Here is a 283,135-nt window from a genome sequence, read left to right as displayed (position 1 = left end):
TTCTATACAGGCATAGGGGAGTGGGGTCAGCGGAGGCTACTCAAGGGCACCTTTGAGGACTCAGCACTGGTGAGACAGCTGACAGGGGAGACTGCGACGACCTCCCTGCCCTGGGCAGTGTCCTGTGGCCCCCGTCACTCGGGCACAGAAGCCGGGGTAGCCGCAACCCCAAGGGTCTCAGCTCACTGGGCCACTAGCCCTCCCCCGGGGCTGCACCCACTGTTAACACCGGAAAGTGAGCCAGCTGCTTGGTGTCAGCGTGCGGTGGGGCCGCCGAGAGCCCTGTGGAAGCTGCTGAACAGGGACCAAGGGCACGATCCGCCCGAGCTGCCATCCCGCTGGGAAGGCCGGATGTTCCCTGGAGCCATGACGGGGGAGAGGCTCTGAAAGAGGCGGCACTGCAGACACGAGCTGCCCGTACGACCTCAGGATCGGCAGCGACTGCACAGCCTTCCGGCTGCAATCTGACTCAGACACTCCAGAGGGGAGCCCCGGGGTCCTCTTAGCCACACCTGTGTAGGGATGAGGATGGCGAGGCCGGGGAGGGGCCCTGCCCAGGAGGCCTCCTGCCTGAAGGCCAGCACTCTTCCCCTCCCGTCTACACCGAGATAATCCCCACCGTGGGCCATTGGCTCAGTGGGGCTTCCAGTCTGGGGTCGGCCAAGAAGGCAGGGGAGGGGACAGGAGGGCCCGGCCTGCTTGGGGTCAGAGGGGAAGGCAGACCGTGGGCCTGCTCCTGTCCTGGGAGGCACAAGCAGCCTGGGCAGTTACTTAGAGGCTGTTCCTGCCCCAGGCCGAGGACCCTCTCTCCCCACTGGTGTCTCACACCTTTGGGCTGTGACGCTGGCAGCCCCCCCTCCCCCCCAGCAAGCACAGGTGCACAACACTGCCAGGTCTCAGTGCTCAGCGCACACCTCCAGGAGCGTTTAATCCTCACAACAGCCCAGGCAGGCGGGCCAGGGTGCACTCCCTCCACACCCCGCAGGCCAGCTCCAGACGCAGGACGAGAGCCCTGGGGACAGGCTGGCCCTTTCTTTCCCCTCCCCCCAGGTGGCTGCCACGTGTGGCCCCACGTCCCATGGCCCAGCCTGGGTGCCCCTCCCACAGCACAGGTGTCCCAGGATAGTGGGAGGGAAAGAAAGGGGACAGAGGTTGGGGGCTGGAGTCGGAGGCTGGAGAGGCTGCCGGGCCGGCCCGGGGGGATCCGCAGCTCGGCAAGGTCTCCCCTGGGCCCGGCCTCGCGGCAGTCGGGCCGACCAGCCCCGGGGAGCCACACAGCTCCTCAGCACCGTCCGACTCTTCCAGGAGGCCGAGCCTGGTCTTCGGCTGAAATGTGCCCGGAGCAGCCCCGGCTGGTGAAGGGGCCCCAGCCTCTCCCCACCCCGTGCCCAGAACTTCTCTAGGCCAAGCCCTCTGCCTGTTTGGTATTGCAAACCGAGGTGGTCTGAGGGGAGGAGCAGGCCAGGCAGAGGCACTGTAGGAACCCACAGGGGCTGGCGTTGGCCAGGGAGGCCTGGAGCACACAGGCTGAGGAAGAGGGAGACCTCGGCACAGCAAGGTCAGCGTCTGCTGCCGGGGGCGGGCGGCGGCGGAGGGGGTGGCGTGTCCAGTCTGGAGCCAGCAGTCTGAGGGCTGGGCCAGGAGGACCACAGCAGCAGCTCCTTCCTAGGGTTCTGAGGCTGGAGCAAGGCTGGAACTGAGTCCGGCCTCTTCCCTTTTATTCCACCAACCTCCTGGGGGGACCAGAAGCCCCAGGAAGCTTAGGGAAGGAGAAGCCAGAGGGAGGGGCTGCCCCAGAAACCCCATCCCATGAAGGTGTGAAGACATGGCCCTCACCCCACTTGGGGCCTGCCTGTGGGGGAGGGGCCAGCACAAAGGGGAGCAGGCACAGCTCAGCATCAACAAGGCACCGTGGGGTCGTGGGGTCGTCCTGAGATGCTTCCCGTCCTCTGGTTCGGGACTCAGGGGCCCTCCCCGAGGCCAGCTGGGGTCCGGAGTGCAAACAGTTGCAGGGTGTGGCCCAGGCTCGGCATAGCACCACACAGGGCAGGTCGGCAACCTCAGGTCCTGCAGCTCAGCAAACCACACAATTGCTCGACTTGGAGGGACTGGGGCTTGCTTTACCTGTGGAGACACGGGACAGGGGACATAGCAGAGAGCTCGCTGGATTCACCTCCAGCCCCTGACCCACGCGCTGGCCACACTGCACGTCTCGGGGTGGGGGTTTCCGTCTCCCGCTCAAGCCACTGATCTGGAAACCAGGCCAACAGGGCACCGCGGAGCGCAAAAGGAGAGCGTCTTTGTGCTCTGGTGGCCTCTGCAGACCCCCACCTCCCCGGAGGAGAGGGAAGGATCCAGACTCCAGAACCGACAGATGCCAGCCATGACGTGGGAGTCTTGCCAAGCCGAGGCGCGCTAGTGGCATCATCACGAGGCACAACCCCAGGCGTCCTCTAGGGCAGCCCTCACAGGCAGCCACAGTGTCCAGAGCCAGTCAGTGGCACGGCCAGGCCCGGTCCTCTTGCCAAGCAGGGCGCCCACTCTGGGAAAATCCGCGCCTCTGGAAGCGTCAGGACTGAGCGAGGCCCCGGCAAATCGGGGGCTCGGGGTTGCAGTTTTAAGGTGCACGTGGGGGAGGCGCACGCCACACTGAGGGCAGGGGTGGGGGGAGAGAAAGCTGCCTACCCCCCAGGCCTCCACCATGCCTTTCAACTTCCTGTCCAATCCCAAGATGAGGCCAGCAGTTTCTGCCGCCAGCTTCCTGCTCTCTGACCTTGGAGGGGAGGAGGGGCGCTGCCGAGGCGGAGCGGACACCCAGGGGCCCTGGAGGTGTCAGGCTGCTGTGCTGCGGCCGCCTTTCCCCGCAGAGGCCGAGCTGTTTCCTGCCAGCTCCTGCGCACAGCAAGGGTTGTCTCCCCTGGGCTCACGCCACCTTCCGGTATCACCGCAGCTGTGAATTTAATTAGGGTGGCACCTGCCTCCTCCTCTGGACCGTTAGCAAGAGACACACTGGGCAGGCCTGGGGTAGGGACCCGGCTCTAGCAGCCCCTCCCCCCTTCTCCCAGCCCCCACCGTGACCACCAAAGCTCCTGCTTGTGTCCGTTGTCTGCCCCCTCTAACCACAGCCTGGTCTGGGCCGGACAGAGCCAGGTCTTCTGAACTGCCCACGAGCCCTGCCGCGCCTGGAGCCGGGAGGGGAGCCGAGTCACTTTGTGCGGTGGCACTGAGGGCCATGTCCGGCTCTGCCGAAGGCACTGAGCTCTGCTGTCCCGGAGTCCCTCACTGCCGCGATGGCCGCATCGTCCCCGCTTCCCCTCCTCCGCGGCTCGTTCTACTTGCCTGGCCTACTAAGCAGAACCGAGTGCCTCCCGAGGGGCAGCTGCATTTGGAGCCAGGTAAGCAAATCGATCTCGGCCATCCTGACGCCGGAGCGGCAGCAGCTTCCCAAGGCCCCGAGGCCCCAGCTGCTTCCCAGGACTGCACCCCGCGCTGCTTGGAAGGCCACCGAAAGCAGGGGAAAAATCCTTTGCATCCCATCATTCCTCCCGCGTGCAGGTGAATCACTCGCTCAGGTCAATGAGGACATAAACAGCCCCTCCATTTTTTCCCTACAAACCACGGGTGGCATGGGTGTGGGTGCTCCAAAGGCGGCTTAGGATAGAAGTCAGTCTTCAAAGGGGAGGGGCACTGAAGTGAGACTGCCAATGGGGGTGTGAAGCAAGAGGGCAGGGCCACTAAATGACAGGAGGGCGGGGCTACGGGGACAGCCTGGGGGATTCGGGACCTGCGATTGGTCAGCCTGCTCAGCAGGCAGGCACTGCGGTGCAGGGGACACTGACGTGGGAGTCACGACGGGGACAGTGGGTTGCATCTTCCTGTAGATCTTGGGGCTTTGTCTGGAAGATTCCTCCCCCAGCAGCCCACGTGGCTCTCTGCGTTCAAGTCCTCACTCAGATCCCTCCTTGGTCAGAGAGGCCTTCCCAGACCACCCTTCATAAAATGGCCATCCCCTCGCCTGCATGCCCACAGGGTGCTCTGTTCTGTTCACCGCTGTAGCAGGACCTGGTCAGTGGCTGGACACAGTGGGCATCTCACAGCTGCGTTGCCACTAATATGAAAGCGGGCGGGCACGGCCGAGCTGCACGGGGGGATGTGCATGTCCGTTGCCCTCACTGGGCCCAGGAGAAGCTGGAAGGAGAGGCACGGATGTCTGCCAGGATTAAGGACGCCTGGCCTCCTCTAGAGCCGGGTGGGACACGCACTGCCCCCCACCCCAGGGCAGCAGGAACTCGGAAACCCTGCCTTCCCAGGACAGCACTTGAGTAGACAACTCAGCCTGGAACGGGTCCTTCCGCGCTCTGAGCCCAGGAAGCACCTCCCTGGTGTGCAGCACCTGGGTGTGCTCCCAGGAAGCACACCCAATGGGGACCTGGATTCCAGGAGAGAACTGAGGCTTCCGGTCCCCAGGAGTGACCCAGAGAACCTGGCCCCCAAATCCAGGAGCCCAGCGGCCACCGCTCTATGGAGCCAGACCACGCTGCTTGCTGGGGAGCTGTGGGAGGGGCTCAGGGAGGCTGCTGCCCCGGGGGTGCATCCCCCCCCCTTCCTCTCAGCCCCCACCAACCCCCGGGCTCTTCCAGTCTTGACAGTGCTGCAGATGTCTGACCCTAGACTTTCAGAGACAGCCATGGTGCTTTGCAGAAGGCCCTGGACACACATACTGGCCTCAGGGTCTCCAGGGTCTCGTGTGTAAGATGCCACTGACAGGCAGGTGGTCATGAGGACCACCGAGTTCTGAGTGTTAGCATCTAGAACGCATCTCCTGGAACTCAGAAGTGCAGGGTGGGGTGTCAGGTCCAGTTACCCTCGCCTGGAGAATCCTGAGCTGGGGTCCCGTCTGGTACCCGCTGTGTCACTCTCGAGTGGTTGGGTGCAGATTCCTGAGTCCAGCCCAGGGGCCACTGACTGCCCCCGGGGGGCCTGGCCTATGGGGGAGGAGGACACTGGCCCAGTGCATCCAGCCCAGGAACGCAGTCTCCTTAGGGGAGAAAAAAGGAAAAGGAAAAACGTGCCCGGCTTCTGCCACTAGAGGGGGCTGTGAGCCTTCAAATCGCCGGGCAGCTCCCACCTCCCAGCCCAAGCGGGAAGGGGGCCCCCTGCGGCCGCACCTGGGCTTGCCGGCCCGCGCCTGCTACATCCTCACCGCTGTCAGCTCTCGGCCTGGTCTGTTTTCCTCTCTTCTCCCCTCCCTGTCATCAGCCCAGCTTCTCTCTTGACAAGGGGCTGCCGAGACAGACAGTCACCAACAGCAAAGCGGCTTCAGGACACCTCCCTAGCCACACCCCTTCCTTTTCCGGGAGCGGGGTGGAGGCTGTGCCCAGGGTGTGGGGTGCCATGCATGGTGAGCCGAGAGCCGCCGGTGCCTGTCCTGATGGTGTTCTGGAAGTTCACTGTGGGAAGAGGACGCCTCCCCTGGAGAGGGGCCGGCAGGCAGAGAGCAGGACAGGGTGCTCTTGCCTTTCCTGCTGGCCTCCGAGGGACACGGACGGCCTCATGGGGAGCGTGCACCCCAGGGCTAGATGCCTGCCCTGGGTTTCCTCTGCAGGATGGGGTGGGGGGTGGAGGCGGGCCATGCTGGCTGTCCCAGCAGGTGCACTCCTGCCCTGACTGTCCCTCACTCTGTGCTGTGCCAGGCACACTGGAGAGGAGCTCCCCCAGTGTGCAGGCTGGTCAGCCCGCTGGCTGGGGACAAACACTCAGGGAAGTTAGCAGAGGTGGCACCACCCCAGCCATCCACGCCACCAGGGACTGGATGCCGAGAGCAAGACGGGCCCCACGTTTCTATGGAAACAGCACCTCAGGGTGAGGGGCTGCAGGAGGAGCTTGTTCTTCCCCTCCACATCCAGCCCAGTCCAGCTGGGGCTCGGGAAAGGGCCGCCCTCCCCCTGCCCTGCCAGGTGTTCTCCATGGCAACCCGCCTCCAAACAGCAGGGGGAGGGGGCAGTGTGTGTGCACAGCGGTGGTAGCGGCACATGCCGGGAGCCAGGGGCTCTCACACAGAACGCAGGCCCCTCGCCCCTCGCCCAGGCCTGGCCTTCAATCCTGGCCCCACCACTACTCCCCAGCCCTGGGACCGTTTAGTTCACCTCTCCCAGCTTCCACCTGCCACCTCCGCACGGCCAGGGCGCCTTCCCAGGTGCTAGGTCGCTTTCGGGCCAGCGGTGCAGCCCTGGAAACCCCACCGTGCCCACTGAGACCCCTGAGCTGCTCTCAAAAGAAGCAAGTTTACCCAACAAGCACAGACGGGCATGCTGGGGGGTCAGCAGAGGGGAGGGTGGTTGGGGTCCTGGCTCTCCCTCCACTCCCGATCAGGAGTGTGGGGACAAATGGGCTCTGGGAGGCCTCGGGCTGCCCAGGGTGAGACCTCAGGCTCTGCCCTCCCCTGCCTGGCCAGTCAGGGGCCCAGGCATCATCAGTGCCAAGCCCCTCAGCCCTGGCGGCAGGCGGCACGGCACAGCGATGCCCACATCCCTGCAGGAGCGCAGCTCCTCTGCTCTGAGCTGCCCGCCTCTTCCTGTCCCTGGGGGAGGCAGCAGAGGATTGCCCAGGCACTTGGATGTTCCGGGCTCTTGAGCAGCCTGGCCAGCCCTAGCTGGTGTGGCCATAAAGGGAGTGAACCAGCAGACACAAGATTCTCTCCCTCTTCCTCTCTCTCTCTCCCCCCCCCCTTCCCTCCCGTTCAATCAGATGAAAATAAAGACGCATGAAAAAAAAAAGTCCAGCACAGAACCTTCTGCCTGCCCTGGACTGAAGGGTGGCGAGGTGCGGAGGGCACCGAGCACTCTGGCTGTCACCACCACCTCCCCAGAGTTCACACCGGAGCCTGCTCTGGAGGAGATCAAGGCCAGGGCCTCCGGGGGACCCCAGAGGATGGCAAGAAAGACGCAGCCACGGCCACCACCCCCGAGGGTGAGTGGCACGGCAAACCCACTGATCAGAAGCACGGCAAACCAAACCTACAGCAGACATGGCAAAGCGGGGCGGGGCCTGGGTGAGGGTGTGTGTGTCGGACCAGGCTACAGCCTGACCGCAGGTGATTAGGCCCCGACAATGCTTGCTAGGAAAAGCCCCAAATCAGAGCCAGGGGCCCAGCCTCCGCCTCCAGCAGGCACCGAGCGCTTCCCGTCCCCTGGACGCTGGGTGCTCCCTGGCTCATGACTCCCACTCTCAAAGAGGAAACTCAGAACCGCAGACTCCCAGAAAGGCCTGAGCTGCAACGGGGCCCCAGGACCCTCGGACCCCAGGGCCTTCGCTCCCTCGGTGCCGGCAGGCTGCCCTCGTGCAGACAGGAGGCAGTGCCCCTGGACAGGGCCGGGGACAGGGCCAGGGGGCTCACCTGAGATGTCAGCACCGTTGGAACCCTCATTGGGCCTCTTCCCTGCCCGAATCTCCCTGTTGGTGAGGGTCTCGGTGGAGAGGGAGCCGGCTGTGCCGTTGGGTGCTGCAGGCCTCTTGGGCCGCTGGCTGAAAAGCCTGCCGCTGAAGCGCTTGCCCTCCTTGGCCACGGTGGCCTCCCCGTTGGCAGCCTCCCCCTTGCTGTTCCGGGATCGGGGCTTCAGGTCCACGTGTATGTGGGAGACCATCCGGCGTGGCTCTGCCAGGGGCATGGGCTCCACGGGGGGCAGCACCTGCTCCAGCGTCACCAGGTCGTTGAGGAAGCTCTCCAGGCGCCAGGCCGACTCGCCACCTCCGCTGGCCTCCTCCTGCCCCACGGGGTGGCCGCCAGCCTCCTGCTGCTGCCGCACGGCCCGACGCATCATCTCTCCCGGCGGCCGGCGGCTGCCCGCCACCAAGGCGTACTTGGGGTTGATGAGCTTGCGCGCCACGGTGGAGGAGTACTTGAGGCCCAGTCTGCCGGCGCCTCCCGCCAGTCCCAGGTGCCGGTACAGGTCCACCTCCTCGGAAATGGCGTACAGCTCCCGGAACTCCACGTCGAAGGGCTCCACGTACTGCCCCGTCAGGAGGAGGAGGAGGTTCCTGTCCACGCAGGAGGAACTCCAGGTGAAGCTGCAGACACGGCGACAGAAATGCGGAACACAGCGCCTTGTGGGCAGCCACCTCCACGCGGCTGTGGCCGGCCTCCCCGCTCTCCCTTGACCAACCCAGAGCCTCCTGTTTCTCCAGGTCTGGGCCTCAAATGCAAAAGCAGGTGGCAGTGGACTCTGGGAAGGGACACGGGACGGCAGGGCTGGGTTCACACCTGTCCCCTGCTCCCGGTGTGCGCCTCACACCCAGCACCAGGTCCACAGAGCTGTCCTGAGGCTCTGCCTGAATAGAAGGCTACTCCAAAAGGCTCACAGGGAAAACGGAATTAAAAGATAAGTTTATTTTAGTGCAAAAAAACACTTTAAAGTGAGTGTTATTTTTTCCCCATAACGTGCATCCCCGCGCACTCTCTGGAGGCCGTTATAGCTGATGGAAAGTGCCGGGCGTGGGAACGGCGCGCGCGCCTGCCGCCGCGGCTGCTGTTGGTACTGCTCCACTCCTCCCGCTTCCTCCCTGCATCTATAGAGCACTTGCTGCCGGCACGGCTGCCCGTGTGAGACGACGCGGGCCGCTTAGTCATCGGGCCACGTGCTCAGCCTCCCCTCCTCAGCTGCACTCCAGGTCGCCTGGAGGGCAGAGGCCACACAGAAGCCGCCACAGACCCGGGCTCTTCGACAACGAGTCCAGCAGCCTCCCCTCCACGCCTGGCCCTCAGAGTTCTCTCCCAGCTCTGAGCCATTCTACTCGCTGCCCGGCCCAGCGAAGGACAAGCCTCCACGGGCGGCCAGTTTCTGGGGACCGTGAAGGGCAGGCAGTGCGAATGCTATGTGAGGATGCTCCCCTTTCCAGAATGATCCGTTCACCGGGCAGGAGGCTGTGCTGGGCCGCGGGGCAGAGGCCATCTCCTAAGACTCACGAGGGTGCAGGCTCTGGCCCAGCGCCTCCCTGGATGGCGGCTGTGAGAAGGCCCCGGGGCCCCTTTTCTGACCTGCCCCAACTCACCTGTAGGATCCCGTGGCTACCTGGTCACCGTCCACCATCAGGAACCTCGATGACAGGGCCCCCCTGATCTTCCCCGTGGGCGTGTAGAAGCCCACGCCAGTCACAGAGCGGACACGGATGTTCTGTCGGGGACAGGAGGAGGCGCTGTCACCCAGTGGGGGCAGGCAGATGAGGAGCGCTCCCGCCCCTGAACCCCGCCTGCTGGCTCTGCCTTCGCTGGACTTCCTGCACTGGGACTCTTTGTGGAGAGCGGGAGGAAGCCATCAAGTCTGGCTTTGGGCCTGGACAAGCCAGGGTGGCCACTGCCTGTCCCCAGAGCTGCCCAGGAAGAGAACCACGGCCCTGGACTTTGAACCCAACAGTGAGGTTGGGGGACTGTGGGCCGAGCACCCCAGGACGAGGCCAAGCCTGCCTCCCTCGGCGGCAGCAGCCTTGGGATGAAGTGCAGCCTGGATGTGGAATTCAGTAGTTACCAGTTGTGATGCAAGGCTTCACACAGAGGGAGAGCGGTTGAGATTGTGAAGTTCACCAGAGCCCCCTGAACTGGAGAGGGGGCGGGAGGAAGAGCCGGAGGAAGGGGCCGAGGGAGCCTCCGTCGCCTCTCCCGCCCCGGTGGGGCCTCTCACCCGGATGCGGAAGTCGGTGAGTTCCAGGCCCTGGCACATCTCCAGGAAGCACGGGACTCCGGCCTCGTCCAGGATGACGTACACGGGGACCCGGCGCTTCGAGGCGGCGTCCACCACGTCTTGGAAGATGTCGCAGTCGGTGAAGAGGTCCATGACCACAGCGATGACCTAGTGGGAAGGGCACCACTGATGCCCACAGAGACCATGCACCCCCGGGGACACATCTGCCCAGAGAGGGCCTGGGGGCCACGAGTAAAACACGCCACTTGGGGGCAGGCATTTTGCTGCAGCAGCTAAGACCTTGCCTGGGACGCCCGCAGCCCACCCTGGAGTGCCTGGGTTCAAGTCCCAGCTGTGCCGGGTTCCAGCTTCCTGCTAATGTGCAGCCTGGGAGGCAGCTGGGATGGCCAAGTCGTCGGGTTTCTGAGAGACCTGGACTGGGCTCTGGGCTTCAGCCTGGCCAGCCCCGGCCCATTCATTTGGGGAGTGAAACAACGGATGAGAACTCATTCTCTCTCTCCGCCTCTCAAGTAAAAAGTCAGTAGTTACATGACACACACACACACAGCCAGCATTCGCACCATTCCCCATCCACCCCAGTGCAGGTTTCACCCTGGACACTGTCGCTCCCCCTCTTCGTGGAGGAACGACACTAAGCCCTGCCTAGGCTTCATATCCGAGTCACGGCACCATTATGTCGCTCCCCGTCTTCATGGGGGAATGACACAGGACCCTGCGCTGTTCTTTCGTCTGCTCGGCCCTCCCCGGGTTTGCTGCTGGTTCTTCCCGGGTTGGCTACTATCCCTTCCACCTCCGTGGAAGGGCAGTTCCCCCTGGCCGCATTCCCCACTTCCGCAGGGGAGCGGCACACCGCCGGCCAGCTTTCTCGGGGGCTGCACGGGTTCCCTTAGATGTTCCCCATAGATGTTCCTGATGCATGCCGTCTCTCTCCTCCTTTATAGTCCTCCTCCGCCAATCCTAACTCGGCTGCCCACACGCCGAGCACGCCGCTCTCCTCCAATCAGGAGCAAGTCCTACAGTTTATTAGTTGAACTGGAGGCAGCTGTGCGGAAGCTGTTTACTTCTCTCCCAGTGCCACATTGTGGGAGAGCAGATGCATAGAATAAGTCTTAATTCGAGTAACTTAGTCTAGTCCGGATTGCTCCCCACAGACACGCCCCCGTCCCCAGGGATTTTCCAGCTGCTCTTCAGAGCCAACCAGGGGAGAGCGAGGAGGCTGGGGCATGGCTCCTGCTGCCCCAGAGGAAGGAGCCCGGGGGAGGAGTGGCGGGCTCGTTCCCGAGGCGGGGACCTGCTGGAACAGCGCTTTCTCAGCAGGTCCCGGCGCCCAGGTCTCCCCGCAGCTGTGCACAGCTCTGCTGTCCAAGCACAGGTCTGGGCAGAGCTCCAGCTGGCTGGGATCCCCCGGCCACCAGGTGTCCAAGCCCCTCCCACCCATCCGCAGGTTGCTGCAGGCCTCTTCCCTTGCGGGAGCTGGTCCCGCTGATCCTTCCCGGAAGGCCAGCCCCGGCAGCCTGAGGCAGATCTGCCTGTGTGGCTTCTGCCACAGGGCTTCCCCACCGGCCCCAAGCACTGCGCGTGGGACACATGTGATGCAGCTTGGGAGTGCGAGATTCGGTCTTCACTTTGCATCCACCCACTTTCTATATTTGTGGCCTTGGGTGAGCCTCTGTCTTCCCATCTGCAAAGTGGGGCTTCCCTGGCTAATGTGCCAAGCACCAGATGCCGTCCCTGGCATGGTCGCACCAGGCGGTGGCTGCTAGATAGGGTGGAATGAGTCTGCCCCCCATCACAGCCCAAGTGCAGACTCTGAGGTCAGGCACGCCAGGCCTGGTCTTCCAACCCCAGGGCTGGCTGGCTTGTCTGTGGCCCGGCTTCCTCGGAGTTAATAATAGCACCTGTCTCCAAAGGTTGTTACGAAGACTTAGCGCGACAGACCGTGAGAATACCGAGCGCAGTGCCTGGCAGTGTGGCCAGCTCAACAAGCCACCCTCACCGTCACCGTCACCACCCCCTTTACGCTGGCTATACTGTGCCCCCACCCCCACTCTCGCCCCCACCCCCACCCTTGCACCCACCCCCACCCCTTCACGGAGGCCTCTTCCCCACCTTTGACCCTTACGTTTGCTCTTGGGTGGGAGTGATTGCCAAGCCCACAGGCAGGGGGAGGACCCGGAGCTGGAAAAGCAACAATACTCACTTTATAGGGTTAGTCAGGGTGGATGATAAGACAGCTGCACAAAATAACTAAGGAGTAAGGTAAATGAGATAAACACGAGGAGCAGCACAGGTGACTGACTGTGGCAAGGGTGGGGGGAAAGGGGAGGGGAAGGAGGGAGGGAGACAGAGAACTTCTGGCCGGGGAGGGAAGGACTTCACCGAGCAAGGAGAGGCAGGGAGGACAGAAGCTCGGGGCACCACATGCCCTGAGCGGAGAAGCCAGCTGGGCTGCCCGGGCCCGTGCGGTGGGACACCTCGCCTGCCGCACACAGTGGCCCATGCCTAGCAGGCCAAGGACACGGCATATGGGCGTGGTGATGGCTAACTGTGTGTGTGACCTATGGCTGGGGGCATGGCGCCCAGATATTTGGCCAATCACGATTCCCAATGTTTCTATGAAGGTGTATTCCGGATGAGACTAACATTTCAATCAGTGGACCTCAAGCAAGGTAGAAGACCCTCCACGCTGCTGTGGGCCTCCCCCCACCACTGAAGAGATCAGAGGCTGACCCGAGCCCCTCGGAGCCTCGGGGCACCCTGCCAGCAGCCCGCCTTGCCCCGGGCGGCAACTCCTGGTCTCTGACCGCTGGCCGACATCATGGGGCTCAGCCTTGCAGCTCTACAGTCCCATGAGGCAATTCCTTACCATCTCTGTGACACACACACACACTCACACACACTCACACACACGCACGCACGCTCACTCCTGCTGGCTGTCCATCTCTGCAGAACCCTAATACGGGCTGCACCTGCGCTGAGGACTTCCGGTGCACGCCACGCCATCACGCGTGCTGTAGGTGCGCTCTCTAATCTGCCCTGCACACGGCTCTACCACGAAGGACTCGGATTCCCATTTCACAGGCAAGGAAGTAAATGTAGCAGGGCAAAGTACGGTGTCGAAGGTCATGGAGCTGGCGGGTGGCAGAGCGCGAAACTCAGGTGTTTCTGGCTGCAGGGTCTTGAAGCTGCTGATTCGGAGGCGGGGCTGCCGTGCTGTGTGTTAGAAATACCAGAGCAAAAACTCGGCACGGCAGAGCTGGCGCGGGGTGCGGTGGGTCAAGCTTTGGCTTGAGACGCCCATATCCCATGTCGGGGAGCCTGGGATCGGGTCACACCTCTGCTCCCAAACAGGTGCTAACGCAAACCCCAGGAGGCAGCAGGTGACGGCGCCGGTACTTGGATCCCTGCCACCTGTGTGGGAAACCCGGATGGAGTTCCTGGTTCCCGGCTTTGGTCTGGCCCAGCCCTGGCTGCTGTGGGCATGTGGAGAGTGAACCAGCAGGTGAAAGTGCGTGTTCTCTCTCTCTCTCTCTCTAGTGATAAACATAAATAAAACCCTGTTTTTGGGAAAGGCTAACCAAGGCAGACAAACTTCTGGCAAGATTGACACATAGAGGGGAGATGCCAGTAAAATACTGAATAAAAAAGGGGAAATAACTATACATATAATAGTGATTTATGAAGTAATAAAAATGGCAAAAAAAAACTATGAAGACAAATTATACATTAATGAACTTAAATTGCAAATGGCATGGACAACACTTTGAAACAACAAACTAAACGTGCTACACAAAATCCAGTAAGATTTATCCTGGGAATAGAAGGATGATTCAGCACCAGAAAATGCATCCTTTTCATCTGCGACCTTTATCAGACCGGGGAGAGGGAAGCTGTGTGACGTCTGAATAATTTTTAGGAAGTATCTGATGAAGCTAGATCTCGACGTGTGATTGAAATTCTCAGGGAACGAAAAGTAGAAGGAACCTTCTGTAAGTGGGTAAAACTCTCGTGCAACATGTTACCTAACAGAGAATTTAAGGAATATTCCGTTTAAGTTTGGGGCAGGTCAAGGTCATAACCGCTCCTGCTCAACAGCGCTGGTGGTCCTAGCCAAGGCAACACACAAGACAAAGAAAGGAGCTGTAAGAACTAGAAGAGACAAAACTCTCCAGATTTAGAGCTGGTACCACTTTCCTAGAAAACTCAGTAGAATTCAGAGAAGCTAAGAGAATCTAGCAGGATTGCCAGATACACAAAAAGCTCACAAAAAATCCTTCTACTCTGACATTAATCAACTGAACAGAAAACAGAAATAAAATCATTCACAACTGCAAATTAAGCACACGGTCTCTTTAAGGATAATTTTTGAAAATCCTATTAAAGGACACTTAAAATACGTGAAAGAGATGAAGAGATAAGTTCCCACGTCACATTTCCAAGGTCCAATTATTCCCCCGTGAATGAAACCCAGTGCAGCTCCAATCGAAGGTGTGCAAATGCTTTCTGCAGGAGGAACTCAGACGCTGCTAAGATGGGAGGAGAAGTAAAGATCTGCAAACAGCTGCACCAATTTTGAAAACAAGCTCCAAGGGACACTCATCCTGCCGGGGAGTAAGACACACCGCAGAGCCATTGTGGCAAGAACTGCAGTGTCCAGGAGGAAGGAGCCGGAAAAACAGACCAGCAGGACGGAGACCAGAAACATGAACGCTCAGTCTCTCCCTCCCTCCCTCTCTCTCTCTCTCTCACACACACACACACACACACACACACAATCTTATCTATGGCAAGCGCAGAGTCCCAGCTAAGCGCACTGAGAAAGGACATTGTTCAGCAAATGCAATTGGGGAAGCTGGTTTATTATTATGGAGAGAAACTAAAGGTGGACCCTGCCTCACATCATATATACAGGTGGATGTCCAGTGGGCTCAGTATCTAAATGTGAAAGGTAAAACCTGTAAGAAAATCGAAGAAATGTAGGCAAATAGCTTCATGTCAAAGAGCAAGAACGTATTTAAGGTTCCAGAAGCATAAACCAGAAAGCAAACAAAATAAGATATAAAAGATGCCTCTGACTTTGCGGGGGTGGGGGGTTAGGGAAGGGTCCACTTATACAGATGCCCTAGACAAAGGCAACTGATGGGTGACAATGTCTGCATCCTAAAGGAATTCATAACATTTTTTCTTTTCTTTTTTTTCTTTTTTTTTTTTTTTTTTTTTTTTGACAGGCAGAGTGGATAGTGAGAGAGAGAGACAGAGAGAGAAAGCTCTTCCTTTTGCCGTTGGTTCACCCTCCAATGGCTGCCATGGCTGGTGCGCTGCGGCCTGTGCACCGCGCTGATCCGAAGGCAGGAGCCAGGTGCTTCTCCTGGTCTCCCATGGGGTGCAGGGCCCAAGCACTTGGGCCATCCTCCACTGCCTTCCCTGGCCACAGAAGAGAGGCAACCGGGACAGAATCCGGTGCCCCGACTGGGACTAGAACCCGGTGTGCCAGCGCCGCTAGGTGGAGGATTAGCTTATTGAGCCGTGGTGCTGGCTGGAATTCATAACATTTAAGAGATCCCTGCAAGTCAGCAAGGAAATGACAGGAAACTAATTAGAAAAATGGGTAAAGGGCTGAATAGGAGAAGCCTGAACGGCTCATAAGCATAGAGAGAGAAATGGACCTCGCCAGTGCCCAGAAGGATTCACATTAAAACCAGGAAACAAAGGGTGAGTGTAGGGATCGCACATCAGACCACCTGTACAGCACTGGCTTCCTGCTGCCCAGCTTCTGGCTGATGCTCCCCGGGAGGCCGCAGCCGGGGCTCAAGTACTTGGGTCCCTGCCATCCATATGGAAGTCCCGGATGGTGTTCCTGGCTCCTGGCTTCGGTCTGGCCCAGCCTTGGCTGTTGACTGCATTTGGGGATTCAACAAGCAGATGGAAGATTCTCTCTCTCTCTCTGCCTTACAAATAATAATAAAAAAAAAAATTCTGAACAAACACAGGGAATGAGAGAATTAAACATTAGAAAGCTGGATGATCTTACGTGTTTACGGTGGGGATGGGGAGCCCTCACTGTTGGTGGGAGGCACAGAGGTGCAGTATTCCACTGGGCAACAGGCAGAACTTGGTGGATAGAGTTCATAACCGGAAGTCAGTGGAGCCACGCTTGGCCACGCACCCCAGGGAGCCTCTCCGCCTCGGCTCAGGTCTGTGAGGGGCCAGGAGCAGACCCTCCCTGTAGCTCTCTTACTTGGGGACAACTTAGACGTCCCTCTCTCAAAGACCCGATGAGGAGTGTGCTGGATCGTCCTACAGTGGACAGAAGGAAAACACGGGTTCCGTGGACAGTAACTTGGGCAGCTTGGTTGGAAACGTCAGAGAACAAGGTCCACACACGGCCATGCTTTGGACATGGCCCAAGAGTCCCTCAAACTTCACGCACTGGAATTTAATACCCTTGTGACAACGACGACGGCAGTCAGAGGCGGGGCCTGTGGGAGGTGGGCAGCTAAGTGCCAGCAGCTTTGTAAGAGCGAGATGACCTGACGCCCTGGGCAGCCCTGGACCTCCGCAAGGCCATCACCAGATGCAGCCCTGGGACCACCACCCCTTTGATTTATAACACTGCCCAGCCTTGGGTGTTCTGGCTCTAGCAACACAAAATGGACATGTAAATAAAAAAACCACACTGCATAAAATGATACTGCCTGCTTTTCCAACTCACAAACACGACCAAGGAGGAAGAAACAGGAGGGAAGGAGAAAAGGGTGCCAGGAGGGGCATTCCTGGGGGCGGCAGCCGTGGTGGACCATGGACCAAGGCACCCAGTCAGCTGGCTGCACTTGAGGACCCCAAAATCCAACCCACCCACCCACCAAAAACCACATTCAATTCCTCCAGCTGGGTGGGCACAGCTCAGGGCAGGCTCAGGGTAGGGACAAGGGGTGGGTTTGAGACGCTGCTGCAGTCTGGCTTAACCCCATCACAAACAGGTTCCCGGAGCACGAGGCTGCCACCTCCTCATAGTGCTCCTGTGGCCAGAAACCATCATCCTCTTGCTGCCAAAGTCCCCCGGTGTCCAGCCCAGCGCTGGTTCTTGTCACCCAGGACTGCCTAGCTGGTTCACTCTGGCTCTTACTTTTGCTTTGTAATTGAAAAAGTGAGCAGAGAAGCCAGCCTGCCCTGGCCCTCATCTGCTGGGGGACGTGAGGAGAGGCTGCAGTCCCCAGGGATTGGCCTGTTGGAGGCTGGGTCTGTGACAACCTGCTGAGAACCAGCCGTCCGTGTCACCGCCAATTAAACAATGAAATATCTGTAGTAGGGGAAAAAATCAATTGCCTGCCGCCTCCCGCGCCTTGTGGTGGCGGAAAGTGATAATTATCCTGCACCTTGGCCTCCAAGGGCCCTGCGTGCCATTCAGCTCTGCAGCTCCCGGCTCCCTGTGCTGTGGCCGAGAACGTGCCCCGGCGATCCGTGCCCACGCCGAGCCCGACTCCAAGATTGCCAGTGTAGATGGAAAACCAGGCTTAGGGGCTCAGGAACCAGGGAAATGGATTTCACTGGCCGGCTCCCCACCCTGGGTCCTTTCCCCAGTTACCCACTGAGGTGCGGCACCCGGGGGACAGGGCGATTTCTCAGATGCTGGCCCAGCGGCTTTGCAGTAGCAAGACGTCTCCCCGAGTATGCTAGCTCCACACCTCCTCGCTGGACATCCTGACAAGGAAGGGGGTGGTTAGGGAGCCCCATGTCCCTCTAGCTGCCACTCAAGTTTAATTAAACTGCCAGCTCTCCAGGGTCGCCTTCTGGACTCCTTACTTACCACTGCCAACAGAAACTGTGAGAGGGGCTCTGCAGCGGGCCCCGCAGCCCTGCCGTGCGTGGATGTCCACGCCCAGAGACGACTGTCGCTGGGGCACATCCATCAGCCTGCCTGGTGTGCAGGTGCAGAATCCACACCCCAACACCCTCTCCATCACCCGGGCCAGAAGCTGGAGTCCACAGCCTTCTCCTCGCCACAGACCAAGTCCCATGGATCACTGGGTCCATCAGGTCCTGCCCCTCCGGGCACCTCCTCTGGTCACCTCCTCGCTGTTCCCACTGGTACTGCTGCCCCGGCTCAGGCCCGTGTCTGGAATAGTTTCCTGACTGGTCTCTCCATCTCTGCCCTCTCCCTAAAACAACAGACTCAGGGCCGGTGTTGTGGTGCGGCGGGTTAAGCCAGTGCCTGTGATGCCGGCATCCCATATGAGACTGGTTCAAGTCCCGGCTGCTCTGCTTCTGATCCAGACCAGCTCTCTGCTGATGACCTGGGAAAGCAGTAGAAGGTGGTCCAACTGCTTGGGCCCCTGCACCCATGTGGGAGACCCAGAAGAAGCTCCTGGCACCTGGCTTTGGCCTGGCCCAGCTCCAGCTGTTGCCGCCATTTGGGGGAGTGAACCAGCAGATGGAAGATCTCTCTGCCTCTGCCTCTCTCTGTAACTCCGCCTTTCAAGTAAAATAAATAAATCTTAAAAAAAAAAAAAAAAGATGCCAGTGCCATCACTCCCAGAAGTGGCACCCATGGATAATGTCTGCTCGGGGGAAAACTGGCTGGGAGCCTCACACCTGTCAGGCAGCGTCGGGTGCTTCTGCTCCTGCTCCTCTCGGGCCCTGGGAACCAGCCAGCACGTCTTCCCACCCAGTCCCGTTAACTCCTCCCTGCTCTGCGCACTTTGCATTCCAGGTAGACACCTGCGCTCCCTGACACTCAGTGTCACGTAACGGCTGCTCTGTGTGCCCGTCCCTTACCAGGCTGTGGGCTCGGGAGGGCGGAGCCCAGCTGATGCCTTTCAGAATGTCCGCCCTCAGCACAGATCTCAAGCCAGAGCCAGTCCTCCGTGTCTGTGGGGTGACGGAACGGGGGAGGCGGGGAGGGGCCGTGTCTCCTGCTCCGTCTGCTGGGTACGGGGACAGCGTTGCCGTATTCTTTATTCCATTAGCGACGAGGCGCCGGGTGAAGGGGAGAGAAAGGAGGCTGAGCGACAGACGCCTGCTCAGACCGCCTTGCTGGAAGGCGGGGTTGAGGCTCGCGAAGGGCAGGGAGAAGGGAGAAGAATTAGCGCCTTCAGGGCTGCTGTCCGGGCCACAGCTCAAAGATCGGCCTCTCTGTGTGCTCCCTGCGGGTCTGGAAGCAGCAGCCAGCCCTGGCTAAGGACAGTCCTTCACCAAGGGGGAGAGGGACCAAGGACACTGGCCGGGAGGCAGCAAGGGCCTTTGTGCGAATGACGGAAAGGGGTCTTCGCCTCTGTGACCGAGTGCTCGGCGGCTGCCATCAGCCGCCACGAGGCTGCCTGTGGGCGCGGCCTAAGGCAGCCTAGACTTGCAGAATCTCAGAGCCAGGAGGGATCCCTGCCGGCACGGGAGCCAGGTGGGGGCTGAGGTTACCCAGAGGTGGGACCTGAGCCTGGTGGGGAGCTTTTCTGCAACACCAAGATGTGACCTCCAGACCAAGTGGACGGGGCCGACCTGCTCTGGCTGGGGCTTCAGGCTGCCTCCAGGGACCCAAAACCAACATGCAGCGGACACACGGGGGGAGGCAGGGAGAAACAGACAACACCGTTCCTGCTGGCCGGCGGCTTTCTGATTCTGCAGAGATCCCAGCCTCCACTCTGTCCTTGCCCAGCTCTGCCGGGTGAGAAGTCAGAGCCTGAGCCCAGGGCTGGGCTGTGACAGTCCCTTCTCCTGGGGGGGGGGGGGTAGGACGGGAAAGGAGCTGGGGATGCTGTCCCACATCTCACTGCCTACCTCCCAGGGCTGTAGGGAGGCTGGGGTGGGATCATGCCATGAAATCCCAGTGGCGGGGAAGGGTCACTAGACTCAATCACTACAGGCAGTCAATCAATCGGAGTGACCTTCAGGTCCCTCAGGGTAGGGAGGTGGCAAAAATTCACCTGGGAGTGGAGAGGGCTGTGTGTATGGGGGGAAGGATGTGTATGTGTGTGTGGGAGGGGTGTGTATGTGTGTGGGGGGAGGTGTGTATATGGGGGAGGGGGGAGGGGTGTATGTGGGGAGGGGTGTGTATATGTGGGGAAGGGGAGAGCGGTGTATATGGGGAGGGGTATGTAGGGAGGGAGGAGTGTGTGGGGGAGGGGTATGTGGGGGAGGGGTGTGTATGTATATGTGTGAGGGAGGAGGTGCCTGTTAAATTGCAGATTCCGGGGCTTAATCCTCAAAGATGACGACAAAGAGCCCATGAAGATGCATTTAACCCCACCCCACCAGGTGATGTGAACCCTGGAGCGGACGGGTCACCTTGCGGGGAAGGCTGGGGAAGCAGAGAGTCTGATGGGGACGGGTGACGTGGCTGTGACTCGCACACGGACCAGGCCTCGGCCTCCTCCTGTGAAAGCAGGGAGGTGGTGCCCACCAGGAGCACGGCAGTGCCCGGGCTCAGCAGAGAGCTCAGAGCGGCAGGGCTGCCACTTCAGAGGGACGAGCGGGGAGCAGGCGGCCGGGCGGGGGCCTGCTGAGTGGCGATCAAAGCATGGGCAGGGCTACACTTCCAGGAAGGTCGGGCGGCCGGGCGGCCCAGTTAGGGGAGAGTCTGCAGGATGCGGCTGGGGGGAGCCAGAGTGGGGGGCCTGGAGGTAGGCTCCTCCGGGGGCACTGAGTGGCGCACTGGGGGAGGGGGCAGACGTGCAAGGCAAAGGCTTTCTCGTTGGAATGATCGCCCACAGGATGCGACCCAGAGCAGAGAACGACAGCTTTACCTTCTGCTCCCCGCTGACAGACATCGGGGGGGGGGGGAGTGGTGAGAGAGGACAGCTGCCCCCGCCTGTCCCCCCAACTCGAAGGGGAACGTGCCAGTGCCCAGATGGCCAGCCTCTGCCCTCACTCCCTGACGGTGCCCGGCCCGCCGGGGGTCCCAGCGACAGCTGACGGCGCCCTAGCCCACGTCGTCTTTGTCAGTGTCCTCGGCAGATGGATCCCTTAGCACCCGTGTGCTGTCACTTCCCAGCCTAATAGTGACGTGGCTCACGGAATCAAGCTGGGGGCCCCAGCCTGGGGCAAGAGCTGCCTCCGCTCCCTCCCGCAGGCTCCAGCCGGGGGGTGGGGGGAATCCCACCCCCTCAGGAACCACCGGGTGTTTCATTCTTCCTGAGGGCGGCCCTGGATGCTTGATCCCGTGTGGGCCAAGCACAGGAGGGCGTCTCCGCCATCTACCCATGGGGGTGGAAGCCAAGCGCCCATCCCTCCTTGTACAGAGCGAGTAAGTGGCCTATACCCTCCTGAGTGGAGGTGCAGTTTGGGCCTCAGCCCCGGCCCACCAACAGGGTCCTGCTCCCTGCCCAGAGGTCTGGCTGCCCCGAGCCCCTCCCAGCCCCCCAAGCTGCGGCTTCCGGGCTGTGTGAGCTGTGAAGCAGTGTTCAGGCTCGCTAATTGGACATCTTTAAACACCAGGCTCCCTCAACGCCCCAGCAGCACCTGGAGCCCCATTCCGCCCCAGGGTCTGCATCCTCAAAGCAGGGCTCTGGTCCTGAGCCGGCCCACCTCTCCGCTACGCCCCTGCTGCTCGCTCCCCGCCGGACTGACCCAACGAGGCCGAGGCCATCACTCTTGACGCCTTTACCCGAGACGAGGCTGAACAAAGGGGTACACGCAAAGGAGGGCTCTCAGAGAGAGAGGACAGACCGCACCGATGTGATGAGGCCGCCTGACCCAGCCACGAGGCCCACGTGTGACCCACAGGCGGAGCACAGAGATGTCTCTCAAGATCTGAAGCCAGCTTTTCCCTGCCCTGTGCGCTTCCGGGATGACTTCCCCTGAGCTAGGTGGTGTTAATTAGTGAAAATTATCTGATGCAAGCTCATTTTAACATTAGCTTAAAGCCAAACATAATTAGGAAGATAAATCAACTGTTAAAAAATCCCGTGAAGACACACCAGTGGTTTCTAGACTCATCCATGAGTTTGGGTCGCCCCCTTGAGCTCTCAGCACCGCGCACAGGGGCAGAGCGAGGTGTCGCAGGCAGTACCTGCCGAGGTTACCTCCCGAACGCTCCACCAGGATGGGACGCGCGGAGCGGGCTGTCTGCTCCGGGGGCTGAGATGCAGCGAGGGCGACCAGCAGCTGCTGTCAGGGGCTGTCGCCGAGAGGGCTTCCCCAGGGAGGCAGGAAGGGGTCTCGCTCATGAAGGCAGTCGGGAGGGCCACTGTGGCGTCCGCTGGCCACTGCTGGCCCCACTCTTCCCCGACTGCGCCAGTTCCAGGGAGCCAGACTCAGCTCCCCTGTCCTGCACCCTGCTCTCTGACCCTCGAATCCTCATCCACTCGGAAAACAAGTGAAATGACAACTTCTAGAAGGGCTGTGGCACCCGAGTGCTCAACAAATAATAGCGGTCACCCCACCCCACCCCACCCCACCCCCCGCGCCCGGGCTGTATACATTTTCTTTCTCGTCTCCCACATTGCCATCTGTAGATCTGGCTATCAGGCGCACAGTAGGTTCACGTTGTGTGCACGAGCAAATGTGGGCGTCCCCAGGCAGCCTGCGAACCCTCCGGGCAGGGTGGGGGCAGCTAAGGACACTCACTAGAGATCCTTGAAGACCCACAGGAAAAAGGTAAGGAGTCCTGGTCCCGCCTCTGCCCTTCAGCTCTGACTCACCGCTGAAAAACAAAACAGAGCCTCCCGCGTGCCCGGACAGCGGGCGACGGCCGAGCACGTCTGTGCCAGGCATGAGCTTACGGATTATAGGAAGCCTGGGCCAGAGAGACGCGCATCATGAGAGAAGCCGCAGGCTCTCTTCCAGGGCTGAGATCCTGGGATCATTAGCGAGTCCACAGACTCCAAGGATTTCACAGAAGAAAGAGAACCGCAGCCCAGGCTGACTCGGCTGGGGAGGAGCAGGGAGTGACAGTGACTCAGCCGGGGGTGGGGCAGGGGGAGGGGGAGTGCAGGGACAGAGGCAGGCGGGCCGCCAGGAACCTGCCTGCTCCTCCTGGGAGCACAGACTAGAAGGTGGCCCTGGAACAGCTCTGCTTTGTCCACACTGAGAAAAAAGGGAGGCAGCCCGGCCACCAGCCAAGGTGCCGCGGCATTCGGGGATCCAGAACCTGGTGGGGCGGCGCGGTGCTGGGCCAGGAGGGCCCCAAGTTCCGGGGGGCCTGAGAGTGGCCAAGGAAGAGGACAACACAGGTGCCCAGAAGCTGCCTACACCCAGAGTCCCTGTGTCACCTGCGGGTATTAAGAATGTTCCTGGGGCCGGTGCTGTGGCGTAGCGGGTAAAGCTGCCACCTGCAGTGCCGGCATCCCATGTGGGCACCAGTTCAATTCTCGGCTGCTCCACTTCTGCTCCAGTTCCCTGCTATGGCCTGGGAAAGCAGTGGAAGATGGCCGAAGTGCTTGGGCCCCTGCAGGGACTTGGACAATCTGCTCAACAGACTGGCCAAGAGAAGGTCAAGAAGTTGACTGTGGCCCCAACTTCTACTGTCCACCCTGGGAAACACCCAGAGTCTCAGGGACCCAAAGTGCCAAAGAGGGAACTTCCCGAGGCCGTGGTATCTGGGTCATGGTTAGCACTCGGCACCTTCCCACCCCAGTCTCCTGGGGCCTCTCCTCCCAACCAAAGCTCCAGTTGTCCAGAGTGAAAGAACTTGGGGTGTCTGCCCAGCCCGCTGGGACAGTGTGGCCAGTCAGGCCCCTCTGAAGGGCTGTGTGCGGGGGAATATCCTCAGATGCCTGGCTTAGGCACTTCCTGTCTAATCCCTCCCTTCCCACGGAAGTCCCTGGACTGAGGTCCTGGGTGCTCAGAGGCAGGCGCATGGCTGTCCCCACCAACAGCCACCACTGTATCAGGGCCATCAGATAAGCAAGGGGTGGGCAGTGGGCAGCAGCTCCTGTCTCACTCACAGGAAGAAGCAGGGCCCCCTGGGAAGCCGCTCCTGACCCTCTTGGCTCTCACCTCCCACGTGGAACACCCCAGCACGCCTCCCACCTGCTGCAGAGACCGAGAAGGGGCAGTCATTTTCTGGGACAACTGACACCCGTGGGACACTTCCAGTTTCACTTTCTCCCTCGCTTTTCCAAAAGCAGCTGTAATTCCGGAGCCTCGGAGAGCGAGTACAGCTGGCCAGGGGCCCGGTCGGGACAGAAACCAAGACCTTTCGGCTTCAGAGCCTGTCTGCCGTGCCACAGAGCCGGGTCTCCACTGCTCGGGCATTCCAGCTCCTGGGACCAGTGACGGAGCAGAAAAGAGACACGGAACCCAGCAGGCAAAGCGCCCAGGGCTTGTCACGGATGCCTGAGCAGGCTGGGGCAGGATCCCAGGAGGGCCGTGCGGTGCTCACGCCCTGGGGCTGCTGCTGGGCCGTGATCCACCGGCCTCAAGAGGATGACGTCGAGGACCTGCCCGGTGCCTGGGAGACGAAGCTCGTGTGGCACGGGCACTAGCAGAAGGGTGGCAGGCTTTGGAGAGGAAGCCGTGGGTGTGCCTGCAGGTCCCTGGGCTGCCCTGAGAGGCCGCCCCTTGCTCTGTGCATCGAAAGAAGCTTTTGAAGGGCAGCTCAGAGGCTCACAAGGTCAACTGTCCACTGAGGAGAAGGGGGAGGAGAGGGGGGAGGGGGGAAGGAGGGAGGCAGACAGCAGGAGCAGTCCAGAACTCGGCCCAGGTCTCAGACACGGCTGTGAGGTGCGAACGAAGAGGATTATCTGCCTCTCAGGTTTCATAAACCTGTCAGACTCTCCGAAAAGCACATAGAGCTGGCGCTGTGGCGCAGAGGGTTGAGCTGCAGCCTCTGTCGCTGGCATCCCATACAGGTGCTGGTTCAAGTCCTGGCTGTACCACATCTTACCCAGCTCCCTGCTAACGTACCTGGGAAAGCAGTGGACAATGCCCCAAGTGCTCAGACCCCTGCCACCCATGAGGGAGACCTGGATGAAGCTCCAGGCTCCTGGCTTCAGCCTGGTTCTGCTCCAGTTGTTGCACCCATTGGGGGAAGGAACCAGTAGATGGAAGATTCTCTCTTCTGTCACTCTTTCAAATAAATAAATAAATAAAACAAGCGTGTTTTTTTTTTTTTTTTTTAATTACACAAATCCTACAGGTTGGCTGGTGCACTTGGGTGGCGGGGCCCAGGAATGCAGGGGTCAGGGGTCACTGTCAGTGTTTGGGGCAAAGGTGCCGGTTGACTGTCCTGTATTCCTGAAGCACAAGGCAATACTCTGCACGCATCCAGCAGACGCAAACACGGGAACCGGGCGCAGGCACGCGGACGCGCGGCTGGGAGTCGCGGCACCCTCCCTTCCAGGCCCAGACTTGCCTACAGACGAGTGCTCGGCAGCAAAGGGCCCTGTGGGCCCCGCGTCAGGGGCTGGGCTGGTGCCCCGCTGCCGCGCCCCCCCCCCCAGCACCCATCACACCGTACCGCAATGGTGAATCCGCAGACCAGGAGGCTGCTGAGGTGTGCAGCTGGGTTTTACAGGTCTGTTTTCTACTCAGGTGTGCTTCGCACTTGGTAGGCCTCCAAATATTTGTCCAATGACCAAACGAACACACAGGCCTTCTCCGTCATCAACCAGGGCCTGCTTGCCTGCCTGGTCCGTAGGCAGACTGGTTTTCTATTGCTATAAGAAAACAGCTGAAGCTGGGTGCTTGATGAAGAAAAGACATTTGTGCAGCTCACAGCTTTGCAGGCTCAAGGGCACTGGCACCAGCTTGGCTCCGGTTAAGGTGGCATGCCGGATGGTGCCATGGTTGGGGGTGTGTCCATGAGATGGGCCCACAGGGCCAGTGCTATGGCCCAGCAGGTAAAGCCACTGCCTGCATGACACCGACATCCCATATGGGAGCCAGATTGTATCCCGGTTGCTCCACTTCTGATCCAGCTCCCTGCTAATGGCCTAGGAAAAGCAGCAGAAAATGGCCCAAATGTTTGGGCCCCTGGCACCCACAGGGGAGACCCAGAAGCAGCTCCTGGCTCTGGCCTGGCCCAGCCTTGGCCATTGTGGCCATCTGGGGCGTGAACCAGCAGAGCGATGTAAGATCGCTATCTCTCTCTCTAACTCTTTCAAACAAATAAATCTTAAAAAAAAAAAAAAAGGACAAGCTCACATGGCGAAACAGGTAGCTGGGGAAGGGGTCAGGGGTCAGGCTCACTCGCTCCCAGCGACGCTCCTGGGAGAACTAACCTGGTCCCAAGAGAACGTCTAAGAGCAGCACCCTCAATGACCTCATGGCCCCCTTTAAGAGCTCCACCCCGCTTCCCAGCAGCACCCACTGAGGCCCGAGCTCTCAGCCCGAATCCTGGGTGCACAAACCACATGCACACCGAAGCAGGCCTCTGGCTCTGGCTCTGCAAGTCTGCCTGGGGCTGCACAGCTATGGTGGTGCGAACGGCCCAAGCATCGGCGAGTCCCCCGCCCTCTTCTGCCTGCGTGGCATGGATTCATGTCTGTGTCCCTAAAGGCAGCCTGTTGTCTGCAGTTCAAGCAGACAAAAGACATCAGTCAATGACCCTACAATAAGCAGATCACTCAGGGATTAAAAACTCAGGAAGAAACCCCACCCCACAGGTCAACACAGCCGTGGCTTGTGGCCCTGGGAGCAGGAACTTAGGACTGGGCCATCTCAAAGGCCCTACCTGCACACCTGCTGGGCTGTGTCCTCACTGGCCACCGCCCTGGGCTCCTTTCTCCTTATTCCTGAAGACCAGGTATGGAATCCCTGGCTAGTCTGTGGCCATGGACAAGTCACAGCGACAGCCTCTGAGCCTTGCTTCCTGTTTGTCATTGGAGAAAAAAAAAGAGAGCAACTCAAGAGGTTAGTATGAGGATTAAGGGAAGAAAACCCAAACCTCTCTGTTTCACGGTGGAACCTGTGCACTTCCTTCTGCCTTCCCTCCAAGGCTACCTGCACCTCCGCACGGGAACCACCTGGGAGCCTGCCCCGCCCACCTCCTGGAAACCAGGAAACTCCCACCCCGGGGTGAAGAGGAAGGAGCCGATTTAATGGCCTTGCAGGGCTGCTTGCCAGTGGGGCCAGCTGGGGTTGGGCTGGCAGACAGGCAGTGGAGACAAGGTGCAGCATTTAGGGCTCTGGGTCTCTCGGTGACAAACTATGTGACCTCCGGGCAAGGCCCGTCCCTCTGTGTGCCTGTTTCCTCACAGGGTGCTGTGCAGACAGGTGGGCCCGAGGTTAAGGGTCGGCATAGACGGGGTCAGAAGCTGCTGCTCCCGGCGGTGGTCACCGGGGACGCTCCCACCATCACAGCTCTTTCCTGCTGCCAGTCGAGCCCCAACATCGTGGGCTCCTGCTCTGCGGTCCGTCCATCCCAATTTACTCCTCTCTCCCCTCACAACTCGCCTCCCGCAGGAAGACCTCCCAGACCAGCCTCAGAAACTCTTCCTTCCACCAGAGCCCGGCACAGGAGCACCATCCTGGAGGGCAGAGGTCCCAGCCTGCTGGCACCCAGTGGGCGCTCGGGAAATCATGGCTGCTGGCTAACCGTGAACAAACAGGATCGGCTCCTCCCTGCTGATGTCTCTGCTAAAGATTTAGAGTGAAGAACACTGCGCCGTGCGAAGTCCTGGCATCCCACATGGGGCCAGAGCCCTAGCGGCCAGGGGCCCCGTCTCTGCTTCCCTGTAACAGGGTGCACAGCCTCTGCCCCAGGCTGTGACCCCCAACTCCTGGACGCTGGGATCCCGGCTCAGCTCTTTAGCAGCTAAGGTGACCTTAGGCAAGTACCTGGGCTATTCTGGTCCTGATTTCTTTTTCTCCCCAAATAAGGAAAATACCCATCCACACAATTCCTGTGGAAACCATTCAGAAAACACAGTCGTGAGCACAATGGCCGGCACCCAGGAAGGGGTAAATAAATTGAGCCTCTGTTAGTATTACATCAGGAGACCTGACTCCCTGACCCCTGACCCCGGGTGCCCCCCACTTCCGTTCCCCTTCCTCCCTGTGCAGTCTGGCCTTTCTCTTCCACAGAGCCCAAGCTACAAGACACCCGGACGAGGACAAGGAGGGATCACTTGGAGAGTAGGGTGGGGGCTGGGACAGGGAGAAGTCAGCCCCTCCTCTGGCTGCCCAGGCCTGGGGCATGGGTTGGGGGGACAGGAGACCAAGCAGGCTCCCGGAGGTGAACTACAACAGGAAACTGGAGTCGCTCTGGGAGTACATTCTCGGAACTGCCGGTATTTCCCGGCGATCTCAGCGTGGCCAGGCAAAGTCCGCTTATGCCAGGTGCTCCATTATACATTTGAGTTTCGGATAAACGGCGACTAACTCCTCGGTAGCAGTGTGTCCCAGGCAAGATTTGGGGCGAACGGATATTGAAGTTATTTGGTGTCAGGGACATGCTATACTCCACCTGGAGACTCCGCCCAGGCGCTCCTGGCCAAAGGCACAGCGGGAAGAGGAAGTCCCCCTGCCCCCAACCTGCAACCCGGAAACAGGCCCGCCCCCTCCACGCCCAGCAGGAGCTCTTCCCCACCCCCCACCCCAGCTGGGAGCCCAGCTCAGTGCCAGGCACAGGGCAGGTGCAGTCTCCTTCATGGGGGGTTGCTAGCCTTGCGGGGTGTGACTATGAGCAGGGCCAGGCCAGCTTTCGCAGGCCGGGGCTGGGGGGGTGGGGGGGGAGGGCTCCCGAGAGTAAGCTGGCTGGAGTGGGGGTGGGGAAGTCCACTTGCCTGGGGTTGTTGGAAGATGCCCTGAGAAGATGGCCAGCACACAGGCTATTAACGCCTCTCCCAGCCCCATAACCAGGCCTGACATCCGTGTCCGCGGGCACCCTCTCCAGAAGCCGCACCCGGCTGAGCGGCCCGAGGCCTGGGCAGGTTTCCGCAGGGCGGGGTCAGCGCGCCCCGTGCCCGAGCGGGGTCCTACCTTGTGCGCCTTCTGTATCATCTGTCTGACCACCTGCTTCAGGTGCGGGGCCTTCTCCTCCTTGGGGGGGTGGGTGAAGAGGGTGACACTGCTCACGCCGCGGTAGAAGACGGTCTCGGTCCAGCCCAGGTCCAGCGGGGGCACCTCGGTGTCCGAGCGGTCGGGCCAGTAGGCCAGGGACTCGTCGGGCTCGGCCGCGGCCTGCGCGGGGGCCTTGGCCTTGGCCCTGGCCTTGCTCCTGCCCGCGGCGGCGGCGGCGGCGGGGGCGGGGTCCTCGTAGGGGCTCCAGGCGGCGCGCAGGGCCTGGCGCTCCGGGCTGGAGAGGAAGTCCCGCAGCCGCTCCCGCCGGACCCGATCGCGGTAGGCCTGCTCGCCGCCGACCAGCAGCGCCTCCAGCGCGGCCCGCCGCCGCTCGCAGTAGTAGAAGGCGGCCTGCGCCTCGCTCAGCCACTGGTTCACGTGCGCCTCGTCCAGGCAGCTCAGCTGCGACTCGGCCATGGCGCCCCGGCCCGCCGCGGCCCCGCGTGCCCCGCCGCACCTGGAGCCGCGGAGGGCGGGGCGGCTCACCTGGCCGCGAGGGCGGCCTCGGCCCGCCCCGGAGCCGCGCGCAGGCCAATCCGCGGGGCCCGAGCGCGGGCGCGGCCGTCGGGCGGGGCGGCGCCGCCACGCCCCGGACTCGGGGGCCCCGCTGCGACTGGGCGCCCCAGGGTGGACAGGAGCTCGGGGCAGCGGGGCCGCGAGACCCCCGGACGCCCGCCCCCCGGCCCTTCGGTGAGAGCCAGGCCCCGCCACTCGCAGGTGGTGGCCGCAGCTCGTGTTCTGGGGTCGCAGATCTGACCGGTCCTCCGTGGAGAGGCTGTTGGACGGGACTGTGAGGGCCAAGGAGGGGGCGGCTGAGGTGCTCAGCCAAATGCCCACCAAATCCCCGGCCCCCCGCCCTCCCACGCGTCCCAGTTCCAAGATCAGCCCCCCCCCCCCCGGGGCTGTCAGCCCCACACATTCACCACAAAAATTCCCTATATATATGAATATATGGGATTTATATATATCCTATGTAGATATGATAGCCACCCAAGCCCAGAAAGGGTGGCGGCAGCAGTAGCAGACTTTCACCCCATTTTAATTGGAAGTAGTTGTGTGTGTGTGTGTGTGTGTGTGTGTGCACCAGAGGATGCCAGGAGCCTGATTACTGTGTTAGTGATGCAAAGTATATGTTTGAGCACCAGGAAGAAAGCCACACACACACACTCACAGACCAGCAACTTTGACGTTTCTCTTTGGATTAAATACAATCTTCTTAGTCATTAACACATTATTTTGTTCATGCACTGCTGTACAATTTGATTCCCCGCATTCAAAATATTTTCAGATCATAGCAACCGGAGGTTCACATTTCTCTCATGGCACAGTCCACCCCCCTTACTTCTCAATAAGGAAATTGCTTCCCCAGAAAGGAGAGACCAGGAGAGCCTGCAGGCTGGCTGTGTTTTGTAGCTGCTGGCCTGTATCACACTCACCGTTGCCCTCCCCTCCCCCCCACCCCGTTTTAAGATTTACTTATTTGAAAGGCAGAGTTGCGTGAAGAGAGGGAGGGACTGAAAAGAGATCTGAACTCTTCCACCTGCTGGTTCACTCCCCAAATGGCTGAAACAGCCGGGGCTGGGCCAGCCTGAAGCCAGGAGCCTGGAACTCCATCCAGGTCTCCCACATGGGTGGCAAGAGCCCAAGCACTTGGCCTGTTTTCCATGGCTTTCCTAGGTACATTAGCAGGGAGCTGGATCGGAAGTGGAGCAGCTGGGACTTGAGCCTATGCCCATGTGGGATGCAGGCAGTGACTTAACCCACTGTGCCACGGTGCCAGCCCCTGCCATTCATCTTGTGAAATGACACAAGGTTATGGGGGCCTGGTTCCAATTTGCTCACCACTTCCTAGGCCTTCCTTTGGGGGCCTGGAAAAGCGATGGTTAGATCTGCAATTATCTGCAAGCTTTGTGACAATAGCCAGCTCTGGCATCCCCGAGAGCGGGGAGCTGGGTGGTGATCACCTCACCTGTCCGTCGCCATTCTTGGGAACCAGAAGACCTCGTGCCTGGTACCACCTCAGTCTTAAAGACACACAAGCTGCATTTTTAGCTGGGTGAGCACTGCATTTGTTTCCCAGTGCCTGGAGGCCTTGCTGGGTACCAGACCCTGTGCCCAGGGGACACAGAGGAGCCCCGGGCAGCCAGTGTGAGGGACAGCCAAGAGCAGAAGGCCATGGCACAGGTGTGATGAAAGGGCTGTTATGAATGCCACTAGAGACGCTTTGGGCCGCAAAGGTCCATGTCAGAGTCCCTGGGTTCGATTCCTGGCTCTGCTCCTGCTAATGCAAACCCTGGGAGGCAGCAGTGATGGCTCGAATAATCAGGCTTGGGGCTGGTGCTGTGGTACATGGGTTAAGGCCCTGGGCTGCAGCGTGAACATCCTATATAGGCACCAGTTGGAGTTCGGCTGCTCTTCTGATCCAGCTCCCTGCTAATGACCTGGGAAAGCAGTGGAAGATGGCCAAATCCTTGGGCCCCTGCACCGGCGTAGGAGACCTGGTAGAAGCTCCTGGCTCCTGGATTTGGATCTGTTCAGCTCCAGCCATTGCAGCCATTTGGGGAGTGAACCAGAGGATGGAAGACCTCTCTCCTCCTCCTCCTCCTCCTCCTCCTCCTCTCTCTGTAGTTTTCAAATAAAGAAAATCTTTAAAAAGTAATAAGAATAATCAGGTTCCTGCCACCTACGTAGGAGATCTGGAATCAATTCCTGGCTTCTGGCTTTGGCTCCGCCCGTCAGGACCCTGTGGGCATTTAGGGGTTGAACTGTCAGATGAGAGAGCTCTCTCCTTATCTCTCTGACTCTCAAATAAATAAATTTAAAAATGCTTTGGGGGCAAATTGGCTTAATGAGCATTTACTCAGTGCCTTCTACGTGCCTACAGCACGATTCCTGCCCAGTGCACAGTTTTTGAAGAGAAACAGTGGGTGAGGGGCAGGGGAAAGGTTCTGTCCAGCAAGCTGTGAGGACCGGAAGAAGGAGCCAGTGATCTGGGAGATGGATAAGAAGGACTTTGCTCAGCAGGAAGGGGTTTGAGTAGAGCTCCGAAGAGTGAGAATTTCAGGTGGGTAGAGGGCGCTGGGGTGGGGGAGAGGGCGGAGCCTTAGGCACAGCTGGGCTCAGTTTAAGATCCTTAACCTTGGGGCCAGCGCCATGGCTGTTGAGTCCCAGCTGCTCCACTTCCAATCCAGTTCCACGCTAATGGCCTGGAAAAGCATCGGAAGATGGCCCAAGTCCCTAGGCCCCTGCATCCACGTGGGAGACCCGGAAGAAGTTCCTGGCTTCAGCCTGGCCCAGCCCTGGCCATTGCAACCATCTGGGGAAGTGAACCAGTGGGTGGAAGATCTCTTTTTCTCTCTCTTTCTCTTTCTCTCTAGCTCTGACTTTCAAATAAATAAATAAATAAACCTTAAAAATAAAAATACCGTCAATCTTTCAAAGCCTCCATGGCCTCGTCTAGAAAATTGGATAATGATCCTGACCTTTCTGACCTCCCAAATTGTGGCAGGAGTTGAATGAGGTCAGGTATTTGATGTCACCACCGTCAGGTCTGGTTGGTGGGAAGTGGTCGGCGACAGCTTCTGAAGCTGAGCTGTGCAGCCGAGTCACCTGCAGGGGCTTTGTTCCAAGGCAGCTTCTGACTCAGCAGGTCGGGGCGAGGCCCGGACTCTGCATTTCTAACAAGCTGGTAGCGCTGGTCCACAGACCCCACGTGGCACAGCCAGGGCTTCTGAGCCTGGTGACTGAGAGCGTGGACTTCCACCAGACAATCCCAGGTGGAATCCGGCTGCACCCATGCCAGCTGCCTGTCTCCCGGGAAGTTATTTCTCCTTTCTGAGCCATCGTCAGCACAGTCTTACCTCGCAGGACTGTTGGAGAAGGGAAACAGGTCCACGGCTGTAGGAGCCCACCACTCACAGGCACGTCCCAGTGCCAGTCAGCGTGGCTGGTGGTGCCGTGTGCAGGGTGCGGCCGGAAAGAGAGGGGCATCGGGGCCCTCGACTTAGCTCTTACTGATATGATCAGTAAAAATTTGCAGCAATGACAATGTGCCAGGCACTGTGCTAAATGTGGGGTGCATACTTGCATTACCAAAATTATTTCAGAGAGAGAGAGAGAGCACGCTCGCACTCACTGATTCGCTCCCCAAATGCTTGCAAAGGTTGGGATCTGGGAACTCATTCCAGGTCCCCCACTTGGGTGGCAGGCACCCATCCACCTGAACCACCCCTGCTGCCTCCCACGGTCTGTGTCAGCAGGAAGCTGGAATTAGGGGCAGGAGCTGGGCTTTGAAACCGGGCTAATATAGAATTTAAATGAACCATGTACTCCTATTAGAACAATTACTATCTCCATCTTACAAAAGAGAAAACAGGCATGGAGAAGCTCAGTAGCTCACTCTGGTTGGCCAGAGAGTTAAGTACAAGAGCAAATTCAAACCCAGACCACCTGACCCCAGAGCCGGCGACCTGCCCCCTTCGGCTGTTGGTCTCAGTTGAGAATGTTAGAAAGGTCGTTGGGGGAGCAGCCTCTCCTTGTTTAATGACTCATCTGTTCAACAGAGTGCTGAGTGCTGGTGTTGTCAGGGTCAGAAGCCGCGCACTGATGTGCCGACTCCTCATTGAGCCCTACTGAGCACAGAGCCCTGTTCTAGGTACAAGGGTGCTCGGAGCAAAACCAGGACCTTGCCCACCTGGAACTTACTTTGTTTTAGAAGAAGCTTTTATTTTAAAAATGTACTTATGTATTTGAATGGGAACAAGAGAGGAGAGAGAGAGAGAGAGAGAGAGAGATCTTCCATCCACTGATTCATTCTGCAAATGCCCACAACAGCCAGGGCTGGGCCAAGCCAACGCCGGGGGCCTGGAACCCCTCCAGATCGCCCGCGTGGGTGGCAGGGACTCGAGCCACCCCCTGCTGCCTCTGTATTAGCAGGAAGCTGGGGGCAGGAGCAGAGCTGGGGCTGGAACCCAGGAGATGCGGTGCCAGGGTCCCAAGTGACATCTCAGCGGCCACACCATGCTCCCGCCCCTGGAGCTTGCTTTGAGAGAGAATGATGAGACATGGCTTTTGCTCTCAAGGGGCGGATGAGTGATGTGACCCAAGAAGCAGAGCAGAATATTTTAGCAGCCGTTCACGTCCCCAGAGCTGACGGTTGTGAAAAACACTGCGGTCTTTTCGTAATGCTCACCTCTGCACGCTGGAGGCTCGCTGTTCCGCCACGCTGATGCCGAGTGCGTGTGTGCTAGATAACGCACGCTCCTGCCACCGGGAGCGAAATGGGCATCAGACATGCGGCTAGCGGCCCTGGCAGCTCCCTCAGCTTAGCTGGGAGGCAAACGCTCACAGCAGTCTCTCCCAGGCAGGACGATAAGTGACACTTGGCATCGACAGAGAGGCTGCAGGCCACGGAAGCACTAAAGAACACTCATCCACTGTGTCCTGTCCTCCCAGCCACATTGGACAGGACTGTGAGATGTCACAGATGAGTAAACTGAGGCTCCGGGGGGCGCGCCAGGGTGCCAGCAGGCAACTGGAAATGCTGGGATGGGGTCCACCACCCAGGAAGCCTGGCCCCCAGCCTTCCGCCCTCCCACCTGCTAAACTCTCGATGTGCAATCAAGAGGTTTTCAAAGCCTTAGCGTGAGGAAAATGATTGCTTGCTTGCTTGCTTTCTTTCTTTCTTTTTTTTTTTAGATTTATTTATTTGAAAGGCAGAGAGAGAGAGAGAGAGAGAGAGGTCTTCCATCCGCTGGTTTACTCCCCAGATGGCCCAAAGGGCCAGGATTGGGCCAGGCACTCCATCCAGGTCTCCCACGCGGGTGCAGGGGCTCAAGCACCTGGGCCGTCTTCTGGGGCCTTCGCAGGCGCCTTCTCAGGGAGTTGGATGAAAAGCAGAGCAGCCAGGGACTGGGCCAGCGCTCTGATTCGGGATGCAAGTGTCGCAGACAACTTAACCTACTGCACCACAACACAGGCCCCTGGGGAGATGTCCTGCCCTTACAGATTCCGCTTACTCTGGTGCGGAGACCATCTGTGAGGTGGGATGCCACCCCCGGGAAGCCCCTGTCCTCGGTCAGCCCCTCCACTCTGGGGCTGGAGTCTCCCCAAGCTTGGTGGGACCGATGGCGGACGCCACCTTGCTCAAGGTGACTGCCTCCTTCCCCGAGCGCTCCTGCCTCCTCCCGCAATTCCCCTCCCTCTCCACCCCCGCCCGCCGGGGGACGTGGCTCTAATTCCCCTTCCTGTCACCTGCCGCTGCTCACCGCAGGCTGTGTGTCGACACCTTAGAGTTAGCATTAATTGCACTGCGTTCGCCCCTGCACACATCTATTTTCCCAGGCCCTCCTGTGTAATTTGAGTCCCAAAATAGCCGGCTTCACGATGCCTTCCTAGATACGTTTCCCAGGGGTGACTTCTCGGCGCGATCTGTGCCAGCAGCGCATGTTACACAACTGGAGACGCGCTCTGCTCTCGCTGCCTGTTCCCGGGGAGGGAGGGAGAGCGAGGCCAGGGGCCGCCGCTCACCCCAGGTGGGCAGAGACCCTAGGACCAGCGAGCTGGGCACTGCTCTGCCCCGAAAAACGAAGCCACTTACCTGACTTTCATCTGTTTATTCAATGATTGAGCACTTACTGCATACAAAGCAGCTTCCTGCCCCCACAGACCTCCCAGATTCCTGGACTCTGTTCTATCTACGGCCTGGGACTCATCTGAGGAGTCTTCAAAAGTGAACTTAGATGTTAAGCTTGGGGCCGCTGCTGTGGCAAAGCAGGTAAAGCCACCACCTGCAGTGCCAGCATCCTATATGGGCACCGGTTCAAGTCCCAGCTGCTCCACTTCTGATTCAGCTCCTTGCTAATGTGCTTGGGAAAGCAGTAGAAGATGGTCCAAATGTTTGGGCCCCTGCACCCATGTGGGAGACCTGGAAGAAGTTCCTGGCTCCTGGCTTCAGATCGGCTCAGCTCCGGTTGTTGGTGCCATCTGGGGAGTGAACCAGCAGATGGAAGGTTCTCTCTCTCTCTCTCTCTCTTTCTCTCTCCCTCTGCCTCTCCATAATGCTGCCTTTCAAATAAATTAATTTTTTTTTAAAGAAGCTAAGCTTGGGGCTGGTGCTGTGGCTCAGCGGGTTAATGCCCTGGCCTAAAATGCCAGCATCCCATCGGATGGAAGACCTCTCTCTTTCTCTGCCTCTCCTCTCTGTGTAACTTTGACTTTCAAATAAATAAATAAATATTAAAAACAAGAAGCTAAGCTTGTCACAGAGCTAGACTTGTGTTAGTGCACAGTTTTCCGCCATCCACGCACACAAAGGGCCTCCAGAAGCTCACGGGAGACACGTGATATGAAAAAGCTGTGCCTGGGCTTCGGCCTGGTTGTGCGTGTTCATTTCCCTCCCATGGACAGTCCCCCTGTGCTCTCCCTGCCCTGGGACTGCCCTTTCTCTGACTGCCTGCTTTTCCTCACTCCCTGCCCTACCTGCTCATCCTGCTTGGAGGGCTCTCCTACCCCGAGGCCATCCACCCTGCTCTCTGCCCACGGGACAGTCCAGGCCAGCCTCCCAGGCAAACGTCCCAGGCCCAGCCCAGCGTCTCTCCCCTCGGCTGCCACACATCCTCCTCGCCAGGGCGTCCTGCCATCAGCATGACACCAGGTGGGAACACGGACTGACGGGACCCCTCTTCCTCCGCCCGGCCCCTCGGCCGCAGGGCCGTCCCCTGCGCTGTCTCTGAGGCCCCTTCCTCGCGGCCCCGGCTGCCGGATCAGATGCCTGGTGTCCCACCTGCAGCTCCTCCTGCCCCTGGAGACCGGGTTCTAGCTGTCCTCCCCAAGTGGAGTCTGCCGCTGCATCTCCAGTCCCTTCCAAAGGGAATGATGCCATTTCCTCTCACAAAACTCATCCGAAGTCTCCCGTGATCCTCGGGCTGAATCCCAAGCACCCAGAGGCCATCCACGTCCAAACCTGTGCAGTCCTTCGGCCCCCTCTGCCCACCCTGGAATCTATCTTTGCTGGGGGGCTCCTACTGCCTGCTCACTTTCCTCTCCCAGGCCCCTCAGTCTTCAGCCTAGGATCCCTTCCCCCCGAGAATTCTCCTGGCCTCTGGTTCCCGGCTGGTCACTCCCCCTTCATGCTCAGCCCCAGCTGTGCCCCAGCTCTGGGTAGAACGACCCATCTGCCCGAGTCCTGAGCTCCCTGCGGGCAGGACCAGCTTAGTGTTCCCAGCCGTCTACCCTAACCACTGGACTTCACTCCCCAGCTCCCCGCCTCCCCACCTCTTTGTGTCAGACTCACCAGGAGTTCCTTCATGGAGTCAGGTAGGATGTTCTCTCTTTCCCTGTCACAAACAAGGACCAGGGCTCTTCCTAAAGCTGATGGGACACCTACATCCCATGTTGGGGTGTCTGGGATTGGGTCCCACCTCCACTCCTGAACCCCTTCCTGCTCATGCACCTGGGGGCGGCAGATGATGGCCCAAGTCCTTGGGTTCCTGCCACCTCCATAGGAGACCAGGGTGAAGTTCCCCGAGAGGTTGTGGGCATTTGGGCACTGAGCCAATAAGTGCTTGAAGATCTCTCTCTGCTATTTTGCCTTTTATATAAGTCAAATCTTAAAGTTTCACGGAAAAAAGAATTAAAAGGCAAGTTTATTTTGGTACAAAAATTTTTTTGAAACCCAGGCGTCGTTATTTTTCACGAGCTGTTTGAAGACTTTCTTGCATGCATGGATTTCAAAAAAAATTTTACACCAAAATAAAATTACCCTTTAATTTCATTTTCCACGAATTTTTTCAAGTCCCCATGAGAACATAAATTCAAGAACCTGGGATGCAAAAGGCAACTCTGTTGAGCGTGAGGTTTTTCAGCTATTCAGCCGCACAGGGTGACTGTGGCTGTGTGCTGGGGAAGAAGGGAGGGAGGGAGGGAGAGGGAGGGAGGTGGTAGGGTCCACTACGAGGTGGACAGACGTCTTGATCTTCAGAGATGAAGAAGGATTTCGGCGTCCATGCCCCCCGGGAGGCACAGAGGGAGCAGGCCCTTTCTCCAGGGGATGGCTGGAGGACCAGGCTCAGCAAGGGATGACGTCGCCCCCAGGCCACCGAGGAAGGGGCCCAGGTGTTAGCTGGCTCCAACCGTCAGGGTCAGCCCATCGTGTGCTCCGGGAGCACGCTTGGCCCTGAGCAGGGGCCAGGCCTTGGTCCCTGGAGAGATGACTGGCAGATGAGCCCGAGCTGTGTCGAGCTGTGTGGGCTCTCAGGCCTCCTGCTGGGACTGTGTCCTGCTGACTATGATGCTGGCATCAGAGGGGGCGGGCTCCTGACGATGCGGAGCGCGGATGGGGAGAATCTGGGGTCGCTGAGCAGGGCTTGGTCTCTGCCTGCCCGGTGGGCTGCACCCTGCAGAGCAGGCGGCCCCAGCCCAGGCTTCGCCCCCGGGGTCAGAGGTGCTGCTCCGCCATCCCATCAGCGTGTGCTTGTTGCTGCTCCGCAGATGAAGCCGCGCGCGCGGGGAGGAGCGGAGCGCGCTTCCCGCTTCCCACCCGCGGTGTAGCCGGAGCGGAGCGCTGGCTGCGGGGTTGAATGCAAGGCGGCGTTGTCCTCAGCGCCGTCAGTCCTTCTCAGCAGGGTCCCCGGGCACTGCGCGGTGTCAGTGGCTCTGGGAAAAACCGGGGCCCACTCCCTGCTCGCAAGGAGCCGGGCAGCCGCAGCTTCCGCAGTGCTCCTCCCCCACTGCCTGCTCCTCCTTGAGGAGGTGCGGCGGCCAGGAGGCCGGCTGAGGCGGTAGAAGGACGGATCCGCGGTGAACGGTCTGCCACGGACCATCGTCCACCAGTAGTTCACTCCTAGACAAAAACTCAGATTCCACAAGTTTTCGGTGCTCCCTGGACGCCAGGCTCTGTGCTGGGGACTCGTGATGCGCTCTGTCATCTCATCCTTGCATGGTGGGCGCCACAGCCTGCTCGTGGTGTAGCCGGTAAAGCCGAGGCTCAGAGAGGTTTTGCAACCCAAGCAGGGTCACACAGCTAAGGGTTCAAACCCAGGCCCACTTGTCAGCAAGTCCGTGAGGCCCCAGGGTCAGAAGGTTTATGCAACTGTGCTGGTCAACACAGCTGATACTGGTGACAAGTGACTATTTAAATTAAAATTAACTGAAAGTAATACAAGTAAAATTCTCAGTCCTCCTGTTGCACTCGCTACATGTAAAACGATCATCAGCCTTGTGAGGCTGTGGGTGTGACACTGGATAGCACAGCACGGTTGCAGCAATGCGGAAGCAGGAGACACGGGAGGGCTGAGCAGCGGAGGCCCTGCCCCGGGAGGTGGGCTGCAGGCCAGTCTTTTAAAAAAAATTTTTTTTTTTTTTATTTCAAAGACAGAGTTAGAGAGAGAGAGAGAGAGATTGATTTTCCATCCAATGGTTCACTCCCAAATGCCACAGCAGCCACACCTGTGCTGATCCGAAGCCAGGAGCCAGGAGCTTCCTCCGGGTCTCCCACGTGGGTCAGGGCCCCAAGGACTTGGGCCATCTTGTACCACTTTCCCAGGCCACAGCAGAGAGCTGAATCGGAAGTGGAGCAGCCGGGACTCGAACCGGTGCTCATAGGGGATGCCAGCACTGCAGGCCAGGGCTTTAGCCCGCTGCACCACAGCACCCGCCCCTCGAACCAGCCTTTAAAGCACTTGGAAGTTGACGAGGTGGGAGGAGACGCTAGATAACAGCTGATGGTGAGGCAGCAGGAAAATTATGCCCGGGTACTAAAATGGACCTGGAACTAGAGGAATGTTTGAATGAATGAATGAGTGAGTGAGTGATTGAATGTAATGCTCGAGGTAGTGCAGAGGAAACCAGTTGGGGTCAACTATGTGTGTATGTGTGCACTTCTGTGTCCGTGTGTTCACACGTGTGAATGTGTACACGTGTGTACTGCAGGAATGGGGAATGACAAGGAGGGGCCGAGGGCTTCATGCAAACTCAAGATCCTTGAACTCCAGGCTGCGTTAGAACTTCGGTGGCAGTTGGAGCCCACGGAAGGTGTGTGTGGGGAAACAGCCGGATAAAAATCGGTGCTGGAGGCGGGTGCCACCCGAGCGTCACAGGAAGAGGCTGCTCCAGGTCCGAGGCTGAGGGGCGGTGGTCTGTGTTCCTGGCTTCTTCCTCCAGGCAGCAGCACCGTGGCGCCGCAGGTGGCAGGAGGCTGCCAGGGTGAGCAAGGTGGGCGTCGGGGACCCCGCAGGGCCTCCCTCTGCCAGGCGCTGGCAGCACCAGGGACATCTGTGGACAAACTTTAAAACAATGGTGGCCTCGGCCGGCGCCGCGGCTCACTAGGCTAATCCTCCGCCTTGCAGCGCTGGCACACCAGGTTCTAGTCCCGGTCGGGGCGCCGGATTCTGTCCCGGTTGCCCCTCTTCCAGGCCAGCTCTCTGCTGTGGCCCGGGAGTGCAGTGGAGGATGGCCCAAGTGCTTGGGCCCTGCTCCCCATGGGAGACCAGGAGAAGCACCTGGCTCCTGCCATCGGATCAGCGCGGTGTGCCGGCCACAGCGCGCCGACCGCGGCGGCCATTGGAGGGTGAACCAACGGCAAAGGAAGACCTTTCTCTCTGTCTCTCTCTCTCACTGTCCACTCTGCCTGTCAACAAACAAACAAACAAACAAAAACAATGGTGGCCTCAACCAGGGGATGGGGAGGGAGTGTTTATTTCCTTATTGTCCATGCATCCCTGCCCCGGGGGCCTGGAACTGTTGGTAGGAAGATAGAAATCGGCCTGAGCCAGAGATGGGTGGGGGGGAGAACAAAGCCTCTGTCCACACCCCAACAACTTTTTAGGTGGTCCCAGCCTCCACCCAGCAGGAGAAGCCTGGTGACAAACTGTGGGAGGAATTGCACACCCAGCACACCCTCTGTCCAGGAGAAGGGGGGTGATAAGACCCCAGATCTCATTCGCTTAGGAGCCTGGGTCTGAATGCCCACTGCTCGCTCAGCTCAGCCCCCCCCCTCCCCAGGTGAATTCTGTCGGTGAAACTTTGTAACCTTGCGCACCTTGCTCTCCAGCCTCTCTGCCTCACATCTGAATTTCTTTCTTGTGTTAAGACAGGGAGAGAACCTGGACCTGGCAGGGCACAGGCCCTAAGGGTAGGGCAAGGCTGGTGGAGCACATGGCCGCAGAAGGTGGCTTCATGGTGACTCTGGAGGGGGTGGCGCAGATGTAGAGAGGGTGCTAAATACAAAGCCGCGCCCCCTGGGGTGGAGGGAGCTGTGTGGGAACAGCTTGAGAGCCGCCGACAACCTGCCTCTTCCCAGCTGCAGCTCCAGGGAGCAACTGGGACACGGGGGAGGCAGCCAGGAAGGCTTTGTCCAGGACCCTGGCAATGGGGACAGACACCACCGCCCCGGGGTCTCGCAGTGGGGGTGGGGTAGATGGGGCTCAGCTCTGAACTCAGCATGGCCAAGTGGAAGTTCACGGAGCAAGGTGGGGGCAGAAAATTACTGAAAGGAAACACAGGGGTTAAGGGGGAATTCTGATGGAAGTGACCCAACAGGATTCCCGTCTCAGACGAGGTCACAGTGGGGTGGGCGTTCGGCACAGTGGTTAAAATGCCACTTGGAATGCCTGCATCCCACATCAGAGTGCCTGCGTTCAAGTTCAGGCTCAGCCTACAGTTCCAGCTTTCTGGTAACGCGCACCCTGGGAGGCAGCAGGTGGCTCAAGTACTTGGGTGCCTGCCATCTGGATAGGAGACCTGGATTGAATTCCTGGCTCCTGGCTCCTGGCTTCTGGCTGGCCCAGTCCTGACTGTTGCAGGAATTTGGAGAGTGAACTGGTGGCAGGGAGCTCCCTCTGTCTCGGTTTCTCTACATTTCAAATAAATGAAAATAAGCCCAGGAAAGCATATTTAAAAAGAGAGGCCAGGGTGATGCGGGCATCATTCGCGGGCTGCCCGGTGTGGGGAGGGGCAGGAACCAACACAGGAGTCCAGGACGGAGGGTTCCTGCTCAGCTGACTTGCAGTGTTCTTCGCTAAAACCGGAAGTGCACAGAGGGGCTGAGCAGAAGACCCGGATGCCCAGGTGAAGGGTGGCCAGGCAGGACATCTTTGTCACAGACGCCGCCCTCGGCACCTTGTCCCTCCCAGGGCCCCCTCGCTGGGCAGGCATTGCCTGGAAGCCTGGGGAGGAGGGAGGGTGGGAGGGGCTCCCACACTGGTTACTGCCCGGGCAAGTTTATGGTCGGAAGGGTGCAGGGATCGCCCGGGGAGGGTTAGAATACAGGACAGGCGAGTTGGCAGGTGAGGCCGGGAGGCCTTGCCGCGACATGTCCTCACCGAGGAGCAGGCGGGCGGGGCGGGGGGCAGGCTGTTCTGCCAGCAGGGAAGGCCACCAGGGAGTGTGTGTGTGCATGTGTGTGTGTGTGTGTGTGTTCGTGGTTCAGGCCAGGGAAGGCAGGGCTCTCCAGTGGACAGCGAGGTCAAAGCCCGCAAAAGCTTCGGTCAGAGACTGGGTTCCTCCTCCTCCATGCCCTCGTGCTTGGCAAGAGCCTTGAAAATCCAAGGCAGGAAGAAAGAGGGCAGTCATTCCAGCCTCATCGTTTCCGGGCGCTCGCCAAGTAGTTCCTGTCACTCTGTTAGCTCCTCACGAAGGCTCAGTACTATCAAGCCGGTTCTGTGGGTCAGCTCAGAGAGGTCAAGGAACTCGCCCAGGCTCACAGAGCAAGTGCCAGAGTCTGGCTGGGGCCCTGTCTGCCTGCCACGAAGCTTGCGCCTCGGTCTGACTCAGCAGTTAAGATGCCGGACAGCTGCTGGCTGAGGGACAGGCTCTGCCTGTCTTCTGGGGTCACAGGAGCCACCGTGACTGGGGGCTCAGCAGTGGCGGGGTGGCACTGTGCAGCTGGTAGCTGTCAGGGGCTCCAGCACGGGGTCACAGCGTGCACTGGGGGCGGGGAGCTTGGGGAGGAAGCGCAGTTTCCAGGGCACAGGGATGAGGAGGGTGCACAGGCAGTGTCGGGACTCTTCCCTGGATTCTGGGAGGGGGAGTCCTGACAGGGGCTGGGAAGGGAGGGGCTGGCCCTGCAGAGGTCTGGCCTGGTGCTGTTGCAGGAGTGGGGAAGAAGGCGGAGCGGTCTGAACAGAGCCAGGGTTAGGTCAGCAGAAGGCTGCGCCACGGCTCCAGCTGGGGCAGAGGGGCCCGCACAGCCCCCAGACGGGGAGGCCCCGTCTGATGGGGGGTCTGGGTCCAGAAGAGGGCCTTGGGGGGCTGGTGCTGGGCACAACGGGTCAAGCCGCCGCCTGTAACACTGGCACCGCATCTCTGAGTGCTGGTTTGGTTCCCGGCTGCTACTGCACTTCAGATTCCGCTCCGCTAATGCTTCTGGGAAAGCAGCGAAAGATGGCCAAGTACCCGGGCCCCTGCTGCCCACGTGGGAGACCCCGATGGAGCTCCTGGCTTCTGACTTTGGCGTGGCCCAGCCCTGGCCATTGTGGCCATTTGGGGAGTGAACTAGTGGTTGGACGATCTCTCTCTCTCTCTAACCTCTCCTTCACTCTGTCACTCTGCCTTTCAAAGAAATAAAAGAAACCTTAAAAAAAAAAAAAAAGCGTCAGGAGCGCCAGGGCTTGTGCGCATCGGTCCCAGCAGCGCCACGGCTGCCAGGAGGAGGGACTCGCGTAACTTTTGTTCGAGCTAACACACGCAGGTTTGTCTTCAAGACAATGAAAGCTCCATCCTTGCTTCTTTGCACGCATCTCATTCGTTGCCTAAGGGGTCTGAGGATCTGCATTTATTTAGTTGATGCCACCTGCATGCATCAGGGGTTCAGAGCCAGAAGGCACCCAGCCTCGCCTTAGCTTTACCAAGGAGCAGATTGGGGCCCAGAGGGGTCAGGGGCTTCCCTAGGACCCCAAAGCTCAGCAGAAGCGAGGACAGAGTCCCCCTGCTGACCCAGGCTGGCGCTCCCTCTCCTCGGCACCCCCCACTCCTCTGGACTTGCCATGGCAACCGAGCCTCCTCCAGCGTGGGAAGCAGTTACCTAGCAACTCCCCACAACCAGGTCAGAGCAGGCTGGGGGGCGGGGGAGCCAGACGCCACTTGCTGCCGGCCCTGGGGGATTCAAATGTGTAGAAATGGGACCGCTGGCGTCACAGCCTGGCCAGAAGGCCCTCCCTGTGTGGGGGAACCTCACGCCAGCATCAGCGAGTGCAGGGGCTGGCAGGGGCTTTGTCCTGGGCTCCTGGAATCTGCCCCCACTGACCTGCCAGGCCAGCATGTAGTGTGGGAATCCACAGGGGAGGGCTGAGGGAAGCGCACACGTACACACGCATGTGTGTGTGGGGGCAAGTGTGTGCATGTTTATGTAGTATGCATGTGATCTGTGTGTGTATATGAGCATGTGTGTGTGGTGTGTGCATGTGGGGGGTGCAGATGGAGTATGTGTGTGTATGGGGTATATGTGGTTGTGTGGGGGGTGGGGGACATGTAGGTGCATGTGTGTATGTGTGTGCAGTGTGTAAGTGGACAGTCTGTGTGTATGCTGTTTGTACATGTGTGGTGTGTGTATGTGTGTTTGTGGTGTGTTTATATATGTGTATATGTGTGGGTGCATGATGTGAATGCGTGTGCATGTGTGTGTCCATGTGTGCATGTTCCAAGAAATGTCTATGCAGCACCTGGCCACCAGACGAATGTGTCCCACCCTGGTCTCCCCCTGCACGGCGTGGGCAGGAGCGCCCACCCCAGGAGCATTCTTCCCGGGAGCTGAAGCCTGCCTGGGGTCACGGCTCAACCTCCGTGGCTCCTTCAACCGGGCAGTGGTCAGAATGGCGCACAGGGCAGTTTGGGCAGGGGCTGAGGAGCCGCTGCTAACATCCCGGAAGCGTGGTCTTCAGTTACAGTGGGAGGGGAGGGGCCCCGAGAAGGGACGGTGGGCCGCCCCTGCACTTGTGTCACGACATCAGAAGGCCTTGATGTCCCGGACACTGTGTGTCAGGCCTCCGTGCCGGCTGCGGGCCGAGGTGAGCGCCCGGTGAATCCTGGCCAAGTCTTGATGTGAAAGCAGTGGTTGTCCCTGTCCCTAAGTCAAAGACGTGCAGGCCTGGGCCTGGCCGTCCGGGCGAGCCCGAGCTCCGTGCGGCTCCGAGCACACCTCTCCAGGGAGGGCCCGCGGGCCTCGCCCGCCCGGGCCTGTGCCAGCGCTGCCCAGCCTGGCCCTGCTGTCGGCCTCCAGTTCATGCTGGATCCACCGCAGGTTGAAATGGGCCCGGGAGTGTGTCCTTCTTCTTTAAGCAGACATCATTTTTCCGAGCAGTTTTGGGGTTTAGAGCAAAAGGCAGCAGAAGGCAAAAGGAGTTCCTGTGTGAACCCTGCCCCCCGCCCCCCACCACCGGCCTCCCCAGGCCAGCCTCTGGCCCCACGGTGACCCATGAGAGGCCTCCCAAAAGTTCATGGAAAACGCGGATTCTGAAAAAATTCTGTACGGATTGCAACGTTTTTGCAGCGATTATTTTGAATTCCCCCTTCCCAGGCACCACGTTTGTGGCGACGGATGGACCTGCACCCACACAGCGACGGCGAGGTTCGTTCCGGCACGGCGCAGCGTGCGGACGGGTGGCCTGGATCCACGCGGCAGCCTCACACAGCGCCGCTCCGCCGCCGCCCTCGGAATCCACCTCTCCCCGCTCTCTGCACTCTGCTCCTCCCCGCCCCACGCCCCGCCCGGGCAAGCGCTGGGCTCTCGATGCAGATGCCGCTGCCTTGTCCAGGGTGTCAGGGGGCGGGAACACCCATTGTGTGCAGCCTTTTCGCACTGGCCTCTTTTACTCCGTGACATTATGCAGGGATCCTGTGTGTCTTTCCATGACTTGAGAGCTCATTTCTTTCTTCTAAAGATTATTTTATTTGAAAGGCATTTGATGGTGGGGGGAGGAGGTGGAAACAGAGAGGGTCAGGTGGATGCCAGGAGCCCTGAACTCCATACAGGTCTCCCACGTGGGTGCAGGGGCCCAAGCACTCGGGCCGCCTCCCACTGCTTTCCCAGGCCACAGCAGGGAGCTGCGTCAGAAGCAGAGCATCTGGGACTTGAACTGGTGCTCTGGTGCGGAACACCGGCACTGCAGGGGGAGGCTTAGTTCACGGCACCACAATGCCGGCCCCCTTGTTTCTATTTCTTTTTAACTTTAAAAAATATTTTATTTTTTTAAACTTAAAAAGATTATTTGAGAGGTACAGTTATAGACAGAAGGAAAGAGAGTCAGAGAGAGAGAGAAAGAGAGAGAGAGGCCTTCCATCCGCTGGTTCACTCCCCAAATGGCCACAATGGCTGGAGCTGGGTCAATTCGAAGCCAGGAGCTCCTTCCAGGTCTCCCACGTGGGTGCAGGGGCCCAAGGACTTGGGCCATCTTCTTTTGCTTTCCATGGCCATAGCAGAGAGCTGGATCGGAAAAGGAGCAGCTGGGATTCGAACCGGCACCTGTATGGGATGCCGGCGCCACAGGCGGAGGCTTAGTGCGCTGTGCCACTGTGCCGGCCCCTCCTTTCTGTTTTGGTGCTGAACAATACTCCAGTTATTTATTGATGGATTTATTTATTTCTCCATCTGTGTATCTGCTCATCTGCTGGAGGATATCTTGGCTGCTTCCAAGTTTGGGCAGTTAGGAGTGCTTCTTCATTCAGACATCTGGTTGTTCCTTCTCTCATTGTTGAGTTTTAAGAGTTCTTTGCCCATTTTGGAAAACAGGCCTTTATCAGGTTTGCCCTTTGCAAGGGTTTCCTCCCAGTTTGTGGCCTGGTTCTCATTCCCTTGCCACCCCAGTGGGGGCGTTGTTCACACCAAGTGGGGTGTTCACACCACGCACGTGGCACGAGCTGCAGCTCCGCGCTCTCTCGGCGAGCCGGCGGCTAAGCTGCCCTGTGACCCTGCACCAACCATTTCCTGAGTGAAGCGCTTGTCTCGCCCTCAAGAACACTCAGCGCAGGGGTGGAGGCAGATCCGGGAACCCTGACCACAGCACAGGGCTCCGAGTGCCGGGGCAGAGCACGGGGGTTCCAGGGGCTTCAGGGAGGGGCCGCTCTGCAAGCGTGACGCTGAGATGGTTTCCGGTGGAGACCTTGAGGCCCGAGATACGTGTTTCAAAGTGAGTGCCGGTTGCCTGGACTCACACAGCTCCTCTCAGGTGGCTGCTTCACTCGCTGGCCCTGGCCACATTTCAAGTGTTCCACAGCCACATGTGGCCAGTGGCTGCTAGTCGGGCAGACCAGATACACAACTTTCCCATCATCTCACAAAGTCTCATTGGGCAGCACTGGTGGGCAGGAAAAAAAAAAAAAAGGGAGAGGAGGAGGGAGGAATCAGTCCCCGTAAAGGGAACAGACAGTCCAGGCCGGAGAGGCCGGAGACAGTGTGGCCGATTCTGGAACCGCAGTTGGTTCAGCGGGACTCGTGCCAGGGGCGTGTGAGAGCGGAGCCACGGGAAGGCAGCTGAGCCAACAGGCAGCAGCCAGGTCAAGAAATGCCTTCAGTGCGGAAGCTCTGGGGAGCCTGGGAGCCTGCTGTGCTCTGCTTTGCAAGTTAGTAAGAGCAGCAGCCTTGGAAGCCAGCTGGGAGGAGGCCGGCTTGGGGGCGGTGCTGGGACCACTGGGGCCTCCAGGGAGCAGCGAGGACAGAGGGAGACAGGCGGAGGACCTGACGACCCTGGAGGAGCGTCGTAAATACTTGTTGATTTCATGAGTGACTCCTAGCTGAGCCCAGACTGTACGACTGGGTGCACTTCCTGTGTGTGTCCGCTGCACCTGTGAATCGGTTGGGGGCATTTTTTTTCCCATTGGTGGAGAAGAGGGGAGAGACCAGAGATGGGGTTGGGGGAGGTGGGCGTCCTCATTCAGGCACAGGGGTGAGGGCTCCACCGAGAAGGGAGGAACACCCTCCTCCACCCTGCCCTGCCCCGGCCTCCTTGCCACATGAACTGCAGGCAGATGTGGTGCCCTGGAGGGTCTGAAACACCAGGGCAGGTGTGTGCAGCAGGACGCGCAGGCAGCGTAGGAGACAGGAGCAGACCAGCGCCTGGCCCGTGAGAGCTCCCCCTCCCTCTCCCGGAGTCTCAGAGGCACCTGCAGGAGAACCTGGGGCAGTGGCTGAAGCTCCGATGATAACTCGGGCATCAGCACCTCCGGGTCTGTACAGCCGCAGACGTGTGGGCTGCAGCAAGAATGCAGAGATGAGATGAAGGCAGTTTCACTTGTGTGTTCATTGGGCAAGAAGTCACTGAGCTTCTGGGCCAGGCACAGCGCTAGACGCTGCGTGTGCAGCCGCTTACAGAGCGGAGTAACTCCTGCCCCCACGGAGCGCACAGTCTAATCGTCACAGGGCCCCGTCCAGCACTCCCGCCCACATGTGGGGCAGCACAGTGTTCCTGAGTCGGCCAGGATGGACTACCTTAAATTAGCTGTCAGGGCAGGGCTGTGGGAGGAAGTGACATTGAACTCAGATCTGGAGACGAGCGAGAGCAAGCAGGTGAGGAAGAGGAGCCATGCGTTCCAGGCGGAGGCATCAGCAGGTGCGAAAGCCTCGCGGGCCGAGTCCTCGGGCACCGGGAGGTGGGAGCAGGCCTGGCACAGGGACATGAACGCAAAGGGGCGAGGGGCAGACCTCCGTGGCTAAGACCTCAGCTTTGAGCCTCAGTGCAATGGGATGGGGAGAGGTTTGTTTTGTTTGTAAGAAGAGCTCTCTGGCATCTGAGCTAAAAATGAGTTTGGGGCAAGGTTTTTGCCTCTTTGAGAGAGAAATGGACACACACACACACACACACACACAAACTTCCCAGCATCCATTTCACTCTCTAAATGCCCACAACAGCCTGCACTGGACCCGCCAGAAGCAGAGATCCAGAAACTCCATCCAGGTCTCCCACGTCAGGGCAGGGACTCGACTGCTGAGCCATCACTGAGCCATTAGCGGGAAGCCGCAGTCAGCAGCCAGCGCCGGTATCAAACCCGGGCACTTGGATGTGGGACGCGGGCACCTTAACCGCAAGGCTAAACGCCTGTCCCAGGAGGTTCTGGGCAATCAGGGCTTTTCTCACACCCTTGTCCTGGCACAGGCATAGATGCTGAGACAGGGCAAACAGCAAATATCCGGACCGTGCCCATCTGTGCTCGACGTGAGCTGCTTTGCCTTGGGTTAGCTGAAGTCTACTTAGGTCACGTAGGGCCCCACCTGATGGGAGTCACCCTCATGTTTAACGATTTCCTGAGAAGCTTTCACAACTTCTTCTGAAGTCCTTGCTGATATTTAAATAACCATGGGGGAAGGCATCAAGTGAGGCAGGTTAAGCCACAGCAGACACACGGGACGGACCGCATCCCGTATCAGAATGCCTGGGATGGAACCCCACCTCTCCTTCCGACCCAGTTCCCGTACCTGGGGGCAGCAGGTGCTGCCCCACGTCCCTGTCACTCACACAGGAGACCCGGGGGCAGTCCCTGGCTCCTGGCTTTGGTCTGGCCCAGCCCTGGCTGTTGCAGACATTTGGGGAGTGGAGCAGTAGATGGGTTTTTCTGTCGCTCTGCCTTCCAGATAAATGAAGAATGAATCCGTGAACATAAACAACTGCTCTCAGGAAATCCCTGTTTGCATTCCATCCGGACGCCTCTCGGTTTTCAGCCCCTCCTGGAGATGCAGACGCTAAGGTGAGGAAATCGCTCCGCCGCCAGATGCGGACGATGCTGACTGTCCAGAACTGTGCCTGTCCCCAGACCAGACTGGCTGGCAACAAAGAAAACTGGCTGCCTATCTCCAGAAAAAGGATCCAGCTAGATTTTGTAGCCGTTTAGCTCATGGCCCCCGTGACTCAGTGTGGCCTCAGCGCCCGGGAGACTATTAGAGACACGGGACTGACTCACTCTGCCTCGCACCCGATGAGCCCCAGCTAGCCCTTGAGACTTGAATTCTGAGCAGCAGCAGCTTGAATCACCCTGGGGCAATCCACAGGTGGGCAGTGGGGGGGGGGGGGGGTCTTTGAAGTGCAGTGAGACCCGGAGGAGGCGATGAGAAGGCCCCTGCAGGTCCAACAGGAACTGGCTTTTCTCTGAAAGTCCCGCTCCCCAGTCCTGCAGAGTCGCAGGTGATGCGCTGCTGAGTGGCTGGCAACAGGCCCTCCCCAGGCACTGACTCACCAACCATAGGACCTGGGGTGACAGGGGAGGGCGGGGAGCAGCTCCTTGCACCCCCCAGGGTGGCTCAGCCCCTGTGCTCATCTCCTCCTGGGCGGTTGGGGGGCTCTCCCACTCCTGCCTTCGGAACTGACAGGGTGAAGGCGGTTCTGGGCCTCAGCAGGTGACCCTCCGCCATCCCCCCCACTGCGGCCTTGGAAGAGCAGGACGCCCAGTCCCAGGAGTTCCAACAGCTCTGCCCAGCCCGCCAGCCCAGTGCTCGGCCTCTGTGGTCCCACGCCGGCCCTCAGTGTGGGGCACCACAGCCCCCCACCCCCACCCCCAGCCCAGAAGGGCAAGGGCGCCGTCTTCCTGGCCGCTTCCTCCAGCAGCGACTTCGCGGAACCACAGCCTAGACCAGAACCGAACCACCTGCCTCTGTGGAATTGCCCCCAGAGGCAGGCAGACACGTGCAGCTGGCGGGCGGCTCTGTCGCCTTTGCTCCCTCCCTGCTCTGTGGCTTCTCGGCTCAGGTTCCGGTCCCCACGTGCTCCCTGACCCACAGCCTGCGGGAGCTCCCCCTGCCCTGTCTTCAGGCCGTTTGCTGCCTTCTCTTCCCTCCCAGTCCTCACACGGGGACCAAACAGTCGTAGAATCAGAGGCACGAGGAACACAGTTTGCATCACACAGGCAGTCACTTCGGAGCCTGAGACCCTCTCTTCTCAGAGACCCTCTCTTCTCATAGGTCCTTGGATGAAGCCCCCCCCCCCCCCCAGAGCAGGGCCGACTGGGGACGAGAACAGCCCCCCCCCCCCCCGCAGCTCTCTTTCCCATCCACACGCATGCACACCCACACAAGCTGCACACACACGTACGGAACACACGCCTCTGCACGCATGCACACACACTAAGTGCCCTCCACGCAGCCATGTTTGCTCCCAGGCTGCCCGGGAAGGCGCTGAGCCCGGCCAGGTGGGCACAGGACAAGACTCCAGCCTGAGGTGAGGAGGGAGGCTAGGGGTCCTCCGGCGCTGGGCAGCCCCGAGGGGAGGCTCGCAGCCCAGCCCGCTGCTGGCCCGGGGTCGGTCGCCAGTGCTCTTACAAAGCGGCCTTCTGTCTGTGCCACCGGGCAAGGCACCTGCGAAGCAGAAAATCAGGAGGGAGACCAAGCGGAGCCCCGAACAGCGCCCTCAGAGCCAGCGTCCCTAGCGCCTGCTCGCAGGCCCTCAGGGTCCAGGGAGTCGCGTTCCCTGCAGCTGGGGAGACACAGCAGACGCCCACGTGAGCCACGGGCAGCTGGGAAAATCCCTCGGCCTCCCAGCGCGGGCTCTGCTGCAGACACTGCCCGTCAGCGCAGGCGAGAGGATGGTGCAAGGGACGCTCCTCTGGGGGGCGGAAGGCAGCTGGGCCGGGGCCAGGAGGCCGGCCGTGCGCGGGCAAGGCCTCTCCACGCTGCGCCCCGCTCGCTCGGCTGGCTCCGTGCCGGTGGTTCTCATCGAGCAGGGCCCACCCCCTGGAGGCGGAGCGAAGCCGCCCCGGGAACCCCGCAGGTGAGCGGGCCTGGCAGGTGTGCTCGACCCGCCCCACCTGCGGCCCAGTGTCCGATGCCCGCTGTCGGCTGTCGCCTCGCTTCGCTCTCTCCGTGAAGATTCCCAAGCCAAGGAGGAACTGGCCAGAGCTCGCGGACAGGAGGAAGTTCTGGTTCGTCTCCCTGCCCCCACCCCTCCCGCCCCCTGCCCCCGGTCTTCCGCACAGCCCTGAGGGAGGGAGGAGGACATTAAGTGCGGCTGTTGCTCTCCGCCCGAGTTCCTCCTCCTACAGCTCGTTCACCAAGACAACTGCCAATAAATTACGACGACAAACTGTGGTGGACGCACGCCCGTCTGCGCATGCGTGCGTGTGCAGTCACGTGCCCCGGCTCCTTTCCTTGCCCACCCCCGCGCGGGCGGCTTCAGACAGAGGCGTCGGGACCCTGGCGGGCTCAGCGCGTCGTGGGCGCCACGTAGTTGGCGGGAAAGAGGCCCAGCTTGCTGTGCAGGCGGCCGGTCCACCAGGACGGGTTGGAGCTGTCCAGGACCTCCAGCAGCTCCCCGCTGCGGAAGCCCAGCTCGTCGTCCTCCAGGGCCTCGAAGTCGTACAGCGCCCGCGCCCACCGCACGCGCTGCGGGTGCAAGCAGAGGGGCCCCGCTGAGTCCCGGGCTGCGCTGGCGTCCCCGGACCTCGGCAGCCTCACTCCCGAGACCCACGACTTTCCCCGCCGGACACTGAGTCTGCGAGGCCCCGGGGGAACCCCTGAGACCTGCTCTCTCTGCCCACAGGCGCCGTGTTAATTTTCTGCACGTGACAAGCTCAAAGGCCACAGGCTCAGAGCAACGCCCCGTGCAATTAGGCCCCGGGTGATGGTGGGTCTGGATGATCAAGGCCACTCAGCTCCCAGTGCTCAAACTGGAGCCGAGAAACAGGACAGGGCCAGGCCCAAATGAGCTCTGTGCAGTCGGACCCCTCCCTGCCTCGCTCACCCCCTCCATCCCCCGGGGAGCCCAGGCGGGCACAGCTGCCTTACCCCCGCCACCTGCAGCTGCACCGGGTCCGTGTGTCTCCGATGCATGAGGGCCGGATTCGCGTCACTGCCCATGCCCACGCCACAGTGCCCGTCGTTGATGTCCAGGCTGCCCCCACGGCGATCCTAGAAACAGGGGTGGTGGAGGACCCGTCAGTCTGCTGCAGGGGCCACCCCTCAGGATGCACAGACACAGCCAGGATGCCAGGAACACTCGCCGACAGTGACCCTGAACCTCAGACGATGGGGACACAGGGGTGGGGACCGAGGGCGCTCAGAGTCCGAAGGCCCAGGCCAGGGCAGGGGCACGGATTCGATGGAGAAGCACTCACCAGGCACCACCGCGTGCCACCGCACCAACATCGGGGACACAAGTGGGTACTTCAGAAAGATCATGGAAAAGGGGGTGAAGTGATGTTGACTGGGGTGCAAAAATGTGACATCTGTGCACGGGGGTGTCTCCAGAATGTCTGAAATGCGTATCACGAAAAAGCTGTGCCTGGCTCTCAAAACTCTTTACACTGAAATGGACATCTTACAATCCCAGTCCCCATGAACGTTTTGCAGTGCCCTCCTCCAGCTGGGGGGAGGTCGTGAAGCTCATGGAGTTCCCACATTAAAGTGGGCAGTGGGCGAGCGGGGCGGGGGGGGGGGTAAGTCTGCCTGAGAGATCAGGAGAGGCTCAGGGAGGGAGAGATGCTTAAACGACAGGTTGAAGAAGGCGTAGGGAGGTGGGGCCACGCGGTGCATTCTCTATCAGAGTTCTTGCTGGAATCCCTGCTCCTCCGTGCCTCCTGCTCATGTGCCCCGGAAGGCAGCAGATGATGGCCCAAGTGCTGGGGCCCTGGCACCCACACAGGAGACCCCGACCGTGTTCCAGGCTCCCGGCTGCAGCCTGGCCCAGCCTCTGCTGTTGTGGGCATTTGGACGGAGAACAAGGAGAGATGGAAAATCTCTGTCGTGCTTTCAAATAGATTAATTAAAAACTGTAAATGAGGGACTGGCCAGGAAGGGCACTCAGGCCGGGGGATGGCACAGCAGCATCCACAGAGCCGTAGAGAAAACCACCAGACGCTGGGTACCTGGCTGTAGTGCAGCGTGGCTGGAATGTGTTTGCCTGGGGCCACGAGCGGGAGAGGAAGCTGGGGAAATAGATCTGGGCCACCCCCAAAGGACTTGTGTGCCCGCTAAGGAATTCAGTAGCGATGCTATCTGGCGTATTGTCCGGCTCGGTAGCCACTTGACATCCCATCTGGAACGAGGTGGGCGAGAACCAAGTAAGCGAGGCCGGTCGGTGGCCGAGGTTAACCCTGCTCCTGCCTGTGGATGGCAACACATCTGGGCAGGAGGGATGGGGAATGGGACGACTGCACACGTGTGCGCGTGTGTATATGTGTGCATGTGTTCACGCTGTGAGCTGTTTCACTTGTGGAAACATCTCTCCTGAGCGTGGTCTGCACGCTCGTGCCACCTGGGGGCTCAGGGGCTTCCTGGTGACTCGGAGACCTGACGCCGCGGGGCCAGGCCTCATGCTCCCCACCTCATCTGGGAGGTACCTGGTGAAAATGGTGGTGCTGTGGGTAGTGCTGGGGCGGCGGCGGGTGCGGGGAGTGCTGCGAGGGCACGGGGGGCGGGTGGTCCGACAGCTTCCGGTTCACGGCCGGCCGGATCTCTTCTCCCGTGGCCCCGCTGAGGTGGGGGCCTCCCTGGGGCCTCCAGTCCAGGCTGTTGGCTCGGCGACCCTGCAAGGGAGGACAGACGTGATGTAGCCCCGGGCTCCTCCGGGCCGACCCCTCAGCCCCACCCTGATGGGCAGCCATTTCCGGCTGGGCAGCTTTGGCAGCAACCACAGCTGGACCCTCGAAGGCCCCAGCGCGGCCTCTGTGATCCGCGGTGGTTCCCGTTTGGGGAGCTCGGGATGAACACTTCCGCTCCCTGCCCGCTCATGCCCACCAAGCTTAGCTGTTCTGTGTTACAGACACAGCGCCAGCCCTGCGTGGCACGTGTGGCCACGCCGCTGGACATCTACCCGGCACACAGCTCAGCTGTGGGCTCCGCCTGGACATCCCCCTGGCACACAGCTCAGCTGTGGGCTCCGCCTGGACATCTACCCGGCACACAGCTCAGCTGTGGGCTCTGCCTGGACATCCCCCCGGCACACAGCTCAGCTGTGGGCTCCGCCTGGTTTTGAACTGTCCTTTGGAGCCTGGAGACAGAGGCCCAAACAGCAGCAGGCAGCACCATGGAAACCAGCCGTGCCCGTGCTGGGCTCTGGGAAGGGCCGAGGCCTGTTTACTGCCTGCCCGGCTGCCTATGAATCAGAATCACTGTGGCTGCTTTTATTTCACAAACAATTACCCAGGGCCCCGGGCACGGTATATGCTAGACGCTGTCCTAAGCGCTTTATAAACACTAACTCATTTAATGCAGCTTAATCCAATTTCATATTGCCACTCATCTGGGAATGCGCATCCCGGGAAGTCAATTTCTCTGTCCTTTTCCTGGTTAAAATCATTCACAAGCTCTGAGGTCACCATTTTCCCCCTTTGAACCTGGTGTGCGCTGGTGGGGAAGCCCTCGCCGCCTCCGCTGTAACTCCCCCGCCTGAAGGCAGCCGTGGGTTCCCCACTCCCCCAGCACACGCACGCCTCATGCCTGCCCAGACAGCCTGTGTCTAGGATTTCCACCCTGCGGCCCGGCGCTGCCTCCCGGGCGGCCTGTGGCTCAAGAGCCTGCTGGGTGCTCTGAACAACCTTTGCAGACTGTGTGTCTGAATGTCCCTATGGGAGGCCACTGAAAGTTTCCTCCGTGCCTGCGTGGACCGGCTCGGTGGCAGGGCGCTCGGTGTGATCTCACTGGACCCTTCCAGACCCCTCCGGTCTGCAAATGCAAGGCACTGGTGCTCCGACACACTCCTTATCTTGGCTACTTGACGATTCAGCCAGGAGTCAACGCCGGTTCTGTCTGATGCATTTTGAAGACAACAGTCCTCTTCGCTCTAAGTAATTCTAAGAGCAGAACTCCCAGGCCGGGTCTCCCCCTCCAGGGTCCCTTCACCGCCCGCCACCCAAGCCCTGTCACAGAGCTCACTGCGACACGGGCTGGTCTGAAGCATCCCTGTCTGTAGCCCTCCCCAACTCCCTCCTTGGACCACTGCCGGCATCCCACCTGTACAAATGACCAAACACCAGCACCCACGATATGAGCTAACGTCTGTTGCGCACTTGCGGTGCGATCAGGAATGGCGTAAGAGCCGGGGCCCACGCCTTCCTCTCTCAGCTTCACAACCAGGCTGTGAGGGTCACATCACTATTGCCCCATTTTACGGAGGAGCAAACTAAGGATCAGACAACTCTCCAAAGTCCCGCGGGTAGAAAGTGTTGACCTGTTACTACGCTGGAACTCCGACTTCAGAGTGGGTCTGTCTTTGAGCACCCTCAGGGGCGGTGCCCTCCCACCCCGTGCACGGTTGTGGTGGCTCCCGGAGCGACTGGAAGTTGACTGGGCCCTGGGGCGTACCTGATCCTCTCGGGCCCTGTCCCTCAGGAAGATCTGCTTCTGCTTGGAGATGGACGTCGTCCTGTAGTAGTCCACCAGCTTGTTTAGGGAGGGGAACTTTTCGGTCCACAGGAAGTAGTTCCCCTTGTTGTCACGCATGACCTTGAAGTGCTGGACGTCATCCTCATGCCTGCAGGCCAAGGCAGACCCAGGCTGTGTTAGGGGTGACGCGGCTCTGCCTCCAGGGCTGCTCGTGTCCACGCCTGGCGGACACAGTGACCCCGCCCCCTCACGGAGCAGGGGTGTCAGGGAGGCACACTCAGGACACAGGTGCATTAGAGGGGTTTCCTACCTTGGCGTGGGCATCAGGGAAGCTCAGATCTGTTTTGGTCACCACAGCCAAGCTTTTACAAGGAAAAGAATGTTCAAAGGGCCTTAAAGACGACGCGATCAAGGGCCTTTCCCCATGTTTACCGGGAACATGGCAACGCCTGAGCCGTGTCCCGTGCTAAGGACCCCACCTCCGAGGGGTTTTTCGAGGCCCTTGTTATCGGTCTGTTATCACAAACGCTTTGAACTAGCTCCTTTGAGCCCATCCACCAGCACGGGCAGGTGAGCGCTGCTCTGCGCGCCTCTCCTCCCTCCGAAATTTGTCACGTCTGCTCTCAGGGCAAGCAGGAGCTCTTGATCTTGTTCAGTGCTTCGCATAAATTAGGCTACAAAGTATTTTGAGCTTTTGGGGACAAAATATTACATGGAGTTGTAGAGCTCGATGGGAAAAGACCTTGGAGAAGGTTCAGCTTTACTTCTCCATTCCACAGGGGCCGACATCGAGGTTCAGAGAGGTGCAGAGGCCTTGGTCAAGGTCACTGAGGGACTGACGGAGTTGAGGGAAGAAGCTTTTTTGTATTTTTAAACTATTTATGGAGACAGAGGGTAGCAGGGAGCTGGATCTGAAGTGGAGCAGCCGGGACGCGAACTGGTGCTCACATGGGATGCTGGATCACTGGCGGTGGCTTAACCTGCTATGCCACAACGCCGGTCCCGAAGCAGGAACCTGGGGTCTCTGATTCCAGCGTGGTGAGTGCAGCCCCTCGTGCCTCTTGCTACTGCACGGTGGGGACCACCGTGCGGGCTAGGAGAAGCTGGATTTTACCATCTGGAAAGAGACGCCTGAGTCTACTCCCTGCTGGAGTCTCACCATATCTATCGCCAGGTTTTGGGCAGAGTCTTCCTTCAGTGGGACACACATTCCATTTAAAGACACCCTGGCCTTAATCAGTGAGGTAAGTTTTCTGATCTGCAGCAAGTTCAGGAATTGAAAGGGCTCTGGGAGTGGAGATGTGTCGAAGGCTACAGGAGGTTTCCGAGGGATGGGCTGAGCGGTCTGTGGAAATTCTGATTCAACCTCAGGTTGCCTGCTGGGTGCGCGCACAGCAGGTGGAGCCAGGGCTGTGCTCACCTGACAGCTTCGGGCCATTCCTGCACGGTCTTCCCCCTGGTTGTAGCCACTCACAGAGCCTCCTCCCCCCAACGCCATGTGGCTCAACTCACAGTCCCTACTCCGCAGAGGGGAGATTCTCCTGATCATTTCTGCACCACCTCGGAGTCAGGGAACTCAGCTTAAAGCCCGGCCCTTCCAGGCCCCTGTGCTGTCAGGTCTGCCCTGGTCACCCGGGTCCACGGAGAGAGGATGGTCTCACCCCTGACCCAGGCCTGAGAGTGGGCGCACAGACAAGCACGTCCGTCACTCAGGCTCCAGGCTCCCAGCGCAGCTCTGCAGACCCTTCCCAGCGCGGAGGGGCTACAGGAGCTCTTCCCTGTCACAGGCGGAAGTAAGTAAAAACGACGTTGCTTCGGAATATTTCATACAACATCTGCACGGGATTCCGCGGCACTCACGGGAGCAGTCACCGCAATGACGCTGCCTTGCTTCGACGTCAGAGAGGGCCAAGGCTGACTCCTGAGAATTCATTTCAGCCAGGGACATTCAAACCATGATCCTAGCTGAAAAAGCCACAGTCACCACCGTGCAAGCCAAGCCCCGGGGCTGGCGTGGTGGCTCAAGGGCTAAGCCGCTGCCTGCAAGGCTGGCATCTCATACTGGAGCATTGCTGTGAGCCCCGGCTGCTCCACTTCCAATCCAGCTCCCTGCTAAGGAACCAAGGAAACGCAGCCGAAGCTGGCCCAAGCACAAGGGCCCCTGCAACCGACAGGGGAGACCCAGGTAGAGGTCTGGGCTCCTGGCTCTGGCCTGGCCCAGCCCTGGCTGTTGCAGCCATTTGGGAGTGAATCTGCAGATGGAAGATCTCTCTCTGTCACTCTGCCTTTCAAATAAATAAAATTAATCTAAAAAAAAAAAAAAAAGGCACTAAGAGATTCCCTTCAGTCTGACAAACTACTTGTTCTGGTTATAATCAGGGCCCTTAAGAAACAGGGTTGAGGGGCCAGCGCCGTGGCTCACTTGGTTAATCCTCTGCCTGCGGTGCCAGCATCCCATATGGGCGCCGGGTTCTAGTCCTGGTTGCTCCTCTTCCAGTCCAGCTCTCTGCTGTAGCCTGGGAGGGCAGTGGAGGATGGCCCAAGTGCTTGGGCCCTGCACCCGCATGGGAGACCAGGAAGAGGCACCTGGCTCCTGGCTTTGGATCGGCGCAGCACCAGCTGTGGTGGCCATTTGGGGAGTGAACCAATGGAAGGAAGTCCTTTCTGTCTCTCTCTCTCACTGTCTATGATTCTACCTGTCAAAAAAAAAAAACAAAAAAACAAAAAAACAAAAAAAACCAAAAAAAAACCAAAAAAAAAACAAACAGGGTTGAGGGGGAGCCCCAGCTGCTCCACTTCCAATCCAGCTCTCTGCTAGCACGCCTGGAAAAGCAGCAGAGAATGGCCCAAGTGCCTGGGCCCCTGCACCCTTGTGGGAGACCTGCATGAAGCTCCTGGCTCCTGGCTTTCACCTGGCCCAGCCCCGGCTTTTGCAGCCATCTGTGGAGTGAACCAGCAGATGGAAGATATCTCTCCCCCTCCCCCCAACTTTGTAACTCTGCCTTTCAAGTACAACAAGTCTTTTAAAAAAATAAAGAAATAGGGTTGATTTGTAAAATGTATTCATGGAGCAAGATTTTATATACTGTAACACATTTGGAATCTGTGAGGCATCAGTATTGACTGAGCTAAAGTGATGATCACCCAAAGGAGGACAAAGAATGTCCTGGCTATGGATAACCGAGAGTTTTCGCAAGAGCACAGGGCAAGGCTGCAGCGCCCAGGCTACCCTCCAGCAGGTTAGGCTCCCGTGCTCACAGAGGGCTGGCCCACCAGGAAGCCTTCAAATACATTTGAAAGAGAAGCTTATTTGGTTGCAAATTTTCTTTAATGATCTATGCATTTTCCCCCCAATATACATTTTCCGTGAATTTTTTTTTTTTTTTACAGGCAGAGTTAGACAGTGAGAGAGAGAAAGACAGAGAGAAAGGTCTTCCTTTTTCTGTTGGTTCACCCCCCAAGTGGCTGCTACAGCCAGCACATTGCGGCTGGCACCCTGCGCCGATTCACAGGTGCTCCCTCCTGGTCTCCCATGGGGTGCAGGGCCCAAGCACTTGGACCGTCCTCCACTGCCTTCCCGGGCCACAGCAGAGAGCTGGCCTGGAAAAGGGGCAACCGGGACACAATCCGGCGCCCCAACCAGGACTAGAACCCGGGGTGCCGGCGCCACAGGCGGAGGATTAGCCTAGTGAGCTGTGGCACCAGCCTCCGTGAATTTTTTTAACACACTTCCATTCATAGATTTCAATTTTTTTTGCACCAAAATAAACATGTAGTTTAATTTTATAAGTTTATTTGAAAGCAGAGCGAGAGCGAGAGCGAGAGAGTGACTTACTCCCCAAATGCCCACAACAGCCAAGGCCGAAACCAGGCTGGACCAGGAGCCAGGAACTCCATCACTGCGTCCTATGTAGGCAGCAGGGACCCAAATACTCAGACCACCATCCGCCGCCTCCCAGGCACACTAGCAGGGAGCCGCGTTGGAAGTGGAGGAAGAATCTGATGCCAGGTGCTCCTTTACGGGCTGTGGCATCCCAGGCTGTGGTTTAACCCACTGCTGCACATTGCCTGCCCCACTACAGCTGTCTTTTAACTCCAGTTTCCACAAGCTTTGTGCGCTACCCTCATATCTGTGGTCCTGCTTACCTATTTTTTTGAATATCAACTCTTAGTAAAAAATACAGTAAAGTGGCCACGGGTTGTTTCCAGAGATTAGGTTTCTTACTCAAAGCAATAAAGCGACTTGCCTTTCAAAACTTACAGAACAACGCAGACCAGGACTTCCTGTCAGCAAACTTGACAGTTGGCTTTGGCTGCACCGGTTGTCATGGCGTCTCCTAATCTGCTCTCAGCACTATTTCTTGTACTTTCACATGTGGTCGCCAAATCTGATATGTGACTTGCAATCCCCCACATGCTGACCACATGCAATGTGGTCAGACTTGGGGCCTCTGAGTTTGGGGCTGTGTCATGTCTGTGCTGGCCTGAGTCACTTCCTCCCAGGTGCCACTCAGAAGCGACATCCCGCTGCTGCGGTCCCCTGCCCCCCTCGGGCCCTCCTTGGCTCAGCTCTGGTCTCAGTTTTGCTGCACGGTTCTGTGTTGAAACCGCCTTTCTTCACGACTAGATGAGGGTTCTTCCAACCCTCATGGAAACATGGCATTCAAAGGCAAGTTTAAGGACAGCCGTTGTGGCGCAGTGGGCTAAGCTGGCCTGTGACACCGGCATCCCGTACCAGAGCTCCTGCCTGGGTCCTGGCTACTCTGCTTCTCATGCAGCTCCTTGCTGCTGCGCCTGGGAAAGCAGAAGACGGCCTCAGCGCCTGACAAACTACTTGTTCTGGTTATAATCAGGGCCCTTAAGAAACAGGGTTGAGGGGCCAGCGCCGTGGCTCATTGGTTAATCCTCTGCCTGCCACCCGCTTGGGAGACCCAGACGGAGTTCCGAGCTCCTGGCTTCAGCCTGCTCAGCCCCAGCAGTTATGGGGAGCAAACCAGCAGATGGAAGTCCTCCTCTCTTTCTCCCTCTCTCTGTAACTGTTTCAAAATAAATTCTTAGCAAACCAGGTAAACTTATTTTAGTGCAGAAACTACTTTGAAATCCATGCCTAGTTTTTCGTGTTATAAACTTCCATGAACTTTTTGAAGACCTCTTGCCAGTGCAGCCTCCAGCAGTGACTCTGATTTTCTGCTTTTCCCTCTTTAGACAGCAAGTCAGGGGAGGTTGAGAGCTGAGCCCCCCGCCCCCCCCCCCCCCCCCCCCGCCCCGCCACGCACTGCTGGACCATGCACGGTGCAGGCGCTGAGTGACACTCATCTGGAAGCACCTGCACTGGGGGGGGGGGGGGGGCAGCAGGTGTCGTCTGTGAGTTCCGGGAAGGAAGTGACAGTGTCACCCACTTTGCCACCATGCTTCTGACCACTGGGCCACACTGCGAGGTCACCCTGTGGCTTCAGCTGTGGGGGCTGCAGGCTGGGAAAGGTGGGTGGGTGGAGGTGCTGGGAGTGGCCAGTACCTGACGGAGATGGAGAAGTCCCCTGGGGAGCTCTGGCTGGCCCGGATGATGAAGAACCCAACTTCCTTGCCCATGAGCAAGTTCTCGGCCTGGTGTCTGGAGAGGCCCTCATGAAACCACCTGTGGGGCAAGAGACAACAGGAGGATGTTGGTGAGCCACTCCAGGGCCAGGAGGGGGCTCAGAGGGGCTCTGTGCAGCAGTGGGGGGCTGGGGGCCACCGGCATCCAGAGCCAGACGAAGGCTCCAGGCAAGACAGCATCCCTGACTCACCGTGGAGGCTCCCTCCCTCCTGGAGAAGTCGAGAAAAGTGCGCTGCTTGAGGCTAGGAAACCCTGCAGGAGCAGCCTGGGGAGGGGCCACAGCAGGGGGGTGGGGGATGGGGTGGGTGGGGGTGGGGGCAACCAGGCCCAGCACTCCCTCCCTGGCTGAGAGCTCAGTGACCCGGGCACGTCTCCCCGCACGGAGCACCGGGGGCTTTGCCTGGTGCCAGGAGAGGCCCATGCGTGCACACACACACACACACACACACACACGAGCTGCAGTGTGAGCGGGGCTGGCTGCAGCCATGGGGCTCCTGGGTCCTACCCAAAGATCCAGGCGGAGACAGCATCTCCGCAGTGGACAAGAAGAAATGGAGAAGCAGCTGCTGTCAGGTGGCAGCCCCTGTGGTGCAGCTGCATGGGACATGGCGGCTGTGTGCACGCGGGAGGTCACGTTCACACAGGACACGGCAAACGGAGGCTGCAGCCACGGGCAGGAGGCTGGACTCCTCCTGCAAGCACTGGGCAGCTCGGTGGCCAAAGGCGGGACTGGGTCACCCTGCTTTGAGGTGGCTGCTCTCGATGCTGCCGCCAGAAGCCTACGCTGTCCCTGGCAGACAGGTGCCGTCTCCAGGCTCTCAGAACTGAGGACTTCAGAGGGAGGTATTCACCCAGAACTGCGGCCGCAGGGACGCTGGCAGGGGTTTCTGGGGCCTGGTGAGCCCGTGACTGCATTGCAACCCATCTAGCATGGAGGGTGGCATAGGACGAGGAGCGGGTGCACCCCGTAGTTGCCAGACTGCAAAGGAATGTTTTTAGAAGAGGCCACAGAAAGTGGGGGTGGGTGGGAAATATACAATTCCTCTCTAATGGAAATTTATCTTATTTTAAAAATATTTATATATTGGCCGGCACCGCGGCTCACTAGGCTAATCCTCCGCCTGCGACGCTGGCACACCAGGTTCTAGTCCCGGTCAGGGCACTGGATTCTGTCCCTGTTGCCCTTCTTCCAGTCCAGCTCTCTGCTATGGCCCGGGAAGGCAGTGGAGGATGGTCCAAGTGCTTGGGCCCTGCACCTGCATGGGAGACCAGGAAGAGGCACCTGGCTCCTGGCTTTCGATCAGCACCATGCGCCAGCCACAGCTCATCGGCCGCGGCGGCCATTGAGGGGTGAACCAACAGAAAAAGGAAGACCTTTCTCTCTGTCTCTCCTTCTCACTGTCCACTCTGTCTGTCAAAAAAAATTATTTATTTGAAAGGCAGAGAGAGAGCAAGAGATAGAGAGAGGGGGAAAGGGAGAGAGAAAGACAGAGAGAGAGGGAGGGGCACAGAGAGAGAGAAAGAGAGAGATATCTTCCATCCACTGATTTACTTCCCAAATGGCTGCAACGACAGGTGCTGGGCCAGGTTGGAGCCAGGACCCTGGCACTCCGTCTGGGTCTCCCACGTGGGTGCAGGGCCCCAGCACCCAGGCCGTCCTCTGCTGCCTTCCCAGGCCACAGCAAGGAGCTGGATTGCAGGCAGAACAGCTGGAGCTGGAGCCGAGCTCCCAGCGTTGGCCTGGGTCCGTCTTGCCGCTGCAGGCATTTGGGGAATGAGCCGGCAGACGGAAGCCCTGTCTGTCTGTCTGTCTGTCTGTCTCTGTTCTAGACCTGAAGGAGTGCGGGGAGGTGAGGAGGAGGCAGCGTCGGAGACTGAGGAGCGGCAGGGACGGGGCGAGCAAAGAGGAGGAGCAGAGACCGGGTCTGGACACCCAGGCTTCTGAGGCAGGGAGGGAGCCCTCCCACCCTGGGACCTGCCACCACTGTGACCTTGACCTTGACAGGACCGGTTTTGAAGGCGTCCTGGGGGCTGCAGAGACAATGGCAGAGGAGTTGAGAGAGAAAAGGGCGGAAGCCAGGAGGGGATCCGAGGTGGAGGGCTTTGGGTTTTGTTGGTCGGTAGCCTGGTAAGAAGGGAAAATGAAGCCCTGGTGTTTGTTGAGGGGAGCACGGCACAGGGAGAGGGCTGCTGTGGGGGGGACGGCACAGGGAGAGGGCTGCTTTGGGGGGGGGGACGGCACAGAGGGAGAGGGCTGCTGTGGGGGGGACGGCACAGGGAGAGGGCTGCTGTGGGGGGGGACGGCACAGGGAGAGGGCTGCTGTGGGGGGGAGCACGGCACAGGGAGAGGGCTGCTGTGGGGGGGACGGCACAGGGAGAGGGCTGCTGTGGGGGGGGGACGGCACAGGGAGAGGGCTGCTGTGGGGGGGGGACGGCACAGGGAGAGGGCTGCTGTGGGGGGGAGCACGGCACAGGGAGAGGGCTGCTGTGGGGGGGACGGCACAGGGAGAGGGCTGCTGTGGGGGGGACGGCACAGAGGGAGAGGGCTGCTGTGGGGGGGGCACAGGGAGAGGGCTGCTGTGGGGGGGACGGCACAGAGGGAGAGGGCTGCTGTGGGGGGGGCACAGGGAGAGGGCTGCTGTGGGGGGGACGGCACAGGGAGAGGGCTGATGTGGGGGGGACGGCACAGGGAGAGGGCTGCTGTGGGGGGGACGGCACAGGGAGAGGGCTGCTGTGGGGGGGACGGCACAGGGAGAGGGCTGCTGTGGGGGGGACGGCACAGGGAGAGGGCTGCTGTGGGGGGGGACGGCGCAGAGAGAGGGCTGCTGTGGGGGGGGACGGCGCAGAGAGAGGGCTGCTGTGGGGGGGACGGCACAGGGAGAGGGCTGCTGTGGGGGGGACAGCACAGAGGGAGAGGGCTGCTGTGGGGGGGCACAGGGAGAGGGCTGCTGTGTTGGGGACGGCACAGGGAGAGGGCTGCTGTGGGGGGGAGCACGGCACAGAGAGAGGGCTGCTGTGGGGGGGACGGCACAGGGAGAGGGCTGCTGTGGGGGGGGCCTGCTCGGAGCCGCCCCTTCCAGGCAGCTGCAGGGAAGGCGGAGTCTGAGTATAGCTCCAGGAGGCGGGGTGTGGGGGCCAGGAGGGGCGGGGTCAGGCAGCCTCTCTTCTGGCACCGTCCATGGTCCCAGTGAGGTGTGGAGGGGCTGCAGGTTTGAGTCCAGAGAAGGTACGACGTGGCCAGGGGCGGATTCCAGGCAGCATCCGGGGCCCAGCCAAGGTCAGGTGGCCCCCGCATTGGCCCAGGGGTCAGCGCGGGGTCACCGGGAGCCCTGCTGCGCCGCTCTGGCTTTCTAACAAACCTCCGCTGTTCAGGCCACGGCCCGGCTGTGACACAAGACCAGATTTCTATCTAACCCTTGTGGTCAATTCTTGAGACAAAGGAGGCCCAATCTCAACTTCTCACTTCCTCTTTAGGAAGGGAATTCCCTTTGCTCTCCCCGACTTCTCTCTCCGGAGCCAGCAGGCTGCAGAGCCACACACCCACCTGGCACCAAGGGCCAGGCCGGGCTGGGATCCGTGCTCAGGAGGGAGAGCAGAGCCCTGGCCAACAGCGCCCCCGTGGGAAATCCCAGAAACCCTGGGCCGGCTCTCATCACAGATTCTAGCTGACAAACTCACTTTGTCAGAACTTAAAATAGGCTACACAGCCACGTGGCATGGAAGCCAACAGATGCAGATCTCCCTCCCAGCCCGGCCTTCTGGAAGCTCTGGAGGGAGCGCCAGAGGCAGCCCTTGGTGGCGGCACCTCTGCCCGCCCGGGAGAGGGAAGGGAGTGTGTGTGGGCAGGCCCGGCCGACTTACTCGGGAAATCGGATGTCTATGAAGTTCTTGGGCACGTAGCCTTCCTGGCTCCCCAGCTCCGCCTTGAACCACTCCTCTTGGTTGCTGAGTACCTACAGGCAGGGAGAGGACACAGGACAAAGACACTGCAGTGAGGACCCCAGAACAGCCAGACAGAGGGGCCGAGCCCAGAGCACCCTTTGCCAGGTGGAGGGAAAGGAGCTACCAGCAGCTCTGGGAAGCTCCCGAGGCCCGCGGAGGCAGCGGTGGGTCTGTGTCTGCAGATTCGCTTCTCTGGACCCCGAGTTATTGCTGCAGACTCGTGCCTCCCACCCCCACCCCCCCTTTTCCCCGTGTGTTTTGGGAAACTCCTTTGTCTGGGATCTTCAGCGCCTGGGCGGAGGGTGGCAAGGCAAACAGCCGCTCCATTGTTGCTCTTCTTCTTTTCCAGGTAGCCAGGAAACATTTAAAAACCGAACTGGTTTTTATTTTTTAGACGTAAACACCGGAATGGGGCCAGCTTCGGAAGCACGAGTTCTACCCGGCTGGTTTCACGGAACGATTTTTGGGGCAGAATTCAGGACCGTCGAGATGCCCTTCCTGAGCCTGCTCTGCGAGCCTGCGCCCAGCAAAAGCGAGAGTTCTGTCTCGCGGCTATCCGGCCGCCCCACGAGCGATCCCTGCCTTCGTGGCTGTACTACCCACTAGGCTTGCTTCTGCGTGGCTCCCGGTTACTTCAGAAAACGAGCTCGCGGCGGGAAGAGACGGTGCCGCGCCCACGGGAGCATCTGAAGCGCGCGACATCGCCGTGCACAGCTCCCGGCGAGGCCGACGGAGCAGAAGCCGGCAAGACCCTCGCGGCGCCCCTGAACGGACCACCCGGAGCCCGCCTGCTCCTGCACGCGGGAGGAACCGTCCATCTCCGTCACGATTAAGCCACCCTGAGCGTCTGTTTCCCGTGGCAGAAATGTCGTCACGGCTAGGAGCCCTGTGATAAAGGAGGTGCCGGAAGACGGATAGGAAAGCCGGGAGCAGCGGCCACCTGCCCGGGGGCGGCGGCGCCAGAAATCACTCGGGGAAAGGCAGGTGGCCGAGGATCCACTTCCGGGTCACGAGGGGCGTGGTGCATCCTGGGAACGGAACACGCAGGCCGGCTGGGGTTGGGGGTGGGAATCCAGGAATGGCGGTCTGTGGGCCGTGTTGGAGAGCCTGGAGTCTTACCCTGAAACTTACGGGCCCACTCAGGGGTGCTGGGCAGAGAAAGGACGGGGGGAGCCTCAGAGGGAAGCGGGAGCCGCGTGTGAGTCGGGACACAGGGCCAGGAGGCCGCGTGTTGCCCTCCAGGCGAGAGAGGACAGCGGCCGGGGCCCGGGAGGGGCGAGGACACATTTCTGAGGCAGGAATCGAGACCGGCAGCGTTTGGGGACATTCCCGGGGGGCAGAGGGAGAAGGGGGCTCTGGGGCGGCGCCGGCTTGCAGCCTGGGAGACTGCGCAGGGGGCGATGGCTTCTCTCGGAGAGAAAGCGCAGGAGGAGGAGGAGCGGCGAGCTGCTGGGGTGCCCGGCCTCCCAGAGGGGCGGCGTTGATGTCGGAGTCCCGGGGAAGCCGCGCACGCAGCGTCCCCCGGCCTGGCTGTGCCGCGAGCTGTGTGATCCCGGGCCAGTCCATCAGCCCTCCCGGGGCCTCGCGCAGCCCGCGTGGACATCAGGAGAGCACGCGGCTCCTCTTTGAGAAGACGCCCCTGCCCTCCCGCTCCGCAGGCCCCGGCGGGGCCCACGAGTCCTGTGCCGCCTTCTGCGTGTGTGTGCCGAGCGCCACCGTGGGTTCTGAAGAACTGAAAGTGCGGCCCACATCTGAGCTTGAGAACTGCTGAGAACAGCCCGCTTCAGAGATTCTGACATCAAATGCGACCGTTGGTGTCGCCGAGGACGTGTGCGGATGCGCGCGCTGGGGCAGGCGCTGGGCGGCAGAGAATCTAGGTCGTAGGAGGAACCAGGGACTCTGGACGCGGCCTTGGCCCCACAGAGAGCCGAGAGCAGCGCTCGGGGCCTCCCTCCTGCCTTTATGGCTTTGGAATTCCTGCCTCTCATCACAGGGTGACGAATGTCAAACACAAAGGTGACGAGGGACGAGGAAAAAGAGGCCATCTGGAGACTGGCTGGCACTTTGTACTTGGTTCTCTGACCTGAAACCGGCTGTAATTTTAGTAATCACGGCTCATACCCTCCTAACTGCCTCCCCTGGCATCGGAAAGACTGTCCCACAAGGCTGCCATTTCTCTCCACCACCCGGAGCTCGGTCTGCCTGAGATGAGGTTTCCCAGGGAGTGGACGTGCAGGCTTTTTATGATGTAGGCAAGGCAAGTGTGTGTGTGTGTTTTTTTTTTTTTTTAAATCTCATTTTCTGCAAAGAAAAGTATGTGAGGGCAGGCGGTTGGGTTCTTCCTGCCGTTGTGGCCCAGAGCCCCGCACTTCCTGTTCGCGTTTCTCCCCGTCGCCCGGGCCGCCCTCCCTGCCTTTTGCTCTCACTGTGCAAACCTGAGCAGGGAGCCCAGCCACAGCTCTTGAAGTTTCCCCCTTGAGTTTACTGTATCTCAATTCTTAGAGCGTCCCTGAAGGGAACGATTTTCTGGGTTATGTGACCTGAGGATACATTAGATGTGGGGTGAGAAAGACCGAAAGCAGAGCTGGAAGAATTTCAAAATTGGATGGAATTACAGCTCTTAGAGGCATACAGACGTCCGAAGCACAGAAGAAGTTAATTACATAGGATTAACTCTTGCTGCTGTGAGGGGCTGTCTGAGCAGGAAGAAGCAGGGTCAAGTCGGACATCGTATAGAAGCAGATCCAAAGGGACTGGGTCAACAGATGTCTTTCAGATGTCAATGCCAATGGCAAATGCAAATGCAATTCTAGTGCCGTGTGTAGCTGCAGTTACGGAGGGCTGGCGTGCATGTGAAAAATCTCATTCCTGACTTTCACAGAAGAATGGTGGTGAAACCACTGGGCCACGGTTCCCTGTCTGCCTTCCGTCAGCATCTAATGAGCACCTGCTCTTGCACTTGGGTGCTGGGAACACGTGGAGACAAATAAATGGGGCCTTTACCCTAGGGAACTCGTGGTCTGGAGGGGAGGGGGGGGAGACACTTTTGGGGGTGCCTCTCTATAGTTTTTGGCACCAAAGGCCACACAAGAGACAGAGCATGCTGGAAATGAGTTGCTGGGGCAGCAGAAAGTGGGCTTTGAGACAAATCGCGAGGGTCCTGGGCTGTGCTTCCTCTCTTGGGAGGAAGGGGCAGAGCCACAGCAGGGCACTGAACACCACCTGGGAACACTCCGCCAGGCTTGGTCAGCAGGCCCACTCCATTTTTCTCTTTACTGCCACAGCTGCAATGGCCAGAGTTTGAAAAGGCGCAGGGGTTGGCTTTCTGGTGGAATTCTAAATGAGTGTGCAGCAATGCAGTCCAGCAATTCAAGGGACGCACACTGTGCACCTGTGGGTCTGCGACTCGCGCTGGATGCTGGGAGATACAAAGGTGGGCTCGGCAGGGCTCTGTGCTCAGGGGGCTCACGCGCACGCTCTCCTCAGATAGTAGCAGGGGTCAGCCGGCTGCAGTTCTAGACCCTGAGAGCTGTGGCGAGTGCAGCAGCCAGCACGCCAGGCCAGGGCCGCGCTGGGAGGTGGATGTGCAGGGCCCAGCGTTCCTGTAAGTCAGTACTGTGTGAGGCCAGCTTGTGCGTGCCGTGAGATGAGGTATGTGGTGAGATGTGGTGGAAGAGCTGGGGGGGGGGGTGAGGGCTTCATGGCGGAGGTGGTCACATACAGTGTGCAGGGAAAGGGTGGTCTGAGCACAGGGGAGAGGCTGGACAGCACGGCGTGTGTGCTACTGTGGGACCTGCGCGCGCTGTGAGCACAAAGACGCCTGTGTGCGCCCAGGAGTGTGCACAGTACACATGTGCGTACACATGGGCATTTGTACACACGTGTGTCTGCAGATTCTCCTGAGTGCACGATGGGACTGGATGGGAGGCTGGGGCCAGCTGGGTCAGGTTTCAGTCAGTTGGTAATGGGGAAACAGTGAATGCCTCTGAGCAGGGACATGATCTGACCGGATCTCTCTCCCGGAAGAATCCTGGGACCAATGTGTAGAATGATCGGAGGCAGAGACAGGAGGCCACGCGGTCAGTCGGGCTGCAGCGGGATCCCAGCAGGCAGGGGCCGCAGGAGCAGATAAAGCTGCTAATGTGATGGCCACTGACTGGGCATCTGCTTGGGCCAGGGCCATCACCTCTGATCCCTGCCGCGGCCCTGCAAGCCAGACCCTCCTGCCCCGGGAGCTCAGGGGCCAGACCTGGGGTTCAGACCCAGACCCGTGTGACTCCACTCCTTCCCCTGCATCGCACGTCTTTCTATAGAGCAGGCACTTGCCTGGGAGAACACAGCAGGCAAATACCCGGGCACAGTGCAAGGCCTAGGAGTCACACAGAGCTCCCTCCAGGCCCCGTGCAGCCACCTTCCAGCTCTGTGCCCTGGGACCCTGGTTTAGCGCCTTAGCTTCCATTTCACATTTAAAACATGGAGGAAAGGGCCGTGCCCACCTCGCAGGTTTGCTGAGCAGATGATCCGGTGCTGGCTGGACATGCGTTGGCGACTGATCAGCAGGATTTGGCAAGGGAGGAACTGGTGGGGGCTGAGGCTGCTGGCTTGGTGCCTGGCCTCCGCCGATGCTCAGCACACGGACAGGCGAGTCATTCGGGGGTGGCGGGGGAGGGGCCTGAGTGATTCTGGACGTCTTGAGTTCGGGGCTGGAGTGTACAGAGTGGCACGAGCAGACAACGGGCAGTGTGGGTCAGGGGTCCAATAGAGAGGTCAGAGTTAGAGCACGGGCCCGGGCTTGCAGAGCTTAGGCTTGAAGGGAGCTGAAGGCAGAGAAGTGGGCGAGGTGGCTCAGGGGAGGGGAAGAGCAGGGGCCAAGGGCAGGGTCTTCATCAAGGGCACCCCAGGGGAGGGGGGAGAGACCTCAGGCAGGGCGGGGTCTTCATCAAGGGCACCCCAGGGGAGGGGGGAGAGACCTCAGGCAGGGCGGGGTCTTCATCAAGGGCACCTCCCAGGGTAGAGGGGGGAGGAGACTCAGACAGGGTGGGGTCTTCATCAAGGGCACCCCAGGGGAGGGGGGAGAGACCTCAGGCAGGGCGGGGTCTTCATCAAGGGCACCCCAGGGGAGGGGGGAGAGACCTCAGGCAGGGCGGGGTCTTCATCAAGGGCACCCCAGGGGAGGGGGGAGAGACCTCAGGCAGGGCGGGGTCTTCATCAAAGGCACCTCCCAGGGTAGAGGGGGGAGGAGACTCAGACAGGGCGGGGTCTTCATCAAGGGCACCCCAGGGGAGGGGGGAGAGACCTCAGGCAGGGTGGGGTCTTCATCAAGGGCACCCCAGGGGAGGGGGGAGGAGACCTCAGGCAGGGTGGGGTCTTCATCAAGGGCACCCCAGGGGAGGGGGGAGAGACCTCAGGCAGGGCGGGGTCTTCATCAAGGGCACCCCAGGGGAGGGGGGAGAGACCTCAGGCAGGGCGGGGTCTTCATCAAGGGCACCTCCCAGGGTAGAGGGGGGAGGAGACTCAGACAGGGTGGGGTCTTCATCAAGGGCACCCCAGGGGAGGGGGGAGAGACCTCAGGCAGGGCGGGGTCTTCATCAAGGGCACCTCCCAGGGTAGAGGGGGGAGGAGACTCAGACAGGGTGGGGTCTTCATCAAGGGCACCCCAGGGGAGGGGGGAGAGACCTCAGGCAGGGTGGGGTCTTCATCAAGGGCACCCCAGGGGAGGGGGGAAGAGACCTCAGGCAGGGTAGGGTCTTCATCAAGGGCACCCCAGGGGAGGGGGGAGGAGACCTCAGGAATGAGGGGTGACCCTGCAGGAAGAGGGCACGGGGTGTCACTGCAGGCCATGGGGGCGGGGGTGTCATAGTTCCTTTTAAGGAGAGCACTGAGAGTGTGTGGTGTACAAGGCAGATTCCAGAGGGTGGAGGCAGGAATGGGAGGCGGGAGGCGAGCCCAGGGAAGGGACTTCCTCCCCGTATCAGCAACAAAGCAAAGCCATGAGGAGCTGGACCTGGGAGCAGAGTTGAAGGAAGCCCCCTCCCCCCCTTCACTTTTCTGGGAAAGGGGAAACTTCGGCTAGAGAGGAAGTTCCGTTTGCAGTGGGAGGTGCGGGTGGGAGTTGGTCCCCGGGCTCATCAGGGTCCCAAGGCCTCATGACCTTGGTAAGGTCACAGAGAAGAGAAGGACGCCTTTTCCTGGAGCAGAGCTCAGCCGAGATCCTGAGCTCCTGCTGACAGCCACGCGTGCAGACCTCACAGGCCGGAGCCACGAGAAGGCTGCCCCCTGGGGTGTTAAAACTCCCGAAGAAGCCACACTGCCTGGGCTGGCCCCACGATGCTTCCCGAGCCGCCCACCCACACGCCGACAAGGTCTTTGGACAGCAGGTGTACTTCTCCGTGGCGAGACAGTGGTGGCCTCTGCTCACCTGGGCTGCTGGGGCAGTGGGCGCTCGGAGGCCAGGCCACAGGCACCGGCACCACACGTACTTCCAAGTGGCCTCTTCCAGGGCCTGTGCTCTTTAGTGACACAGACCCATGAGGCAGAGCCCTGCGTGTGCGGGGCCTGAAATGTGGCCCACGTCCCAGGCCACTTGGGCGCAGTATGGCCACTGCAGGCTCAGTGTGGGCCACAGACAAGTTTTCAGAAGCCCTGAGTGAGGCCAAGTGCATCTGACCTTTGTGGTGCCACGCTCTCCACTGCCCCACCCCACCCACAGCCGCTTCTCCCACATTCCACATAAAAGGGGACGTTAAAACGTTCATGAACAATGGAACTAAATGACTAGCTTATTTTGGCGCAAACATTTTTGAAATTCACGCACACGTTTCCCACAAACGCTGGAAGGCTCCTTGTGCTGACCCCGCACTCAGCTCTGGCTTGTAGGCCTCGGGGCTGCAGCTGCAGACTCGCCTAGTGTGGCGTTCCCAGAGCCCTCACCTTTCAGGGTGGACTCCCTGGCTCCCCACCGCCACAGTACACCATCCCCCACCCCTCAGCACGCAGCCAAAACCACGTGTGACCAGCCCTGGGAGGAGGGCTCCCCCCAGATCACAAGCATCTCGGGACGAGGACAGCACTTGCGCTCCCTCCACTGCGATGCCTGTGCATGGCACGGACCCTGGGGTGGAGGTGAACTCCTCCCTTAGAACCGCAGTTCTTCAGAGGCCAAGGCCTGGACTGCCAGGCTGCCTCGGTGGTGCCCGGACTCGGGGGGCTGGAACTCCCCGCTGCCCCGCGGTGGCCCCGCATCACCCACCTTGAGAACGTCTCCCGTGTGAAAGCTCAGTTCATCCTCACCCGAGGCGGTAAAGTCGAACTTGGCGACAGCTTCCATGTTGTGACGTGAGGCTGGAAGAGAAACCGCAAGGTCATGTTGCCTCTCTGCCAGGGGAAGGGTCCCCGAGCAGATGGCGCCGCCTGGCTGTCTCAGCGGCTGGCAGGAGAGCGAGCCAACGGGTTCCCAGGCCGGGGGCAAGACTCAGGCGTGCGGTGAGGGCTTGTGCTGGCGGGGGCAGCTGGAGGACCTGATCCCCAGATCATTCTGTGTCCCCAGCTGCCAGCGGCAGGGAGCGCAGGCCTGCATCGGCCTTGCCCCTCTCCTCCCAGCTCCCTCGGCCTGTCCGGGCCTGTCACCGCGTCTGAGGTGTCTCTGTTTCCAGCTGATAAGCAGGGAAGCTTGCTGTCATCTGCCACCAGAGGCCCCCGGGGCTGGAGCCTGCTCTGTAAACACAGTCTCCGGGCAGCTATATTTAACCGGGCAGTGTTAATTAGACAGATGCCATTTTCTCTTTTACATCTGAATCGTTTAAGGGACAGCAAGCTGACCAGCGAGCGCCTGGTGTGAGAGCAGAAAACATTTTGGTCTTGGAGTGGGCAGACTCTTGGCCAGGTGACACCGTATTCTTAGTATAAATCGAGTGCATTTTGGAAATGTCATTTTAATGTATTTCTGAATCCAGTTAAAATGCTGGCCTCTGTGCACAGTGCACGAGGGCCTGGGTAAAGATGAGTCCCCTGCACAGGACAAGGAGTCGAAACGCTGATGTTTCCTGGGAGGCCAAGGGCACGACACTGAAACAGTGGGCTTGAAGCCTCGTGTGGTTGATAAGTAGCCGTGTGAACCTGGGCAGGCAATTCAGCCTTTGGAGTCTCAGTCTCCTCCTCCATAAAATGTTAGGAAAGAGGCGAGGTTGGTGCCTCCTCTAACAGGGCCCCAACGTGTAGGGGAAAGAGGTGCAGGACAGAGAGGAGACAGAATACGAACTCGCGGCCGGACCGAATTTATTCAGAGAAAATAAACTCGCAGAGGTCGACCACCTGCCGCCATGCTCACAGACGGCACACGTGGCAGAGGCTGCGACCCCTGCAGGCCGGGCCCTTCTGTACGTAGGTGGGCTAGGGTGGGGATGGGGCAGTAGGTGGAGGTGAGCTCTCCATCCTGGTTCTTAGGTCCGGCCCACTGGCTTCTGAACCTGGGGGAGAATGCAGGGGTGGGGTGGGAACGATACAGGACCCAAGGCTTGTGTCCTTGTCCCATCAGTAATATTCAGCAAGCAAGGCTGCGACAGGAAACCTCCTGACAGGTGCGAAGTTCAAAATGTTCATGGGAAACGTGTGTAACGAAAAACCTCCGCATGGTTTTGAAGTTTTTGTACCAGGCAGGCTTACCTTTCCATCCCATTAACTCTTTGAAGTACTCTCTTACAGGATAAAGCTAAGAGATATTTATGTTTTAACGTAATTTAAGGGATGAGTTTTTTCCCCAGAAAGGGCAGCCTGCCCAGGAGCACGCTTTTCTCCGGGGTCTCTCACCCGCTGTGAACTTTGAATCTGCTGCTTCCTCTCCTGGACCGGCCAGTCCTCTGACTGCTAAGGCAGCTTACTGTCAGGGCACTGTCTGGAAAGCTCTTGGTGGGCATTTTATCTGCTTCAAAATGTCCCTAAGTCTCGAGTTCTTTTGCTCCAGTTAATAAGTAACCCTCAAACCTGATGGCCTTCCCCTGGCCAGGGACGAGCAGCGGGACTTCTGCCTGAGCAGACAAGCTCTGGGTAAAGAAGGCTGTGGCTGCAGGTGGCCGGCTGCCGGGAGATCAGAGGCTGCGAGCAACTGCCGCGGGCTGATAGCGAGGGCTCGTTTCTCGGATTTTCCACATTGGCTTCGTCTTCCAAGGGTAATTTGTAGAGATGAATATTATTAATCCGAAGCAAAAAATAGCTCGGGAGCCAAAGTAAAAGGTTCTGGCTAACCTTCTGAGCTTTATCGCCAGCCAAAACTTACTTCCAAACAACGGCACAAACACTCATAGCAAGGGGTCTTCAAAAACCTCGTGAAAAATGCATGTGATTAAAAAAACCCTATGCGTAGATTTCAGTGGTTTTTTTTGGCACCAAAATCAGCTTATCTGTTAACTCTGTTTTCCGTGAACTTCCTGAAGCACCCTGCGTATTCCAGGGCACCACGTCTTCAGGACCTGCCTGCCCAAGGCAAATCAGAACTTCTGTGACCCAGGACGCGCCCGCTCCGCTCACTGCCCCTCGATGCCTTTGCCGATTTGATTTACCTCATTACGTCTGCATGAAAAGCTGCCTTTAATGAAGGCCTTGCTTCTGGCTTGCAGGGAGACCTGGCTCCTCCGCGTTACCCTCCCGGGGTCAACAGTAGACACCTGGGTCACTTCCAGGGGTCAAGTGTCAGGCGAATGGTCCTGGAAACCATGGTCCCATTTCTATGCAAATTGACCTTAATAAGCCGCAGGGAGATGAAAGAGTGGCAAATGCTAAACATATTAGAGAGGCACATAAATCAGAGAGAAAAACATCGAAGGCACATGCTGGATGTGACCTTGAGCCCCGGAAGACCTTCCCGAGAGCACACCTCACTCGCTCAGTGCTGGGCGCCTGGGCCAGGCTGGCTGTCAGCCACCGGGGTGAGAAGACCCAGGCACAAGTGCAATTGCTTCTTGAACCGTGGCAATTTTCTCTGCCTCCCCCCAGGAAGCAGGCAGTGAGTGGCAAAGTCAGCGACACAGGCACATCACAGAGCTCCCTGGCTTATAATATTAATCCTGGCTCAAAAAACCCAATTAAACAGGCCCACACTTCATGAAAGCGCTTTAAAAAAAAAGTGTTTGCTTCCATTTCCATTTGTGAAATACAGTGCGGTCAGCTGCTGTTTGCTGGGAGGGAGAGACTCGGGCAGGGTGCACGGGTGGGCGGGCGGCGCTGCTTTTGTTCCAATCACAGGCTCTCAGATCTCCCCAGAAGCACCGCTGTCAACAGAGAACGCAAATGCCGCCCCCAGGGGTCACCTTCTGTTGGGTGGTAAAAATGCACGGGAATGTGTACCCCACTCCTCTGCAGCCATCAGTGTTAATTCTGGGAAGTTTAAACAGGGGAACAAGAAGAGCCAACTAATACGGTGTCTTCAGCAGGTATCGATTTGGTTATCATCTGTAGCTGCCGCCGCTACAGGCTGCGTCTGGGGAGCCACAGAAAGACATTCCGGAGACAAAATCTGGGTAGCAACAGCAGAGAGAGAGAGAGAGAGAGAGAGAGAGAGAGAGAGAGGGAGGGAGAGGGAGAGGGAGAGGGTGCAGTAACCTGAATTCAAGGGTGCAGGAGCTTTCCGCCTGCTGTTTGGAATGCTCTCCGGGGGTGGGGGAGGGAGAGAGACCCCTGTTCAGGGAACCTCACAGATGGATCGAATGTGCTCTCCCTGCAGAGCTGGGCTTGAGACATGCCAGAGCCACCCGTGGCCTGCAGTGGGGAAGTCGCAGCAGGCTGGGGTGGGGCGAGGGTGGAGTGCGGTCCCATTGCTGATGCCATTAGCAGAGCCCTAATGCCACTCTCTTCTCAGCGGCCCTCTGCGTCCTCTCGTGTCTCCCCGATGGAGTGGCACACAGGGTCCCTTAGCCACGGAGCATGAGCGCCCTGCCCCTGCGTCTCCACAGGCGCTGACCTGCGAGCCATCCAGGCTGCAGGCCAGGAATGGCTGCCTGCTTCCGAAACCCAGGCACCGCCGAGGGCGACAACAGAAGCCACAGCCAGGGCTCTAAAATAACCTCCCTCGGAAAACAGATGCAGAGGATTTATTCAGAAATGCATCCTTACCATCGAAATGCAACCGGGCAAGAAACTTCTCGAACAATTTCAGCTCCTCCTCACGCTGGCTATGAATAGCCAAGGTTTCCATTTTGTGTATCTCTTAAAAAGAGCAATTGCATAACACCACAAAGCTAGGCAAAGATTCAGGCGCAGGACTCGGGACTGCTGGCGAGGGCTCCCCTGTGAATTCTTCCCCCAGTTCGATTGTAATTCGGATAACATAATGTCTCGGAATTAAAAGAGAAAAGCATCGCTTTTTTCCCTAAGTATTGTTTGTTGCATATTTCTCAGGCCGAAACAATTTTTATGAGTTTGCCTCCTGCATGAGATGCAGTAGTGAGGAGCATGCAAGGCAGGACGACCAAGCGGAGCTCAGCGAAAAATGTGCAATTCTACCAGCTGTCCAGGCTGGCTGAGGCAAAGCCCCGTCTCCTGGAGACAATGAAGGAGGGCCAGTCCTCCGGCCACGGGCGACAAGGTCAGCTCGGTGACTCTCAGAGAAGGAAGCCTCGCTCTGCCAGCAGCAGGTTACAGCTCAGCCCCACTGTACACAATAGGTAGTTCTTGAAAAGTGGTGATGAATAGAGCATTTGTAAATGGAATAATTTTAGCGTGTTTTATGGAGGCTCACTCTGTAAAGGAACCCTGTGGTGAATCCTTTAGAAAACGAAAAGGGAAATTTGTTATGCAAATAGCTACTTTTTAATTTCTCTCTTTAAAAGTCTGGGTTTTCAGGCATTGTGTACTAAAACAGACTGCACCTGTGTATCCTCTCCAGCTCTGCACCCTGTGGGCCAAACCCTCTCTTCCTGACTCTCAAAGCACTTTAAAAAAAATGCCTCTCTTGCTGATCTAGAACATTCCATGCTGGGGTATAGACCAAGGGTTGCCAGTTCTTTCCTGTAAAGAGCCAGAGAGTAGTTTTGGCTCTGTGACCCATACAGCCTCAGCCACAACTGCTCCACTGTGCTAAGACAGCCTTCGGTGACGGGAAACGAATGAGCACGGTCGTGCTTCAATAAAACTTTATTTGTGGGGCTGGCGCTGTGGTATAATAGGTTAAGCCCCTGCCTCCAGCGCCAGAATCCCATATGGAGACCAGTTCTAGCCCTGGATGTCCCACTTCTGATCCAGCTCTAAGCTAGCAGCCTGGGAAAGCAGTGGAAGATGGCCAAGTGCTTGGGCCCCTGGCTCCTGGCTTCAGATCAGCCCAGCTCTGGCCGTTGTGGCCATTTGGGGAGTGAACTAGCGGTGGAAGACTTTTCTCTCTGTCTCTCCCTCTCTCTGTCTGTAACTCTGCCTCTCAAATCAATGAATCTTTAAAAATAAATAAATGAAATTATTCCTATACATTGAAATTCTAATTTCAGGGGCAGGCATTTGGCCTGGTAGCTCAGAGGCGAGTTAGGAGGCTGCACCCTGTACCGGAGCCAGTTAGGATGCTACTTTTTACATGTCACAAAGTATTATTATTTGAGACAATTTTTCAACCACTTAAAAGAGAGCCACGTTAGCTCAAGGCCAAACAAACATGGGATGAGCTGGATTTGGCCTCCTGGCGCAGTTTTGCTGTAAGGGTTCATGTTCATTTCCTGTCTCCACAGTTGTTCATAAACTGCTTGAGGGGAAGGGGTGTAGCCTGGTGGACCGAGTGTGGGTTTGGCACTAGATGGGCCTGGATTTGAACTAGAATGTGCCAGCTAGGGCCAGCGCTGTGGCGCAGTGGGTTAATGCCCTGGCCTGAAGTGCCGGCATCCCATTTGGGCACCAGTTCGAGACCTGGCTGCTCCACTTCCTGTCCAGCTCTCTGCTATGGCCTGGGATAGCAGTGGAGGATGGCCCAAGTCCTTGGGCCCCTGCACCCATGTGGGAGATCCAGAAGAAGCTCCTGGCTCCTGGCTTTGGATCAGCAGAGCTCTGGCCATTGCGGCCATTTGGGGAGTGAACCATCGGATGGAAGACCTCTCTCTTTCTGCCTCTCCCTATCTCTGTGTAACTCTGCCTTTCAAATAAATAAGTAAATCTTAAAAAAAAAAAAAAAGAATGTGCCAGCTACTTCCTGAGTGTCCTGTTTCCTCACCCACGAGATGGGGGCAACCGCAGGTGCTCTGTGAGCTGCTGCAGGCTGGTGCGGGCTGGTGCAGCCCCCCCGGGCCCGTGGCAGGTGTTCAGTGAATAGCTGCCGCTGCCTGTTCTTAGGTTCCTCTGACACTTCACCAGCGCTCAGCAGGCACTCAGTAAATGTTTGTTGAGGAAAAGAATTCACGACAAAGGCGCTGTCCTCAGAGCTAGAGCTGTGACTGATTTCCTGAGGAAGGGGCTATCCACGTCAGGACCCCTTACCCGCTCACAGCATTGCCTAATCCCCCACTTCCCAGCACCCTCAGCCAGAGCGCCTGCAGCGCCTGCCCACACAAAGGCGTCTGCTTTATTTAATCCAATAGAGGGCAATGGTGCACCCCGAATCAGCCACTCCATCTTGTGAGTTGTCTGCAGCCCTGTAATCTCTCTGCAGACAGCTTTGGTGATGTCTACATTGTCTCCTGTGAGGCTGAAGGCACATCAGTGTCAACATTTCAGACTCTGACACCTTTGAAATGCAGGCAATCAAGGGTCATCTTCTATGCATTTGCGGTGCTAGGGTTCCTTCCTTTTTATTTTTAAAAAGATTTGATTTATTTGAAAGGCAGAGAGACAGAGATATAGGAAAAGATAGCCAGAAAGAGAGAAAGACAGAGACAGAGACAGAGACAGAGAGACAGAGAGAGGCAGCAGGCAGGCAGAGAGATATCTCCCATTCGCTGGTTCAGGTTCACTCCCCAAATGCCTGTAACCCCAGAGCTGGGCCAGGCCAAAGCCAGGAGTCCAAACTCCATCCTGGTCTCCCACATGGGTGTCGGGGCGCAGTACCCGGGCCATCAGCTGCTGCACTTCCAGATACACTAGCAGGAAGCCGGATCAGAAGTGGAGGTGCCAGGACACGGCTGCTGCTCCGATATGGAATGTGGGTGTCGCAAGCCGTGGCTTAACCTGCCGTGCCACGACATGCACCTTTCCTTCCTTTAAACAACTCCCGAGGGCCCAGTGCTGTGGCACAGCAAGTAAAGCTGCGGCCTGCGACGCCAGCGTCCCACACGGGCACCGGTTCCAGTCCCGGCTGCTCCACGTCCAACCCTGCTCCCTACTAATGGCCTGGGAAAAGCAGCAGAAGATGGCCCAAGTCCTTGGGCCCCTGCCACCCCTGTGGGAAACTTGGATGAACCTCCTGGTTCCTGGTTTTGGTCATCTGGAGAGTGAATCAGAGGATGGAAGATCTCTCTCTCTCTTTCTCCCTCTCTCTGTAACTGTGCCTTTCAAATAAATAAATATTTTTTAAAAATTAAAAATATTATTAATGTATGTATTCAAGAGGTAGAGAGAAAGAGATAGACACACAGACGGAGTTGTCTGCCTGTGGCCCACTCCCCAGATGCCTGCAATGAACAGAACGGGCTGGGGCCGGGAGCAGGGAACCCAATCCGGGTCTCCTGTGTAGGTGGTAGGAACCCAGTGCCTCCCAGGTCTGTATTGGCAGGAAGCTGGAGTCAGGAGGTAGAACCAGAAATTGAACCCAGACCCCCAGAAGTGGACTGTGTGCATCCCAACCAGCGACTGAACTGCTAGGCCTACGTCCACCCCTCAGGTTCCTTCTCGGAGTCTCAGTGAGATTCCCCCCACCCCCCACCCCTCCCCCCCATGTACCTGCCGCGGACCACCCTCCCTCCTGCTTGATTCTAGGTTAACGAACGCGTGTTGAAACCCCTCCCGTGTGGTTTTCTTTCATCTGAGCCTTGCAGCTGTGTCTGCGGCCTTCCTGACGTGGGCTTCTCACCTCTTCCTGGGCACTGGGCATAGGAACAGGAAGCTGAGGAAAGCTACGGACAGGTGGCCCTTCCTGAAAATCCAAGCCCAGGGTAGACAGCTGTCTGCTATCTTGCCCATGGCCTCCTGCTTTAACGTTCCTGAAAGCAGGCAGGAGGGGAGGGAACCAGAGGCCAGAGAGTGGCCTTCCCCAGCTGGGTTCTCAAGCCACAGCGCTTTCGCTTCCTTCCAAACCGGCACGAGCTCCGGCTACAGGTCTCTTCCAAGCAGCACGCTGTGCCGGGAATGCTAACCTCCTCCCTGAATGTCTAACGAGGCTTCCACATCTCTTCACCGAGCCCGCTCTTAAACTGCTTCCAACTCATCCAATGGAGTCCTTAAAACACGGACAGACCCTCAGGGGCCAGTGTTGTGGTGCAGGGGGTTAAGGCAGCTGTGACACCAGCATCCTATATCCCATATCCCGGCTGCTCCCTTCCAATCCAGCTCCCTGCTAATGTGCCTGGGAAAGCAGATGATGGCCCAGTGCCTGGGCCCCTGCCACCCATGTGGGAGACCCGGATGGAGCTCCAGGCTCCTGGCTTTGGCCTGACTCAGCCTCGGCTGTTCCGGCCATTTGGGGAGTGAACCAATGGATGGAAGATCTGTCTCTCTCTTCCTGTCACTCTGCCTTTCAAATAAATAAATCTTAGAAAGGAGGGGGGGGGGGGCCTCAAATCCTTTTCTGGTAAGATCTGGCTACTGGTTTTTCTGGAGACCGGGTTCTACGGCCAGACTCAGGGCGTCCAGTGGGCCCTGGAGTCGTGGCAGATATGACCAACTCATGCGGGGTCACCGGGTCCCCGGCTTCCCCAGGGCAAGCTCTCAGGCGGCCGTGGATTTGGGGTTGGACATCAGGGTCTCCTGCTTTAGGGGATTTACAGCCCCAACCTCCTGTGCTTGTCTGGATTCCCAAGACAGAGATGCAGGAGCAGTGGGGTCAGGATCAGCCTTCTCAAAGTGACAGGTGCTTCCCCCAGGGGGAGAGAAACACCCCAGGCCTTACTGCAAGTAAGCAAGCTTTACAGATAAGCAAAACACACCCTGGCCGGCGGCTGAAGACCTCTGCTTCCGTGCCTTTGCCCACGCGGGACATTCTTTTCTTTCTCCTGCTCCCAGCTGACTCATTACCTCCCCCCTCCCCAGCCCCAGGAAAGCATCTGTCCCCCAGCACGACCTGCGGGAGTGGGCATGTAGACCCAGAGGGGCCCGCCCGGCCTGGCTGAGAACAATGACCCGTCGGCCGCTGCTGGCCATCCAGTCTCAGAGCCCACAAGGAAGCGGCTCATGAATAGCGGCTGCCAGGGCACTGCCCTGCCCCCATCCATTCCCGTCCTGGGCGCAGGTGTGTTCCCCAGGTAACAATCCATCCTCTCGCCGCTTCCCTTTCCACCAACTGAGCTGCCTCAGCTGACGGGTCCCTGATGGGCAGCTGCCCCTCGAGGGAGACACTGGGCCGTGGGCAGCAGGGGAGGTGCGCCGCGCTGTCCCCCAGCCCGGAAGGGCCCAGGCTCAGCCCGCCACCACCACAGCAAGGCCCTCACCTTCTAAGGCCTCTCTCTGCCATGCCCTGCCGAGGCCCTCTGCCAGCACCTTAGGATTTCAGTCCAACCTGGGATCCCCAGCCTCGCCTGGGCCCCTTGGCCGTGCCTCACGATTTCTTCCTGTTTCCAAGTGGGAGCCACCTCCCCCGTGAGAAGGCACTTGGTTTTCGGGTTTGGAAGCCACATAAATATAAGACTTGCAAACTCCACCCGGCTGGAGGCCCCGGAATCCCTGGTGTCCTTATTCAATCAAGGCGCCGTGCGGCGGGCCCCTGCCGTCCCTGTGGGTTAGGGGGATGTCACTGGTCTCCACGACGCTTTTCTCATTTTTAATTAACTCCTTTTCTCCTGCTTAAGTTTTGGACTAGGAGGAGGGGGAGGGAGTGGGAGACGGGGCGGACAAGGCAGAAGCCTCCCCCATTCCTCCCCGGCCTCGCAGCCCAGGGACTGCGCGGGACAGCGGCCGGCGGTTGCTCCTGCTTCTGCCGTTTGATCCCTCACGCTCGTGTACACCAGGCTCCTTCGCATCATCCGAATTCTTCCTGTTAAGGACCGGCACACAGTCTCCTCTCTGCACAGACTTTTTATAAGAAAAGAATCGTCTTATCTAAGCACAATGGGTACGCCCAATTTTTTGCTAACTTGCCACACCAGGCAAGGTGAAGAGGACCTGGGCTGAGAGACCAGAGCCGCTCTGAGCCTCAGGTCCTGTGGCTGACTTGGAAGAAGGGGGAACCCTAATGTAACAGGGCCGTGCCTCAGTCTCCCCAGCAGGAATTCAGATGATGACCCCCACCCCAGGGGAGCCCATGGGGGTGGAGAGTGCTGGGACAGGTGCTGGCCTCTTTCTCTGAAGTGTTTTGCAGTTTGGTTTTCTAGGATCCACCAATGCCATCCTCTTCTCCAGTCTCTTCAACCTCCCCTCCCCTGATAGGAGAGCGAGAGCGAGAGATGGATCAAGGGGCAGTCAGGAGGAAGGGGGCAGAGGGACAGGACCCTGACTTGACTTCTGCACCCTGCTGTTCGCTGTCTTTAAGCAGGAAGCACCAGGGCCAACACAGAGGGAATCCCCACCCCCACCCCCGGCAAGTCCCCCACCCCAGTGTCTAGAAACACAAACTGGCTGAAAGTAAGTTACGACTGATGGATACAGCCCAGCATATGCCCAGGGCTTAGCAAATGGTCACCCCTGCAATGCTGATTATTGTTGTTGCTGTCACTTTTAAACATTTCTTTGAAAGGCAGAGTGACAGAGAAAGAACACTGGGTTGCTCCATTCATTGGTTTGCCCCCCGGATGGTCCCAACAGCCAGGAGCCAGGAACTCCATCTGGGTCTCCTGCCTGGGAGCAGGGGCCCAGGCACCTGAGCCATCGTCCGCTGCTTTCCCAGGTGCATCAGCAGGAGGATGGGTGGAAGCGCTGCCGTACGGGACGTGGGCATCCCCAGTGGTGGTCTAACCCACTGCCCACAGCCTTCATTGTTACCATCAGTAGTCATGTTTTACAGAGGGGAAATGGAGGGCGAGTCTGCTCTTGGCTCTGTGGGTTCCAGAAAATAACAGACGTCCGGCCCCCAGCTCTGGATAATCACCGACCGGCCTCGCACCCCGGACCTCCCTGGGGGGTTGTCTGTCAGCCAAGACGTTGACAGCAGCGATTCTCCCGGACCTGCTCCTTGCAAGCCCGTTCCTTCCGGGTCAGAGACAAAGACGGCGGTAAACCCGGCCGACCCACGCCGTAAGGCGATCACACTCAGCTCATCAGGTGCGGATGCTGCCCCCTCCGCGCCCACCCCAACCACCAGTGCTGGGCTTTTCCTACCCCTCCTTCAACCGTCCCCGGAACCTATCCCGCTTTTTCCAATCCTGTCTCTATCCTTGAAGCATCGGGAACTTAGCCACGAGCCTCATACCAAATAGTGCATCTAAAACGCTTCTGTGTTTGGGTCTCCTGACACCCTGAAAGCACGCGGCCAAAGCACCAGAGACAGAGAGCGCCCGCCGCCCGCGGGGAGCTGTCACCTCCTGCCCCACTCTGCTTCGAGCCCCGTGCGTTGCTCGCCGGTTCCTCATTCTGTCCTCACCGCTTCCTGAAGCACTGACAACCGTCTACCCCACACCGCGAACCCCGTGGCAGGACCCAGACGTGCACTGAAGCCTTGAACATACTCACCCAGGGTCAGCAATCACGGCTGGGTGGCGGGAAGCACAGTGAGGGGACAGACAGATGGACGGACAGACATCTTACACACCTTCGGGTGTTTTTTTTCACTTCCCATTTCCTATGCACATGATTTCCCCTGAACTGTCTCCCCAGGGCCCACGGTGCCTCCGCATGCTCCTTCCTTTTCTTCCCTCCCGTTCACCACTGCCAAGACGCTCGGCGGCCCGTCCTCCCCTCACCATCTGCCCGGGGCTGCTACTTAATTCTCACTTGGGCAAAGTGCAGAGCAGAGGACCACGTGGTCACAACTGTTTCAATCTTTTTGTCACTTTTATTTATGTCCCCAGGCCTCCATTAATCATTGGAACGCCGGAGGTTTTTTGGCTCAGGGCTTGCAGAAGTGAACACAACTCAGGCACCACCTCACCTGGCTTCGTCACTGAAAGACATTTTTATTTAGAAGTCACCCAGTGAAGGTACTAAAAAGTTGCCAATAAAAGGGATGACACTGCAAATTCCTTTTATTTTTAAATGTAAGTCTTCCTAATTTGACTTTGGTTCAACTAAGGACCATTTGTATTTGCTTTTTTTTTTTTTTTTAAAGATTTATTTTATTTATTTGAAAGTCAGAGCTACAGAGAGAGGTAGAGATAGAGGTCTTCCATCCGCTGGTTCACTCCCCAGATGGCCGCAACAGCCGGAGCTGCGCCAATCTGAAGCCAGGAGCCAGGAGCTTCTTCCAGGTCTCCCACACAGGTGCAGGGCCCAAGCACTTGGGCCATCTTCCACTGCTATCCCAGGCCATAGCACAGAGCTAGATCGAAGAGAAGCAGCCAGGACTAGAACTGGCACCCACATGGGATGCTGGCACTTCAGGCCAGGGCGTTAACCCGCTGAGCCACAGCACTGGCCTCAGTATTTGTTTTTAAAATAGTTCTTTTCAGGGCCAGCACTGTGGCATAGTGAGTTACACCATCGCCTGCAGCGCTGGCATCCCATATGGGTGCCCGTTCGAGTCCTGGCTGCTCCACTTCTGATCCAGTTCGCTGCTAATGTGCCTGGGAAAGCAGTGGAAGACGACACAAGTGCTTGGGCCCCTGCACCCACATGGGAGACCTGGAAGAAGCTCCTGGCTCCTGGCTTCCGCCTGGCCCAGCCCTGGCCGTTGGGGCCACTTGGGGAGTGAATGAGTGAATGGAGGACCTCTCCCCATCCCGCTCTGTAATTCTTTCAAACAAATAAATAAATCTTAAAAAAAAAAAAAAAGCGGCAGAAGATGGCCCGGGAGCCACCTGTGGGAGACCTGAGCAGGCTCCTGGTTGTGGCCAGGTGAGGAGCTGAAGCTGCCCTCCTCTGTTAACTCTGACTTCCAAAGTAAACAAATCCTCAGATAGATAAGTAGGTGGACAGACCGCAGGTCTCAGGTCTCGTTGCTAAGACTCGGGTCCCCAGGGCTGAGGACCAGCCCCCTGCCCCTCGACCTCCGGTGATTCTCTCCAGGCTCCAGCTCAGCTGCTCCACGTCCTCTCCAGAACACGTCTCCCGGACTGGGACCCAACATTCAAGGCTGAGCCGAGCGGGCCGGGGCGACCAAGCCACCTTCTCTGTGCCCTGCACTTCTGTGGGACACAGTCTCGGCGCTCAGGAGTTAAGTGCGCACAGCTATGGCCCCGCCCCAGCTGCTTCCCCACGCGGAGACGGGCAGGCAGGGCGTCTCCACCTCCTTTCTCTCCTGTCCTTGTCCCGACGTGGGCCTGGTGCACCGTCGGGCGCAGTCTCTCAGCCCCACCCTCCAGCTACATCTTTCAGCTTCATGCCTGTCTGCTCTTGGCTCTGAAATAAACGGACATGGACTTCCGTGACCAGCGTGGCAGGGTTCGAGTCCTGGCTCCTTCCTTTCCCGGCCACATAACCACAGCAAGCCGTTAACCTCTGAACTCAGCCGCTTTTACCCTAAGGACTTCTTCCAGGTCGGCATGAACCCATTCATCCACTTTCTCTGCAAGTCAACTGCAAACCCACCAAGTTACGCAGCTATCATTCGGCCTGTCCGGCTTCGCTTTATTCTCCAGGGTGTAGTTGGAAAAGTGCAGCCACTGGATGGACACACCAGGGTCCACCCTCCCTCAGGGCTAGTCCCGGGGAGCTGCCAGGTAGAAAACGTCCACTTAGGGTTTCCTGCTCCCCTCTCCTGTCCTCCCACCCATACCACTGGGTTTCTTTCCCTATGTCTTTAAACAGCCTGCAGACTCCATCCCTACTGTGCCCCTCGTCTCCCTCCACCTCAGCCCCCTGCTCGATGGAGCTAGGGCCCCCATGAGTGGAAGCTTCTGGTACCCATAGGCTGAGGCCCTTTCCCATTCGGAATCCACGTCTCCTTGACATGTGACTTCCCACGCCCACTCAAGACTGTCTTGTTTCTTAATTTTTATTTATTTGAACGGCAGAAAGAGAGAGAGAGAAAAAAACAGAGATGCAGAGACAGACAGAAAAAGAGAGAAATCTTCCATCTGCTGGTTCGCTTCTCAAATGCCTGCAGCAGCTGGGGTTGGGCCAGGCCGAAGCCAGGAGCTGGGAACCCACCTGTGTCCCACGCAGGGGCAGGGGCAGGGGCAGGGGCAGGGGCAGGGGCGCAAGCACACGGGCCATCACGCACCTGCTGCCTCCCAGGGAGCTCACTGGCAGGAAGCTGGAACTGAGAGCAGCCAGGACTCAAATGGAGGCCCTCCTACGGGATGCAGGTGTCCAAGGCTGCCAAAGCCTGCCCCAGCCCCATGTGCCTGCCCCAGCCCCCGTGTGCCTGCCCCCAGACCCCTGTGCCTGCCCCCAGACCCCTGTGCCTGCCCCAGCCCCCTGTGCCTGCCCCAGCCCCCGTGTGCCTGCCCCTAGCCTCTGTGTGCCTGCCCCAGCCCCTGTGCCTGCCCCTAGCCTCTGTGTGCCTGCCCCAGCCCCTGTGCCTGGCCCCAGCCCCCTGTGCCTGCCCAGCCCCCTGTGCCTGCCCCCAGGCCCCGTGTGCCTGCCCCTAGCCCTCTGTGCCTGCCCCCAGGCCCCCTGTGCCTGTCCCCAGCCCCCTGTGCTTGCCTCCAGCCCCCTGTGCCTGCCCCAGCCCCCTGTGCCTGCCCCCAGCCCCCTGTGCCTGCCCAGCCCCCTGTGCCTGTCCCCAGCCCCCTGTGCCTGCCCCCAGCCTTCTGTGCCTGCCCCCAGCCCCCTGTGCCTGCCCCCAGCCCTCTGTGCCTGCCCCCAGCTCCCGTGTGCCTGCCCCCAGCCCTCTGTGCCTGTCCCCAGCCCCCCTGTGTGCCTGCCCCCAGCCCCCTGTGCCTGCCCCCAGCCCTCTGTGCCTGCCCCCAGCTCCCGTGTGCCTGCCCCCAGCCCCCATGTGCCTGCCCCTAGCCTCTGTGTGCCTGCCCCAGCCCCTGTGCCTGCCCCATCCCCCCGTGTGCCTGCCCCCAGCTCCCGTGTGCCTGCCCCAGCCTCTTGCCACTTCAGGCCTCCAGTGAGCTCTCCTCACTCGGTCCTCCCGAGTGACTTCCGAACCTTCGCCCGCAGACACGCTTCCGCGTCTTTGCCTCTGCTCTTGTCCTCCTTCCGCCATTCAGCTCACACTGCCGTGTATGGCTGTGCAGGTTGCTCACTGTGAAAGCCCAGGCCAAAACCAGGAGCCAGGAACTCCATCCAGACCTCTCACGTAAGCGGCAGGGGCCCGAGTACTTGAGCCATCATCGACTGCCTACCAGGGTGCACATTAGCAGGGAGCTGGATCAGAAGCAGAGCTAGGACTTAACCTGGTGCTCCGACATGAGACGTGGGTACCCAGCAATGGCTTAGCCCGCTGCACTACAAAGATCTTCTCTCTTTTTTTTCCATATGCATTCATTTCAAATCCTCCATTACTGACTCTTTGCCTGGACGCTTCCCCGTCAGTCTCGACTTGGGCTGCAAGACCAGGAAGCGGCCACTTCTCCCCCTGGTCACTCCAGATTCCCTGCTCACCTCTCTCTCTCAGGAGCACCTCTGTGCCAGATGCACCTGCTCAGTAAACCTTTCTTGGGCCCTGCCTTGTGCCAGGCACTGCACTGAGTGTGGGAGTGGGGAGCGGACAAGACGGAGCCCATCCTAGACCTTGCTCACCGTCTTGTGGGGAAGACAGACAAGTCAACCAAACACACGAGACCAGAGTGATAAAGGAGCCAAACCTCACGGGCTGGGGATCTCGGATGGCACAGAGACGGGTGCGGAGGAATCAGGCAAACCTTCTGAAATGAGGTGCATTGAACCGCATCTTGTGGACAAATAGCCGGGCGGAGCAGAGAGCGCATCTGTCCTACACACAGAGAACGGCGTGTGCAGTAGCAGTGGGGACTGGCAGGTCCTGGGATGGGTGATGTGCTGGGGGCAGGTCCTGGGGGTCGTTGCATAGCCAAGGGCGTTGCACTTCATCCCAAGGGTGACGGGCAGTCACTGACATTTGGACAGCGTTTGCACTAGGGAGTGTTTATCTGTGGCAGCCAAGGACTACTGTAGCAGTCTTAACTAGAAGGGTGAGGGCCTGGACCACACAGGAGAGAGCACGCTCCCTCTCGACACTGGCCTTGCACGTGCTTTTATCTCCACGTAAGTCTCAGTTAACTTCTGCAAGAACCTGAGAAATAAGGGTGATTACTGCATCCAGCCCACAGACAAAGAAGCTAAGGCTCAAAGAGACTAAAGAGTCACCCAGGTTCACACACATCAGACCGTGGGGTCAGGATCTGACCTCAGCCTGGACACTGGGCCGCTGGTCTCCCTTACACTAACACAAGGGGACCACTGGGACTCACAGGCCAGCTGCCAGTGGCTAAGAGACAGGAGAGTCCAGCATGGCGCTGCCCAGTAGAAACAGGATGTAAGTCACAGGCACGAGCCCCATAGCTCATTTTTTTTTTTTTTTTTGACAGGCAGAGTGGACAGTGAGAGAGAGAGACAGAGAGAAAGGTCTTCCTTTGCCGTTGGTTCACCCTCCAATGGCTGCCGCAGCTGGCGCACCGCACTGATCCGAAGCCAGGAGCCAGGTGCTTCTCCTGGTCTCCCATAGGGTGCAGGGCCCAAGCACTTGGGCCATCCTCCACTGCACTCCCGGGCCACAGCAGAGAGCTGGCCTGGAAGAGGGGCAACCGGGACAGAATCCGGCGCCCCGACTGGGACTAGAACCCGGTGTGCCGGTGCCGCAAGGCGGAGGATTAGCCTAATGAGCTGCGGCGCCGGCCCCCATAGCTCATTTTAGATATTCTGGCGGCACACTGTAAAGTAATCTCTCACCTCATGCATCCAGATGTCATCGTTCCAATGTGAAATCAATAAAAATCTTATTGAACCGTTCTGTGACGTCTTTGGGATGCACTGGACCCTGACAGCATGTCTCAGTTTGGACTAGCCACGTGTGAAGCATGTGGGGTGACCAGGGCCTGAGATGACTCCCGCGTCTCTGCTGTGGACGTCTCGGTGGGTGGGCGAGGCACTCTCTGAGATAAGGGCCGCAGGGAAGGGATCGTGCGGGAGGACCTGGGTGGGGGCTTCCAGGCAGGGGTCGCGCGAGCAGGCGTGGATCTCAGCAGGCAAGGCTGGGTGGAGACCCGGATCTGGGAGCTGTTCCAATGCAGATGCTGTTAAGACCGGGAGACGACAGAGCGTGCGCAGGAGCACTGAGCCCAACCACAGGGAGGGGCGGGACACCTTCTCAGGTGGAGCAGATCATCTGCACAGGAGGGAGGCACCTCCCCCTGGAATGGGAGGGGAGGGGCGGGACGCCTTCTCAGGTGGAGCAGGTCATCTGCACAGGAGGGAGGCACCTCCCCCTGGAATGGGAGGGGAGGGGCAGGGCGGTGTGGCTGTGGAGGTGGCTCCTGCAGGTGGAGGGGGTGGGGAGACACAGGAAGTCGGCGGCTTTCTAGCATAATGTTGGTAAGGCTTCTCTCCCTCGTTTCCTTTTCTGTCTTCTCTTTCATAAGGGAGCCCTCACTTTTATCCCTGACCCACAGCTCCCAAGAGCTACAGGTGAGAACAGGGTAAGGGGTAAGCAAACGTAACTATGTGTCCGGCCAGGGCCTACACCAAATGGAGAATTTATTTTCCTAATCACCACTCCACTCATGGCCTTCCTTCTGCCTCTCTCTCTCTCTCTCTGTAAACTCTTTATTTTCAAGCAACTACAGATCCATAGGAGGGTGCACTCTCCCCCTGCCTCCCCCAGTGGTGACGTCTCAGGTCCCCGTAGTCGGGTATGAAAACCAGGAGCTGACACGGGCTCGCCACCATGAACCAGGCGCCGTCTCCTAGCGAGTACCTCCCAGCAGGACGTACTGAGTCAAGCGAACCAGGAGAATGGACACTGTAACGTTCAACCAGGTCAAGAACTCCGTGTGTGGAGCCAGTGCTGTGGCTAAGCCACTGCCTGTGACGTCAGCACTCCACACGAGCACCAGTGTGAGTCCCAGCTGCTGCCTGGAAAAGCAGCAGGTGGTGGTCCGGTCGCTTGGGTTCCTGCCACTCATCTGGGAGGCCTGGATGGAGTTTTGGGCTCTGGCTTTGGCCTCAACCAGCTCTGGGTGGTACAGCCATTTGGGGAATAAACCAGAGGATGGAAAATATCTCCCTCTTCTCTCTCTCTCTCTCTCTCTCTTTTTTTTTTTTTTTTCTTTTGGACAGGCAGAGTGCACAGTGAGAGAGAGAGAGACAGAGAGAAAGGTCTTCCTTTTGCTGTTGGTTCACCCCCCAACGGCTGCTGTGGCCGGAGCACCGCGCTGATCCGAAGCCAGGAGCCAGGTGCTTCTCCTGGTCTCCCATGGGGTGCAGGGCCCATGTCTCTCTCTCTTTCTAACTCTGCTTTTCATAAAAATAATAAATGAATCTTAACAGAAAAGAACTTTGTGTTCAGGAAGCCTTATCCCTGGAGCCGTGTGACAGGCATCACATACAACGCTGAACGCCACCTGCACGCTCAGGTCCAGAGCACCCTCACGGCCACGTGCAAGCTGCCAACGTCACGTGCTTCCCTCGGGTTCTGCGCTGCCGCTTGGCTTCGTCTCCTTACGGAGAACAGCGAAGATGAGCAGATGCTGTCCCCCCAGCATCTAGAACAGGGAGTATGTGGCTCACAGAGAGAGGCTCGGGCCCGTGACTGCACTGCTGTGCTACCTCGGGCTCACTGCCAGGATAAAAGCTCCGCAGCGCCTCTTGGGGGAGGGGTCTCCCATGCCTCTGTTTACACAGCAGAACACCAGTGGATCAGGAGAGAGTTACGATTCAGATGGGCACCTCCATCCGGCTTTCCAGTGGACGGGAGCTCGGAGGAAGTCACAGCACACAGGCCTTGCAATCAGTGTGACGGCTTTAACCAAACCCTCTGGCCTAGCAACAGACCCACATCCCTCCACAGCGGAATCAAGCAAAACAAGAACCAAGAAATCAGGTTGCTTCAAGGAAACAAACGCCATCAGGAGAAACTTGGGCCAACCTGGAGGAGATGGGGGCTGTCCATCCACAAGGTTCAGCCAAGGCGAATAACCCACTTATTAAGACACTGGAGAACTTTCACTGCGGGTGGTAATTTGCTAATGTGTAAATATGGAATGACTTTCTCACTTGGGGATAAATGAGTTCTGCTTCTCAAAAAGCAATGCATCCGCCAGCAAGAGGTTAGAAGACACAAAAAAAGAGGTATTTTGTCCTAAGATTTGAAAAGCCAAGGAACTATGTATTTCTGGCAGCTGGGTGAAAGGGGCTCGGCTTTGAGGATTTCTGAGCAGCCAGAGGAGGAAACACAGCAGGAGTGCGCTGGCGGAGGGTGGGCGGAGGAGTGAGGCGCACAGCTGACAGTTCTCCCGCGGGCCCCCGCCTTCAGACCACGGGCCGCCCAGGAAGGCAGGCCAGCTGCGGAAGACAAGGTGCAGGCGAAAGGGGGCAGCGCCCAGGGAAGGTGGCGGGCAGGGGCCTCAGCCTGCCGCTGGATAGACAGCGCTGAAACCAACCTCGCTGCATCAACGGTCATCACCACATAACCACGGTGACGGTCTTTGGTCGCCCCTATGCCCCACCATGGGTGGAGCGCCCCCATCACGGGGCCTCTGGCATCCCCCCGGGCCACCCGGGGCACGAATCGTCACGGCCCACATTTTGAAATCCGTCGGAGAAAGAGACCCTGCTCTCCGGGAGACAACAGGAAGGCCACCAGATGTGACTCTGAGGTGCCTCCTCGTCCAGCCGTTGAGACGCAAGAAGTGCTTCCCTTGTCCAGCTCCTCTCCGGGACTATTGTTACCTGGGTCTTTCAACCTCAGGCCTGGTTTTCCCACAAACGTTTCACCATCCACAATGAAACGAACCCGCGGGAGGCCGGGCAGCCCCGCACACGCATGCATGCACACGCGCGGCAGAGGGCGGCAGGCCCGGTCCCCGCAGCCTTCCCGCCGCCACTCTGAAAGGCACAGAAGCTAAGTGGGGGTAGCGGGCCCGACAGGCGGCGTGGAAATGTGATCAGCGCGGCACCTGCTTTCTCTTCTCTGTGCAGCTTTCGCAGAAGTGAACATGAAAAGAAGGGAAAATCAGCAGAGGCAGGGCCCCTTCTGGAACAAAATAATTCTAGTCCTGAACCTGCAACCGTGCAAGCCGGCGGCCGCCTGCGCTGGGCACCGGGTGACACGCTGGGCGTGAGCTAGCCGGCGGGTGGCAGCTTCAGTCTGGCTCTTTCTGCTGCCTCCCTTCCCCCATTGCAATCATGGTAAATATATTTATACTCGCCGGATGATGTCAGCCAGACAATGCTCCCCTAATTGGGGGTGATCAAGTTCGACAATTGCTTGGGCAAATCTGCCGACTCCCTATCAGGCAAAGCGATCGGGGGCCCGCTCGTGTCGTCCCCATCAGCAGTTTCCAGTGGAATGAGAACACTCCCCTGGCAAGAGCATGGCAATGCGTTTTCCAAGCAGCTCCCAACAGCCAGCCCTTGAGGAACCAGACTTCACGGCATAGAACGCTTTTATAAATCTTCCCACCCCCGGCTGGAGCAGAGAGGGAAAAACCCACAGCCACTTCCTTCAGCCTGAGGTTCTTTTGTTCTTTTGCATTTTTTTCTTTTCTTCCTTCTCTTTTTCTGTCAGTGGGCTTGTGGAGCTAACTGTCATTTCTGGTTCTTGGTTCTTTGATAATTTCGGGACATCTGGCACACGCTTACTGCGGTTGCTAGCTCTGGTATCTATAGATATGCACGCACGCACTGCTGCGTGTGCATGTTAACACGCCACACGCATAATTTACTCGTGCATAATTTGGAACTTGAGTGCATAGGTTTATTTTGACATTTAAGTGCAACTGTGCAGTGCTGATCAAAAGCACTTGCTTAATAAACATTTGTGATGAATGAACACACCAGAAGACAGCTAGGCAACTACCACTCATTCGTTCATTCATTCATTCATTCCTCAGACAACTGGACGGCTCATCTGCAGCAGCTGGGTACTCAGAGAGGCGAACCCACAGGCTCAGGGCACCCGCGGTGGAGCCGCGAGGGGCAGACCTGTAAGCAGGCAATAGTGAGACATCAGGGAGACGCGGTGCTGGGGTCCTGCCAGGGGAGCGGGGCTCCGCGCAGAAGGGGCTGAGTCCAGGGAGGGCCTTCGGGGGGTGGGGAGTGAAGGGCCCAGACAAAGGGAACAGCACGACTCACAGTGGGGCGCAAAGTGGTGAGGCAGGGAGTTGGCAGCCAGGAGCTGGGGGCTCCGGAGTGGGTAACGGAGAGGAGTTCTACTGTCTGGGGGCATCTTCACTTGTCCAAATGCTTCTGGATTTTGCTGGAATTTGTACCCACAAACCCTCACAGCAGAAGCGGGACTGGCCCTGTGTGCCGTGCGGAGACGTGAGGCCAGGCCCCGAATCTGCCATTCGTGAGCGGAGTGAGTTGGGCATGGACCGGCTTTCTCAGCACATGGAGGAGGTGCACGCCGAGCCCCCCATACCCCTCCCAGCTTCTGCAGTCTCTGTCACCTGGATCCTCTGCTGTGCACAGCTCACGCCTGGGCCCGGTCCGCAAACCATGAGCGCTTGTTCCAAGCAGCACACGGCATCACAATGTCACTGCCTTAACAGTGCCGAGGCAGCCACGCACGGCTTTACACGGATCCCTAAGCAGTGGTCACAGAAATGTACGCGCGACAGTCATCCTCATCCCTAGCCTGGGTCACTGGGTCTCCGTCTCTCAGGTCTGAAACAAGAATTCATAGCACCAACCCCTGCTGGATTTAGTTGCTCTAAAGCATTGCTCAGCTAACGACTTTATGTTGAAAATCTCAATAATTCCAGTTTCATTATAAAGCCAAGGGCAACATCCTTAGAGGGGCCTTCAGGCTCCACACCCCTCACTGGCCAGGTGAGATACTCAGCAGTGCTCCCCCGTGGGTGCTCCCGTCTCTGCGCCTTTCCTCACTCAGCTCCCTAACATCCAACCCGAAGTCCAGTCCATCTCCTTCAGGATCGCGATCTGGTGACCCTGCCTCACTGACCACCGCATCCATCAGTACCTGTTAATTTCATCTCACGGTTTGTGTTTTACTTCTTGAGCTGACTTGTCAGCCCCGGGGGTATAGGAACGAGTCTCACTTCTTCAAGTCTGTGGACCTAGCACAGTGGCCCCAAGGTGAATAGGGGGCATGACAGAAAGCATGCGGAAAAATGGAATTAAAAGATAAGCTCACTTGGGTGCAAACGTTTTTGAAATCCACGAGTACTTTTTCGTAACATGCATTTTAAAGAACTTTTTGAAAACTCCTCATATACACTGATCTTCGTTTTTTGTTTGTGTGTGTGTGTGTTTTTTTTTTTTTTTTTTTTGACAGGCAGAGTGGACAGTGAGAGAGAGACAGAGAGAAAGGTCTTCCTTGTCCGTTGGTTCACCCCTCAATGGCCACTGCGGCTGGCGCGCTGTGGCTGGCGCACCGCGCTGATCCGAAGGCAGGAAGGTGCTTCTCCTGATCTCCTATGCAGGGCCCAAGCACTTGGGCCATCCTCCACTGCACTCCTGGGCCACAGCAGAAAGCTGGACTGGAAGAGGAGCAACCGGGACAGAATCCGGTGCCCCGACCGGGACTAGAACCAGGGGTGCTGGCGCCGCAGGCGGAGGATTAGCCTATTGAGCCACGGTGCTGGCCATGATCTTTGTTTTTTTTTTGCACCAAAATAAACTTGTCATTGAATTCCACTTTCCACGAACTTTTGGAAACACGCTTGTATTTGCTGACGAATGGGCTCCCATGTTGCCACCTCTCTGAGACTACCGAGTAAAAGCCATGGGAAAGCAGAGTAAGGAGAACGTGGGACGGTTTTCCTGCATTGCCTGGGAGCCTCAAGTTCATCCCGGAATGAGGGATTCACAGGACCACAAGGAGCAATGCCCCGGGAGGAGGAATCACCCGCTCACTGTAAGGAGAGGACGGCTGAGCGCCGGGGTGGAACGTGGGAGCGGCTTCCCGGCACAGGGCTGGAGGCCAACACAAGCCACTCCCGGAATTCCACCCCCGCCCCCACGTTCAGCTTTCATCCTCCATGTGCCAGTGAGCAGCACCCGGGATTTTTCACAAAAGAGGAACTGGCAGGAAATCAAAAAGGAGAATTACCATTTCCTGACTGATCTGACGGCATTTAAGGAAGCCGAGCTCTGCCAGGAGACACAACCGCAGAGAACGCGTAACCGGGCACCTGGCGCTCCCACGGGCGCTGGCAGCTGTGCCTGGCCCGGGCGTGGAGCTGCAGGGAGAGAAGTTCCGTTTTTGCAAATGGACCTTCCAGAAGAAAAGCTGTTCTAAGGCCAGGCGGGCCTGCTTCCTCTGCTTTCCTCATTAGTAAAAGAAACCACTGTTTCCTTTCACTCACAAGGAGATCCAGCCATTTGCTCAACAAATATTTATTTATCGGGAAGCAAACATGGTTCTAGGGGCTAGAAATGCAAATGAGGGCAGAGACCAAGCCCCTGACCTGGGTGTGTGTGTGTGTGTGTGTGTGTGGTGTGTGTGTGGGGGGGGCAGCAGCACACAAGCAGCTGGAATAGTGCTAATAACATCTTACTGTGTTTGAGAAAATTAAAAGTCAAGACTGCAACATGAGCATTACCTTGGTGCACACGCTAGCGGGTATTTCCGAAAGACTAGCAGGAAAGAAAGACAGACATGGCTTTTTGTGCAGGAAGCTGACCTTCCCCACTGACCTTCGGCAGGCCGAGTGTCTAAACCCGTTTCTGGGAGACGGGGTTGGGCCAGCTTGCTCCGCTGTGCCACTCTGGGGCACAATCGGCCACCCCAGAGATCTGGAATCCCGGGAGTCTGCCCTGTCTTGCCCCAACCCGGCCCCTCCTCCGGTGCTATCTTTTGAAGGCACCTTGAATGGTTCCCTTTTCTGTGCCTGCCTCCTGGTGTGAGCTGTCTTCCCTGCAGGACCCCAGCCCCACGTCGCCCTCACTCTAGGCTCACATGTCTCTTGTCTCCCCTCTTCATCACTTCCAGAGTGATTTGTGCAAACCACAGGTCAGACTGTGCCAGGCCTCCGCTTCCACGCCTCCGCCGGCTCCGCACCCCTGCAGGGCGCTGCTCTGGCTTCCCGGATGCTCAGGCCATGGCAACTCGGGCCTCTGGTTGTCTCTGCTCCCTTCCCAGCCCCTGGCCCCGATCATGTGACCAACACACGAGGGCACCTGCAGTGCAGCAAACTGTCCCTGGGGATTTCTCTTGCCCTGAACACTCTGGCCCTTCGCCTCAATTCTCGCCGTCCCTTAACGTGGCTCAAAGGTCACGTTCTCTGTAGAGCCTTCCATGAACGTAACCTCCCTGCCTTCCACCCAGGTGCGTCCTGGCCTCACCTTCTCCCGGAGCCTGGTCCCTAAGGGAAGGCGCCCGTTGTGACTGTGCACTTCCGTGTCTTCCCGTGTAAGCTGTGGACTCCTCTAAGCTGCAGGTATCGTGTTTGTAACCTTAGGGCTCAGCTCAGTGCCTGGTACACAGTAGGTACTCAATAACTGCTCAACGAATACACGGCTCAGGCTGATGTGTGCATTTGAGAAATAGGTGCCTTTGGCAACTCGAGTGAAAGCAACGGCCAGTGTGGTAAAGATGTCAGCTTTGCTCTTGAGAACTGTGGGTTTTACACATTTGAGCTAATGTTTTAAACATGTGCGTTAATGGGCCACAGATTATAAGGAATTTCAATAGCACTTTTTCCTCGACATTGTTTCTGCGTGTGCTACATCCGGAGATGGTCGAGAAGTTCAAATAAATGATTAAAGCATGTAAAATAGAGCCATTCAGTAATCGGGATCGTTTGCTGTGGAGGAGCTTGGAGAGACTTAATAATGGCTCTTAATGAAAGGAAAGACTGCACTCCGAGGACGGCTAAACAGCCTCCTTCTCCGAGAACACAAATGAAGAAAAATGAGATTAATGCGCCTCAGAGATTAAAGTTAAAAATAAAACAGAACTCACGGGTTTCCCAGTGGCATATGTGAGCCCGTCCCAGGCTACCATCACAGTTGGCAAACACAGGCTGCGGGCTCCCTGGGAAGGAAGCACCCGCTGCTCCCCATACCCCCCCATGCGGTCCGTCTCGTCTCCAGGGGAGCTCACCGGAGCTCCTTTCAGTCTTCCCATTCTCAGGTGGGAAACGGAGGCACAGGGCAGTTAACGACTTGCTCCGGTCCTACAGCCCATGAGCGGTGGAAGCGGATGGCGGCCTGACTTTAAGCTTGAGAAAGCTCAGTGAGTTCACATGGCCAATGTGAATTTAAACAAGGAAACCTTGACTATTCTGCCCTCACGGCCAGGGCAACTGGCTCTCCTGTGGTCTTCTTACACCCACGTGTGTGTGTGTGTGTGTGTGTGTGTGTGCGCGCGCGTTCGTTCTGGATTCTGGCGAGCGGGCCCGTGCCCGTCCTCCTAATGAGACCGTCCACTGTTTCCGTGTGTTGTGTTGTGCACCGTCAGGGCGCGCGTGGCGTCAGCAATCTCATGTGTGCACATATTTACATGACCTGACATAAATCGAGTCCTATTTAGATATTAGGATGCAACCTCGGGAGCGCTGCAACGTACCCGGGGCTGGGTGGTGGGGGCACAGCGCCAGCCTCTTCTTGCCTGTTATTTTTTTGCCAAGGCCGCCTTATTTAGCCTGCCTCGGGGGCATACGCAGCGGGGTCACAGTCAGCGCAGAGCAGGGGCAGCTTGCCAAGCACTCCAGGAAGAAAGTCAAGCCTTATCTGATCATCGGAGAAGAGGGCGATCCAGGCCCCAGCTGCAGGCACGCACGGGGCTGCAGGGGGCCTGGGGCTGCTCTGGGAGAACCAGGTGGCCCAGCAGGAGCCTGTGAGAAGGGTGTGAATGAGTCACTAGGCTTTTCAGGTTGACTGCGAAGACTTCTGCTGATTTTCTTAGAATTTAGATGTGTTATCAGCGTTCACACACTGGCCCTGACAGGAAGAAGAGTGATCCCCTCCCTGATAGTTCCTGGACTTCTGTGGGGCTGCGATAAGATTTGGGGACGGATGTGACTCTGCAAGGACAGGCCGGGCAGCCGTGGGTCACCTTGTGTGCTGGGGGCACAGGAGGAGAAAACAGAGGGACAGGGGCACGCGCTCTGCCGCCAGACCAAGGCAGCCTGGGAGACAGCTCACACCTCCGGGGATCAGAAGGCACCTGCAGGTCACCGCCTGGGGACAGCATTTGCTTATTAACATCAGGCCCCCACTGCTCAGGGAAATGACTGAAGCGCTGGGAGCCCACGCGACCTCTGTGGCCCCAGTTTTCTCATTTTTCAAATGGATCCCACCAGGGCACTTATCCTCTTGAGTAGGATTAAACAGACAAACAAGGGACCTCAGCCTGCAGTGCCGGCATCCCATGTGGACACTGGTTTGAGTCCCGGCTGCTGCACTTCCTATCCAGCTCTCTGCCATGGCCTGGGAAGGTAGTAGAAGATGGCCCAGGTGCTTGGGCCCCGGCACCCGCAAGGAAGACCCAGAGGAAGCTCCTGGCTCCTGGCTTCGGATCAGCATAGCTCCGGCTGTTGCGGCCAATCGGGGAGTGAACCAGCGGATGGAGGACCTCTGTCTCTCTCTCTCTCTGTGTAACTTTGACTTTCAAATAAATAAATAAATCTTTAAAAACAATAGATGGACACACACCGGGTTTTGGAGCAGTGTCTGGGAGTCAGCCAGTTTTGGCCTTCGTCTCCACGAACGCATGCATTTTCAACGACACAACTCCAGATCTGCCGGAGGACCTGCCCCATCACTTGCTCAAAATGGGGGTTTGGTAAACATTTGTTCCGTGTGGCGGTAACTAGAGGAATGAAGCTGGAAGCTACCTGTTGTGACTGCGTAGTCACCTGGAGCCCGGGACGGACTGGCACATGGGTGTTCATCTCCGCAGAGCAATGTTTCACAAAGGGGCGTGTTCTGTGAGCCAACACGTTGGCAGGAGTCAAGGCGGTGGAGCCGATGGTTTGGCATGACTGCGGAGGAACTGAGCTGGAGGGTGTTGAAGGACAAGCGGCGGGGTCAGGACTCAGCAGAATCGAGAGAGAGAGGCTCGCAACCCGAAACCTGACAGCTGCAGGGTAGATGTCCCTTCCTTGTCTACAAAAATAAATAAATAAAAGCGGAAAATGCTCAAGTCCCTGGCCTGTATCCAGCTTCTGCCACTGACTGTTCTAGCAACGATGTCCACAGGAAACGAACCATTTGATTTGAAAAACAGAAAGCAAATGAAAAGTACAATGCCTCAGGAGCTGGTACAGCGTGACAAAAGCACCTTAATATTAGGTTTGAATCTCACAAAATTGCCACTTTCGGGATTAAAAAAAAAACCCAGTCAGACATTGCCAATTTCCTGTGGCTGAAGTTAATATATTTAGAGTAACTGACACTAAATCCAAACACGTATGTTCCTTTGCCTTTTTGCTCCAACCATAAAAGCAAACTGCCCAATTTTATTTGTCCTAGGCCTCTTTGCATCTCAGAACTTGTACACAGTAGGTGCCAAATAAATACTGCTGTTAATTCAGCGGTGTTTTCTGGTATCTTCTTTCACAAGTGAGGCCCAAATTTTGCTACACTGCTTAATGCTGAGACTGCCCTTAAAATATGATTAACAAACTGTCAGCCTCCAATCTTCATGACTTAGATAAATCCATTCTGTTCCTCGTTTGGGGCTAATTAATGCATTATTAACACATTGCAGAGGAAGACACAGCCACGACAAGAATAAATCCAGGGCAAACGTCATCACAATGAGAAATTCTGTTCAAGTGCTGTGCCTCTGTGCATTAAAACACATGATACTCAAAACAAGGCACACAGCAGAGCTGCTTCCGGACGGTCCCAGCAGAGCCTGACGGGACATTCAGGGTGCCCCGCAGTGAACTAGACGTCACTCTCTGGGGTCCCGAGAACGAGGAACTTCATGGTTACCCACAGCAGATCTCACAACACTTGGGGTTGATCCCACACTCAGGAGTGAGCAGTGACACAGTGGAGCAGCCAGCGTGGAATGGTTTCAGTCGAGAAAGAGAGGAGCTCCTTCCACAGCACGCTGTGTTCACGGAGGAGGAGCGGGGCCCGTGTTTGGCCCAGCGGTTAGACACCTGCATCCCACAAAGGAGTGCCTGCCTTCAAGCTCCCACTCTGTTCCCGCTTCCAGCTGCCTGCTAACAGTCAGCCTGCCAGGCCGTGCTGGTGCCTGCATCTTGCGTGGGAGGCCCGGGCTGAGCGCCTAGCTTTGGCTTCAGCCCCGGGCCTCGTCTCGGCTGGTGCAGGCTTTCTGGGGAGCGAACCGCTGCACAAGAACAGTCATGCAAGCAGGACCGTGAGGAACCCCCGCGCCACAGCACCTGTGTGAGGCTGTGTCCTCTGTGCTAACCATCTCCTAGACGAGCATCCCCACGGTACCTGTTGTCGCAAGGACAAGGGGGCTAATGTCTGGAAGCGCACTCATCTCCTCAGGGGGAAAGCTGGAAGTACAAGACCCACGATTTGGGGTCTTGGCCCAGGGCTGTGGCGGGCGCCACGTTGCATAAGCAGAGTTCTGAGAAAACAGAGTTGCTTTCAGTTTTCAAACAGAACCACAACCCCCTCTATGTCTGGATCCTGGTACAAATCAAACATGCGGGCAAGAGAGGGCTCACGAAATACCAGCTTTAGCTTTTCCCCGAATGCCACGGGTTCTCTGAGATTTTTCTGAGCACAGAACACGCACACGTCGGCTCCATGTTTGCCATCTAATGCGCTCCCAGCCCAAGTGTCGTGCCTCTGCAGTCACGTCTCGCTGCTAATCGCGTCTTAGAATGGTTAGGGCAAGAATCCTTCGGAACATACTCGAGGGAACAACTAGTCACAGATCCGGCAGGTCAGCAGTTCAATCGGAGAGAGAGAATTAGCATATCTTAAGAAAGAGTTCAAGTGGTTTTGCACAAGAGATCTTATTTAAGTCTACAAGTGTACTGAAAATACTGACAGAACTGGGTATTTCTATACTTCCCTGTTTAACTCACTGCAAGCTCCCGAATTCAGGGCATAGGCCTGGGAACAGGAGTGCCGCAGGTGAGGGGGAGAGGGCGTGTTGCTGGGGAAACTGGCGAGAGTGGAGGTGAGGGGTCTGTGCCAGGGCTGCCTTGCACGAAGCTGCAGACAGGGGGTCGGGGGCTGCCGCTGGGAGAGCAGAGACGGACGCTACAGAGGCTGGCACGGGGCCGGAGCTCAGGGCCAGGCCTCTCGGACGGCAGCAACAGCTTCAACCCAAGATTACAAGAAACCCTGCAAGCAAGGTGGCTCCAATCGCTAGCAACACGATGACAGCCTGCTCTCATCAGTGCGGTTTCCATAACAGTGTCCGCTCTTTTCCCCATTAAAAAAATCGATTTCTAATGAACAACAAGGAAAAGCAACTGGAAACCATGTCCACTGCCTGCTGCTTTAAATGACTGAAGTTCTGCGTAGTAATGCATCGAACTTTCTTTTCTTTTGACAGGCAGAGTGGACAGTGAGAGAGAGAGACAGAGAGAAAGGTCTTCCTTTGCCGTTGGTTCACCCCCCAATGGCCACCATGGCTGGCGCACTGCGGCCGGCGCATCATGCTGATCCGATGGCAGGAGCCAGGTGCTTCTCCTGGTCTCCCATGGGGTGCAGGGCCCAAGCACTTGGGCCATCCTCCACTGCCCTCCCGGGCCACAGCAGAGAGCTGGCCTGGAAGAGGGGCAACCGGGACAGAATCCAGCGCCCCGACCGAGACTAGAACCCGGTGTGCTGGTGCCGCAGGTGGAGGATTAGCCTAGTGAGGCGTGGTGCCGGCCGCATCGTACGTTCAAAACGCTGATCGAACACCTACGATGTGCTTGGCAATAGTTCTATGGCTTATCAGTCTGAAGATGACAACTAAAAGTAATCATAGGCTGAACCCCATCCCCCAAATTTATGCTCTAGCCAAAGGTAAAGTATAAAAATAATAAAACAAGTGGGCCAACGCTGTGGGGCAGCGGGGTAAAACCCTGGCGTGAAGCACTGGCATCCCATATGCATGCCGGTTCTAGTCCTGGCTGCTCCACTTCCGATCCAGCTCTCTGCTGTGTCCTGGGAAAGCAGTAGAAGGTGGCTCAAGTCCTTGGGCCTCTGCACCCACATGGGAGACCTGGAAGAAGCTTCTGGCTTCAGATTGGCGCAGCTCCAGCCGTTGCAGCCATCTGGGGAGCGAACCAGCAGATGAAAAACCTTTCTCTCTGTCTCTACCTCTCTCTGCAACTCTTTCAATTAAATAAAATATTTAAAAAATAATAAAACATGTTAAGAATTTTTAATCTTATTTATTTTTATATATTTGAAAGGTGGAGAGAGAGAGAGAGAGAGAGAAAATCTTTCATCTGCTGATTCACTTCCCAAATGCCCATGACAAGCAGGGTTAGGCCAGGCTGAAGCCAGGAGCCAGAAACTCCACCCAGGTCTCCCACAGCGGTAGCAGGGGCCCAAGGGAGCCATCGTCTCCCGCCCCTCTGGGCGCACATTCGCAGGAAGCTGGATCAGAAGCCCTGTGATAGAGAACGCAGGCTTCCCAGGCAGGGGCTTAACCCGCTGCCCCACGACACCTGTCCCCAAGCATGGCTCTTCCTCACGTGCTACAGGTGGAACTTCTATCCTCCAAGAGCCTCCTACGCTGTTCAAAGAGCTCCTTTTAGTAAACGCGACACACAGCAAAGAGCTCACAGCCTCCCGGGGTTCCACATTCAGCAGGTAAGACAGAACGAAGCTGTGAGGTGAGGAACGGCTGTTCTAAGTCCAACTTCCGGAAAGCCTGCAGGCTGAACAAGTTGCAGAGAAACGTACTCAACTCACTAGCTTCTCAATCAGGTGGGGTCTTTTTTATGCCCATTTTATGTATTTATTTTCATTTGAGAGGCGGGGAGAGAGGGGGTAGATTCCCAGGGTCTGCAGAAGCAGGAAGCTGGGGTCAGGAGTTGGAGCCAGGAGTCCAACTCAGCTACGTCACGCGGGACACGCCTTAACAGCCAGGGCAAATGTCTGACCCTACGTTCCTTTTTAAACAGGAACCATTTTAAACGTACGGAAAAGTACAGGAGTCACAAAAACCAGCACTCAGCGTCTTCATGGGTCGGTTTAACAGACCCTGCCCCATGTCAGAGGGGTCCTGCCATCGCACAGGTAAAGATTTTTCTGAACGTGAGACCAGCCTTGGGGGGGGACAGAGCCTTTTTATGGGACACTCTTGGTTCCTGGAATTCTCTTCATTACTCTCTGGCCACTCCTGTAACCTCCATGCGTGGCAGCCCGTGTAGCATGTAGGGGGAGGAGCTGTGACAGATGGCACATGGTAGACATACCAGGACCAGCCCTTCTCGCCATAGTTCACAACTGATTCAGGGAGATCAGTACCTACACACATACGTCTTCTTAACATTATTTATTCATTTATTTCAAAGGAGAGAGAGAAAGGTAAGTAGAAATCTTCCATCCACTGGTTCATTCCCCAAATGCCTACAGTAGCCAGGGCTGGGCCAGGCCAAAGCCATGAACCCAGAACTCGAGTCCCCCGAGTCTCCCACAGCGGTGGCAGGGGCTCAACCACTTGAGCCATCTCGTCCTGCCTTACAGGGTGCACACTGGTGGGACGCTGGAATCAGGACATGGGACGCCAGCTCAGGGGCCGCGATGGCGGGTGAGGGTGACCCAGGTTAAGAGGCTTCTTACCTGCTCCTCCCCCCCCCCCCCCGGACAGTCCTCTGGACGGATGGACAGACACGCCGGCTGGGGAGGAGATGAACTCCATCTGGGGAAGATCTGGGATGAGCTGGCGAGCACGGGGACAGGCTTTAAAAGGCTGGCTAGGCCGGCGCCGCAGCTCATTAGGCTAATCCTCCGCCGCGGCGCCGGCACACCGGGTTCTAGTCCCGGTCGGGGCGCCGGATTCTGTCCCGGTTGCCCCTCTTCCAGGCCAGCTCTCTGCTGTGGCCAGGGAGTGCAGTGGAGGATGGCCCAGGTGCTTGGGCCCTGCACCCCATGGGAGACCAGGAGAAGCACCTGGCTCCTGGCTCCTGCCTTCGGATCAGCGCGGTGCGCCGGCCGCAGCGCGCCGGCCACGGCGGCCATTGGAGGGTGAACCAACGGCAAAGGAAGACCTTTCTCTCTGTCTCTCTCTCTCTCTCACTGTCCACTCTGCCTGTCAAAAAAATAAATAAAAATTAAAAAAGAATTAAGAAAAAAAAAGGCTGGCTAGGTTTTCTGGAGAAGGGTGGTGCGCGGGATGGGAAGGCTGCTCCAGGAGTGGGAGGCAGGCCCGGCCCTGGATGTTCTCTAAGCGGGCAGCTCCCTGATGGAGGGGCCAAGGCCCTGGATTCTCGAGTACTTTTTCCTGACCACGCTACCAAGCCTTGCTGAATTTTCCTATGCTACCCAGCTGCCTTTTGAACTGAAAGCCATACAATAATTTACCTCTGGAGAGCACGTCGCAGTTTACAAATTGCCTTTTTATACCCATTATTGCATTTGCCCCGGCTCACAGCCCTGCGATACCATGGGCGCATCTCCACAAGTCATTTCCTTCGAAAGTAATTCCTGGTCATAGAAACGACTAGTTATAGAAATCAGAAAAACTTCCCCAGCAGACTTATTGTGGTAGAAGCAAAAGCCAGAGTTAAGTCAGGAAATCTGAGAGAAATGAAAAAAGGGAGCCCCACCGTAGAGATTAGGGGTCCCAGGAGGATGAGGAGATCGTGGCTTTGGAAGTGGGGAGCGGTGTAGACGACAGAGACAGGAGGGAGGCAAGAGGGGGACAAGGGAGGGCGGGGGTGCCCGGCCCGCTGCAGGCGCAGCTGCAGGTGCACCGTCAGTGGTTATGCAGCTCACGTGGGGTGGGGCCTGTGTCTTGAGCTGTGCCCTGCGACACACAATTAAAAAAATATAAAGTGGAGGCTTTCGGAGTGTGCATTTAGAACATGATTTTTTTTTTTTTTTAATAATGTTGAGGAATGAAGAGTTGGTTCATGACCGAGGAAGGCTCATTTTATTTGACAGGTCTGCCTTCTCTGGCGCTCGCTGTCTCCTCTAGTGCAGCTCTCAGAAACCGCGTCTCAAAGCTTGGCCTACAGCAGTGCGCTTCTGCAAACAGCAGGCCCCCGTGATCGCTGCCAGCCAGCCGGACCGCATCTTACTCGTGTTGGAGGCATCAACATATCCACTTAGCCTGCTGCAAATCAGTTTAACTTTGCTACTTAGAGGCGTGATGTGAAATGAAATTAATCCAGTGGCAGCAAAGTGAGTGAATTCAGTGGAATAAACCCCTCTGCAGCTCATCAGAAACCACACGACTCCACACGGCAGGGAAACGCCTCCTCCGAGACAGAACAAATGCGCTTCCCGGTTTCATTTGCAGCTAAATTCTCACCAGTGCCATTTGCTAGGAGCGTGCACTCTGCTGTCCTTAGGTGAGGGTCAGGCAAACGCCTCTGCAGGGCAATCACTAACCTGTGGGTGGAATTTTGCCTAAGGACGATCGTTCCTCGCAGGCTGTCAGCTCGGCAAAGATGGACAACTCCTCGGAGGAGAGGAGAGCCGGATAAACCCCCCACGACCTCGTGAATGTTCTTTTGTGCCCTCCCTGCCTTGTTCTCCACGGTCAAAAGGGCAGTCGGCATGCCGTAGGCTTTAATGAATACATTCTGGTGCTGACGCTCACCGGCAGGCACGGCTTGGAGCAGGTCCAGGGAGGAATAAAGGGATTAAAAGGTCAGAGAAGGACTCCAATGAATCGAGACTCCTCGGGCTGGGAGAGGGAAGGCTGGGGCCGGCATTGTGCGGGGCGGCCTGTGTTATTTGCGGAGCGCAGTGTGTGCAGGGGAGCGGGGAAGGAGTCGCTCACACCCCGTCAGGGCTTTGTAGGCCGAGGAAGGGGGAAATGCCTTTAAGATCTGAAGGCATCGCCAGTCCTTTGAGAAATCTTCCGCAGAAATTGTTAACCTGAAGACTAGCAAATCTTTGTGAAATGATTTTTCAAGTCTAACATGATTTGGGGATCACACTTAGTATCCACTACAGGATCAAAACTCCCTCCCCCAACACCTCACCCGGCCCCCCGCCCCAGCTCTCCTGCAGCTCCAGGCCCTGAACCCCCGCCCTGGTACCTAGGGCACAGAGCACTGGTTTCCACCTGTCCCACTTGTGGCTGGGTTCCTTACTCCCTGTCCCCCCATCCACACTGACATCACTCAGGCCACTGCCGGCCTTTCATCTGTCCAAACCACGAAACGCCGGAGCTCACCGTGGCCTTACCAAGCAGTAAGGGGCCCTAAATCACAAGCACCCTTGTGATTTAGGCGGAGGAGGGGCTGTTGGAGTCTCAATTGCTACAAGGCCCCAAGAGCAACACAAACGTCTGTATTAGAATGAGGTTAGAGAAACGTGGATGGTTCCTGCATTGATCTATCATGAACAAAAGCGTTCACAGGGTGTGTGTTGGAATATTGCCGTTAGCTTTACAAATGTTATACAAGCATGCGTGGATTTCAAAGTTTTTGCACCAAGATAAATAAGCCTATCTTTAAATTTCATTGTTGTATGGACATTTTCATGTGCCTCTGTACGACCTACCTGTGAGTTCTCTGCTTTAGCCAGAGCGCTAGTTTGTTAAGACTCTCAGAGCTTTGCAAAATTCTGAGGGAACACTGAACACAGGGGCTTGTAGCCCACGTGCAGCCGAAGGGAGAGGGCAGGGTGGGGGAAGGGCTGGGGGAGGGGGGAGAGAAGAGTCATTTTATTTTTATTTTCTGTAGTGTATTTTAATCATTTTCCCGCTTAAGGTACTGCAGCTTCTCTACTTTCCGTATCAGCCCAACGGCAGCCCCATTTGCTGTGTAACCTAAGATGACAGATGGGTGTAGTCCTTGTGGCCACTGCAGCCTCTCCAGGAACGTCACAGAGTCCGAATGGACAGTTAGGGCACGTGTGACTCATGTGCCTAACGTGTTAGGGCATGTGCGCTTCATGCCCTGGGCTCCTGCGATAACGAGGCTAATCCTAACTCACACACACGTCCGCCTTCGGAGTCACTCTGAATGCGTCTTGCTGGGGCTGGCGTGGTGGCGCAGCGGATTAAACCGCCACCTGCAGTGCCGGCATGCTGTATCTGAGTGCCAATTCGAGTCCCAGGAGCTTGGCTTCTGACTCAGGTGCCTCATAGCGCACCTGGGAGGGCAGTGGAAGATGGCTCAAGTGTACTTGGGCCCCTGCCACGCACACGGGAGACCCAGCTGGAGTGCTAGCCTGGTGAACCTGTGCATGGAAGGGCTCTTTCTTGCTGTCTCTCCTTCTCTGCCACTCTGCGTTTCACATAAGCAAAAAAAAAAATCTTTTTAAAAATCAGGTCCCGGGGCCGGTGCCGCGGCCCCGTGGGTAAAACCGCCGCCAGCATTCCATATGGGTGCCGGTTGGAGTCCCAGCTCCCCCACTTCTGGTGCAGCTCCCTGCTAATGCACCTGGGAAAGCAGTGGAAGATGGCCCAAGTGCTTGGGCCCCTGCACCATGTGGAAGACCTGGAAGAATCTCCTGGCTTCAGTCTGGCCCAGCTGCAGCCATTTGTGGGGTGAAGCAGCAGATGGAAGATTTCTCTCTGTAACTCTTTCAAATAAAATAAAATATTTTTAAAAAACTAGCTGCAGAAGGGCTAGCACTGTAGGTTAATCCTCCGCCTGCAGTGCCTACAGCCCATATGGGCACCGGTTCTAGTCCCAGCTGCTCCACTTCCCATCCAGCTCTCTGCTATGGCCTGGGAAAGCAGTGGAAACTGGCCTAAGTCCTTGGGCCCCTGCACCCACATGGGAGACCTGGAAGAAGCTCTTGGCTCCTGGCTTTGGATTGGTTCAGCTCGGGCCGTTGTGGCCTTTTGGGGAATGAGCCAGTGGATGGAAGACCTCTCTCTCTCTCTGTCTCTCCCTCTCACTTTCTGAAACTCTACCTCTCAGATAAATTACAGAAAAAAAAAATCTTAAAAAAAAAAAAAAAGCTGCAGGACGGAATGCCCATGGGCTGTAAGATGTGGTGATGAGGATGATCCAATCTTCCGGAAACTGCAGAGAGCTTGGCATGACCCCTCTCGTGAGGGCACTGCCCTCCAGGAGCGCTGCCTTGTGGCTGTGGCATCGTGACAGCCCATCCTGGGAAAGGGGACGGCCACTCCCGTTTGTCCGGATTTCACAGGAGAGAAGATCGGGGCCCCCCAGTCTGCCGAAGGATGAAGATCTGTCTGCTCGCACACAGTTTACAGAAGCAGAGGAACGTGCTGACCATTTGGAGGCTGGGGGTTGAGTGAGCCTCACTCTTCTGCTACAGGACCGTCTGAGTACCCACCTGCTGGGAGGGCGAGCCAAGACGCAGGCCTGGAAGCACGCTGACAAGAACGATCAACTGTAATAGGGACCAACGCCTCTATATTTCAGCCTCTGTGCCTGAGTCTTATTACCAGCGTAAGTACCCAATAAGGAAGAGGCTTGCTTCACGGTAGAGCATGGGAACGCATGGCTTCTGGCTGACCACAATTTCACTATGAGTCAGCAGTGTGCCATAAACGCCAAAAAGGCTAACGCAGCCGTGGGCCCTGTTAATAGAAGTATAGGGTGTAGCTCGAGGGAGGCGAGCATCCATGGTGCTGTCAGAGCCCTCCTGGAGAGCTCTGCTCCTTTCTGGGCTCCGCGAGGTGAGAGGGGCCTTAGAGGGGAGTCCACGCGGAGGCCAGCACTCGAAACCACGGCAGCAAAGCCACTTCACAGGAGGAGCAGTGGAAAGCAGCGGGGAAGTTAATGTTTGAAAAGCAAGACACTGAACGGCAGGATCGGGCTGGGAAGAGCAGGCTGTCTGGGCAAAGGGCTTGAGGCCCACGTTCCAGCAGCGGAAGTTTAATTTCTGGATTCTCCAAGGGAGGGGAAAAAAAAAACAACTCCATGAGGGCTTTCTTCCTTACTCTTTGCTTTTTGCAAAATAAACATCTTCAGCCAAAGAAGATCCTGTTCCTTCCAAGATTTCCTTGGAGTGCAAAAATCTGTGGATGTATTTATGCCTCTTTGCCAAGACATCACTTTCTGCCTACAGGTGCACCTCCTCCAAGAAGCCCTCTCTATAAATGCCCAACGCTAGCCGTGTGCTCTGTTATCTCTTTGCCATGAATTTTGCATTGCAGTCGCATTTTCTTTTGCTTGTCCCAGTTTCTCTAAGAAATTGCTAGTTCCTTAGGAAAAAGGACTCTATTATGCTTTTGTTTTTATTACCCTAAATGTTCTCATTATATCTGGTACCTGTCAGTTATTGGGATGGAGGGAATTTCTGCAGACGGTAGCCACAAGATGAATTAAAGTAACCAGACAGGTAATTTTTCACAGCATCTACATGACAAAGCGTTACAGAGTTCTCTCTTGATGATAACAGCAGTGAATTGGCCCTTCACCTGATGAAACAATGGGAGCTGACAGAGTTGGCTGTGTAGCAGTCTCACTTCACAGTAAACCTCACTTCCTTATCCAGCCTGCAGTTGCTGATCTACGCTGGAGAACACACAGGGTTGCCATGAAAGCTCCATGGAATTGGGGCTCTCTCCAGCTAGGGGATCCCTCATCTCCACACTTTCTCCTTTCTCTACCTGGACACATACGGAGTACTGTCGACATTCTACAGTGTCTGGTTCATAAAATGAATTAGGGGGCCGGCGCTGTGGTGTAGAGGGTAAAGCTGCCATCTGCAATGCTGGTGTCCCATATGGGTGCCAGTTCGGGTCCCGGCTGCTCCACTTCCAATCCAGCTCTCTGCTATGGTCTGAGAAAGCAGTAGAAGATGGCCCAAGTGCTTGGGCCCTGCACCCACGTGGGAGACCCAAAGGAAGCTCCTAGCTCCTGGCTTCGGACTGGCACAACTCCAGCCTTTGCGGCCAACTGGGGAGTGAGCTGGTGGATGGAGGACCTCTCTCTCTCTCTCTCTGCCTCTGCCTCTCTGTAATTCTGCCTTTCAAATAAATAAATAATTAATTACATCTTAAAAAACAGTAGCCTCTTTAAAAATATTGATCTAGGAGGCTGAAATTCTACAAAATGAATTTGCTTAAAGAAAGCACCATTGCATAGATGAGATATTGCATATTTTAACTACATCAAAGACATAAAGGTGTTGTGAGGGTCACCACGCATGAATCTTCGTAAGCCTCTTGTATCACGGGTTCTGGGATGGAGGAGTTCTAGAGCACACTGGGTCCTCATTTGGCTGAGAACAGAACACAGTGCAGGAGCCACGTCCAGGCTCGGTCACCCTCACCACCGGGCAGTACCACCTCCCACAGCCTCAGGACCCGACGCTGCACAGAGCAGATGACACACTTCTCTGTGACCCCACCCAACAGCCTGAAATTCACTTAGAAAATTTAAAGAGCAAAAGCCCCCTCGAGAGACAGAGCCCCAGTTCCCACTAAATCAGCTGTTACCACACAGGAAGCAGGCCACCTTCATGGTCACGGGGGCAGCCAGTCTGTCCCTGTGACCACACGTGGCTCTGAGGAGCGCCAAGGCCTTTCTCAGTCTCAGTCTTCTGTGTTCAAAGCTGCACATCCTCAAACAAGGCTCCACCTGCCAAGCCCATCTCAGAGACACTAAAGGAAATAACTCGGGCTAACGCCCTGGCCTGAAGCACCGGCCTCCCATGTGGGTGCCGGTTCTAGTCCCAGCTGCTCCTCTTCCCATCCAGCTCTCTGCTATGGCCTGGGAAAGCAGTGGAAGATGGCCCAAGTCCTTGGGCCCCTGCACCCACATGGGAGACCCAGAAGAAGCTCCTGGCTCCTGGCTTCGGTTGGCACAGCTCTGGCTATTGTGGCCACCTGGGGAGTGAACCAGGGGATGGAAGACCTTTCTCTCTCTCTCTCTCTCTCTCTCAGTAACTCTGCCTTTCAAATAAACAAATACATCTTTTTTTTTAAAAAATGACAGCCAAGCGGCCCACAAAAGCACCACTGACGGCTACAGTTCCCAATGGGATTTGGCCTCTGCAAAGGGATTCACCCAGGACTGGCTGCTACTTTTCTGGCCTGCAGGGGAGGGGGAAGGACCTTGCCATCTCTAGCAGAAAAAGTCACTTCCCTCTGTTCTCAGTGAGACAGGTGGTTTCCAACAGAAACCAGAGGGCCTCCGAGAACGTGAGGTCTAACCTCTCTGTCACCAGGCAGGAAACTGAGGCCCAACAAATTCAGGTGCCTCGTCCAAGGTCACCGAGGTAGTTTTCTGCAAGAGCCGGAATTCAGATTTGCAGAGGCCCGGGTGACTCCAGACGCTGTGCTCAGCCCAGTGTAGCCTGGTCTGCAACTGAACAGCCCGTGCGAGGTCCTGGCAGGTATCAGCAAAGGTATCCTGGGGAAGTCACAAAAATTCATTGACCTCTGCTTTCGCCCTTCTGAAAAAAGAGAGGCAAAATATGTGGGCCACGCGTCTCAAAGATCACAGCCCGATCTAGCTGCGGGCGGGCGGGCCTGTGGTGCAAGGTTTGTGCTGCCTGGAGTGCTTGCCCCCCACAGCACAGTGCCTGGTCTCAGCCCCAGCCCCACCCCCAATCCAGCTTCCCACTCCTTAGGTACTCAAGTACTTGGCTCCCTGACAACGGATCGAGGTCTAGGTTACTAGCTCTGGCTGGTAACCAAATCAGCTAGCTGATTTCATGTTTTACGTAATAAAGGGCCAGAACTATGATCTACTCAACGATGAACAGAAACATTCCAAATGATAAGCCAACCAGGTTTTCACCCCTTGCTTGCGTACTTCGCTGGTAAGACTTCCTACTTATTAAGAAAGAGTTTTCTTTAAAGTCGGACTTAACAAGAGAACTGTCTACTTATTATTTGCTGAGTTCCTACCGTGTTCTCAGCAGTGTGTTGCTAATGTTTTCCTGCAAAGCACCAGACAAAAGACACAAATCATAAACCATTTGTGGACCAACAAATTAAGCCTGTGGTTCTAGAAGGCTGAGGGGTGTGGAAAAATCAAATGAAAAAGTGTTATTCATGACCAATTGATCAATTAGGCTGCTTTTCATTAAAAAACATAAGAAGTAGAACCAATTTGGCACGACTGTGTTAGAAATACATAAAAACATTATTAATGCTGGATCCCCCCCATTTATTTTTGGTTCTTTTTAGAAAATTACACTTGAGAGCTTTCTGTAATGGCAATTTCAGGAGTGGATGAGGCTTGGCGTAGCACTGGAACCCTTTTGTAATGCTAACGAGGAGGCCTGCAGGCCCAGAGACTGGTTTGTAAGGCTGCTTCTGAAGACAGATGCTGGAACACTGAGCACAGCAGAGAACCAGCCACGGAGGCCCCCCAAGCCACCCCTCGTCCTGCCAGTAGGGTCTGTTAGAAATCTGACCATGGCTCTCTCCTGTGCTGTAGAGGTGAACCCTTGCACACAAGAGGAATGTCAGCAGTGGGAGGCGTGGAGGGATGGTCCCCCTGCCCCACCCGACCCCACGACTATACTGAAGTAGCATCTTCCTTCCCAGGTCTCTGTGGCCTCATAACTCCCCTCTTGCATTGCTCCTTTTGTTGCTGTTGTTGTTATTATTCCTTCACATTTCTTCTAGTCATTTCACTTTCAAGTAAATAACTCGGATATTTAAGGTTGCTTGTACAGAGCCATAAGCCATGCAAATGCAGCAAGTACCCTACTTATCTATGCATCATATGGATTCTTATTCAGATGAACAGACTCTCAGATGTTCAGTACCGTCAAGCCTGTGTGTGTGTGTGTGTGTGTGTGTGCTGGCGGGTGTCCTGTTGCTGATTCTCATTTAGTTCCATGTGTGTTACTCCTCGTTACATGTTCCAGTCTTGAGAGAGAATGTTCCAGAATTAGACTGCCTGAGTCCAAACCCTGGTTCTGCCACGTGCTTGTTAAGTGACCTTGTGCGAGGTACTCAACCTCTCTTGCTTGCGTGAGCGTGGCTCGTGACAGACGGCCATGACAGCAGATACTCCTGGAGGAACTTCGCATAGATTAACTACTTAATCCTCAGAGCACCCCACGAGCCAGCATCACCATGGCTCTCATGCTACGGCTTCAGAAACGGAAAGACAGAAAGCCTGAACAACGCGGCCCAGTTCGCTCGGGAGCTGGAGGGCTGGGTTCCAGTGCAGGCTGCACCGGTCCACAGCAAGGGCTCAGTAAACGCTACCCATTGTGACTGTTAACCAAACTTGCTCTCAATAAATATTTACAGCTGCTGCTCTGTCTCCTCTTTCTTCAAAGTGCATTAGAAATGTACCCCCGATGTGACCCCCGATGGAACAACCGATTTAGGGTTATCACCGAAACTCACTGTGTGCAGGTATGTTGGGAAACAGGATGTTACCACAGGCCAGAGTGGCCCTGCAGATCACTCGCTAATTGCAGGGGGAGACGCAAACAGCACCTGCACAAGGAGAGATCCAGACAAGCTGGTGGCTGAGTCATGGTCAGAGCTGGCATGCTGAGTGGCGGAACAGCCGCGCCTCCAGAGAGCAGCAGCGCGCAGCTCCCGCGGCACCCGGTACAGAGGGCTCCCCGGAATCCAAGCACGCCCCTCCTCCCAGCCTGCACGTGAGGGCACAGGAGCAGGCCAACCAGGGGGCAACGACAAAGCCAGAAGGGCGTTCTCCCGGATGACTGGCCAAGCTTTAAAAGAGCCCGCGCTGGACAGACATAAAGCCCACATGCAAAGTTCGGTACTATTATTACTAGTGAAAGATTCATTTATTTATTTCAGAGTCAGAGTTATAGAGAGAGAGAGAGAGAGAGAGAGAGGGAGGGAGAGAGAGAGAGAGAGAGGAGGAGAGACAGAGAGAAGAGTCTTCTATCTGCTGGTTCACTCTGCAAATGGCCACAACAGCCAGGGCTGGGCCAGGCTGAAGCCAGGAGCTTCTTCCAGATCTCCTACGTGGGTACAGGGGCCCACGCAAGCACGTGGGCCCTCCCCCACTGCTTTCCCGCACACATTAGCAAGCAGCTGGATCAGAAGTGGAGCAGCCAGGACATAAACTGGCACCCATAAGGGATGAGGGTGTCGCAGGCAGCGGCCTCACTTGCTACACCACAATGCAGGCCCTGTTACTGATTTCTCAATTAATTTCATGTGGTTAGACAACACACACTTTAAGATATCAATCTTTTGAAAGTAAGGTTACTTCCTGGCAGTATGCACTTCTCCCTGGTTAATGTTCACTTTGCACCTGAAAAAGAACGTATTCCCCAGTAGCTGGATGTAGCATAGCAGGTAAGGCTTCTTCCTGTAATGTGTGTATCCCATCTGGGCGTAGGTTCAAGTCCCAGCTGCTCCACTTCTGATCCAGCTCTCTGCTATGGCCTGGGAAAGGCAGTGGAAGACGGCCCGGGTGCTTGGGCCCCTGGCACCCGAGTGGGAGACGTGGATGAAGCTCCTGGCTTCAGCCTGACTCGGCTCTGGCCACCGCAGACACCTGGGGAGTGAACAGTGCGTGGAAACTCTCCTTTTCTCTTTCCTTCCCTCTCTCTGAGCTCTGACTTTCAAATAAATAAGTAAATATTTTTAAAAAAAGTGTTCAAAAAGGTTCATAGAAAGGCAAATGATTAGAAAAAAATGTGGATTTCAAACCTTTTTTTGTACCATGGTAAACTTAGATATATTAATCCCATTTTTTCCAAAAGCTTTCTAAAGTACCCTTGTATCTAAAAAGCAAACTCTTTTAGAAAATTTGCTGAATGCCTATTGGCTCAAGTTTGTTGAGATCTAATATTAACATTGACAAGGAAACAGTGTCAAGAGCAGGGCATGGCACATAGTAATTGCTCAATAAATATAAAATATTTACTGTTAAACGAGGTTTTGCATTCCTGAGAATTGTTAAATAGGAAAATAAAGGCAGAGACACATGAGGCTGGGTAAACACGTCAGGTGCATAAAATGCGGGCCAAACTAATTCTATGCGTTGATTTAGACAACTTTGCTCATAAAGAATCCAAAACAAGTTTACAGTTTGTTTTATGGGGGCGCAAAGTAAGAGTCTGTCCCTAAGCTCAGTCCAGCAGCCGCAGTTACTTGTGTAAGAAACCCTGACGGAATCTCGCTTGACAACGCGGTTCTGAACAGCGGCAGACTCCTCAGGCAGGCAACAGGCCCGTTCTGCTCCACTTGGAGCCTGCACCTCCAGGCGGCCGCACCGGCGGGAGCTGTTCTCGGGGAAGTCAGTGCATTCATGGGAACTGGGGCTGCTTTCAGCACTTCCCAGAAGGCAAAGGTTCTAAAAGAAAAGACTTCAGCCAGCCAGTGAGGTGCACTGCGTCTAAGAGGTAGGAATAAAACGCTAAGGATTTGAAGAAATAATTAATCCCGAGACCGGCTTGCATTTCCCGGGACCTTTCCCTACGGCACTTCCCAGCGGTGTTAACTCGCTGGTTCTGCCGACAGCCCTGTGAGGGAGACAGAACAACTGACCTGTTTCAAAAGGGGGTTTTCATCAGGTCTGCCGTATGGAAGGTATTGCAAGGATATTCCGTTAGCAGCAGAGCTATTTCTTCATATTGAACAGATCAGTCACCACCTCCCCTCTGCCTCCGTAAATTCATTTAAGGAAATATAAAACCCATCACAATGTAGGGAGAATAAGATTACAGTTTATGACAGTTCATGACGTGGGAGACACTCACAGTTGATCTACAAAGTAAGTCTTACCAATGGTATGGGACTGCAAAAATGCTTAAAAATGTTCTCAAAAAGGGCACAAATCAGAAATTTTTAAAACTCGAGACTTAAATGTCCTGAGGTGGTTCTCTAATTAGCTTACTGCTCTTTATTTAGTAGTAAAATTATTTTATCGACACAAAGTTTTATACACAATACTGGGTTGTTAAAAGAAAGTAGGGGTCAGTGCTGTGGCGCAGTGGGTTAAAGCAGTGGCCTACAGCACCAGCATTCCATATGGGCGCCAGTTCAAGTTCCGGCTGTTCCACTTCCGATCCAGCTCCCTGCCTAATGTGCCTGGGAAGGCAGCAGAAGATGGCCCGAGTGCTTGGGCCCCTGCACCCGCGTGGGAGACCCAGAAGAAGCTCCTGGCTTCAGATCAGCTCAGCTCTGGCCGTTGCGGCCATTTGGGGAGTGAACCAGTGGATGGAAGATCTCTCTCTCTCTCTGTAACTCTTTCAAATAATAAATAAAATAAATATTTTCAAATAAATAAAATCAATCTTTAAACAAATTAAAAAAAAAGAAAGTGACATAAAAGATGGCTTTTCTCAAGCCAAAAACAATAGAGGAAGAAAAAGAGACCATTGAAGAACTAAGTTGCTGATAAATGTGGTTGCACAGAACCACATTCCTTCAGCCTGAAGTCTCCCATCATACTATGAGCACATGAAATTCCATCCCTGCCCCGCCCACGGTGGATTTTTAGATACTAAGCATTTGTCTCCGTAATTTATCAAGGTATATATATTCTCTGTAATGGGCAAATGAAGTTACATACATGAGGGCACTTCAAAGGATCTGTGGAAAAATGGAATTAAAAGGTTTTTGGTACAAAATTTTTTGAAATCCATGCTTACTTTTCAATACATGCATTTCCCACAAACTTTTTGCAAGATCCCTTATATCATTAACAAGGCCTAATTCCGGTCATGTCAGTTTGATAAATTTTTAAGTTAGTGAAATCTTTGGTGGGTGTGTTCAACCCTCCTGTTCAGGAGCAGTTGGGACAAAGAGCAGAAAGGAGCTATGTTGGGACTGGACGTCTACATGAGACACAGGCTTTGAGATATAACCAAACTATTCATAGAGAGACAAAGATAGACAAACCCTTCTCAAACCGAATTTCAACATAAAGTTCTCCTGCTGTAAAGGAGCCCGTATCGGCAGTCTTTGTAAAGGTCACACCAGTACCAACGGCAGGAGGAACTGGAACGGCAAATCCTGGACCTCAGAGTGCTGGTGTTCACTGCTGCTCAGTCCCCCAAACCCTTCCAATCCCCCACATCTAGATTCGGTGCTGACTTTGGTGCCGTGGCATTTTAACCCTCGAGACACCAAGGTCTGAAGACTTTCCCTGAGATGGCTCTGTAGCCAGTTCGTGGAGTTTGCTGTTACGGGCTCAGTAAGGAACAAGTCTTCTCCCAATCCACCCAACAGAAGTCAAATCCCATCACCACACACTTTGTCATGACAAAAGACTTAGACACCTTAGCTGATGGACGAAAATACTAAACGCAACACTTAAAGAACCCCTGGGATTCATCTTAATTAGATTTGACTCATAGTGAATTTCCTGCGAATCATCAGACCGCTCCAGGCTTCTGGAGAGCATGTCCCTGTGTTGATAATGACTTACCTTTCGGAAGAGAAGAAGTTGAGTTTACGTCTTTGCTCGGACACCGAGTTAGAATCCTCTCTCGCAAGGATGATGAACTCAGACATCAAAATGACTGCAACTGAGAACACAGATCCACCTTGCGCCGTCCTCCAAGTCCCACACTGAAGGAGGTGCCAGGTTACAGATCCATCGGCAGTGCCTCCTCCTCTCTCCCCGCCACCCCCGTCAGCCCTGCTGTCTGTAGGCAAACCACACAGGAACTAGCAGACACAGGGCTTCAGAGAGCTGGGCGTGAGCCTCAGATGATGTGGTTTCGTGTTCTTGCTGCCAGAGTTGTTGAAGTAAGATGCAGGAGGCTCACTGAGCTGCCTTTGCCCCTTGATGCCTGGTTTCAGTTTTAACAACACCCCCCCGCACACTGCTGTTCACACAAGAACACCTCCATCCTGGGCAGGGCCCGCCGGCAGGTGCTCTGACCCTAAGGGAAAGCTCCCTTTTCCAGGCATCCAGAGGAACGAGGCGGCTTCCCGGGGGGACCCTAGCAACAACGACCTCTGATCATTCACAGTGTGAGAATCCTGAAGAGAAGGCTTTCTTAAAAAAAAAAAAAAAAATGGTATTTGAAAGGGAGAGAGAGACACACACACAGAGAGAGAGAGAGAGAGAAAAGTGGAGAGAGGAGAGAGATTGATCTTCCAATCGTTGCTTCATTTCCCAAGTGGCCAAAGCCAGGAGCCTAGAACTCCATCCGGGTCTCCCGCAGAGGAGGCAGGGCCAAGTGCTCGGGCCCCCTCCACTGCTCTCCCGGCGTGTTAGGCCGCGAGCTGGAGAGCAGCTGGTGCTCCGATACGGGATGATGGTGTTGCAAGAGCTGGCTTAACCGCCGTGGACTACGCAGGCCCCAGAAAATGCTTGCTGACTTCTCTCGGCCTTTCCTAGTACTCTTTGTCTGTGATAACACTTTTTAAGGAAGAAGAAAAGCCCCGAACCGGGGTGCGTCCTAACCCCGGGCTTGCTGCAAATCGGCCTCAGCCGGGTCGGCTTCTGGGACTCCGCGACGTCTTGGCACGCCACATTCACAGCTTTCTGGGATTTTAAGATTTTTCACTGACTTAGAGGTTTGTCATCTTTAACTTCCTTAGTTCTTATGTTCGCATTTATAGCTTGCCCTTCCCCCACTCCGACTGCAATTTGTGAAGGCCTCTTCCTTTCTCTTTGCTCTTGCTAGAAAACGGATTGCCAACCTTGCATCTTTCGCTCAAACCTGGGGACCACGGTACCATTAGAGTTTGGGGACTGGACTCAAGAAGAAGGGGGATGCTGGCTCCCAGGATGCTCACCTCTGGAGCGCAGAGAAGGAGGGCGCCACAAAGGCTGACTGGGGCTCTGCAATCTGAGCCTTCCGTAATCAAGTCCTGTCCCGTTATTGCTATTTGCCCCTGTGTGTCCAAACTTTGCTCAAGGTTTCCTTTTTGTTTGCTTGTTTGACCTTTACCTTGGTTGTAATGGCTCAGCATTTTTATTGAAATAGAAGAACCTGATATAGATCAAGAAGAAGTCCTTGGTCATCATAGGTGCTCAGTGAATATTTGTCAAATGAGCTAAAGGAATTAATTTGCAACTCCTAATTCTTTAACAACGGGCATATTAAAAGTTAAGGCAAGTTTGCCACTTTGTTTCAAATTTAAGTTTTATCTGAACAGACGCTACACTATTTCCACAGGTTAAATTAATAGAATTTTAAAGATAACAGGATATTATTGATTTTAAAGTAAAGACGTCTCAACCCTGGCAACACAGTTCGCCGGCCTTTGTTCCCTGAGGATCTTCTCGGCTCCCCCGTTCCCTGCAGCAGCTCCATGGCCAAGTTTCTGAACATCGGAATCTGCTGGCCGCAGTCGGTCCTGAGCCAGGGGTTTGACCCAGGCAACCAGCGAGGCCCTGATCTGCCCTGGTGAGAGGGCGAAGGCGAGGATCGCTGAACGGTGCTGTGCAGAAAGGGTCATGAAGCTTCCAGTTTGTACTCTAAGGAGGAAGACGCTTTTCCACAGGGAGAAGAGAATGCTGTTCCTCCCCTCTCCAGCGTGGGGCGGAGCAGGTGTTTGGGCAGTTCGCACTGACTGGCAGGCGTGTCACAGAGCCTCCTGGGAGGGAAGCAAAACCACGTTAGAGGTCTACTTCACTGCAGCTCTGCCCGAGTGAGTGCAAACACAGGGCCTGAGAACAAAGAGCCGAGTAGTGCGGTCAGCACATGGCCTTCGCCAGCGTGAGAACAGAGCCCCAGTTTCAGTCTCTGCCACTGTGAGACACGCACGGGGACTGGGGTCAGGGTCAAAGGGGCAAATGTTCTGGTTACTGAGACTCAAAAGGGACTTGAGAAAAACAGAAGGTAAAATTGGGAGGATTCAGGAATATGTGGAATCTGAACTTAGCCATCGTGGAGACATTTTCTTTTGAAACTATACCTGTTGGGGCTGGTGCTGTGGCATGGTAGGTAAAGCCGCCACCTGCAGTGCTGCCATCCCATATGGGTGCCACTTCGAGTCCTGGCTGCTCTACTTCCGATCTAGCTTTCTGCTATGGCCTGGGAAAGCAGTAGAAGATGGCCCAAATGCTTGGGCCCCTGCACCCGTGTGGGAGACCTGGAAGAAGCTCCTGGCTCCTGGCTTCAGATCGGTGCAGCTCCAGCTGTTGCAGCCAGCTGGGGAGTGAACCAGTAGATGGAAGATCTCTCTCTCTCTTTTTCTTTCTCTCTGCCTCTCCTTCTTTTTCTGTGTAACTCTTTCTCTGTGTAATTGTGTAATTTCAAATAAAGAAATAAATCTTAAAAAAAAAAACCAATATCTGTCTAAACATTTTCAGCCATTCCTCTCGGAGGGCACTGTAAGCAGCATGACTCCCTGTGCATCGTACTAGGTACAACATGTGCTTCCGCTTCTACAGAGTGAATTCAGATATTGTCTTCATCCCTCCAGTAAATGACGTTGGCACAGCTGCTCTGTGCTAGGCCTGCTCTGGGTGCGGGGCACGAACCAGTGCACCAAGTCTGAGCTCTGCCCTCTGGGCTCCTACATTCCAGCAAAGGGAGGCAAGAGTAAGTGTGTCCTGGAGGCAAGCACAGTGGGGCAAGAGCCACAGGGAGCGTGGCTGAGGTGGGCGCTGTGATCTTACACTGAGAGGTTCAAGGCCATGGGAGCCAGGCTGACAGCTGCAGAAGTGACTTTAGCAGCCACAGGGACTGGCGGATGCAAAGCCTCAAGATGGGTGCATGCCCACACAGACAGCGAGCGGAGAAGTCGGGATGGGGGCAGGACACCAGGGCCTCGCTGGTCACAGCAAAGCCTTTGGATGTTAAGTGGGCTGGGAGCCAGTGGAAGATTCTGAACTGGGACCTGACTTGGTGTTTCCATTTTAAAAGGCTCACTTGACTGTGGTGCTGCAATTGGACTGTAAGTGAGAGAGGACGGAAGCCAGGAGAACAGTTAGGAGGCCGCTGCAAAAGTTCAGGCAAGAGACAGCAGTGGCCTCGAGCACGGTGGGGAGGTGCTGGGAGCGGGCAGACCCGCAATGTGCAGGCTGCGCAGAGGGTGAAGCAGCAGAGACAATACTCTTGTACTCCGTGCAGTATCCAGACTCCTGTCACCCTGAGGACGGTGGTCAAAGGGAGGCTGACAGATGTCATATGAGGAGTAAGAGACAGAGAGAGGAGTCAAACGCAGTGCTAAGGATTACAGCCCGAGAAACAGAAGCAAAGTGCGTCACTGACTGAGACCACTGGGAGGAGAGTGAGAAGGGAAGATGAGGCGCTCCGTTCTGGGTGTGTTGACTTTGAGATGTCTACGAGAGACACCCGTGGGGAACTGGTGACACTTAGACATTCGAGTTTGCAGGTCAGGAGAAATTGGGGCTAAAGATAAAACTTGGAGAGTTGTTGGTTCAGAAGTGAGTTCAGAGGTATGAGACTGGGTAACACCATTTAGGGAACAAATAGGGAGAAGATATGAGTTTGGAGAGCAGATCCTTCTAGACTTGAGATGCCAGAGAATTGAGAAGAAATGAGGAGAGAAGGTGAGGAGAAGAGGATTTTTGGAAATCAGGTGAAGCAAACATTGTTATTTTTACAAAATCTTGAGTTCAGGAAAGTAGAAGAGAAAAACCAAGTAAGTTGTTATCACAGAACAATGACTGTATTTGGTGGGTGCTACAGCATTTCAACTAAATTGTGCCCCCAAATGGAGGAAGGCAGGTAAGAAGGCCCCTCTTCCTCTTGTCACTTTAACAGAGTTGATTATACAGGCTTGGTAACACTAGACACTTTTTTTCGTGTGTGAAAGGCAGAGAGAGAGAGAGAGATATTACTCATCTGCTCATTTACTCCCCAAACACTTGCAATAGCTGGGGCTGGGCCAGGCTGAAGCCAGGAGCCAGGAGCTCCATCCAGGCCTCCCACATAGGTGGCAGGGAACCAAGCACTTGAGTCATCATGTGCTGCCTGAAGTGAACATTAGCAGGAAGTTGGGTTGGAGGCAGAGGGAGAATTAATCCCAGATTCTCCAATACAGAAGTGGGCACCCCACGTGACGGCTTAACTTGCTGTGTCATAATGCCTGCCCTCCACACTTGACACTTCTATCCAGTCTAACCAGCTCCTCCCTGATACTGACATCTCTACCCTCAGTGAGACTGCAGTCTGATCTGTTCTGTCTCCAGTTTCCACCTGCTCCTTCAACCAATTGTCTATGTAATGGCAACTCTCAACTCTGGTTCTCAAGTCTGTGTACCTAGCCCCAGACCCTGCCCTTGTCCAGCTGTCTCTGGGTAGGTCCTCATGTCCTCATCTCGTTGTCCAGGCCCCTCACATGCAAAATGTCCCAAACAGAAGTCATCACCCTCCTGCCAAACCTACTCTCAGACCGAGTCTGTCATCTTAATGAACAACCACCATTTACACGGCCACCCAAAACAGAGACTTGAGAGTCGCTGTAGACGCTCCTCCTCTCTCCCTTCCATTCTAAGTGCAGACAAGGCCAGTAACTTCTGCACGTTAGCATTACAGGCAGATGTATATGTGTAAGAGAGTGAGAAGAATGGAAGATGGCACCATGCTCATTAGGGTCATCCCCCTTACGCACACAGTATGCATCCCCAGACCCTCAATAGCTGCCTGAACCCACAGAAAGTACCCAACCCTAAATATACTCAAGTCTTCTCACACATGTCTACGATGAAGTTTAACTTATAAATCAGGTACAGTAAGAAATCCACAACAATAAAGCAATTATAACAATATACCTCAATGAAAGTTACTGAGAATATGCTCACGCTCTAAGAGTCCTGGTGTCCGGATTACCCTTTTTGTGATGATGATGTGAGAAGCTGCAACGCCCACATGAGGAGACGGAGGGAGGTGAATGACAGGTGTTGTAACACAGCATTAGGCTACTATGGACCTTCTTACTTGAGCATAAGCAATGGAATAATGCAACAGTCAATTTGGTCATGGAGATGGCTCCAAGGTGCCTAACGGTCATGGGCACACAGCACGGATCTGCTGGGCAAAGGAACGATTTGTGTCTTGCAGGGGCCAGAGTGGCATGGCCTGCGCTCTCGCCACTCTACTCAGAATGGCCTGCAACTTAAAACATGTTTTTAAATATTTACTTATTTATTTGAAAGAGTTACACACAGAAAGAGAGGCAGAGAGAGAGGTCTTTCATCTGCTGGTTCACTTCCTAATTGGCTGCAACGGCCAGAGCTGTGCCAATCCGAAGTTAGGAACCAGGAGCTTCTTCCGGGTCTCCCACGTGGGTGCAGGGGCCCAAGGACTTGGGCCATTTTCTACTGCTTTCCCAGGCCATAGCAGAGAGCTGGACTGCAAGAGGAACAGCTGGGACTCGAACCAGTGCCCAAATGCGATGCTGGCACTGCAGGTGGTGGCTTTACCTGCTGCGCCACAGTGCCGGCCCCTAAAACATGAATTTTCAGACTTGGACACAGGAGATTGGGGTTCAAGTTCCAGCTGAATTGTTTCCAAGTTATGTGTATCTGGGCAATTCTTGTAACCCATTTATTCCTACCAACTCAGCTCAAGTTCTTCTCCAGGGAGTCTTGTCTAACTATGTAGATTTAGACAAATCCTCCTTTTGTCCCCAAACATTTGATGCCTGCCGTTATCATGGAAAATTATTATAATTGCTGGTTTATTCCTGTTTCTTCTATTAGACTATGTCTTCCTTCTATTCTCATGACTCAGCAATGGAGCTGGTCACACAGCAGGTACTCAAACATGTAGAAAGAACGTCATCTTCTCCAAACTCAGCTTCCTCTTCTACAAAATGGAACAAAAATGCTACTTTTCAGTCTTCCTTTGACATTTACATAAGATATACAAATAAAACTCTTTCATAAACTGTTAACTCACTGTATAAAATGCTTGTTTGTCCCCAACTACTCTATTGAATAAAATCTAAATACTGGGGATAGTATTGTGGCATAGTGGGTTGAGCTGCTGCCTAGGAAGTTGGCATCCCATATGGGCACCAGTTCCAGTTCCGGCTGTTCTACTTCCCGTCCAGCTTCCTGCTAATGCACCTGGTAAAGCAGCAGAGAATGACCCAATTGCCTGGGCCCCTGCCACCCATGTGGAAGACCCAGATGGAGTTCCAGGCACCTGGCTTTGGTCTGGCTCACTGCTGGTCATTGTGGCCATTTGGGGAATGAACCAGCAGATGGAAGATATCTCTCTCTCTCTCTCTCTCTTTCACCCTCTCTGTGTATCACTCTGCTTTTCTTTCTTTTCTTTTCTTTTTTTTTTTTTTTTGGACAGGCAGAGTTAGACAGTGAGAGAGAGAGAGACAGAGAGAAAGGTCTTCCTTCCGTTGGTTCACCCCCAAATGGCCGCTACGGCTGGTGTCGATCTGAAGCCAGGAGCCTGGTGCTTCCTCCTGGTCTCCCTTGCGGGTGCAGGGCCCAAGCACTTGGGTCATCCTCCACTGCACTCCCAGGCCACAGCAGAGAGCTGGACTGGAAGAGGAGCAACCAGGACAGAATCCGGCGCCCCAACCGGGACTAGAACCCAGTGTGCCGGCGCCGCTAGGCGGAGGATTAGCCTAGTGAGCCGCGGCGCCGGCTGCCACTCTGCTTTTCAAATAAAATATAATAGATCTTTTAAAAAAAGCTAAAAAGATAAGTTTATTAAAAAAAAAACCAAACACCTTAGTATGACTTTCAAGGCCTTGAACAGTCTATTTTCCAATTTCCCTTTGCCTATCCCTCCCATTACTCTTTATTTCAAATACACCAACTTCTTTCATACTTCCTATCACTTTATGTTGTACCTACCTGCCTCCATGTCAGTATAAATAATGTTGGCTATTAGAAAAATGATAAGTGAAGCAGTAGGAGCTAAAAACAAATGTTATTCTTGTCCACTACCCATTTTCTTACCCTCTGAGTCTTTCTCCCCCCATCCTAGTCGGTATCCCACTCAGCCATCGACGTTCTTTAGAACCTGGGTTTGGTTATCTTTTCAATGCCTGCTGGATGTAACCGTCTAGCAGTGTGGTCGCGGTTCTCCATGACCCGAGTCCCTCTGCCCCTTCACCTCCCTCTGCTGTTCCAGTAATTGCCTCTGTGACAGCCATAGAAACTACAGTCCTTGGAGCTTCACTGAGATGATGGCTCTCTCAGCTTCCACGCCTTTATACACGCTACGTCCTTGGCCTCCAACGACCTCCTCTGCCTGGTTTCTCCAGTGAACACCCTGTCATCCCTTAAGATTCAATTCAGATGTGAACTCTTCTGTGAAACTTGCCCTTAAATGCTCCTTGGCTGAATTAGAAGCTCTCTCCTCTCTTATCATGCTATATGTATCTTGCTAGAATCTTCCATGAGGGTGCATGTCACCTCCAGGAGTGTGTGCACACATCCCGCACAGGGCTGTGTTTTATCGCGGGGTCCTTACCGCCTGGCACACAGTGCCCGTGCACTGAAGATCAGCTGAACACATCAACGACTGCCTGTCATCCCAGGAACTCCTACCCCGGCACACGTGTGACATTCTTTGTCCTTTGGGGTGTCTGTCAGATGCCTGAGGCAGTTACAATTACCCTAGTAACACACACTGTAAACGTTTGTTATTTGAAAGGAGGAGTAGGGCAGTGCCACAGCCCTAATTTATTTCTAATACACCCACATCTTTCATACCTGCTACCACTTTATATTATATTATATATAAATATATAGTAATATATTTATATTGTACTTACCTACTTCCAGGTCAGTATAAATAATGTTGGCTACTATTATTATTATGAACAAAGCAGTAGGAGCTAAAAACAAACGTTACCTTTGTCTGCGGGGCATTTTCTTAGCCTCCAAGTCTTCTTCCTCCTAGCCACGTCAGGTGGGGCATATTAATCTCCTGTATCCATTTTGCTCCAGGGACTGGCAGAGGTGGGCACCCGGGGACCGGAAGTGAGGAAGCGGAAGTGGGGCCCTGCGTGCGCGGCTGGGCCACAGTCTAGGAGGCGGAATGGGCAGAGGGGTTTGAATCCGAAGGGAAAAGGGTCCCGGGCAGCTCCTGGACCGTATCTGAGGTAACAGCTGCTCGTTTGGGAGCGTGTGTGGGGGTGGGGAGGGGACGGCCTGGAACCACCTCCATTTTGAGCTCTGCTTCTGGCGAGGGTAGGTCCCTGCTGTGTGACGCCATGACGCCCCTTCCTCCTTCTAGAATCTTCCACGCAGGCCGGCCTGCGGTGCGGCAGTCAATTGCGCGCCCTCTGAGGGTGGTCGCCCGCTTGCCCCTCTGCGGGACCCCGCCCCGGGCCCACCGGTGCCCACCGTGCGCGGTGATGGTTCTCACCTCCATGTTGAATGACGGGAGCGGATGCCGAGGGGAGGCCGTGTGGCCGGGAGGGTGGTTCTCGGCCGCCACTCTGGGTTTCCAGGGTCCCCCAGAGCGGCTGGCTTCTTCCTCTCCTGCGCTGCAGGCGGGGCGGGCAGGCCGAGCCCCAGCTAGGACGTGGCACAGCGGACGGACCTCAAGTCCGCGCCTTTAAATCCCACTGAGGCGGGGGCGGGGGCGCTCGGTCGGCGCGGCGCCTTTCCCTGCTTCCTGGCGTGGAGTCCGCCCCGTGGTAAATTCTGGAAAGGGATTAGTAGACCGAACTCGGGCGCGCACAGATGGGGCCCAGGAAGTCGAGGCTCTCTGCCGCTTGCGGCGTGCACCTGCCGGCCCGCGCTGGGGAATTCTCTCTGCCCCAGCGCGTTTCCTTGGGGGGCCAGGGCAGGACCTGCGCTCTCCCCACAGCCCTCGCCTAAACGCTGTGATGGTTGCCCTGTCATAGGCCGGCTCCTCCGCGCCCGGATCCTCCATTCTGAAACCCAGAGGGCGCAGAAAACCAGCGTTCTCCACGCCTCGCTCGACGCGGGCCATCGCAGCCTGTAGTCCAAGGATTGCCACGTTCAAATGCAGGCGTGTTAATGTGGGGGTTTGCTCCGAGTGAGCCCGCAGCTCACCCTGGCCATCGTGTATGGTACTGGCACAGAAATCCCCCGAGTGAACTTGAATTCCAGAACTCACCCAGCCTCCGAGGGTTTGGACGAGATCAGTGTCACCTGGTGATTTAAGTCATTTCCTATCACAATTCAGATAAGGGGGGAGGGGGCAGCATTTTGGACCAGCGCAGAGCTAAAAAGAAAACGACTTTTCTTATGCCGTGGAATTGTAAGAGAGAGCTTAAGTATGTTGTTTGATGTAGAATTACGTTTTACATTCCTCCCCCAAGCGGCGTGAATGGTAGGTCTCTGATGTTAAGACAGCGTGCTTATAGTCCAGAGTAACTGCAGCTTCGTCCCCGAGAGTAGGTCACTCCCTCAACACATGGTCTTGAGGACCTACTTTCGCTGGTGTCTTCTGAGCGCAGGGTTGCAGCGGCCAAGAGCTCTGCCCTCAAGCAGCTTGGAAAAATGTCCTTGTGAGGAAAGGCAGTGACAGACACAGGGCGTACAAGGAGCTTAGCCAGATGCCGAAGAAAGTGGTTGACCCGGCCGGTGAGGGCCTCTCAGAGAGTAGCATGGCTCTTACTTTCTTCTCCACTTGATCTTAGCCAAAAGGCCGGGACGCGATACTTCCAGGTGATGTGGTGATGTGGTAGGCGGCCGGTCAGGGTTCACGGGTGGAAGTTCCCCCGAGTGTCCCCGCACCGTGCTCCTGTGTTGCCTACGGATGCTTTCTGGGAAACGTGTCGTTAGGTGATTCCATCGTTGTGGGAGCCTGTGGAATGTACTCAAACCACGAGGACTGCTGTGTTGCCAAGTGATACAGCTTTACGGGGCCACCACGCTTGTACCTGGTCCGTCTTTGATGGAAACGCGTTATGTAGCGCATGATTGATTACAACCTCATAGTTGATGGTGTGAGTAAGCTGAGCATTCACTGTAGGCAGGTGTCTAAAACAAATGAACCAATGTGTAATTCACAACTAATGCCAATTGATTTAATTCCTTGTTCGTCTGAACAGACCTCAGTAGTAGAATGGAGGGGCCGGTGTTGTGGGAGAGCAGGGCGCGCACCTCTTGGGACCTGCATCCCGTACTGAAGTGCCGGTTTGTGTCCCAGCTGCTCCACTTCCAGTCCAGCTTTCCGCTAATGCATCCTCGGAGGCAGCAGATGGGTTCAGCTGCTTGGGTCCCTGCCACCCCATGGGAGACCCCAGAGAAGCTCCAGACTCCTCACTGAAGCCCAGCCCAGCCTGGCTGCGGTGGGCATTCGGGGAGTGAACCAGCAGGTGGAAGATCTCTGTTTCTCCCTCTCTGTTGCTCTGCAACTAAAGCATATGAAAATAAATATAGACATTAACAAAATAGGATAGTGTCTATTCTATGTTCCTGTTGCAAAGTACAGATCATTAGTAAGTGGTATTAATTCACTATTCAGACTTTGTTCTTTGTGGTTCTTTTAATGGTTAGATGGTTGGGACTGTATTTAATTTTGGTATGGTGTCAAGCATATCGATTTTCAGCTACCATATTGGATTAGAAGACTATTATTTTGATATTTTTTGGGGCAGAAAATTTATTTAAGAAAATTGTTTCTAAAAAGAATGCAGATTAGAGAATATAGAAAAACCAAAAAATTCAGATGTTCTCCAAGAAATAGATAGGTTAAAAAGCTAAATAGAAATAGCTAAAGAAGAACAAGACTTTAACAGCTGTTGTCCAATTCTGACAAGTTATGATTCTAACAGGCTTTTAAAAACATAGATTTGTAAAGAAAGAGATCAATATTTGTTGCTCTGAGCCAATGTCACAGTGGATCTTTGCACTGAATGAGTTTGGTATGAGGAAAAAAGGACAACAGGAAACTCTTGTGACTGAAAGTTTTAATAGCTTATTGAAACAACATAAATCAGATTTCTACTGCAGGAGGAGTCAGATAAAAATGTCTATATTTGAAGTGCAAATGAGAGAAAATCAGAAGGTTGTAGAAATACACTTGCCTTTTTCTTCCTAGGGTTGATGATAGTTTCTGAGAAATCTTAATTAAACTGATAGATTTTCTATCTTGTTTATTTGAGGATGCATTGCACTTGGAAAAAAAAAAGAAGCTAATTATTTCCTTTGACTTTTTTTAAAATAATTCCTTTGGGATGTTTCTGAAAATTTGTGTCTTCCTTCAGTACACACACAAATTAATGAAGCCTCAGCTAGTATCTGAGAAGGTCAAGGAAGGGAAACAAAGCTAAAAATAACACACACGTTTGCCATGGCTTTTAACATTTTTTCTTTTGTGTGTGTGCAGTTAACTCTAGTAAGATCTGATTATAGATCATCTAGGCTTCCCTGGGCCTGGGTGCTCATCAGGGCTTGAAATCAATTTGGTACACTGTCTTCATTAGCCATCAATGGCAAGTCACTAGAGACATTGCAAACTAACAGACTCACCTTAATGCAAAGTAATGGAAAGGGAATCGTATAAATCGTGAATTGATAATTCACAAGCATTCTATAAAGTTCTAGGACTGCATCCCCTTTTTAAGTTTACATTTTTTAAAAAATATTTTTAAAATTAATTTTATTTGAAAGGCTAAAAGAGAAAGATCTGTTTTGTCTTTGGGTTCACTCTCCAGATGCCCACAATAGCCAGGGCTGGACCAGGCCAAAGCTAGGAGCCTGGAACCCTGTCTAGGTCTCCCCCAGGGGTGTCAGGGACCCAAGAACTTAAGCCATCACCTGCTGCCTCCCAGGGTGTGCATTAGCAGGAAGCTGGATGGGAAGAGAGGCCGGGCTGGATCCAAGGCACTTCAGTGTGCGCGTGGGTGTCCCAGGCGGTGACCGAGCCGCTACACCACAGAGCTCACTCCATTCGTTGTCTTACCCACTGCGCCAAAAACCTTTCATGTATTTTTATATCAACCTAAGTGGGCCTCTCTGTGTGTACTTGTTTTGAGATCTGTCAAATACATGCTGACCACTCCAGATTTGAATCTTTTTAAAAAAGATGTATTTATTTGAAATGCAGAATTAGAGAGAGAGAGAGAGGAAGAGAGGGAGGGAGAGCATTTTCATCCGCTGGTTCATTCCCCAAATGATTACAACTTCTTGGCCTGGCCAGGACAAAGCCAGGAGCCAGGAGCTTCATCCAAGTCTCCACATGGGTGCAGGGGCCCAAGGATTTCGGCCATTTTCTGTTTTCCCAGGAGCATTGGCAGTAGCTGGATTTAAGTGGAGCAGCTGAGACTTGAACCGGTGCCCATAATGGATGCTGACATCGCACATGACAGCTTAACCTGTTATACTGCAACACCAGCCCCCCAAGATTTGAATCTTACTGTTGACACTGTAATCCTAAATTCATACTTCATTTTCTGAGAGTGAGTAAAGAAAGTAATTTAACCTTTCGCTTGAACTTACTGGTATTATCTGGACTAAATCCTGGTTTTATGGACCATGAGTTCGCTGTGAAGTCCCCTGAGGTGCAACTATTTGTCTTAATAGTTGACCGTCTTCCCTTTAAGAGTAACAGGAAAACAGACCATATGTAGTTCTGATTCTGATGACTTGTAGTTCTAAAAAGAATAGAATCATAGGGTCACTAGGTTACTCTAATGGTTTTCAAACCATTTAAATTGATTTTAGGACATAAATTTTTTTTTTTTTTTTTTTTTGACAGGCAGAGTGGACAGTGAGAGAGACAGAGAGAAAGGTCTTCCTTTGCCGTTGGTTCACCCTCCAATGGCCGCCGCGGCCGGTGCGCTGCGGCCGGCGCACCGCGCTGATCCGATGGCAGGAGCCAGGAGCCAGGTGCTTTTCCTGGTCTCCCATGGGGTGCAGGGCCCAAGCACCTGGGCCATCCTCCACTGCACTCCCTGGCCACAGCAGAGGGCTGGCCTGGAAGAGGGGCAACCGGGACAGAATCCGGTGCCCCAACCGGGACTAGAACCCGGTGTGCCGGCGCCGCTAGGCGGAGGATTAGCCTAGTGAGCCACGGCGCCGGCCAGGACATAATATTTTTATTCATGAAAATATATGGTAAGCAAGAGATATCCAAATGCAAGTGCTAATTTTTTTAAGATTTATTTATTTACTTGAAAGCCAGTTACACAGAGAGAGAAGAGGAGGCAGAGAGAGAGAGCGCAAGCGAGCAAGCTTCTACCCACTGGTTCACTCCCCAGTTGGCCACAACGGCTGGAGCTGCGCCGATCCAAAGCCAGGAGCCAGGAGCTTCTTCCCGTTCTCCCACATGGGTGAAGGGTCCCAAGGACTTGGGCCATCTTCTGCTGCTTTCCCAGGCCATAGCAGAGAGCTGGATCAAAAGTGGAGCAGCTGGGACTCGAACCAGTGCCCATATGGGATTCCGGCACTGCAGGCCGTGGCTTTACCCACTACACCACAGTGCTGGCCCCAAGTGCTATTATTTTAATACTAATGTGTCCATTGTCCATGTAATGCTTCATAATTATGTTTCTGCTCAAAGAGATTGATTTTCTGCAGGAACTTTTTAAAGAAAATATTTATCTGAAAGGCAGTTACAGAGAGGGAGAGACACAGAGGGAAATATCTCCATCCACTGGTCCCTCCCCAAGCAGTGGCAGTAGTCAGGACTGAGTCAGGCTGGAGCCAGGAGCTGGGAACTCCATCTAGGTCTCCATCCTGGGCGGCAGGGACTCAGATACGTGGGCTATCTTCTGCCTTCCCAGGCACATTAGAAGTTGGCCGTATCGGGGCTGGCTCTGTCGCGCAGTAGGTTACTCCTGCACCTGTGGCGCTGGCATCCAACATGGGCACCAGTTCTAGCCCCGGCTGCTCCTCTTCCAATCCAGCTCTCTGCTATGGCCTGGGAAAGCAGTGGAGGATGGCCCAAGTGCCTGGGCCCCTGCACCCACATGGGAGACCTGAAGGAAGCTCCTGGCTCCTGGCTTCGGATCAGCGCAGCTCTGGCTGTTGCAGCCATTTGGGGAATGAACCAGCAAATGGAAGACCTTTCTCTCTGTCTGTCCCTCTGTCTATAACTCTACCTCTCAAATAAATAAATAAAATCTTAAAAAATAAAAAGCTGTATCAGAAGTGGAGCAGCCAGGACTCAAACTGGTGCTGTGATAAGGGGTGCTGGCATCATCGGCAGTGGCCTAACCCACTGTGCCACAATGCCGACTTCTTCTGTAGATATATTTTTTAAACTAGTTTAGCTTATATCCACTCATCAACTTACACATTTTTTCGTACTTTTACACATTTTTTCGTATTTGCTTTGTAGGAAATTGATATTCTATCAGCATGGAGACTACTCATTTGGATCTGGGAGCAGCAGAACTGGGGACCGTTTACCTCTCAGGAGTATTATAAACAAACTGCACAGCTCCTGTCCCATTGCCCCCGTCACCTGTCACAGCTCCAGACTTGTCTTACCTATGGCATTCCGAAGGCAAGTGAAGAACTTTGTGAAAAATTACTCAGATGCGGAAATCAAGGTCAGGGAAGCGACCTCTAACGACCCCTGGGGTCCCTCTAGCTCTCTGATGTTGGATATCAGCGACTTGACTTTCAACACAGTTTCTCTCTCAGAGATTATGAATATGCTATGGCAGAGACTCGGTGACCATGGGAAGAACTGGCGCCACGTGTACAAATCACTTATGCTGATGGATTATCTCATCAAGAATGGATCAGAGAGAGTTATTCAGCATTGCAGAGAGGGCTTCTGTAACCTTCATACGCTGAAAGATTTCCAGCACGTCGATGAAGCTGGGAAAGATCAAGGTGGAGTTTATACCAGAAAAGATGAGTTTGGGGGGACGGTTTAAAAACAAGGGTGGGGAGAGGGTGTTCTCACGTGTCCCGGAGGCCTTTCCTCTGGGACAGTTAGTGGTTTCTCGTCGACTCTGTGGGCCGTAGAGGGTGGGATTTTTCTTTTTCAAAAGGACATGTCAAGTGAACACAGGTTCCTGATAAAATGGTGCCTCATGGAAAATGAATGGAGTGAGTGAAAACAGGAGGCATGGCAGTTTGGATAGTGACGCCACCACGCCCCGTAACTGCAGTTAGACGGAGGATAGCCGGGAGATAAGGGCGTGTTTCCCAGACGCCTAGATGGAAGCAGGCGTGTGAATACAGTTTAGGTTGTGCAGTCCTTCTGTCGTGGGCGGAAGAGGAAGTAAAGCAGGGAAAGGGGTGTGGAAGACGAGGTGATTCCGTGGTACCTGGGCGTCCACAGTGCTCAGAACGCCGGTACTTCCTCTCCGTAGAAGGTAGACTTACCGTTTGTGTTGAAAGTGGATAGCTGTGTGACTCATGGGAAGAGGATGAAATTCAGTGCAATCTCTTTGTTAAGTGTGCATTTTAAGTAGTTTTTTAAGGGTAGTTTGAGGTCTACAGAAAAATTATGCAGAAGTACAGTTCCCACATACTTCTCCTTACTTACACATAATTTTGCCTGTTACTGACATCTTGCATTAGTTGCAATTGATGAAGCAATACTGATAGCATTATTAGCTAAAGTTTACGTTTTACATTTGGATTCACTCTTTGAATTGTATGGGTTGATGATTTTTTTAAACAAATGTTTTGAATTTGTTAGAGTTCACATCTGCTGATTGATTCCTCAAAAGCCTGTAGCCAGGAGCTCCATCTAGGTCTTCTGTGTGGGTGGCTGGAGCCCCGTCACTTGAGCCAGTTCTGTGGTTTTGAAAAACCCATGTCATGTGAATGGCAGTATCATATAGAATAGTTTCACTGCCCTAAAAATGCCCTGTGTGCACAGTTCTTCCTTTTTTCTCCCCCTTCTGAACCCTGGCAACTGCTGGCCTTTTTGCTGTATGTAACCACCTTTTCTAGTTGTCAGAAGTTGGACTCATAAAGTTTGAAGCTTTTTTTCTTTTATTAAATTTTATTAAAGATTTATTTATTTATTTGGAAGAGTTACAGAGAGAGAGAGGGAGAGAGATCTCTTATCTGATGGTTCACTCCCAGATGTCTGAAACAGCCTGGGCTGCGTCAGGCCAAAGCCAGGAGCCAGGAGTTTCATCCAGGTCTCCCACGTGGGTGGGTGCAGGGGCCCAAGCACTTGGGGCATCTTCCACTGCTTTCCTGGTGCATTACCAGGGTGCTGGATCAGATGTGGAGCGGCTGGGACTAGAACTAGCACCCATATGGGATGCCAGCATCATGGGGGCAGCCTCACCTGCTATGCTACAGGGCTGGCCTGGGGCCAGTTCTCTTCTATTGTGGCAGATTAGAGGGGGCTGGAGTTGGAGTATGGCTTGCTGTCCACGTGGAAAGTTTGTAGCTTTTTCACTCATAGATGTGTGTTTAAGGTTCCCAGGTATGTTTTTTCATACCTTGAGAGCTCATTTCTTTTGTTTCTTCCCTTTAAAAAAAGCTTCATTAAGAAATAATTCACATATCATACAGTTCACCCATTTAAAGTATATAATTATATGGTTTTGATTTGTTACATTAGTAATATTTTTTAAAGTTAAAATATATGTAAAATTGGCCTACGTGTGCAATTTAGGGACAATAAATTTATTCCCAATGTTGTGCAACCATCATCACTATCTAGTTACAAACCTTCATTATTCCAGCCAGAAGCTCTGTAACCATTTAGTAAAGACTTCCAACTCCACCAAGCCCTGTGCTGCTGACTTCCTCTACAGATCTGCCTGTTCTAGGTTCTTCACCTGAGCAGAATCTAAGATACCGGTCCTTTTGCCTCTGACTCACTTCCATGATGTCCTCAAGGTTCATCCATGTGGTAGGAGGGATTAGAACGCCATTCTTTTTTCTTTCTTTCTTTCTTTCTTTCTTTCTTTCTTTCTTTCTTTCTTTCTTTCTTTCTTTCTTTCTTTCTTTTTTTTTAAAGAAGGTGTATTTATTTATTTGGAAAGCAGAACAATAGAGGTGGCAGGGGAGAGAGAGAGAGAGAGAGAGAGAGAGGAAGATCTTCTCTCCACTGGCTCACTCTCCTAATGGTCTCAATAGCCAGGGATGGGCCGGACTGAAGCCAGGAGCCAGGAACTCCATCCCAGTCTCCCCAGCGCATCAGCTGGAAGCTGGAGAGGAAGTGGGGCAGCTGGGACAGTGACCGGCACTCGTATATGGGTGGCACATCACAAACAGTAGCCACACTAGCCCTAGAACTTCATTCCTCTTATAGCTGAATATAATCTATTATGTGTGCAGACAACATTTTAAAAGAAATCCTGGCCAGCGCCGCGGCTCACTAGGCTAATCCTCCGCCTTGTGGCGCCGGCTCACCAGGTTCTAGTCCTAGTCGGGGTGCCGGATTCTGTCCCGGTTGCCTCTCTTCTAGGCCAGCTCTCTGCTGTGGCCAGGGAGTGCAGTGGAGGATGGCCCAAGTGCTTGGGCCCTGCACCCCATGGGAGACCAGGAGAAGCACCTGGCTCCTGCCATCGGATCAGCGCAGTGCGCCGGCCGCAGTGCGCCGGCCGCGGCGGCCAATGGAGGGTGAACCAACGGCACAGGAAGACCTTTCTCTCTGTCTGTCTCTCTCACTATCCACTCTGCCTGTCAAAAAAAAAAAAAAAAAGAAATCCTGTGATGAGTTCCTGTGCAGTTTCTGCCTTTTGGCTCGCCTGCGTGGTGCTGCAGTGGACACTGGAGTGCAGGTGTCCTGCTCTCGTTTCATTGGTTTTATCCTTAGGAGTGGACTGCTGGGTCATACGGCAATTCAGTGTTCCGGTTTTTAAGGAAATGCTAAACTTCCACAGCAACTGCACCACTTTACTTCCCCACCAGCCATGTAGGAGTTTCTGTTTCTCTGTTTCCTTGCCAACATCTGTTAGTGTGTGTGTGTGTGTGTGTGTGTGTTTAAAGATTTATTTATTTGAGAGGTAGAGTTACAGATATAGAGGGAGAGACAGATAGAAAGGTCTTCCATCTGCTGGTTCACTCCCCAGATGGCTGCGACGGCCGGAACTGGGCCAATCCAAAGCCAGAAGCCAGGAGCTTCTTCTGGGTCTTCCACACAGGTGCAGGGGCCCAAGCGTTTGGGCCGTCTTCTACGGCTTTCCCAGCCCCCAGGCCATAGCAGAGAACTGGATCTGAAGAGGAGCAGTTGGGATCCGGTGCCATAGAAGGCTGATTTACCCACTACACCATAGTGCCAGCCCCATGTTTTTGTTTTTCTTCTTCTTCTTCTTCTTTTTTTTAAATTTACAATCCTCCTCCTGGAGGATGGCCCAAGTGTTTGGGCCCCTGCACCTGCGTGGGAGATCAGGAAGAAGCTCCTGGCTCCTGGCTTCGGATTGGCACAGCGCGCAGGCCGTGGCAGCCATTTGGGGAGTGAGCCAACGGAAGGACCTTTCTCTCTGTCTCTTCTCTCACTGTTTGTAATTCTACCTGTTAAATTAAAAAAAAATCATCCTCCTGGATATGAACTGCTTCATTGTGGTTTTGATTTATATTTCCCTAAAGACTAATGATGTTAAGCATCTTTTCCTCTCCATGCTAGATATATATATATATATTTTGGAGGAATATCTATTCAAATTCTTTGCTCATTTTTAGCTATTTTTTTTCTAAATTGTTGAGTTTAGGGGCCGGCGCTGTGGCGTAGCGGGTAAAGCCGCCACCTGCAGTGTCAGCATCCCATATGGGCTCAGGTCCGAGCCCAGCTGCACCTCTTCTGATCCAGCTCTGCCATGGCCTGGGAAAGCAGTAGAAGATGGCCCAAGTCCCTGCGCCCTTGCACTCGCATGGGAGACCTGGAAGAAGCTCCTGGCTCCTGGCTTCAGCTCTGTGCAGCTCCAGCTGTTGTGGCCATCTGGGAAATGATCCAGTGATGGAAGACCTCTCCCCTCCTCCCCCCACCTCTGCCTCCCTGTAGTTCTGCCTTTCAAATAAAATAAATAAATTTTTAAAAAAATTGTTATCAGTTTTTTATGTATTTTGAATATATAAAATATATATTCAATATATAAAGAACCTTATCAGGTGAGTGGTTTGCAAGAATCTTCTCTAATTCTGTAGATTGTCATTTTATTTTCTTGAAAGTATCCTCTGATACACAAAAATCTTATTTATTTGTTTTTTAAAGATTTACTTGAAAGGCAGAGTTACAGAGAGAGGAGGGGAGAGAGAGAGACTTCTTCCATCCACTGGTTCACTCTCCTAAGGGTCTCAACAGCTAGGGCTGGACCAGGCGGAAACTGAGAGCCTGAGTTTCCCACGTGGGTGGCAGGGCCCAGGTACTTGGGCCATCCTCTGCTCCTTTTCCAGCACATTAGCAGGGAGCTGGACTGGAAGTGGAGCAGGGGACTCATACCAGTGCATAAGGGAGGCTGACTTGACCCACAATGCTGGCTCCTGCACGAAAGTTTTAAATTTTGATGAAGCCCAATTTGTCTATTTTTCCCTTAGTTGTTGAACTGTGGGTGTCATCTATAAGAAACCATTATCTGATTTAAAATCATGAAGGTTTATACCTGTGTTTTCTTCTAAGACGTAGCTTAAACTCTTGAATTTAAGTGTTGGATCCCTTTTGAGTTCATTTTGTGTATGATATGAGGTAAGGAGACCAACTTCATTCTTTCATATGTCAGTATTCAGTTGGCCCACTATCACTTGTTGAAAAGATTTCCCTATTGGGAATATTGTCATCTGAACAATTAGAATTTTTCCAAATACCCTAAGATGTCACTTGTTTTAAGTCTTTCATTTCTTTACCAGTGCTGTGTAGTTTTTCCAGTACAAATGTTGCCCCACTTTTGATAATTTCCCAATGTTTTGATCTTTTTGTTGCTATTGTAAGTGGAATTGTTTCCTTAATTTAATTTCCAGGTTGTTCATTGCCAGTGTGTTGAAATACAACTGATAACTGACTTTTTAAAGAAGATTTATTTATTTACTTGAAAATCAGAGTTACACAGAGAGAGAAGGAGAGCCAGAGAGACAGAGACAGAGAGAGAGCGGTCTTTCATCTGCCGGTTCATTCCCTAGATGGCTGAAACGGTTAGAGCTGCGCAGACCTGAAGCCAGGAGCCAGGAGCTTCTTCCGGATCTCCCACGTGGGTGCAGGGGCCCAAGGACTTGGGCCATCTTCTACTGCTTTCCCAGGCCACAGCAGAGAGCTGGATGGGAAGAGGAGCAGCCAGGACTAGAACTGGCCCCCATATGAGGATGCCAGCACTGCAGGCGGCGGCTTTACCCACTGTGCCACAGCACTGGCCCCGATAACTGATTTTTGAATATTAATCTTGTATCTTCTTTGTTAAACTAGTTTATACTGTAATAATTTTTGTTATATTGATTAGAAATTTCTACAGATGACTCACACCCTGTGCAAGTAGAGTGTTACTTCTTCCTTCCCACTTTGGATGCTGTCTGTTTCTTTTTCTTGCCTAATTGCCTTGGCAGAAACATTTGACACAGCCATGCTGTCTGGTCTCTGCTCTTTGGAGGAAAGCTTCAGTCATTAAGCACAGTGTTAGCTATGGGATTTTCATAGATGGGTTTTGAAGTTCTCTTCTAGACCTAGTTTGTTGAGTGGTGTTCTTATGAAATGACTTTTGACTTTTGTCAAATGCTTTTTCTGTTTCTATTAAGATGAGTGTTTTTAATCTTCTCTTTCTATAAATATGTTGTATTTCATTGATTGGATTTTTCTCATATGAACCCATCTTGCTTGCATTTTACCATAAATTTCACTTGGTCTTGGTGTATATCCTATTTTTAAAGCGTTTATTTTAGATCAGGCTTGATGAAATTGGATAAATTTTCATGGGTTTAATCATGCTATGATGCTTGTTCTGAAATTGTAAAGGCATCAGCTTTCATAAGGATTAAATCATAATTAAAAATGCTAATTAAAATCTGCATCTTCAATAGTTAGAGTGCGAGGTGGGCGTGTGGAGTAGCAGCTTAAGCTGCTGCTCAGGATTCCCGCACCCCGAATCGGATACCCAGCACTGGGTCCTCCTCCGCCTCTGCGTCCTGTCCAGTTCCGTGCGCGTGTACTGGGAGGTAGCAGGCGATGTCCCCAGGACTCGGAGCTCCTGGCTTCAGTCAGGCCCCTCCCTGGCCATTGCAAGCATCTAGGGAGTGAAGCAGGAGATGGAAGATCAGTGCTCTCTCTCCCCTCCCTTCCTCCCCCCATCTCTGTCCCTTTTCTGTCTGTCACTCTGCCTTTTGAATAAATAAAAAATGAGTAAACACTTTTCTAACTAGGTTTCAAAAAGCCTGTTTTCCTTGTAATCTATAGAGTAGCTATATTATTACTGCAATAAGAACAATTTAATGATTTTTCAAAGTAGAAGATCCTGCTCTAAAGGGCCTATGAGCTATTTTGAGAGAGAAATGAGATAAACATATAAATATTTACAACTGTATTTATTCATTTTTTTTTTTATGTTTTGACAGGCAGAGTGGACAGTGAGAGAGAGAGACAGAGAGAAAGGTCTTCCTTTGCCGTGGGTTCACCCTCCAGCCGGTGCACCATGCTGATCCAATGGCAGTTAGGCCGGCGCCGCGGCTCACTAGGCTAATCCTCCACCTGCGGCGCCGGCACACCGGGTTCTAGTCCCGGTTGGGGCGCCGGATTCTGTCCCGGTTGCCCCTCTTCCAGGCCAGCTCTCTGCTGTGGCCAGGGAGTACAGTGGAGGATGGCCCAGGCGCTTGGGCCCTGAACCCCATGGGAGACCAGGAAAAGCACCTGGCTCCTGGCTCCTGCCATCGGATCAGCGCGGTGCGCCGGCCGCAGCGCGCCGGCCGCGGCAGCCATTGGATGGTGAACCAACGGCAAAAGGAAGACCTTTCTCTCTGTCTCTTTCTCTCACTGTCCACTCTGCCTGTCAAAAAAAAAAAAAAAAAAGATTTATTTTATTTATTTGAAAGGCAGATTTACAGAGAGAGGGAGAGACACAGAGATCTTCCATCTGTTGGTGCATTCCCCAAATTGGCTGCAACAGCGGGGTCGGGCCAGACCGAAGCTAGAAGCCTGGAACTCCATCCAGGTCTCCCATATGGGTGTAGGGGTCCAAGCACTTGGGCCGTCTTTTGCTGCTTTCCCAGGCACGTTAGTAGGGAACTGGGTAAGAAGTGGAGCAGCTGGAACTCAGACATGCTAATGGGATACTGGCATTGCAGGCAATGGCTTAACCCACTACGCCACAGTACTACCCCGACCTAGTTATTTTTTTATGCTTTTTATCTGTCACAAAATGTGATATATATATATATATTCACATTGTGAATGCTCTCGATGCTTTATTAGTACCAAGAGCAAGAAGAATGCAAGTTATGGGGCTGCCATTGTGGCGCAGACGGTTAAGCTGATGCCTGTGACGTCAGCTGCTCCTTTGAGTGCTGGTTTGAGTCTTGGCTCTCATATGCCTGGGAGGGCAGTGGAAGATGACCCAAGTTCTTGGGCTCCTGACTCCCACATGGGGGACCCTGATGGAGTTCCAGGCCCCTGGCTTGGGCCTGACCCAGCCCCAGATGTTGCAGCTGCTGGGGAATGAACCCGTGGATGGAAGACCCTCCACCCCAACCCCGTCTGTCTCTCCGTAACTCTGCCTTTCAAATAAATAAGTTGTTTAAAAAGAAATAAAAATGCAGATTAAAACTAAAATGTCAGTACAGAATAGTATGCCTGTTTGTTGATTATTGAAAGCATATTAGGTATTGGTTAATAGCATTGGTCCTTATTAATTTGATATGTTAATGAGAAATAACATTGAGGAAAATACTTGTTTTGTGTCTATCTTTTACATATTCTTCTTCTTGTGTTTTATTTCCTAATTAATGTAATATACTAGAAAAATAACTAGCACAGTTTAATTTATGTTTAAATATACATGTGTCTGTTAGGTATGGATGGATGAACAAAAACTTGTTTCTGATGAAGTCTGCAGTCCAAGCTGTGGAAGCCGCTGTGTTCAGGGTAGAGTGAGGCCCCTTAGTAGGTTCCCAGCCTGTCTAATTTCTATGGCCTTGAGTGTAGCCATTGTGTCCGCAGACATTCCTAATGCATTGTTGGCCTATACATCCTAGTGCTCATTCTTGTGATATTTTTTCACCATGTCATAGCATGCTGTGTTAAGCTGCTGCTTGCAATGTCAGAATCCCATATCAGAGTGCTGGTTTGAGTCCTGGCTGCTCCACTTCCTATCCGGTTCCTTGGGAAGGCTGCAGAAGATGGCCCAGGTGCTTGGGCCCCTGCCATCCATGTGGGGGACCTGAACCGAGTTCTTGACTAGTTTGGCGCAGCCCCAGATAGTGCAGTCATTTGGGGAGTGAACCAGCAGGTGGAAGATTTTCTCTCTCTCCCCACCCCATCTCTGATACTCTGCCTTTGAAATAAATCAGTCTTAGAAAGATAGTTTGTTTGCCTTGGAAAATTCCTTCCTTGCTGTGTGTTGAACTCATGTGTGATCTCCGAATTCTGGCTTAGGCCTTTTCCTTTGTGCCCCCAACTCTTCTTTCCCTCAGTGGACAGAATTAATTGCTGCAGTATTTTATTCAGCTATCAGTGTGATGCCTTTTACAGCATATGTTGTCTGTTACATGTCTACTCGACTAGATTCTGAGGGCATGTACCATGTGGTAATATCTTTTCACTGTTAGGCTTTGACACGTAGTAGACAATCAGTAATTTTTTTCAAATGAAAGTTATACATTTTAAAAAAGCAAGAACTCTGACTACAGAAGTGGGATTATTGAAAAACTGCTTGATAAAAATTTTGTTGGATAAATAAAAAGCAGAGTGTGAAGCTTGTGCTGAGAAGCAGATGAAAGAGAAATTGTAGTGATCCAAGTAATCTATATCTGGAGTCTACCCTGGATACAGGCTATCAAGAGGGATGAAGGAAAAACAGACGAAGGTAGAAGGTATTTTGGAAAAAAGGCCTTTTAGGCTTTCTTGATTGGTCTTTGCACCTGCTGGTCTCTTTGCCTGGAGTGAAGTTCTCTAGAAACCTGGCTGGCTCCCTCACATGCTTCAGATCCTCTCGGAAAGTCTTAGTGGAGAGGCCTGTAGGTCTACCCTATTTATAAAACAGCAGCCCCACCCTCTTCTTTGCCCTGGCCACCTTCTCTATTTTTCCCCATGGCATTTTTCATCTGCTATAGTGTCTATTCTGTTTTATTACTTGTTTATTTACTGCCTTTTCCTACTAAAATGTAAATTTCACAATTTCACAGTTGGCTTTACCTCTGATATCTCTGACAGCAGCTATCACATGGCACATGTGTAAGAATTAAAATAGTTATATGTGCTTAGAAGGAGAAGAAAAGTTGGGAAACATGGGAGAAACTTATTTTCAATTAATTAGTTACCTTTTCAAATAACGTGCTCAGTATGTTTTTCTTTAATTTCTAGACAGCTTTTCAGGTGATACATCTCTAAGTTTAAAGCAATGGGTCCAATTAATCAAAAAAAACTTAATTTTTCCTCTGTTTTCAGACTCTGTGGACAGTCTACATCATATTCATTGGAGTTTTTTTAGGTCAACAGTTGGACATTTAACTTTAAGTTTGCCTGAAACAGTATCTAGACAAAAGAGAAACATAGCATATTATTTGAATAATGAGTTAATATACTATTTTTAAATAAACTTATTCTTCCTTACTTTCTAGCATTTTGGACCCCCCCCCCCCCCATTATTTGAAAGAATGTTTATGGCACTTAAATTGTGACAATCACTTTTCCAAACACTTGGCATACGTGAATCTCTAATCATCTGCACAGCAGCCCTTTGAGATAGGTGGTGTTTAGTCTCCTTTTACTGACGAGGAAAAAACAACAACAACAACGTGGGAAAAGGTTGAGTGCTTTAGTTACTGCTTGGCTAGTTAGTGCAAAGACAAGATTCCAACCTTAAGTGTTTTGGCCCCAGAACGCACGTCCTTAATAACGGAAATGTACTGTGGAGTGAGCGGACGATGTGATGCCCGTCCTGATTATGATGCTCACTCGCTCACTGCAGCCTGTCCACGTGTGTCAGGTTCCCAGGTCGGCCAAGCATTTATCCAGTTACATGTAACAGGACAGAGCTCTGTTACTCTGGGAAAGCATCTGAGAAGTTTATTCTTTTTACTTAAACTTTTTTTAAAATACATTTTTAGAGCAGTTTTAGGTGCACAGTGGAGTTGGAAGCGAGCACGTGGCGGTCCGTACACCCCGCACTGAGGGGCGTGCACAGCCTTCCCTGCCGGCGGTGTCCCCGCCAGAGCGGTGCAGACACACGTCATCCCCAAAGCGCAGAGTGTGTGTTAGGCTTCACTCTTGGTGTTGTACACTCTGTGGGTTTTGACCAATGGGTAATGACATGTATCCATCATTATAAAGTCATAGAGCAGTTTCACTGCCCTAAAAATCCTTTAGATGCTATCTGTTCATACCTTCCTTCCCCCAAGCCCCTGGAAACCACTGATCTTTTTACTGCCTCCATATTGTTGCCTTTTCCAAAATGTTATATAGTTGGAATCCGACAGTGTGTAGCCTTTCTAGATTGGCTTCTTTCACTTAATTATGCACTTAAGGTTTTTCCTTTTTTTTTTTTTTTATGACTTCTCAGTTCATTTCTTTTTAGTGCCAAATAGACTGGATGTGCCACAGTCCATCCTTTTACCTACCGAAATGCATCTTGGTTGCTTCCAAGTTTGGGAAGTTACAAATAAAGCTCCTGTAAACATTAGTGTGCAGGTTTTGTGTGGACGTAGGTTTCCAGCTCCTTGGGGTAAATGCTGGGGAGCATAATTGCTGTATTACCTGAAATGAGTACGTTTTGCTTTGCGAGAAACCACCAAGTTGTCTCCCCAAGCGGCCATACCATTTTGCGTTCCCAGCAGCCGAGAATGAGAGCTCCTACTTGCCACGCGTTCCCAGCAGCATTTGGTGGTGTCCATGTCCTGGGTGTTGGCCCCTCCAATAATTGTGTAGTGGTATCTTTCCTTGTTGTTTGGATCTGTATTTCCCTGATCACATATACCGTGGAGCATCTTTTCATATGCTTGTTTGCCATCTATATATCTTCTTTGGTGAGGTGTCACGGTATTAGGCCCATTTTTTAATCGAGTTGTTCGTTCTTATTGAGTTTTAAGAGTTCTGCTTCAGGCCGGCGCCATGGCTCACTAGGCTAATCCTCCACCTTGTGGCGCCGGCACACCAGGTTCTAGTCCCTGTCGGGGCGCCGGATTCTGTCCCGGTTGCCCCTCTTCCAGGCCAGCTCTCTGCTGTGGCCAGGGAGTGCAGTGGAGGATGGCCCAGGCGCTTGGGCCCTGCACCCCATGGGAGACCAGGAGACCTGGCTCCTGCCATCGGATCAGCGCGGTGCGCCGGCCACAGCGCGCCAGCCACGGCGGCCATTGGAGGGTGAACCAACAGCAAAAAGGAAGACCTTTCTCTCTGTCTCTCTCTCTCACTGTCCACTCTGCCTGTCAAAAAGAAAAAAAAAAAAAAGAGTTCTGCTTCAGACAGCATCCTTCATTTCACGTCTTTCACAAACATTTTCTCTGTAAGTTGCGTTTTCATTTTCTTGAAAGTGTCTTTCACAGAGTAGAAATTAAAATATTTTAATTAAGTCCTGCTTATCAGTTATTTTCTTGCCTGGTTTTGCCTTTGGTGTTACATCTAAAAAGTCATCAACAAACCCAAGATCATCTAGATCTTCCAGGAGTTTTATAGTTTTGCATTTTATGTTTAGGTCTGTGATCCATTTTGAGTTAATTTTTATGCAGGGTGTAAGGTTTGTGTCTAGACTCATTGTTTGACATGTGTTTGTAGAGTTGTTCTGGCACCATCTGTTTAAAAACCTATCTTTTATTTGTTGTAGTGCCCTGTTCCTCTGTCCAAGACCAGTGACTGTATTGCCATGGCCTTGTATTCTGCTCCGCTGAGCTCTGTGTTGCTCTGTCACAGTACTACCCTGCATTGGCTACTACAGCTTTATATGATGTCTTGAAGTCAGGCAGTGCCAGTCTTCTACCTTCAGTGTTGTATTGGCTATTCTGGATCTTTGCTTCTCCATAGAAGCTTTAGAATCAGTTTGTTAGTTTCTACAAAGTAACTCACTGGGATTTTGATTTGACAGTGCAAATAGGAAAGAACTGACATCTTGTCTTTCTCAGTTTTCATGTCCATAAGCATAGACTTTCTGTCCTTTTATTTAGTCCTTTGATTTCTTTTGGTAGTGGTGCGTCATCTTTCCCCCCTCGTGTTTCTTGTTGCCCTACATTCGTGTCCATGCATTTGAATTAGCAGGGCTCATTCTGGTCTTTGCAGACTGGCTTGTCGGATAAAGCCCTGCACCAGTCTTCAGTGTGGTTTCTGGGCTGGCACCTGTGGTCCAAGGGTAGGCTTGCTGCTGGAGTGCTCAGGAAGGCTGGCCTGGTAGCTGGGTAACCACTGGGGTCCATGGGGTTGAGGCTGAAGCCTAGACCCATGGGGTGGACCTGTTGACTGGGTCTGTGGGTCTAGCCCTAGAGCCTAGGTGTGTGAGTATGGGCCTAGAGCTTTTATCTCTGGGGGATTGCCTGAAGCCTGGGTTAACAGGGGCTGCCCTGTGCTGGAATGGGCTTTAAGCCAGAGTCTACAGGGGCTGGGCAGCTGTTGGGATAGTCCAGTGCTTGAATCCATGGGCTTGGGCCTTGAGTCTGAGACCACAGGGGCTGGCAAGCTGCTAGGGCCGTTAGTAGTTTAATTCCTTTACTAGATACAGACTGTTCAGTTCATCATCTTCTTTTTGTGTTTTAGCAGATTGTATTTTTCAAGGATTTGGTTTATTTAATACAATTATCAAATTTCTAGATATAGTGTTGTTTATATTTTTCCTCTGCTATACATTTGCTTATCCCTTTGTCAGCAGAGAAAAGAGCTGTGGAAGCCGTGGGGTTCTTGTCTTTATACAAGAAAGAATTCAGGTGTGAGACAGAGTGAAGTAATAAGGTTTTACTGGGGATAGGGCATCCCTCAGGATGGAAGGGACAGAGAGAGCGCCCAGTCACTCGGAGTGGGGGAGAGCGAGGTTCCATGGTTGAATGGAGAGAACACACCTGGGCAGGCAGGCGGGCGGCTCAGCAGAGAGCAGAGGGCCTAGTGTGCAGTCTTTGTTTAGACTCCCAGTTTTTAATGGAGTCTGTCTACCCACCTCCCGCTCCTCTCCAGGACAAAGGATGGGGAGCCCTAGTGAAAGGGTTTGTTGGGTGAAAATTAGCAGATTCCTCCCCAGATTTGCTGGCACTGGGCAGAGCGGAGGCGCTTCCCTTAGGGTTTCTGTGAAGGTTTTATTGCCCTGTGTTCTCGGGTCAGGTAGCCCATTTGGTCCTGGGGAGAGAGTTCTCCTGGGAGCTTTCCTTGGGGGAAGGGCTGGGACCACCTGGGAGGGTATCAGGGTCTTGGCAGGACTTTGAAGTGCAAAATGCTGGGCTACTGGGGCTTCCAAACCAGATGCTGGTTTCTTCAGGCCCTTTCTCTCTCTGGCTAATTTTAAACTTCCTGCCTAACACCTTAATGATCTATGGTGATGTCCCCTCTTTCAGCTCTGATACTAGAAATTTGTGATGGGGGCTGGTGCTGTGGCATAGCTGGTAAAGCTGTCACTTGCAGTGCTGGCATCCCATATGGTGCCAGTTCCAGACCTGGCTGCTCTACTTCCAGTCCAGCTCTCCGCCATGGCCTGGGAAAGCAGTAGAAGATGGCCCAAGTCCTTGGGCCCTGCACCTGCACCTGCACCCACATGGCAGACTCAGAGGAGGCTCCAGGCTCCTGGTTCCAGATCAGCCCAGCTCCGGCCATTGCGGCCATGTGGCGAATGAACCAGTGGATAGAAGACCTCTCTCTTTCTGTCTCTCCCTCTGCCTCTCTGCAGCTCTGCCTTTTCTTTTCTTTTCTTTTCTTTTCTTTTCTTTTCTTTTCTTTTCTTTTCTTTTCTTTTCTTTTCTTTTCTTTTCTTTTCTTTTCTTTTCTTTTCTTTTCTTTTCTTTTCTTTCTGTGAGAGAGACAGAGAGAAAGGTCTTCCCTCTGCCGGTTCACCCCCCCCCCCCCCAAATGGCCTCCATGGCTGACGTGCTGCGCCAATCTGAAGCCAGGAGCCAGGTGCCCCCTCCCTGTCTCTCATGCGGGTGCAGGGCCCAAGTACCTGGGCCATCCCCACTGCCCTCCCGGGCCACAGCAGAGAGCCAGACTGGAAGAGGAGCAACCGGACAGAATCTGGTACCCTGACCAGGACTAGAACCCAGGGTGCCGGCGCCACAGGTGGAGGACCAGCCCAGTGAGCCGCAGCAGTGCCGGACGCAGCTCTGCCTTTCAAATAAATAAATAAACCTTTTTTTTTTTTTTAATCTGTGTTTTCTCTTAGCCTAGCTTATCAATATTATTGATAATCAACTTTTGGTTTTTCTCTCTTTTTTTTTTTTCAGTTGATTTCTGTTCTACTTTTTATCGTTTCTTTAGCTTCTGCTTTGATTTTAATTTGTCCTTCTTTATCTAGTTTCCTAAGGTGGAAGCGTAGGTGATTGACTTTGGTTGTTTCCCTTTTTTCCTAATGTATTCATTCTGTGCTGTAAATTTTCCTCCAAGCACTGCTTTCACTGTATCTCACAAGCTTTGATAAGTTGTGTTATCATTTTCACTTAGTTCAAAGTACTTGAAAATTCCTCTTGAGATTTTTTCTGTGGCCCCCATGTTGTTTAGAAGTGTGTTGTTTACAGGGCTGGCACTGCGGCACAGTAGGTTAATCCTCCGCCTGTGGCGCCCAGCATCCCATATGGCACCAGTTCTAGTCCAGCTGCTCCTCTTCCCATCCAGCTCTCTGCTGTGGCCTGGGAAAGCAGTAGAAGATGGCCCAAGTGCTTGAGGGAGTGAACCAGTGGATGGAAGACCTCTCTCTTTCTGTCTCTCCCTCTGCCTCTCTGCAGCTCTGCCTTTCAAATAAATAAATAAATAAACCTTTTTTTTTTTTTTTTTTTTTAAATTGTGTTTTCTCTTAGCCTAGCTTATCAGGAGACCTGAAGGAAGTTCCTGGCTCCTGGCTTTGGATCAGAGCAGCTCTGGCCATTGCGGCCATTTGGGGAGTGAACCAACAGAGGGAAGACCTTTCTCTCTGTCTCTCCCTCTCACTGTGGCTCTACCTCTCAAATAAATAAATAAAATCTTAAAAAAAAAAAAAGAAGAAGGAGTGTGTTGTTCACTCTCCAAGTATTTTGGGCCTTTCCAGATATATTTCTGTTACTTCTAGTTTAATTCCATTGTGGTCTAAAAGCAGACTTATGATTTTCAGTTCTTTTAAATTTGTTAAGATGTGTTTTATGGCTCAGAATGTGGTATATCTTGGTGAATGTTCATGTGAGCTTGACAAGAATATATATTCTGTTGTTGGATGAAGTAGTCTATAAGTGTCTGTTATACCCCGTTTATTGATGATATTGTTCAGTTCAACTATGATTTTACTGATTTTATGCTTGTCCATTTCTTTTCTTTTTCTTTTTTTTTTTTTTTTTTTTTTTTGACAGGCAGAGTGGACAGTGAGAGAGAGAGAGAGACAGAGAGAAAGGTCTTCCTTTGCCGTTGGTTCACCCTCCAATGGCTGCCATGGCCGGCGCACCGCGCTGATCCGATGACAGGAGCCAGGTACTTACCCTGGTCTCCCATGGGGTGTAGGGCCCAAGCACCTGGGCCATCCTCCACTGCACTCCCGGGCCACAGCAGAGGGCTGGCCTGGAAGAGGGGCAACTGGGACAGAATCCGGCTCCCCGACTGGGACCAGAACCTGGTGTGCCGGCACCGCAAGGTGGAGGATTAGCCTAGTGAGCCGCGGCGCCGGCCTGCTTGTCCATTTCTAATATGGGCATTCCTCAGAGATATTGCTGGTTCAGTTCCAGACTATTGCAATAAAGCAAATGTAATAACAAAGACAGCCGTATGAATTTTTTGGTTTCCCAGTGCATATAAAATTGTATTTATACCCTTCTGTAGTCTATTAAGTGTGCAATAACATTATATCTAAAAACATAACGTGTAGTACCTTAATTAAAAAATAATTTGCTTAAAAATGCTAATGGTCATCTATGCTGTTGACAAAATGGTGTTAGACTTGTTCAGTTCATGGTTGCCACAAAATTTCAATTTGTAAAAAATACGTTTTTTAAAAAGACATATTAATTTATTTGAAAAAGAGAGAGAGATCAACCTTCCATCTGCTAGTATCGTACCTGAAACATCCGATTCTCACCAGTTAAGACCACAAGGAGCCAAGGCTGATGTAAACACGAGTTTTATTTCAAATTGAGTTTGGACTGACATCCGCACCAGGCGCAGCTGGGTTGGATCGGCGGCCCCTACAGTAAGGTCGTTAGGGTTTTTATACAGTTGAACAAACAAGTTCGGCTGTACAGCATCTGATAGGCTTATATTTTAAATCTATACTTGCCATTTTATGATTGGCTAAAGTATAGGTCTGAGCCACTAGGGTGTATGTGCCAAACTGCAGGGTTTCGGATGTTATCAGTCACCTTAACTGCCTGAAAAGACACCTGGAACTTTACGTATTTCCCTGCTATCTGCTAATTGGCTGTTGCTAGGAGAGTGTATCACAAGAGGTGTTTTTTTTTTCTTTTTTTTTTTTTTTAGGAGCTTTTGGCTTAGGGTTCAGGGCCCAGTCAGGCCCGAGTTACAAGATGGAAGCCTAGTCTAAAATAGCTACGCCTTGATCCAGGCTCAGGTCTCTCACTAGCTCATTTCCCAGATGGCTGCAACAGCTGGGACTGGGCCAGCTGAAGCCAGGAGCCAGGAACTAAAGTCTCTCACATGGGTGGCAGTGAGCCATCATCTGTTGCTTCCCAGGCACATTAGCAGGGAGCTGGATTGGAACTGGAACAGCTGGGACACAAACTGATACCCACATGGGATGCTGGTGTCGTAGGTGGTGGCTTAATCTGCTACACTATGACACCAGTCCCCAAAGTCCCTTTAATCCCTAATAACTTTCCTTGGTCTGAGGTCTGTTTTTTTTTTTTATTTTTATTTTATTTTATTTTTTTTCTTTTCTGAAATTAACCTAACTACTTCTACTTTCTTTTGTTTTGTGATAGCATGGTATGTTTTTCTCCATCCATTTACTTTTTTTTTTTTTTTTTTTTTTTAGAGATTTATTTATTTATCTGAAGGGGTTAGAGAACGAAGGGGAGAGAGAAAGAAACACACATACACACAGGGAGAGAGAGAGAGAGGTCTTCCATCTGCTAGTTCTCTTCCCAAATGACTGCAACGCCTGAATCTGGGCCAGGCCAAAGCCAGGAGCCAGGAGCCAGGAGCTTCTTCTGGGCCTCCCACGTGGGTGGCAGTAGCCCAAATATCTGGGCCACCTTTTGCTGCTTTTCCAAGCCATTAGCGGGGAGCTGGATCGGAAGTAGAGCAGCCGGGACTTGAACTAACGCCCATACGGGATGCCAGTGTTGCATGCTACCTGCTACACCACCACACTAGTCCCTGATCCACTTACTTTTAATGACTGTGTCTTTATATTTAAAGTTTTTTTTTTTTGTTAGACAAATAGTTGAGTCTTATTTCTTGATTTTCTGTCATAGTCTCTGCCTTTCAGTTGATGCATTTAGACCATTTATGTTCAAAATGATTTCTAACTTAGTTGAATTAAGTTGTCCTATTTGGTTTTAACTTGTTGGCTTTGTTCTAGCTTTTTTCTGTCTTTCACACTTTTTACTGAACATTTTGTACTATTCTATTTTCCCTTTGTATTGATGTGTCAGTTATATTTTTACCTCTTGCTTTTTTGGGCTATATTATAAATATATACTATATATTTACAACTAATTCAGTTCCACCCTCAAATAACACTGTATCACCACCTCATAAGTACTGCTGCTACTCTATAATAACAAGATCTAATATTTCTTTCTTGTCCCATGTATTGTTGTCATTCATTTTGCTTATGAATAAGCATATATTTACATACTTATATAAGCATTTTAAAAATATTTATTTATTTGAAAGTCACAGTTACACAGAGATAAGGAGAGGCAGATAGAGAGAGAGAGAAGTCTTCCATCCACTGGTTCACCCCACAGATAGCCACAACGGCCCTATCTGTGCTGATCTGAAGCCAGGAGCCAAGAGCTTCTTCTGGGTCTCCCATGTGGGTGCAGGGGCCCAAAGCACTTGGGCCATCTTCCACTACTTTCCCAGGCCATAGCAGATAGCTGGATCGAAAGTGGAGCAGCTGGTGCCCATCCGCGCCCATGTGGGCTTTACCTGCTATTTCACAGCGCCAGCCCCTTATGTAAGCATTTATCTCTATTATATGTTAGATTAGGAAAGATTAAGAAAAATAGAAGTTTTAACTTTATCTTAAGTTATTCCTTTTCTGATGTTTTTCCTTTTTGGAGTTGCTCTGTGTTCTGTTCTTTACTATTTTCCTTCTATCTAAAGAAATGCCTTTTAATTTTTTTTTTGCAAAGCAGGTGCACTAGACTCAATTTTTGTCTGTCTGAGAAAGTATTTCTCCTCCACTTTTAAAAATTTAAAGTGCTACATAGTAAACTTTCATATTTATGGGATACAGTGTGACATTTCAGCACATGTGTAATCAGATCAGCATATTTGGCATGTCTGTCATCTCAGACATTTATCATTTCTTCGTGTTGGGAATATCTAAAACTTTCCTTACTGGCTAATTTGAAATACTCAATTATTGTCAACCATAGTTATCCTCCTATAAAACATGAGAGATTATTCCTCCTGTTGAGTCAGACACCAGTACTCACTGACTGCCCTCTCTGTCTCTTCCTGGCTCGTACCCTCCCAGGCACTGGTAATCGCTGCTGTACATTTAGTTTAAGAATAAGAACCTGTGATATTTGTCTTTCTGCACCTGACTAAGGTTACTTCTCATGACAGCCTCCAGTTCCATCTGTGTTACTGCAAATGACAGAATCGTATTCTTTTTTATGACTGAATAATATTTTTTCTCACACATATGACAATTTATTTAAATATTTGTTTATTTGAGAGGGAGAGTGAGGGGAGGAGAGTGAATTTATCTACTAGGTCACTCTCCAAACGCCTGTAATGGCCAGGGCTGGGCTGAGCCAAAACTGGAAGCTGGGATCTTGTTCCAGGTCTCTCTGATGAATGGCAGGGACCTAAATACCTGATCCATCACCTGCTGCCCTCCATAGTGCTCATTAGCAGGAAGCTGGAATTGGAAGCAGAGCTGGGACTTGAACCCAGACATTCTGATGCAGGATTCTGGCATCCTAACTGGTGTCTTACACACTAGACCAAGTGCCTGCTCTATACATTTGCTTTATCCATTCACCTGTTGGTGAACACCTAAGTTGATTCTGTGTTTTGGCTATTGTAAATGGTGCTACATAAACATGGGGAGCAGATGTCTCTTCTGCATGTTGCTTTCATTCCTTTGTATATACACCCACTAGTAGAATCACAGGATCGTAAAGTAGTTGCTATGGTTTGAATATGATTTTGTCCCTGAACTTAAAAGCCAAAAGTCATACATTAATGACGCTGGGGCTGGCGCTGTGTCATAGAGGGCTGAGCCTCCATTTGCAGCACCGGCATCCTGTATGGGCACTGGTTCTAGTCCCGGCTGCTCCTCTTCCAATCCAGCTCTCTGCTATGGCCTGGGAAAGAAGATGGCTCAAATGTGTGGGCCCCTGCACCCGTCTTGGAGACCCAGAGGAAGCTCCTGGCTTTGGATCACCTCAGCTCTGGCTGTTGCAGCCATTTGAGGAGTAAACCAGCGGATGGAAGACTTTTTTCTCTCTCTCTCTCCTTCTCTCTGTAACTCTGCCTCTCAAATAAATGAATAAAAAATTTAAAAAAATAATGACAGAGAGTTGAACCTTAATGCAGTTGTGGTTTTGAAATGGACTGGGTCTTTGTGGTGGAGCCTGCATGATTGAGTCCTGGTGATTTTACAAGGGATGTCGATAGTCAGGCACCCTCCCTGTCTCTTGCCATATGCTACACTTTGCCACCTGGAGACCCTGTGAGCAAGAAGCTATCACCAGAGGCTGACCCGGAAGGGCCTGCCTGACCTTGGACTGTGAACCTCTAGACTGTGAGCCAAATAAATCCTCCCCCCTCCCCTCCCCTCCCCTCCCCTCCCCTCCCCTCCCCTCCCCTCCCTTCCCCTCTCCTTCTCTCCCCTCCTCTCCTCTCCTCTCCTCCTTCCTTCCTCTCCCCTCCCCTCCCCTCCCCTCCCCTCCCATCTTCCTTCCATTTATTTATTTATTTGTTTGAAAGAGTGACAGGGAGAGAAAGAGAAAAGGAGAGATACCTTCCGTCCACTCCCCAAGGGACTGCAGTGGACAGGGCTGCGCCAAGCTGTAGCCAGAGGCCTGGAACTCAGTTCTGGTCTCCCATGTGGATGGCAGGGGCACAGATACTTGAGCCATCACCCACTGCTTTTCCAGACACATTAGCAGGGAGCTGGTTTGGAAATGGAGTAACCAGGACTCAAACCTGCACTCCAGTATGGGTGCCCGCATTCCAAGCAGCAGTTTAACCCACTGCACCACAACACCAACCCCTATCTCTCTCTTTATAATGTAGCTTGCCTCAGGTGTTTCCTTAGAGTAAGGAAAAGCTGAGCTCTGTTTCTAGTTGTTTTGAGCAATGTGCTTGCTGTTTTTTTTTTTTTTCATCTTTAAAATACTTGTTTTATTTGAAAAGCAAAGTTACAGAGAGAGGGAAAGACAGACAGAGAGGTCTTCCATCCTCTGGTTCACTCTCCAAATGGCTGCAATGACTAGAGCTGGGCCTGTCCGAAGCTAGGAGCCTGGAGTTTCTTCCGGGTCTCCCACGTGAGTGACGGGCCCAAGGACTTGAACCCTTCTCTGCTGCTTTCCCAGGCACATTAGCAGAGAGCTGGATTAGAAGTGGAACAGCCAGGACTCAAACTGGAACCTGTCTGGGCTGCTAGCACCACAGGCAGTGGCTATGCCACAGTGCCGACCCCCATGCTGTTTTCTATATTGGCTGTGTCAGTACAGTTTAACCCCAGTGCTTCTTTCTTGAGTCTGGGTGATCTGTCTAAGAACGAGAGTGGGATGTAAAAGTCTCCAACTATTATTAGAGTCTGTCCTTTTAGGGCTAATAATGTGTGCTTATAAAATTGTATTTCATTTACAATTGTTATTTCCTCTTGTTAATCACTACATAGTGACTTTTTAAAAATAAATGTATTTTTTTAGATTTCATTTATTTATTTGAAAGGCAAAGATAGAGAAAGAGAAAGAGAGCTACCATCTGCTGGTTTTCTCCCCCAGATGGCTGCAACGGCCATAGATGGGCTGATTTGGAACCAAGAGCCTGGAGCCTCCTCTGGGTCTCCAATACAGGGGCCCAAAGATTTGAGCCATCTTCCACTGCTTTCCCAGGCCATAGCAGAGTTAGATCAGAAGTCTAGCGTCTGGGACTCGAACCTGAGCCCATATGGGATGCTGACACTGCAGGCAACAGCTTTATCCACTATGCCACAGTGCCAGCCCCTGAATAGTGACTTTTTACTACACTTGATCTTAGCTTATTTGAGAAGCAGAGGGAAGGAAAGAAAGAGGATGGAGAGAGAAATCTCCCTTCAATTGGTTCACGCTCCAGATACCCACAATGGCCAGGGCTGGGGTGCGTGAAGTTTTCAGGGCTGGGTAGGTGTCACGGGACTCCACGAGGGCAGTCTCAAGATGGGAGCCTGACTGAGGGGGTGCAGTGTCTTGGGCTGTTTGAGCAGTGCGGTGTGGTGATAACTTAGCAGCTCCCCAGCCAGCCAGGGTCTCCGTGGATCCCAGCTCCTCCAGCAGCAGATGTGTCCGGTGTCTGTGACTTGAGTGGGGCCTCCTTTCTGACCTTTCCTCGCTGAGTCAAGTGTCTCTTTCAGGGTTGATCTCGAGAGATGGGACAGGACATGCCGTGTGTCTCGTTTCTTTTCTGAGGCAGCCGAGTCTCCATGCTCTGTGCGTCCCTCTGCAGTCTGCTTCAAGTACAAACAGTGAAATAGCTGTTTGTTTGTTTTTTTCTCTCGTTTTGGTTCTTTGTTGTAGAAGGTCAGCCATTTTGTTTACCCATAAATCCTCTCATTCACTTTTGAAAGATAATTTTACAGGAAATGGAATTGTAGCTTGGTGGGTTTTTTTTCTTCCAGTACTTTATTTCACACTACTCTCTTCTCATCTGGTTTTTGAGAAGTTACACTGTAATCATATATGTGTTCCTCCATAAATGAGGTGTTTCCCCTCTGCAGTTTATCAAGACATTTTCTCCACTTTTAATTTTCTGTAGTTTAAAATTAATATGCCTAAATGTATTTCTCTTTTTCTTTTTGCATTTATCCTGTTTGATGTTCTCTAAATTTCCTTGATCTGTAGTTAATTTGGGAAAATTCTCCCTGATTATTGTTTAAGATATTTCTGTTCCTTTCTCTCCTTTTAAAATTCCTTTTACATATAAGGAGTCTTCAAAAAGTTCGTAGGAAAAAGGAAGGTTGTGAAAAAACTGAATGCATTTCAAAAATTTTTTCTTTAAAAACTTTTGCACTGAGTCTTATCTTTGATGCATTTCCATGGACTTTCTGAAGAACTCTGAAGTGTGTTGTGTCTTGTAGCTGTCCCACAGCTCTCGGGTGCTCTGTAGTTTTTGTCTGTTTGTGTTTTGCTTTTCAGTTTTGGTGGTCTCTGTCGAGGTGTCCTCCAGCTGGGGATTTTCTTCCTCGGTGTGGCCAGTCTACCCGTAAGCCCACCACACATTCTTCATTTCTGTGATGCTGTTTTTTTAATCTCTGACATTTCTTTTTGGTTCACTCTTAGAATTTCTATCTTTTTGCTTACGTTGCCTCTCTGTTCTTTGCAATCCACTGAAGCCCTTAGCATCCTAACCACCAGCCTGGGGAAAAGCAGGGTTGAATGGAGAGAATGCACCTGGCAGGCCTGGCGGGCGCTCAGCGGAGAGCGGAGAGCCGAGCGCACAGTGTGTATTCAGATTGGGCTTAAAAAAGGAAGGGGTTCAGTTCTTACAGCTGTCCCCCCCGCCAGGACAGAGAGCTCACTGAGTGCGAGTTAGGAGAAATTCTTCCTCAGGGTTCCCTACTGACTGGAGAGCCCAGCTGGCGCTGGCAGAGGAGCCTCTCCTAGGTGCCTGCCTTGGAGCAAGGAGGGAAAGGGTTTATTGCCCAGTGGTATCAGGCCAGATACCCAGTTTGGTGCTGGGCAGAGGGAATCTCCTGGGGGGCTTTCCTCAGAGGGAGGGCTGAGACCGCCTCTGAGGTTACCAGGGTCTGGGCAGGACTTGGGAGGGATGGTCCGGGGCTGCTTCCACAGGGGCTCCTGCAGATGCTTTGCTTTCCTCCGGCCCCTCTCACACACATAGGCTGATTTCTGACTTCCGACCTAACACTTCTATGTCTTCAAATTGTGATTTTTGCCTTTTACAATGTGTTTTAGCAGACAGTGGGGGCCGGCACCCACACCCACCATAGAGTCCATGGAAGGAAGCAGAGGGTGGGATTGTCCTCCACCTGAGGTGGACAGCCCGTGGAGGTCGTGGTGCTGGTACCAGGACCTCCAGACGAAGCAGAGCAGAGCCACAACCCGTGGTAGAGGTCGCCGTGGGAGATTCCCTGTTCCCCGTCTTAGATTTTTATGGCCGGTGTGTGGATGGAAATCACAGAGCATTCGGTAGTGAGGAGGGAAGTCAGTGGGTGTGCTTTGTGGCTGGCAGAAGTCCAGGATCCCAAAGCAGCTTAGATCCCTAAGGGGAGAGCAGGGTCAATGGGAGGGCCTGGATCCAAGTCACAGTACCAATGAAAGGCCGCCACAAAGCACACCAGACACCGGACTTAAAGGCAAAGCTTATGTCGGGTGGGGGAGAACCTGACAGGCTGGAGGGAGAGGGTGAGAGAGGGCAAAAAAGAGAAGGGTCCAGAGAGCACGTGTGTAGGGAGGCAGGTCCTGCTATAGCCTTGCAGAGGGTAGGGAAGTGGGAGCAATGAATCCCATTAGGGTGGGAGTGGAGTTGCTGCTTATGGTTGGGCTGTTTGGTCATCTGACTCCTAGGAAGCCAGGTTGGGTCCTGGATAGGCCGAACCCATCGTACAAGGTGGCGGCTGGACCAGAGCCCAAGATGCCGTCTGGGGCTTGAGATGGTGCCTCAGATAAGATGGCACCATTTTACTAACAACCATGAACTGTGATCCAAAAATATTATATGGAAAGTTCCAGAAAAAAATTTTAAAATAACTTTTACTAGAACTTTTTATAATTTTTCTATTTTATTATTAGTTATTTGTATTAATCTTTAACTGTGCCTAATACATAGGTGAATCTTTATCACAGGTGTGTATGTATGGGAACAAACATAGTATATAAGATTTGGTACTTTCCAAGGTTTCAGGCTACTATTGGGGGTCTTGGAACATATCCTGTGTGGATAAGGAAGAGCTATTCTACATGTGATATTTTGCAGAGATGTGGAGCTACAGCTCAGAGAAACTGAATGATTTAGGTAAGGTTGTGCAGCTAATTAATGGCTGAACATAATTAGAGCTCATCTATGCTAATACTAGTCATATTCTGTACATTAAACAGCCTCTCGTAATTGAATCTTAAAAATACTGTAATGGAATTTCACTGAACTACTAGGATGAATTAATTAAAATTATCTGCAAAATACTCAATCAAATGTGAAAAATTTTCATATCATCAAAGTATTAATTTACACAAGTAAGGTAAAAAAAACTTGGGTTTTAGGAAATGCTTGGAGGATGGTTTATATGCTGTTTATTCTCCTTTAGGTAAGTCGTGAAGCTGCAGCTAATTTCATTTAAAGCCTTTTAAAATGGCTTTAATTCATATATACGTACGTACACACATAAACAAGGGTACTTCAAAAAGCTTGTGGAAGATGGAATTAGAAGATAAGTTTATTTTGATGCAGTTTTTAAAAAAGATGTATTGTTTATTTGAAAGAGTTACGGAGAGAGATCTTCCATCCTCTGTTTCACTCCCCAAATGGCTGCAACTGCCATTTGAATCTCCCACTTTGATCCAGAGGCCCAAGCACTTGGACCATCTTCCACTGCTTTCCCAGGTACATTAGCAGGGAGATAATTGGAAGTGGAGCAGTAGCAGGGAGCAGGATTGGAAGGGGAGCAACCAGGACACAAACTGGTGCCCATATGGGATGCCGGTGTTGCACTGGCCACTTAACCTGTTGTGTTACAACACTGGCCCCTGGTACAAAAAATCCAAAATCCATGCATGTAAGGAATCTTCAGAAAGTTTGTGGAAAATGTGTGTTATGAAAAAACTACATGGATTTCAAACTTTATGTGCCAAAATAAATATCTTTTTCCTTAAAAGCTTTATTTATTTGGAAGTCAGAGTTACACAGAGAGAGGAGAGGCAGAGAGAGAGAGAGAGAGAGAGGTCTTCCATCTGTTGGTTCACTCCCCAGATAGTCGCAACAGCCAGAGCTGCGCTGATCCCAAGCCAGGAGCCAGGAGCTTCTTCCAGGCCATCCTCGGGCCATCCTCTACTGCTATCCCAAGCCTTAGCAGAGAGCTGGATCGGAAGTGGAGCAGCCGGGTCTCGAACTGGCACCCATATGGGATGCCGGCACTTCAGTCTAGGGTGTTAACCTGTGGCATCACAGCGCCGGCCCCCAAAATAAATATCTTAATTCTATTTTGCACAAACTTTTTGAAATATCCTTGTATTTAAATTGAAGGTATATTTTTATAAAAGGAATACATTTTAAAAAGACAAATTTTCAGTATTAAAAAGGTAAGCTATTTTACTAGGGGTTAGCATGCCTTGGTGACATTACTGCTGATTTATTATTTTTAAAAAAGATTTATTTATTTGTTTGAAAGTGTAACAAAGAGAGAAAGAGACAGGGAGGGAGGGAGGGAAGGAGGGTGGGAAGGGAAGTGGGGGGGAGAGAGAGAGAGCGAGCGAGCTTCCATCTGCTGGTTCACTCCCCAGATGGCTGCCAGCTGCCAAGGCTGGCCCAGGCCATAGCCAGGAGCTTTATCAGCGTCTCCCACATGGGTGCAGGGCCTCAGACACTTGGGCCATTTTCTGCTGCTTTCCCAGGCCGTTATCAGGGAGCTGGCTCAGAAGTGGAGCAGCCCAGACACAAACCAGTGCCTCTATGGGATGCCAGTGTTGCATGGTGGCTTTACCTGCTATGCCTCAACTCCAGCCCCCAGTCCTGCCATTTCAAGCCTTCCACTATGATTATCTTCACCTAATTTAGGAAGTTAGGTGGTTGACATTTATGTTCCTGGCAGGTCCTTGGGCTGATACCAGTCACCAACTTACTTGCTCACCAAAGTTTGAATGAATATCTTGGACTAAGAACTGAGTTTTTTATTTCATGGTTCAGAGGTATAAATTAAAATACATAAGATAAATATGCTGGAGTATCTAGCACTTCTGTTCGTGTTTACATCAGGTTATAAGTCATCTAATCTCTTTTGGGATGGAGGCTGTTTTTGAGCCCAGGCTCTCTCAGAAGGAGAGAAGCACCAGTATTCGCCCCTGGGAAGGTTTAGACAGAGGGAAGCATGGGTGAGCAGGAGGAAAAAGAAGCGACTGGAGTTTTCCTTTTCAGGGTAACCATAACACATAGAGCCAAGATACCTGGAAGAATGTGTTCAAGGAGAATAAAATACTCTAACAGTGGAAATGACGATTTGCTTTAGATGTTCATTAGCCATGTCAAGGCCATGAAGCGCTAAAAATTAGGGCTACTCTTGGTTTTCTAGAAGGGGCCGGGCTTGGGGTGGCTGGGGCACACCGGGGGCCGGGCTTGGGGTGGCTGGGGCACACCGCACGGTACGGTGGTTAAGCACCAGAGGAAAATGTGCAGCTCCAGAGTGCATCGGACTTCGTTACTTCTACTCGTGTCACATGGCACTAGGCAGAGTTCTGGGAAAGCCGCCTGAGGGCTGGTGGCTCATATTGCGATGGTGCTCATGGGGGGGGGGGTCAACACGAGCTTCTGAGTACGTTTGTGTCTTTAGTAAATGTAATTCCCAAATATTTCTGATGAACAAATAGTTTTCTTTAAAAACCTATGTTACGGACTTTAGGTGATTGTAAACCTTGTGCTTAGAAGTTATATTGGGAGGCCGGCGCCGCGGCTCACTAGGCTAATCCTCCGCCTAGCGGCGCCGGCACACCGGGTTCTAGTCCCGGTCGGGGCGCCGGATTCTGTCCCGGTTGCCCCTCTTCCAGGCCAGCCCTCTGCTGTGGCCAGGGAGTGCAGTGGAGGATGGCCCAGGTGCTTGGGCCCTGCACCCCATGGGAGACCAGGAAAAGCACCTGGCTCCTGGCTCCTGCCATTGGATCAGCGCGGTGCGCCGGCCGCAGCGCGCCACCCGCGGCGGCCATTGGAGGGTGAACCAATGGCAAAGGAAGACCTTTCTCTCTGTCTCTCTCTCTCACTGTCCACTCTGCCTGTCAAAAAAAAAAAAAAAAAAAAAAAAAAAAAAAAAAAAAAGTTATATTGGGGCCTGCGCCGTGGCGCACTAGGTTAATCCTCCGCCTGTGGCACTGGCATCCCATATGGGCCCTGGGTTCTAGTCCTGCTTGCTCCTCTTCCAATCCAGCTCTCTGCTGTGGCCTGGGAAGGCAGTGGAGGATGACCCAAGTGCTTGGGCCCCTGCACCCGCATGGGAGACCAGGAGGAGGCACCTGGCTCCTGGCTTCGGATCGGCATAGCTCCAGCCATAGCGGCCATTTGGGGGGTGAACCAACAGAAGGAAGCCCTTTCTGTCTCTGTCTCTCTCACTATCTAACTCTGTCAAATAAAGTAAAAAAAAAATCTTAAAAAAGGTTGTTATTGTGAGTTTAAGCAAAAAAAATTTAATAGTTGAATGTATCAGACAGCCTTGTGTGGTCTTTTTCAACAAATGTAGTTGTGTTGGTAATCCTGATAGCAAGAAGCAAAGCATGAATTTGTTTAAACTGAAATGTGGCCTTGCCCAGCTGCCTAGCCTTCCTATCATGTACTTTATTTGTTGTGCGCATTTGGATGACAGCAGTAAACAGGACAGGGAGAGCAATCAGTTTAGCATTTCCAGTGTTGTGTCAATAAGATTATTCTCTGTTAAGGGTCTTATCAAATAAAATAGTTTATAATTACATACTACAATCAGTGAGAGAAATTAAAGCCTATGTTTTATCATTTTTCTAGAGTTACTGTCTACTTTCTGGCTTATTAACTTTGAAATTAGTTCATCACTCTAAACCTTACTTTCGCTTTTGTACAGTGGACTTAATAATTAGCTCTGGGAGTCGTTGTGAGGATTAGAGTTTTGTCTGCAAGTTAGGTGCACAGTAGTAAGCCATCAGTCATGGTTAGCTAGTACTGTGAGTCCTTGATAGACTTTTACTTGCATTATTGTTATTTCCTGGAACATAAGTCGATGCTGAAATGTAGAGCTCCGTGCAGATACTCCGCAGGAGGAACTTTAGGGCTGTGTGGGAGCTGAGCAGCTGCCTGTGGCACATCCCTGGCATCTTGGCGACAAGTCTGCTGCAGGCCTGGCACATGCTGTGATCACTGACTTACAGGTCAGAGTGCTGAGATGGCTGACTGCTTTATTTGTGACTCTGTTTCTTCACTGGGTATAGCGGAGGTGAGGATCAAATATTTGCTAATTAAATGACTAATGGGGGGTAGTGGGTAAAGCTGCCGCCTGCAGTGCTGGCATGCTATATAGGTGCCAGTTAGAGTCCCAGCTGCTCCACTTCTGATCCAGCTCTGCTGTGACCTGGGGAAGCAGTAGAAGATGACCCAAGTCCTTGGGCCCCTGCACTTGCATGGGAGACCCAGAAGAAGCTCCTGGCTCTTGGCTTTGGATTGGCACAGCTCCAACCATTGTGGCCATCTAGGGAGTGAATCAGCAGATGAAAGACTTCTTTCTCTCTTTCTCCGTCCCCCCCATCTCTGCCTCTCTGTAACTCTGCCTTTCAAATAAAATAAATAAATATTTAAAAAAAAATAAATGACTAATGAGCTGCATGAATGACAAGTGTGTTATTGGCCCAAAGAAGGGATTAGTAGCTTTTAAGGTTTTTTTGTTTTATCTTAAATATCTGTTATTCTTTTTTTTTTCTTTAAGATTTATTTATTTGAAAGTCAGAAAGATATCTTCTATCCTCTGGTTTGCTCCCCAAATGCCTTCAATGGCTGGGGCTGGGCCAGGTACAGCCAGGAGCTAAGAACTGCATGTCTCCTAAATGGACAGCAGGAACCCACGTACGTGAGCCACTGTCTGCTACTTTCCAGGCGCATTCAGCAGGGAGCTAGCTTAGAAATCGAGTAGCCAGGACTTGAACTAGCATTTTGATACAGGATGCATGTGTCCCGAGAGTTGGCTTAACCCACTGCACCACAATCTACACCCCCATTCTTTGAGTTTTCTACAGTGTTTCTATGTGTAGAGTTATTTTCATTTCGTTTTCTTGTTTTTTGGAGACAGTTAAAATTTTTTTCCATCTGCTTGAAAGGAAGAGTGAGAGAGAGCAAGAGCGCGGGCAGGTGTGCTGTCACCCTCTGGTTCACTCCCCAGATGCCTGTAGTGGCTGGTGGTGGGCTGGAGCCAAATTTAGGAACTCCCAATGCAATTCTGATCTCCCACGCTGGATAGAACCCAGCTACTTGAGCCATTACTGCTGTCTCCCAGATCTGCACTAGCAGGAGGTGTGGTCTAGGAGCCAAGCCAAAAATTTAACCCAGGTGCTATGATTTGGGACATGGGTATATTAACAGCTAGACAGAATGCCTACTCCTGTAGTTTTCATATTTTTTTTTTATTTTTTATTTTTATTATTTTTATTTTTTTAATTTTTGACAGGCAGAGTGGACAGTGAGAGAGAGAGACAGAGAGAAAGGTCTTCCTTTGCCGTTGGTTCACCCTCCAATGGCCGCCGCGGGTGGCGCGCTGCGGCCGGCGCACCGCGCTGATCCGATGGCAGGAGCCAGGAGCCAGGTGCTTTTCCTGGTCTCCCATGGGGTGCAGGGCCCAAGCACCTGGGCCATCCTCCACTGCACTCCCTGGCCACAGCAGAGGGCTGGCCTGGAAGAGGGGCAACCGGGACAGAATCCGGCGCCCTGACCGGGACTAGAACCCGGTGTGCCGGCTCCGCTAGGCGGAGGATTAGCCTAGTGAGCTGCGGCACCGGCCAGTTTTCATATTTTTTTAAAAAGATTATTTGCTTGAAAGAGTTACAGAGAGAGGGGGGATGAGAGAGAGAACGAGAGATGGATCTTCCATCCTCTGGTTCACATCTCAAGTGGCCGCGATGACAAGGGCTGAGCCAGGCTGAAGCCAGGAGCCTCATCTGGGTCTCCCACGTGGGTGGCAGGGGCCCAAGCATGTGAGCCGTCCTCTGCTGCCCTTCCCAAGCCATTAGCAGGGAGCTGGATCAGAGGCAGAGCGGCTGGGACGTGAACCATGTGGGATTCTGGCATTGCAGGTGGTGGCTTCACCTGCCGCGCCACAGCATCAGCACCCATAGCTAGGGTTTTTAATTGGATCTCTCCAAATCCATTTGTGTTTATTTCCTTTCTGCCTGTCTTTATTTTGTTTTATAATTTCATATTTCTTGTGGATATGGGTCCTGTATTAACCTCAAGAGTATATTTGAAAATATTAGAGGATTTTTAAATCCCATAAAATATTGATTTCCATGGAAGATCCTATAGAAGCATTTATTTCATTTAGAGTGAATTTATGTTTCTGTTGTTTTATTGGCTGTATTTCCTATCATTAGATCTTTTTTTTTTTTTTAAGATGTCTTTCTTTATTTGAACACAGAAAGAGAAAGAGACATCTTCCATCTCCTTGTTCACTCCTGATGGCCACAGTGGATTTGGGCCAGACCAAAGCAAGGAGCCCAAATCCACCCAGATCTCCCACATGGGTGGCAAGGGCCCACATACAGGGCCCATGTTCTGAGCTTTCCCAGGTGCATCAGCAGGGAGCTGGATCATTAGTGGAGCAGCCAGGATTCAAAACTGTGCTCCAGTATGGGATGCCAGCACCACAAGTGGTGGCTCAACCTGCTGCACCGTAACACTGACCCCAACATTAGATTTTTTAAACATGTGTTTTGGAATTTTAGCTTTCAGGCTTATTTTGAGTGGGAGGTTCTTCCCACAACCAACCATGTTCTCTTTTTCTTTTATGTTGGTTTTGTATTTCCCTGTACCCAGCTCCCTCAGCGTCTCCAGTGCAGGCCTTATAGAGGTAGTCTGGGGCTCACACCCTGCAGATGTAACAGCATGTCACAGACCCAGGGGCTCAGCAAGCAAGTGGCTTAACTTACTTCCAAGTTTTAAGCCTAAATGATTATCCTCCTGCTTCTCGATCTCCATAGCAAATAAGTAACAGTCTAGAAAGCAGTTAGGAGCTGTTTCTTTTTCTTTCTATTTATTCTCTGACAAACACAGACCCCAGCTAACATCAAAGTGTGGGCTCAGCTCTGGTTCCCTGACACCCAAGGAGCTGAACTCTCGGCTGCCACATCCAGAGCCTTGCAGCCCGGTGGCTCCGGCCCTGCTCCTTGCTTTTTCATTCTCTTGTGTTTCTGTTTTGTGGACTTTTTCATCTTGCTCTTGTAACTGGCAGCGTCTGTTATTGCTGTGTATTTGCTGCAGAGAAGAGGGGTATTAGCAGCATAAACTTACTGTGCCAACATGACAGGTTTTTATTTTTTTTAACTTGAAAGTTCAGTTGGTCAGATGCTATGGGTACTTTGCCCTTCCCCTGCAGGCATTGTGGAGGATAAATTGAAAGGGAGATAAGTAAATGCTTTGGGATACCAAAGGCAACAAATGACCAGGGTCTGAACTAAGGGAGAAGGAGAAGAGAAAATGGATTTAGAAGAAATGTTGTGGATATAATCAGTAGACCTGGGTAACTGAATTTGGGGATGTTTATATTTCTAATAAGACTGGAGGTTTTCAAGATGGCAAAATAGGGAGGGAGCTTACTGCTCTCATCTAGGGGGAAGATAGTTTTAAAAAGTGGAGGGAGCAATCTCAGGGCAGAGTTAGGTAGAAAATATCAGAAGGACACTGTGGACCTGTGTGGAGGGTGGGACACGCATAACCCAGGACCCCAGCAGCTGAGAGCCTCAACACCAGCTCTGGAGAGAGGGGAGACCAGACTACAGCAGCCCAAGTCTCTGGTGATAAAACTGTGGGAAGAACCTGGCGGGAGTCCAGCTTAGAGCCCTGAGGGGGACAGTGTACTTGCCAACCTAGAGGAAAAAGGGGGGGCATGTTTCTCTCTCCCTGACCACCTGGCACTGGTGTCCTGTAACTACCTAAGAAAGGGTGGCCACCATCTTGGACATATGTAACAGCTATGCCTGCTTGTGTCCATGTATCCAGCAACCAACTGAGAGGAGATGCCTGAGTTTGGCCAGGAGAATGGACAGGGGGCTGGGAGCTTGTGACTGTGGGAGTCTCGTGTGCTGGGACTGTGAAAGCACTGTGGCTGCATGGGAGGGTACAGGGTGTGGTTGGGACTTCGGGCAGTCACTGTGAAGGCTCCACATGCTCGGGGCTCCCTGATTCCCTGGTGAGGGTCATTACCACAGGATCCACGTTCACACTGCAAACTGCACAGATCCTTTGTGTGGTTCTTAGGTAGAGTGGATGAAAATTGCACCCACTGTAGCTAGTGCCCAGGCATTGGTCTCTTTTGAGGAGAGGAGTTGAGCATGAGAATCTGTGAACAGAGCAGAACAAACCTCTCCTCTGATTAAAAAAAAAAAAAGCAAGATTTACCACACTCAACTTGGATGTCACCTTGGACAGTCCCCTCACCCTGGAGCACTGAACAAGGTTCCCTAACCACACCCAGCACACATGTCTAGATATTCAATGAAAGAGTGGGCAGTCTACTAAGCCACAGAGGCATAGTCCAAAGGTAAAAGCCATCACCATGGGAGTGGGGAGACCCAACAACAACAACGAATGCCTAATAATAAACGCAGCAAATCAAGCAATGAGAATAAGGAAAACAACATGACACCCCCTCAAAGAACACAACACTTCAGTACTAGAATGTGAAGATGAAGAGACTGATGAAGTGCCAGAAATGGAATTCAAATAAATTGATTGTAGGATTACTTAAAAGTAATCAGACGTAGATTCATAAACTAAAAAAAATCCACACATCACATGAATGAAATTTTTTCCCACAAAATTGAGATTTTAAAGAGAAATCAAAATGAAATATTGGAAATTAAGAATTCAATAGACAAATAAAAATATGGTGGAAAGTCTTAAGAACAGACTCAGTGAGGAAGAAGAAAGAATATCTGAGTTAGAAGACAAATCTCTGGAGAAGAAAAATCTCTGGAAATCTTATAGTCAGACCAAAAAAAGAGAAGAAATTAGAAAACTAAAAGCAATGTTAGAGATTTATGGGACACTATCAAAAAACCCAACATACGGGTCCTGGGAGTTCCTGAAGGTATGGAGAGAGTGGATTAGAACACCTTTTTAGTGAAATAATTACAGAAAACTTCCCTAATTTGGAGGAAGAAAGGGACGTCCAAATATAGGAAACACATAGAACTCCTATTAGACATGACCAGAAAAGATCTTCACCACAATGCATTCCAGTCAAACTCTCCACAGTAAAACTTAAAAGAAAAAATTCTAAAATGTGCATGAGAGAAATGTCAGATTACTTTCAGAGAATCTCCAATTAGACTCACAGCTGACTTCTCATCAGAAACCCTACAGGCAACGAGAGAATGGTGAGATATATTTCAAGAGTTAAGAGAAAAAAAACCGTCAACACAGAATATTGTACCCTGCAAAGCTTTCATTTATGAATGAAGGTGAAATAAAGACAAATTGAAAGAATTTGTTGCTAGTTGTCCAGCCTTAAAAAAAGATGCTTAAGGATGTGCTGTGCTCAGAAACACAGAAACATGGTCATCACTATGAAAGGTGAAGGCAAAAAATCTCCCAGTAAAAGTACAAAGGAAATCCAAAGTAAACAATATGAATATTTATGGAAAAATGGCAGGGTCAAGTCATTACTTATCAATAGTCACCTTGAATGTAAATGGCCTCAACTCTCCAGTTAAAAGATAGAGACTGGCTGAATGGATTAAAAAGCAAAACCTATCAATTTGTTGCCTACAAGCAACACATCTCACCAACAAAGATACATGCAGACTGAAAGTGAAAGGATAGAAAAAGATATTCCATGCCAACAGAAACCAAAAATGAGCTGGTATAGCCATCCTAACATCAGACAAAATAGACTTTAACACAAAAACTGTTAAAACAGACAAAGAAAGGCACTATGTAATGATTAAGGGATTACTTCAACAGGAAGATGTGACTATTATAAATGTATGTGCACCTAATTACAGAGCACCTGGCTATTTAAAAGAAATGTTAATGGTTCTAAAGGGAGACATAGACTCCAATATAATAGTATGGGGGACTCCAGTATTCTTCTTTCAGCAATGGACGGATCAACCAGACAGAAAATCAACAAGGAAACAACAGAGTTAATCTACACTATAGATCATATGGACCTAACAGATATCTACAGAACTTTTCATCCTACAGTTGAAGAATACACATTCTTCCTACCAGTGCATGAAACTTTCTCTAGGGTAGACTGTATGCTAGGCCATAAGGCAAGTCTTAGCAAATTCAGAAAAAATTGAGATCATACCATGCATCTTCTCTGACCTCAATGGAATGAATCTGGAAATCAACAACTCAGGAATCTCTAGAACATATATAAACATGTGAAGACTGAACAGTATGCTCCTGAATGAACAGTGGGTTATTGAAAAAATCAAAAGAGAAATAAAAAAAAATTTCTGGGGCAGCGCCGTGGCTCACTTGGCTAATCCTCTGCCTGTGGAGCCAGCATCCCATATGGGCACCAGGTTCTAGTCCTAGTTGCTCCTCTTCCAGTCCAGCTCTCTGCTGTGGCCCGGGAGGGCAGTGGAGGATGGTTCAACTACTTGGGCCCCTGCACCCGCATGGGAGACCACGAGGAAGCACCTGGCTCCTGGCTTCGGATCTGCATAGTTCCAGCCATAGCGGCCATTTGGGGAGTGAACCAACAGAAGGAAGACCTTTCTCTCTGTCTCTCTCTCTCACTGTCTAACTCTATCTGTCAAATAAATTTTTAAAAAAATCTTTAAAAAATTTCTGGAAATGAATGAAAAGAATAATACAACATATCAAAACTTATGGGATACAGTAAAAGCAGTGTTAAGAGGAAAGTTTATAGCAATTGTTGCCTATATCAAGAAATTGGAAAGGCACCAAGTAAATGATCTATAAGTGCATCTCAAGGACCTAGAAAAACAACAGCAAACCAAACTCAAAACTAGTAGGAGAAAAGAAATAATTAAAATTAGAGAAGAAATCAACAAAATTTAAACCAAAAAATACAAAAGATCAGCAAAATGAAGAGCTGTTTTTTGAAGAAAATAAACAAAATTGACACATTGTTGGCCCAACTAACCAAAAAAAAAATCCAAATCAATAAAATCAGGATTAAAAAGGAAATGTTATGTTACATTTGACACCACAGAAATAAAAAGAATCATTAGAAATTTCTACAAAGAGCTGTTTGCCACAAATTGGGAAACCTAGAAGAAATGGGTAGATTCCTGGACACATACAACCTACCTAAATTGAGACATGAAGATATAGAAAACCTAAGCAGACCAATAATCAAGACAGAAATTGAATCAGTAATGAAGACCCTTACAGCAAAGAAAAGCCAAGGACTGGACAACTTCACTGCTGAATTCCACCAGAGATTTATTTTTTTTTTAATTTTTTTAATTTTTATTTTTGACAGGCAGAGTGGACAGTGAGAGAGAGAGAGAGAAAGGTCTTCCTTTTGCCGTTGGTTCATCCTCCAATGGCCACCGCGGCTGGCGTGCTGCGGCCGGCATACCGCGCTGATCCAATGAAGGAGCCAGGTACTTATCCTGGTCTCCCATGGGGTGCAGGGCCCAAGTACTTGGCCATCCTCCACTGCATTCCCGGGCCACAGCAGAGAGCTGGCCTGGAAGGGGGCAACCGGGACAGACTCTGGTGCCCCAACCGGGACTAGAACCCGGTGTGCTGGCACCACAAGGCAGAGGATTAGCCTAGTGAGCCGCGGTGCCGGCCTCCACCAGAGATTTAAAGAAGAACTAACTCCATTGATTCTCAAGCTATTCAGAACAATTGGAAGGGAGGGAATCTTCCCAAACTCCTTCTAAGAAGCCAGCGTCACCTTAATTCCTAAACTTGAAAAAAGATACAACAGAGAAAGAGAACTACAGACCAATTTCCCTGATGAACATAGATGTAAAAATTCTCAACAAAATACTGTCCAATTGAATCCAACAACACATCAGAAAGATCATTCACCCAGACCAAGTGAGATTTACCCCAGGTATGCCAGGATGGTTCAGCATTCACAGATCAATGTGATATATCACATTAACAAATTGAAGAACAAAAATCATATGATTATCTCAATAGATGCAAAGAAAGCATTTGATAAAATACAACACCCTTTCATGGTGAAAACTCTAAGCAAATTGGGTATATAAGGAACATTTATCAACACAATCAAGGAAATTTATGACAAACCCATGTCTAGCATACTTTTGAATGGGGAAAAGATGGAGGCATTCCCACTGATATCTGGAAGCAGAAAAAGATGCACATTCTCACCATTGCTATTCAATGTAGTCCTGGGAGTTTTAGCTAGAGCCATTAGCAGGAATAAGAAATCAAAGGGATACAAATTGGGAAGGAGGAGGTCAAACTATCACTTTTTTGCAGATGACATGATTCTATATATTGGAGATCCAAAACACTCCACTAAGAGACTATTGGAACTCACAGAAGAGTTTAGTTAAGTTGCAGGATATAAAGTCAACACACAAATCAATAGCCTTTGTATACATAGATAATGCCATGGCAGAGAGAATTTCTAAGATCAATCACATTTATAATAGCTACAAAAAATCAAATATCTTGGAGTAAATGTAACCAAGGATGTCAAAGATCTCTATGGTGAGAATTACAAAACATTAAAGAAATAAATAGATGAAGACACACAAAAAAATGGAAAAATCTTCCATGTTCGTGGATTGGAAGAATAAATATCATCAAAATTCCATACTACTAAAAGCAATTTACAGATTTAATGTGATACCAGTCAAAATGCCAAGGACATTCTTCTCAAATATAGAAAAAATGATGTTCAAATTCATATGGAAACATAGAATAGCCCGAATAGCTAAAGCAATCTTATACAACCAAAACAAAGCCAGAGGCATCATAATACCAGATTTCAAGATGTACTGCAGGGTAGTTACAATCAAAACAGCATGGTTCTGGTACAAAAACGGATGGATAGACCAATGGAACAGAATAGAAACGCCGGAAATCAATCCACACATCTACAACTGACATCTTTGACAAAGGAGCTAGGATCAATCCCTGGAGCAGGGACAGTCTCTTCAACAAATGGTGCTGGGGAAACTGGATCTCCACATGCAGAATTATGAAGCAAGACCCCTACCTTACACCTTGCACAAAATCCACTCAAAATGGACTAATGACCTAAAGCTACAACCTGATACCATCAGATTATTAGAGAACATTGGGGAAACCCTGCAATACATCGGCATACGCAAAGAGTTCTTGGAAAAGAACCCAGAAGGATAGGCAATCAAAGCCAAAATTGACAAATGGGATTACATCAAATTGAGAATATTCTGCACTGCCAAAGAAACACTCAGCAAAGAGAAGAGGCAACCAACAGAATGGGAGAAATTATTTGCAAACAATGCAACTGATAAAGGATTAATAACCAGAATATATATAGAGATCAGAAACTTAGCAACAACAAAGCAAACAACCCGGTGAAGAAATGGACAAAGGATTGAAACAGGCATTTTTCAAAAGACAAGATCCAAATGGCCAACAGACACATGAACAAATGCTCAGGATCACTAGCCATCAGAGAAATGCAAATCAAAGCCACAATGAGGTTCCACCTCACCCCAGTTAGAAGGGCTTTCATACGGAAATCAACAAACAACAAATGCTGGCGAGGATGTGGGGAAGAAAGTACCCTAATCCACTATTGGTGGGAATGTAAACTGGTACAGCCACTGTAGAAGACAGTATGGAGATACCTCAGAAATCTGAATATAGACCTGCCATATGACCCAGCCATCCCACTCCTGGGAGGTTACCCAAGGGAAATGAAATCAGCATATGAAAGAGTTATCTGTACCCTCATGTTTATTGCAGCTCAATTCACAAAAGCTAAGACATAGAATCAATCCAAATACCCATCAATTGAAGACTGGATAAAGAAATTATGAGATATGGACACCATGGAATACTACAAAGTGGTAAAAAAAAAAAAAGAAAAAGAAAAAAGAAATCCTATCGTTTGTCACAAAATGGATGAAAGTGGAAAACATCATACTTAGTGAAATAATCCAGCCCCAAAAGGACAAATACCATATGTTCTCCCTGACCTGTGATAACTAATATAGCACCTAAAAGGTAATCCTAAGAAGTGAAATTAACACTTTGCTATGCAATGACTTTGAACAGCCCTTGTCTCGACTGTTGAGGAACAGGTTTTTTTTCATACTTAGTATAGAATTAAATTGTATGTGTATAAGTTAATTGAGAATAGATATTAGTAAACAATAAGAAGGCACAGGAGAGGGAGGAGGCAGGGGGGTGAGAGTGTGGGTACAGTGGGAAGAATCCCTGTATTCCTAAAGCTGTGTTTATGAAATGCATTGTTTGTATTCCTGAAATAAAAGGTGTCTAGGGAAGAAATAAGCATGGCCAGAGGAAGGAATATTGGAAGAAGAGCAGGTTTTGGTGGGGCCGTGTGTCAGGCATAGAAGCAGGGTGTTCAGATGTTTCATAACTCTTGTTTGAAGCCTAATCCACGTTTTCTGAAGATCTTACGTTATGTGTCTTTCCTGGTTGTGCATCTCAGAGTCCAAGGTCTCTAAATTTACTGCATTTCCAAATCTCTACATGGTGTTCAGTTATAAAATTATAGACCCTGTCTCAGCATTTGGGAATGTTTTCCTCAATATCTTCATCTGTTTATTTTAGAGTATGCCTTACATAAGTATATTTCTGGCCTTCATGAATGTTACAGTCAAGTGGAGGAAAAAGACATTTATCAAATGGGCAATTACAGACTGGAAATACCTTGTAAGACAAGTGTAATGTGCTGTCAGTGTGGAAGAAAGCTGAGCCTGATCATGTCTAAGACCCAGGTATAGGGGCCGGTGCTGTGGTGTAGTGACTAAAGCTACCACCTGCAGTGCCAGCATCCCATATGGGCGCTGGTTCTAGTCCTGGCTGCTCCAGTTCCAATCTGGCTCTCTGCTATGGCCTGGGAAAGCTGTAGAAGATGGCCCAAGTCCTTGGGCCCCTGCACATGCGTGGGAGACCTGAAAGAAGCTCCTGGATCCTGGATTCTGGCTCCTGGCTTCAGATCGGCACAGCTCTGGCCGTTGTGGCCAATTGGGGAGTGAAGCAGAGGATGGAAGACCTCTCTCTCTATCTGCCTCTCCTTCTTTCTCTGTGTAACTCTGACTTTCAAATAAATAAATAAATCTTTTTTTTTTTTTTTTTGACAGGCAGAGTGGACAGTGAGAGAGCGAGACAGAGAAAGGTCTTCCTTTGCCGTTGGTTCACCCTCCAATGGCCGCCGCGGCCGGCGCGCTGTGGCTGGTGCACTGCACTGATCTGATGGCAGGAGCCAGGTACTTATCCTGGTCTCCCATGGGGTGCAGGGCCCAAGCACTTGGGCCATCCTCCACTGCACTCCCTGGCCACAGAAGAGAGCTGGCCTGGAAGAGGGGCAACCGGGACAGAATCCGGCGCCCCGACTGGGACTAGAACCCAGTGTGCCGGCGCCGCAAGGTGGAGGATTAGCCTAGTGAGCTGCAGCGCTGGCCATAAATAAATCTTAAAAAAGGACCCAAGTATATCTCTGTGGGGGTTATTGTCACTTACAACCAAAAGATTCCTTATTATAACAATATTTTGCTCTATTTTCATTTTAACCTGCACTTCAATTAACCTTTTTATCTTGTTTTCAAAATGGTATCCTTGGATGCTTATCTGTTGCATGATTTAGTTTCTTGTTTCAGGGACTCTTTTCTATTTCAGACCCAGAGCAGCTGATGCCCAGGTTGACGCTCCCTGCATCGCTGTATTTTAGTGCTGTGCCCTCCATCCTTTCTCTTCAGATGCTCACTGGTCAGAATGAGTAGACCTCAGCTTGCTGTGACTATTGCAGTTGCTTGGCCCATCCCTGAGGCAGGGTTGTTGGGTTCTTCCTGGACTTTCTCACTTCCATTTCTGATGCTTCAGAACACCTGGGCTAGTCCCCAGCGTCCTGAGGGCAGTAGACAGGTAGCCAGGGTAGCGTGAAGCTCGCTTCTGGGGGATTTAGTCCCTGGTGTTGGCAAGCTGCTGTGGCCTGGTCTTCCTCACGCTGCTGGCTTGCACCTCAGGGAGGAGCCTGCATGTTGGAGTCCCCCACCATTGCAGCTGGTTGTGCACGTAGTGGACCTGCTTGTCTCTTAGAGCTACTGGGTGGCTCAGCTTCCACCAATCCACTCAGGCTCCTCATTGAGTATTCTGCACTTGGCCCTGAATTTCTAGGTAATAAGTTGTTTTCCTAATTTTATTTGAAATGGAGAGAGAGAGAGAGAGAGAGAGAGAGAGAGATCTTCTATCAGCTGGGGCTAGGCCAGGCTGCAGCCAGGGACCTGCAACTTCCTGTGGGTCTCCCACATGGGTGGCAGGGACCCAAGTGCTTCAGCCGTCAGCAACTTCCTGGGGTGCACATTAACAGGAAGTTGGCTCAGAAGTTGAGCTGGGACTCGAACGCAGGGTGTCTGATATGTGATACAGGCATCCCAAGTGGTGTCTTAACTCTGTGCCAAATGCCTGTCACGACTTTTAGTTTTTAATTAGGAGTGTTGTGCTAAATTATTTCAGATTAAGCAACTTTTTCAGGAAGATAAGTTATAAATTGGCCTCAGTATCTTTCCATACAGTCTAATTTCATTTGTATTATATCAGGGAGAAGATATGAATTTTTTTGGTAATTTGTTTCTTTTTGATTCAATCAGTAACTATTTATGAGCATGTACTAAAGACTGAAGGTGAGTATTTAGAATGAGATTTTGCTGCCTTGATGGAGCTTTTATTCTAGGTGAGGAAACAAACAATGAACAAGTGGAGAAATGTTTAATATTAGGTCGTGATAAATGCCTGGTGACAGTGAAGCAGGATGGGGAATAAGAGCGATGAAGGTGGGGCCGTTTTAGAGTCTGGGCAGGAGAAGGCTTCTCTGAGGAGGTGATGTAGTAGGGAGACCTGGACGTATCCGGAATCCAGGCATCAGGAGAGTTCTCGCAGCAGCAGCAGCGGCTCTCGGGGGATGAAGAGCCTGGAAGGATTGCAGGATGGGCACCGGGGTGGCGAGTGTGGGCCACGTGAGGGGAAGAGAGGGGGAGGGTGGAAGGAGATGAGCTCCTGAGGCTCAGAATGGGAAAGCACATCTTTCACATCTCCCAAACCAAGCTGTGTCAGTTTTCTGGACCTGACACATGGTCCCCCAAGGCTGAAATTCACAGCAGACTTCTGTTTACCCTGTGACAGAGCCGTAACCCAAAACACTGTTGGATTTTTTAAGTTATACACTACAGACTCGTTATAGGAAGTTAAGGGTGTTTGTAATAATAACATTTGAAGCAGTTAGCCAAGTTTGGAAGGAAGAATTGAAGATAATTTTGGTAAAGGTGGCAACGTGAGCAAAGGTTCCTGACACTCCAAATCCATCTGTAATGAAGTGATAGTGCTGGCCCCTGTCATCTACATATCCCCTGAACTTGACCGTTTCTCATTACTTCCACTGCCATGACTTGTAGTTAGGAGACATCAGTACTTTCATTCATCACACTTAGAGCCCAGGATGAGCTTGGTCGTGGGTCTTTAGGGATTTTGCAGTTTACTTCTGGAAGAAGGCTCGGGAAGACCATGAGATGCTTAGATGAGTTGGTCTCAAGATACAGAGATGTGGGTGAATTTCCTTTATCATTTCTCATGTGAGGGGGTTGAGAATAATACTCACACCTTCTATTTGAGCGAATTACAGGTTGTAGTGTGCTCTACGTCTGTGAATTAAACTGAGCAGATACGCTTGTACTGCTTTTCAGGTCGACTCAGGCCCAGATAGATGCCTAAGGGCAGGCTGCACCGGGAATTCTGGCCTTGACTCTGCTTTGCTTACTGGTGGTAACAGATTGTTTTGATAATGATGTTAAGTCCAAGAAAAGCCAATTTCCCTCCCTCCCCTTGTCCCACCCCAACAGCACTCCTTTAAACTAACAAATATCTGCGAATGTTGTAAGTAGGCAGTCTGCCTGTCTGCCTGCTTACCTGTCTCTCCTGTTCCTTTTGTGCCGGTGTAACAGAACAGCACAGACTGAGTTACTTGGAAAGAATAGAAATTTATTTTCTCCCCTTCTGGAGGCTGGAAATTCCAAGGTCCAGGAGCTGGCAGATTGTGTGATGGCTGCTCTTGCCTCCAAGATGTTGCCTTGATGCTGCGTCCTCCAGGGAGGAATGCTGTGTCCTCAACGTGCTGTAAAGCAAAACCGACACTGCCTGAAGCCCCTGTTATAAGGGCCTTGACACACTCCAGAGGGAGGAGCCCTCGTGGCCCAGTCACCTCTAAAGCCCCCACCTCTTCATATGGTCATGTTGGCAGCACCTTAATTCTGGAGGGCGCCCATTCAAACCACAGCCCTCTAGTTCTCATCTACTCCTCTTTGCAGAATGTACACACACACACACACGATAGTTTATTCTCCTCTTTGCTTTACAAATGCTTTTACTTTAAATCTTTGGCGATATGTCGTGGTCATACATCTAGATCAGCATATCTGTGTCTGACTCATTCATCTTTTTATGCTGGCTGGTTTGATTTATTGCAGTCTGCATTGCTTTGAAAAGGAAAAGCCAATACCGTATTTAATGTGAGAAATGTAATGCCAATGTAGGACACGATTTCATTATAATGATTTACTTCTTAAAGTTTGACAAAGGAGTATATTTATTGACAGTTCTTTATTTGCTACAGGTTTTCACTTTGCTCAGTTTAATTTTTTCTTAATTTTCGTTAGAATACCAATTATTATTAGAGTGTTAACTAGTGTTTCCTTTTATAAGCAAACGCAATGTATTTTTTTCAGGTTATTATATCCGGGAAAAGTCTAAGCAACTCATGGCATTGCTAATGGATGAACAGTTGCTGTACAAAGAGAGGGAAGTGGCACGTCGGACTAGACGGCGCACCTGCTGCTCCATGGCATTTCCTAAAAAATTACCTGGTGCAGGTAGCTCACCAACAGCGTGCGCTTCTGCCCCTACGCCGGAGAACCCTGCCTCAGAGAAGAAGCACAAGCGCCCCAAGATCGCAAGCCTCCGGAGTAAAAGTGCGTGTAACGGCCACTGGCCCAGAGCACCGTAGGTCTCACTTAGAACAGTGTAAAAATAGAAATCACTAGGTTTAGTACTCAATTATGACTATTATATCAGTACTGCTACTACTGTATTAGACTTTATATGTGGAGAACAAAGTTGAGGATGTAATTCATAACTGGAATAAACTGTTCTCTAAGGGGCTGGGCACTATTTGATTCTACAGATCAATACATTGAAGTCTCTAAAATGTGCTTTAAAATTCTAGAAGTGCTTTATAATTTTTCGAGGACGATATTCTGTACTGTTTACCTTGCCTAAATCTTTAAACCAGGACTACTGAACTCTTTAAGAAAAGGACTTGCTCATAATGTTATGGTAGAAATAAGCAGGAAAATAAAATAGAATGCTCGTTTCTGCAGAATCTGCTAGAACATTGAAAAATGCCATCTTACCCCAATTTCCGTAGTTGCAGACCTTTGCTGATAAGTGTATATAGGGAGCAGGCAGTTTGAGGCTGCGAGGACATGAATGAAATGTGACTTGGATAACCACCCCTTGAAAGGAACTAAGCCTTGCCCCGTAAGGTGCGGGGCACAGTAGCAGTACCATCGTACAAGCATTTCCAGAGGCTTGCCTCCTAGCGTTACCAAGTGGCCTCCTCTGGATTGAGTGTGCCTTTCCAAAATTTGTCTGTTGCCGTCTAACCCCCTGTGCCGTGTGGGGAGGTGGGGTCTCTGGAAGCTGATTAGGTTGTGAGGGGTCCCTCGTGAAGGGCATCTGCGCCCTTATCCAGGAGACCCCGGAGAAGCCCCGTCAGCCTCCTCTGGCCAGGTGAGGATGCAGCTAGCAGTCTGCATCTATAGCCCCGAATAGGCCCTCGGACCAGGCCTGGCTATGCTGGCACCCTGATCTTGGACTTCTCTCGAGCCCGCAGAACCACAAGAAATCCGTCTCTGTTGTTTATAAGTCACTTAGCCTATGGGGTTGTGTTGTCAGCAGCCTGAGCTAAGACATCTATTAAGTAGGACCCTAAAAGTGAGTATGCAGAGGTTCTATATGAATAGATAACTTTAAATGTTAGGTGTAGGAAATTTAAAATGTTAATTATTAGGCCGGCGCCGCGGCTCACTAGGCTAATCCTCCGCCTAGCGGAGCCGGCACACCGGGTTCTAGTCCCGGTTGGGGCGCCGGATTCTGTCCCAGTTGCCCCTCTTCCAGGCCAGCTCTCTTCTGTGGCCAGGGAGTGCAGTGGAGGATGGCGCAGGTGCTTGGGCCCTGCACCCCATGGGAGACCAGGAAAAGCACCTGGCTCCTGGCTCCTGCCATCAGATCAGCGCGGTGCACCGGCCGCAACGCGCCAGCCGCGGCGGCCATTGGAGGGTGAACCAACGGCAAAAGGAAGACCTTTCTCTCTGTCTCTCTCTCACTGTCCACTCTGCCTGTTAAAAATAAATAAATAAATAAATAAATAAATAAATAATAAAAAATGTTAATTATTAAAGTAAAAATAAGTTGTTGAATTGTTAATTAAAAATGTTAATGCCAATGTCAACATCCTACGAAAATTATCTAAGTACTTCTATGACTTGGTCATTCCCAAATGTTCACTCCATTTGTACTTGTGGACGGGGGAGTGGACATGAAGAGGTGGAGGTGAGCAGCTTGGACCTCTGGGGCCGGCGCTGTGGTGCAGCAGGTTAACGCCCTGGCCTGCAGCGCCCGCATCCCATATGGGTGCTGGTTCTAGACCCGGCTGCTCCACTTCTGATCCAGCTCTCTGCTATGGCCTGGGAAAGTAGTAGAAGATGGCCCAAGTCCTTGGGCCTTTGCCACCGTGTGGGAGACTCGGAGGAAGCTCCTGGTTCCTGGCTTCAGATCAGTGCAGCTCTGGCCATTGCGGCTAACTGAGGAGTGAACCAGTGGATGGAAGACCTCTCTCTCTCTGACTCTACCTCTCTCTGTAACTGTCTTTCAAATAAATAAAATAAATGTTAAAAGAAAAAAAAGACTGACCAGCTAAGATGCCAGCATCCCATATCAGAGTAACGTGGGTTTTGCTGTCTGAATCAGCTCAATGCAAATCCTTGGAGGAGTAGGTCATGGAGTTTCTGTCTCCCATGTGGGAGACCTGGATTGAGTTCCTGGCTCCCAGCTTTGCCATTGTGGGCATTTGGAGAGTGAACCAGTGCATGGGGCCTCTCTGTCTGTCATCCTCTCTCTGCTTCTGACATAAAAAGGCAGTTCATTGGAATTATAATAGTAAATACCACCCAAATGCTTCTGAAAGTAGTGGAACCTCTTTCTTTAAAGTACTCATTATTTTGAAATCTCAAAAAACGATGTCAGCCCCTTCTGAAATGGTGTTTTGGAGGCCTTGAGTTCAAAACTGATGCTAACAGTAGAGCAGTGGAGAAAGATAGCCACTTCCTTCACCCTTTGCGCTTTGTTACTCCTCTTGCTCTTCTTTCCTTTTCCTTGCTTCTTTCTTGTTTCATTGTAAACACCTAAGTACTGAATTTATTACTTGAAATTTGAATATCCAGAAATTTGGAGCTACAGCAGTGAATAAAATTCCTTTCAGCATGACATTAGCATTGTAGTGATAGGGATGGATGTTACACACATAAGCTAACTAGATATAAATACGTCTGTAGCAAGTCCATAGGATACAGAAAGCCGGGTTGGAGAGTAACAGAGAGAGCTTTATGTTAGGTCGTGTAGAAATGAGGGCCTGAAGGAGGTACCTTTCTCTGAGGGAGGAGAGAACTTCCACTTTGAATATGGCCTTGTCTAATTAAGGTCGGAGTTCGTGAACTCAGGAGACTTCCTTAGCCTTGACAGCTTATGACAAGAGCCTCAGGTGATCACTGACACCATAAATAATAGTGTCAGTTGTTAAATCAGCAACAGGAGTCACTGTGCACTTACTCCCCATGTAGGACCTCTGTCCTTAATGTGTTGTACTATGAGAACTAACAGTAAATAATAGTATTCAAACAACACTTTATACTTTGTGTGTCTGTGTGGGTGCAATCTGTTAAAAATCTTTACTTAGTATATACTGTTGATCTTCTGTATACAAAGATAATTAAAAATGAATCTTAATGAAGAATGGGATGGGAGAGGGAGTAGGAGATGGGATGGTTTGCAGGTGGGTGGGGAAAAAACTGCTGTAATCCATAAGTTGTACTTTCAAAATTTATGTTTATCAAATAAAAGTTTTCTAGAAAGGAAGGAAGGAAGGAAGGAAGGAAGGAGGGAGGGAGGGAGGGAGGGAGGGAGGGAGGGAAGGAAGGAAGGAAGGAAGGAAGGAAGGAAGGACGGACGGACCTTTGGAGAAGGTGACCCTCTAGTCGGAGACCTGATTGTGGTGAGCAACTCATGAAGGACAAACTAAACACTGTTTGGACAGTTCAGTTTGATAAGCTTAGCAACAGTATACTATTGTAAGGCTTGGATAGCAGAAGGGATGTTTTGCTTCGTCACAAAACTTCGCTTTCTTATTACTGAAAACAGCTGTTGGTGGATTATTCGTATCACTTTGTGTAGAAATGAAGGAAGCACAGATTGGACCAAGGTTTTGCAAGAGACAGTTGTTTGAATCCATGCATATAGGACCTCCTCTGGGACTGTAGAAATGAGGGAACGGTAGTGTTTAAAGGTAGCCTAGAATGTAGAGAGGCGGTAGGATTCACGGATGATGGAGAACAAAGGGAGAAATTAAAGATGTCAGTAACATTTGAGTTAGGGAAAATGGAGGCAAGTAATTGTGCCATACAGGTAAATTTCCATTGCAAGATGTCTGAGTTACTTAGAGTGAAATGTGAAACAGGATGCGTTGCTGGGCTCCGGAGCTAGAGCTGGAGCATCTGTGTCGTGCTGCTTTGTGGTAAATTAGCGAGCAAAAAGAGGCGCTTTCGAGAAGGTATCGTGCACACATCAGTACTTCTTTTTTTTTTTTTTTTTTCTTCCTAACCTTGGATGTTTTCTCCAAGTTTCAATTCTGGAAGAAGCTTGTGTGGTCTTCCCTGTTTGAAGAAAGAGGTGAACTGAAGGGTAATGGGCGCTTGGTGGCAAGCAGAACGCTACAAACAGCACAGTTACCACACTGCTCCTCTGAGCTGTGAGCATCAGCTAGCCCCTTCCCTGGAGGCAGGAGTCACTACAAAAACTGTGGGAAGAAGGCCGGCGCCGCGGCTCACTAGGCTAATCCTCCGCCTAGCGGCGCCGGCACACCGGGTTCTAGTCCCGGTCGGGGTGCCGGATTCTGTCCCGGTTGCCCCTCTTCCAGGCCAGCCCACTGCTGTGGCCAGGGAGTGCAGTGGAGGATGGCCCAGGTGCTTGGGCCCTGCACCCCATGGGAGACCAGGAAAAGCACCTGGCTCCTGGCTCCTGCCATCGGATCAGCGCGGTGCGCCGGCCGCAGCGCGCCAGCCGCAGCGGCCATTGGAGGGTGAACCAACGGCAAAAGGAAGACCTTTCTCTCTGTCTCTCTCTCTCTCACTGTCCACTCTGCCTGTCATAAAAAAAAAAAAAAAAAAAAAAAAAAAAAAAAAAAAAAAAAAAAAAACTGTGGGAAGAGTGTCTTCCATAAGGAGCTCTTGCGTAGTCTTTGCAGAGGACTTCATCTTATGGAGGAGGGATTGCTCTGGACCGTGCCGGATGTCCGAGCGTTCTGTATCACGGAAGCACTCTCCCGCACGTAGTATGTGATGGTTTTCGAACCAAAGTTACACTGCAATCATTTATTGATTCCAGTAGGTTTTTGGTGGATTCTTTAGTATTTTCTTTGAACAAATAATGTTGTATGCAGACAAAGACAGTTTGACTTCCTCTATTCCAACTTACATGCCCATCACTTCTCTCTCTCCCCTAATTGCTGTGGCTAGAGCTTCCAGTACCGTGTTGAATAGAAATGGTGAAAGTGGACATTCTTGTCTTGTTCTAGGTCTTAGAGGAAAATTTTTAAATTCTTCATTGTTCAGTGTAATACTGCCTTGAGTTTGTCATATATGGTCTTTATTGTGTAGTGGTACATTCCTTTTATATCCAGTTTATAGAAACTATTCTTTGTATCATGAAAATATGTTGAATTTTATTAGATGCTTTCTCTGCATCTATCAAAATGATCACATTGTTTTTGTGCTTTCTTCTGATGATGTGGTATATCGCACATTTATTGATTTGCATGTCTGAACCATCCTTGCATCCGTGGGATGGATCCCACTTGATCATAACGAATGATATTTTTAATGTGTTGCTGAATTAAACATACTTGCAAACTATAATCTGATAAAATGTTGAGTTCAACAAGAATATACAACATTTCTAGGTGTGAATATATTCCATAAAGGAACTTCAAAATATATAAGGCAAAAATGGATAGAACTATAAAAAGTTAAAATATCTACCATCATAGTAAATGACTTCAAAACATGTATTTAAATTATTGAGAGGTGAAATACATAAATAATTTCAAAAATATGGATTTTATAGTTGATTATATATTCATATGTTATAAAGCCTTTACATTTCAAAAAAAATTATATCACACAGAACCATTTTTTCTGACCAAAATGCAATTACTTTTGAAGTCATGAAAAAAGTAGGACGTTAAAGTTCCCATACATTTGAATGTGGAAGCAGTCCTAGAATCTAATAGAAGAAGGAGCTTCCCAATCTTTTTCCTCTTTGAGCTTTCAACTTGGTCCTAGACATCACAGTGAAATGAGGAATGGAAATCAAAAGCATAAGGATCAAAATGGAAGAAGCAAACATTATTTACAGATGATAGAGTTTTCATGTAGAAAACTTGGGAAGATCTACAGACATCTTAATAAGAGTTTTAGTTGGCTGGCTATAAGATCAAAACACAAAATCAGGTTATATTCTATATATGAGGATATTTAAAAATGTGGCAAATTGAATTAAAAGATCAGTCTATTTTGGTGCAGAAAAAATTTGAAATCCATGCATACAAGGAGTCTTTGAAAGTTCTTGGGAAATGTGTATTTGAACTCCATGGATTTCAAACTTTTTTTGCACCAAAATAAGTATCTTTTAATCCCATTTCCCATGAACAGTTTAAAGTGCCATTGTATCAGCCACAAACATTAATCTTTTGAAAAATACAATTTATACTAAATAAAAATTATCTACTTAGGAATAAATATTACAAAAAGTATATGAGATTTGTATGCTCAAAGCTATCACAGTTAATTGAAATATATTGAAGATCTATATAAATGGAGATATTCCATGCTTATCAAAATGCCCAATAAAGTAAATATGACAATTTCTCTCAGAATTGTACAGACTCTGTGGAGGGTTTCTCAACGTTCGTACCATTGATATTCTAAGCCAGACAGTTCTTTGTTGAGGGGGCTGTGTGTTGCAGGATGTGTGGTATTATCCCTGGCCTCTACCCACTGGCTGCTGCTGTTAGCACATATTCCCTTCCTGTTGTGAGAATCAAAAACGTCTGCATACATTGCCCACGGCCCCGCAGGGCCAACACCGTCTGCAGTGGAGAACCACTGACTCAGTGCAATTAGAATCAAAGTCCAGGAAGAATTTTTAAAACTGAATTTGATGGACTGATTCCACAATTCGTGTGGAAGGATCAAAAAGGTCAAGAATATTTAAAACATCCCTGAAGTTAAATAAGGTGGAGGCCTTGCTTTTCCAAGTAACAGGTCTCAAACTCCAGCAATCATGGCAGTGGGTACTGAGGCAAAGCAGCTCATGGCCCAGTGGGATGAACTGCAGCACCCAGAATACCTTGTAACTGTAGATTCTTAGTAAGTGACAGAGTGGCATTTCAGATGGATGGGCAAAAGATGAATCGCCCAATAGATAACACTGGCACAGTTATTCTAATAATATGTATAAAAATTCAGGAGGATGTCTTTTTTACCTTGGGGTAAAGAAGGATTTTTTTTTTAATATAGCACCCAAAAAATGCAAAGAATTTTAAAAAGCAGTAGTCAGGATTCTGAGAATAAACCCCAGTGACCCTTGCCTCAATACAGTCTCCTCCCCCTACACCGTAGCTGTCAATATGATGAATGGTCACTCTCATGATAGTTAAATTATATGGCAAAAAGATTATCCAGGTGAACCCATCAAATCGCTGTGGACCCTTTCAAGGCAGAGCTGTTTTAAAAGCGGCACTGGTGGCGGAAGAAGAAGTCAGAGTGATTCTGAGGTTGAGGATTCCAAGCACCATTACTGGCTAGAAGAGGGGATGATAAGAAGTGCAAGTCCTCCAGAAGCCCAGAGTAGCCCTGGTTGCCAACCAGCAAGAAAATGGGGACCTGGGCCGGCGCTGCGGCTCAATAGGCTAATCCTCCACCTAGCAGCACCGGCACACCGGGTTCTAATCCCTGTCGGGGCGCCGGATTCTGTCCCAGTTGCCCCTCTTCCAGGCCAGCTCTCTGCTGTGGCCCGGGAGTGCAGTGGAGGATGGCCCAAGTGCTTGGGCCCTGCACCCCATGAGAGACCAGGAGAAGCACCTGGCTCCTGGCTTCGGATCAGCGCAGTGCGCCGGCCACAGCGGCCATTGGAGGGTGAACCAACGGCAAAGGAAGACCTTTCTCCCTGTCTCTCTCTCTTTCACTGTCCAGTCTGCCTGTCAAAAAAATTAAAAAAAGAAGAAAATGGGGACCTGAGACTCACCCCCACAAGGAGCTGGGTTCTGCCACAGCCTGAAGGAGCTTGAAGTGACTTCTTCCCCAGAGTCTCCAGATGAGAACACAGCTTGGCTGATGCTTTGCTTTGGCCTTGAGAGACACACAGGTAGAGAACTCCCTCCACCTCCCTCAGCTCATGGTCCACAGAACTGTGGGACGATGAAAGGATGTTGTTTTAACCAACTGGGTTTGTGGTTATTTGTTACGGCAGCAGTAGAAAATTAGTAAATCTATATTAAGGGGCCAGTGTTATGGTACAGCTAGTTAAGCTGCTGCCTGCAACACCAGCATCCTATGTCAGAGTGCCGGTTCAGGTCCCAGCTGCTCTTTTTCCTATCCAGCTTCCTGCTAACGTGCCTGGGATAGCAGCTGAAGATAGCCCAAATACCTGGGCCCCTACCACCCATGTGGGAGATCAAGATGGAGTTCTTGGCATCTGACTCCACTTGGACCGTCCTAGCTGTTGGAGAAATTTGGAGTAAACCAGTGGATGGAAACTCTCTCTCGCTCTCTGCCCTTCTGCCTTTCAAATAAATATAAGGCCGGTGCCGAGGCTCAATAGGCTAATCCTCTGCCTGCAGCGCCAGCACACCGGGTTCTAGTCCCGGTCGGGGCACCAGATTCTGTCCCGGTTGCCCCTCTTCCAGGCCAGCTCTCTGCTGTGGCCCGGGAGTGCAGTGGAGGATGGCCCAAGTCCTTGGGCCCTGCACCCCATGGGAGACCAGGAGAAGCACCTGGCTCCTGGCTTTGGATCAGCATGGTGCGCTGGCGGCAGTGGCCATTTTGGGGTGAACCAACGGCAAAAGGAAGACCTTTCTCTCTGTCTCTCTCACTGTCCACTCTGCCTGTCAAAAAATAAAAATAAAAAAATAAAAAACAAACAAAATATAAATAAATCAGTCTTAAAAAAACTATTTTAGGGTTTGGGGCTGTGACGGAGTGGGTAAAGCTGCCACCTGCAGTGCTGGCATCCCTTATTGGCATGGGTTCGAGTCCTGGCTGCTCCACTTCAGATCCAGCTCTCCACTATGGCCTAGGAAAGCAGCAGAAGATGGCCCAAGTCCTTGGGCCCCTGCACCCAAGTAGGAGATCTGGAAGAAGCTCCTGGCTCCTGGCTTTGGATCCTCCTAGCTCTGGCCTTTGCTGCCATTTGGGGAGTGAACCAGTGGATGTTGCCTATACTTATAGGGTTATATCCAAAATATCTACACAGACCAATGTCAAGGCCTTTCCCCTATTTTCTTCTAGTTTTTTTTTTTTTTTTTGAAGATTTATTTTTTATTTGAGAGGCAAAGTGAGAGGGAAAGACAGACCAGTTTGTTTTCTCCCCCAAGCTGCAGTCTGTGTGTAGCAAGGAGGAAGAGGAGACCTCAGCTCAGGCCCTGTGCAACCTCCTGTAGACGACCTGGGCTCTGCCCTGATCCTGAGTCTTGTACAAGGTCTTGCTCATTGCCCCCAGACGGGCTGTGTCTCCTAGTCTGAGTGGGGAGATCGTTGAGGAGGTACCCTCCAGCTTCAGGTCAGTCCCCCTCACCCCGTTCAATGTGAAACTGTGGCTTACGTTTCCATTAAAATGTCAGCACCTTTATGACTCACTCTGTTACACTCGATTTTTTTCCTGGTTATTTCCGTCTCTCCACTGCCATAAGGGAGAAAAAGCATTGTCCATTAGTTCCACTTTGCTAAATACATGGATATTGATGAGACATCTAAGATCCTGGCAGCTAACCAGGCTCACTTCTGGGGAAGAAGGGGTGCCCTCGATCTTGCTTCTTTGCTCCACCACCAGTTCTTCCTCTTTTCCTTCTGAAAGCTACTTCCAGTCACATCTGTGTCCTTCCTAGAGTGCTGTCGCAATATGGACTATTAGGTGATGGTAATTCACAGTTGCGGTCTCACTCTGTTCTCTTCACTCAGGAAACAGCTACTGGATATTAAAACCTGCGTTTGCAGTACTGTTTATTTCTTCTTGTCCCTGGAGCTGAGCATTTAACAAAGTCTATGACTCTTCCTGTTTCCCATTATTCTTGTATAACAACTACTGGAATTGTCTCCAATTTTATGTGCTATTTTTAGTAAAATGGGGAAATAAAATTGTCTTAACTCCCCCTTTTTAAGATCTCCAGCATAAAAGTTAGTCCTTCTTTTTATTATCTACGTATTTCAAATTTAATTAAAATATGCTTTAACTTCTCTGCTGTCTTGCTCTTCATCCTTCTGTTTTCACATTTGAAAAAAAAAAAATGCCTTTCGCCACTAATCTCAAAATTCGCCTTTCAAGAAAGACTTAGAGTGTTTGCACACTGCGTCCTGTCCTGGACACGGAGCAGTAAGGCGGAGATGTGGTGGTGTTGCCGTGGTCCCTCCCAGGGCCTCCCTCGGGCTGGGGCTGTGGCAGCGAGCCCTGTGGGAATTCCCAGCGGCTAAAGAGAGGCCTTTGCCCAGGTCACGTCCCTTGGCTGAGGAACTTACACCCAAAGGCTTGTGGATGTGGTGCAGCCCCCTGGCTTCAAGGTATGACAACTGTGAAGAGCCATTCCAACGCAACGCTTCTAGAAGGATCGTGGAGTCCTCTGTTGCACACACATGGCAGTTCAGCTTCTTCCCTGGCACAGTCCTGCCTCCCTCTCTCCTCCCTGAGAACTGTTTCTAAGTAGGGTCCTAACATGTCTCCCCTATAGAAATTCAGGGAGTCTGTTTCCTGGGGAACCCAACACATGTGGTTTTTCCTCTGTATTTCAAATACAGCTCAATAACAATATGCATGCAAAAAATAGAGAATAAATAAAGCAACAAGTGGGGCAAAAATGCTAACAATTGGTGGATTTGGATGAAAAGTTCATGAGAGTTCTTTGTACTATTTTTGCACCTTTTCTGTAAGTTTAAGATTATAAAATTAAGCTTAAAAAAGTAGGACAAATATAAATTACTTGAAGATGTTTATGTGTAATTATGCTCCAAGATAAAGAAATCTGAGTCAAGGTTTCAAGATCATGATCCTGCAAAAGATATATAAACTCACTACCATGGGGCCGGCACTGTGACGCAGTAGGTTAATCCTCCACCTGCGGCTCTGGCATCCCATATGGGTGCCGGTTCTAGTCCTGGCTGCTCCTCTTCCAGTCTAGCTCTCTACTGTGGCCTGGGAAAAGCAGTAGAAGATGGCCCAAGTGCTTGGGCCCCTGCACCTGCATGGGAGACCAGGAAGAAGTTCCTGGCTCATAGCTTCGATCGGCACAGCTCCAACTGTTGTGGCCATTTAATGGGGAGTGAACCAACGGAAGGAAGACCTTTCTCTCTGTCTCTCCTTTTCACTGTAACTCTGCCTTTAAATAAATAAATAAATCTTTAAAAAAAAACTTACTACCATGAGATTTATTTTGTATCTTGCCTCTTTTTTTCAACCCACTGATTATTTTCTGTGATGGAATTCACTTGTCCATTAAAATTAATTTTGTTAAGTAAATGGCCTAATTTACTTAGGTTATACCTGGATGGGCAGTGTAGATTAATGGAAACAGTGGTTACTAGTTGCTAGATAATAAACAGAACAGTTTGGAAATTTAATTTGTGGAGCATTTCAGTCCCAAAATACGCAGTGGTGTCATTGATATGCTACAGTTTGCATGCCAGTTTGGTATCTCATCTGAGAAACCTGACTGGGTTTACCAGTTCTGCCTTGTGGTGGTATCTGAGAGGTACAGGCTCAGAAAGATCTAGAGCTCCTGTCAGATAATCTCTCCGAAGCCACACGGCCTTGAGAGCTAAGCATTATCTCGGCATGAGTCACTGGCTGCTCCGGCGGCATCTCCACTGTTTCCTGAGGTTTCTCATTCACATGCTGGTCTTCCTCCGCTTGTGACTTGAGTCTGAGTTGATAAACAGCTTATGATATCAAAGGGACTGCATTTCCATGAAGGAGAAGAAATAAATGCCGCCCAGTCTAATACCTAATCTAATTAAGCAACCTCACTTCCAGCGTTTTGTTGATACTAATAAAAAAATGAATTTCCATCACAGATTCCAACTGCCTTCTTTCACCATAAGGTAGACTTATAGCATTTCAGTTATTCTAGCTCAAAATGCATCTCCAAATATATGTTATTTTTCCTTTCCAGTTCTTCCTATTCTATTTCTCTCACAATTTACTTCAAAATTGACTTTCTGAGATTTTTTTATTAACTTATTTCTGTGATGTCTAAAACTCAAGTCCCTATCATTTTCAAAGATAATTTTGTTGCTGGATGCTGGGAGAGTGGTAATATAGTTCCTGATTAAATCCAGTGAAAGTGGATGATCTAAGCCCCAAGTCACCACTGTTTGCCAGTATTAATTATAGTCTCCAGGTTCAAAATGAGATCATTTTAATTACTCATTTTCATATGGAGTTACAACAAAATGAAAAGCCATGGCTGTAAATGGAACGTGGTTATTGCATCAGAACCCCTGGCACCTGCCGGACTGCACAGTCCTTTCTCCCTTCCTCTGAGTTGATTGGAATCCCAGGAAACCTTCAAAGCCTTGTTCAAAGTTTACTCTCTGTTTGAGGTTCTTTCTGATTACTCTGATGCACATTATTTTCCCCCTCCTTAGAGTGTCTACTCCTGCAGTTTAGTTATCAAGAACATTTGGCTTACAATTGTTCTGTTTCCTAGAAGTCTGTATGTTAGACTGAAGTCCCTGGGCCCTTGAAGGCAAGGACTGTGTCTTGTACTATCAATTTTCAAGATGTTTTTCATGTGTAATCCCCAAAGGGAGAGGGAAAGGGGGAGAGAGGGAGAGGGGGAGAGGGATAGAGAGGGGGAGAGGGGGAGAGGGAGAGGCTGAAGTCAAGAGCCAGGAGCTTCTTTGGGTCTCCCACATGGGTACAGGGTCCCCAGTACTTGTACCCTCCTCTGCTGCTTTTCCCAGGCACACTATCAGGGAGCTAGATCGGAGGTGGAGCCACCAGGACTCAAACCAGCGCCTGAATGGGATGCTGGCATTGCAGGCAGTGGGTTAACCTCCTACACCACAAAGCCTGTCCCTACTCTTACATTTTTAAGTTGACATGAATAGTGTTGTAATTATAAATAACTATAAAGGAAATAATCCTGACATGTTGTAAATATTGACATTAGAGACAAAAGAAAAGAAAATTGTTATATCAGTCTTAATATAGAGAGTACAAAAAAAGTAATGTATATGAGCGAAATTGACATTTTGAGATTCGATTATTTTTATAGCCTTTGTCTAAACTCTTGAGGAACAGTGATTTTTTTTCTACTTACTACTTGTTGGATTCTTTATTTAGTGGAGGGTTACACTTATAATTATAAAGAAAATTGAAAGTATATCATTATAAAAATTAAAAGAAAAATAAGAAAAGGATTAGGCTCTTAAAACTGCATATGTGAAATATCTGAAATATCTGAAATTTGTTCCATTTTTATAAATAAAAAAATTTTAAAATAATGAGTAATGAAAAAAAGTATCTAAAGGAATCTACATTCTATTGTGATTGATCCTTATAGTCATTTTTGTTTTCTTTAACTGATGGGACTTTTTTATGGTTCCCTTTTTTCCTTAGATTCTTATTCTGATTGCATTTTCTTCACAGGATTTTATCCTAATATAAAATATCTTTATGTTTGGAAGCCTTCTCTACATCAAACATGTATATCAATTGGAATTATTTTTCAAGATTTTCTGTAACCAAAGATTTGAAGTGGTTAAATATTCTTTCTAGGTTGACATCTCACTACAATTACTGTTATTATACCACCATTCAAGCCACATAAATATATTATAAATTCTTTAAAAACTTACCAAATGTAAAACTGTTGGAAAAACATGCTTTTATGAGATACATGGACTGTTCATTTACCCACATGTATTGCTTATTATTAGATACAATATTACTTATTGTTAGATACAAGCAGGATTCAGCATAAATTCTGTTTCTGTTTTACATTTTTACAGATGCAAATGTTGAGAAAGTCTGTTCACATAAATTGTAGGCAGAACTAGAGGGAGTTCTATTATAGCAATGTCAATCAATTCTATGAATTCTTTCCAAGTAATATGCCAAAAATTACCCAGTGATTTATTATAAAAATATTTTTCATCTCTTTTTGGTTGTTAATTAGATTTTTCTAAAGTGTTGTTAAATGCAAAGAATTGGAAACAACCTGCTTAGAAAATGATTTGTTAAATAATCATTAGGAGTAATTTACTCTCTCAATTTCTGGGAATGATACCAAAAATTATGTACCAAAATGTATCAAGTAACTGTTAAGTAAAGCTGTTATACTTTAACCCAGTATATTCAGAAGTGTGAGAAAGATTAAAATGTTAATCGCAGAATATCCCTGTTCAAACAATAATTTTTGACAGATAATTTTATTGTATCATATGTTTTGAATATGTTTTATAAGTTCTTCAAAAAACTGTGGATTTGATTTATTTGTTTTTTGAAAATATTTACCATATAACCTAGTTGGCTAAATGGGATCTGCAGTTTTACCAGGAAACATGTTACTTTATTAAATCTGATGGCTGTGTAGACAACAGCCACGGTTGTCGCCACACTCCTCTCTGTCCCCGTTGGCACTGGTTGGTTGATGACGTGATGACAGAAGGCCTGTGCCTCCCTGCTCTGCCGCTGCTGGGAGCTCCTCCTTGGAGTGAGGCGCTGTGTGACAGCAGTGGGGAAGCTCGCCCTCTGTCCTGCTGCCCCGTTCTGTGAGCTCAGTCTCTGAATACAGGCATCCTAGTGTGGACCAAAACACCCTCGCGTTTGCTGTGCTTGCCATTGGAGAAATATAAACAGAACCGAACAGGCCTCGACGCCCCTTTGTCTGCTTTGTGCCTTAGTTAACAGGGCCTTCCCCTGTCAGTTCCATTTACTCTTGTTTGGCGCCCTCATAGAATGGGTGGGGAATGTTTGATTATGAGAAGGAAGGGGGAGAACTAGCCTTGCCAGGCGGGTGAGCTGTTGGAAAGATGTGAAAGTTGTGGATCTCAGAGGTGATTCCCGTGGAACTCTCTGCGCCTCGCTAGCTTTTGAGAAGTCTTTCTGTGCCCTCAAATAATGTGCATACACTAGTTTGAGGGTAGCTTTCTTACAGTTCTTATAGAACACTGTAATTGAAAAGTACTGGTACTTTTAGAGTTTGACTTTTTAGAGTTTGTATGAATACCTAATAATTAACTTAGGAAAGAAAAGGATATTAAGATAATAAAAACATTAGCAAAAATCTATAAACAAAAATAGAAGTTTATTTTCATTGGTGAATTTTTCCTTTTATTTTTAAATTAAGAATTTTTAACTAGTAAAAGTTTTATCAAATGTATATATTTCTGATCGGTTTCTTTTGGAACAGATGAAATTCAAACTGTGTAATAAATTTAAAATTTATTGTTTATTTATTTGAAAGGCAGAGTTAGAGAGAGGAAAAGATACAGAGAGGGAGAGAAATCTTCCATCCATCCACTGGTTCACTCCCTAAATGACTGCAACAGCCAGGCCTGTGCCAGGCCAAAGTCAGGAGCCCAGAGCTTATTCTGGGTCTCCCACGTGGGTGGTAGGGACCCAAACACTTGGGCCATCTTCTGCTGCTTTCCCAGCCACAATGGCAGGGAGCTGGATTGGAAGTGGAACCCGTTTGGAATGCTGGCATCTCAGGCAATGGTTTACCCACTATGCCATAAGCCAGTACCAGTAAAATTCTTTAAAAATTTTTTAAAGATTTATTTATTTATTTTAAAGGCAGAACTACAGAAAGAGAGACAGAGACCTTCCATTCACTGGTTCACTCCCCAAATGGCCACTACGGGCAGAACTGAGCTGATTCGAAGCCAGGAGCCAGGAGCTTCTTCTTGGTCTCCCACGTGGGTGCAGGGACCCAAGCACTCGGACCATCTTCCACTGCTTTCCCATGTGCATTAGCAAGGAACTGGATCAGAAGTGGAGCAGCTGGGACTCAAACTGGCACCCATATGGTTTGCCAGCACTGCAGGCGGAGGCTTTACCTGCTATGCCACAGCGCAAACCCCTCCTTTAAATATTAATTAGATTAATTATGGTTGCCTTCTTTGCTAAAATTTCAGTTGAATAATTTTTATATTTTCAATCTCTTTATTATATTTTATTTTTTATTTTTCTTTATTTACTTGAGAGGTAGAGTTATAGACAGAGGGAGGGAGAGACAGAAAGTTCTTCCATCCACTGGTTCACTCCCCAGATAGCCGCAATGGCCGGAGCTGGGCCAATCCGAAACCAGGAGCCAGGAGCTTCTTTCAGGTCTCCAAGTGGGTGCAGGGGCCCAAGCACTTGGGCCATCTGCTACTGCTTTCCCAGGCCATGGCAGAGAGCTGGATGGGAAGAGGAGCAGCTGGGACAGAACCGGCGTCCATATGGAATGCAGGTGCCACAGCCAGAGGCTTAGCCTGCTAGGCCACAGCGCCAGCCCCTGTACTTTTATTTTTAAACAAGATATTTCAGATAACAAAACTGAACAGAGTTGTGGAAGTAAGAAGGGGCTACAGTTTCTCAGTTGTGTTTTGTAAGTCGGTCTGTACTTGTCGCGTCTTATAAAGAGTTATATTAAAGTGATTAATACTCATAGGTAACCATTGGCAGACGATGTCGATTAGGGAGGCAAAGTGAATCTTCAGATTGTGAACTGCTGTAAAAACATCCCTGTCTTCTGCCAAAGTAAAATCTTAGCTTTATGTTGTTGACAGAAAACGCTTCCAAGGCAGGGCTGAAACAAGAGCAGTGCCAAGACACTCAGCTGCCTGCTGGGACGGCGTTGTCCCGGGATTCTCTGCCACTTGTGATTAGTGCGTGGAAGTCAACAGAGGTAAGTCGCTTCCCGCTGCTGCAGCGGCACACTGCCACCAGCTCCATGCCTTGAAACAGCACACGTGAATTACGACAGCTCTGCCGGTCAGGGTTCTCGCTCGGGTCTCCCTGGGCCGAAGTCAGGGTGTCTGCAGGCTGCTTGCCCTCCGAGGCCCCGGGGGACAGCCTCTCTGTCACTGTGTCCAGCTTCTCCTTCCAGGAGAACTTAGCTTGTCTCTTAACTTGGTTTCTTTGTGTCTTTTGTTATACAGGATTTTAAATATGAGTAAGATCAAATTACCCAAGTTTTCCTTTATGGTGTGTGCTTTTTAAAACATCTTACGGTATTGTTCTTTAAACTGGTATAATAAAAACCTCTTATTTCTTCTTCTAAGTGCTGAGGTCCTATGTCCTCTAGGATTTCCCTGTGCAGTGTCAGAGGTCTTATTTTATTTGTACCTTTATGTGTGCGTAGACAACGTGTAATTTATTAAATAATCTGTCTTTATTCATTTAAAATTCTTATCATTGTGAAATAATTGTAGGAAGTTAAAAAAATTACAAAAGTCTCCCGCACCCTTCACCCAGCTTTCCCTGGCGTTCACATCTTACACAGCTGTGGCACAGTATCAAAACCAGGGAACGAGCTGGCATCTTGGTGCTGACCAGTCTACAGTCTACAAGCCCTATTCAGTGTTCAGCTTCCAACTCAGTATTCAGGTTTTTAACCTTGCATTTGTGTATGTCGTGTACGTGGTCCTGTGCAGTGTCATCCCACGTATAGATCTGCGTAGCCATCAGCACATGTGTGAAGCATAGCGGTTCCATCCCCTCCTCACCAAGGAAGCCCTTCACGCTGCCCACCTTGTCCCCATCCCTGGCACCCACTACCCTGTCCTCTGTCTCTATCGTTGTCCTTTCTAGAATGTTACATGAGTAGAATCAGATAGCCTGGAACCTTCTTGAGATTTAATGCTCTTGGGATCCATTTAGGCTGTTGCATATATCAGCAGTGTATTCCTTTTTAGTACCGTGTGGTGGGTCAATGATGTACCAGTTTGTGCACCCACTCACCCACTGAAGAATATTTGGGTGTCTCCAGTTTTTGGTTATGTATTAAGAAAGCTGCTGTGAACATTCGTGAGCAGATTCTTGTGTATGAAGTTTTCATATGTCATATATATGGGAGAAGGATTGCAGTGTGTTATTTCTGGGCTACATGATAAGTGCAGAAACTGCCAGGCTGCTTCCAGAGTGACGGTTCTGTTTCATGTGCCCACCAGCAGTGTAGGAGATGCACTTCCTCTGCCTCCTCACCGACTTCTGGTGTTACCACTGTTTTTATTTTGGGTATTCTGATAAGCCTGTAGTGGAGAAGCCAATGTGGCTATATCTATATCTATATATCTATATCTATCTATATAAAATATATATATGTATATATATATTGCATTTCCCAAATGGCTAATGCTGTTGAGCTTATGGGCTTATTTGTCCCATAAACCTCTCCTTGGTGAAATGTATGTTCATATCTTTGGTCATTTTCTGATTGAATTGTTTGTTCTTTACGTTTGAGTTTTGAGAGTTTTTCATATATTCTGGATGCAAGTCCTTTATCAGATATGTGATCTGCATGTATTTTCTTCCAACCTGTGGTTTTTTTTTTAAAGACTTACTTTATTATTTGAAAGCAGAGTTACAGATTGAGAGAGAGAGAGAGAGAGAGAGAGAGGTCTTCCATCTGTTAGTTCACTCCCCAGATGACTGCAATGACCAGGGATAGAAGAGACCAAAGACAGGAGCCAAGATCCTGGAGCTTCATCCCATTCTCCTATGTGGGTGGCAGGGGCCCACGTACATGGGACATCCTCCTCTGCTTTCCCAGGTCCGTTAGCAGGGAGCTGGATCAGAAGTGGAGCAGCTGGGCTCGAACCAGCATCCATAAGGAATGCGGGTGTCGCAAGTAGTGGCTCAACCTGCTGTGTCACAGTGCCGGCCCCTGTTGTCTTTTCTTTTTAATAATATCTTTCACGGGGCAAAAGTTCCCCCTAAAAGTGGTATTTGACATTTAGGTCTGTATTGTATTATGAGTTATTTTTGTATAAGGTGTGAGGTATAGAAGTTCTTAAGGCTTTTTTTTTTTTTTTTTTTTTTTTTTTTTGCCTACCCGTGGTCAGTGATTCCAGCATCATTTGTTGTGAAGACTGGAGCGTCGCTGCGACGTGTGCCTGTGTAGATTTCCTTTCTCTCCCCTGTCGCCCATGGGAAATTACAGCAGGAAGGCTTTTATCCCTGTTCAGTTCTAAAGAAGTTGTCTCTGATTGTCTTCAATATTTTCTATTGCTTATTCTCATTTTTCTCTCTTTATGGACTCTTACCTGGATGTTAGTGATGCTCATTCTGTCTTCGTATCTCTTTTTTTCTTTATAATTTCTATTCTTTAATTTGTTTTTCTTTGGTAAGGGTTTCTCAACCTGATCTTCCCATTTAATAATTTGCTCTCAGCTCTATCCATTCCATCTGTCTGTGTTCACTGTATCGACTAGCCTGGTTTTTTTTTTTTAGATTATTTATTTATTTCAGAGGCAGAGAGCTCCCATTTGAAGATTTACTCCCCAGGTGCCCACAATTCCTGGGGCTGGGCCAGGGTGGAACCGGGTGCCAGGCCCCAAATGCTGCAGGAAAACCGGGTTGGTGTCCTGGAGTCGAGAAAAGTTTATAAGACGAGATGCAGTGGTGGGAGGAGAGGCAGTGAAGCTTCGTTTGTGTGCGAAACAGGGCGGCTCCCAGCACAGGGAGCGCTGAGGTCTCACGGTCTGAGGGCATTTGTATGTCTTCAACACGTCATTTCCAAAGAGCAGATGCAGTGGGTATGCGTTAGCTACTGGGAGAACAGGGGCAGTTTTTAACAGAATTTCTTGTAACTTGTTTTTGGCAAAACCTGAATCTCGTTGTCCACTGGCAAATACTGCTACAACCGAAGCTTCGTCCTGTTCTGCGCTGTGTGCACGTGCTGGCGAGTAGCTAAGGGATGGACGTAGTCTGGCTGCTTCTAGTCCGGGCTCCCTCACGATTGCACCATCAGCACTGCCTCCTGGGGGCTTGCTTTAGCGGGAAGGTGCAATCCAGGGTGCAGCCGTGACTCAAACCCAGTTGCGAGGTCCCAGCGGCAGTCTCACCAGCAGGCCAAACACCATCCCTGTTCCATCTTTAGTATTTCTGTTTTTATATCATATTGCTTATGTCCGTCCTTATTTATTTTAGTGTGTTTATTAAGCTTATTTTAAATTCCCTGTCCATCTTTTCTAATATCTATTCTATAATCAAATCCGTGGAGGTTTTTATTTTCTTTTTGAGTAGTTAGGTTCCTCAAATGACTGGTTACCCCAGAGGTGATGGTTGCTCTGTCCAGGTTTGCTAATGGCTACACTTCAGTCTGTTGTCCGCCTTGTCAGTTTAAATGGGAGGTGGGGAAGTGGATACCAGGGTGGACAGCACTTGTGCCCCTTCCTCCCAAAACCAAAGCTACTCATTCACTGCTTCAGGATCAGTGTTTCTCAAGTTAGGTCTTTGTCTTTTTTTTTTTTTTTAAAGATTTTATTTATTTTATTTGAGAAGTAGAGTTACAGACAGTGAGAGGGAGAGACAGAGAGATAGGTCCCCTCTCTGTGGTCCACTCTCCAAATGGCCTCAATGGCCGGAACTGCCCAGATCCAAAGCCAGGAGCCAGGTGCACCCAGTCTCCCACATGGGTGCAGGGGCCCAAGGACTTGGGCCATCTGCTGCTGCTTTCCCAGGCACATTAGCAGGGAGCTGAATTGGAAGTGGAGCAGCCAGAGCTTGAACCTGCATTGCAATATGGATGCTAGTATTGCAGGCAGCAGCTTAACCCACTGTACCACAATGCTGGCCCCCAAAACTAAAAAGTTCCTACTTTTAAATACTTTTTAGATTTATTATTCTCATCTTGTCAAGAGTGACTTCAGTTTTCTTTCTGTTTTGGATTCTTGGGTTGTAAACTTATCTTGAGTGACTCATTTTCTCTCTCTCTCTCTCTCTCCCTCTCTCTCTCTCTCTTCCTCTCTCTCCCACTCTCTCTCTCTCTCCCACTCTCTCCCTCTCTCCCCACCTCCCTCCCTACTCCTCTGAGGTATGTGTGTCTCCTTCCCTCTCTTATTAACAGCTTCTCTCTCTCTCACTTTTTAAAAGATTTATTTATTTGAAATGCAGAGTTACACACAGAAGGAGAAGCAGAGAGGGAGAAAGAGAGAAAGAGGTCTTCCATCCGCTGGTTCACTCCCCAATTGGCCGCAACAGCTGGAGCTGTGCTGATCTGAAGCCAGGAGCCAGGAGCCTCCTCCAGGTCTCCCACGTGGGTGCAGGGGCCCAAGGACTTGGGCCGTCTTCTACTGCTTTCCCAGGCCAGAGCAGAGAGCTGGATCAGAAGTAGAGCACCCAGGACTCGAACCAGCCCATATGGGATGCCGGCACTGCAGGCAGCGGCCCTACCCGCTACGCCACAGAGCCGGCCCCTTAACAGCTTTTCATTTGCTTCCTCCTGATGACTTATCCAAGTCCAGGACTTAAACTGACAGCATGGAGCGCCTCTTTTTTGCTGATATCAGAGATATTGCAGATGACCCCTAGACCAGAAATATAGATAGAGTAGTGGGCTTTTTTATTATCATTTATTTTCATCTACTTAAAAAACAGACAGAAGGGGACAGAGAGAGAGAGAGTGAGCAAGCGAGTGTGCGAGCGCATGGTGCACATATCAAGATCTTCCATCTCCTGATTCACTACTCCAGTGACTGCAACAGCCAGGACAGGGTCAGACTGAAACCAGGAACCAGAAACTTTGTCTGCATCCCCGACGTGGGCGGGAAGGTCCCAAGCACTTGAACCATTGTCTGCTGCCTCCCAGAATGCATCAGCAGGAAACAACTGGAGGTGGAATATCCGGGACTCGAATCAGCACTGCAATATGGGATGCAGGCATTCCCAAGTCACTGCTTCACACACTGCACCATAACACCCCAAAGGTTGTGTCCCCTCCCTACCTGAAGATAGTACTTGTGGAAGCCACCGCCCTAGTTGCAGTGACAGCAGGGTGTTGCAGCTTCTGTTATGCGCAGGAGATCCCGATGCCTTGTAGATGCCTTGTAAGCAGTGAGCCCGTGTTCAGCAGGTGCCTGTCTTTGATGGGCACTTGTAATTGGTGTTTACTCCAGGCTCTTGGTTTTCTCTGCCTTTTGCTGGACCCAGAGCCCCAGAGGCCCACAGCTTTAACCTTCTTTCCATTATGTGTCTCTGTTCATGTTCTCAGCCATAGAGATGTTAATCTGGTTTTCTGAGATTACTGTGTATTTCTAATTTTCGCATTTGTGTTTTCTCTTTCATCACTGTGTTAGGAAGGGAAGTATCGCTAAACTGAACGTGCAGAACCCTGCTCACTGCAGATCTGTTCTGCTGTGACTGTTTGCAGCCATCTCACTCACTCCTGTGTTTTTCTGCTTAGCGTGTGGCTCCCACGCCATCAGGCTCTCTGGGAGTAGAAGCTCCTGCGTTACTGAATCTTCAGAGGACGCTTTTGTTTTAGTGAGGAAGTGAATGAACAGTGGACTGCATAGGTGGCCACTTCTCTGCGGAAGAGGATGGTGTGGTGCTGCCTGCCACAGGCCCAGGGAGGGCGGCTGGAACTATCCCTCACCTCCTGCCCTCAGCCCCTTCCTCCCCCTCGACCTCCATTAGGCTTTGGGTTCAGCTGCTTTTCCAGCAGCTCAGAAAGGTACACAAAATTGAAATCTCACTGTTCCATAATTGCTTAGTAGTTCACAGATTGAAAATACAGAGATTATTTGAAAAGATAAGACATTAAGTCAAAATTATTTTTTAATTTGAAATCCATCTATTTGCTGATGATGGCTTTTAGGTAGAAAATAAATTCGAATAATCTTGTGTGCTTTGGAGCCAAAGACATAAAATGCCACATGGTTGTTTTTTAAATCAGTCTTTAAATCCTGATTTTTATTGTTGTTTCTTACTTTAGATGAACCCACTTTTATTGATGTACATTGTCACTCAACCCCTTCTATCAGTGGGGGAAAATGTGCCACTCTTCCCTCAAGAGAACTGTAGAAGCTGAAGTTCCCTTTTTCAAAGCATTACTGTCTCATCCACACGTCCCATCATCCTGTTGACAGGCATCTCCTCTTGTTACTGTCAGGAACACTTGATGCGGCCCAGTCTGTCCTCATCAGCAAACCGCTCTGAAGCAGAGACAAAACCTAGACGCGGAACACTAAAGCTAATTGTTGTTGCCAGATGTGCTGTGTAAGAGGTGCTCCATCCACGTCAAAACCCTCGTGTCCTGCGAAAGAGGCGCCACATCCCCCATTAAACCCTCCTGTCCCAGTACAGAACAAGGACGCAGGAGTGCTGCTTGCTTAGGCAGAACGAGGGATGCTTTAAAAACATCTTTTACAAATTTTAAATAGAAACCTCTTTATTCTCTTCCACAAATGAAAAAAAAAATTACTTTAAAGGCAGTAAATAAAATTCTTAACAGCTTTCAAAAGACAGTGCTTGCCTAAATTATATTTTTTAAATTAAGAAAAACCTTTAAATTTAACAGACAAGGATCTGTTTTCTCTCTTCATACTGTCCAGAATTTTCATTATTAAATTTGTTAGTTAATAAGGCAATTTTAGCATTTTACCATCTCAGAAAATTGTCTTCTTTTCTATTTGAGGAAATTGAACAATGAAATTGTGATTTGGGGGGTTGCAGTTGTTTCCATAGCAACAGATAGGGATGCTGTGAAGTGGTTGACATAAAATTAGTGCTGACTGAATCCTTCTGTCTAGCTGTGAGTTACTAAATTGATAGTGATGGATAATAAATGCTTATTTCCTATTGGTTCCATTCATTTTCGCTAAAAAAAAGAGTATACAATTTTTATCCTTGGGTTTATATTTATATTCTATTTATATATTGGTATTTGCAGAAATTTGAACTCACCAAAATTGTTAAAGAGGTAGAAATTATACTCATTCTAATTATGTTTCTCTATCTCTTCTCTATCTCTTCTCTCTATCATTCCTTTTTTCTTAGAAGTTCTTTTTACATGTATTATTTCTTTTTAAATTAGAAAATACTTATGGAAAAAGTTTAAACAACACAAAATGGTAAAGAGAAAGATTGACGTTTCCCTTTATTCCTCTGCACTCCTTGAATTCCTTCCATGAGAAACTGTTATTACAGGGGTTGGGACTGTGGCATAGATGGGCGCCAGTTCGAGTCCCACTGCTCCGCTTCTGATCCAGCTCCCTGCTGATGGCCTGGGAAAGCAGTGAAAGATGACCCAAGTGCTTAGGCCCCTGCACCCATGGGAGACTTGGAAGAAGCTCCTGGTTCCTGGCTTCAGTCTGGCCCAGCCCTGGCCTTTGTGGCTGTTTGAGAAGTAAACCAGTGGATGGAAGATCTCTTCTTCTGTCTGTCTGTCTGTCTGTCTGTCTCTCTCTCTCTCTGCCTCTCAAGTAAATAAATAAATCTAAAAAAAAAATTAAGCAGCAGCAATTAATGAATTTTTTGGGAAATTTTCTGTGTGCACACATTTCTTTTACCTAAATGAAGTCATTCAAAATATGCTGCTTGGCAACCTCCTTTGAATAGTACAATATTATATCTTGGTCATTTTTCCATATCATAAATGTAGTCATTAAAGAATATTATTTTGATTACATCAAACTGAGAAGCTTCTGTACTGCAAAAGAAATACCCAGCAAAACAGAGAGGCAACCGACAGAATGGGAGAAAACATTTACAGACTATGAAACTGGTAAAGAATTAATATCCAGAATCTACAGTGAGCTCAAGAAACTCAACAACAAAACAAACAATCCAGTTAAGAAATGGGCAAGGGGCCAGTGCTGTGGCATAACAGGCTAAGCTTCCACCTAAGGTGCCAAAATCCCATATGGGTGCTGGTGCATGTCCTGGCTGCTCCTGTTCCAGTCCAACTGGCTTGGGAAAGCAGTAGGAAATGGCTGGAATGCTTGGGCATGGCAGACCCGGAAGGAGCTCTTTTTAGTTTTCTTAAAAATACTGCAAACTGGGGGCTGGCATTGTGGCGCAGCAAGTTAAATCACTGCCTGTGATGCCAGTGTCCCAAATCCGAGTGTGGGTCTGGATCCCAGCTGCTCTGCTTCCACTCCGTTTCCCTGCCAACGTGCCTGGGAGGGCAGCAAAAGATGGCCCAAGTGCTGCACCCACGTGAGTGACCCAGATGGAGTTCTGAGCTCATGGCTTTGGCCGTGCCCAGCCCCAGCTGTTGCAGCCATTTGAGAATGAATTAGCAGATAGAAGATCTCGATACCTCTCTCTGTCTCTCTCTCTCTGTCACTGTGCCTTATAAATAAATAAATAACTAATGCTTTTTAAAAAGTACTGCAAATTGCGTCCCTGAAGTTGCACCAATTTCTGTCACCAGTGCTGTGCCAGGTGACTCTTCTTGTCTCTGCAGATACTGAGTTTTGTCAAACTTTTGCATTTTTGTCAGTTGGGGTGGAAAAAATTTTGTTTTATTGTAGTTGTATATGAGCTTGAAAATTTCTCAAGTGTTTTATTGGGGATTTGCATTCCTTTTATTGTTAACTTTTTCATATTTTAGCTCATTTTGTTGATTTCACATCTTTTATCAGTTTACAAGAGCCATTTATTAAATAATTAGCCCATTTTTTCATTCTTGTCTATTTTTTCAATTTTTCATTTGATTTTTGACCTTATTTATGGATTCTTTTTGCCTTATAGAAGTGTTTAATTTTTGTATTATCAAAATCACCTTGTTTTTCCTGTACAACTTCTAGATTTTAAATCATTCTAAGACCTTCCTTTAAGACTTTATAGAAAGTCATCATGGTTTAAAAAACAAATGGAATTTTAGAGTTGTTTTAGGTTCACAGAAAAACTGAGCAAAGGTACAGAAACTTCCTGTATACCCTCTGCCCCCTTTCGCATATTCAGTCTCCCCCACTGTCAGCATCTTCTTCCAGAGTAGTCGATTCGTTACTGTCAGAGAGCCTACAGTGAGACAGCATGATCACCCAAAGTCTGAAGTTCCCATCAGGTTCACTCTTGGTTTCTCTCTGGGTTTCAACAAATGTATGATGACGTGCATCCACCATTGTAGTATCCTGCAGAATAATTTCATTGTCAGGAAAATCCTTTGTGCGCTGCCTAATGATCCCCTCTGGCAACCACTTACCCTTTTTCTGTCTCTATAATTCTACCTTTTCCAGAATGTCATATAATTGGAGTCATACAGCACGTAGGTCTCTTGGATTGGCTTCTTACATGTACTAATATACATTTAAGTTTCCTCCATGTTTTTGTATGGCTTGATAGCCCATTTCTCTCTCTTTTTTTTTTTTTTTTAATTTTTTGACAGGCAGAGTGGACAGTGAGAGAGAGAGACAGAGAGAAAGGTCTTCCTTTTGCCGTTGGTTCACCCTCCAATGGCCGCCGCGGCCGGCGCACCGCGCTGATCCGATGGCAGGAGCCAGGAGCCAGGTGCTTTTCCTGGTCTCCCATGGGGTGCAGGGCCCAAGCACCTGGGCCATCCTCCACTGCACTCCCTGGCCACAGCAGAGAGCTGTCCTGGAAGAGGGGCAACCGGGACAGAATCCGGCGCCCCGACCGGGACTAGAACCCGGTGTGCCGGCGCCGCTAGGCGGAGGATTAGCCTAGTGAGCCGCGGCACCGGCCCCATTTCTCTTGAACACTAAATAATATTCCATTATGTGGATATACCATGTTTATCCATTCACCTACTGCAACACCTTGGTGGCTTCCAGGTTTTGGCAATTATTATAAAGCTGCGATAAACATATGTGTACCAGGCTTTGTGAGGACATGCATCTCAATTCATTTGAGTAGATACCAAGGAGTAAAATAGCTGGGTCACAAGAGTATATTTAGTTTTATAAGAAGTGGCCCTGGCTTTTTTATGCTTTAAATTTTTAAGGTTTATTTATTTGAAGGGAAGAGTGGAACACACCCGGCATCGGGGGAGAGGGAGGGGAAGGAGAGAGAGAGAGAATAAACGGATGGGTGGGTGGATGAGAGCTCTTCCATGTGCTGGTTCATGCCCCAAATGCCACAGTGCCAGGCCAAGCTGAAGACTCCATCCGGGTCTCCCACACGGAGGACTCGGGTCATCCTCCAGTGCCTTCCCAGGAACATTGGCAGGGAGCTAGATCAGAAGCAGAACTGCCAGGACTCAAACTGGTGCTCTGATACGGATGCTGGCACGGCAGGAGGCAGCTTAGCTTGCTGTGCCACAGTACTGCCTCCACTTTGATTTATTATATATATTAAAATCTTAATATCCAGAAATTTGTTTTTGCTGAATGAAGAGCATTAGAAAAATGTTTTACTTTTTTTTTTTTTTTTTTTTTTTTTGACAGGCAGAGTGGACAGTGAGAGAGAGAGACAGAGAGAAAGGTCTTCCTTTGCCGTTGGTTCACCCTCCAATGGCCGCCGCGGCCGGCGCACTGTGGCCAGTGCACCGCGCTGATCCGATGGCAGGAGGCAGGAGCCAGGTGCTTTTCCTGGTCTCCCATGGGGTGCAGGGCCCAAGCACCTGGGCCATCCTCCACTGTACTCCCTGGCCACAGCAGAGGGCTGGCCTGGAAGAGGGGCAACCGGGACAGAATCCGGCGCCCCGACCGGGACTAGAACCCGGTGTGCCGGCGCTGCTAGGCGGAGGATTAGCCTAGTGAGCCGCGGCACCGGCAGTTAAAAATTTTAAAAATGACCCACAATGGGACAGAGGGAAGTAAAGTAGAGGGAGAGGAGAAATTGAGCTAAATTTTACTATGTCTTATTTTTGGATTTGCCGGTGGAACCTTGGGACGATTTTGTGTAATTAGAAAATAAAATCTAAAAATGTAAAATGAAATTAAACAAATAGCCTTGTTTTGTGTTGATGTTTTTGTCCTGTGGTATTTGTGTTTTTGCTCTGAGACTGTTGTATGAGGGATGAATCAAATGCATAATAATGTGATATTCTGTATCATTTTTGGTATCCTCCTCAGCTGGGATTTCCAGCGTGGAAGAAAGGAGATATGGGTGTAAGATAGGTGAGGTTGTCATAGCTCACTGTTCTTTTTTTTCCCCCCAAAGAAACCTTTTATTTAATGAGTACAAGTTTCATAAGTAAAGCTTTAGGAATATAGTGATTCGTCCCACCATACCCGCCCTGCCACCCCACTCACACCCCACCTCCTCCTCCCTCTCCCATTCCCAGTCCCATTCTCTATTAAGAGGGAAAAAAATGTTCCTTTACAGTCAAGACAAGGGCTGTTCAAGTCATTGCTTCTCAAAGAACTCACTATTCTTAAGTTGAATTGGAACTATGTCAGTATAAACTCATGAAATTAATCATATCAACAAGCTCAAGAAAAAAAATCATAAGATGATCTCAAATGTTGCCGTAAAGCATTTGATAAAATCCAGCACCCATTTATGATTAAAGAAAACTCTTAGCAAACTAGAAACTGGAAGATAAGCAGATGATATGAAGTTACTTCAGCACCGACAGTGGCAAATAACAAAATGAAAGATGTTTGCTATCTTCAGCCTCCAGGAAAATGTATTTTAAACACACAGTGACGGAGTGGACATTTAGCCTAGTAGAGAAGGTGCTGACTGAGACACTCTTGTCCCAAAGCAGAGTGCCTGGGCTCAGTTCCTGGCTCTGGCTCCTGACTGCAGCTTCCTGCCAGTGCAGACCCAGAAGCAGCCGTCGGTATCTCAGGCAGCTGGGTCCCTGTAGCCTGTGTATGGGGGAGAACTGGATTGAGTTCCCAACTCCTGGCTCCAGTCCTGGGCCCAGCCCCAGCCATTTTGGGCATTTAAGGAGTAATCCAGAGGATGGGAGTGCCCTCTCACTGCTTTTGTTTTGTTTTAATATAAAATGAAATATTCAAGTGGCTAAAATAAAAGGTGGACACCATCAGATGCTGGTAAGGATGTGGAAAAATAAGATCCTTCCTGTATTACTGGTGGGGATTCAGATGATACAGCTATCTGAAAAAGTTGGATAATTTCTTGTAAAACTGAACATTGACTGCCATAAACCCAGCAGTTGTACTCCTATGCATCTATCCCAGAAATATGAAAACTTACCTATAAAAGCATACTAGACCTGTACACAAATGTTCACAGCGGCTCTATTTGTAATAGCACAAGCATAGAAAGATCCAGGTGTCTGTCAAAGATTAAACTGTAATGTATTCATATCATGGATAGTACTCAGCAATGAAAGGGAAGCAACTATTGGTACATACAATTTGGATGAATTTGAATGCATCTTCAGGAATTATGCCAGGTAGAAAAAGCTAATACTCAAAGGTTACATGCTGTGTAATTCCATTTATATAACATTTTAAAATGTCATTATAGAAATAAAGAACTGAGTAGTAGGGGTTAAGGGGGGGAGGGTGTGGTTATAAAGAGCATCAGGAAGGATCCTCGTTACTGTGATGGAGTATTCTGTGTCCTGACTCCGCCAGTGTCAGTGTCTGCATGTGGTGCTGTCCCGTGAGTTTCCATGGAGTCTTCCGTGTCCTGACTCCGCCAGTGTCGGTACCCGCATGTGGTGCTGTACCGTGAGTTTCCATGGAGTGTTCCGTGTCCTGACTCCGCCAGTGTCGGTACCCCGCATGTGGTGCTGTACCGTGAGTTTCCATGGAGTATTCCGTGTCCTGACTCCGCCAGTGTCGGTACCTGCATGTGGTGCTGTACCGTGAGTTTCCAGGGTGACATGTTTGGGGAAAACTGAGTAAAGGAGATGTAGAGTCTCTCTCATTTCTTACAATTGAATGTAAAACTATAGTTATTTCAGAATCTAAGTCTGACTTTTCAGAAGTGGTAATTCACTTTGGAAAATGATTTTTCTAAAATGGCAGTGTCTAAGGAAGTTAAAAAGGAAACCTATGAGCTAGTAATTCCACTCCGAAGAAATAATCTGGTAATAATGAGTGTATTTGTCCAAAAAGACTTGAACAAGCACGTGCATAACAGCAGGAGAATGGATGTTGTTCATACAATGGGAGATTTCTCACCAAAAGAGAAGGGGGCGGGGGTGCTCAGGGAAGAAGAAGCTAATATACAGTAAAACGTGGACGAATCTCACAAACGATATGTTGAGTAATAGGAGCCGGACACAAAAGACTCTATAGTGTAATTATCATAGGAAGTTCAAGAATAGACAGAACTCACTGGTGATAACAGAAAGCAGAAGGTGGAATGGGGGTTATGGAGGGTGGGGGATTGTACCAACTGGAAAGGAATTCAGGAACCTTTGTGGAATGAAGGAAAAGTGGTTACATAGATGTATGCTTAGGACAAAAGCTACTGAATGCTACATTTAAAGTTTGTCCCTTTTACTGCATGTTAAATATATTCAGTAAAGCACTGGAAAAAGTGTCTTCAATTCACAGGAAAAGACAAGACATATCTGCCAAGCCAACTTTACAGGGTGTATTTGGATCTTCTTTGAAACCAGCTATAGAAAACCTTATTTATGACACTTACAAGAAAGTGAAAATCTGAGCGGTTTATGTTAATTTTATGACATTGACGAGTTACTGTGAAGTTTGTCAGTGTGATGCGATTATTGTGTTAAAGAGTTTTTTATCATGTAGAGATTGCTGCAGTCTGAATGTTCTTGTTCCCTCTGCCCCTGCCCCCACCCCCTGCAAACCCTAAGCCCCACGCTGATGGTATTAGGGGGTGGAGCCTTTGGGTGATTGGGTTATAAGGACAGGCGTCTGTAAGAGGCCCCAGAGAGCCCCGTGAGCACCGCCTGCTAGGAGAGATCACTGTGGGAAGATGGCCATCGGGGAGGCGGGTCCTCAGCAGACACCAAATCCGCCAGCACCGGGATCTTGGCCTTGCCAGCCTCCAAAGCTGTAAGAAACAGGTTTTTGTTATGTATAGGTCATCCAGTTGATAAAGTTCTTGTAATAGCAACCCAAGTGGAACAAGACGGAAATGCACATCAAGTAAACGCTGTATCTAGGATCTAGGATGTCCTTCAGCGTAAAGCGGGTGGGGGAGTGGGGACAGACGGGAAACGAGAGCTACCACAGCTGACTGCTGTTCGATCCATGTGACTGTCTGTTTTGACTGCTTTTGGCCTCATGATAAAAAGTTTAAATTTTAAAACATGAATAAAAGCACACAGGTATTCTTAAAATTCTTATTACTAATTTAAAAAAATTGGCATGTGAAGACAGTTTGCTCTAAGATTGCTCAAGGGGTGGTAGGGAGCGGGAATGGCCTAAGCAGAGTCACTGCTTGTCCATACAGTGTCTGTGGGGAGGAGAGGGAGATCCCCAAGCACGAAGTCCGCCCTACACTCCGCAGAAACCCAGGGGTATAAGAACTTCCATGTGCGCGACATGAGCGTGTTCATGGTGATATCAGCATATATGACCACGTGGTCCGCTCCTAAATTGCCCCATCTAGTGAGAGTGAGTCTGTTTTTTTCCGGCTCTCATGTTCTCCCCTGTGTTTTGTCAGGACCTGATGGTGTTCTGTGATGAGGATCCAAAGCCACTCTTGCCAGCAGTCCCTCCTTCCGTTGTCTCTTCACACGCGCGGTTTTCAGCAGGGGCTGCCGAAGTGTGTAAGCTGCAGGACACAGGTAAACGATTAAGGAATATTCAGCAACACGAGCAATAAAGACTGCTCAGGGGCTCCCCTGTGTTGGATCTTACTTGTGGAATACAGCGCCAGTAGGCTTCTAGTTAACTTTGATAATGCGGTACAGGACTGACCTGGATATGGGACCCACACGTGGGCCTATAATCCTGTCTCACCAGGTTTTGTTCGTATTTTCCTCTATTTTACTTTTTTCTTTTTTCGTTGTCCTATTTCAGAAATTAACTAGAAGTCTTAAATCTTTTACAAATGATTTCAAAAGGCAGAAAATTAATTTCAGTTTCTTTTCTTGTTTTCATTAACTTCTTTTTTTTGGATAAAGAGTTTAAATTATGACATTTTTCCAAAGCAGGCTTTTAGGGAAAATATGAAAAGGCAAGATGCATGGTGTCTGTTCCACAGATTGGTTCATCATCTCTTGAATAATTAACATCAGAGAAAGATGCAGTATAAAATGATGCAAAGCTAACCTCAAAGAAATTGCACAATTGAATTCCAGCTGGGCTCCCTGTGGCTCCCGACCCTCTAGGTCCTGATTGACTCACTGTCGAGCCATTCATCCTCCGTCTTCTCTGTGAACTCCGCATTTTCAAGACGTTCTTCCCCTGGATTTTCTCAGAAGGTAGCATGAAGGGCTTCTGCCGAGAGGCCAGCCGGGTGTTCTCGTCGCGTAGTGCATCTCTGCCCCTACAGCCGTCTGGGCCTCCTCTCCCTGCTGACGGAGGTGGCCCTTTCTGCTTTTGATTCAATCTCCTTCCTCCCCTTGGGCCATGCACCTTAAATTTGCCACTTACAGGGACCCTCAGCACCTAAAATATAAAAGCTGCGATGGATTAGTGTAGATGTGTTTGCAGGCTCACATTCATGGGATTTTATTATAAAGCAGGTGTGGGAGGGAGGGGGACGTACACTTGTAAAGCTTTTGTGTGAGACAGTGCACGAGCCTGCTGGGGAGCTGGCTGTGGGGGAGGAGGGCCACTCCCAGCTGCCGGGTCACTCCCCAGGTGCCGTCCAAGACGAGGGCTGCTCTGGGGCTGAAGCCCGGAACTCAGGCACCTGAGCCAGCACCACCGCCTCCCAAGACCTGCGTCAGCAGAAGGCTGGGCATCTCACCCGGCCCTGTAGTGCGGGACACACGTGTCCCACCTGTGTCTTAACCACGAGCCCAACCCCCGCTCCAGTGGTTACACTTTTTACACAGCTTGCCTTGTATCACTGTAAGGCACTTAAGTAAACAGATCCATTTCCAGAAATGTGGAGAACAGAAGAGAAAGCGTTTTGTATTCTAACATCCCCCTAACATTTTTCCTTCCTGACATTTTGAAAAATAGACTTTCCTTTTTAGGGCAGTTTTAGATTCACAGCAAAATTGAGTGGAAAATGCAGAGAGTTTCCATAAACCCCTTACCCCTACTATCAGTATTTGACGCCAGAGCAGGCCATTGGTTATAATCAATGAACCTGCATGGCCAAGTTACTTTCACCCAAAACCACAGTTTACATTAGGGCTCGCTCTAGGTGTCGCACATGCTGTGGGACTGAACAAGTGTACAATGACGCGTGTCCACCATCACAGCATCACAGTGTAACTCCACCTCCCTGAAAGTCCTGCTCCCCTAACCCCGGCAACCACTGATCGTTTTATTGTCTCCATGGTTTTGCCTTTTCCTGATTGTTGTGCAGTTGCAATCATATGGCGTATAGCCTTCTCACGTTGCTTCTTCCATTTAGTAGTTTGTATTCAGGTTCCTCCCTGTCCTTCCGTGGACTGGGGCTCTTTTCTTTCACAGTGAACAGGCTGCACCACTGTTCATTTGCTCATTCATTTAGTGAAGGACATCTTGGTTGTCTCCAGGTTTTGGCAATTATGAACAAAGCTGCAGGTTTTCAAGCCATCATAAACTCTTTCCCCTGACATTTTATTTTATTTTTTAAACATATTTATTTGTTTATTTGAAAAGTGAGAGTTACAGAGAAGGAGAAGCAGAGGGGGAGAGAGAGAGCAAGAGAGAGAAGGAAGGTGGGAGGGAGAGAGAGAGAGAGGGAGGGAGGGAGGGAGGACTGGATCTTCCATCTGCTGGTTCACTCCCCAGGTAGCCACAACAGTCAGGGCTGGGCCAGGCTGAAGCCAGGAGCTTCACCGAGGTCTCCCACAAGGATGTAGGGGCCCAAGGCCTTGGGATGTCTGCCACTGCTTTCCCAGGCACGTTGGCAGGGAGCTGGATCAGAGTGGAACAGCCAGGACTGGAGCTGGGGGTCGTATAGGATGCCGGTGCTACAGGCAGCAGCTTTACCTTACGCCATAGTGACGGCCCCTCCCCTGAAATTGAGATGCAAGTGAAATTGTGTGTAAATGTCATCAGAGGCAACCCTAAGAGGAAAGAAGTCACGGAACAGATAGCCTGAAGGATGATCCCACACTTTCACTGGAGAGGTTTGGAGCCGACGCTGTGGCGTGCAAGGTTAAGTTTGCCCGCTGCAACATGGGCATTCCTTGGGGTGCTGGTTCCTGGCCTCTGGCTTTGGCCTGGCCCAGCTCCAGGCATTGTGGCCATTTGGGGAGCAAACCAGTGGATGGAAGATTCTCTCTTTGTGTGTCTCCCCTGGCTCTGTATCTCTGCCTTCCAAATAAACAAATCTTTTCTTTTTTTAAGTCAAGTTTTTTATTTATAAGTTCCTTTTCTCTAAACTCCCCTTGACGTTGGTCTGAGATATGTCGCTAAAATTCAGACCATGGCATTTGACTTTCTAGCTTAAAAACGTTCAATCATTTTGCACTGCCAATAGGATAAGTCTTTTCTTCTATATTGACACAGAAAACTTGTCATGGTCTGATCCCAGGCAGCCTTTCTGGACTTGTCACCCCAAACTGCCATGCACACAGTGCTCTGCGACATTTTGTTATTTAAGTAGTTTCTTCCCTTTAGAATGGTCCAGTTACTTTGACTACATAACATACTGCCATCAAATTTTGTGGTATAAAATAACCATTATTATACTCATGGATTCTGTGGGTCAGGAATTAGGACAGGGCACAGTGGGGATGGCTTGTCTCTGTGCCATGGTGTGTATCTGAGCCTCTGCTGGGGAACACAAAGCCTGGGGCAGGAATCTCTGAGGCTTGCTCACTCGTGTGTCTGGCATGGATGCTGGCTGTTGGCTAGGGGCCTCGTTCCTCTCCACAGGAGCTTCTTCCTGTGGTCTTTCCACATGGGCTACTGTGGGCTTCCTCACAGCGGGATGGCCGGGTTCCCAGGGTGAGCGTTCTGTGAAAGCAAGGACCCAGCACAAGCCAGATAATCTCAGAAGTCAGCTGTGGTCCTTCTACCACATTCTGCTCATTAAGACACTCACGAAGTCCTGCCCAGGGTTGAGGAGGGGGAGACACAGAGCCCTGCCTCTCCATGAGGAATGTCAATGCCATACTGAGAGAAGAGCATACTGGAAGGGGTGGTTGGTACAGTTATCTTTGGTAAATATAGCCTGCCTCAGTTTTCCAGCAAATTGGAAATACTTGACAAAGTCCTGTGCAAACAGCAAGGCCCAGTGAAATAGCACTGCTGCTGTGAGCTCTCCTACGTGCCCAGCTCACTCCTCCTTTCATCATGTGCTTACAATCTCTGTTACAGAATTTGCATCATAACTATTTCATAATCTCTATTTAAAAGTCATATAACCAGTAAGTAAATGCATTCTTCTTTTCAAAAATTCAAACAAAACAGATCCAGCTAAAACCTCCCCTTGTCCCCTGCTTTAACAGCCCCTCCCTACAGGTGCCTTACCAATTTGGTGGTTGCTTTCAGACCTCGCTCCGCGTGTGTGCATACGCGTACCTGTACAAGTATATCAAGTTGACCTTGTTTATTTTGTTTTAGAACATATTCTGCATTTTTCTGAAACTTTTTTTAAACTTAAGACTATCCCATGGCTATCAATCCTTCAGTGTCCATCAGTATTCAGAGATTTGCCGTATGTGTATATGAGTAAAACTCCAGGTGTGCCTGGGTGTTGTAGTTCATTCCCCTGCTGATGGACACTCGAGGGTTTATTACTTTTCACAAATAACGCTTCCGCGAATAGCTGTGCGCTTGTCTAAGTGTTTCTCTAGTGTGGATCCTAGAAACGGAATTCCTGGGCCGTAATGTGCCCATTTGCGTTTCAGCTGATGCTGCCGACCAGCCCCTCGATATATCAGCACCAGTTGCCACGCTGGTTCACTGTGGGGAGCAACTCGGACTAGACTAAGTTACTGGAATTAAGACTTATTCTATGCATCTGCTCTCCCACAATATGGCGCTGAGAAGGGAGTAACAAGTTCTACGCAGCTGCCTCTCGCCAATTTGATTGAGCTGCAGGAGCTGATCTTGCTCCTGATTGGAGGAGAGCAGCGTACTCGGTGTGTGGGTAGCAGAGTTGGGATTGGTGGAAGAGGACTATAAAGGAGGAGAGAGACAACATGCACCAGGAACATCTAAAGGGAACATCTATCTGAAGGAACACCTGTGCAGCCCCCGAGAGAGCCGGCCGGCGGTGTGCCGCTCCCCCGCGGAAGTGGGGAAAGTGGCAGGGGGAACCGCCCTTCCACGGAGGTGGAAGGGTCAGTAGCCAACCCGGGAAGAACCAGCAGCAAACCCGGGAAGGGCCGAGCAGACGAAAGAACAGCGCAGGGTCCTGTGTCGTTCCTCCGCGAAGACGGGGAGCGACAGTTCACGACGTGTGAGGGTGTTTCCTCAGACCCACGTGAGCGCTCACGTTCGTCCCTCTGAGCCCACCCCTTCCTTCACCACCGGGGAGTCACTCGGATGTTGTGCTCGCCGTTCCTTGCTTTCCTCTGGTAGTTCTACTCCACGTGTTTAAACTGTGTTATTTAGTTTCAGGGACTCTGGGACTTACATCACCAGTCATTCCAGCTACAAGCACACACATACACATATTTTTAATAGGATGGGATTTCGTCTTCTATTGGGGGTGAGGTTTCGCATTTTTTTCTATTTATTTATTAGACATAAAGGGGAAGAGAGAGAGACAGAGAGGGCACCCATCCCTCATTTACCACCCAGATGCCCACACAGCTGGGGCTAGGTCAGGCCAAAGCCAGGAGCCAGGAACTCAATCCAAGTCTCCCATGTTGAGGTTTGGACTCAACTGTTTGAGCCATCACCACGGCCTTGTGTGGTGTGCATTAGCGGGAAGCTGGAATCAGGAACTGACCTGGGGCTTAACCCTAGGCACTCAGATATGAGATGTTGGTGTTCCAGCTGGGCATCCTAACCACTGCGCCAGATACCCATGTCTTCTTTCATTCCTTTTTAAAAAAACTATTTTTGAGGCAGAGACAGAGAGATGGAGAGATCTCCCATCCATCCACTGGTTCACTCCCCCAGACACCCAAAGCAGCCAGGACCAGACCAGGAACTCAATGCAGGGGTCCCGTGTGTGTTTCAGGACCCAAGCCTGCTGCTTCCCACAGAGCATGTTAGCAGGAAGCTGGACTCGGGACTGAAGCTGGGACTTGAAGCGAGGCGTTGGTACGGCATGCCATGTCCCAAGAGGCATCTTAACCCCCAGACCAGATGCCTGCCTCTGTTCTCCTCTTTCAAATAAAATAGGCCTTTATTTATATTTTTCTGATTTGATACAGACTCTGACTACATTATTCTGAATTTCTGTTGGTAAATTCTGTCCAGTTCACTAACTTATCTTGTCAGCAGATGGTTCCATTTCCATGTTATGATTTTGGCAACTTTAACCCAAGGCAAAAATAAAGTGGGGAAGTTAACTCTGGTGCGGCGTCCTCGGTTCTCCTTTCCTCCTGGTCCTTGCCCTCCTGAGGCGTGCAGGGGCTGCTCTTCCCCTGACCTGCAGCGTGGGGGGGACTGGCTCCCTCGCAACAGCCCTGGTGGTGGCTGCCGAGCCCGCCACCCCCTTCCCCTGCGGAGGAGCCACTCTTGAATTCCGTGCTCACCGCTTGCTGCTTTTCTCTGCAGTTTCGCTGTGTGTGTTTATACTCTGAACAGAATGTCATTTGGTTTCACCAGCTCTGGGACTTTGTATAACTGGAGCCATCCCGAGCTGGCTTTTCTGTGACTGCCTTTTGTCACTCAGTGTTGTGTTCCTGAGATTCATTTCTGTGTGGGGGGTTGTCATTTGTTTTCACTGCTGTGCAGTCTGAGGATGCTTCAAAAAAGTTCATGGAAAATAGAATTAAAAGGTAAATTTATTTTGGTACAAAATATTTTTGAAGTCCATGCATATGGATCTTCAAAAAACTTCATGAAAAATGTAGTTGTGAAAAACCTATACAGTGTGAATTTCAAGGTTCTTTGCAACAACACAAAGTTATCTTTTATTCCCGTTCCACTGACTTGTTAAATGCTCCCATATTTCATTGTAGGTATATGTGTATTCTGTAGAATCAGTGCTGTCATCAGTAGCACGTGTTAAGGTTTTTTATATTGCAAGCAGTGATGTTTGTGAACTTGTATTCTTGTACGTGACTTGTGATTCTCATGGATGAGAGCTTCTCTAGGGCATATATTGTGTATTTGTGAGTAAAGTTGCTGTATGGCCAGGTATGAGAATCTTTGAATTTACCAGGTAATGCCAAATTGTTTCCCAAAGTTCTGATTGTTGTCACCAACCCTTGCTGTTGTCATGTTTGAAAAATCGCCAGTGTGGTGGGTGTTAGTGTCCCATTTCCTGTAGTGTGCATTTTGAATAATGTAATCTAACATTTTCATATGTTGCAACACCTCATGGGTATGGCTTATTTATGTTCCCCATCCGTGAAATATCTGTTCATGTCTTTGGTCATTTCTTCTGTTTGGTTGTTTATCTTTTTCCTAGGCAGAGAGAGAGTGAGCAAGAACATGTGTGTGCTGCCTCCTAGGTTGTGGGAAGCTGGGGTCAGGAGCAGAGCTGGGATTCCAGCCCAAGCCCTCTGACACAGAATACAGGCGTCCACACGGCGTCTGAACCAACCTAACCTCTGGGCCAGATGCCCCTCACCGCCTCCTTTTTTTTTTTTTTAAGGCAGACAGATTTCTTCATCTGCTGGTTCCTCCCCAGATGCCCACACAGCTGGGGCTGGGCTAGGAGGAATCCAGGAGCCCTGAGCTCAGTCCCCATCTTCCACACGGGTAACAAGGACCCAAGTACCTGAGCCAACGCTGCTGCCTCCCAGGGTGGCACACCAGCAGGAGGCTGGAATTGGTCCACACGGGTAACAAGGACCCAGGTACCTGAGCCAACGCTGCTGTCTCCCAGAGTGGCACACCAGCAGGAGGCTGGAATTGGTCCACACGGGTAACAAGGACCCAGGTACCTGAGCCAACGCTGCTGTCTCCCAGAGTGGCACACCAGCAGGAGGCTGGAATTGGTCCACACGGGTAACAAGGACCCGGTACCTGAGCCATCACTGCTGTCTCCCAGGGTGGCACACCAGCAGGAGGCTGGAATTGGTCCACACGGGTAACAAGGACCCGGTACCTGAGCCATCACTGCTGTCTCCCAGGGTGGCACACCAGCAGGAGGCTGGAATTGGGACCGCACCTGAAACTTGCACCAGTTACCCAGTACAGGTTGCAGGCATCTCAGGTGACGTCTGACCCGCTGCATCAAGCCCCTGCCTTTTCTTCATTGATGTGTCGGCATTCCTTGTTCCAGAGGCTAAGCGCTACATCTCGTAAACGCTCTTCCAGTTCATGACTCGCTATTTCACTTCATATGGAATTTTTGAATAACAGAAGTTCTGAATCTTAATGAGGTAGAATTTTATCCTTTATGGTCTATATTCTTTGCATCTTTTAAAAAATTCTTCTTGTCCTCAGACCGTGAAGATAATTTTACATAGGGTAAAAATTTTGTGCGTCTGATGTCCATAATTAAATCTTCAGTGCAGAATTGACTTTGGTATATGATTAAGGTAGGAATCCAGTTTTATTTCTACGTGGATAGCCAGCATCCCAGCTGGCTTTTCTCCAGCAAGCTGCAATGTTATCTGTTCCTAAAGCAGTACACCCCTGTGTGGATTTGTTTCTGGGCCTTCTGTTCTGTTCCATCACTTACATGACACAAGTTTTAATTGCTCTACTTTTGTGATAATTCCTGACGATTCTGGCTGTGTCAGGAGTGTCTTGGCTACATTTGACCCTTTGCTTTCCCACATGAAATATTGTCAAAGTCGTTGAAAACTTACTAGAGCTTTGGTTGCTATTGCATTGAATCTTTTTAAAAAAAAAAATTTATTTTATTTATTTGAAAGACGAGTTACAGAGATGTAGAAACAGAGAGAGGTCTTCATCCACTGGTTCACTCCCCAGATAGCTGCAACGGCCGGAGCTGCGTCAATCTGAAGCCAGGAGCCAGGAGTTTCTTACAGGTCTCCCACGTGGATGCAGGGGCCCAAGGACTTAGGCCACCTTGTACTGCTTTCCCAGGCCATAGCAGAGAGCTGGATCAGAAGAGGAGCAGCCAGGACTAGAACTGGCGCCCATATGAGATGCCAGTGCCTCAGACCAGGGCTTTAACTTGCTGTGCCACAGAGGCAGCCTCAGCATTGAATCTTTAAATCAGTTTGAAAAAAAAATCAAATGTTTATAATGTCAACTAATTCTATTCATTCAGTTCTCCTTTAATGTTCAATATTGTGATATTTTGTAGGCTTTTTTTTTTTTTTACAAAGAGACATTGTACATTTTTTTGTTAGATTTAGCTCTAGATATTTGAGAAACAGATGGTCCCTGATTTCTGAGGGTTCGGTTTGCTAATTTGTTGACTTTATAATGGTGAGAAGCCATACACATTCGGTGGAAACAGTGGATTTTGAATTTTAGTCTTTTTCCAGGTTAGCAGTGGGTGGATTGATCCTCTTTTGTAGCATCGGGCAGTGACAGCAGCCACAGCTCCTGGGGGCTCCTGATCACAAGGGCAGGCGGTGGGTGCGCTGCAGGTGCTGTGTGGCTGAGCCAGGCTGTCCAATAGGCTGGGTGTATTAGCTGCATTTTCAGCTTACAAGATTTTCCACTTTTTATTGGGGTATATCATCATCGTTAAGTGGAAAAACATTGGTATTTTCATTGCTACTGTGAAAAGATATAATGTGTGTTTTCTAACTTGTGTGTTGATGGTGAAAAGGAGGGGAATCAAATTTTGTATATTGATTTTATAACCAGAAACCTTGCTTAATTCTTACCAATTTTCCTAATTTATCTGTAGATTCTTCTGAGTCGCTTATGTTGGAAATTATACCATCTGTGAATAGTGATAGAATGATTTCTTCATTTGCAAATCATATACCTGGTGCTTTGATTTCTTACCCATGATGGGAGGTGGAGCTGCTTACACAGTGCTGGCTGAAAGCATGCTCATGGCTTCCTGGGCTTGGTCTGTATCGTAATGAGAATGATTTCAACATTTTGCCATTAAGGGAGACTCTGTTCCTAATTTGTTAAGTTTATCATGACTGTATGTGGAATCATCTCCATTGTTAGCATTTATACTGATAGATACAGATTTTTCTCCTCTGAGCTATAAATTTTGAAAATTATTTCCAAATATTAGAACAAATTTTATTTCCTGGAATAAATTCAAGTTGGCCATGGTATATCATCTTTCACGTATGAGGATCTTCAAAAATGTCATGGAAAATGTACATTATGAAAAGGCTTGGGCCGGCGCTGTGGCTCAATAGGCTAATCCTCCACCTAACGGCGCCGGCACACCGGGTTCTAGTCCTGGTTGGGGCGCCGGATTCTGTCCCGGTTGCCCCTCTTCCACGCCAGCTCTCTGCTGTGGCCCGGGAAGGCAGTGGAGGATGGCCCAAGTGCTTGGGCCCTGCACCCCATGGGAGAGCAGGAGAAGCACCTGGCTCCTGCCTTCGGATCAGCGCGGTGCACCGGCTGCAGGGCGCCGGCCGCAGCGCACCAGCCGTGGTGGCCATTGGAGGGTGAACCAACGGCAAAAGGAAGACCTTTCTCTCTGTCTCTCTCTCTCACTATCCACTCTGCCTGTCAAAAAAAAAAAAAAAAAAAAAAAAAGAAAAGGCTTTAGTTTTACATAAACTTTATGAAGTACCACTGTATATTGCTGGGTTTGGTTTGCTGTATATTGTCTATCAGCTTTGGGTCTATGTCTGTGAGTGACACTGCCTAGGACTGTCTCTCCAAAGATGGTCATGTTTTGGTACTAACTTTATGCTGGATTCATAGTCTTTGCTCCTCTTTATGCTCTGGGCTAGTTGGGCAGGGCTGTACAATAGATAAGGCACTCCCTACGTCCACGGCAGAAGGGCTGCCAGCCGGGACCGTGAAGCAGTACCCAGGATGTGTGCGTCTCCCTGCGAGGACAAAGCACTGCTCCGTCTCTGGGGGTGGTGAGTGTAGTCAACCTGGCGCTCGAGAGCTGCTGGTGGTGTAGTAGTAGCCACGACTCCAGGCAGTTCGGGCTTGCAGCATTTGTGGCAGCCAGATCACCGTGGGGAGGCCAGGTCCATGTTGTTGAGGCCGTGGAGGACACCCGTGCTGCACAGTGGCCCACTGAGCTGGTGCTGACGTGACAGGGACAGGCAGTTCACAGCCACCACACAGGGTGTCCCTGCCTGGCTTTTGAGAGCCTCTTTCACGCTGGATGTCTTCTGTAGGTGTCGCTCCCCGTCTTCGTGGGGGAACGACACTAAGCCCTGCCTAGGCTTCATATCCGAGTCACGGCACCATTATGTCGCTCCCCCTCTTCGTGGAGGAACGACACAGGACCCTGCGCTGTTCTTTCGTCTGCTCGGCCCTCCCCGGGTTTGCTGCTGGTTCTTCCCGGGTTGGCTACTATCCCTTCCACCTCCGTGGAAGGGCAGTTCCCCCTGGCCGCATTCCCCACTTCCGCAGGGGAGCGGCACACCGCCGGCCGGCTTTCTCGGGGGCTGCACGGGTTCCCTTAGATGTTCCCCATAGATGTTCCTGGTGCATGCCGTCTCTCTCCTCCTTTATAGTCCTCCTCCGCCAATCCTAACTCGGCTGCCCACACGCCGAGTACGCTGCTCTCCTCCAATCAGTAGCAAGTCCTACAGTTTATTGGTTGAACTGGAGGCAGCTGTGCGGAAGCTGTTTACTTCTCTCCCAGCGCCATATTGTGGGAGAGCAGATGCATAGAATAAGTCTTAATTCCAGTAACTCAGTCTAGTCCGGTTTGCTCCCCACAGTAGGCTTTTAGAGTAAGGATGTGGGTATGTCCACACTGTGTGCACATCCCAAGAGGTTCACCCGTGTGCGTCCTTGCCACCAGCCTTTTAATCGTACTGTTTGCAAGTCCCTGGTAGCCACTGCTCAGAAACTGCTCTTTTTTTTTAATTTTTTTAAATTTTTTTATTTTTTTTGACAGGCAGAGTGGATAGTGAGAGAGAGAGACAGAGAGAAAGGTCTTCCTTTTGCCGTTGGTTCACCCTCTAATATTGGGCCGCCGCAGCCAGCGCCCTGCGGCCGGCACATCACGCTGATCCGAAGCCAGGAGCCAGGTGCTTCTCCTGGTCTCCCATGCGGGTGCAGGGCCCAAGCACTTGGGCCATCCTCCACTGCACTCCCTGGCCACAGCAGAGAGCTGGCCTGGAAGAGGGGCAACCGGGACAGAATCCGGCGCCCCAACCGGGACTAGAATCTGGCACCCCAACCAGGGCTAGAACCTGGTGTGCCGGCGCCGCAAGGCAGAGGATTAGCCTAGTGAGCCGCAGCGCTGGCCAAAAAATGCTCTTGATCCGTATTGTTGGCATCTTGCCCTCCAGGGTGCACTCTGCAGATCGACTGCGACTCTGTCTACCAGGAGAATTTTCTCACTGTCCTGTCTTTCAGGGGCACTCCTGAATGGGACCCTAAGTTAGCAGTCTCCCACTCTGGGGTAGTGCTGGTGTGCTTGCAAACTCATCTGTAAACCAGCCCTGTACTTGTGCCTCTTAACTGGCGGCAGGAGTTCTCCGTGAAGCGGTAGGTGTAGGTTGAGAGCGGCAGTGTAGGGGTGGGAGTCTGAGCCAGCTGTCGGTATTGTTTACGTGGGCCTTCTGGCTGGCTCCATCTGGGCTCCTATATACCATTTTGATTTGGCAGTGAAATGCTGCTGCTGTGTCTAATTTTGTGTTCTGCGGATCAGATAATACCTGGTACGTGACGGACATAGTCACCTGGTGGCCTGTAATCAGGCATTCAGTCCCTGTCAGGGCCCAGCAGCAAGCCAAGACTTGTTTTTCAAGTGGATAATTACTGCATTCAGAAGGCGCATGGCCTTACTCCAAAGCCCTAGAGGTCAACCCTGATTTTCCTGCAGGGGCTCCTCAAGGTTCTAGTGAGTGTCCATGTGTGTCTCTGGCACTTACAGGACCATTTATTCTGCCAGCAGATATGATCCAAGAGTCAGGGCAGTTTGTCCGTCAGCCTGGACCTGCTGCAGTAGCCAGTGGCCTTTTCTTGCTTTGGTCCTCATCAAGCCTGGCAGTAAGTGGCAGCACAGCCATGTCTCCGAAACTCAGAGCTCTGTGATGGTGGTGCCTCTCCCTGTGGTGGACAGTGCAAGGTGCAGTGACTTGTCTGTCACCTCAGAGAGGGCCTCTTGGTATGCCCCGAACCACTGAATATTCTGAAAGAAGTGGCAGGCCCTTGAGCTGTCCCAGAGCTTCCCTCCTGCCTTAGGCATGCATGCCCCACCAAGAGCGCTTGCTGCTTCCTGCCCAAGTCCAGTTGGCATTGTGTCGTCCTTCAATCAAAGGTAGCAAGAATGTCTGTGTCCCTCTGGCCTCTAATACCAGACACAGCAGAGCTGAAGCTATGAGGCAAGACAGCAAAAGTATATTGTGATGCTAATTATCTTCATTAACAGGGATTGAGGGCCGGCGCCGCGGCTCACTAGGCTAATCCTCCGCCTAGCGGCGCCGGCACACCGGGTTCTAGTCCCGGTCGGGGCGCCGGATTCTGTCCCGGTTGCCCTTCTTCCAGGCCAGCCCTCTGCTGTGGCCAGGGAGTGCAGTGGAGGATGGCCCAGGTGCTTGGGCCCTGCACCCCATGGGAGACCAGGAAAAGCACCTGGCTCCTGGCTCCTGCCATCAGATCAGCGTGGTGCGCCGGCAGCAGCGCGCCGACCGCGGCGGCCATTGGAGGGTGAACCAACGGCAAAGGAAGACCTTTCTCTCTGTCTCTCTCTCTCACTGTCCACTCTGCCTGTCAAAAAAAAAAAAAAAAAAAAAAAAAAAAAAAAAAAAACAGGGATTGAAAACAAAATCAAAGCTATAGAGTAGGTGCTAGAGTTATATTGATTTGCTCCTGTAAATAGACCACAGCTGGTTTCTACAGCTACGATGACATCACGACCTGGTTGTATTTGTAATGATCTACAGTTGGGGCTTGTGCTGTGGTGTAGTAGGTAAAGCTGCCGCCTGTCACACGAGTATCCCATGTGGGCACCGGTTCAAGTCCTGGCTGCTCCACTTCCGATCCAGCTCCCTGCTACTGTCCTAGGAACACAGTGGAAGATGGCCCAAGTGCTTAAATTCCTGCACCCATGTGGGAGGCCCTGAAGACCGCTCCTGAATCCTGCATATGTGGTACATCTTCACTCACACTGTCCATCTTCACAACCTGCCGAGGTGTTATAGTCTCAAGGAGTTTTTTCTGAATGTTCACACACACACACACACACACACACACACACGGGTGTGCACAAGTGCCCACTCCCAGCCAGTCACAGTCCCCCTTCCATGCTTGTGTTTCCAAAGCATTTCTCAGCACCTGACATACTATACAGCTTACTGGTCTACCTGGTTTAGTAAGCGCATAGTCTGGCTGAGGCGTCTCCCTGCCCCTCCTGAAATCACAGTGAATCTGCTACTGTCAGACACAGACGTGGCTACTTCTGGGGACACGTCTGATGCTTTTCAAATAGTTGCCTCCATGAACTGTGTGCATAAACTCATGTCTTCCAACTTGAGGACGGTTGCTGTATGCCTTCACATTCCCCTGAATTTGTCTTTTGTCAGTCATCAGAGCGTTGCAAGGATTCCCGGAATTACAGAACTGACTAGAAATTTGAGTGGTTGTCAACACGGCAACTGAATTAGGTAGTTGATGTTAGGGAATCCAAGTACAACCTTTTTAAACTTACTCTTTTCACTCTCTTACTTAAAAAGCATGGAAAAGCATGGTTCATATGTGAAAGAAACAGATGTAACGGACCTATGAGATGCTTTGCTGGAAGTGGTGACCGGTCGGATAAGCCACAGGCACAGCAGAAGTGAGCTGAAGGACTAAAGGGGTGGGAGCTGCGTTAGAAGCGCCGCCTTTTCTTTTTCATGGCAAGCTCTTCACATCCTTGTGATTTGTTTGTTTTTTAATTTTTTTATCCATGTGATTTAGATGAAAAGAAATACTAACAGATTCGGACTTTTGATGTGTGTATGAGTTTTAGGTCAGAAAGCTGTCCCGCTTACACGGTCTTCTACATTACTAATGAGTGTGTGTATTAAAAAATGTCATATAGTCCCTTTGACAGTTCAGATTAGGAGAATCATGCTTCAGCTAAGCTAAGGTGACAAGTTCTTTATCAAGATGACTGATCTTTCAGGTGTGTAAGTTCCAGGTTGATTTTTTTATTTGAATAAAGCAGAGGGCTGTGTATTTATTTCCAAGAGTAGATTACTCATCCTGCAGAAATTTACCAAATGCCTACCATGTGCCAGGCATTGTGCGAGCTGTGGGATAGCTGGGGGTCACCAGGACCCTTGCTTTTCTGTAGCTTCTAGAATAGTGTGAAACAGCGTGTCTGATCAAGACCCATCAGACAGGTGAGATGAGGCTAGGGCAGGGACAGGCACGCATCCAGGCTGCCAAGGATGCCAGGTGGGGCTTTCTGGAGAGTGTGATGTCCACGCTGGTGCCTGGGGGATGGATAATGATAGCAACGATGGCCAACACTGGTACTTTTACGCCATTCCACCTACTCCTCAGAGTGAGCCAAGCCTAGTGGGAAGAGGAGACTGTCTCAGGCAGAGGCGAGGGTAGGTGGGCCAGAGTTTGATGAACCGAACGAAGGTAGCAGGGCCGTAGAGTTGCATGGGTGGTGGGAGAGGAGCCAGATGACACGAGAGCAGTAAGCAAGGCCATATCAGCAAAGGTGACCATACATTATCAGTACAGGCAACCATACATTATCCATAAAGGTGACCAGGACACGTCTGAGGCTGAGAGGAGGCAGCAATAACAATTATTCTAGGATAACATGTAAGCCTGGAGCTTCCTGAGTGAGGTGGGCTCTGTGCCCCGTGCCCTGATAAGCCATGTTGAGGAGTTTTTATTGTGGGAGCCTTTGTGCTGTCATCATCAAGGACATGATATAGCCAGGTCCTGGCTTCCTAAAGATGACTGACTGTCTGCAGGACCAGGGAGGCAAGCTGGGAAGAGCAGCCAGGGGTCAAAACAGAACTAGAGACTGGTCAGCTCCCAGCTCTGGGCTTCCCAGGATGAAGTCCTAACACCTCAGCCGAGCAGGTGAGCTCCGTCCTGCCTCGGCCTCTGCCCCTTCCTCCCCCCACACAAGCCTGTCCAGCTGTGGCTGCCGCCTGCATAGGTGTCTTCTCAGGCTGGGCACGCACCATGTCCCCCGCTGGGAAAGCCTTCCCCTGGCCTCTGCCCGCTTCTGTTTGATCCCTGCTGATTTCCAGGGTTCAGCTGAGCTTGCTCCCAGACAGCCTTCCGTGCCGTGCTGAAGGCGGGGCCATGGCTTCTCCTCCCTTGCTCCAGACGTGGTCCCCGTGGTGCCCACTAGTTCCCTGCTGCCGAGCCAACTGGACTGTCCTTTTCTCAGGAGCGAAGGCTGTGTCTTACTCGTCGTATTCTCTGCCTCTAGCCCAGTGCCTAGCACATAGTGAGTGCTGCATTAAACATTTGTTGGCTGAGTAAGTAGCGTGTGGATGCCAGGCTGCCATCCTCCCAGTACTCTTTCTGTGTTGTTGCATGCGTTGTAAGTGCCTTCCAAGAAGGCTCATCATAGGTGTTCACAGGACAAGCAGCATGAGCTACACAGCGGAAGTACTCTGAGTTCATGGAGGAGGGTCACAGCCTGCAGTCATCTTGGACATTTTGTAGAACTTTGCTCATTCCTGGTTGACACTTGATACGTTAGCTAGGGTCTGTTTGAAGGGAGGATTTGCCCAGGCACCTAGAATTTGAAATAATCTTTGAGGATATAGTGAGAGAAGGCGTGTGGGCATTGGGTGGGCCCCGTCTCACTTACTTAGCCTTTTCTCTTGGCGTACCTCAAGCCCGGCCTGGGCCAGGCCCCGCTGCGTGTATCTGGAGCCCGGAGGTGCAGCATTGACCTCCCGGTGTCTGGGCGTCCCGTGGCCACTCACGTTGGGAGGACAGAGGCTGCAGGTGAGGGAAGGGAGGCTGGAGGGCAGTCTGGGTGGTGCGCTGGGGGCGGTGGGCGGGACGGAGCGGCCGGGGGCTGCCGGGCCTCCTCCAGGCAGAGCCCCGCCCTGCTCCTGCTTGAGTTGTGGGCGCAGTGTTGTCAGCCATGACATCAAGTGTGCCAGCTTTTCTGTCTGTACTGCAGGGTCATCTTGAACTTCCTGGTGGCAGAAAACGTAGCCTTAGTTACTCCATTTTCTTAGTAATTCCCATCTTTTTGTTAAAGATTTATATTTATTTGAGAGGTAAGGTCACAGAGAGAGGGAGAGACAGACAGAAAGGTCTTCCATCTGCTGGTTCACTCCCCAGATGGCTGCAATAGCTGGAGCTGGACTGATTAGAAGCCAGGAGCTTCTTCCATGTCTCCCACAGAGTGCAGGGACCCAAGCACTTGGGCCGTCTTCCACCGCTTTCCCAGGCACAGTAGCAGGCAGCTAGGTTGGAAGAAATGCAGCTAGGACATGACCTGGCACCCATAGGGGATGCCGGTCCCCCCCGGCAGAGGCTTAGCCTACCACACGACAGCACTGGCCCAGTCATTTCCATCTTAAACTCAGTTCAGATTTCCCTTTCCCCTTCCCCTCTTGAGGATGGCTTCACGGCTGTGGGGACGGGGGAACTGTCTGGCCCTGGCTGACAGGCAGCTCTTCTGTCTGAGGGGAAGCTGGCCCTGTGGCTCTTGGATCACCCAGCTGTCTGCACCCTCTGAGACCAAGCTGCCCGCCTGGGCCTTAAGTGTTTGGGCTGCGCGTCCTGCATCTTCCTTGTCCCCTTGATCTTCCACCCCCCTCTCCCGGCGCATTCCTCACCCCAGGAACCGCTGGAACCCTGCACAGCTCCCGTGGCGGGGGACGGGAACAGCTGGCTCAGACACACTTCCTGATGGCTGGTGTGTGCCTCTTCCATCCTGTTCTGCTGGGGGGGAGGAGGCTGGGGAGTTCTGCCCGTGCTCACCCTCCCAGGCTGCTCCTGGACACCAGTGGAGTCCTGCTCAGCCACAGGGTAGAAGCAGCGCACAGAGGGCTTCGCTCACTGCCGAAAGCTCGGCGCCCGGGCAGTGGCTAGCAGACGGTGGGCGCTCCAGAAGTGCTGTAGGGAGAGGACAACCAGCCCCTCCTCGGCCCCCCACCTCCCACAGCCTGGCCTTGGACAGGTTCGGGAAACGAGGGCCCTCTGCCCTCCCCCTCCTGGATGGAACTCCTACTGCTTCTGTTAGTCTCCTCCCTCAGAGGACCCCTGGTCTCAGGTGCAAGCTTAGGCTTAGAGTTGAGGGCAGGGAAAAGATAAGCCAGTGTGCTTCCCAAGTCTTTAAATTAATCTGGCTTAGGTTTGTTTTTCATTCAAATCTTTCATTGTTGGGCCCAACATGCAGATCCCTCCTGGGCAATGGTGACACCTAGTTAGTGCCTCTCTTCAGCGGCGTGTGGAGCTGTGGAGCTGAGACTGTGTGTGAACACCTTGGCCGCCCTTTCACCTGTGTGAGTGATAACGCTGGATGTCGTGGCAGGTGTCCAGTACACAGTAGGCGCTCACTTAGTCTTGTAGAAATGAATGAACCGAGGCGGTGGGTTGTCCAGAGAGTATAGATAGATTGGGCTATAGAAAAGGGAGGCTCGTCATCCGGATCCTGTATTGAGACAGAACTCTTCAGCAAAGCCGGACAGGTAATTTCAGTACTGATAGGGAATGTTGCTATTGCATTTGTTGATTGCCAGTATGCTAGGTGTTCTCTACACCCCAACTTAATAAGTTAACTCTAAGTTTGAGTCAAAACCTAGAGATCACTCAACTTGGTGTAAACATAAACTGAAGTAGCAGTCAACAACTCGATGTTAACTGCAACGTAGTCATTGAAGTCCAGAGAAGACTGAAAAATTAAATTCAACAACACCCTCCATCAGGCGCTGTGGTAGGCATGGTACTCGCCATCAGGCGCTGTGGTAGGCATGGCACTCACCATCAGGCGTTGTGGTAGGCATGGCACTCACCATCAGGCACTGTGGTAGGCATGGCACTCACCATCAAGCGTTGTGGTAGGCATGGCACTCACCATCAGGCACTGTGGTAGGCATGGCACTCACCATCAGTTGCTGTGGTAGGCATGGCACTCGCTGTCAGGCACTGTGGTAGGCATAGTACTCGCCATCAGGCACTGTGGTAGGCATGGATTATGGCTATGGCCATAGGCATGGCAGGGTCTGCGTCCACGTCATGAAGGTAACAGGTCATATACAAATAGGATAATTACAAGTCATACGTGTCCTTGTGTTCTTTGGAGGAAATCAACAGGGGAGCTTCCTCAAGTGATAATGGGAGTGTCGGTTTGAGTTAGGTTAGAGGAGATGCGGAGATTTTAGGAGGTGAGATGAGAAGGATGAAGAAGCCGAGGAAGGAGCTCGGACAAGCAGAGGGAACAGCAAGTACAGCGGCTGGGATGGGAAGAGGTTAGCTGCTCCTACATTGTAAGGAGGCCAGTGTGGGCAGAGGCAGCAGGTTGCAGGGGGAGGGCCCGGGCATGAGAGGAGATGCGGGGAGGACAGGCAGGAGCCATGGGAATGGGGTGCGTGGGGAGGAGTCTGCACTGAATTCCAAGTACGTTGACAGAACCTGATTTCTATTCACTGAAATATAAATTGGGGAGAGTGAACGAACTGGGGTAGGAGCAGAAGCAGAAAACTCTGAACAGGCTGTCCTGTGTCAGGTGTCCCGGCCACCGTAGCTGAGGACAAGAGGCAGGGGCTGTGGGAGAAAGTGAGCAGGTGCGAGAGGTTTTGTGGCGTTCAGCCCTCAGGAGTTCCTGATGATTGGTGGTCCGATGATGGGAGCAAAGGGGAGCGGCTTTCTGCCTTCGGGGAGTGAGTGTGTGCCGCCCTCACTGAGACCGGGAGGACGTGTCTGGGATGCACTACGAGGTGCGTGCTGGGTGTGTTACTGAAGCCCTCTTTACTCCTCTGGGACGCTGGCTGTCGGTGCGCTCAAGTAGCTAAATCAGAACTTAGATGATGGTGTTTCCTCTCTCAATCACATTCGCTTTCCTGGTTTTTTTTAATTTGACAGGTAGAGTTATAGACAGGGAGAGAGACAGAGAGAAAGGTCTTCCTTCCGTTAGTTCACTCCCCAAATGGCCACAACAGCCAGCGCTGTGCCGATCCAAAGCCAGGAGCCAGGTGCCTCCTCCTGGTCTCCCATGGGGTGCAGGGCCCAAGCACTTGGGCCATCCTCCACTGCACTCCCGGGCCACAGCAGAGAGCTGGCCTGGAAGAGGGGCAACTGGGACTAGAATCTGGTGCCCATATGGGATGCCAGTGCCGCAGGCGGAGGATTAACCGAGTGAGCCACAGCACCGGCCCCAGGAAGCCTGATTTTTAAGAAATTGCAGTTATGCTTTCTGGGTGGTGGTTGTGCGTCTGCTGTATTTCTGCCATCAGAGTATTCCCTCAGTATGAAAAAGTGCAAGCCTTGAGTGTAGGGCATTACCGAGTGTGTCTGGTCCCTTAATAAAATCCTGGGAGAAATCTTGCAGCTAGATTCTGTCCTTGTTGCTGATGACTCATGTTCAAACTCCAGCTTCATGGTCCCTGAAGTTAGCAGTTTTAACAAAATGTAACGTAGACTTGATCGTGTCCCCTGCACATTGCTGTCTTCATCCTGGAGAGCGAGCAGTGATGAGCTTGTTTCTGATAGGCCAGTAAGCTCATGCAGATGTTCTTTATCCTTTGTAAAGAGGCTGCAGTGTCTCTCTGTGCGTGGGTGTGTGTAATGGTAGCGCTAACTGCACCACAGACACGCTCTGAGAGTGCCCGGAGGGTTGTGCAGCAGGTGTTTCTCTTACACTGATGGGCCAGCATGCAGTGTGGCAAGAGGGCAAACAAAGGGCACCTACAGACTCCATACGCAGAGGGTGACAGCAGTTACAGTGCTCGGCTGCAGCTCCTTCCAATCACATGTTTTGAGTAAATATAGATTAAAAAGGTATTTGTGCTTCCTTGCAGATATTTGATTCATTTATCTTAAAAAACTCAAAAAAAAAAAAAAAAAAAAAAGAGTGCTAAGTACCAGAAAATTCCAGGAAGGAGTGCCAGTGCTCTGCTACCTATAAACTTGGAAAGGCTTAATGATTCAGAAGTCCTCAGTCATTAAGTTGTGGCAATTTGATGATGATCAGATCTGAATTGTCGTCTCTGCTCCCTACGTCTTCCCCTGCCTGGGCTGTTACACTTTTCTTGGTAATGATAGTTTTCTTAGTGATCTATTTGCCTCACTCTTATTTATATGATCATTTCATTTCCTTCAAAACAGGCTTTCATGGCTTTTCATTATATCTGGGGTAATAACTCTACTCCTGACTTCAGCAGTGAGGTGGGCAAGACACTGACAGTCTACTGCTGTTAAAAGTTAAACCAACCAGATTCTGGATAAAAGAGACCTTCCAGTGCATTGACGGATTCATGGGAGCTGAAGGAAGTCTCTAAGGGTAAAACAAAACCAAACCACACAATGCAGACTAATACAGGGAACTGTGAATAAACAAATCGAAAGGCGAGTGTTGGCGTGGGAGCTGGCACAGCAGCTAAGATGCTGCTTGGAACAGTGGCATTCCACGTCGGAGTGCCTGGTTCGAGTCCCAGTTCCCGTGATTCCAGCTTCCTGATCATGACAGCCTGGAAGGCACCAGGTGATTGATCAAGTATGCGGGTCCCTGTCACCCACACAGGAGACTAGTACCGAATTCCTGGCTCCTGGATAGCCTGTCTTTGTCTCTATCTCTCTGTCTCTGTCCCTCAGCCTATTAAGTAAATGAAAGTAAGTAAATTGAAAAAATATATATTTTGAAAAGGCAAGTTCCCCTGGGGCAAGTGTTGGTGACCAGCATCACCCTTGGAAACAGCCTTGAGCCAGTCGCATGGAAGAAGCTGAGCCCGAGACGTCTGCAGCAAGTGGGAGCGCTCGGGACGCTCACCTGGCTCTTGGTCAGGTGTGCCAGGCTCCTGAGAGAAACACACATCCTTTCTAGAGGACAACAGATCCCGTGTCGATGCCTGGGATCCCTGCAGATCAGTGTTAGCCAAACACAAGACCGCACTCAGTGATCACCAAACCCTGAGACGTAAGTCTGCGTGAGCAGCTAAAAGGCACAGTGGGCCGCCTCTGAGGATTTCACGTGGGAATCACTAGCTGCACGGTTTAAACAGCTCAGCGTGAAGTGTTTGGAAACAGTGAAGATGGAGTCAGTAAGGGAGTGACTGTGCAAATTTGGAAAGTAATCAGTTGGGGCCAGTGTTGTCGCATAGTGGTTAAAGTGCTGCCTGCAGTGCCGGCATCCCATGTGGGCAAGTCCCAGCTGCTCCACTTCTTATCTAGCTGCCTGCTATGGCCTGGGAAAGCACTGAAGGTGGCCCACGTGATTGGGCCCTGCACTCATGTGGGAGACCTGGAAGAAGCTCCTGGCTCCTGGCTTTGGTCTGGCCTAGCCTTGCCGTTGTAGTCATTTGCAGAGTGAACCAGTGGATGGAAGATCTCTCTGTCTCTTTCTCTCTCTGTCTCTTTCTCTCTCTCTCTCTCTCTCTCTCTCTTTCTTCCTCTCTTTCTCTCTCTCTTTGTAACTCTGCCTTTCAAATAAATAAAATAAATCTTTTAAATAACAAATGGAAAATAATCAATTGAAACTTCAGAAAGAAAAAATAAAATTGAAAGTCAAAACACAGTGAATACAGATACACTAAACAGTAGTTGGGCAAGACTGAAGTAAGAATGAATGACATGGAATATGTATAGGAAGAAATCTCCCAGGATGCAAAAAAGAGGCCAAGAAGATGGTAAATATTAAAGAAAAGTAAAGAGACGAAATGATAAATGAAGCTTAATATAGCCAATAGGAATCCCAGAGAAGAGACTGCATCTGTCTGTCTGTGTTTCTGTCTATGGATGTAGAAACAGTTGGTAACATTTGATAAGATGGTAAGAAAGAATCTTTCAATGAAAGACCTGCACCCAAAGATACAGGAAGCACAATGTGTATCAAGTGGGATAAATAACTAAAACAATTACCAACATATGTGTCATATTGAGCAGGCAGAACTGCAAAGACACAGAGAGAAAGGCAGACTACCTGTGAAAGAATAGCAATTCGACTACAGCAGACTTCTAAGCAGTACCCCTGGAAGCCAGAGGACAGCGAGTGTTAGCATCTAAGTTCTCAAACAGGTTATCAATCTAAAATATGTAATCTTTTAAGAATAAAGGTGAGGGCCGGCGCTGTGGCATAGTAGGCTAAACCTCTGCCTGTGGTGCCAGCATCCCTTAAGGGTACTGCTTGGTGCTGGCTGCTCCTCTTCCAATCCAGCTCCCTGCTGATGGCCTGGGAAAACAGTGGAGGATGGTTCAAGTGCTTAAACTCCTGCACCCACGTGGGAGATGCAAAAAAAGCTCTTGGCTCCTAGCTTCAGTCTGACCCAGTCTTGGCCATTGTGACCAATTGGGGAGTGAACCAGCAGATGGGAGACCTCTCTTCTCTGTCTCTCCCTCTCTCTCTGTAACTCTGCCTCTCAAATAAATAAATAATCTCTAAGAAAAAAAAAAAAAAGTGTACCCAGGGTCACAACATGGAGAAAGAAAGTAAAAACAAGACTGACCAGCGAGATCTACCTCGGTAGACTGGGTCCCATCTGTATGGGCAAGAGACAGATCAGGCCCCTGGATAGCCTTACATGGACACCAACAGGAACAGAGGCATCAACTGGGGAGGGGACATGGAATATTTGGAAAGAAAGCTCAATAAAATGATCTTGCCTGCCATTAAGAAAGGGCAGGCCGAAGAACTGTAGAACTGCCAACTGTGTGTGCTTGGTAGCGGTACTTTTGCCAACTCATTAGAAGGATTAGATAGAAGAGATACACTGTCAGCACAAATATGCAAATCATGATTGTAAGGCTTACAGTAATTAAAACAAAAGTTACAGATTAGAAAAATGATTATAACATTAATTTGTAGTGTCAGAAAAAGAACCAAACTGCTAGGCGACACTTTGAGCTTATCCCTGAGGAGGGAGGGTAAGCTAGATCTCCATTGTTCTACAGTCTGGGAAGATGGGGTAGGCATTTGGCCTGGTGGTTGAGACCCCTACGTTCCATTCTGGAGCACCTGGGTTACACACCCAGCCCTGGCTGCTGACTCGAGTTCCCAGCTGATGCAGACCCCGGGCGGCAGTGATGGCCCCAGTGACTGGCTTCCTGCCACCTGCCTGGAGACCTGGATTGAGGTCTTAGCCCCTGGCTTCAGTCTCAGCTCTGGCCAAGCCCCAGCCATTTGGGCACTGAACCGCTGGGTGGGGGAGCTATGTGTGTGTGTGTGCGTGTGTGTGCCTCTCAAGTAAGTCTTAGAAGGCGGGTTTATATACCACTTCTACTTTCTGGTCAAGCTGTATGTGTATAAGGACGTTAAAATGGAACATTTTAGGCTCCTTTGCTTTGAGTGCTAATAAAATAGACAGCAGATCTCGAATGTGCACGTCACGGTTTTCAGATGAAGCGAAGGAATGCCTCTGCTGTGACCCCGAGGGCCGCTCTCACCACACAGTTTGCCAGTGTTCTGAAAGGACAGTGTGACGAGAGGAGTTCAAGGACCGCGTATGGGATGACTCTTGCCAGCAGTCCCAGATGGTGCATCCTGTAGCAAGAGATGGACTGTTCATGTGTCTCTCCTGGTCTTGCCGTCTTATTAGAAGGCCACCAGGGCTCAATTACGGAGACCCCCCCCCGCCCTGGCCGTATCTAATCCTGCTCACCTGCCGGAGTCCCCGCCTCCACACAGCAAGGTTGAATTAGGTTCCCACCCTCCTAGTGCCTCAGAAGGGATGACATTTCAGCACACAGACTCTTGGGGAACATTCAAACCGCTGCACCCTGGAGCCGTTTTTTCCTCACATAAGAAGTCAGAGTGATTCTATACAAAAGCATGTCTCTAAGGGACTTCAGCTCACAGCATGAAGTCTATCTTTATCTTTATCTTTATTTTTTTATTATTTTTTTGCCAAGCAGAGTGGACAGTGAGTGAGGGAGACAGAGAGGTCTTCCTTTTCCATTGGTTCACCCCCCCCAATGGCCGCTGTGGCGGGTGCACTGCGCTGATCTGAAGGCAGGAGCCAGGTGCTTCTCCTGGTCTCCCATGGGGTGCAGGGCCCAAGCACTTGGGCCATCCTCCACTGCACTCCCGGGCCACAGCAGAGAGCTGGCATGGAAGAGGGGCAACCGGGACAGAATCCGGCGCCCCGACCGGGACTAGAACCTGGTGTGCCGGCGCCGCAAGGCAGAGGATTAGCCTAGTGAGCCGCGGCGCCGGCCAGCATGAAGTCTTTGGCCCCAAGCCAGCTGCCTCTCTGACTTCCTCTCCCCCTCTTCTCCCTGATCACTCCATCACAGCCGTCCTCAACCCCCAGATGGTCCTGGAATGTGTCAAGGTCTGTGGGCCTCCACAGTGGCTCTTGCCTCCGCCTGGAACACTGCACACCATTAGGCCATGTGATCTCTCTCTGCCTTCAGATCACTGCTCAATGTCACCTTATGTGAACCAGCAGCACCCCCAACCCTCTCCCACTAGCCTGCTCGTGCCCTGGCTCTCCCTGTCTCCCTGGGCCCCTCAACTGCTTTTTTTCTGTAGAATTGATCACTGTCTGACTTACTCTATAAACCCTTGTTTAATTCTTCATTTCTTCTTCCCCCACTACCACGTAACCTCCTGGAGGGCAAAGACTCGTTCACCATTGTGTTCTTAGTGCTTGCGAATGCAGCCCTTGAATGAGTCAAGTGTGGGAAGTGAAGGGCACAGAAGGAATTGGAGTTCTCAGTCCATTGGGTTTAACAGGGAGGGGTCAGTGGTGGCCTCACAGAGCGGAGCTGCAGGAGAAATGGAGGAATGGAATGCTTGGAGGAGCTGAACAGGAGGAAAATGAAATCAACGGGGAAAGAAGTTTCTTCAGGGTCCTGGGCATGTGGAGCAAGAGAAGGATTAGACACACGATGAGAGAGGCCCAGGAAGAAGTAGTCAAGATGGAAGAGATTATCCACAAGAAGTTAAAAACAGAACTACCATATGGTCCAGCAGTCCCGCTGCTGTATGTGCACACAACGGAGATGAAGTCAGTCCAGGCATGTCCAAAGCGGTCTCTGCCATCCCACGTGTATTGCATTATTCACAACAGCCAGGATTCGGGATCAACTGAAGTGTGTGTCGATGGGTGAGTGGATAAAGAAAATATGGTCCAGGCGAACCATGAGCGATAATTCAACTTTTAAATAGAAGAAAATCCTAGCATTGGAGGCTACGTGGATGAAATGTGAGGACATCATTCTAGGTGAAGTAAGCCAGGCATAGAAAGACAACTGCTTCATGATTCCGCTTATTTGTGGCATCTAAAAGAGTCGGACTTTGTGTTAGTCTGCTTTTTGTTGCCTTAACTACCCCAAAGGAGCTCCCTGAGAAAGGAAAGCTTTATTTCAGCTTATAGTTTGGAGCTTGAAGTCCAGAATGGGTGGTCCTGCAGCGTGGCCTTTGATGGAGGCTGATCATGGCAGCTGTGGAGGAAGAATCACATGATGAGCAGAGCGAAGGTAGGCCAAAACGGACTCAAAATAACCAGCCCTCTTGACGTGCCCACAGAAAAAAGTGTGCTCCCACTGACCTAATGACCTCCCACTGGCCCCAGCTCCTAGCCGTCATAATTAGACCACGTCTCCACCCCTACTCCATCAACCATTAATATTAAGGCAACAGACTTTAAACTTCTGTATATGAGTTAGGGAGACAAGTCCTGGTCAACCTATAGCAGACTCATAGACGCAGAGTGTCCAGTGGTGGGTTCCAGGGGCTGGAGGGTGGGGGAGATGCAGGTCATAGGTTACGAAAGTTTCAGACAAGATGAATAAATTCTGGGCATCTATTGTACAGCGTAGGGACTGTAGGATTGAAATTGCTAGATCTTAAACATTTACACAAAATATGTGAGATGATATGTTAATTAGCTTGGTTGAACCATTTCACTGTATACATATATCAAAATCATGTTGTGCACTGTAAATCTACATAGTTTTTACTTGTCAATTTTATCTTCTTTTTTATTTGACAGGTAGAGTTATAGACAGGGAGAGAGACAGAGAGAAAGGTCTTCCTTCCATTGGTTCACTCTCCAAATGGCCGGTGCTGTGCCGATCCAAAGCCAGGAGCCAGGTGCTTCCTCCTGGTCTCTCATTCGGGTGCAGGGGCCCAAGCACTTGGGCCATCCTCCACTGCCTCCCCAAGCCACAGCAGAGAGCTGGACTGGAAGAGGAGCAACTGGGACTAGAACCCAGCGCCCATATGGGAAGCCAGTGCCACAGGCGGAGGATTAACCAAGTGAGCCACGGTGCTGGCCCCCTGTCAATTATATCTTAATAAAAGTGAAAAAAAAATAGGGCTAGCACTGTGGTGTAGAAGGTTGGGCCTTTGCCTCCAGTGCTGGCATCCCATGTGGACACTGTTCATGTCCCAACTGCTCCACTTCTGATCCAGCTCCCTGATGATGGCCTGGGAAAGCAATGGAAGAGGGCCCAAGTGCTTGGGCCCCTGCCCCATGTGGCAGACCTGGAAGAAGCTTCTGGTGCTTGGCTTCCGCCAGACCCAACCCTGGCTTTTGTGGCCATTTGGGGAGTTACTCAGCAAATGAAAGACTTCTCTCTCCTTTCTCTCCTTCCTCTCTCCCCACCTCCTCTAATTCTACCTCTACCTCTACTTCTACCTTCCAAATACATTTTAAAAATCCAGGATTTGGAATATGTTGAAGCAGACCTAGATGTCCCATAGCAGGAAACCATGTCATTAGCGGACCCTCAGGGTGCACAGAAGAACTCGACATTCACTCCTCAGGAGCCAAGATTTGGGTACTTGCCACACAGAGAGTATGGCTGGCCTCATATTAGTCCAAGCAGCAGCAACAAACAACAGGTATGTGACCATAACGGTGGCCAGATGAAGAAGAGAGACACTTGTGTCTGTTACGGTCCCTCCTCACCTTTCCCACAGCCTAGGGAACTGAGCTCAGACAGGGTAGGGCAGACTTGTCCTGTAAGCAGATCAAAGTCAGCTTCCAGATGAGGGAAGAGAAAGAAGAAGGCAGGCCACGACAGAGGAACAGGTGGCAGAGGACGGAGGCGCAGGGCACGCGCTGTGTCTGTCGGGGAGCGGGTCACAGCAGCATGGCTGCTGCGCGGTGTAAGGAGGAGGTCGTCAGAGACTGCAGGGAGAGCTGGAACTCTGGGTGTGCCGGGCCTTCTCGCTCCGTCTGCCCGATTTCTCAGCTTCAGTTCTGGAAATTCTTCCCGTTTGATCTCTGTGCTGCATCTTTGAATAATTTCCTTGTACTGACTTCCAGATCCCAATTTTCTCTTCAAGTGCCATTAATCTGCTGCCCACCAGTTTGTTTTAAAAGTTCAGTTATTTTATTTTTCATTTTTAGAAGAAGTTCTTGGATCTTTGTCAAACGTGTTTGATCTCATTTCTTATTCCTAGCTCATCTCTAGAAAGATTTTTTAAACCACATTAAGTGTATCTAATTAGTTTTTCTTCTCGGCTTAGTAATTCCAGTGTCTAAAGGCTTTGGCTGCTCCGGCTGGGCTGACTTTTGTATTCACAGACACAATGCCCAGTACAAGGCCCATCCTATGACGTACGTGTTGCATGATTGAGAATACTTGGGAGAGGCTAGATAAAAAGAATGAATGAATCATGAATAGGTAAATTACCTGCAGCACTGTGGTTCATGAAAGTGCAAGCAAGGAACTAGAAGAACAAGGACATAGAACTGCCTTGGGATGGGGAAGAGAAAAGCAGATGATGTGTCGTCTTTGCTATGCAGTACTGTGTTTCTAAAGAAACATGCTCTCTAGTTTAATATTTATAGTTTCAATAGGCGTCTTCTTGGCTCACTGTGAACAATGGAGCAGTAATACTTCGTGAGAAGTAACACTTTTTCCGAATTCACAATTTAAATGATGTTTAAAGGTTTGCTGCAGACTCAGATGTGGTTTCTTTACAACTTGTAATTAGAAAGCTTATTGATTACTGTGCACAGCTACTGCGGAAATGTTTGAGTTCCAGTTACGTATTTTACTGTGATCTTTCCCACAGCACACCAACGTTCCGTTGTCCTCAAATTCCGTCTCCTAAGACTCGGCACAGGGTGTGTTCCGTGGGATCCCCAGGGGAGGGAGAGCGCCTGCCGTGTGTGGGCTCCCTGGGCTCCAGTCGGGGCGTGGCAGAACTCACTGTACTCCACTTCCTGCACTGCCTCGTGTGCAGCACCAGCAACCAGACCGTATGTGCTGTGCGCCAGGCACCGCTGCGTGTATCTAACGTGTCAGAACTGCACTTGCGGTCCACGTTAGCCTGAGTTCTCCCTCTTCTGTAGTCACCTGTGGTGTCTTGTTGTCATTATCCAGATTGGTCTTCAGGCGCCTGCTCACCTTGCCCAGCCTGGAAGGTGTTCTGTGGAGCAAGGAGAGCTTCCAGGCTCACTGGGCCTGCGCCTGAGAGGCCAGAGGTACTGAAACGGGGAACAGTCTCCAGCCTCGCGAGACAGTGTCAACTCCAGTTTGTTTTTAACTATAGTCTGTTCAGAGAAATTGTGATTTTTATTGCTGGTAGAAGCTAACTGTAGTATAAAATTCAATAATTAGCACCCTGTACCCATTTTATAACCTGTTAATTATGGTTGGTTTTCATGAAAGTCTTTACCTGCCCCACTTAGAAGGGCTTTTTTTTTTAATTGATTTATTTACTTGAAAGAGTTACACAGAGAGAGAAGGAGAGGCAGAGAGAGAGAGAGAGAGAGAGAGAGAGAGAGAAGAGGTCTTCCATCCGCTGGTTCACTCCCCAGATGGCCGCATCAGCTGGAGCTGGGCCAATCCGAAGTCAGGAGCCAGGAGCTTCTTCTGGGTCTCTCTTGTGGGTGCAGGGGCCCAAGGACTTAGGCCATCTTCCACTGCTTTCCCAGGCCATGACAGAGAGCTGGATCAGAAGTGGAGCAGCCAGGTCTTGAACCAGCGCCCAAATGGGATGCAGGCAGGTGGTGGCTTTACCAGCTAGCCACAACGCTGGCCCCTTGGGAGGGCTTTTTAAAGCTTTACATGTATCCATATCTCTCTTTTCCTGTGAGAAATTAAACCATTATCTCAAGTTTACATTGAAACAAGTGGTAAGCGTGCTTGCCATATTTCATAGCTATGTTTTTCAAATATATTTGCTTATTTTAACACTTAGTAGGTGAAATGTAATGATTTGTGGTGAAATCCTGAAGACCTGCAGCTGTGTACACACAGACTCTTCCCCCTCCCTCATTCCTCCCCTCCCCTGACCCCCAACAAATCAGAGGGAAAATATCACTATTCTATGGTTATTTAGGATTTCATGCATGCAAGAATACCAGAAAAAATATTTCAAGATTTCCATGTCAAGTATGTTATGGGTACTTAAGTTTCACTTTCAGTATGTATTTTAACTTCGCTTGTCTCCTTTAAACCAATATATTAATGAGCAGCTTAAATCACCCTCTATATTAATAATTTATAACTGGCCTCTTAGCAAAATACCCTTATTATTATCTTCAGATCCTATTTCCTTTGATTAACTTAATTACTAAAGTAGAAGTTCCTTCAGCTACACATTTTTAAGCTACAGAAGGACCTGTTTTGGCACCGTCTTTTGTCGTGCCTGCCAGCTCTACTTTGTAGCTGTGATTGGATACTGTGTGTCAGGCCATCCAGAGACAAGAGCACAGCAGTAGCTCTGTCGGAATACAGCACCCGTTATTAGATTCACAGTAATGAATACCAAATAATATGCAATGATTGTAATATCTCAAACAAGGCAGCAGAACTGTTGGAAAATGAAAAAGAGGTACCAGAGTGGCATGTTTCTATCTGACGGCAAAGTCCTAACTCAGAATCGAATCTGAAGTTCTTTCGATAGATTTCTTCAACATTTGCAAATTTGCAAAAGCATGCTAGTACTTTGAGCAGCACGGCTATTCTCTTTTACCCTAGGCTGAAAGCATGGGGGTGTTTTGCTGCGTGGTGGTGGTGGTGGTGGTGATGGTGTTGGTGGTGATGGTGGTGGTTTGGCTTTGTCTTGCTTCACTTCATTTTGCCTCCTTGAGGCCTTCTCAAGATAGTCCATATTTAAATTTGCAGCCTGATGTGTTACCTGGAGAATAAACTTCTTAAACCATAACTACCAAGAATAATCAAACTACCTTTAATAAGACCAGTGTTTCCAAGTCCTATTTTGCATTAATCAAGTAAATTGGCAAGTATGAAAACACGGTATGATAAAGAAAACTGGGTATTGTCTCGTAATTTAATGGTGAGCTACCAGTGTAGGACTCAGCTGGATAGATAGTTGAGAACAAAGCTCTTTGACATACAGGTTTAAATTCAAAGAAAATGAGAAACCAGATAAAGCAGGCCAACCAAATTAATTCACTCCAGTCTCCTCTGACTTTTCAGTGGAATCCAGAGACATTCTCTCCCAGAAGAGGCTGCAAAGCCCCGTGAAACAATTTTTGTAGGGCTTACGGAGTCTGCATCCATGTGTTTGTGTTCAGACACAGTCTCTGCTCTTCTCCATCAATCCTCTTAAGTCCTGTGGCCTTAAGAAGATTTTCCGTGAATGTTGTCCATTCTTTATTCAAGAAAATGTCTACCCCAAAGCCCTCTTCCTGGGAGAAGATAAGCAGGCACAGGTGCAGAGAGAGAGACGGCGTACTAGTCACCTCCTCCCCACTTATATGCCCTGTGTCTCGAAAACAGTACCAGGGACAGATAAACATCAGTCCCTTATGTTATGCACACATGTGTGTGTCAAGCTGTTAGAGGATTATTAGTAAAGAAAAACTTGGTATAGCCAGTTCTACCATACATTTTTGTTTTCTTTTGTTCACCTAGTAAAAACATTTCTTCTAGATTTTTCAATTCATTAGCATATAGTTGTTCATAATGTTCCCTAATGATTGTTTTTTATAAAATATTTATTTATTTATTTGAAAGCCAGAGTTAGAGAGAGGGAGAGGTGGAAAGAGAATGTTCTTCCATTCTAGTTCACTCCCCAGATGGCCACAACGGCCAGGGCTGAGCCAGGCTGAAGCCAGGAACTTCATCCGGATCTCCCACGTAGGTGGCAGGGGCCCAAGCACTTGGGCCATCGTGTGCTGCTTTTCCCAGGCCATTAACAGGAAGCTGGATCAGAGTTGGAGCAGCCAGGCCATGAACCGGCACCCAAATGGAATGCTGGTGCCACAGGCAGCAGCTATACCCACTCTGCCACGGTGCCAGCCCCAGCGGATGATCTTTTGAATGTCTGTGGGATTGATCCTAATGTCTCCTTTTTCATTTCAGATTTGCTTATGTATGTGTTTATATTTTCCTGTTAGTCTAGCTAATGGTTGGTTGGTTTAATCAGTTTGTGACCCTCAGCAGGTTGATTCCTAGATGTCGTGGGTTCCACAGGCATCACAAAGGGGCTGAGTTAGGGCTTCCTGTAAGACCTCTGCTTCCTCCACTGCTGAGTTTGTCAATGACGACATCACACGGATGAAGATTTGTGACTGAGCATCTGTCAGATGACTGGCAGGCACTCTGTAGTCACGTAAGGGCCTGAGAGGTTTGCAGTATTTTGGATGTGAGAGATTTATAAACAGGAAATTACTGCACATTATAAACAACACACTTGTTTACTGCCGGGGGTCCAGAGCCTAGAATAGTGCCTCACACATCCTTGTACTGAGTATTTGTCAAGTGAATGAATAATATATGAAATCAATGGGGGGAAAAAGTGAGTCCTCACTTAGTGTTTATGAGACCGTAGGGAAGAAAACAGGGATTCATTTTAACTTGGAGGATGAAGGAAAGATTCTATGCAGGAGCTGGTGTTTGAGTTGGGCCTTGAAGAATGAAACAGTTTGGGGCAGCAAAGAAGGAGATTCTAGGCTGAGGAAATAGTGGGAGCGAACGCAGGCTTGAGCATGGAATGTCTGCCCAGGCGGCATCACTGTGGAAGCTGGAAATCTGGTAGGGGAAGAGGGTGTCGGGCACGGCTGAAGGCTTAGTGCTGAGAGCCTGGAATTTGAGGACCTCAAAGAAACACAGCTGCGTCCAGAGAGTCGGGGAGGTGAGTGGGCTAATCTGTGCAGAGCCTCACGAACTCTGAAACCATCTGAGAAGTATTGGAGGAAAGTGGCGTGAAGAACTGCTGATCAAGGTTGGCGCCACAGCTCACTAGGCTAATCCTCCACCTTGCGGCGCCGGCACACCGGGTTCTAGTCCCCGTCGGGGTGCCGGATTCTGTCCCGGTTGCCCCTCTTCCAGGCCAGCTCTCTGCTGTGGCCAGGGAGTGCAGTGGAGGATGGCCCAAGTGCTTGGGCCCTGCACCCCATGGGAGACCAGAAGTACCTGGCTCCTGCCATCAGATCAGCGCAGCACACCAGCCGCGGTGGCCATTGGAGGGTGAACCAACAGCAAAGGAAGACCTTTCTCTCTGTCTCTCTCTCTCTCTCACTGTCCACTCTGCCTGTCAACAAAAAAAAAAAAAAAAAAAAAAAACTGATCATTTTGGAAAGGGCACTCTGGGGGCTGTGAGAGGAAGGGGGGACCTCTCAGAGGTTGTGGCCGCCCTGGCTTCAGGGCAGCCCAGGTGACTGGAACAGTGACATCGTGTCCACAGAGGGAGGCAGCAGGGTGGTCAGACCCGTGTCACCCAATGTCAGGTGGGTGCCTGGGACTGGAGCTCACAGAGGTCAGCCCTGAGGATTGACACGTGTCACTCACTTGGGTACAGGAAGCGGTCCCAGTGCTCGTTCATTACGGGAGTAGATGACGCCTGGCTCATCGATTGCTGAGCGAGGGGTGTTCAGATCTCCAGCTGGGAGTCAGTAGATTTCCCCCTTCTGTCTGTAATTGTGTGAGGTTCTGCTTCATGAATTTTGAAACTCGGTATTAGGCATATATGGGGAGCCTTCAAATAGTTTGTGGAGAATACATGTTATGATAAAACTATTCATGGATTTCAAAACATTTTTGCACCAAAATGAACAACTTTTAATTCAATTGCTCATGAACTTCTTGAAGCACCTTGTAAACATTTCTAATGTTTCTATGACTGGCTCTTTGCCCATAAGAAATGTCCCTTTTTATCTTGACGTCTGCATACCCTTGTCTCAAAGCCCGTTTTATGAAATTGTAGTAAATCCACTCAGCTTTCTTATGCTTATTGTTGCAAAGTATATCTTTTACTTCCAACCTGTTGGCAATTCTGTTTTTAAAGTGTGACTTCTGTATACAGCATATAATTAGACCTTTTTAAAATCTGGTCTGAAAGATTACAAGACCCTTTCACTGCACTTAATACGGTTACGGAAATGGTTGGCTTCGGGTCTACTGTTGTCCTCTTGCTTTCTGCTTGTCCCTCTGTGTTTTGTTCCTCTATTCCTCCTGCCTGCTGCCTTTCAGGCTAATTCAGATTTTTTAGAATTCCATTTTATCTCTTGGCCTTTTTAGTTATACTTCTTTTGATTCCTGTTAGTGGTTTATCTAGGGATTAACTTATATTTCCCTAAATAGTCACAGTCTATTTAGAGTTAAGCTAGTATCCCTACTTCATGTAAAAATAAGAATCTAGCAAATCATATAGATCTTTCTACACCCGTCATGTGTGCTGTAGTTGGCACAGATGTGTGTTTGTTATAATACTCCACACCTAGTATTTTAATTTTTAAATAGTTACACATGTATTCAAGAAATCAGGAGAACAGTCTTTTGCATTTTTGCATTTACCTACGTACTTTCCATTTCTTGCATTCTTTTTTTCCTCCAAAGATCCGACTTTCCATCTGGTTTACTTCCTTTAACGGTTCTTACTATAAGGTTCTTACTATAAAGACTTGCTGGCTGGCAATTCCTTTTCATAGTTTTTTTTTTTTTTTGCTTACGAGATTTAATTTTACCTTCAGATATGAATGGTGTTAAGGGATGCAGGATTCAGCAGTAACACTTTTCCCTTTTTTCAGCATTTTATTTGCGTGATTTATTTATGTGGTTGGATCTTGTGTCAGAGCAGGTCGCGCTGCCGCTTGGGATGCCCGCATTCCGTGTCAGAGTGCCTCGTCCGAGTCCCCGCATTTCTGATCCAGCTTCTGTCCTGTCGGCAGCGCTACAGAGGAGGAGCACGTGATGGCTCAGGTCCTTGCTTGAGTCCTGCCGCCACGTGGGAGACCTGGCTGGGGTCACAGGCTCCTGACTTCAGCGTTTGGGGAATGAATCAGCAGAAGATCTCGCTCGCTCGCTCGCTCTCTCTCTCTCTCGCCCTCCCTCCCTCCCTCCCTCCCTCTCTCAAGTAAAATGAAAATCATTAAAATCTGGAAATGTTTGAATTGACATGTTATGCAAATATATTCTTTATGTTACAGTCTTTTAGGCATTGTGAAATTGAACTGATAATTTGTATCTGTTATTTTTATGTGTTTATATAGACTACATGTATGCGTATAGGTATAAGCAAGTATTTGTGTGCATATATATGTGTATCTGCCTTTAGATCCATACTAGATTTTTACAATGTTTATTTATTTATTTGAAAGAGCTGCAGAGGGAGGGGGAGAGGCAGAGAGAGAGATTTTTCCATCTGCTGGTTCACTCCCCAGATGGCCACATTGGCCAGGGCTGACCCAATCCAAAGTGAGGAGCCAGGAGCTTTGCCTGGGCCTCCCACGTGGATGCAGGATCCCAAGCACGCGGGCCATCTGCTGTTTGTCCCAGGCCACCAGCAAAGGGGCTGTATTGGAGGGATGCCAGTGTTGCAGGTGGAGGCTTTACCTGCTATGCCACAACGTGGGTCCCCATATTAGATCTTAGGTTAGCTGACAACAGGAAGCAGGACTTCCACTTCTGTATGTCTAAAGAGTCTAATGTAGTCCAGTGTGGACAGTAGGTACCAACAAGTGTTTCTTGATGGGTCATTCTTATTTTTAGGTTTCACATACAGTATCTATCGATATACGTAACATCGACAGATGAAGTTAGTAATAGATCATTTATAGATTAAAGAATAGTTCAGTCTAGCAAGCTGTTCCATACCTCATATATGCAAAAGCCTGCTGCAGGCCGTGAAGTCAGCACGCGGGAACTTGATGCGATGTGCAATAGCCACTCTATGGCACATGATTCAGTGAGAAATGAGTTTACAGAGAAGGGGTGGATTAGAGTGGAATAAGACACATGATTTGAAATAGCTTCTAGAAGTAGTATTGCCTGGTATAGGCCTGGAGGGATTGATAGGATTTGTGTGGGGTAGGAGTAGACCTACACAAAGTCAGTGGTGCTGAGGGGGAGAGACCCAGTGCACAGGGCATGTCTGAACAGTGAGGGCACAGGACTCGCCGAGGGTTGTGTCCTGTAAAGTCACAAGAGCAGAGGCAAAGGAGAGCCTTTAAGCACCAAGGAATTTGAAGTTTGTCCCTGACATGAGAGGGAGTTTTTTTTAAAGTTTTTTTTCCCCTGCAAATAGGAACCGTGAGTAACTAGAGCAGGGATGGACCTGAAGTGGGCTCAGTTGCTGGGTTGCATAGAAAACGCAGGGGTGGAACAAGGCTGACGGCAGAGGAAGGAAACAGCTTGCTCTCTAGAATCTTCAGCTTCCTGCTAAGCCTTTTTCCTCTTTGAGACTATGCACTCTGCATTCAAATCATTCTTGATTCACGTAAGGATTCTTCTGGATCAGAATATTTGATATTTGATTTATTTTGAAAGTTACCAGTTATAACTCAAGTGTAAGCACCCTGACAGTCAGTCTGTCCTTCCTGGCGCGTGGGGAAGGGGTGATGGAAATAAAGGACTTCAGGCTGGTTTCTCTCCTGGACTTTTAGGGTTTTCTTTGTATAATTTTTAACCTTTGTATTAAACATTAAAATGACAGCCACACAGACAACTGCATGCCTTTTAATTTTGAGACTTGAGTTGCTCCTATGAATATTTTCATCTGAAAAACATTGTTGCTCTGAATTGTCCCTGTTTGACTCTGCCTTTCAAATAAAAATATAAATCTTGGGGCAGCGTTAATCCCCTGCCTGCGGTGCCACTTCTAGCCCTGGCTGCTCCTCTTCCGATGCAGCTCTCTGCTGTGGCCTGGGAAAGCAGTAGAAGATGACCCAAGTGCTTGGGCCCCTGCACCCACAAGGGAGACCTGGAAGAAGCTCCTGACTTCAGATCAGCCCAGCTCTGGCCATTGTAGCCATTTGGGGAGTGAACCAGCAGATGGAAGACCTTTCTCTCTGTCTCTCCCTCTCACCATCTGTAACTCTGTCTCAAATAAATAAATAAAAATCTTTTAAAAAATAAATCTTTAAGAAAAAGAAGCTAAACTATATTTAATTTAGATGGACAAAGGCATTACCTTTTTTGTTTGCATCTGTGTGCTTCCGTTTTTTCCTTTTTACTTAACGAGCGTTGTGGAATCCGTCCTCTGGGAGTGACGCCGTTGAGTGCTAGGATATAAGATAGCGCCTCATAAGGTCTCCTCAGGAAGACCGGGGGCAGGCAGAGGGCGGACTTGGAACATGTTACTGGAGGCATTCAAATTAAACGCAGGGCTTGGAACAGAATATGGCAAGATGAGCAGTAAGAGAATGGAATGAAGGAGGGAAAAGATCAGCGAAAGTGATATTTTAATTGAATTTTAAAAGACAAATTTGATGGAAAATAGAATTCCTGGTAGAGATAGCAGGTGACATCAGCGACTTTCTTCTGGCCTCCAACCATGAATAAAAATAGGAAGTTTTTTTTTTAGAGTCAAAGAAAATGCTCTTTCATTTGTAATTTTAAATTTATTTTTATTTATGTGAAAGGCAAAGAGAAAGAGATCCAAACAGGCAGGTCTTTCCTCCGCTGACTCACTCTGCGAAGGCCCACAACAGGCAGGGCTGGGCCAGGCTGACACCAGGAGCCTAGAACTCCATGCAGGTCTCCCACCTGGGTGACAAGTTCCCAAGTACTTGAGCCGTCATCTCTGCCTCTCAGGGTGCAGAACTTGGCCCAGGCACTCCAACACGGAACGCAGGCGTCCCACGCTCTGTCTTAACCACTGGGCCACATGCCCACCCTCTGCCTTCCTTCAGTAACTCGGAGCCTGCGTGGACTTTGTAGTGCAGCAGGTTCAGGCACTTGCCATGCCAGCATCCACATCGCCGTGTGGCTCAAGTGCCAGCTCCCCCGCTTCGTCCAGCTTCCTGCTAATGCACCTGGGAAGAAGGCAGAGGACAGACCAAGTTCTTGGGCCCCTACGTAGCACCCTTGGAGACCTGAATAAAGTTCCTGGCTTCTAGCCCTTAGAGCCATTTGGGAGTGAAGATCTTTCTGTCTCTGTCTCTCCCTCTCTGTTGTTCTGCCTTTCAAATAAATAAATTTTTAAAAAATAGAGGCTGGCATCGTGACGCAAGTGGCAATTGTGACGAATGCATCCCACGTCAGAGCATCGGTTCGAGTCCTAGGTGCTCCGCTTCCAGCCCACCTCCCTGCTAATGCCCCTGGGAAGAAGGCAGCCGACGATGCCCCAGGACTTGGCCTCTGCCACCATGTGGGAAACCCAGGTGGAGCTCCGGGCTCCTGCCTTCAGCCTGGCTGTTGAGACCCTTTGGGGAGTGAACCAGCAGATGAAAAATCAATCTGTATTTCCCTCTCACCTCCAGCACCATATCTGTGTCATTCTGCTTTTCTTTTTTTTTTTTTTTTTTTTTTGACAGGCAGAGTTAGAGAGAGAGCCAGAGAGAAAGGTCTTCCTTCCATTGGTTCACCCCCCAAATGGCCACTACTACGGCCGGCGAACTGCGCCGATCCGAAGCCAGGAGCCAGGTGCTTCTGGTCTCCCACGCGGGTGCAGGGCCCAAGCACTTGGGCCATCCTCCACTGCCTTCCCGGGCCACAGCAGAGAGCTGGACTGGAAGAGGAGCAACTGGGACAGAACCAGCGCCCCAGCAGGGACTAGAACCCCGGATGCCGGCGCCACAGGCAGAGGATTAGCTTAGTGAGCCACGGCGCTGGCCCACTCTGCTTTTCAAATAAACAAAGTCAATCTTTAAAAAAAATTTAAAGAAAACCTTCAGAGCCTGAAAGTGATGACTGCATGTAACATGCATTGGGGATGTGTTATCATGTACCTGCAGTGTAGAGTCAATTGATGGTGATTTGCACAGCGCCTATGTGCTCGTCCCGGTGGGGAGCTTCCAGTGATCCACTCTTCCTTTTACCCTCTGCCACCTTTAGTTTGGTGAACCCAATATCCTCAAAATAAGCTTCCTTTCCACTCCAGGTTCAGGTAAGGCTGTGGAGAGCGAGCGCAAGCATTGCGAGCGCTGAGAACAGTTTCATCTGGGAAGGCGACGCAGGCCTGTGATTCCTAGGTTGAATAGGCGTCCTGCATCGGGTCCGTCTTCAATTTCATCTCATGATTTCTCCAGTTCTCCTACTTTAATCAATATTGCTTGTCTGTTAGGTTCCACACACTACTCCAGGCACTTCAGCGACTCTGTTTGGTGACTGGAGTGGACAGAGGCCCCAGATCCGGTGGAACTGCCATCTCGGTAGCTGTCACAGCAACCCTGAAGCTGTCTCTCTCCTTCCCTGTAGACAAGGGTTATTAAAATCACGCTGCTCCCTGAAGCAGAGTTTCTGTAGGGGTCCTCGTGTAGACACGGGGAAAGCAGACATTCTTCATTCCGGGGGAAGAGAACTTCTGTAGCTGACGGCTGTGTAGGGTGGACCTGTGTGATGGGGCATGTTTTCTGTAGTTTATTTTGTAAGATGAAAGTTAGAATGTGCTAAAAATATGGTGGTTTCAGAGACAGATAAGTGGGTGATGGGAGAAATATTTGAAGACAAGTTATTTGAAGCTTTCCTTGCTTTGTACTTCAGTGAGGAGAGAGGGAGAAGGCAACCACCAATGCCTAAGGCAGCGATTATAGTTTGGGAGTTCTTTAAATAGGCAAAAGAGAGAAGCGTAATAAGACCACGGGAGACCTAAATAGGAAAGAGTTCTGTTATGGCATTAGAAGCCCAACTTGTGAGAAGTGCAGTGGATTTGAACAGAGTGTTTTCAGTCTCACTTTGAGCATAATTCTTATGTGTTACCCTGCAGGTGCTGTGCCTGCTCCCTCGGGGAAAAGTGAATCCCCACAGGTGGCCGTGACTTTGGGCAGGAGGTCAGACGGTACCGATACAGCTGCCGGGACAGAAAGCCCCCTGCCAGCGCCTCCAGACGAGCAGGTGGCTGCGGGAAGCCGGGAGGCCCGAGCAGCTCTGCCAGCATTCTGGTACGCAAGTAAAGAAGAGTTCATCAGCTCCAACTTAAAGATCGCAGAGCCAGAGTCTCCCTTCCACAGCCGGGCCTCTGTGGAGACACTCTACGTCTCTCCCTCACTCAAAACCTTTGACCCCGTCAAGGAGAAGGTGATCGATAAGGACTGCGAGAGGCCGACGGAGCCCGGGGCTGTTCAGATGGCGGACGAAAGCCAGCCCTGCCCCACCGCCGGTGAGTCTCCGAAAAGCACAAGCCCTCTGTGCAGCCAGCTCCGCTTCCTGCACTTCCTGTCGCCCCCCCCCCCACCCTGCATCAGTGATGTTCAAATGTGCATGCCACAGAAACGCGTCTCCCCTGGGAAATTGTTCCCTTCAGGGCTGACAGATAATTCGTTATCGTGGGTCGCCACTGCATCGCTGAGTGTGTTGCTGTAAGGGCTGGGCAGTTTGTGTGCAGCCTAAATGAAAAGGAACTAGCGTTAAGTAAGAGCTTCCTGTTCGCCGTGTGGGCTGCTTATTAAGCTAGCAGGTGACACAGAATTGGTCGTGTGTATTGTGGTGTCTGCAGACAGACTCGTGAGACTGTATGTTGCTCAGACGGAGGGGACGGAGGATCTTGTCACTTTTCTGTCTTTAAAGGGGATTTGGAATTGACTAGTCATGGTGGTAAAGGATAAAGCTAGTTGATATTCCAGGTTGTTGGCTTCAGTTATTAAATCATGCATTATACAGTTATGCTTTCTTCATTAAAGTTAATTAGAAGAATAATTTGTTTGCTTATGCATTTTTCAAAGATTACATAGTAGTTACATAAGTTCATATGGCTAGTAGTGCTTGCCAGTTCATAACTAGTAAGCTTACAGTCCTCAACTGCAGATCAGAAGTACACATACATTCAAACAGTGGAAACCACCATGTTGGGGTTAAAGATATTGGGGTTCTAGAAAGGTTAATGAATAATGAAAGATTATTCTTACCACTCTTTGGAGAGTTTTTTTGTATTGAATAGCCTAAAGGAAGTAAAACGGATTCTCTGTGTGTCACCAGATTCACTTTCCTGCTGAGACTACTGATGTGGAAGCCAGGTAGTCACTGGCTACGGTGACTGCGGTGGCCCATGTGTGTCCCCGGGAAGTTGTCACTTTTGGTTCATTTCTTTCACAGCACCACAAAGAGATAAACTGAAAATGAATTTGGGGCACTGTTTGTATGACAAGTAAGCTTAACAAAATTTAGTAAGACGTTCTTCTAACACCATTTAGCAAGGCGGACTTTGGCTTCTCTTCAAAAGGAAGTAGACGGGGGCCAGTGCTGTGGTGTAGCAGGTAAAGCCACCGCCTGCAGTGCCGGCATCCCATATGGGCCTGGCCCGAGTGCTTGGGCTCCTGCACCTGCGTGGGAGCCCCAGGAAAAGCTGCTGGCTCCTGGCTTCAGATTGGCCCAGCTCTGGCTGTTGCAGCCATCTGGGGAGTGAACCAGCAGATGGAAGCCCTCTCCCTCTCTCTCTCTGCCTCTGCCTCTCTGTAACTCTGCCTTTCAAATAAATAAATAAATCTTTTTTAAAAAACGAAGGAAGGAAGTAGATAGATTGGTCTAACCCCACCTCCAAAAGTAACTGTTACAGCAGGGAAGTGACAAGCTGACTTAAAGTCGTCATAGACAACAAGGGGGAGAACACAGGATGGAGCAAGCCCCCAGGGAGGAGGGCTGCTGAGCTGAGCCCCACATGCACCTCCGTTCACCGCCTTGGGTCGCTTGCCTGTTAGCAGAGCCTGAGAATAGACGCTGAGGGAAAATCGAAGGCCCGGGCTTTGCAGTCTCACTCAGCTGGAGAGGAAGGACTGGAACTCGGGGCTCCCAAGGAGCAGGGCGTCCCCGAGAGCAGGACCCTCACCGGCGCCGACCCCGGCGTCCCCGAGAGCGGAGCCCTCGCCATGCCGACCCCGGCGTCCCCGAGAGCAGGGCGGGCGGCCGATTCTCCACTGCCCTCGGGAAGACATTCAGATCCTGCGCTGAGAGCTTCTGAGATGTCCTAATGAAGGACGTTCGGCACTCCAGGAAATGGACGGATGGCCAGAAAGAGAGGGGAGAAGCAGACATGGGGACAGGCCGCAGGTACTCTAGGGTCTGAAGGATCAAGAAGCGGGTTCTTTCAAATAATTATGAGTCATGTGATCAAGAGAACAGAGGAAAGGTGGAGAATTTCATCAGAGTCCCAGTGAACAAAGAAATGAATGTTTTAGAGCTGGCACGGGCCCTGAGGCTGCTCGTGTGAACACAGCCCGAGCGCAAAGGGGTCAGTGTTGGCAGAGAAGCTGGAAGGTCACCCAGAAAGCCCTCAAGAGGAGGCGCAGCAGGGTGAGCCTCGCCACTCAGCGTGAGCTCTGCCCAGCTCTGTGACCACTGACCGGCGCTGCTTGTTCATGTGGGCTGATCCCAGTGCATCTGATTGTAAAATAAATAGAAGTGCTGCTCGAAGCCAGGAAGAACTGAGAGAGATGTCCGCCTCTGCTCACTGCAAGGGTGACAGTTTGAAAAAATCCAGGCAAGTTATCTCCCCACTAAAACCAAAAATCACTTCTCAGAGCAATTTCACAGAGTCCAGACGTTCTACAACGTGTCATCCAAATGTTTAGCATAACATAAAAAATTCCTGGACATGCGGAGAAATAGGAAAAGAGGGTTCCTGCTGAGGCTAGAAGGCGTCGGTAGAACCTGGCCCTCGGTGACCCACGCCGCAGCCAGCAGCCAGATTCTCGGAGCCCTGCTCCGCCTGTCCAAGGACTTCAAGTGCAGTTAGTGAACGGAAAGAGGGAACTCGGCAGGTGGGTATGAGGGGCTTCAAAAGGCTTGTGAGAAGACGGAATTCGAACACAAGTGCTTCGGCTGTAAAAACTCTCTAGCACCCAGACGTAGAGTCTCCACAATCAGATGGAGGCTATAGAACTGAAAAGTAAATAATTGAAATGAAAAGTTTGCCGCAGGAATGTAACAGCAGATTAGAAGTGCAAGAGGTAGAAGTAAAATGAGTTCAAATAGAAATTATCTAATTGAAAAATGAGAAGAAAAGATCAAATAAAAATAAACAGAGACCCAGAGTCTGTGGGACAGTATCAGACAGTCTGACGTTGGTGTAATTGTATTTCCAAAAGGTGAGGAAAAGAGATCGGGCCAGAAAAAAATACTTAAAGAGGTAATAACCAAAAGCTTTGTAAATTTGTGAAACTTTCAGATCCAAAATACTCAATGAACCCTAAACCTAAGAATAAATGCAAAGAAACCGCACCTCAACATTATAATTGAAAACTGAACCCCAGACATAAGATCTTCAAAGCAGCAAGAAAATATTGTCACTTTAAATACAGAGGAACAATATCAGAGACTTCTTTTCATCATAAGCAATAAGTACCAAGAGACAAGGAAAAGTCATTTCACAAGTGTTAATAGACAAAACCTGGGACAGGCGTTTGGCCTAATGGTTACCATACCTGCCTCCCGAATCAGAGCCAGGCTTGTAGTCCAGCTTCTAGCTCCCAATTCCAGCTTCCTACCAGTACAGGCCCTCGGAAGCAGCTAGGTCCTGGGAGCCCATGTGCGAGACCTGAATTGAGGTTCCAGCTCCTTGCTCAGGCCCCAGTCTCAGTCCTGGCCATCGCAGGCATTTGAGGAATGAATTAGTAAATGAGAGATGAGAATGGACATTCTCTCTCCCTCTGTGTCAAATCTTTTTTTAAAAAGACAAAACCTGTCAGAATTTTATATCAAGCAAAACCAAAAATGAAAGTAAAAACAGACATATTCAAGTGAATAAGAACTTTTAAAAAAAAAAAAAGATTTATTTTATTTGTTTGAAAGAGTTACAGGAGCCAGCACTGTGGTGTAGCGGGTAAAGCTGCCGCCTGCATTGCTGGCATCCCATATGGACACTAGTTCGAGTCCCGGCTGCTTCACTCCCGATCCAGCTCTCTGCTATGGCCTGGGACAGCAGTGGAAGATGGCCCAAGTGGGGAACCCAGAGGAGGCTCCTGGCTCTGACTTCGGATCAGCCCAGCTCTGGCTGTTGTGACCATCTGGGGAGTGAACCATTGGATGGAAGACCGATCCCCCCCCACCCCTCTCTGCCTCTGTCTCTACCTCTGCTTCTTTGTAACTCTGCCTTTCAAGTAAATAAATAAATCTTACAACACAAATGTGTCTGTAGGATACAATGGGTCTTCAAAGAGCCCATGGAAATGCACATATAACAAAGTATGCATGCTTTTAAATTTTTTGCAACAAAATTAATGTATTTTTAAGTTCACTTTTCCATGAACTTTTTGAAGTCCCCTCATATCTATTACAATATAGTACAAATAAGAGAGTCCATGGAATTTTACTGGTGAAAGATTTCTGTATTTTACATGAAATAGAACAGTATTAACTATAATTAACTGGTAGTAAGTTAGACACGCACATTTAATCTCACTTGAAAGTGGTGTAGCTAAAATCCTACTGAAGAAATAATATGGAATATACAGATTAATCTGGTTAACCAAGAAAATGAATGGAAAATAAGAGACCCAAGTTTTACTATTTCCATTAAATATAAAAGGTACAGACATTCCAATTAAAAGGAAGATATTCAGATTGACTGCAAGAATAAGATCCAACTATATGCTGTGTAAGAAAGAAGCACTTTGAATGTAATCACATAAATTGATTGAAAGTAAAAGGCTATTTGGAGCCGGCGCTGTGGCTCACTTGGTTAATCCTCCGCCTGCGGCACCGTCATCCCATATGGGCACCAGTTCTAGTCCCGGTTGCTCCGCTTCCAGTCCAGCTCTCTGCTGTGGCCCGAGAAGGCAGTGGAGGATGGCCCAGGTCCTTGGGCCCCTGCACCCACATGGGAGACCAGGAAGAAGCACCTGGCTCCTGGCTTCGGATCTGCGCAGCGCCAGCTGTGGTGGCCATTTGGGGAGTGAACCAACAGAGGGAAGACCTTTCTCTCTGTCTCTCTCTCTCACTGTCTGTAAACTCTACCTGTCAAATAAATAAATAAAAAATCTAAAAAAGAAATTAAAAAAAGAAAGTAAAAGGCTTAAAATATATATATATTGGCCGGCACCGTGGCTCACTAGGCTAATCCTCCACCTGCAGCGCCGGCACACCGGGTTCTAGTCCCGGTCGGGGCGCCGGATTCTGTCCCGGTTGCCCCTCTTCCAGGTCAGCTCTCTGCTGTGGCCAGGGAGTGCAGTGGAGGATGGCCCAAGTGCTTGGGCCCTGCACCCCATGGGAGACCAGGAGAAGCACCTGGCTCCTGCCACCGGATCAGCGCGATGCGCTGGCCACAGCGTGCCAGCCGCGGCAGCCATTGGAGGGTGAACCAACGGCAAAGGAAGACCTTTCTCTCTGTCTCTCTCTCTCACTGTCCACTCTGCCTGTCAAAATATGTGTGTGTGTGTGTATATATATATATATGTATATCATGAAGCAGTAAAAGAGAGAGTGTCTACATTAATATCAGACAAAATAGACTTGAGGACAAGGATTGTTCCTAAAGGCAAACATGAACCACATTCCATACTGATAAATGGGTGAGAACATCAGGAGTGGTAGCAGCTATGTGTATGTACCTGCTTACGGAGCTTTAAAGACACACAGAGCAAAAACCGGCAGCATTATTGGCAGAAGTAGAGAAAGCCGCAGCCGTAACTGGAGACTTTACCACTCTCAGCACTCTATAGAAATAGACACAGAAACACGTAAGTGTATAGAAGAGATACAGAACGGTGCTGGGGACCTTCGCTCTGCTGACGTGTATAAAACGCCACATCCAGCTACTGGGGAATACGTTCTTTTTCAAGTGCAGAGTGAACATTAACCAGGGAGAGATGCATACTGCCAGGAAGTAACCTTACTTTCAAAAGATTGAAATCTTAAAGTGTGTGTTGTCTAACCACAATGAAATTAAATTAGAAATCAGTAACAGGGCCTGCATTTCAGCATAGCTGCTGAGGCTGCTGCCTGTGACACCCACATCCCACATGGGCGCCACTTTGTGTCCCGGCTGCTCCACTTCTGATCCAGCTCCCTGCTGATGTGTGCGGGAAGCAGTGGGGGTGGCCCACATGCTTGCTTGGGCCCCTGTACCCACATGGAAATCCTGAAGAAGCTCCTGGCCCAGCCCTGGCTTTTGCATCCATCTGGGGAATGAACCAGCCAATGGAAGCTGTCCCTCTCTCCCTCCCTCCCTCTCTCTCTCTCTCTCTCTCTCTGACTCTGTGAATCTTACTTTCAAATAAATAAATCAATCTTTTTTTAAGAAGTAATTAATAACAATAAAATACTAAGAAGAAGCCCCCAAATTTGGAAATTTAGTAATACAGTTCTGAATAATCTATAAGACAAAGAAGAAATCAAAAGAGAAATGAGAAACATTTCAAATTATGACAAGGAAATTTTTAAATTATGAGAAATTGCTAGAATTAAAATTATAGTTTGAAGTGCTTGTTATGAGAAAGAACATCTTGGCGATGAATAATATAATGTTCTAACATAGGATGCCCAGAAAAAGGAACAAGTTAAGCCAAAATAAATAGAAGGAAACAACAAAAACATAGAAATAAATAAAAAGTAAGGAATTTTAAAAGCCAAAAGATGACCCTTTAAAACATTAAAATTTATAAACCCATAAAGACTGATTCAAAAGGAGAAGGAAATCACAAACTGCCAGTTCCGAGAATAAAAGATGGGATATAACTGCAGATCATGTAAGCAGTAAAGATTCATGAGTGTGATGAGTACTGTTGTGGCAGTGGGTTCTTTGAAAGATTTACTTATTAGAAAGGCACACTAGGGAGCGGGGGATGGAAAGAGAGAGATGGATTGATCTCCCATCTGCTTGTCCACTCCTCAAGTGGCCGCAGTAGCCAGGGCTGGGCCAGACTGGATTCTGAGCTTCTTCCTAATCTCCCAGTGGGTGCGGGGGCCCAAGCACTTGGGCCATATTCTGCTGCTTTTCCCAAGAGCATTAGGAGGGAGCTGGGTCGGAAGTGGAGCAGCCAGGACTTGAACTGGCACCCATGTGGGATGCTGCGTCATAGGCGGCGGCTTTGCCTGCTATGCCACAACATCAGTCCCATGGCAGATTTGACACCTTCGTTGAAACTGGTAAGACAACTTGCTAAAATTGACTTGAGATGACCTTTTTATTTGTCAAATAAGCTTAGGAAAAATGCATTCACACATGTGATTGTTGTGTGTACTCACATAGGAATATTGTATGTGTGTGAATATGAGTAGTCCTGTGGTTTGAATATTGTACATATGTGTGTATGAATAGTTCTGATTTGAATTTTCAAATCACCTCGTCAAACTCGTGCTGATGCTTAGCCCTCAGTCTGGCATTTTTCAGAAGTGGGGCTTAGTGGAAAGTATTTGGGTCAGGGGCCGGAGCTCTCGTGTGAGTTCTGTGGCGGGACCGGCTTAGCTGAGGCCAGGAGGAGTTCTAACGCAAGTCTGCCTCTTGTTTTCTCTCCTCCCGGACACTGGCTGGCAGCAGGACGCTTGGCTGAGCACCAGAACTGATACTCCCTCCAGTCACTGTTCTGGGGCCTGACTGGCTGACTTGCTTATTCTTTTCTTAATTGATTTATTTAAAAGAGTTACAGAGAGAGGGAGGGACAGAGAGAGAGAGAGAGAGCTCTTCCATCCGCTGGTTTACTTTCCAGATGGCTGCAACAGCTAGCGTTGAGCCGTGCCAAACCCAGGAACCACCGCTTGGGTGGCAGAAGCCCAAACATTTGGGCCATTTCTGCTGCTCCTCCCGGACCATTAGCAGGGGGCTGGGCAGCCGGGACACGCAGACCGGCACCAGCATTGCAGATGGTGCCTTCACCTGCTATGCCACAGCACTGGCCCCACTTACCACATTCTTAATTATAATATTTTATCATTGATTTATTCAAAAATTCATTTGGCCCTTATTTCTCCTTATAACTTTGTTAATAGGCAGGAAGGAGGGAGACGGAATATATGTGTGTGTGTGGCATGGATAGACTTAAGAACATTTATTGAAAATTCTTAAAGTTTCTGTGTTGATAAGTTAGGCCCAGGTTATTTTTGTATCTAGTTATTTAGAATGTTGTTACCAGTCGCGGAGGCGAGGGTGGTGGCCAGAGCGAGTCTCATGGGTTCTTTTCCTCAGCTTAGTATGGAAATAATAAGCCAGGAAACAGTTTGAAAAAAGGCAGAAACTTTTATTAGACAGAAAAGAAACTTGAATTTGATTGGCAAGCGACAGAGAAAGCGTCTGGTCCGAGAGGAGAGCCGGCGGAGTGCCCAAGCGGGACGCTGGCTCTGAGGAAGGGGCCCGGGTTTCTAAGACGATACTGCTTTTCCCATTGGGTCGCTCTGTGGGGGTGCCCACTGGACGGGGGTTTCACATACTGTATGTTGATGGGCGTGGGGCTCATGGAGACAGTGGGGGTCTCCTGGAGGCTGTCTGTCTCCTTAGTGGCTCAGACCCCCCTCTTCTGCTAGCCCTTTTTGGAAGATTGCAGCCACCCTGGAGGTGTGATTTAAAGCCACAAAGGTCACACAAGATAGCCAGGGTCTCCTGGAGCCAGTCTGACTCTCCCCAGGGGCTCAGCCCCTTCCCCTGCCAGCTCTGGGTGAGAGATGGCGCCCACCCTGAAGGTGTGGTTTAAGGCCGCAAGGTCGCACATGCAGCACAGGAAGCTATTAGTGGGGGAGACGCCATTCAGTCTGGAGACGGGCTTTCCAGCCACAGCCGGCAGCCTGCCTGTGAGGGACAGCCCACCCGTGTCCGAGAGGCCCACAGGCCCCTAGCCCCACTGGCCAGCCTCAGACATGAGGACCCCAGTCTGAAAGGTGCCTGATCCCCAGAAGAGGAAGCATGAGGCTGCCTGGGGATGACACAAAGGTGTCAGTTCTCAAGGGAGGTTGGAGGACAAATCCGGTGTCCCTAAACCTCACCGAAAGGCCAGTGAGGGCTCCTCGTTTGCTGGATGGCGCAGGTCCTGAGGGCACAGGCTCTGGAGGCAGCCGGCCTGGTTCCCAAGAGCGCGGGCACTGACTGCGTGGCTTCAGCAGGGCCTTCCTCCTGTGAGTGTATCTGTCGTTCAGTGTCTGCAGCAGTAGAACAGGTGTGGAGGGTCACTACCATGTTGAGCCGTGCTGGGCATCGAACGACGTAACAGGGGAGGTGCTCGGAGCGGGCCAGGTACTCGGTAGGTAAGTGCTGCTACACAGGTGGACGTATTTGAGTTCCATTTGTAGAACTGCAGACCCTCATCCCTCTCCTAACCCTCAAAATCCCCGTTTTGCTTCTAAAAGTTGGCAGCAGTTTCCCATTTATTCTTCGGAACAAATAAACTATCCTTCCAGAAGGGGCATTCGGTGGAGGAGTGCTAGAGACTTGTAACTGAGCCGTGGGATTCCAGGGAGCCCCACTTCATAGTCCTCAGAGCAGCCGGGGGGACCAGGCCTGCGAACCCTGGGACTGCGGGCTGCGTGCTCAGAGCGCTGGGCCAACAGCCTTCCCAGCCGCCAGGGCGCCCCAGCTGCTGCCGCGCACCGTTTGTCTGCTGCGCACCGTAGCTTCACCACCGCCCCGGCTCCTCCCTGGGCCCGAAGCACTCCCGCCTCAGCCCTGCCTCCCTGGGCACCTGCTCACGCATCCTCAGCCCTGCCTCCGTGGGCACCTGCTCACGCATCCTCAGCCCTGCCTGCCTGGGCACCTGCTCACCCATCCTCAGCCCTGCCTCCCTGGGCACCTGCTCACGCATCCTCAGCCCTGCCTCCGTGGGCACCTGCTCACCCATCCTCAGCCCTGCCTCCGTGGGCACCTGCTCACCCATCCTCAGCCCTGCCTCCCTGGGCACCTGCTCATGCATCGCCTCAGCCCTGCCTCCGTGGGCACCTGCTCACCCATCCTCAGCCCTGCCTCCGTGGGCACCTGCTCACACATCCTCAGCCCTGCCTCCGTGGGCACCTGCTCACCCATCCTCAGCCCTGCCTCCGTGGGCACCTGCTCACGCATCCTCAGCCCTGCCTCCCTGGGCACCTGCCCAAGCATCGCCGCTTCAGGATTTCCCAGCCGTGAGGCCATTTCATATCACCCCGCCGCGTGCTCTCAGCACCCTGCTCGCTGTCAGCCCAGCTCAGGCACCATCACACAGGTCTTGGTCACCTTTCTCTCCAGCTGGGATGTCAGCCGCCAGAGGGCGGGGTGGATCTGCCCTCTCTTTACCACCCACCAAGCACAGACAAGGCAGGGAGAGTGCACATGAAGAAGTGATGGAGGAAAACGGGGAAAGGAAGCCGAACAGGACGGGGCGACACGCGACACGGAGCTCCAGGGAGCTCCTGGAAACTGTCGCTGCAGGAAGTTTATTTTGTTGCCAAAAATGTTCTCATAATACAGGTTTCAGTGAACTTTTTAGAGACCCCTTGTGTGTGTGGTGAAGAAGCTTGGCCTTTAATTTGAAAACAGTGCAGGTCGTTAAGGTCTGAAGCCGTGCAGATGACTTTACCAAGGCGTTTTAGGAACATGGGGTTGGCTTTGGGAGGGGAACTGGAGGCTGCTCTGGGAAACCAGGCAGGAGACCCCAGAGGGTGAGGTGGCGGGGGAGGCAGGGGTCGCAGGTGGACCCCGAGCGGAGGGAGGAGACCAGAGTCCAGAACCCAGGAAGTCAGAAGCTCCGGGGCCTGAGGGCTGTGGGGCAGGAGCAGAGCGGGTCGTCACTGTCTGCTGGTCTTAACGGGTCAGGTGCCACCTGCAGGGAGTGGCTTCCTTTCTTCTGTCAGAGCCAAGAGGGTTGAGGAGGTGGACGAGGGCGCTGCTGAGCCGCCGCTGAGCCGCCGCTGAGCCGCGAGCCGGGCTGTCCGCCCTGTGCTGCCGGCCTGGGCACAGGCACGGGAGGAGCGGCTGTTTCCACGGGAAGGAGGTTAGGACGGGGCCAAAGCTGGCTCACTGCCTGTGTGGGTCAGTAGAGCTTTATTGCATAAAACGTGCTGATTGCTTCCTCTTTGGCTGCTTTTGTGCAGTGTAGTTGCAACAGGAAAGTGCTCAGGGTGACGGACAGAGCAGTCTACGCCAGACAAGAGGGTCGCGGGCTCTGTGGCTTCGGTGAGGCCACAGGGAGACGTTTGAAAGGGGGAGTGGACGTAAGCGAGAGGCAGGCGATCCTGGAGAGCAAGACTTCAGGCCGGCGCCGCGGCTCACTAGGCTAATCCTCCACCTGCGGTGCCGGCACACCGGGTTCTAGTCCCGGTCGGGGCGCTGGATTCTGTCCCGGTTGCCCCTCTTCAGGCCAGCTCTCTGCTGTGGCCAGGGAGTGCAGTGGAGGATGGCCCAAGTCCTTGGGCCCTGCACCCCATGGGAGACCAGAATAAGTACCTGGCTCCTGCCATCGGATCAGCGCGGTGCGCTGGCCGCAATGCGCCGGCTGCGGCAGCCATTGGAGGGTGAACCAACGGCAAAGGAAGACCTTTCTCTCTGTCTCTCTCTCTCTCACTGTCCACTATGCCTGTCAAAAAAAATTAAAAAAAAAAAAAAGACTTCAAAGGAGCACAGACCCGCAGCGTGCCAGAGGGGCGGTGCAGGTCCACGGACACTGGTGTCACTCTGGGGGCTGGGGCATGGACAAGAAGGGCTCTGCTTCCTGGTTTTGGTTGAAGAACTCCTGGGCTGAGGGGCCGGATCTGCTACTATAAACTCTTTGGAGACACCGAGCAGGGCAAGTTGAAGACCATTTGCACGCTGCAGCGGGTGTGGACCATGAGAGAGTTCACACTTCAGCAGGTGTGGACGGTGAGAGGGTGCACGCCGCAGCGGGTGTGGACGGTGAGAGGGTGCACGCCGCAGCAGGTGTGGACGGTGAGAGGGCGCATGCTGCTGCAGCGGGTGTGGACGGTGAGAGGGCGCACGCTGCTGCAGCGGGTGTGGACGGTGAGAGGGCGCACGCTGCCGCGGGTGTGGACCATGAGAGAGTTCACACTTCAGCGGGTGTGGACGGTGAGAGGGCGCACGCCGCAGCGGGTGTGGACCGTGAGTGATGGTGTTGAAGGCAGCCAGCTGCTCGCCTTCAGGTGTGGACCAAGTGAGACACTTTGGCTGCCGTGACCTCACTTGACCTCTTGATCATAAATAACTGCTCCTGGGACAGACTGTTCTCTCTCCTCAGTGTAAATGTTATGTTACTCATCTGTAGCTCAGACTGTTCTTTCAAATCATTGTTTACCCTGCGCACTAAAAAGATCTCCACTCTCCTGTTGGACGGCCGTTCTCGCGGGCCTCACCCTCGGTCGGCCCACGGCTCCCTGTGCCGGGGGCCTCGGGAGGAGCTGTCCGGGGCGGCCGCTGTGCCCTTCACTCCTGCCAGTGCGGGGAACCCTGCGTGAGGCGCAGCAGAGCCTTAGGCTGCCCTTTCCTTTCTGTCCGTAAAGGCCTTCCTAGCCAGAGCGACTCAGTTTCCCTGAGGGGAACGCGGAGGGTGGTAGAAAGCGCCGGCCGCCCGGGGTTCCCTCTCAGGCCGCTCAGCCGAGCCTGCCCCGCACCCTCCAGGGAAGGTGCCCGGGGTGGGGGTGGGGGCGCCCCGCACCCTCCAGGGAAGCGCCCGGCCGCTCTGCCCACTGCCAGGTGGCCAGAGAGACACACCGGGCGTCTTTCAAGCTGAGTGAACCAGTTATGCTTCCGAGAGAAGTGAGAAAACTCACCTTTAGTCCGGTGACCTGCTTTTCCCAGTAAAAACTGAAGTGGTTTAGGGGCTTTTTAATCTGTTTATTTTATGTAACTTACTTACAATAATGACATTAAAATAAATTTTCAAATGGTCTGCTTTTTTTAACAATTGAGGACTAATTCATATACTATAAAACGCACCTTTTTAAAGAGCACGGTTTAGTCGTTTTTAGGATATTCTTGGACTTGTTCGGTCATCGCCGGGACATTGTCGTCCCCTGGGAAAGTTCACTCCCCGGCCCCTCCCCTTAGCTCCTGGCGTCCCGGACGTTCCCTGTGAAGGCGGCCTGTGAGCCGTGGCTTCCTCACGCGGGTCCTCTGTGCCGCAGCGCCGTCAGTAGCTCGCTTCTCTCCATGGCTCGGTGACACTCCATTGCACAGTTGCATGCGTTCTGCTTATCCACACATCAGTTACTACACTTGTTTCCACATGTTGGCTATGACAGATAATTCCGCTAGGAACACTTGTGTAAACTGTTGGAATTTTTAACCACAGAATAAAAATCAGAACAGCGTGTGTGTATAGTTAACGTGACAGCCATTGTATATCAGCTAAGAACACGGAAAGCGATGAATGAGAGAATGAAAATAAAATTCCTCCGTTGTACATGAACTGTTAATCAAGGACCGATGCTTGCAGGAGAATGTACATTTATAGCAAATAAGGGTTTTTAAGCATTTCTAGAAATGCATCATTTTATTTCTTTTAAAGATTTATTTGAAAGTCAGAGTTAGAGAGAGAGACAGAGAGAGAGCTTCCATCCAATGGTTCACTCCCCAGATGGCCGCCGTGGCCAGGGCTGGGCCAGGATGAAGCCGGGAGCTTCATCTGGGCCTCCCACGTGGATGGCAGGGGCCCAGACACTTGGACCATTTTCTTCTGCTTTCCCCAGGCCATTAGCAGGGACCTGGGTCAGAAGTGGAGCAGCCGGGACATGGACAGGTGCCCACAGGGGATGCCAGTATCCCAGGCAGTGGCCGTACCTGTTATTTTATTTTGGTAGCACCATTCTTCTAAATGCTTTTTAAATTTAAAGCTGTACTATAATTAACTGACTTTTTATTATTTATGAATATAAATAAACATACCCATCAACACTTGGAATAATTTTATACATATGTTGTCATCACACAAGCTCAATTGGCCTGCATACACCTCACAAAATTTTTTTAAAGATTTATTTATTTGAAAGCAAAGTTACAGAGAGGCAGAGAGAGAAAGAGTGGTCTTCCATCTGCTGGTTCACTCCCCAAATGGCCACGATGGCCAGAGCTGCACCGATCCAAAGCCAGGAGCCAGGAGCTTCTTCCAGGCCTCCCACATGGGTGCAGGGGCCCAAGCACTTGGGCCATCTTCTGCTGCTTTCCCAGGCCATAGCAGAGAGCTGGATGGGAAGTGGAGCAGCTGGGACTTGAACCGGCGCCCATATGGGATGCCGGCACTGCAGGCGGTGGCTTTACCCACTACACCACAGCTCCGGCCCCCACAAAATGTTAAGATAACATTTATTGCATCTTCTCTCTGGTATTCGCTGCATGTCAGCACCATTGAATGGACTGTAGGGAGAGGATGAATGCAGCAAGAGATCCAAACAACTGCTGCGGGGAGCCAGAGAAGGGAAGCAAACGGGCAGCGGAGACGTGCCCCGGATTCAGCTGGGCGTGTGGTGCAGCTGCGGAGTGTTTGGAAACAAAAGCAAATTGATGTGCAGCAATTAGAGACGAGTGGCTTTTTAGAAGCGAAAGCATCATGTAGCCTGAGAATCACAGCCGCACAGCCGTAAACAGTGGTGAGCCAGTCCGTCAGCGCGGCAGCCACAGAGCAGGAGAAAGGTGGGCAGGCGTGGGAAGCAGAGTCCTCCCGTGTCCGCGCGCGGCGGGAGCGCCTGCACTGACAGCCCTGCCGCATCCTGGGGTCCGAGACTCGCCTCCAGGCACCCGGTGCTGTCTTCTGACGGGCGCTCTGCTGCCACACGGTCGTGGTCACCGTGCCTGGGCCCCACGAGCAGCGAGACACTCAGCAGTGCCTGGCATGTGCAGAGAACCATGACTTCAGAGAGTTCTTTCGTTGGGGCCGCTGTGGCGTGGTGAGTAAAGCCGCCGCCTGCAGTGCCGGCATACCATGTGGGCGCTGGTTCGAGTCCCAGCTGCTCCACTTCCCATCCAGCTCTCTGCTATGGCCTGGGAAAGCAGCAGAAGATGGTCCAAGTGCTTGGGAGACCCAGAAGAAGCTCCTGGCTTCTGACTTTGGATCGGCGCGGCTCCAGCCATTGCAGCCATCTGGGGAGTGAACCAGGGGATGGAAGACCTCTCTCTCTCTCTCTCTCTCTCTCTCTCTCTGCCTCTCCTTCTCTAACTCTGACTTTCAAATAAATAAATAAATCTTTTAAAAAATGAAAGTTCTTGTATTAATTGGACTAACATCTGCTTGTCCTGTTACTTTCATCTATTAAACCCAGTTCTAACTCATGTGCAATAAGAGAAGTGGAAGATCCTACGTCTGTGTGACTGTCTTCACGTGAGTCCTCTTGTCCTCTCCCCTGCTGTCTCTCTGGGTACAGATTAGCAGGGCCATCACCTGTTCCCTACAGATAAAACGCCATGTCCCTCCGCGTCCGGGCTGCCTGCTCTGTCTTACACTCGGAGTATAGCACAGTTCTCTAATAGAGTACAACGCCTAGTGTACGGAGGTATAGGATCAGGGTTAGGATCTGCTTGGACACCAAGGAGACTCAAGTTTGAATCCTGTCTCTGCCACTCAGCTTTGTGAACTTGAGACAGATTTTCACCCTTTGAGATTTCTTTGCCTCATACTCGTATGCATGGATATCAGTTTGAGGGGACAAGGGGGCACCAGAAGAAAAGTATCTTCTAATTTCATTTTCTGAGAACTTTTTGATAGGCTCTTGTGTTTAAAATGAGATTATAGGGGCCGGCACCGTGGCACAGCAGGTTAACGCCCTGGCCTAAAGCGCCAGCATCCCATATGGGCGCCGGTTCAAGTCGCGGCTGCTCCACCTCTGATCCAGCTCTCTGCTATGACCTGGGAAAGCAGTAGAAGATGGCCCAAGTCCTTGGGCCCCTGCACCCGCGTGGGAGACCCAGAAAAAGCTCCTGGCTCCTGGCTTTGGAACGGCGCAGTTCCGGCCATTGCGGCCAATTGGGGAGTGAACCATCAGATGGAAGACCTCTCTCTCTCTCTCTCTCTCTCTCTCTCTCTCTCTCTGCCTCTCCTTCTCTCTGTGTGTGACTCTGACTTTCAAATAAATAAATCTTTAAAAAAATAAAAAAATGAGATTCTGAAAGCTATTCCAGGGCCAGCGTTGTGGCATAGCAGGTAAAGCTGCCTCCTGCAGTGCCGTTATCCATATAGGACACAGGTGGGAGTCCCGGCTGCCCCACTGCCCATCCAGCCCCTTCTAATGTGCCTGGGAAAGCAGCAGAACCTGGAGTCAGTCTGGCCCAGCCCTAACCTTTGCAGCCATTTGGGGATCTGGGGCGTGAACCAGCAGGTGGAAGATCTCTCCCCCACTCCCTCCCCGCCCCGTTCTCTCTCCCTGTCTGTCTGTAACGCTGCATTTCAAATAAAGATAAAATAAATGTTTAAACACACGCACACACACACACACATGTTCTGTAATTCATGCCCAAAAACCATTAGGAAACAAGTTGAAAAGCAATTAGGCCCTTCGAATTCTCCATCTTGGCCAACAATAAACAGTTGCCTTGAAGACCTGCCCACCTCCGCCCTTGGCTGAATCTGGAGGTAGGATGTGGGTACTTGAACCACAACTGCAGGGTTAGGGACGGCAGGCAAACCAGATGCGGAATGCTGGATATCTACCAGCCCTGGCAGCCAGCTCCTCCCACCCTAGGCAGGGCTAGGAAAACCTGCCTTGCTAGAGCCTGCCTCGACCCAGAAGGAAGCATGGTGGCTCCCAGCGTGGGACCGCACGCTGACCTGGAAGTCCACGGGTCCTTTACCACACCCAGAGCTTACCACGCGTTTTTAATTCGCCATTCTGGGTCATCACCAAATAACAAGGAATGCCAGCCATCTAGAGGACCTACTGAGACAAAAGCAAACACAGAGCTGGGAGGAGACACTGTGAAGCGACTGGACAACTTTGAAAACAGTTTTTCTTGGGCAGAGCAGGTTAAGCCATTGCCTGCAACCCCAGCCTCCACATCAGAGTGCTGGCCCAGTCCTGGCTGCCCCTCTTCTGATCCCGCTCTCTGCTGTGGCCTGGGAGAGCAGTGGAGGATGGCCCAAGGGCTTGGCCCTGCACCCACGAGGGAGACCCCAATGGAGCTCCTGACTCCTGGCTTTGGCCCAGCCCAGCCATTAGGAGAGGAACCAGCAGATAGAGATGAGCTCACTTACTCTCCCTCCCGCTCTCCATCTCTTCCTCTCTCCCTCTCTCCCTCTCTTCCTCTCTTGTGTCTCCCTCTGCCTTTCAAGTAAGTAAACAAATCTCAAACTAAAAACAAAACAAAACAAGACGCGCCAAATGGCTCCAAGTCCCGAGCAGCAGAGCTGGGAACAAGACAGCAGTGACCGGGGCTTCCGAACTCTGAGCGAAGGGCTCCTGTGTGTAACAGATCGCCAGCCGGCTGCAGGGAGAGTGCAGTCACGCGAGCTCCCAGGACCCTGGCTTCTCGGGCATCCTGCAAGGTGGCCGCTGGAGAGTGGACGTGTGGGTGTGGAAAGCAGAGCCAGCGCAGGAGGCCAGCCTCCACGGTGCGGCAGTGTCGCTCGAACGCAGACACGAGACTTCCGCGTCGCCCGCCCTGCCGTGGGCCAGCCTTTAGCCCGCGGAGGGAGTGGCTGGGTTAGCCTGGCCTTGGTTCGACTGACGGCTGGCGAACAAAGGCCCCTGCCTTCCCCTCCAGGTGTGGCTCCAGCAGCTGAGAAAACTCATTTCGCCCCAGCAAGTCATGTGATTGGAGATTTTCCTGAGAAGTGGAGATGGGCTGTGCAGGGCTTTGAAGCAGGCACTCGGAGCCGCCCGTCCTGACCACGTTTTCTTAAAGGAGATCCAGTTGAATCTCAGACGCGTCACGAATACGTAAAGCAAAAATGTCATAAGAGAAGCCTCGCGTGCTAGGCGGTGAGCGTGCGTGTCCACGTTCTGTGACTTGCAGGGAGTAAGTCTCTCTGTGAAAAGGTGCCAGGGTCGCCGTTGCTCGCAAAGACTTTAGAATTGGATTTCACCAATTTGTATCACGTGAACGTAACGCACAGGAAGTTCAAGGAGGGCGTGAAGGCCCCGTGTTTGAGAACTTCAGTGGGCATGGTGAGCCCCTGCAACCTTGCGGTCTGCCTGGAGGAGGAGTCCGTTTCCCGCCTGGTGTCACGGCTGGCCTGCTCCTCCCACCGTGGGGGGGGGGGGGGGACGCTCAGCCAAGTCCCAGAGAAGTGACCGCCTACGGGTTTGTCTGCAAAGAAGTAAGAATCGTCTCAAATCTAGGCTTCTGGAAAATAGAGTGCTGTTGATGTTACGTGTGACTTCTTGGTGAGAGGAATGTGTGTGTGCCGAGGGGTTGTGGAGCTCGGATGAGTGAGGTTCAGCCCTCTGGCGCTTGACCGTAGAGAAATGAGCCCGACGCACAGCCCTGGGTTCTTTGTGGCTGGCAGCTCATTTTGTCATCGTCTGAAAGGGGAAAAAACAAATGAAAGAATCTAAAATGCAGGTTTCTGCGACTCTGCTTTAAATATCAGCTTAGAGCACCGCGGCGGGGGGGGGGCGGGGGGGGACGCCCTCCTGTGCCTGATTCAGGTGCCGTGAACACCTGCTGGGCAGGGTTGTGGGGTCACGGTGAATGTCACAGCCTGCTTTCACTTCAGTGCTGTGGTGGTATTGACATCTGATCCATCCAGGTTCTCTGCTTCCTGCCCTGGGTTTTTTCTTGGGGGGGGGGGGTCGTATTATGAATATTTAACTGTAAAATTCGAAGTAGTGTATGTATGTAGACTTCGCAGAGTCTGCAGTATGAAATTCCTCCAGCGATCCCTCTCACCGTGTGCTGATACATCCTTCTCTTGCGCATTTCAGCGTCAGCCACGTCCGAGGGCGCCTCGTCCCGTTCCACGCTGTCCCTGTCGTCGCCGGAGTCCGCCTCTCCGGACAAGTCCGCTCAGCTCCTGCACCCGCTTCTGGCCGGACCTCCCTTCTGGACTCTGCCCCGTGAGCGGCCCTCCTCCGCCTCCCGCAAAGACGGAGCTGCGCCCACCCAGGCCCGCTGCCCCTTCGCTCCCGAGAGCCCTGCGTCTTTGGCCAACGACGAGAATGGCAACCCCAACCCGGCGGAAGCTCCCCCGGCCAGCTCCGACCCCGCCAAGCAGCAGAGGAGTCGCCTCGCCAGCAGTAACTGGGTCGAGCTGTCCACCCAGAACCTAGACTGCTTCACCTCTCTGTCCTGTTCTAGTTTTCAGACAACCGGGAGCTTGCCTAGGGACCCCGAAGCCAACAGTTCCGTCAAAGTCCTCCTGGGGGAGGTGAGGAACGCCATCGCCAGGTTACACGAGGACCTGAGCCTGGTGATCCAGGAGCTGACCGCGGTCAACAGCCACCTGCTGAGCATGAGCGGGGGCGGGGAGGGCGGGGAGGGCGAGGGCGGCTCCCAGCCGCTCTGACCCCGGGACTCCTGGTTCCACTTCCCAAAGACCTGATGGGGGTGGGGGAGTCCCGACCCCTGTTACCGTGGGGCGGGGGAGAGGGGACGGTGGAGTGTGCCCCTCTCAGCTCATTAGCATCTTTCACAGCAATGCGTTCATCTGAGTGGTTTGTTTTTCAGAGAGAGAAGTTTAAGTTTAGATCAGATACCAGGTGCAGTTCGCCTGAGGCCGGGAACCTTGTTCTGTGCTCTCTGCTTCACCGGAGCTGGACTGAGCTCCAGTGAGGCCTGGCTAAGACCCGAGTTACAGATGAGCACCGAGGACCGTTGGCTGAGCCGGCAGGGGAAGCCCCGGGTTTTCCGGCTGCGTGGAGCCCCGCCCGATCCTGGGAGGACAGCCTGGGGCGTGAGCGCCACGCGCGCTCCTGCAGGTCCTGGTTCTGCAGGCCGGGTGCAGGTGCCGCAGTGGGCGAGCTCAGTGGAAGCCAGTAGGGTGCGGATGGCCTGTGCTGTTTGCGCGTTGCAAGGTGAATTCAGGTGAATCCTTTTCCTTCTATTTCATAAAATAAATTTGCTATTTTTCATCTTACGTGTATGTTTTTAATTCATTAAGGCGGCCTTTCCAAAAGAAGTGTCTTGCTTACGGGGAGAAGTGCTCTAGTGCGGGAATTCTAGAGCGCGCTGCCCGCTAGAACACACTGGCCGCTCCGGCTTACTCTCCGGAGGGTGGTGTAATGGGTCCACGTGCCCATCGCTCTGTTCCAGCAGCGGCCAACTTAAGGGTCAAGTGGGCCCAGGTTACGTTGAAGAAACACGGGGCATTGGAAAAAGGACAGTAACGGCTGGGCGCCACTTGCAGATAACCTACTTTTCCTCCTGCAAACTGGGTTTAGGAGACAGAGGACTGGTGCAGGGCCAGGGCTGGAGGGCCGCGCAGGACGCTCGGCGTGTCGGGGGGCGGGGGGGCGGCAGGGGCCGCGCTGGCTGCAGTGCGGCGCGCACGGGGCAGAGCAGTAGCCGAGGGCGATGGCACCAAGAGCAGGGCGTGGAGTAGGTCCTCCAGCGCCGCGGCACGCACGCGCGCTTCTCCTCTGTGAAACAAAAACCACCGTGGGTTCAGGGTGCAAAATGACAGGGCGTGATTTAGATTCTAAATGACCGCTCTGACCGTGCGAGGAGCGTGGGCAGGGGCGTGGGTGGAGCGGGAAAGCGAATGAGAGGCTCAGAGCAGGGCGGCGTGATGGCGGAAGTGCGCGGTGATGGTTGAAGGAGTCGCAGAACGCACGGGAGGCAGCTAGGTCCGGCGCGAGCCCACGGTGGGGCCCGTCTGAGCGGCAGAGGAGCCTGGAGCTGCCGGCCACTGAGGTTCGAGCTCATTTTTGGGTTTGCGAATTTCGGATGTTTGCCCGGTAATCGGGTGGAGATGCTAGTTCAACGGCTGGACCCGCGAGGTCCAGATCGGGACGCAGGCCGGGAGTTCGTGTCTGGTTATTTAAAGCCATGGGGCTGACGGAGTTCACAAGGGAGTGAGTGTGGCAGAGCCCTGGGCCGCCGGAGCAGAGATCTGGAGGACGCCGAGAGCCGCCGCGGGGGCAGGACAGCAGTGGTGGTGTCCGGGAGACCGGAGTGTGCAGTGGTGCGTTGAATGCCCACGGTTTCCAGCTCTGCTTCCTCTCTCTCCTGCTAAACACGTTTGAGTCTACATGTGCGTTGTAGGAACAGGTTTTTGCTGAACCGTTTGAAAATAAGTTTGACCCCCACCCAAGAATATCTCGTTGTTTTCCGACCTGCCACCAAATTCGCTCTCCGCCGGCTGTCTGATGATCCCACCGAGTTTGTGATTCAGTTAGTGTGCTTCACTTGTGGGGTTCTGCATAGCCCTGTGTGACCTCCTGGAGGCTGATACTGGTGCCACCATTTCCAGGCTGCCTGTGTTGGGGAGCGCCGTGAACAGGTGAACACAGAGGCCTTACTCGCCACGGGCGAGGGGCGGCCGGCACCATGGCCCCACGGGCTCGGCCCTTCCGCGGCCCAGCTCTGCTCTGGCCCAGCTCCCTGGTCCCGTGCCTCAGGAAGACAGCAGGTGACGTTCGAGGAGCTGCGCCCCGGCCGCTGTGTGAGACTCTGAGTTCTGGGCCCTGGCTTGCAGCTGACCCAGCCTCGGCTGCTCCAGCTGTCTGGGGGCTGAACCAGTAGGGGGAAGCTCAGTCTCTGTCTGCCTCGCCCTCCTTTCTGTCATTCTGCCTTTCAAAAAACAAATCTTTAGGCCGGCGCTGCGGCTCACTAGGCTAATCCTCCGCCTAGCGGCGCCGGCACACCGGGTTCTAGTCCCGGTCGGGGCGCCGGATTCTGTCCCAGTTGCCCCTCTTCCAGGCCAGCCCTCTGCTGTGGCCAGGGAGTGCAGCGGAGGATGGCCCAGGTGCTTGGGCCCTGCACCCCATGGGAGACCAGGAAAAGCACCTGGCTCCTGGCTCCTGCCATCGGATCAGCGCAGTGTGCCGGCCGCAGCGCGCCGGCCGCGGCGGCCATTGGAGGGTGAACCAACGGCAAAGGAAGACCTTTCTCTCTGTCTCTCTCTCTCACTGTCCACTCTGCCTGTCAAAAAATAAAAAAATAAAAAAATAAAAAAATAAATCTTTAAAAAAGCAAAAGAGCAAGTAAACAGAAGGCACTCTCCTAGCAAGGCGCTGGGAGTAGTTCAGTGTATTCATTGAAGGCTACGGTGTTCTTTACTCGACTGGTCCCACAGAGCCTAGAAACCAAGGTAAGGTTCACTTATCATGAACTTGACCTTTCAAGTGTGGGATTCAGTGGCTTTTAGTGTGTGGGCAGGGGTGAGCAGCCACTGTCCACTCGCCGTTCTCAGGCCTGGCACCACTAATGTACGTCCGTCTCCTGCACTGACCTGCTTTGGGGACTTGGTGTAAGTGGCGCCACAGCACCTACGTAGCTTGTGTCTCAATGTTTCTGAGGTTCAGTCGCACCGTAGCGTGCATCACTGCTTCATTCTTTTTCTTTAAAAAAATTTATTTACATATTTGAAAGGCAGGCTGACAGAGAAAGAAGGAGAGGCAGAGAGAGAGAGAGAGCGAGCTTCCATCTGCTGGTTTGCTCTCCTAACGGCCACAACAGCTAGAACTGGGCCAGGCTTGAAGCCAGGAGCCCGGAGCTCGCTCCCCGCCTCCCGCGGGGGTGGCCGGGGCCCAAGGACGAGAGCCTTCTCCCACTGTCCTCCCAGGCGCGTTAGTAGGAACCTGGATCAGAAACAGCACCTGGGACTGGAACTCGAGCTCCCGCACGGGATGCCAGCATCCCAAGGGGCAGGTTAGCCTGCAGCCGCGCCCTGGGGCCACTTCACTCCTCCTCGGACGGAAGCGGCGTGGTGGACGGTTGGGTTGTTGGCGCTCTTCTGCATTAGGAGCGATGCTGCCGTGAACACTCGTGCAGAGGTGTGCTCCCAGCCCCCGCACACACCCAGCAGTGCCCTCGCCCCATCTGAAGGGAACTTTTTTTTTTTTTTTTGGACAAGCAAAGTGGACAGTGAGAGAGAGAGACAGAGAGAAAGGTCTTCCTTTGCCGTTGGTTCACCCTCCAATGGCCGCCGCAGCCGGCGCACTGTGGCCAGCGCACCGCACCGATCCGATGGCAGGAGCCAGGTGCTTCTCCTGGTCTCCCATGGGGTGCAGGGCCCAAGCACCTGGGCCATCCTCCACTGCACTCCCGGGCCACAGCAGGGAGCTGGCCTGGAAGAGGGGCAACCAGGACAGAATCCAGCGCCCCAACCGGGACTAGAACCCAGTGTGCCGGTGCCGCAGGGTGGAGGATTAGCCTAGTGAGCCGCGGCGCCGGCCTCGAAGGTAACTCTTAACTTGGGCTTTTGGAGGAACAGCCAGGCTACTCTTTGAACAAAGTCGCCGTGCCATTTTATCACCAGTCTGGGTAGGTAGCGTCTTCACGGTCCTTCAGCTTAAAATATATAGAAGGGTGGAGACGCGTTTCCTGGCGTCCAAGCATGTACGCTGTAGACTAACGCCTGACCTTCCTGCTGGTCTGTTTCTGTTACTACGATCTCTGCTGATGGGTGCTCTGGGCGTTTTCCTGGGTGCCTGATCACCTTTGTGCGCTGGTTGTATGAATAACGAAGGAGTTGGTCGTTTTGGTGGGTGTTCTTTGCTTGTTTGCCTCTGCCTGCTACACCTCCCTCGGGGTTAGGTAAATCAGGATCAGGCTTCAAGGTCTCCAGGACACCCAGGACAACCCCAGACTTCAACTCCGCCTGAGAGACTTCCAATCAGTTCATCCTCACTGAAGGTAAGGAAAATCTCTCAACAGACTTCTCTCCTTGGGGCCAGCATGCAGTGGGTTAACGCCCTGGCCTGAAGTGCCGGCATCCCAAATGGGTGCCAGTTCTAGTCCCGGCTGCTCCACTTCCGATCCAGCTCTCTGCTGTGGCCTGGGATAGCAGTGGAAGATGGCCTAAGTCCTTGGGCCCCTGCACCCACGTAGGAGACCTGGAAGAAGCTCCTGGCTCCTGGCTTCGGATCTGCACAGCTACCTGGCCATTTCGGACATCTGGGGAGTGAACCAGCAGATGGAAGACCTCTCTGTCTCCCTCCCTCCCTCTCTCCCTCTCTCTCTCTCTCTCTCTCTCTCTCCTCTCTCTGTGTAACTCTGACTTTCAAGTAAATAAATAAATCTTTGAAAAAAAAAAAAAAGACTTCTCACCTGTGTGGGGTGATTTCTGATCCCGTCACCTTCCAAAGCCATCAGAATGGAAGTGGGAATGGGTTAGACTCAGCCGGCACCGTGGGGAGAAGGGACCGCTGTGGTCACTGCCCTCCAGGTGTCTCTGAGCACCTGCTGTGTGTGAGACTCTGTACTTGGACCTGGGCACGCTGGGGGCAACAGAGCCCAGGTGGAGTTGCTGTCCTCAGACAGCCTGAGTTCTGGAAGGTTCTGGGGGATAAATCAAATCCCCGCCCCAGTCCCCGAGTAACAGCGCCATGATTCCGGGAAGGACCTGACCTGTGTTCAAGGAGGGCTCATCCAAGGAAGGGCCCCTGGAGCTGGACTGTGGATCCCAGCGTCACCAAAAGGCCTGTGATGGCACGCTGGCCAAATACGTCCCTTTGTGAATAAAACAGAGCCCAAACCAGGATGAAGAAGCCTCTTCCGCTGGCTGTCTTCACGCGTCTGGGAGCGCCTCGGTGGGCCCCGGGCCGAGGGATGCGGTCTTTCCTCTCTGCTACTCTGGAATGCCCTAGTTGTCCTCGCCAGGAGTGAGGGAGAAACCTCAGACAGAGCTTCCCCCCTCCCCGCCCCTCCCCACAGGTGCTGGCAGCAGAGCCCTCCCCCTGCGAAGCTCCCTGCCCGCCACGCACCTGCCGCCTGCCCTCAGTCACGCCAGGTTCTACCTGGGCCTCACACAGCTTGTGTGTTTCATTTGTTAATTAGTATAATTAACGAGCACTTATTTGAGTTTCTATTTAGCCAACTCCATTAAATGAGTAGAACAAACTTGACTTAAATTAAGAGTGGGTATATTCTGATTGACTTAAAAATGCTTCATTCGGTGTTATTTTCTTAAGCATTTTGCTTTGAACTTGAGGAGCCCATTATTACGGCAGTTATAAAATATTCGACTGTTCACTCATTATCCAAGTGCTCGTGTGTTCGTTCTTTACATGTGTATTAAGTGCCGGGTGTGAGCGGCGGTCCGCTGGACACTGGGGTCTCTGAAGGAGCTGGACCCGCTGGCTGTCTTCAGGCCGGCAGTTTGGTGGCGACACAGAGAGACAGGAAGTTGCAGTTCGACGTGCGTGTCCTGTGGGGGGGGGCACAGGGTTGGGGGACGGGCTGATAGAAACTCCCAGCTCTGACTCGGGGCCCGGGAATGCCGCCGGGAGGCGTCAAAGGCCAGGCTGAACCCGGAGGGGTGGTGGCAGCTGCTCAAGCAGAGGGAATTAAAGAGGATGTTCTGGGCAGCGAGGACTTGGTGGGTTTGGCAGAGGGTGGACAGCACCTGGTGAGTGAGGAAGTCGAGTGCTTCGGCTGCAGACCGTGCGGCGACACAGAGGGCGATGGCTCGGGGACCCTCACAGACCGAGTCTTAAACCGGACTGTCACGGAGAGTATCGAAGGGAGGGTGTCACGGGAATGTGGGATTCAAGGGACTCCAGCATCCACGACTTTAAAAGGGGGCTGTTGGAGACTCGGGCGTCTCCCAGCGCTCAGGGTGAGCTCGTGGCGACGGGTGCGCCTGAGAGCGCGGGCGTCCCCTCCTCCGGGTGCCTTCATTCAGGAGGGGACGGGACGGTGCGCGTCCGGTGTGCTGGGGACTGGCTTCCCAGGTTTCTGCTGCTCCTCTCGGAGGCTGGAGAGGTGATGGACGCCTCTGGAGGGGTGGAACCCAGAGGTTTTATTTCTTGCTAACACCACGTAATTGGAGGGGCCCAGCGCGCGGCTGTTCTGGCAGGATCCCCACGCCACCTTTCATCAGCAGGCAGGCTTAGGGGAGAGTAAATTGGCCTCCAAGACACCGGGTTTTCAAGATGATTTTGCCTGGTAATTTTGAATTCTGTTTTCTCTCCGGCGGTGCAGAAAGCTCTCACAAATATGGTAATGATCGCAGGATTATGGCTCCGGGATTTGCAGCTATTCAAACAGAAAAATGCCATTGAGAAGCATCGGTCCGTGCGTTCGCTGGGCCCCAGTGAAGGCTCCTCTCCCCCGCCCAGCCTCGCCCTGCCAGCACGGGGGCCTGTCGCACGGAGGAGGCGACGTGCTGGCCCCTCGGTCACGCAGGGCAGAGGATGGACCGCGATGCCACCGCACAGGGCCAGTCACTGAGTCACACCGCCCCTGCGCCGTTTCGGCCCACCCTCCTGTTGGGTCCACGTAGAGTTCTCTAAGCGGTCACACAGTCAGAGGCCGAAGAAATTCTACTTCTGTAACACTGCCGTTTCTTTCCGCTAGTCCGTTCATTTAGCTGTGAGCACATCGCCGTGGAGGCAAAGGCAGCCATGAGCAACATGGACAACGAGGTTGTCTGTTGGAAAGCGCTTCCTGTTACCCACTGCGCCTGCGAGGGCGGCCGTCGGTGGAAACAAGCTGACCCTCAGTCGGCGCCGCTGCCGCGGGCATAGCACACGAGCGGACTCCCGGGCTCTAAGAGCTGGGCCATCTCTCGGGTTCGTATTCAGAAGGGCTGTTCAGCGTCTGCGTCCCGTACCGTGCACTTGGGATTCAGAAAGCGTTCTGACTGGTTTGGAAAAATGCCTTCTCTTGGGCAGGACCAGAAGGCTAAGCTATTAGCAGCTGGGAAAATCCACACTTCAAAACAAGACACACGGGGTCCGGGTCCGGCGCTGGGACACGGCAGGATAAGCGGCCGCTTGCCACGCCTGCGTCCCCTGCCCGAGCTCTGCTCTGCTGCTTACCCACCTCCCTGCTGATGCACCTGCGAAGGGAGCGCTGATGCCCCAAGTATTTGGGCCCCTGACACCCATGTGGGAGACTGAATGGAGTCCCGGGCTCCTGGCTCTGGCTTGGCCCAATCCAAGCCATTGCAGCCATTTGGGGGAGGGAGCCAGCGAATGAAGATCTCATGTCCTGTCACTCTGCTTTTCAAATAAATAAATCTTAAAAAAAAAAAAAAAAGTCGTAATTCACATTAGTGAACAGAAGGGGCTTCCGGATGAGGCTTGGCAGATCTAGAAAGGATGAGGGCCGAGCAGGCACAGCCGGTCTGACTGCCCCCGGGGCAGGTGTCTGTGGGAGTGGCCCTCTGAGTGTCACGGCGCGGACCGACACCTGGGAGACTGCCCGACCGTGAAAACGTGCACACACTGAGCTCGGCTCTCAGTGTGGCAGGCACATCCGTGACCGACAGCTCCCAGCCCCGCCCTCATGGAGCTGGCGTCCCCGTGGGCAGTGTGTTAGAAAGTGACGTGCGTGTGCAGCGGGAGGGCCGGTGCCACTGCGGGAGGCTTACGGCTTGGGAACACGTGGGCAGAGACCTGGAGGAAGTGAACAGTGCACAGCGGGATCTCCAAGTGGTGGGTGCAGGCGGCACACAGGCCTGGGTCATAGCTGACGTGGGCAGCCGGCAGGAGGCCAGCCTGTGTGCTGTGGGACGTGGCAAGAGGGAGCGACCGGGGCGCTGGGGTGCCGGGGTGGCGTGGGGTGGCGTGGGGCCGCATGGGGCCCACAGGAAGGGAAGGGGAGCACTGGTGGTTTTGAGCTCTGACTCAGGTTCAAAGGGTCCCTGCGGCGGCTGGCACGCGAGGGGACTGCCCAAGTGCACACTGAGCAGGGAGCGGCCGGGGCCCCTGGGCTGGGCTCTGCCGCACAAGGCCGCGAAGGCACTTGGCGCGTGCTCACCCACCTCATCTGTGCGCGAGGAAACCAAGGCTCCTAAGTGGCGAGGCAAGGGTTCAGATTCAGAGCCCACCCTTTGGCCACTTCAGAGAGGGGGAGAGGCAGGCAGGGCGGTGGGGGGGGGGGGGGCAGAGCAGGTGCACACGCCGGCAGAATGTCTCCCGTGTGGGTGAGAGGGGACTGAACACACCTGAGTTTGGGTCGGCGCTCTGTTTCTGGGTGCTGCATGTGCTGGTTTGGACAGGTGAGCTGTTCTGTTGGGTCTCCCACAGTGTGCCTGCTGATGGCTTCCAGTGCCTCAAGTGAAGATGCTGGTGTCGGGAAGATGTAGCCCCAGCTGGGGCTGGCTGAGCTCAGGGCACACATTCCCTGTTTTGAACCCACAGCGAGTCGTGAGTTCTTACCTTCCTCCCAGTGCGCCTCTGGGTCGCCCCAGGCTGGCCATGGCACCACGAGCTCCGGTCTTTCCTCTGCCCTCTCCCTGGCCTCCAGCCGCCTCCTGAGCCGCCCTGGTCTGTCCCATCCCCTCTGCCGTCCCCCTAGCCATCACCCTAGGCCACAGCCAGTGTTCCAGCCGCCTTCCTACTTCCCCGTCCCAGTCCCTGTCAGTGAAGGTCTCTGCTGCGCCCCACGCCTCCCACTCCGGAGACCTCCTCCTCCCTCCAGGCGAGCCCCGGCCGGGCCGGGTTAAGATGGAGGCTCTCGGGCCGAGGGAGCACGGGGTGCAGAGGAGTCGGCAGCTGTTCCAGAACCCGGTGATTCATCAGCAGTGGGGGCCAGGGAGGGAGGGAGCCGCGGCTGGGCTCCAGGGTCCTGCTCTAATCCTGATTGGCGCTTTCCGGCCACTTCTCTCCTCTCAAAACCCTGCACCGAGCATTGCGGCACCGAGCATTGTGGCACCGGCGAGCCGTGGGAGATGATGGGCTCCGGGACTTGTCCAGGGTCGCAGCGGGACCGCGAGCCCTGCCCTGTCTCACCACGGCGCCAGCCGGCAGGAAGAGCGGGGTAGACAGAGCCACTCCCCAGCCACATCCTGCTTCAGGCCTCGCCCCTCACGCTCCCAGACTGCTCAGCGCAGCTGCCACCCACCGCAGACCCTCTGCCGGCTCCCCTGGTTCTGAAGAGCTTGTCAAGGCCCAGGTCCGCGGGACGGAGGTTTCTGGAGCCCGTCTGGAGGTGAAGAGACTCCCCCAGTTTTTCTGCTTCCCACCGAAGTGAACCTCACGCGCACTTGTTGGGGACTCGTCACCGGGTCGCCCTCAGCAGCGGAGAATTCCATCGGCTGCAAGGGGTCTGCACCTCTGGAGTCCAGAACGCACGCAGGAAAAGCCCACAGAGGCGTCCAGGAGCCGGGTTTGAACCTGTGATGTCTGCGGAAATGTGCTCACGCCTCATCTAGAAACTCCTCCCAGGAGCCCAGAGCAGTGTCTGCCGGTGGCCTCTGTGTGCCTGCCCCGCAGCCCCGTGGCGGAGCAGAGCCCCGGGGAGCAGCCGCCTCGGTTAACACCGTTCTGTTCCACCTGCGCCCCCTCCTCCCTACCCACCCTCAACCAGAGAAACAGCGAGAAACAGCCACAGACTCCATTAAACCAGGCTTGAGGAGCACGGATCCCAAGGACGGAGAGAATGAGCCCGTGAGGAGGCCCGGGCTGTCTGTGCCAGCGTCACCAGAGGCAGCCTGGGCTCGCAGAGACAGAGCAGAGGGGCTCCAGGGCTCTGCCCACTTCTCACGATCGCAACACCGTGGCACCAGCAGGCACACGACAGCCAGAGGCCACTGGCGGTTGGGAATCCCTGAGAGGGGACCGAATCCTTGAGATACTGACTTGGGGCTGGCAGAGAGGGGGTAGGGGAGGGTGGCGTAGCTAGGCCCAGTGCTGTGGGCGGTCATAGCAGGTGCACCTCCCATGGTGGGCGTGGGGGGCAGCAGGTAGGCACGGTGTCCCCACCCCAGGAGGCTGCGGGAAGCCTGAAACTCAGGCTCTCCCAGGCCCTGTATTCAGGAGGGGAGGGAGTCTTGCAGAGTCAGCATCCACTGGGCCCCATGGGTGGGCTTTGCTCAACAACCGAGGGTGGGGGAGGCCTCTGCTGGGGTCCGCCCCGCTCGCCAGCTCACTCTCTGGTTTGCAGAGGGCCAGTGCCTCCTTGGCCTTCAGGGACAGCCACAAAGGGTCCTGGGCTCCGTTCCCCGCCCTGGGGGCCTTGAACCTAGCGGGCCTTAGCCTCCCCCCCACTTTGGGGCGCTGCAGGAGGCACCCTACGCACTCGCTGGTTGTTCATCCCAGGAGGTTCCCGCTGCTCTTTCTGTCCCTGTCCCCAGGCCCTGCACTTCCTCGCGTGTGCACAGCGCTAAGCAGTTGGCAAAGCACTTGAGCATGTCTCGGTTTCGCCTCCTGTCGCCGCTTTGGTGACCTAAGCACCTCCCAAAGCCACACCTCCTCCCACCACCGCTTGGGGGCTGGGAGTTGGGGGTCCGGGCAGCGCACTGGCTCCTGGGAGGCGTCCGGATTCCAGTCGGCTCCTGAGTGCCCTTGAGATCGGCTGCTGGATCCCCAGGCTTGTACACCCGCTTTGTTTAAGCCATTAGCATATTTCATCATCTCTAATATATGGAAATTAGTGTTTTCATGCGGCTCATTAATCTCTGCTTCTTCCCCTAAAAAGCTTGAACTTATTGGAAACAACGTTACAGTAAGGGCACCTCCCAGCCTGCAGGTGAGCTGAGGGGCCCGCGGCTGTCACTCTGATTTGGTCCAGACGGCCAAACGGCAGCCACCAGGCGGGGTCTCGGTGGCTGAGCCGCCGAGGCTGGCGGGGTCCTGTTCTTGACACGGGGATCACTGCCTTGTGGGGAAGTGAAGGCATGAGCTTGGGTGGCTGACAATGGATTCGTTAATAAATACGGCAAACTTGAAAGGGTTAAAGGATCCTGGGGCAGACCAGGCTGGGGAGGGGGCGGGCGCATTCTCTGGAAGTCCTGGCCCTCTGCTCCCGCCTTTGGGTTGGCCGAGGATGTGGCAAAGGCGACTCGAGCCAGCAGTGGGGGGACCGTGGCCCCATATAGGCTGCGGTGACACAGGGCCATGTGGCCCCAGGCAGCCTGCAACACCCAGGGAGTTGAGGGGCGGTCCCTGCAGGGGGCTTCGGCGTGGGCGGGCCCAGAGTGACCCCAGCAGCACCCCACCCCCACCCCGCCACCACGGTCTCCTCTCTCTACTCAGTTCAATGAAAACAAGCACCGGCCTGGCTCAGTACGTCCTGATCCCAGGGTAATCAGCGGCGGGACCCAGGGCCGCCCTCCCTGGGTGGCCTTCTCACTGTTCCGGGGGCAGCAGGGTGGAAACAGCGCGCTCGGTCGGGGCCCTGCCCGCCCCTTCCCCGCATGAGTCACCTCGCCTGGTAACTGTGATAACGGGTCAGAATCCCGACCTCCAGACAAGGGGCACGGAGCAGAGCCCCCCAAAAAGCTCCTGTGGCCGCCTCTCCCGTGCACAAGCCTGGCCCTGGCCTCTCTGGCCGAGCGGACGCCATCAGGGAGCCATCTGCCTCCCCAGCGCACTCCGCGGGCCGAATCTGTGGATCGATTCATTGTCAGGGGTCAGCACTTTGCAGAGCCTGGGCTTCCAGAACCCACCGAGGGGTAGCGAGCCGACCGACAGGCTGCCGCCCTTGGAAAGGACGTGGCCAAACGCCATGCCCGGCGCAGATCCACTCACAGCGCCCTGCAGGTCTGTGTCGCGGGAGCCTTTGTGTCTCAAGTCCAGGAATCAATGGCCCTGTGCCCAGGAGCCTGCGGCCTGAGGGGCAGCGTTCAGAAGGGGACAGCTGCACCGGGCACCAGCGTCTGCTCAGGGGCCCTGGCCAGCCCACACTCCCCACCCCTGCCTCCATGCAGGGGAGGCTGTGGCCCACCTCAAAATGACACCCGCGGGAGGGCTGCACCCTGCCGGGTCATGGCCCTCTCGATTCTCCCAGCTCTTCCTGGGCTGCCCATGGCCACACAGAGCGCACAGCAAGGACCCGGGGCCAGGGGACAGTGCGGCTACCAGGTCTTCCTTGGCCCCTGACTCTCCCGTACCTGGTCATTTGTTTGTCCCCTCGCTCTCACCGACACCCACAGGGAGCCAGGGAGGGAAACTGAGGCCTGGGACGGTGAGGCGACCCTGCCCCCTGGTGGGCACTGGAGACCGGCTGGGGCCCCGCTGGGAAACCCTGAGAGCCCACTCAGCAAATGCCAGCATCTCGGGTGGGCGGGGATCAGGGGCCTGGAAGCGGGAGGCGGTGCGCGGCCCCTCCCGGGATTCCCGCAGCCGCGCGGGCACCACCTCTGCCAGTCTCCTGTGCGCAGCAACCTTGATCCCAGCCTCTCGCGACCACAGGTCACAGCCGCTCTCGGGGGCTGGCGGAGGGGCGGGAGCGACGGTGGGCGAGCGCGATCCCTCTCGGACCCAGGCTGCTGTCCCCCGGGCAGGACCCCTGGAAGGCTTTCCAGTCGAGGAGGCGCCGCCGCTCTCGCGGGGTCTCTGCACCCCAGACCCCACTCTCCAGCTTACGAACTGCAGCTCCCTCCAGCATCCCGTTCAACGGGATTCGTCGGTGAGTACTTACCGACCGCCGGCTCTGGGCTGGGCACTGCCCCAGGCTGCTCTCAGGCAGCCTCAGTTCTAGTGCAGAACAGGACGAGCAGGACCCGTGCCCACGCACCGGACAGCAGCTGGTGGGGCACAGACAATAAGCTGAGATCCCAGAGAGTGGTGAGGGCTGGAAATAGAACAGAAGAAATGAAAACAGGACGGAGAGGTGTCAGACAGTGAGGAGAGACTGCTTCCGGGAAGTCGCTGAGCCGAGAGCTTGGCGATGGGAAGAAGCCAGCCATGAAAGATGCAAGGAGACCATGTGCGGGCAGGCAGAGGCAGCACACGCAAAGGCCCTGGGGCAGAGACACACGGAAGGTCCATCAGTCGGACAGGCAACTCCTGAACTGAGAGCAGAGCCAGACGAGAGGAAGTCAGAGAAGAAGCGGGACCCCATCCCCTCTCTACTCCCTCCTTGCCTTTCTAGAACATTTAGTCCCTATAGCACGGGCTTGCCGGAGCCTAGCGCAGTCCCTGGGGCATCTCTGGGGAGAATCTGTGAAGAAAGGAACAGGAACCATCAGCGCAGGACACCAGAGAGAGCCGCCTGTCCCCCGGCTGTCCTGTCCTCCCCATCGGCCTCTGGAAACTTCTCCCAGGGCAGCATCGCTCCACGGCGTCTCGGGCCCCAGAACTGCAGCCGAGTTTCTATTACGTTCATGCCGTCTGCTTGTGCCGATCTGAGACATAAGCTCTCTCCAGACCGGCGAGGGGTGGGCTGCAGCGAATCCGCCCTGCCCCCACTCCCCGAGGGCCACTGGCCTTGGCCCAGCTTTCAAGGTGACTTTCCCTTTGGGAGCCTGGATCTCACTCCCCACCCACAGTGGAGCCGAGAAGTGTGCACCTGTAACCGTGTGCCTCCTCCAAGCAGACCTGCGTGCAGAGTGAGAGAGAATTCAGACCGCACCTGGGATCCGAGCCTCAGAATAGACAGGAAGCAGGAGGGGGCTCAGTGGGCCCCTCAGTGCCCCGGGCCCCTCACAGCACGGGCCTCCCTCCTCCCATGGCCCCAGATCCTAGTGTTTAAAGATCTGGGAGACTCGGCCCCCGCCCCCCTGCCTGCATTCAGTGCAGCCCAGCGAGGGAGTGGGGGCAGGGCAGGAGCTGCCTGTGCAGAGAAGGGGGTGGGAGCGGGCCAGGGAATGCTGGCCCAGGAGGTGACGTCTCAGAGGGCGAGAGCCCCGGAGGGGTACACGTGGCCGCCAGCCATGAAGGTGGCCAGGAACCCAGCAGGTCCTGGAGAAGACACCAGCCCACAATTGGCTCAAGGCCCGTGGCTGACCACAGTGTCCACGGAGCTGGGCGTAGTGGATTAAACACCAATTTAAGGGGCTCCCTTGACCCCGGGGCCCGGCCGGTCCAGTCTCTAAACTCAGCCCCAGGCGGGGTGCCCAGTCCAAATGTCCAAAGCGATGACACCTGCCCTGGCGCCTGCATCAGCCCCTCCCACTGCCCAGGCCACACCCACCTCTCCTAGCTCCACCCCAACACCAGGTCCCAGCTGCACCCCCCTCCTCCCTCGGGACTGGATTGAGGCCTCGAAGCAAGGCCGCGCCGACACGGACACCGCCCCCCTCTGCAGGATGGTCATCGAAGACTCCCCCACCCAAGGCCTCCGAGCCAGAGCCGGGGTCGTTGGCTTCTCGGGCGCACGGATTCTGCCAAGAGAGCAGTGATGGGGCGCCTCTCCCGGCGCGGCATCGGCAGGGGAGACCTTGTCATTCATTTTTAAATTTGCTATTATCATGCATGTAAAGGCAGGGCCCGCAAATTCCGGCTGGTTTTTGACCTTTCAAAATGTTGAGATCAGCTTTTCTCCAAGGTGGCGGACGCTGGCCTGGGGGCTGTGAGACTGCAGCCTCCTCGTCGCCCTCCACGCTACTCGCCCTGTGTTTAAAGGTGATGCACACTCACACACGTGGGCACCGGCACACACACACACACACACGCACGCACTCGCACACCCTTTGGCTCTGGGCATGACGTAATGCTTTTCCCTCCCCAAAGCAGCTGTCACTTCATTATGTAAAATGCGCGTTACATAAAACGCACCGTCTGAACCGCTTTCACTCACACAGCTCGGCGGCCTGGAGTTCAGTCGCGGCGCCGCCGTCCAGCCCAGACCTGTCTTCCCCGAGCGCTGCCCGGTCCTCGGAGCCAGGCCCCGGCGCTCAGGGTGCACACAAGGTCGTAACAGGTGCCGGATCTCTTCCCCTTCTGAGGCTGAATCACATTCCGCCGTGTGCACATCTGACACGTACTTCATTCTGTTTATCTGAGAGGCAGACAGACAGACGGAGTTAGAGACAGCTGCCGTCGCTGGCTCACTCCGCTAATGCCCGTGACAGCCGAGGCTGGGAGCTGGATCTCGTTCAGGTCTCCCATGCGCCTGGCAGGCCCCCAACTACTTGAGCCATCGCCTGCTGCCCCCCAGGGTGAGCACCAGCGGGGAGCTGGAGTTGGGGGCCGGAGCTGGCGTTGAACCCAGGCGCTCCAGTGTGCGATGCGGGTATCCTCACCCCTAGGCTGAGCGCCTGCCGCCCACGCGTGTTTTAAATGGTGCCAGAGCCTCCGTGGCTGGCATTACACACGGCTTCCTCATTTAGAAAGCTTTTCCACGTGTTTTTTTTTTCTCACACTCACCCAACACGGTTTG

General features: G+C 52.0%; 3 protein-coding genes across 7 annotated transcripts; 1 reads left to right on the top strand and 2 right to left on the bottom strand.

Annotated features, from left to right (window-relative positions):
* Positions 1 to 1,935: 1,935 nt before the first annotated feature.
* FAM83F (family with sequence similarity 83 member F) lies at positions 1,936 to 29,104 on the bottom strand. The gene is made up of 5 exons (XM_008275205.3): positions 28,551 to 29,104; positions 9,675 to 9,842; positions 9,049 to 9,170; positions 7,397 to 8,067; positions 1,936 to 2,124 (listed from the first exon to the last, which is right to left on the bottom strand). The coding sequence occupies exons 1-5, from the start codon at positions 29,046 to 29,048 to the stop codon at positions 2,075 to 2,077; spliced, it is 1,509 nt and encodes a 502-aa protein (XP_008273427.3). The 5' UTR covers positions 29,049 to 29,104; the 3' UTR covers positions 1,936 to 2,074.
* Positions 29,105 to 47,841: 18,737 nt separating this feature from the next.
* On the bottom strand, positions 47,842 to 118,290 carry GRAP2 (GRB2 related adaptor protein 2). 4 transcript variants are annotated; one of them, XM_051834071.2, is made up of 8 exons: positions 118,018 to 118,290; positions 72,651 to 72,742; positions 65,321 to 65,412; positions 61,379 to 61,498; positions 55,843 to 56,011; positions 53,880 to 54,065; positions 52,327 to 52,449; positions 47,842 to 51,924 (listed from the first exon to the last, which is right to left on the bottom strand). In XM_051834071.2, the coding sequence occupies exons 2-8, from the start codon at positions 72,726 to 72,728 to the stop codon at positions 51,745 to 51,747; spliced, it is 948 nt and encodes a 315-aa protein (XP_051690031.1). In that variant the 5' UTR covers positions 72,729 to 72,742; positions 118,018 to 118,290; the 3' UTR covers positions 47,842 to 51,744. The 4 variants fall into 4 exon arrangements, with proteins under 4 accessions (XP_051690031.1, XP_069909045.1, XP_051690030.1 ...); XM_070052944.1 differs by lacking the exon at positions 118,018 to 118,290 and having other exon boundaries at positions 72,651 to 73,052; XM_051834070.2 differs by lacking the exons at positions 72,651 to 72,742; positions 118,018 to 118,290 and adding an exon at positions 66,005 to 66,689.
* Positions 118,291 to 126,467: 8,177 nt separating this feature from the next.
* On the top strand, positions 126,468 to 267,619 carry ENTHD1 (ENTH domain containing 1). Of its 2 annotated transcripts, XM_051834068.2 has the most exons (8): positions 126,468 to 126,596; positions 130,701 to 130,874; positions 132,758 to 133,260; positions 176,827 to 177,069; positions 193,477 to 193,595; positions 208,166 to 208,289; positions 247,943 to 248,335; positions 266,905 to 267,619. In XM_051834068.2, the coding sequence occupies exons 3-8, from the start codon at positions 132,912 to 132,914 to the stop codon at positions 267,483 to 267,485; spliced, it is 1,809 nt and encodes a 602-aa protein (XP_051690028.2). In that variant the 5' UTR covers positions 126,468 to 126,596; positions 130,701 to 130,874; positions 132,758 to 132,911; the 3' UTR covers positions 267,486 to 267,619. The 2 variants fall into 2 exon arrangements, with proteins under 2 accessions (XP_051690028.2, XP_002721460.3); XM_002721414.5 differs by lacking the exon at positions 130,701 to 130,874.
* The last annotated feature ends 15,516 nt before the right edge of the window (positions 267,620 to 283,135 follow it).

This window comes from Oryctolagus cuniculus, chromosome 11 (assembly GCF_964237555.1).
Source record: "Oryctolagus cuniculus chromosome 11, mOryCun1.1, whole genome shotgun sequence".
NCBI lineage: Eukaryota > Metazoa > Chordata > Mammalia > Lagomorpha > Leporidae > Oryctolagus > Oryctolagus cuniculus.
Note: the sequence above shows the minus strand (reverse complement) of the source record. Positions and strands in the feature narration are given on the sequence as shown.

Excerpts from the sequence above, each read along its gene's own strand:
- ENTHD1 (XM_002721414.5), top strand. The coding sequence starts at position 132,912 with ATGGCATTCCGAAGGCAAGTGAAGAACTTTGTGAAAAATTACTCAGAT. Across the intron at positions 193,596-208,165 it reads GTGCGTGGAAGTCAACAGAG|GACCTGATGGTGTTCTGTGA; the intron begins GTAAGTCGCTTC and ends GTGTTTTGTCAG. Across the intron at positions 248,336-266,904 it reads CCAGCCCTGCCCCACCGCCG|CGTCAGCCACGTCCGAGGGC; the intron begins GTGAGTCTCCGA and ends TGCGCATTTCAG.
- GRAP2 (XM_051834069.2), bottom strand. The coding sequence starts at position 65,765 with ATGTTTCCTGGCTACCTGGAAAAGAAGAAGAGCAACAATGGAGCGGCT. Across the intron at positions 54,066-55,842 it reads ACAGGGCCCGAGAGGATCAG|GGTCGCCGAGCCAACAGCCT; the intron begins GTACGCCCCAGG and ends CCTCCCTTGCAG. Across the intron at positions 52,450-53,879 it reads AGCACCACCATTTTCACCAG|GATCGCCGTGGGGGCAGCCT; the intron begins GTACCTCCCAGA and ends CCCTGTTTCTAG.
- FAM83F (XM_008275205.3), bottom strand. The coding sequence starts at position 29,048 with ATGGCCGAGTCGCAGCTGAGCTGCCTGGACGAGGCGCACGTGAACCAG. Across the intron at positions 9,843-28,550 it reads TGATACAGAAGGCGCACAAG|GTCATCGCTGTGGTCATGGA; the intron begins GTAGGACCCCGC and ends CCTTCCCACTAG. Across the intron at positions 8,068-9,048 it reads GTAGCCACGGGATCCTACAG|CTTCACCTGGAGTTCCTCCT; the intron begins GTGAGTTGGGGC and ends CCGTGTCTGCAG.